This window comes from Scophthalmus maximus, chromosome 7 (assembly GCF_022379125.1).
Source record: "Scophthalmus maximus strain ysfricsl-2021 chromosome 7, ASM2237912v1, whole genome shotgun sequence".
Taxonomy (NCBI): Eukaryota; Metazoa; Chordata; class Actinopteri; order Pleuronectiformes; family Scophthalmidae; genus Scophthalmus; species Scophthalmus maximus.
The window spans coordinates 14044838-14333195 of record NC_061521.1 but is presented as its reverse complement, the minus strand read 5'-3'; the positions used below and the strand labels follow the sequence as shown (position 1 = coordinate 14333195).

General features: G+C 42.9%; 4 protein-coding genes and 1 long non-coding RNA gene across 7 annotated transcripts in view; 3 read left to right on the top strand and 2 right to left on the bottom strand.

Moving 5' to 3' along the window:
• Positions 1–7094, bottom strand: part of LOC124850108 — a 7629-nt gene extending 535 nt beyond the window's left edge. Inside the window, exons 1-3 of one of the 2 annotated variants that reach the window (XR_007030960.1) lie at positions 6336–7094; positions 6021–6111; positions 1–1958 (exon numbers count right to left, since the gene is read on the bottom strand). The exon at positions 1–1958 is cut by the window's left edge and continues 535 nt beyond it. This is a non-coding gene — a long non-coding RNA (uncharacterized LOC124850108). The remainder of the gene's footprint in view (positions 1959–6020; positions 6112–6335) is intronic. The other variant, XR_007030961.1, reaches the window with a different exon arrangement.
• Positions 7095–49206: 42112 nt separating this feature from the next.
• On the top strand, positions 49207–225751 carry roraa (RAR-related orphan receptor A, paralog a). Of its 2 annotated transcripts, XM_035642013.2 has the most exons (11): positions 49207–49594; positions 166841–166870; positions 211220–211305; positions 212724–212865; positions 214534–214929; positions 215568–215689; positions 215796–215928; positions 216885–216992; positions 218064–218174; positions 218373–218485; positions 218878–225751. In XM_035642013.2, exons 1-11 carry the CDS (start codon positions 49441–49443, stop codon positions 219040–219042), a joined length of 1560 nt encoding a protein of 519 aa, XP_035497906.2. In that variant the 5' UTR covers positions 49207–49440; the 3' UTR covers positions 219043–225751. The 2 variants fall into 2 exon arrangements, with proteins under 2 accessions (XP_035497906.2, XP_035497907.2); XM_035642014.2 differs by lacking the exons at positions 49207–49594; positions 166841–166870 and adding an exon at positions 180617–180772.
• Positions 225752–226367: 616 nt separating this feature from the next.
• Positions 226368–235472, top strand: ice2 (interactor of little elongator complex ELL subunit 2). Its single transcript, XM_035643181.2, has 15 exons — positions 226368–226520; positions 228129–228230; positions 228349–228682; positions 228772–228891; positions 228971–229105; positions 229276–229392; positions 229693–229852; positions 230606–230787; positions 230880–231711; positions 231804–231970; positions 232083–232212; positions 233335–233419; positions 233607–233657; positions 234171–234414; positions 235048–235472. The coding sequence occupies exons 1-15, from the start codon at positions 226507–226509 to the stop codon at positions 235201–235203; spliced, it is 2829 nt and encodes a 942-aa protein (XP_035499074.1). The 5' UTR covers positions 226368–226506; the 3' UTR covers positions 235204–235472.
• Positions 235473–235702: 230 nt separating this feature from the next.
• Positions 235703–240924, top strand: LOC118315735 (annexin A2). Its single transcript, XM_035643258.1, has 13 exons — positions 235703–235830; positions 236425–236482; positions 236593–236686; positions 237581–237675; positions 237774–237887; positions 238034–238124; positions 238935–239014; positions 239102–239161; positions 239608–239701; positions 239825–239920; positions 240163–240221; positions 240466–240588; positions 240684–240924. Exons 2-13 carry the CDS (start codon positions 236435–236437, stop codon positions 240747–240749), a joined length of 1020 nt encoding a protein of 339 aa, XP_035499151.1. The 5' UTR covers positions 235703–235830; positions 236425–236434; the 3' UTR covers positions 240750–240924.
• A 33169-nt stretch (positions 240925–274093) lies between these two features.
• On the bottom strand, positions 274094–276139 carry foxb1a (forkhead box B1a). The gene has a single exon (XM_035641337.2). The coding sequence runs from the start codon at positions 275995–275997 to the stop codon at positions 275056–275058; it is 942 nt and encodes a 313-aa protein (XP_035497230.2). The 5' UTR covers positions 275998–276139; the 3' UTR covers positions 274094–275055.
• Positions 276140–288358: the final 12219 nt, after the last annotated feature.

Below are 288358 nucleotides of genomic sequence, written 5' to 3'. Positions count from 1 at the left end.
GCTGCTTGCTGCAATAAAGATCAGGCTTAAAAGCACCGGCTGCCACTATAGCTCCTAGTTAAAGATTAATAGGTTTCTCAGGGCTCAGGAAGGCTCTGATGGGGGAAAACTGCTGGCTATACAGTACATGACGAAACAACACACAGCAAAGGGATGAGATGCAAAGCATTTGCAAATACTGTACATATAAATAGCTATTGCTGCCAAAATTGTAGTGCTGCAGCGTTGATTGGTTGAAAAGCTCAATGGCTGTAATGACGCATGCTTTATAATGCAAATATTTTACTTGATTTAACAGTTTGAATTGTGCTGCTGAGAAAAGCCTCTAGACAAATATAGCCCGTGATCCACTTTCAGTTTGATCTACAGATTCAACAGGGCCACAAAGACCTGCAATCCCCTTTCATTTTGTTTTGATGGAAATGAGGGGTTTTGTGTTACAATACGTGGTTTGATACACAGGCTTCTTAGTCACCGTGACACACGGGAACATCTCATTGCTGACAAAGAAACCCATACAAATCCCACACGAGAACCTCCTTTTTTTTTTCTTTCAACAACACCACTCTTCACCGGATGTGTTTCCCGATCCTGTGAGGAGGCTGATACTGCTTGAACGCTTTTGTGCTGAGTGTTGACTCAGCTGTGAAATGCCCTGTAATGAATTAGAATTACCTGTGATTCCCCTTGCTGGTCAACCACAGATAGGATTCAGGGGGATTTCAAAAGAGCAGAGGCATTGGTTTCAGTGAGCACACAGGTTGATCTGTGCTCGTGCCCCTCATACAAAAATGTATAAAATTGTTGGGCATTGAATAAAAGCATCAAATAATGAGAGCAATCCAGATCCACTTTGAAATCAATTCTCAGACAATCTGTATCAGAACACACGACTGTAATTTAGAGAACCCTTTTATATTTGCCATTTGAACACACCATTCTCTCATTTCTTCAAATGGAAGAAAATGTTTTCTTACTAAGAAATGAAAACTATGTCCTTTCCCTGCCATATCTCACTTGTCTTATTTTTCTATAGCTTCCTACGTAGGTCTGTTCTAACCAGTTTCCTTATCTTGTTTTTTTGTTTAACCAGGCTCTTATACTATGCCAAAAGAAATATAACATACACCTTAAAATGTCACTGGAAACACATTTGATCAATGTACTGTAGTCACCAGAAGGCCCTTTACGCCACCCACTCATGTTCTCAGGGTAGCTTTGGACTTGGAGTGACCAAAGATAAGGTGGACCTCTTTTGTCATTTGTTATCCAATTCCCACTACAATCCAGCTGTCAGAGGAGGCAGCTAGCCTGCCACCAGTTGGTCTAATGAATAAAACAAACAAAAAAACACCTTAGGGCAGCCTTTTTTGTATTTGATGTGGTTATGCTCAACTGAAAAACTGAGCCAAACTAGGGAAGTGAATTAAGGTGTATTGAGGGCACGTATATTTTTCATATAGCTTTGTCTGAGGGAAGACCCTCAGTCTCACCCCTGGTGAACAGGCCTACCATGCATATTAGCTAATGCTCATACAGTCACAACATTCCAAACAATAGTAACCTTGATTTTTCTCTTACCCAGTAATATATCTTCTATGTTCAAGTTTACAAAAAGAAAATTAGATGGAGATTAGAAAGATAAATTACTTTAGTAATCCAGATACTGGATTATATTTTCAATATGTAATAGAGATATTTGTAAGTACGCAAGACACAAGAAGAAGATCTATTGGATATAAACATTGTGCAACCTCAATCAGTCCTCGCTGGAGTGGGACCATCCTTCTACAAGTCTGGGTCAGGACGGGGAAGTGGATCATCATGCTCGCATATTACTTCCAGAGCTGCACTTCCTCACGGGGAATAGGGAGAAGGCCTTAACACCGACAGGAACAGATCAGCACACCAAAGGGGGTCGTCCCCAGGGTCTACTGCTCTATGGGCTCATGTGTGCTCTGTAGGAGGAAGGGAAATTATGAATTATGAGAGGTTATGGAAAGTGGGAAACTTTACATTACTTCTTCTTCATACAAATTTAAGCCAGTAATGTCGTTATACTTCAGCTTGTGCAGTGGCCAGGAATCCCCCCCCGGTTTCTTCAGCAACTGCATTTTCTGGTTGCCATGACGTTGTCTGGTCAAAGTATTCCGTTAGTCCAATAAGGAAAGGGGGTGAGCTTATTGACTGCATGTATGCAGATGACCATTGAAGGTGACTGTTAATGGCAACCTGACTGTCTTTTAATTTTTGAGCATAAAAATACATGCAATACACTGAATAGTCACAACATTAAAACTGATAACTGGTTTTAATGTTGTGGCTGATTGGCTTGATAGACAAAACCCTAAATTTGATCTTCGGTTATAATATCTAACAGCTGTGCGAGTAACCTGATTAAAAAGGGTCAAAATGTTCCATTATGTCAGTAATGTTGCTGTGACATCACTGTTTATGATCCACTCTGGTCAACACTGCCCTCAATGTTCAGTTAAGCACCAGATTAGTGGAAGTAATGAGCATGCCATTCAATACAGTTTAGCTGCGTCATGAGTTTGCATGAGGACACATCACGTAATATGAAACCACATCTGACACAGACACACACAAATACAATACAACCAACACCCTGGCAATGTTTTTTTGGGGGGTTTAATCCATCAGAAAATTTGCTTCTAATCACGTGCCACTTTACCAGCGCCACACTAACATTTCAGACCCTTCATTCTGCCACTTACATCTATTTAACTGTGGCACAAAGTCAACTTCATGTAACCACACAACATATTGTTGTCTGTGTAAACATTCACAGTTTACAAAAAGGCTCAGCACAAGTCATGCTGTATCTGCACGTAGCAGACTCATCACACCGACTGTGCACCTGTCCAGTGTTATACCGCCCACTCAATCACCTCAAGACCTGTATGGAGCGGAGTCCAAGCGTGACCTGTTTTGGTACATAACAACCAAACAAACTGAAGGTTGGACTTCCTCGCATCCGATCAGACCTACACTATATAAACAGAACAAAGGTGTTCTCGTCAACCCTGCTCTGTTTTGTGGCTGCTTTGGGTCCACATGAAGCCGCCTGAACACCGCGGCGGTCTCGCTGAGGAAAGCATTTACTCACAAGCGTGGCTGTTTGGTTATTGAGTTTCTGGACAGTATGCTAGTACGAGGCAAAGGCTAATAATAACTCATCACAAGGTCTTGTGTAACACACCAGTGGTGTGTGTTCATTTCTCAGTTGCCCCCTGATGTCTGATCACACTCGGGAGCAGGCACTTGCTGATGGGGTGGTTAATTGCATCAGAACAGTCAGGACAGGGTTTGCACAATGCTGTCTGCATAACAATTACACAGTTAGGCAAACAGTCAGCCACATAAAAAATCATGTGACCGTCGATGGGGGACATGACACACAGGAATACCTAAATTTGTTTGATTAACGTCGAGTTTGAATCAAGGCAAAATAAACGGTGCATATTAGGTGAATGGAAAGACGACACTGTCTTCCTGCCTGTCTTTCTGTGTTTTTCCTCTTCCAATAACGCCTTCCATTCCCATGGCAACGGGGCCCAGTTCCAAGGGAAACCATGGAGATCCTGCCTTTCATGTGTGAGATGCTTTTATTTCGACACATAAGTTGATAGAGGCTGTCCCTGTCTGTTTGATTCAGATGCATCTTAGATTCAGTCACGCTGCTGCTTGCATCCAGAGCCAGCTGTCAGTACACCCCTTCCTGCACATGTAAAATGAAGTGGGGGGCAAAGTAAGGATTGCTTTGTGAATACTCCACGTTACTCAAAAATACATATAATTACTTGTCCAAGTAGATGGACACATTTAAAATAAAGTTACATTTTTTTACGCTAATTTTCCACACATTTAATGGATTCAGAGAGCCCCATGATTCTCATGACAAGAATAATCACAATGTCAAGATTCACTCAGATGAGTTAACGGGTAAAATACATTAACTTAATCTATTTGAACTTACATTTTTTCCTAACATTTTTAGAGACGGTGAAATTCAAACAGTTGATATGTCATTTCAGAACAAAGCTCATTGTGTCCAGTCACAATTGCATTGTACGGTTACAGTCGTTGGCCTCTATGTTTTGTCTGCCCAGTCCACATACAGTCTGGGGCTTGATCGGGGTCCCTGCAGGCAACGAGACACATCTAGGTCTGCCTGTGTCAGTTTTGCTGTCCTACTTACTATGATCCACTTACACAACCAACATCCAAACCACAGAGGAGCCTCACAGTCCCAAGTCCCCCGACTTTGTTCATCCTTGACTTTGAGATATTATAAAAGTTGAGGACGGCAGAGAAAATTGTTTGTCTGGGCATTTTAGTCAATTAAAAGTCTCATCCCAAATCATTTGTCAACTTAATTATCATATTTTAGGGGAGAAATCCCCTGTGACGATTAACTACTAGGAAAGACCAGGAAAGTGTGTTTTACTTTAGTGTATATTTAAAGACGATATCTTATAGGCTACATCAGATTTTCACATCCTCTAAGTGAGACAGACACAGAAAAAATCAATTCTGCATGGACATATTGCATCATCATATGATTTAAGAAAGGGATGTAAATATAATAATGCACTGTGGACAATAGATAACAAAATGCTTCACTGCCTCTAGTCACTTTATTTAACTGAGAGTAAACATCGAAGCTAGGTGATGGCTCTTTGTTTGCCAAATTGGTTTACTGGGCAACCGACAGACCACGGTTAACTGCAGTGTCATTTTGTGCCAGTGTTCTTTTGACAGCACTGGCACGGAATGATGGGTTTGCCTTAGGAAAGGTGGCTGAGTTTCACCATGAGACATGGACACCTCAAGCTCTGAGACTGCACTTTCAAGTTAGCATAAGCTTCCTTTTCCATGGTAGTCGAAGTCAGAGACCACAGCTGCAATAAATCTGATATGTAAAGAATTGGCTGCTTCTGAAGCACTGACAGTGCCTCAATACATTTCTAATCTTTTGATTGAAGGCAAGATGTTACTGCAGATGTTGATGTTAAGAGTGCACAGACATGGCAGGTTATAAAAATGGAATGGAAGTTCTATTTCAATTAGATATTTCCAGACATGTATTCTAGTCATGAAGTGCCAGGATTATGTCTTGCCCCAAGGGATTAATAGAATGATAGCAACTTTAAGCACTAAATCCTCTATACTGTGTCATAAATCTAAAGTAATGCTTTTTCTCCCCCAGATAGGTTTTCCAGAAATGTTTGTCTCTGCCTCTTTTTTATTTCAAATTTTCTGTGCTTCAAGATGTTATTAGCAATACATTTTCTCTATTGCAGAAAGTAGTATCTATTTGCCAAACTGGTGATAGTACAACATTGCTGACAATTATTATGAAAAGAGTTTAGTTCTTCTATAAATGAAATGTATTATTATTATTATTATATATAGAGGAGAATAATTATCTATATTTAAAATAATTTAAGGGTTTGACAAGGGCTGTTATCACTCTGTGATCAAATGTTCAAAGTCAAATTTTTTTTTCCTTAGGATATTTCACGAGCTCGCCTAGTTTCAATTGTTCTACAAGACAGCATGATGTTCATTTTGTAAAAATCACGGGCCCACGTAGAGCTTGTGATTGACAGCTGGTACCGTCCAATGAGTGCAGGTGACAGGTGGAGGTGGACGTGCAGTGCAGAGAAGTGGCGACAACGGAAGTCCAAAATGCTTGCAGGTCACGTGACGTGACTCACGTAGACTTCACATAGTTCCCGGAAGTTCTTGGCGCGCAATTACAATCCATTATTCAGAGCGACAGAACTGCGATTTTTTGGTAATTAGTAGTCAATAAATGTATCGGTTTACAATATAGCAGAGCGACATGCCTATGTAGTTACTCTATGTAGTTACTCAATAAGTTTAAAAAAAAAAGAAAGTAAAATTCAATTGATAATTGAATGCTTTAATGCGCATGTTGATTTGATTTAGATATGCTGATAATATACAATTGGATTATTTAAACGTCTTACCCTTTGTAGGTGCAACACAGACGGTCCATTGACTCCATTCTTCTGCTGCTCGCTTCCGGGAACTGTTGAGAGGCTCCATGATCCGCCATTGCTGGGGGAAAAAAAAGTCCATTGGAGTGAACGGAGTTGTCGCTGCTGCTGCTGCCCCCCCACGCTCAACTCCAGACTTTAAAACGGCAGCCCTCGCGCCAATAGGTGACGTCACGACACTGAAATACATGTTGTAAGAACACTTAAAATGCCAACAGGAGGCTTCAAAAATTTAACAGTACACTTTAAAAAATCCCAAGGAACACGTGCTGCCGATAAACACACCGTTGTAGTAGCGCGTGCAGCTCCCCCGTCCACTCTCATGTCTTGCTAGCTAACTGCTGCTGTTAGCCTCTGTGCTAGGCTAGCTCCCCTGTAACGTTACAACTGCTGCACAACACGACCGCTTTTTTTTTTTTTTTAACCTGCAAGCCTGTCGACAAACTTCCCAAACACACCGAACGACGATATGGGACAAAAACCCAGGACCGGTTAGTGATTCGTCACATCTCATCACCGAGGAGGAGTTGTTTCACTCCAGATAAACTTGGACCAGTCACGGCCTCTTCCTACCACAGCGTAACAGCCGAGATTGCTGGACAGCACTGCTTCACCCGGCCGAGGTAAGCTTGGGCCTTTGGTGCTTCCTATAACATGATCAGTCGATGTCTCCACTGTGTGCTGTGGGTGACCATTATAGTGCTCATGCTAACAATGCTAATGCCGCTGGCTACTTTATTATTGACCTGTCGTGGCGTGTGTGCTGCTAACCGCCCAGCTCCTGTCTTCAACCTCTGTGTGGTTGTGTGGAGCATTAGCTCTTAGCTGACCCTGGTTGCCCTCTTGTTGTTGTTGTTGTTGTTGTTGTGGTTGTTGATTGACAGATGCACTGTGAAGCTTTGAGGTTGTTGGATTATGATGTGGTGTAAGACTGTGTACTCAATGTTTGACCTGTTTGGGTGTTGCACCTGTTTTAGTATGGTATCATTTTATGTCTTTACTGTCTCCTCAACTAATGTCATTTTGCTAGGGGATATTTCATTTTCTGTAGTTACTAGAGATACTTTCTAGCCCATTCCTGTTTCCCCCCCTTGTTTGTTCCTTTTGTGGGTACCGGTAGTCATGCTTTGATGTTCATCTTTCTTAATTTTAAAGACCTGATTCTCTACAATGGCCCATCACATTTTGTAGAAATTCACTTGATTCCTTGCAATGGTGGTGTTGCAAGGGGATTGCTATATGGCAAAGCATTGGGCATTTATTTGTATAGTGCCTTATCATACACAGAGGTCATTCAATGTGCATTACAGATAAAAAGAAACATAAAAAGTACAGGTTAGAATGAAGCATAAGAAAAGGGGAAACATTAAAAACTATAGAAACGGTATAAAACAACAAATTATAAAATGGGTAATGTCTGATTAAAGGGCTAATGCCAAGTTCCCATGTGTTCATTGTCACCATCATGGCCCACACAATGTGCACTCCACACAATAGCAGCCAGCAGCAGCCTCTGTATTTAATATATCTCTGCTCATGCTGAACCTGGTGTATGCTGTCAGAGTCTAGACGCCAAACATAAACTGTGTGCATTATCTGTATTCACTCAATTAGAAATTGTTGTTCCATATTGGTTGGCTATTTTATTATAGTTCTCAGAACCAATTGGCTCTGGAGTTTGTTTTCCTTTTTCTTTTGATTAACCAACCTTACCATTGCATATACCAGTGTTCTGAGCTTGGTGACAGAAACAAGTTATCAAAGTAAACGGATTATGGTTATGTTAGTAAAAGTTTTACTGTCATGGCATTTATATTCAGCAGCAAGCTGACGCTGAAGATATAAAGCCAAATGCGTGTGGAGCTGCTGTGACTGTAGACTGACTCAGTGCAACAAGGCCTCCTTACATCGTGGTGGATAATTATTTGCTTCATTTGCTGTTCGGCCCCGCTGTCACATTACACAACAGAAAAAAATGTGTTTTGATTAGTAGCACAGGCAACAGGCATCCTAATCTGCTGGAAGCTTAGTGAATCACTAATTTGGCACTCTGATCAAACCCTTAATTGATTCAATTGGTGAATAATCGCCCCTAGTTCCTCTCTGAGGGCTACCTCATGCCCCAAGCCTCGTGCATCAAGTTGAAAGCGTGACTTTCCGAGGTCACAAAGCTCAGGTCTCAGCAGGGCACATGTTTCACGCCATGTGAGGCAGCATGTGTTTGTACACGTCAGTGCCACAGTGCGGTGAGAGGGCACATGTTTGTGTGTGTGGCCTTATGTTTATGCATGCAAAACTGTCATTGCTGTATACGCCCTGCTCTATGTTTGGTGACAGGGCTTGGGTCAAAGTAGACAATGCAGATACTAGTGTAATTACTATTTCACTTGTTACTTTGTTAAATTAAGACTTTAAAAGGAAAGTATTGTCCCATGGCAATTTAAGTAGATTACGGATACTGTCTAGTCACCTCTCTTATATGTTGTTCAGGTGAATGTTATCAGGATTAGTTCATCCAAGGTGTGTTAGGCCTTTAAAAAAAAAGTGTTTTGGCATGTCACTGAAAAAGAATAGGGTTCTTAATGAACTTAAGCATTCACTACATTATCTGGGATAAGGATTCTAGGATTTCTACAAGGCCTAATTAAGACACACTGTCAAGTGTGAATCTCACAATTTCTTAGAATTGTCCACGTGTAAATGACATGTAGTGTGGTGACCCCATTTTGAGTGTATTAACTGCAGTATGTAAGTGTTTCTACTGTAATTACATTTCTGCATCAACCAAAGAAGATTTGGAAGAAGCACACAGAGGTGACAGAAATTGACTATGAAACGAAGATCATTGTTATATTATGTAAGTCATCCTTGTAAGGTCCAGTAGCTCCAAATCTCCTGCAGGTGAACGTGACAGTATTTTCATTTTACCACACAAGTGCTCTATGTAAGTGAACGTGGCCCTTAACTCAGCCACACATCAATAGTGATACGAATGAATACATATCAGGTCCTTCTCAGGTCTGATTGGTCCTTCACAACTAATACGCGACCACACGGCCCCCTCCTTATTCTCTCAGGCTCACACTGACACATTGTCACAGTTTCCATGTCCTGTTTTTCTGATGTTAAAACTACAGCCTCGGGCACCACGCACACAGCCTTTTATTTCTTCAAAGCGGAAATGACCTGCATCTCTGCCCCATTAGAACAGACCTGCATACGCTTTAACACACTTCCTTTTGGTCCAAGAAAATCTGTATGTGACGTATTTTGGCTCAGAATAGCAAATGACCACCAGTTAAGCACAGAATGTTCCGTCACTCAGTTCTGTAGAAGTAGTGGTAGTAGTGGTAGTAGTAGTAGTAGTAGTAGTAGTAGTTGTTGTTGTTGTTGTTGTTGTTGTTAGCGAAGTTCGAGTACATTTGACTGAACAAGCACAAAGCTAAAAGTAAAATATTTTGCCTTTTGAAGAGAAAAAGTATTGCTCTGCCAGCTGCTTTATATTTGCTGAATTAAAATGTTTTGGTTTTATTTTGTATTTGGAAATTTAATGTGACGAGCTGTATGTTGTGTTAATGAAGTATTTATCTCAGTAATTATGAGGTTTAATTAATGCTTCTAGTGTAGTTACCACTTAGCACCACCTAACACCAGTGTGATGTCGTGAGCAGGTAGTTGACACTTTAACAGCAGCTTAATGTGTGCCGCCATCTGCTGGTGATACCACGTCACCTCAGTCTGAACCAAACCCAATTTTGTCTCTTTGTAAAACTTACCGCACAGGGCAAATGGATTGGGTTTTAAATTTATTCTGACTCCTTCTAAACATATATTTTTTAAACATCTTAATTCTTAGCAAGGAACTTGTTAATTTCACTGTTACACAAAACAAACTCTGCATGTGTACCAGTCATATCTGCTTTTTGGGTTCACACGTATGAAGGCACAAGCATGCAAAAAAACACATGGACGTGACGGTATAAAAAACACAGACAGTCCAGAGATCTCTTTATTGGGGGAGTGCAAACAAAAGGAAAACGAGGGAATGCTTGACTTTTGATTTACACCTTAAATATCTCTTTATTCTGCCCCACAGCAATTATTTACAAGTGTTTACTCAACAACATGAAGTATGTTCCCAGTAAAGAGACACTTGTTTACTATCAATCACTGGGACCGGGCTCATGAATGTTAGGATACTCAGTGTGAGACCCTTTCTCTCACCATGCTATTTTTAGTAGACACCAATGCCTTCCGGCAAAAATCACATGAATATGGATAGTGTGCTCGGCTGTACAGAGTGGTTTGCAGCAAGAGAGCAATGATTCAGAAAGACAGCCTGCACGTACTCTGTGTGTGTTCAATAAATACCAGACCAGCGCAGGAGTATCATTGGGTTTTCAAGGAATAAGATACTGAAGGTTTATTGGGCACTAAACTTGTCTTTTAAAGTGTTGTTTCATGAGAAAACTGCAATGTAGAAATCAAGATTTACCTCCATACTTAGAATACATATAATTGAAATAATTTTGTCTTCTGTTTTATGAATTACATTCATTTTTACTGGTGGCCCAAGTAACTAGTTTTGTCACACCAGCACCCAGTCAAAGATTATTAACTCACTTAATTCTTGATTATTGAAAATGGTGTCAAATAACAATGACAATCATGTTTCACAATAGACAACTACAGCTACGTAAACCAGCAGATTCCCTAATCTGCTACTACATAATAGTTTTTCAGCTCGTTGCAATAATTCTTTCCCTCTCTCAAGCTCATAATTCTTGTGATCATAAGAGCTCCCATAAAATAAATGGATTCATGATGCAGGATTGTACTGTAAAATTTGCTTTAAATATAAAATGTAAGTAATACTTAATTAGCAGTGAGCAATAAAATATTGAATTGAATTTTACTGCAAAATAATACCACAAAATTCATCATAAATGATTCTTGTTGTTTTTTTCTGAATCGTGCTTATTTTCTCCATACCAGAAATCCAATCATTCATTATTGTAAAAATAGCAGGGTACTTGACTTTTTCTTTTGCACCAGTCCCAAAACGTGTTTACTTTCCACCACTCTTGTGCCAACCAGCATGGTCTAGCTTCCTGTCCTTGACCTCAGCATACTTTGCAAGTCAATATTATTCAAAGGCTGTCCATGGTTATGCCTTTAAATAGGCCAATTTAGGCTTGGAGCACATGCATCTTGGAAGACAGGTTTATTTTGGTGTACCTCAATTTTTCTCAGCTCTCCTTGGCCGCCGGGAACTATCCTTGAGAAAGAGGCCACAGGCATCTGTACTTTTCTAAACATCGAAAAATCAAGTTGTACTCTCGGTGTAGCAAAAAATACAAACCCACAGTGTCTACCCTCAACAGTTTACAGGTCCTGCAAGTTTAGCAAATGTCCAGCAGAGAGTGCCCTGACTCTGTTTAACAGTGGAGCTGCTCAGCACCAAAGGATGTTGAAACTAGCAAGGTGTGAAATATCTGTTGCGAGATTCTTGGTGTATTATGAGCATGCAATACGAGATGGCAAATTGTAAACTGTATTAGATGTAGTTTGCTTGTTGATGCACTGCAAGTACTTTTGTCTAATTAATTTGTGTCAATACACATGTAGAGGATATTTGTGCTCAGGGGGATACAGTATTCACTTAGCAAATCAAAAATGATTCATTTGTCATGCAGTTTGCAGCTCAAGGCTATGGTAAATCAGTCAGCCAAAGCATTTTCTAGAAATCAGTATCATGGCTCTGTTTTTGTTGATACTGTTTCCATTCTACTGATTCTACTGATATTCTTGTCATTGGCTGCACCTAGAGATCACTTAAATGTCTCTCCTCTCCTCTCCCCTTCTCGCTCCAGTATTACTTCTTATCTCCTTTATTCTCACCCGCCTTGTTTTCTTCAATTGTCCTCCTCTCCCCATGGAGTGGTCTCGTTCTCCTCACTTGCCGATGATGTGGTTTGGAGGGCTGGAGCTGATGCAAAGTGACGTGTCTTCCCATCACAGGAGTGGAGCTGAGGCTGGGCCTCACTTCCCCCGCACTGGGCTGTTTTTGTTCGCTGCAGCTCATGCGGATAATTTGCCGGGATGCAGTGGAGGGCTGTCACAAGGACTTGGCTCAAGGGGTGTGGGAAAATAGCAGAAGCGTCTTCCAAGCTCAAACCCTGCCTTAATGATGAGCATTAAATATGAACATCTTTGTGTAAGCGATGCATTAGGCACCCTACATGTCCCTCTCCTTGCATTCGCTGTTTCTCTCTCTTTTGGTCCCTTCTATCCCTCCCCAGTTCTCGGCAGCCCTGTCCGGAGTCTTGTTTGAGAATCAGTTGAATAATCCAACTGACAAGCAGCCTTTAGGTCATGGCATCGCAGCTCAGAAAATATTCGCAATTCTTTGTGAAAGCACAGCACAAACACAGTTCTCTGTTACTGAGCTAATGTTTCTCTATGAATGAAGCCAAAATGACTAGAGAGAAAACAGTGGCTTGGTCTTGGTCTCGGCATCCTTAATCATTTTCTTTATCTCTCTGAAGGCTTTTAATGTGATTGCCCTAATGAATTGTACTGTACCTGTTTTTTTTCGAGACTGCATAGAACAAGCCTGTCTTTGTAGGACAGCTTCCGTAAGGTAGTACCAGACAAAATGATAAATGAACAGGTGGAAAACTCCTTCATACCTTGCTGATCAGAGATGGCAGTCCCAGTTCAGTTGAACAAGTCTATGTAGAATTGTTCCATTGACAGTTACAGATAAAGTGATCTCGGGGAACTAAGGAAGAAAACACATCACCCTCCCTTAAAATAGACCTCCCTGGGTACTGAAGCAAAGGACAGAGTGACATTGTGAATGCTAACATCTGTGCAGAACCTTGCAGTACCAAAATGCCCCAACCCCAAGTTTGAGCAGACTCTACCGTCATCCTCCAAGGAGCAGCCATTTTGGAAGGCTCTCCCGGCACAGATGTTGCATATTAAAATGTAGGGCTGTTTTAGCCGAGGAAAATGCTGTGGAGAGAGGGGGCTGCTCCTCTGTGGGCCTCACCTGTGCCTTCATCCGAGAAGCCAATCCAAGGGAGGTTACTGTCTAACCAACCAAAAACAAAATGACATTCAAGATAAAGTCACCCTGTCGCCTCTTTGACCCTGGGAGGCAGAGGATGTGGACAGATTATTTCACACTTGAACATAACTTGTTTACCGGAGAGACAATTGTCTTAAATGTCAGCATCATTTTTTTGTTACCATATAGGTGCACGGACATACCTCTGCCATATGTGTTCCTGTGTCTTTTGTGTGAAGAATTATACCAAAAGCATTTGATAAAATCATTAAGAGAATCCCTGACCCTGTCGTGACTAGTGCTTCAACAGAACATTGAACATTTGCCCCACAGCGAGTCTCATAATGAAACATTAGCATTGTCCACAAGATGGAGATATTCACCAGTTTAATGCTGAGCGCCCGCCAAGCTCAGAGAGACGGAGGAAAGACACAGAGAGGGGAGAGAGGGAGATGCACTACATGGCTGCATGTGATAGATTGTGTTTGCATGAGGCAGTATGTGATGCCTGTATAATGTTCGAGTGTGTGTCTGTGTTTATGTGTACATTGTACAGTGTACGTGTCTGAGTGGGAATGTGTGTTTTTTAAACAGTGCAGCGCTCGCCGGCTGAGGTGCTGAGGGGGCAAAGTGTGCTAACAGAGGGGTGGTGAGTGGTCCCTGAGCTTATTGGCTGGAGTCCCAGGGGCCCAGAGCAAAGGAGAGGTCAAAGCAGGTCGGCTGTCCTGTGTGCTGCCTGGCCCTCCGGCCCGCTGTGTGCCGGGGAGGGTTCAGGTGTGCGTCGACCTTTTGCTCCAGCGGGCTGTAAGTAAAGAGACTGGGGTCTGCTCCTCTAATCCAGGAGGCAAGCTGCTGCTGCTGCAGGAAGCCTGACCCAGACCTGGAGAGGCCTTCATCCTCTTCATCCCATCTTTCACTTCCGGAGTTGGGAGGACTCCATAAAAACACAGTCACTTATCAAACTTCACCACCAAAAAGTAAACCTATAACTCTATTGCATTGCTTTATATTTTCCAATACTAGTAATAAAGGATGCCAGTTATGGGTGATATGATTTAAAATAACAATATTCACAATTATTGTAATAGGGAGCAATTTCTGTTTGAGACAGGCTTAAAAAAAAGAATAATTTGATAGTTGGATAATTCTGTCAGTCATTTAGCCAAGCCAAAATGCAAACATAACTCCTCAAACCTGAGGAATACATTTTTCCATCATTGTAAACTGAATATATTTGGGCTTTGCACTCCTAGTTGGACAAACCACAAAATTTTAAAACGTCATATCTGTTGCCCGAATACATACATGATTATGTATTTGTTACAAATAAACAAATAGACATGCTTCATTAGTCCACACTATCACTGGTTTTTAAACCACTGGCTCCTCATTTGAACTGGAGACAAAGAGAGAAACCATTTTTCCGTTCCGGCATAGTGAAGTACAGTTTGATGCTTCATGTCATAATACGTTGAAAACCGAGGACCCATTTAAAAATAAAAAAGATACTGAATGTCAAAAAATAGCAATCAAATTCATTCTTTTCAGTGAACACTAAACTCCAAAACATCATTAAAGAGGCTGGCTTGATTGCCAAGAATATCTTTGCAAAAAAAAAAAAAAAAGGCCATTTCTCTCATGCAGCATAATGATGAAAAGCCATCGTAATGATGTTACAACTATGTTACTGCATATTCTTTTATGTGGGCTGCAGTCATACTTTCCTCCCGCACTGTTATTGTTTCTTTTTGCGAGTCATTCAAGGAAGCCAACTCGCTAATCGCGAGGACCGTCGTAATAGCTTCCATGGACAGCCGAGTGCACACACCTCGTCTGTGGGTGCATTAATTAAGATGGTTGCTTGAAACCACTAGCAATTAATGTAGTGTATCAACAAGCACGGCGCACCACAATGGTGAACGGTAGCCAAATGGTATTACTGCAATGGCACCTGGTCCTCAATAGGCATTGTTTGGCTACCTTTTGTGCCCATGTAGTGTGACATATTGCCCCCAAGCATTGACCATCTGACCAGGGAGAGGGCTTTAAATGCTCTGCTAATAATAGGAGGGCAAAGCCAGGCAAAGGATTTCGAGTAATTATGCCCCACTGTGGGACGTGATGGGTGAAGAGAGGAGAAGATATGGCTACGAGAGAGGAGACAATAATGAAGGAATCAAATTGGAGCAAGTGAGAGCATCAGTTAAATTGAGTAATATAACACTGCAACTCAAGAAAGTATGCTTTTCTCCTCTTCCTGATGCAAGAGAATAACAGTCAGAACACTTGGTGGCAGATGGCAGGGACAGTCCGAGTACCTGAGGTGGATCGACGCACCTGAGCCTGATGTGGAAGAGCCGGGGCTCCTGGTCACTGCAGTGTTCACGTTCAAATCGGGCATAAAACGTGCGAGACCATTTCCGAAGCCAAGGTCTTGGCAAGAATGTGTCTCTCTGGGTTACACAGACCTGCCCTTGAACTCAGTTTCCAGGGAATAGACTCATTCTCTCTCGAAAAGTGGAGAAAGGAAGCTATTATCTGCCACGGCCTGTGGAGGAGACGCTTGGCGGTGATAGAGAACTGAGCCAGGGAAAATGAGGCTGAAGCAGACCACCAGACCAAAGTTTGTTTGCATAGTGACTTTCATATTGTTTGTGTTTGTTTGTGTGTGTGTGTGTGTGTGTGTGTGTGTGTGTGTGTGTGTCTGTGTGAGCTCTGCTGTGCAAGTGAACTTGTGTGTGTGCGTGCTTAATTTGCAGCATCACAGACTAGTGTATGTGAGCCCCTCACTGCGAGCAAAGGAAGGATGCAATTTACATTTTTGTGCACATGTACAGGAGCAGCAACAAATAAAAACCCGTGCCTAAAAATAAAATGACTTGAGAATTAATTAAAGTCGGGAGAGTGTGCAGCAACAAACAGATGTGTCCTATTTAGGGCTAATATCAACTTTATCTAACTAGTGTAGGGAACTTCTGATTGATGGCGTCTGTCACTGTTCGAGCTCCAACACGCCTTAATCCTATCTAGTGGTTGCACAGCACCCAGATACACAATGCCTGATCTTTTATTCCTTTATTCAAATCCCATCGATTGAATAGAGTGATCAGAGGCGTTGCCCTCTCTGGAAGAGCTTAATCTTACCCTGACACATGGAAGACTTGCTGGACTTTGATGATGCAGCCGCATATCCTTTTGGGCTTTCAAACAACTCTGCGTGCGCTGCTACCTCCATCAGCTGTCTGGAGAACAATCATTCAGTACAAAGCACTGTCAAGGCTTCAGCAAGCAGAAGCTTCACCCCGCCAGCCTCTAAATCACCCCCCCTGCTCCTCGCCCGTCTGCAATGCACTGTGGGATTGGATAACCAAATCCCAGATGCAATTAGTGGTGCTTTCAGAGGCCATGGTTTAAGCAATATGCTGGAATACTCCATCGTGCCCCTGTGCACTGGTTACGGGCAGACTGGAGTTTCATCAGATCTGCTGCGCTAAAGACATTCACAAAAAGTTGAAATCACATCGGACAATTCGCTTTGTTACACTCATGCCGCTAAACAAGAGCAGTCCTGAGGATTTTTAATTGATGGGTTTATTGTTTCTTTGTACTCACTAAGGATAACATAATTACCCTGTTCATTATACCTCTGCGGTTATGTTAAAGAGCCTGCTATTATAGCCTGTGCAAATGATTGTGCAGCCGTTCTGCTCTTGCTCTCTTTATGCTTTAATCGTACAGGGCCTATTGCATCTGTGGATGTTTTATGGCATCGCAGGGCGTTCATTTTGAAAGAGTCAGTCACGGCACGGGGACGTTAGGTCGATACCGAACGAGCAGGCGATGATATATTTATCCCTCAAATAATCCTCAGGTCTGACTTCTTCTCCATTAAAATGATAGATTTGACTTGAATAACACCCACACAGCAATGGATGTCACGGCAGAAAAATGAGCTCGTGTTGTCACAGCAGGGATAGAATGTCATCTGTGTATCAAATGTGATCATCTTCATGGGCTTGTGGTGCGCGCCGAGCAGTATGTGCCGTCTTGTAATGTCTAGTGACAGTTACACAGAACCCATCCCTCACGGTGTGCCCAGACCTACCTGGGAAATGACCATCCCCATCAGACCGGCCCTGTCATCCGCCACATGTCAACGGGAGGCAGCCTCACATGCTCAGAGAGGCAGTATGTGTAAACAAGGACACAAACATTTCAAGGCTTGCATGCCTAACACATCAAGTTTGCTCTTTTAACATGACATTCACAAGCCAACTGTGGAAGCACATAGAGTATCTACACAAATACATATGCAAGCACAAAAAAGGTAAATTCTTAAACTCTTCATTTTCTAAATGTCCATATTAATTATCATAAGTATCCATAATTTTATTTAATATCGCACAACAGACTAATTGTAAAAATGAATTGAAGCTGTACAGTACAGTATTAATGCACATCCCTGTGTAGAATAGAATAGATCTATATTGTCATTGTTTTAAGACAACGAAACACAGTTTAGCAGCTCCCAAGGATTGACAATGTAAATAGTAAAATCTAAAAATCAAGATAGATAACAGTAACACTTATCCTGGAAATCATGCAGCTTCTACTGGTAGCCGTTAAATAAACATTTCAATTGATATGAAGAGAAATGCTGATGAAATGAAAACATCACTGTTAACTCCTTTTAATTTGTGACAACTGATTCTACATTTTAAATTCTGCTGCAGTTAGCAGCAATAACAACATTTGAAAGTGACTGTGCTCGGTTTCATTCGAACAAGCAACATTATTTGCTGCTAAATTCTCCTAATGTAATTGCCATTATTTAAATTATAAATGAAGTTTCAATTTTCATACATCAGTACTTCATTAATAATACTAATTTCACTAGTATGTCAGGAGCTTGCTGAGACATTTAGCTGATATAATTCTAGTATCTATTCAGTATTATCAAACGGAGCCCAAATTCTTTGAAAAAAAGAACAATGTAAAAGTTATGTAAAACAAAAAAATCTATTATCAAAGTCTTAAACAATGATGTAAGAGCACAGTAATGTACAGTGAGTAATATGTGATTACTCTGCGACTCCTGTTGAGTGTTTGTTGATTGCTTGTTTTATAAGTGAATTACCAGGCAGCCACACGGCCCGGGGCATTAATGTGTCATGATTGTGCCTGAACAATAAACTACTTCCATGTCAAGAACCAGCAGACACATTATTTGGAATAGGAAAAAGAGCACAGCTTATTGGCATGTGTCTCAAACAGCCAGTGCGAGCTGTAATGATTTCCACCTGAAAACCAGAAATCTCATTTTTTGTAATGCGCAGGCAGTTATTAGGCTTGAGGTAGTTATTTGTCTGGCTTTTCTCATTTTTTTTCCACCAAGGTTTATTTTCTGATAGTGCATCTTTGAAGCTTCCTCATTTGTTCCACAACAAAAGAATGTTTTTCAGCTATTGAAAGAGCAGCAAAGGCCACTTTGCTATTCCCCACCTGACAAATGACATGAAGCTGCGAGTTCAAAAATTCATATTTATCTTGCTGTTTGCATTTTGCAATGCTGATCATATTTAAACAGTGCCTTTGAACAATCTGCACTTTTTCCCCCCTCCTGTCAAATAACTTTTGAGTATTGTGTTGGATCATGCGAAACTAAAACCCCCTCCTCTGATTGTGTGCTGTCTACTTGGGTTGAGGGGGCTTTACGAAATAAACCAGCTCCTTTCGGCTGCATTAGAAGACAGAGACTGTGCTGACTTGCACACTTTTGAAGAGAATTCTACATTTGTATGGCTGAATCGATACAATTAAAATTGCCTTTTGCGTTAAGCGGTTCGCCTTCCAACTCAAAGTGGGGACCTCAGCAAAGTTGTTGTTTTCTCAGTCTACACCATTTACCTCAATTCTATCATCACTGACAAGCTGCTCGCAAACTTCAAGGCCAAATGTGCATAAAACAAATCATTCCGGGGTGTCAGCAGATAATGTGGGGTAGTGATGCAAATCTGTTTACCACTTTTCTTCCGATACATTAAAGGTGCTGTTGTGTTGCGCGCTTTGACGACATGTCACAGAGCAAAGAATGTGTGTGTGTGATGTGTGCATGTTCATGTGAGGAAGACAGAAAGGCAGAGAGAGTGATTAACTAGGAGCTTGTTTATATGTGTTTGCTTTAAGTGTGAGCAGGTGGATTTTGAGGGAGCATCTGCTTCCTGTAAGTGGTTTTGAAGTTTACCTGAATCACAGTTCAAACTTTGAAGTGGATATGGGGACTAATTGTGATTTGTCATAATATTTTATTATATAATTACAGGAGATACCGTTATCCTGTCTATTCCTTGTCATCACCTATTATGAATATGCAGTCAATTGTCACCGTTGCACCCTCGGCTTGCTCTTTGCTTCTGAACAGTTTTGTGAGAATTTAAAGTGTGGATGATTACAGCCTGGATCTTTTCTTTTTTGACTCTGGCATAAGTTCAGACAACACAGGAAAGTTGTAACAAAGCTTGCCTGCTGTTACTGACACTGTTTATCTTACAGAGCCTCAGTTCACCCTCACGTTCAGTAGCCTGCTCTTTAATTATGATTAGGCTGTTCACACTTCTCATCCTCCTCATCGCTCAATTATAGCACACTATTGATTTGTTCCTGGAGAAACCATCAAGGATGCACAGCTAGGAAATCACTGATATGCTTCCTAATTTGATAAATGTGTTTTAATTCCAACATTGCATTAAAATGCCATCTTACACTGCCATTAGTCACTAAATTAATGATCAGAATTAGCTGGTTTGGCAGTTGGAACCAGACCGGCCTCTGTCGTTGGTCATTTTGCTCTAAAACTTTGTCCCCAGAACTAATGAACCCATTCCTTTAAATGGAACTTGCGGTAAAAACAACAATTCATCATCACCCACAACAGAGGTTTGTTTAAGTCTGAACATCCTCGCTGAGTTACACATTTAGTGTAAATAGGATCCTAGAGCACAACATATATAATAGCTGTCAGTCAATTATAGATAGTGTGGTGGCACATTAACTTGAGTGCATCATAGAGAGAGCACACGAGCTTGCTGGCTCGCCCGGCCATCCAAAGAGAGCATGTGGCAGTGTCAGTGGCCTAGTGCGGCGTGGCCAGGTTTCCTGGGGCGAGGGCTGTTCTGTGCTCCATACGGAGGGCCTGTGCTGGGAGCCTGGGGGCCATGCAGTCCCAGGTCAGCAGATGGGCCTGTGATTATTATTTCCAGGCCTGACTTACCTGACCACTTCCTCACTCCGTGAACAGCTGTTTCACTCGCTTCACTGAGACGCTACATGAACAGCCATTTTTCTTCTGTTCTTTACTTTGTACATAGTATAAATCTTTACTGTGACCCTGCTCTGGGCTCCATCCACCTGTGTCTTACCTCAGGCAAACGCTCCCCTAGAGGATTGCTTTTTTTTTTTGGTCTTTACCAACCTAGGAAAGAAGACTTTAAGGGTTATTTTCCAGACAATGGAACAGAAGAATAAACTAACACATGTTCTTTTTACCTAAACGCTCTGTGAGATTGTGGCTTCGGCACAGCGACGCTAAAAGAAAGAAGAGGCATTTTCCATCATCCGCAACTGCACTCATGTCTTTCTTTACTGTTTGGTTTTGATTCTGATATTTCATATTTACTTTTTTTTTGCATTTGCTTCTGACATTGTGAAAGTGATAATCTATAATCTTTACATGATGTATCGCAAGTTGTAAGAGCATGCCATTTCTCTTAGATTTTGTCAGGTTTAGCAATCACATATTGCAGACTATGGTGCTTTTGGATGAATACCCTCTTTAGTCAACCAATTCATCACACTGCAGGGAATATTGTTCTACAGCACCTGGTGTTCAGACTATTTCTGTGTTCTAAACACTGTTGGTTCAAACCATTTGTTCTCCATCCAACAACACTTGCAAAGCTCCAAAACTGCTCCATTACTCTCGGGGGATTTTGCACCCAATCTTAAATATTATTATTATTATAGAACAAATTGCTTGTTACTTTCAATTTGCATTCTCGTTGGAAGCCTATACGGGTCATTCACTCCATCATTATTCAACATCATTTTTTACTGGATGCTTGATAAAAAAAAAAAAACAACGATCTGCATGGACAAAGAGTTAGGGACCAATACAGCACGGAAATGTCCTTTTCTGAAATGTTTTCTGAACTTTTTGAGCAGAGTGTAATATCGGACATCTCGGGCTTTGGTTCAGTTAACTGACAGACACAAAGAGCCTTTGGTCTGAGGGAACGTCTTCAAAAGTAAAATCTCCAGTGCAGTGCAATCCAAGACAGAATTATTTTTCCAGAGAACAAATGGCTTTAGTAAGTAGTTTAACAGCAACAAAAACAAACTGGAGAAAAAACATTTAACCAGGAGCACAAAGAGAACTGCTGAAGCAGCTTTAAGCCTCTCAAATCATTCAACATAGATTCATGCTCTGAATGAAAGAGCAGAATCTGGCTTATTTATTGATGAAAATGAAAAGGCTGAGAAAGGGGATTTCTTTGAAATGCGAAACATAAAATAATACATTTTCTCAACTGTATAAACTCTAAATCCAAATAGTTTGTGGGAGGAGGCAGAGCACATTTTGACTAAACTAACTGTGCCTGCAATATGATGGAACCCCCCCCCCCCTCCGTGTTAGAAAGATAGGGAATACTCCTGGAAGGTCAGGTGACTGGCTTTCAACATAAGGCCCCAGCCAGTGAGCTGCTGATCAGACACCTCTTTTCACACAGCGGGCACATTTAGATTCCCGGCCCCTCCTCCAAATCCCACAGTGTGCTCTCAAGGAAATGTGTGGAAATGAATTATGGAAATTTCTGATGGGAAACTTGGTGCATTAGTGTTTCATTTAGCTTGCTTGTATCCTGAAGCGCTGCTCCAACCTAGGAGGGACAGAGCTGGAAATATAACTCCCAGCGGCAGGGAAGCCCACAGGGGTGCGTCTCCCAGTCAGGGCACGGGCCAGTCGATTTATCTGCCAGTGGCCTGGGCCTGTCTGATACAAGCTCTCTCACAGGTGGATTTATCACCATTGCCTGGAGCTGCAGGCCTACAAACTCTATGCTGGCCTCCATTTTTTATACCGGCTAAGCACGGCAACCTCTGGTAACTCTCCTCAACCTCTGAAAACTCAAGGTGCACTCCTCTAGACATGTTATATTTGTGTCAGTGTTCCATTTTGCAAGTAGTTCACAGACTTCAAAGAGAAGAAATATTCATTGATTGTGCTTATATAACTGTTACTTTAGGTTTAAAGTGTTTGGCCAGTAAGCGTCATCCTCTGGAGACTATGCAATGGACACTTCTCTTACCATCGCTACATAAAACCCACTTTGAACTGTAAAAAGGAAATAAGTCTGTCTCCCTTTTTAAAAACATTTTATCAGATATATTATACTTACAGTCGAGAGATGAGGGAAAATGAGGGGAGAAAGAGAGATGTGGAATAACATGCAGCACAGTCTCGATCAGATGTCAAACATGGATGTTGTGGCACCTTTGCCCGAGGCTCATTTGATTGTTAAATAATAAAAATGATATGGAACAATTCTTAAGTTAAAGTTTAGACTTTTGTCTTACGAGTAAATATACCAGAGCATTTGGGTGATACTTTCCTTCACAAGTTTTTTTTCCTGCTGGTCCAAGAACAGTAGCAGTGTACATGTAACTGAGAAAATGCAAAAATGCTTAGCTACAGTGGGCTGTTATTATTAGCATCGTTAATCACCCATAGCGTCTTTGATTTGACTGTCTTTCCTTGTGCTGCAGCCTCCATCCTTTATTGAACAGGTAGTGTACGTCCAGCTTGTCTGAAATTGGTTTGCTTGAAATAACTGTGATAAGTATTTCATTTGTTGAATCTTATATATATATAAAAAGTCATTAACTCAGAGTAAGTCAAACCTTTAAGTTATCTTAAGGGTCTTGCCTTATTTAAATGTTGTACATACTATAAGCCACTAGAGGGAATGACTGATGCTGAGAGATTTAGCATCTGTTGTGAGAGGGTAGAACAGTACAGTTATTACGCATGGTTACATTTTCAGTTCCTTGGTTTGAGTAATAACTTGTCGAGTGTTGCTGTAGACTTTATAATTGTATTGGCTCCACTTGTGTATTTGTAATTAATATTTATTTCTTCTTCAGCACATAAATTAAAGTAAACCAATCAACCCTTGTGTATTTCCTATCATGAGAGTTGCACAAATAAAAAATAAATGGAGGAAATTATGAAGCGCTCCTTATATAATTGAACAGGCAAAAAAAACCCTACAAAATCAAAATATGAAAACAGCTTAGTATCTGCAGACTGTCATGAGACAAGTATTAAATCAGCTTTTATCGGCTGATTTATCTGCTGAAGGATTTGCAGAACAGCAGCACTAAAACAAGAAGTATCTCCAGCGAGCATTATTTATTTAGCTTGAACTAATTTTTTCATGTATGACCCCTTTTTGGCTAATAACTAATAGCCCAAATATTTGCGTGTTTCTGTCATTTGTGAGAAAGCACTTGGAATCCAGCTCTATGTAACTTGGCACAATAGGACACTATGGACTCACGTGAATGTCAGAATTCACATAACTGCAGTCTGTTGCACTTGTCATGACGTCTGACAGTAAACAGGCCTGTGTGCTGTCTGCTGTTTGCAGCTCGCAGCTCTTGTTGGATCATGTAAGACAAATACAACATGATCAATATCGCTCTGTCCATAAATGTAGCACTGACTGTGCAGCACTACAGTCTTGCACGTCTGTTATCCAGTACAAAAAAACCAAACATTTCTTGGAATATATCTTAACCTAACAGATTTTTTTAAGCCAATTTTTAAAATTTTAATTAAAATATAATCAATGCATGTTCACATTAGTAGCTTGGTTATAGCGTTTGATTTATAGCTGAGACACAATGTCCCTAGTGACTGACGAAAGCATGTGAGTTCGAGGTGAGGATGTATCACTACTTTGTCCTGTAGTGCCCCTTATGTAAGTGGAATAGAGGAGAGGAGAGAATGAATTTGCCACAGGTGTGACTTTTCCCAGAGAGAATTGCAAATGTAAGACTACATACACTGTGTGTGTGTGTGTGTGTGTGTGTGTGTGTGTGTGTGTGTGTGTGTGTGTGTGTGTGTGTGTGTGTGTGTGTGTGTGTGTGTGTGTGTGTGTGTGTGTGTGTGTGTGTGTGTGTGTGTGTGTGTGTGTGTGTGTGCAAGAAAGGCCAGAGAGCACAGCTCAGTTTGAGGCATCTATAATGCATGTTTTTTTCAACAAGAGTGACACAACACAACAAGAAATTGACAGAAAGTTGACTGAAATTGACAGTTTGCTTTGGAAATGCTCTCCCCTGAAAAATGGCTTTGTGTCCCTTTCGACTGTGTGCTCTTCCCGTCCATTTAATTTGTCATTTTCATCATATTTGGCAGAATTGTGGTCAAACAAATAGTCTGAATAGTCATCTGAAAACTGGAACAGAAATCTGTATAATTCAATACGATTATTGATAGATTATGTTGATTTGTAAATGGGAAGAACGCTTCTCTGCACCAGCAGACCAGATGGGTGTCAGTCCATCCGCTATTGTACACTGGACAGAAAAATGACAAATGTGTCAACCTGAAATTAGTAGAGACCAAGTTAGATCAAGTTATAACCTTGACCTTACTACTGCTAATACTAATAAGGTAAATAATGTGTATACATTTTAGAGATTAAGCTTCCTGAATTTTGAGAATTTATTCCCATTTGCCCTCACAGTTGTACTTTATTCCTTGAGCTTGTGTATAAAAACAACGTCAGCTTGATTCTGATGACAAATATCTGTCTTCAGAAACACATTGTAGCAGCCAACTGGTCCCCATCTAGGAGGCAAACCCTTCGGCCAGCGGCAAGCTGGTCCCAGCCTGCTGGCAGCACCAACAGCATGCCCACTTCATGCTAGAGCCACACCTCCACTCACAGTCCGTCACGCCAGCCTGCAGTGCGTACCTGGCAAACGGTGCAGTGGCTTGCCAAGGAAGATTTATACCTGGTGTTTGACCTACTTGAGTTTGCATCTATATTAGTGAAGGAAAGGGCTTGGTTGTGGCGGAGAGAAAGGTCACAGAGATCCCAGGTCTTCCTCTGATGCATCAGGATGATGGAACTGGCTAATTTAATGAGCAACAGTTGTCCCCTCGGCTGCTACAGATGGTGTACTGCAGCTCAGCTCAAAGCTTTCACTGCACACACACATCATCCTCTAACACAGGCAGGCTCCGATACTGTACAGGTGCAAACTGAACTAATTCCAATTTGGTTGAAGAAAGTAGTATTTTAATTCACCATATTCTGTCTTTTATTTATTTCATGAAAAACAATCACAATGATCACAATTATAGTAGTTATTGAAAAACAAAGGAGAAGAGAGAATTTCATCAACCAGTTTAAATTCTTAATTGAATTGAGAAGTTTTCCACACTTCCTGAAGCCAAGTCCAAAATCTCGTGGCCTTGCATTTAATAGAAGCGTTTCTCTTTGCAATTACGCCTTTTAGAATTTCGCAGCATTCCATTATTTGAGAAATAATATTTGAGAAGACTGACAGTGTTTGTTGAGAATCTGAGGTAAAGTGCCTTGCAAATAAATTGTGTCCATGGACAGGTTTTAGGGCTGTTTTAAGGACGGATATATCAATATATCAGGATACTAGTTTTAAACAAACGCTTTGCTTAAGAGGGTAAAATGATGTACAAAGGTCTGTGGCCACCGTGATCAAATTATTGTTGCTGTTCATGTACGTCCTTGTTTTTAAAGATGACAAAAATAGACGATATTTCTTTTTTCTGCATTATTTAAAAGGTGGTCTCACTGCATAATTTTGAAAACTCTTGACTTGGACTTTTAGACAAATTAAGTATTTAACTGATAAAATATTGAAACCAATAATTTTGATAATGAGCCCTGATTTTTCTTTTAACTACAGACAGAAGCTTAGAAATGTGCTGTATGTGCATCATACATAAACGTTAGTCAGTTTGCCACAAATCCGGCTCAGCTTTGAATTGATCAAAAAATACTTTCCTCAGCATCACCTCCAGCCTCCTATAAATCTATAGACTGTTCACAGATCTTTTTCCTCTAGCTTTAGTCTCATTTGTGTTGTCTGCCACTCAAAACAATAAACAATGTTCTCTTCGCAATAGTCATGATAGATAAACCAAAAAATGAGAAATCAATCAACCAAAGAGCTTTTTGAGAGAAATCCTGTCCTGTAAAGTCGTAAGCTTTATATTTGTTGATTAAATATAAGATGTGAAAAAACAAATCTTACCGCAACATCTGTTTAGTTAAAAGTCAAAATTTACAGTAAAAAAACATTTTAAATATTATTTTTGTTAACTGGGAAGTTGCATCACATCTCATAACCTTATAATCAGGATATTTATTAATTTTAAAGTGTTTACTTTCATTCTGGTATGCTGCATTAATCCTCACTGAAAAGTTCATGGCATACAATGATTTTCAAATAGTTTTAGCTGCCACAACAACAGCTTTATTTATTTACTTTATTTTTTCCAATGGCAACTTTAAAACACTACAGGTAAGTCACCTGGCACTAAACCTAAAATAATTTGATGTCTGTGGAATGAGACGCAAGAGAAATGTTTTGGTGCACTGGGTAATTTGCATGATAGAATAACCTTCCTTGTGTTTGGGGGAAAAAAAGAGCTAATGTATTCAGTATATTTGTGGTCATGCTCTTCAGTTTTTTTTATCACCTAGAGACTAGCATTAAATCACCTCACTTGGGGAATGAGTCGCGGGAAAGAAGGGGGGGAATGAAGCAGCTTCTGGATCTAATGAATTCCCGGGAGAATAAACACGCCTTTGAATAAAGCCCTAATCACGAATTAAGTGGTTGTTGCCATCATACCTTTGTAGAACATACCCACAGACACAGACCTGTGAATGTGTGTGTTCATATTATTTCCTCAGCTCCTGCAACAGTGGAAAAAAAATGATAAGAGTTAAGCTACCCAGTCCTCAGCCGGTCCGTGTTTAAAGATAGGGCAGGGCTCATTTCCGAACTAATCCCTTGTTTCGATCCCCGCTTCATTTGCTCGATGCAGACCGCAGCTTCAAGGGTCACACTGAATAATAGGGGAGATGTCCACGCTGTACCAAGGTCACGTTTGGCTTTCTCTTTTTGCTGTTTAGGTCCTCAAAATAGGCTCTGTGACGTAGCATTAGGATGAATATACAGATATATACTATGAAAAGTGTCTCACTACAAACCGCCTGTTCGTAATCAAGTTCTGTCCGCACCAATATTGGCCCACAGACTCGCATTGAACAAGGTAGAGCAAACCGGCAGAACAAAGACTGGAGTAAGTTTTTCTCAGTGAATAATCCCACTGAGCCCTCTTTGAAGGAGTTCTTACACCAGGAAGGTGGATAGGGCAGATTTTAATCAATACAGGAAAACAAGGAGCTCAGGGGACGTGAGGAGCCTACCAGTCAGGATGAAGATTAAACACCTCTGTCTGAAACACACTCAGTTCGTGTCAGAAAGCCCGGGTAACTTCAAATCCATCTATCAAAATGGTATCAAACTGTGTTTTTCTAACAAAGCAATGTTATATGACATGTATTCTCCCCTACAGCTGTAGGTGAGCAAGTGGATCATAAATCATAGCAGACAAAGCTCAGCTTGACCTCTAAACGGTTGTATATCAGGCTATTCTGATTCAGCGTGGATGACTTTTGGCCTCAATAGGTACACTTAACTTTACTTTGATATCTGAACAGTGTCGCCCGAATCCCAGAGGGCGGATTCTGCATAACAAACAACCTCCGGTTTTGTGAAACGGCTCTTCCTGCTGTACTTTTCAAATAGACCTGACAAGTGAGGGTGTACTGCACTACTCCTGCAGTGTACATATATATATATATATATATATATATATATATATATATATATATATATAAAATATTTTTTATTTAATGAGCTCATGACTGCTTTACAACAAAAACCAAGCCTCGATGCAATATTTGTTGTCCGCACAGAAACCTCTGAGTTATGTTCAACACGCTGAAAGAGCCACAGTTCATCAGCCTGTGAAGAACAACACTCTTGGGAGCGTGAGGCGATCTTCGATGCAGTGATGGAGGTCGCTGTTTTGAGGGACTTTGCACAAGCACATTGTTTTTCTGTTGTGTTAATTAGACACTCCCAGTCATGTTGGCTGCGAGGCTGGTTTTGCTGTGAAATAATGTCTTTGATTAAAAGATCCAGCACTCATGAGAAGGTCTGTGTGATTAAAGCCACGCTCAGTCGGGGGACCCCCCCAGCTCTGTAACAGCAACCCCCCCACCCCCCCTTTTTTTTCCACCTCTTTCCCCAGACTAGAAGAGAACAAGGAAAAGGAACAGAGTTGCCTGAAGTGGCCATGCTGATTATTTCATAAGCAGCCTCGCCACTTTGATTCATTTAAGAAGATGAAAGACAGTTACTGTAATATCTGAAGCCGTGGCCACCACAGCTGAACAGCATCGGCGCGTTTTCAGAGAGAAGTTTGAGTGTGTTTTATTAGATGCACAGTGTAAGAGTGTGCTGGCTGGAGCATGAAATGCTGCACAATAAGAGAGGCAAACGCTGTCACAGACCCGTCTTAGGCTGAGAAGACTCGGGCCTCTTCTCAGAACTGTAGGTCACAGTCAGAGGGCCCGGCTGAATAATTGATCAATGAATGTGCAGTGAAAACAGAAACACAGCTTAGCACTATATTTCCCCTCTCCCCCTGTAATGTGCATTGAATCCCACAGATCCATCAGCTACATGCAAAGCTCCGCTGAGCTGAAAGGCCTCCAAGTTCACTTCAATTATTCAGCATCCCTCCAAGATTATGAATTATTGAGACAAAAGTATGTTCCATATACGGCCATGTACTGTAGCTCGCTGTAGACAGCATTCTCTCCGTAGATGTGTGCGAGATCTGTGATTGTGTGAAACGACGAGGCAGACAGGATGAACTATAAAAGCCATGTACAATCCCAACTGTGGATGATAACCTAAAAATGTAATGTAATGCCATATTTAACTGGTGGAATTAAGGAATAATGACAACAAGAAGCTGGTTTCAAGTGTCAGCCATTACAGTTTGATGGGAGTACCTGGCAAGAGGAAGCTTTCTGTCCTCACAACTTGTTTAATTAGCTAAAGAGGTGGATTCGGAGTGGTCGATTCACAAGTTGACTATTAATTGTTTCCTCCACACCTTGGCAGTACACTGGGCCCCCGACTCAGTTGTCTCTTTGGGGCAGAGAGTGAATGGTGTTTAGTTTTAGCTGCCATCTGCCGACAGCTTGCACAGCCAGCTTCGATCCAATCACCCTCTCTGATGGTATGAATTGTGCCCAGTCCTCTGATGAAGAGTTGGGGTTCGCTCTTTCTTGGCTTGAGTGGAGGAGGAAACAGATGATACAATTAATTATCAATAGGTCCCTCAGTAAATCAAAGCCATTTTGGCAGACCATGACAAAAAACCAAAAACAACAACCACCAAACTGCCTGCGAGTCTTCGCCATCTCTTCATTGCCCATTCTCAACAACTGCTCTCTGGCCGCCTGCCTCCAGTACAATCCACAAGGTGTTTGAATAGATTGTTCAAATATTTTCACTCTTGATTCTTTCTTTTTTTTTGTTTTGAATATGAAGCTAGGTTTCTCTCTGTACGAGTGGAGAACCACCAGACTGAGTGCATTCAACTCTCCTGCCCATCACCCAGGCTCTAATGAGCATTGGCTGTGGCTGAGTCAGGGAGGCAGGGAGGCTGATAGTATCTCATTATCTCGCTGCCCATGCTGCCCTCTGTATCCCTGTTTGTGGTAAGCCTACTCTTTTTCTTATTGCCGGGTAAACATTTACCAAGTGTAGACAGGCATTGACCATTAGGCACTGGGGAGCTGTGGTAATGGAAAGCGGGCCCACTGGAGTTCTGCCCATCACCCTCCTTAACAGAATAACTCACTCACGCTCACTTTGGCATGAACCTTTTATTGGAATTTACAACTGTCTGGGGAGTATTCCTCCACAGAGGTTGAACTATGGCTTTGGCCTTACAAAGCAAAGGCCATTAAGCAGCGTTTTTACAAGCCCAAGAAAGCTAGACGGACCTCGCCGACAAGCAATGAATTTTAAAACTGCCAAGGAAAATGTGTTCATACTGTTGTCGAATTACAACGCGGCATTCACCTTAGTCAGAGTAGTGTTGGTGGTCATTAGTAATGACATTATGGTGCTTTTATTACGAAACAGATCCCTCGAGTGCGTTTCATGAACACAGTGCCGGTGAAAGGTGACACTGAAGAAAAACAGTGGGGTTGTTAAAAAAAACAAAAAAAACCCACCCCAGTCTTGTGTGAGCATTTGTGTTTGTAGGTATCAGTGCTTCTCCCGTGGTTTAAGACAATATGAGCAATGCCGCTAACCGGAGAGCAAGTGACCGCTTTATAGACGAAGATTGTGTTTTCATCAGCTCCCCTGCCGTCTGTTGGAAACGCAACACATATGATAGCAATAGTGTGTGCAGTCCTTCATCCTTATATTAGCTCACCCCGCTCTTCCCCCCGGGGAGGAGCGGGGTGAGCTCTCTGGGGTAAGAGAGGCTCATTAGGCAGCCACTGCCTCCCCACAACCCAGATGGGCCTGAGTGCCAGCAGACTGGGCAGCCGTCGCTCTCTTCCTCTCTCTCCCCTCTCTCTCTTTATCCATCCACATTACACATACAGGGATGCCTCGGTTTTCAGATTCACGACCGACTCCGATCATATTTGACTACGTTGACGAGGTAATTATGTGTGAATACGTTACAATACCAATCAAACTTGCACCATGTCCACACTAATGTGGATATTTTTTGTACAGATATTTCCCCCCTTTTTTACAAACGAACGAAAAAACTAAAAAGAACAAAATTCAACTGCAAGCTCCACGCCAGTAGGTGGCGTTAAAGTCTCCATCAACGATACATTACAATACAATAGAGCAACATTCTGAGCATGCTTGGTGATCATCTGTTTCGTCACCTTAATTTATCAAACATCAGCAATATTGTGCGAAGCAGATGCCTTTGAATGCTGGCAATGTGGTGCAGCAATGCTAAATTTGTTGCACACTTGTGATTAGACCTATAGCAGTACTAACCAATTGTAGAGAAACCGTTATATAGCCGCCATTGTTGTTGGTCTTTGCTAAGTAAGCTGTGACAGAATTTCCCAAATGCTCCTTTCTACAGTTTCTTGAAATGCCACTTGCATGTGGATGAGAGGCCGAAACGTAGAGGAAAATGTTTAGCAAAATATCATTATCCCTTTTTGTAAGTTTTCCAAATTATATTTTTCTGATAGTGCCCACATGCACCATCAGGGAAGCAAGTGTTTCTCAGAGAGCTCCTCAAGAAGCCACCGGTCACATGCTTGTTAGTGCTCTGATGAGCCACTTTCCCTCCCTTCATGTTCTGGTAATTATACACTCAATTAGTAGCCTCTTTGTGTCTGTTGCCTTAAAGCTAATATTTTATTATTGATGCCCTTGCTAATGTAGCTGTATGGTGTTATTAGATCTCTTTGTGGTGTGGGGAATCAGACAGTGAATTCTAAAACTCCGAGGTGAGATTTTTTGATCTGGTAGACCGTCCTTCATCCAGAAGGTCTGAGTTCAGGCTTCCTTGACAGTATACATCCATCCTTTTGAGATGTCCTTGAGCCAACATGTGGATCTCTACCAACCCCGGCCCCACTGTTCTGTTGCTGACCCCCGTACCTTGACCTCTCTGCAGGGGGCAGGCGAGTAAACAGATGAACTTCTCTCTCGCTGAATATCACTAGACAATACGTGTAGTCAGGGGCTTGGCGTCGCAGGGTACAGCCCTGAATGTTTTATGAATCACCCTGGATCCAATTTAATTATGCATATATATATATATACTGTATGTGTATATGTTTAGCATATGGTATCAAACAGTGTGGCAACATACAACCTAGCATAAGACTTCTTCATCAATGTCAAGTCTTTTATTTTTTTCTCAGTGTTTTACTCCTCCTGCTGAAAATAAATACAATAACAAAGATTCTTTTTATTTTCTATTGGGAAAGTCAGCTTACTCATCTGACTGGGATCTCTTTGTAGAACAATGTCTTATATTAATTTTACTCTGAAATATCGTACGAAAGTTTTTTTTTTGCTCTGTGCTAACTAAGCCCCCAATGGTTCAAGATCCTAACATTGCCTCTGCAGCATAATCTTAGTAAATGATGTGAAAACAGTAAAAAATACTGTTATTTCATTTGTAGCCTTCAAAGAAAAAAAAAACATTACCAGGAATCATGCTTTATGCAGCAGTGGTAATGCTAGGGGGGTTTGCTCAAATTACTGCTTTCCACTTTTCAAGGCTGTGGACAGCCTGTCTTCAAATTAAGGCTGCTAAGCGGGAGAGTCAAATTGGAATTCCGATTCTATTAAGAAGTCATGCCCAGCAGCAAATAATGCCAAATGGGCCCAGTGCAATGGGAAAGAAGACCATAATAGAGCAAAAATATTAAAGCACTGCTGATCTATTTGCTGAAGATAAACTTAGCATATGTCTCCCAGTGCTGTCTGGCCAGCGCCTGCAACAATGAAGACGTCTTTTGTGGAACTTGATTAAAAAGACACGTTGAGATCAAAGTCAAATGGCTCCCGAGCACTGCAGATGTGATGAAATCTTTTACCGCGAGAAAGAAAAATACATTTCTTTGATAATAGCTGTGCAACATGAAACAATGCGTACAGTCTGTTTCAGCACTTTTATAATTACCAAGACACTGCAATGGAAATGTGGCCGGTTGTTGTATTTAAGTAGAGAGCATGTACTGCACTGTCTGGATATATACTCCTCGTGGTGGAAAGCCTTATATTGTAAGTTCAAGGGAGACATAGAGAAGTCATCATATTACCACCTGCAAGGAGATGTCCAAGCATCCCAACGCGTCCATTATGTTTCCTATATGCAGCCTGTGTCCGTTGATTTCTCATTTAAAGCCGTTTGGCTCCCGACAGTTCATCGGGTTCTCATCTCCGGGCCAGGGATGAGCCATCATCCGACCACATCATGCATGGAGAGGCAATCACAGCTGGGTCTTTTTTAGTCATGGAGTGTTCTCCCAATGACAAGCCCACTGGCTCTGCGTCGGTCCGGGGCGCATTTTGTCTTGCTTGCCTCCACAGCGAAAAACTTCTCCGAGGTAGAGACGGGGGTGGAGACAGACGGAGAGTTGGGCACATCGGGGTCATTCATCTGTAACAGTAACGGAGCAGTGTATCACACCAGTTCACTACACTATCAGACCGCGCCACGCTGAGAGATATACCTGACGACTGTCATATTGTCTGCAAAGCAGCCCAGCATCAGGACCCGTAGATGGCTCATTCTCAGCAGACACACACGGGTCTATCATTGCCTTGTCAGAGAGATATACTACTCTACAGTCCCAGTGCATTGCCCCACAGATCTGTTCATTCCCGTAGAAAGCAGAAGAGATGCACGGGAAGCCTTAATCATATGGGTTGTGAATATGTGTGAAGCAGAGATTTATTCTGTGACACAGTATTTCTGTTGCCATTTTCTCCTCCAAGTGCATTTGCCATTTCTAGATAACGGTTATCATATGACAGCCATTCCATGTATGCTTATGACCTGAAAGGAGAAAGAAAATGAGACCTGACAACGTGCGTGTATGTTCTATATTGAATATGTTCCCAAACAAAATGAAGGTACAAGCCCATTGCTGTTTGAACTAGTTTGAAAGAGATTTAAAGAATTGGAAAATATTGATGGTGTCATTAATGGTTTGTATGTACTGAAATCAGCTAATGTACAAGTGTTAATAAAACCTAAATAAAAGTCCTAACTACATTAAAATAACCTGTTTAAAGCTGTCTTTCAATTAGGAGTACAATATCTTACCCAGATTTACAATAAAACATTTTACCTAACTTGTATTTAAACATTTATGGAACCTAGAAATACATAGTTTATGTCGGTGCATCCTGGTGAGGAGTTTTTGTACTTTTACTTTTAACCACAAGGATTATGAATTCCTCTCCCCTGTAATGGAAAAAATCTACTAGAGCTGAGTCAAAGAGGGAGGCTTTGGCTGGTGGCTACATCCTTTTGCTGGCAGACTGTTCTATCTGGGGCAACACAGGTGTAAAGGAATATTCTTTTAACTGGCTTATTCATGGCAACAGGGATATACGTTTGCAGGGTATCAAAGGTTTGTGTAAACAGCGAGAGCCAAGTAAGATTTTTAGCAGAGGATGGCCAATAGCCAGGTTTCTCTCTGCATGCAAACACACTTTTTATGTGCTGGTCCGTCTGTGCTGTGCAGCTGTTTTACTACCTAGTGCAATAAGGGATGATGATTTACCAGGTTCGACGGAGGGAAGGGGAAAAGGGGCAGAGATGAATGAGAGAAAATGGAGAAAATGGCATTTTGGATTATTTATCATAGAAATCTATTTTTACCTGTTGCCGCGAATTCTTTGTATTACTGTTGCACTGCAGAGTTACAGCGTTCCAGAATGAAGTCGTAAACAGCAAAGCGCTGGTCTTACTGTGACTGTGTCCCTATTAGTATAGTCAAAGAACATATAAAGGCTTAATTAATTATTAATTATTAGAAATGATATATTGCATATGGAATTATTTAGAGCACATGAAGGATCAATGAATTGTTAATTGGTATTGAAAATAATGTTAATCTAGATACAGGGCTGTCTCTTTTTCTATGTAGTAATTTTAAAGACTGAAACTGTTTTTCTCTTCCATGAATAGAACATTTAATGATTTAATTTTAAAGCGTTAATGGTGCTATACACCAGTTACAAACCGGAGGGGTGTGTTTTCTTTACGATGATAAATTTGATGGTAAGGTTCTGTGAGGCTGGTCTTCCCGTTCTTAATAATGGCTCATATAAATGAATCTTTTATTTTGTCCCCTAACCTCATCCCATATAAGGGGCTTTTAAATGAGACTTAACAATCACTATTTAATTGGTCCAATAAAACAAAAGGTAACTGAATCTACTCGAACACTAAATAGAATCATATCCAAGCGGAGAGACAGCTCTAAACAGAGTTCCACTTTCTGAAGCCACCCATTACTTGTAGAGTGACTTCTTTGTGTAGCTACCTGGGCTCCGGGTTTATTTTTACCCTCCCTATGTCCCTCCTCATTCTTTAGCAGCTTCAGGAGATGGCGTTAGTTTGGCTTCATCTCTGACAAAAGATAAATGAGCTCTGGGTCTGTGGTGATCCACTATGGCTGCCAGGGGGTTCCAAAATAGCAAACTATTTTTCATATGGAGCGAAGTGATATGGAGTGCGATGCAGCAGGCGCTAACATTTACCATATCATAGTCTGCAGGAATTCATTTCATTCTTCTTTTTTTTCCTCCTTTTACTTTCATTTTTCTGCTTATATATATTGGAGGGTCGAGCTGTGGCAATTAAGTACTGAGAGCGAGCTTACTTTGACTTTTGATAGAGTTTGTGGTTTAAAAAAAAAGGGAAATTATCACTAAAGAAAAAAAGTTATTATCTGGGTGGAAATGATTCAGCATTGTTTTAAGTATAAAAGTTATTCTTTTCTCTGGTCTCAGCATCCGTGTGATATTCTCTGTCTCTTACGCTTGTAACGATGTGTAGTAATTAGGGTGGATTTGCAGAGCAGCGCAGTTGCTTTGATAGAATCTCAAAATTGGTCATTAATCACCTTCTCACCACGAGGCGGAAAAACAACAGTGATGTGTTTTCACCGGGAAAAATGTCCTGTGTCAACAGGAGATCCACCAGCCCTCGCTACCCGCAGAAAAAGAAACTTTTCCATTTAAATGAGGAGCTACAGAGGGCTCCGTGGCTCTTTGAAGAGCTTGTGCTTCGCACAAACAAGAGCGGCAGCCTCTCCTGTGTTTTTAACAGGCGAAACATAGCTGACATCTGATGGGTGATCAAACACGAGCCATCACTCCCTGAATCCTCATGGGGGCTCATCTTTGTACTCCTCTCTCTGCAGATAAATCTGCAGACCACGCTGTTGGGACACCCCTCCACTCAGTATTTACTAAAGGCTCGATCACCTGACTGGATTCAGCATATTTGTAAAGGCAAATACATTTGTTGGTTTTTGCAGCATTTGCACTCTGACTACACGCCTGTCAGTGCTTTGTATATATAGCCACCTACAATGTTTCAAGTCCCACTATAGATTTTTTCCTCCCAATATTCTGAAGGGATGAGTTGCTGGTTAAATCACCTCTGGGTGGAAAGGAGCCTCCATCCCTCATGGGAACAGAGGGAGTTTGTGGGATGAGGTGTTGCCCATAGAGGGGTCAAAGTTTTCACTGCTAGCATGACTGAAATGTTCCTTTCCCATCCATGCCTCAGCCCTCCTCCTTAATGATCCACCCTCGGCGTGGAGCGTGCATATGCTCGTTAGAGCTGCATTAGCATGAGCATTACAGGAGCAGGCGATCAGTTGAAGTCAGACTGGCCACACAGGAGATGTGTTCTGCAAGGGCCTTTCCCTTGTCACGGAGGTGAGATGATTTATGATTTATTTTCCAATAACTCCCAGTCTGCTCTGTGCACTGGGCCCTCCTGTCAACAAACGCCCGGCACGACTATCCCCCTACACCTTCCCTCCCACATCCACGGCCGAAGCTTCACCGGACCTTCTTTCCCCGCCTCAGTTGAGCCAATTTGGAAAGGGCTTCCACAGTTATTCATACAGCTTATTTGTACACGTGCATGTCTGGTAATTGGAACAAGGGAAGGGACGGTGACGAGATTAAAAAGCCGTGAATGACAGAGCTCCAGTGGTGTTGGAATCAGTCGGAGGCTGGCAGGCTCCGCACACCTGGGCCTCCGGGCAGATGGCGAGGGTTGAGGGTTACGTAACACCAGGCTGAGCCATATGTCTCCCAACCACACAGAACCTTTAGGAAGCCCACGGCTCACCTCTGAATGCCGTCCATGTGAGACTAGAGGGCAAATGTGTTGGGCTCCCTGATCCCAGGCCAGGTGTTGAGCGAGTTGCTTCTCTGTGCTTCTGTTGCGAACTCTGGCAGCAGAACAGCCAATAATTGTTGGTGTACGACACAGGAAGTGATGGTGAGTAGAAAACACTGTGTTGTTTCATGATGCATTGCAAATAGTCACAGCTTGATTACATATTGCTGAGGATATACAGTGTCTCAGGCCTTGTTTAGGAATTGTTTGATATGAAGCACACATCAATGGCTGTTGATCTGGGCAGTAGTTCTGGTCAAGGCTAAGTTCAGTTACTGTAAGTGTCTTTTTGAACATTCAGTGTTGTTTACTAAAGCAAAAGGCTTAAGCGGTCTGTTCGAAGGGAAAAACCCCCACTCCTGGCTTCTCCTCACCTTATTCTCAGCTAATTAGCCATGGTAGATTTCCTCATTGTGATTCGACTGCCTGACAATGCGCGGCTTAAAAAACACAAATGCAGGAGCAAGTGCACAATATCTCACACACAAACACTTCCAGAGTGACATTTGAGACATTTCTTTTGGATAGTTCCAATGCAGAGGCGATGCATCCAGAGGAGATAAGTGAGCTAAAAGGGAAACAATAGACGCGGCAGCGGGAACAGGAGGATATGATTCTTCACTGTGTTAATCACTGCGGAGCAGCCCTGTCGTCTTCGCCAAACAATGCCGTGGTGATGCTAATGGCACTGCCAACCATGACCAAGAGTGCGCTCCGAATGATTGATAGCCAGAATTATATCAAGGTGACTTTCAGTCAGCTCCATCAGATTGTTCAGTTTGATCGATAATAACCAGCGCATCTTAACATAAACACGCCTGCCACACAAACCCATTCATCAGCTTGTACTCATTATCCTGCTCTTTAATTGTAGTCACCGAGATAAATATTTTATCCTCGTCTGTCGGAAGCATGGAACATAGCACTGCAGCTTTCAAGAGCAATAAAGTTAATATGTGAGATCTTAACGTAACTTTTTTCGACTGTAAAGCTATTTTCTATTTAGTGTTTGAATCTACAGTGAATTTAGTTTTTTCTATCGAATCCAACAATGTGTCTTGAGTATTCCCATCTCGAGTTACTTTAAAGAGTAACTCACGGTCATGTCCCGCCCCTTAATGTGGATGTATGAGCAGGTTGGGCCAGCTGCAGAGACGAGAGCAATGTCTCTGTCCACTTGGCGCACTGCCCCTGCCCGCTCACACAGAGCCCTGTGCCCACAGGCTACAACAACAAGAAGAACAAGAACTGCAACACACAAAGAGTGCCCCATGTGCTACATCACGAATGAAAGATCAAACAACAACGTTCACCATAGGCTCTCAGAGCAAGCTGTTAATCACAGTGAATTGAATGTGTTCCGGTTGAAGGATCAGTCCGAGAATCCAGTTAAACTGTGTGTTTTATGTTGTTTTTTTCTTATTTCTTTTGAAAATGTCTCCACATAATATTGTGCACATTATTGCATTGCCACAGTGGAATTGGATGAAATGGCAAAAATGGCTTCCTTTCATGGTGTATGACTTTCCCCTGCATTATAGTTAAGTCACACTGCATACATTTTGGTTAATAGAAAAAGTCCAGGTACACTTCTGTTGCAAAAGTCGAACAATATAGAAATATCATATTACATTTTCAAAAGGAGAGCGCCTTTCATTACTTGTCATTACTCCGGGTCAAACTTGAGCTTTCGCATGCCCACGACGGGGAGAGTTCAGATATCAAATTTGAAAAGACAGGGCAAATCCCAGAACGTGGCAACAAATAGCCCGATGGCAGTGACTCACCTCTTTGAGAGGCTTATGCAAACCCAGGGGGAAGGTGATGGATTTTTTCCCTTACCTACAGTGAGCGGAGCAGATGCCGGAGAAAGATTTTGGACGCCACGAGAAGTAAAATATGAGTGCGTGTGCGTGTGTGTGTGCGTGTGTGTGTGTGTGTGTGTGTGTGTGTGTGTGTGTGTGTGTGTGTGTGTGTGTGTGTGTGTGTGTGTGTGTGTGTGTGTGTGTGTGTGTGTGTGTGTGTGTGTGTGTGTGTGTGTGTGTGTGTGTGTGTGTGTGTATTTGTGTGTGCACGTGAAACACTAGTTCAGAGAGCTCTGGAGTTTTGATAACTTCTGGAATACTTAGAGGTTAAAAAAAGAGAGAGAGTGAGAGATTACACACCACTGAAGTGCAAGGAGCTTCTCCCCAGGAAGGCCCAGATCTCTCAAGTTATATGTTATATTTGTGGACAGGAAGCTGTATTAATCTGGGAGACTGGGAGACTAAAGGAATTTGTGGTTGCATGTAGATGAAACAAACTACATACATTACAATACAATAACTGGCAGTATACTGTGTTGCCCAGGTGAAATGTTGTTTTGATCTTGGCATTTTACAAATAAGAAAAACTGTTTGGGAAAAACTGTGGGCATAACAATCACAGTAATAAAACGACAATCGGCACTACTTTAATTCAATCTTATTCATTGCATGCATTCATTGTTCACAGCAAATATCAGTTTAAAGAGAGTCAAATCAAATAGTTTTTTCTGTTACAATTAATAAATGTTTTGCCCTTCAATAAATGCATGAGGATAGTCCCAGTTTAGAATACTATAATATCCTGTTCTACTCATCGTGAATCCATAATGAAAATGCTTTGTGTCGTGGTGCACGAGTCGAGGTGAGCTTGATCAACTCACTCTCTCCTGCGTCCGTTCTTTTTTTTTTTTTTTACCACTTAACTTTTCTATTCACATCTAACAATTTTTCAGCTCTGTTAATGCAGTCATTGTTTATTTTGAAAAGGTCATTAAAGCTGTGAGGAGAAGCGGGGCTGTGTTGAAAATGATTTGATTGAGGTATAGTGCAGGTTGCTCTGGCACCGTGAGTTATGGACACCCAACAGAGAGGAGCCTCTTCATTAGCGGAGTGATTAAAATTGATGGGAACCTATGGAGCTCCAGCTCCCCTGAACTCCCTGGAGCATGGCTCTCATTCTGCGCTCATTTATTCGGGACTTTGTGTTGATCAATAAAAGGTGCCTGCTGCTCACTATGGGGTCTGGCTGGGGGAATAAAAAAAAAACCCACCTAGGAAAAGGAGAAGAGACTTGTTTTGTTGTTGAAGACAAACATTACAATTCAGGCTTTGCGAAAACCGTGGGGGAAACGGCAGTTTTGGCTGGTGTCTCTATGTAATTTTCTTTACAGGCTGTCTATTTTAGTAGTGGTGAATTTTGAGCTGTTGTTTAGCGACCCAGACAGTTCCCAAAAAAATTGTTTCCAAAAAGTTTGGTCACACTACAACTTGAAGAAAAACATTTTAAAGATAATAAAGTCACTGTGTTCCCTCTATGAAGCCTGAAAGATTGAACACAAAAATGATTTATGGATGCATTCATTCATTAAGGACCTACTTTATATGGATTTGTGTAGATGGGCAATAGTTTATGACTGACATTGTCCCTATGACTGCGTTGTAATGATATGAAGGTGTTGATAGTGGTTTTAATATTGTTTTATGATCATGGCTTGAAAATTATTGCAAATTATTAATCCTTATTTTCCATTTCAGGTGTTTTCACTCGGCCTCTGCTTACATGGACTGCATGTGAATCCTGGTCCTCTGATTAATCATTTATTTTTATCTATGGCTATATCTTTTTTCATTATGAAATTAATTTACTCAAATAAATCAGTGTGCACTGGAGATTACAACAGTTTCACACAAGAAACAAAAAAAAAAGCCAAATTGATTCAAGGCATATTAATTGAAGTTTGCGCAGCCTGTGAGTAATACACTTGAAACCATGGTCACTAAAAGGAACAGGGATTCATTTCTGTGTATTGGAACGGTGCCAGATAATGGGCAGAGATGCTGAACAGAAGCCAGACTCTCTTTGTCTGCGTCCAGCTCCGCTCATTAGAGTGGTGCTGTGCAGCTCATGGCCCATCGCTCCCCACTGCTATGCCGGGCCTTGCCTAAACAAACAGAGATGATATGAATCGCATGTCAGACGATTGCAGGAAATACGAGTTCCTTCTGCAGTGTCTCAGGGTTCGCAGCGCAGTACACATGACTTAGGTTCAGGAGGGAAGTTCATAAAGGAATTTATGGTTATTTATCGTAAAATTTTCATCAGTTACTGTAACTGCTGCATGTGCAAAACTAATATTGTAATCTGATTAATGGTAATCAGCTCCTGTAGGATTAATTTAGATTGCTTCATTTAGTGCGAGGTGTGTCTGAGGCCGACAACACGATAAGCATGAGGTGCATCAGATAATGGTCAGACATGGCTGGTCAACCATTCGATACAATTTGATTCGACACTAGTTCAACGTGATACGATGCAATGTGAAGGAAAAGGATTCATGTCAGTACGGTACAGATTTCTTTTTCAGTTTTTTCTTAAACAGATAGCAAATCGTGCATTATCAAGAAGTCTTTAATTTTTTTAATAAAAGTACAATTTCTACTCGATATACTGTATGTGTTTCTCTAGTACTACAACTAAGTAATCATCTCATCTATGCTCTCTATTTTTGACTTAAACATAAGGCCTTTTCACAAGTCCTTGCAAAAACCTTGCCTCAAACCAATCCTTCTTCCCTGTCCTCGGTCTCCAGTTACACTTTCATAACACCTCACACATGTAAGAGTTAAAGGATGGAGATGAAGAGTTTCAGGACGCTCAGGAGTAACAATGAAGCATACTGAAATGTGCCAGTGGATGGATGTGTTTTACACTTTCAGCAGGTGGGCTGGCTCCGCAGCGTTGCTGGTTCTATACTCTCACAGCGGCACGGCATTATTTTGCAAGTTACATGCATCTTATCAAGTGTTTGGTTATATTTTTTTGTTTTTATTTGATGGAGACATGAAATGAAACAGGGGTGAGAGAGTTTAGGAATGACATGATGAATGTTCTGGTGGCCTGGGAGTCAAACCGGGGACCTGTTAAAAGTCTAGTCACCCTCATAGCAGGCACCCGAACCATTTGGCTATCAGGTCCCCTCCAAACATTTAATTTGTAGCAGTTCAGTGGAACGTGCAGCTCTTCCTCCTCCACGATAATCCGTGACTCTCCCAGACACGCCTCCCTACTCACACGACATGAGTTGACTGAGAGACATGCCGGCATTGATTAAACAAACTTGTCAAGGTCAGAGGCCTAAGATTTTGATGTTTAGGTCCATTTGGAAGCGGTTCTCAACTGCAACCAGTTCTTGATTCATCTGTAATCAACACAAATCAAAAAATAAACCAGTTACTTAAAAAAAAAAAAAACTCCAACAAATCATAAACATCGTTTCGTGTAGCATATCTTTCAGACCCCCCTTTTCTCATGAAGAAGCTCACATAAGATATTATTCCAGTTCCTGGTTTTGCTGGGAGAAAGTGATGACATGAGATGCCTATGATTTTTTTCAGAAGAGATTCATCTATCTTATATGCAATATCTAATTTTCTCTTTGACTTCCTTTCACTTGAAGCTGTATCTTTGCTCCATTTCAATTTTACAGCCTGTAATCTACACAGCCTGACACTCAAACTGAGCCCATCAAATGTACACTGAACAAATAGTTCCACTGGATTTACTTACATTTTTAGTTAAGAAATACAGAATATTCATCCCCCCCCCCACAAATCCTTCAACTTTGCTCAGAGAAAAACATATTTGATAATTAAACTTGGGATCCAGGGTGTATTAAGTATTAAGTATTTGGTTTTGTGGCGACTAGATACCATCTGAAGAGATTTCAGCTTGGTCTGAGGTCTTATAGTGTGCCGGCAACCTTTGACTGTGCTTCATCAGCTGGTCTTACAACTAATGAGGGAATTGGGTCCTACTCTTGTATATTTTTGTTTTTCAGATTGGGGGGTTATGATAACTGATGATAAGGCGGTTTAAACATGTAAACTTCCAAAAATGCTGGAAAATAAAATCTATTAATCATAAATTTGCACACTTTCATATATGGTTGCAAATGATGAAATAAACATTTGTTGCTCGAAAGCTAATGATATCTGAATTGCGAGCGATACATTTTAACGGAATCAAAATGACGTCTTTTGACTTGAACCCTGTGATTTCTCTGTGTGGACATTTCACCCTCCCTCGCCCGGCGGATCCAGAGAGAGGCAGGCTTTGAGGAAAGTCTTTTTGTGTTAGAGCCTTTGAATATCTATTCTTTATGATCTCAATTCCCTCTGCCGAAGTTCAGAGTGTGTGTGAGGGGAGGAAGGGGAAGGGTGGAATCATAACACTGATGATGAGATGACACTGAACATACTTTGGAGAGCATTTTTGATTCTTTACACATTTTCCTAAACTCAGACAAATATATCCAGAAGCTATCGCTGTATTCCATAAGCTGGTTCGATGAATAATGGTTGTTATGACAGGGAGCGGTGTCAATCAGACATGATAGCTTGAAGAAGTAAAATAAACATGAAACAGGGCGAATAAAAAGCGAGTTATATAAAGCTCTCCTTGATGTTCAGCATCGTACCTCTTTACCCCTGGTGTGTCTGTTCTATAATGGCACAAAGTAGGGATGGGTTGGTTTCGTCTTTTTCATCTGCCTGCCTTTTGTTAGTGTGTTGAGAGAGGCAACGGGAGAGGGAGAGTGAGGAAGGAGGAAGAAGAGGAGGAGAGTGCTGGGGATTGGACCCAGTCCCTGCACACCCAATTAAAGGAATCTTCTGCTCAAAGACACAGTCTGGCAACATGTGTTCTGACATTTGTCTTCCTGAGTGTTGTGATTTACGGTACCATGGAGCTAAAGGCTAAATTAGCAGCCGCCCAACATCAGAGACCGCACAGTAACGTCGGGCCGGGGCGAGGATTGTCAGATAGGATCAGGCAGGCAGTGTGTGCCGCTGTCTTGTTTTCATCATTGCATTCAACAGTATAGGCGAGCGACCACGGAGCTCTGTTGACTGATGAGTCAAAACAATGTTTGCTGTAATGTGAGATCTGCAAGATATATTTAGTGTAATTAAACTGTTAACAACATTTTAAGATGCAAAATCAAGACACTAACGTATATGAGCTGCATTTCTATCAAATCCTCATTGAATTAGATTTATATGACTCAATTTTGGATTAATTTTAACATTTATACTTCACCGTGTCTCTCAACAATGCGCTGATGTGACTTACTTTACAGAATAACCGATGCAGAAACTATGTGCTCTTATGTTAACATTTTACATTAATAAATATGTTTATTTTCTTGATTTTAGTTGAATATATTAAATTGTATTTGTGTTTTCCTGTAATTAATAGTTAGTTATTTTTAGTTTATGGTTGAATATGGCTGTCATATATATCAAGCCCCAATAACATTTCTATGTCATAACCGCTTGATAATGACTCCTCAAGAATCATTGCCATTTCCATTTATTTATTTTTTATATCGATCGATATATCTGTATCAGAAATTTCACTCCCTGATATCGGTATCATTATTGGCCCCTAAAAAAATCCATAACTGTCGGGCTCTAATCATAACACTGACATTTCAAGTCAACATACATGCAAGAAAAAAGATTCCAGTATGTCGTAGTTATTCTCGCCTGCATGTTTCTGTAATGACCAGTGAACAGCATTGATGAACCACCACTCCTCAGATCTGTTAGGGGACTGTGTGTACGTGTGTAGGCTGTACAGTTATGGCTCCTTGTGAAATATTCCGCCCCGGGTGTGGGGTGGCTTTCCCTCCACTGAACCTTTAAAACTTAAACTCTAACGGAGTGGCTCCTTCCCCAGACGCTGCTTTGATCTCCTCCTGTGGGACCTTGTTTGTGCCACACAGGAATCTCTGATAAGCCCGAGAACCAGGCAGCAATTACACTACTAATTACACAAGTACAAAAACCTTGACCTTGCTCTCGATTTACCTGCCTCTGCGCTTTGCTTTTCGGGATTGTAGGCTAACTTGATGCACAAACTTGCACGCAACCCCCCCCCCCCCCACAAAGGAACCCTCACGCTGAATGCACAGACAGTATAGTTTGCTGCGAGGTTGTGTGATGTGCCATCTCAGCAGTTGATGTAAAGGTGCGATCTCACAAGGTGAGTGCCTGCTGGAGGAGAAGGCTGCCTAGCGGTCAGCAGGGAGGCAGCGGGCCTCAGGGAAAAGCTCTTAACTTCTGTCAGGCACAAATAACCACACCATTTTTCACCCCCTGATTTTTTAACTGAGAAAATAATTCTGCTCCCCAGTCATATGAACTCTATGCACACGCCATGAGTCAATTCTGGCTGTGACAGAGAGGAATTCACTCTCCTCGCCCGCAAACCTTCGCTGCTGCTGCGGCTGCGGCTGCTGTTGCAGGAGCTTTCACAGTTTTTGTTTGGATTATTTGGTGTGATATGCAAACTTCTTGACTACACAAAGAGAACAAGTAATTATTTGATCCCTGGGCGAAGATTAGAATAGCTTTTAATCACACCCATGAAGTTGTTATTTAGCAAGCTGAAAAATCCCCCTTTATACATGAATATAGACATAATGTGTTAGTGTGGACACTTTGATTTACTGTGGTCAAGCTGCTGCTAGGTGGTGCTATTGGTAGCATCGTCTCCGAGGAAGGGACTAGACACTAGATTGATCAGTATTTTTCCAAAAACCATCTGGTAAGTAGCCACCCCACAGTTTCATTGTTTATATGTCTATGACTTGTGTGTGTGTGTGTGTGTGTGTGTGTGTGTGTGTGTGTATATATATTAATAGTACAATATACAGTACTTTACATATTAGCTGAAAGAACTGTCTTCTCTGCCTCCCAGCCCTGCACTTGTGAGACACTGATTCTTAAAGTGAAAATATATATAAGAGCGGGTGCCCCCGCGCCTGAGTATGTTGCCATACATCACATCATTTAACACTTTGAACTGTCAGAAATGTGTCACTCCGTCTCTCTCTTGATACCGTCATGTGTCAGGGTGAAATCATAAATACAATCATTTCCCCAATGTTGGGCTCTTTATTCTGTCAACCGTTTCAAAAATGTGACTGTGCCTCTTCATTTCCGACGCATGAATAAGTGAGAGGCCATTAATATGTCTCTTTCATTACACCCTGGCACTGCACTGCATGAGCACGCAGAGCTCTGCGTGTTTGCCGGGGCTCGGGGTTCTGATGTCCGATTTGTAAGGCAACAAAGATATGTCACCGTGTCCGCATGAAACAAATGTGTCATTCCAAGAATTCACATTTTGTTCCTGCTGTTTAAATAGACAACTCTCGGAGCAGAGGCTGAAGTGTAAAAATTCATGCTGTAAAAATTTCATAGTGTTGGCTGTTTTAAATTATGAGCAAAACATTTGAATCTCATCTGAATTAATTACTCTTTTTTATTACTCATCAGGAAGAAAATTATACATTATTAAAGATTCATAGCCTACATGTAACCCTGTGAGTTTAGTTCTATAGCAAAATGAGTTGTACAAACATTGTGAAGATATTGCTTGTGGCCAAACTGGTCAAACCTATTTTTCCGTGTGTTCTGTCGTTTGACAAACACATTTTTTTCCTTCTTCTCCGTTGCCACTTCCAAGACACGATTACAGGGGAAACTCATCAGTCTCCTTGGCTGTTGTCTGATAAACTTTTTATTTGAAGGGTGTCCTGTCTGGTGTCTCTGGTGTCTTCCTCCAGTGCACTCCTGATTTGAAATATAGCCTTACATAATGAGGGAGAAAAATGGAGCGGTGTTGCACCCCTGAGTCGGTGTCAGCTTAATCAATCATTTTTAAACACAGGCAGGCATGCTTACTCTACTCGCTTCACATCCGCCACATCCTTCCCCTGCTCAGCGATGTGACAGCAGCATAATTCATTTTAACTCAAAAATTAATCCGGCTGCATCAAACTTGTCCTTGCATCATTTTTGGTTTAAACACAAGCTTGTGTGTTGGTCTGAGTGTGTGTTAATGTTGTTTTTGGATAACCATCCTTTTTATCCTTATCTTAAATGCATGCACTCGCGTCTGAGGAGTTTTGAGATGTACCTGTGTGCGACTTCACGCAGACACGTGTTGGTTTTGTGTTTTGCAGAGCTAAATCTCTGGGCCTGCTCAAGTTCGAGTCTCTCAGCTCGAATGCTGAACATGCAACAGGCGTGGAATGTCAGTGAGGGGCTCACACGGTCAAATTGCAGTGGGTCAGAAGGTTAGGGAAATTTGGAAGAGAGCGAAAGCCGAACAGAAGGAAAGGAATTTGGCCTCTTCGCTTGGCAGTGGGAGATTCCTCCTGGCTCCCTATGAGAGAAGTCGGCCCTCAGCGTAGCTCGGTTCCAAAAGTTACGTCATGCTCTTGTCGGAGAGTTACCTGTGCAACTCTCATCATCATTTACCTTCATGTAAATGATGTCACTTGACGAATAATGTGTTTACCCAGTGCAAAAACAAACAAACACATACAAAGGTCAACACCGGTTGCAAAGGCTGCACGTCACGCAAGTGATCGTTTTCACAGGCTGACGCGCGTTAAAGAGACGTCGCCACTTTCGCTGACAGTTTTTGTGAAATAAGAATTAAAAACAGTGATGTACAGCAGTCAACTCAAAATCACTGTCAGCTCTGTCACTTAACACGGCTGTTTTCATGCGCCAACACCTTTTATATGTGAATCCAGTTAAACGGTGGTGTTTAAGATTTTGGCAGTTTTAGTTTCATTGATACCATTCAGTGGTCATTTATTGAGAAAATATGAATAATGTGCAATAAAGTTTCCTTCTCAGTCACTATTAGCCTCAAACAAATACACAGTGAAAGAAGCCACTGCACACACTTTCACTCTTTCTAAACATATTAAATAGAGAGAAAGGTGTTTTTGTGTAAGGATTCCTGGTTTCAATCAGATTGAACTTGCACTGCACTTCCATTATTGAATAACTTCCAATCAGAGAGAGAGAGAGAGAGAGAGAGAGAGAGAGAGAGAGAGAGAGAGAGAGAGAGAGAGAGAGAGAGAGAGAGAGAGAGAGAGAGAGAGAGAGAGAGAGAGAGAGAGAGAGAGCCCATGTCAAAGTCCACGTGCGGCGCTCTGAAGGGGGCGGGGCTCCGCTCGTCACGTGCAGAGAGCATGGTGTTTGTAATTGCTGCGCAACAAGCGGCGCATGTGCTGCCAGAGAGACGTTTGACGCCCGTCGTACACGGCACGTTGTCTTCAAGGCAGACCGGCGGTGTCGATTTTCACTTTCGTCAGGCGGAGCGGAAAGCGCGCACAGGTTCTTCTGCGAGGGGAAAGGGAAGAGTCCTTTCACCAGCCCGAGCACACTGTACTCAGAAATGCAGCCCCGCCCCTCCCACAGGACCGGCGGAGGAGGAGGATGATGATGATGATGATGATGATGATGGTGGTGGTGGTGATGATGACCATAATGAAGGGCACTCTGACTGTCCTTGTTTGAGTTCTTCGACGTAAAAGTTGCGTTATGATTGGGAGCAGCTGCAGTCTGCCACAGTGCAGGGTCATCCACAGTGAAGGCATCTGCGAGTAAATGTTACCGGTGATGATGGGGTTGCCACGTTAAGGTGCATGGGAAGGTTTTGTGATCAAAGCCAAAAAAATCAAAATAAAATAATAATAATAACATATATATATTAATATAAATCAATCAATCAAACCACAATAATTACCCTTTTCCATATACATTGATTCAGTCAGTTTTACGAACTAATAAAACGGTTCGGATCATGTGATGATGCACTTGCATGTCATGCATGCGATGTACTTTTTCACCATTTTGACACAGATGTCATTTTCTTAAAAACTCTGCAGCAGTTCATACTTGTTGTGTCGTCACAATTCGCCCGGCGTGTACACGTGGACGTGGAAGACGGCTGGACGACGTTAGGCGTAATAGTAATAAAATATTGGCACTTCCATTTCCAAACTGCTGCGGGTCGATCAGCATGGATTACTCTCAGGCCTACATCCATTCCTCGGCTATTGACAAGCTCTCCCTTCCCAGTGTGCGCGACCGGAGCTCTCTCTAGCGCTGCCAGTGGACAATCAGACCCACGCACCCTCCCCTAGACACACTCGCATTTCTCATTTCGTACTTCTAGTCTAAATTAGAAAGCGAGGCGCAGGGTCGGAGCTCGCAGATCGCACAGAATTAGTTTGAAGTATCAGCGGCGGGTCGGGCAGCGAAAACCTGAGATTCAACATGGAGTCCCCCCCAGATCCAGCGAGCGACCCGGGCAGCAGCGCCTCGGAGCCGGCTACCCCGGTCAGGGAAACCCCGGCAAACCTGGAGACGCTCCGGAAAGCGGACCATCCAGCCCCGGTGCGGAGGCAGACCTGCTCGAGCACCAACAGAGGTAAGAGGAGCCGCGTTCCGCTCTCCGTCAGCGGGTCGGTTCTGTCAGGGCGATCGGAGGATTTGTGGAAATAATCAAACTTCAAACGGCTTCAAATCGCGCCCACGCGAATAACTGCACACCGTCTAGATACCACCAAGCCACCGTGACATGGCTCTTTTTTTCCTCTTCTTTTTTATTATCTTGTACCAACCGCTCGGCTGTATGTCGCCTCGACGCGCGTGTGTGTGTGAGTGTGTGTGTGTGTGTGTGTCGCTGCTGTTCAGGCTCCACTGACAGCTCGAATCATCCGAGGGGGGCGATGCGGTCGCAGATGTCACATTTCTTTTTAACTCTGGCTGCAAGAGGAATCAATTACCCAGCAACTTGAACCTGAGCAGCGGGAGCCGTGCGTCGCGCCCACGCGGGGCCCACCTGGCCGCGCGCACGCGCTCTCTGGCAAAAGTGGCAAAAGTGAACTTTTGGAAACAGCGGGCCAGTTTATCGACCCCCCCCCCTTTGTAGTGACATGACCTCCACTGTAATATACTGTTATATATATATAGATATATCTATATATATAGATATATCTATATATATAGATATATCTATACATTTATGTTTGTCCTTCTCCTGCTAACAGATCCAGTCTGTTCCTGTGACGCCCCGGCCGGCAGCTGTAATTTGTTTAGCGCCAGCTCTCCCCCCCCCCCCCCCAAAAAAATAAAGAAATAAACCACACACTGTCGCGAGCATGCAGCCGCCGCACGGCTCCACATGATCAGACAATAGTGACGCGATCACCACACGGCCCCGTGCTGTCGACCAGCCCGGCCACAGCACACACAACGTGTGTGTGTGTGTGTGTGTGTGTCGCCGAGGAGCAGTTCGATGTACATGATCTCCACCACGTCCCGTCCATGTTGCACAGTGCAGACAGTGTTTAACCACACCCCCTCTCTCGGCTGTCTTCGGCAGGAGGCTGACCGGCCTCATCCAAGTTCAGAGAAATGCAGATTTCTTTTTCCCTTCCTTCCTTCTCACACACACACACGAGCAGAGTTGGTGAACACACGCGAGGCGACAATTAAATCATCTATCTGTGCGCGTGTGCGCGCGCGCGTGCGTGCGTGCGTGCGCGCGCTCTTCCTGCGAGCAAGGGGTATATTTAGAGTGTGATATGACGAATGTGGAATGCAAGCTGGTTATGTAACAGGTTTAGCCATAAACAGGCGAGCGACTGAGAGCAGAAAATCACCAGCGCGGATCTTTCCACTTTTGCGCAGCGAGTTCGGCCGCTCCTCATGGTCACCGCGGCTATTCGACTAGAAGAGAGAAGGAGAGAATCACTGCACTTGAGCGAGTGAAGGGGAACCGTGCGACTTTCTGGAGCTCTTATGTAATCGAGGGGGCTGAGGCAGGTAGTGGGGGGGGGGGGGGGGGCTTCGTGGATTGATTTCTTTTTTTCCACAAGTCTGACTTTGAGACACTGCTAACCTGCTGACCCACATTCACCCCACCCCTTTATGCACATGATTAAAGTGCGTCTGGGAAAGAGAAAGGCAGGAATAAGAACGCCTTTCAGTCTGTTATGTAATAGCTGAATGGGTGAAAAAAACCAAAAAAAAAACCATGTTCAGTGTGGGACAACATCTGCTGCCTCAGAGTTTCCTTGCAGTGAAACTTTGTGTTGACCTTTTTTTTCCGCCTGCAAAGAATAAGAGGGATTGTTAGAGAGAAGAAGGACGAAGGAGAAGGTTTGAGAACTTTTTGGAAAAAGATTCAAATTCTCTGAAGTTCAAATCTTAATGTGTGTTTGACACCTCGATTTTCAAAAGTGGGAGGTGATGAGGCATCACATTTGTTTTTCTTTTTCTAAAACTCACAATCATAAGATTGTCCTGTGTATATGTTTTGATGTACAGTTAATACAGTAACATCTGACACCTACTCTCAAACATGTTGTACTGGTACTATAACACTGCGACAGCTGGCCATAGCAAACTATACATTTAATAAATATATTCAGAATATAGGTATCATGCAGGAGAGCCAAAACAATAAGTTTGGGAACTTTTTAAAAACTTAGCGTTGGCCAATGTGTTGGAAATAATGAAAAAAGTTATTAGATTATTATAATTATTTTTCTCTCATTTTATCTGTGTAGTGAAAAAAAAAGTAATTTCCAAAAGACAGGTATTGAAGCAACACAATTCTGTTCAATATCTTAAATTCAGAATCGTTAGTTTGTCACCTGTAGCTTTCATCACATATGTACCAGCGAACTACTTTGTCCTGCCAACTACTCCAGGGACTGTTAAACATCCGCAAGGCATTATGATGCAACATCTAATTGTTTTAAAATAAATGTAACTATATGTACAATGAATGTAGAAATATTCTGAATTTATATATATAATGCAGGAGAGCAGAAGAAAAGTCAGCTTACGTAATGGTTTTATCTGATGAAGCATTCATGTAAACCCACAAGTGTTCTATTAAGAAGAAAACTGCAGTTGCTTTATTGGAGGCACAGTTCAGTGCAGTATTGTTTATAAAAAAATAAAACAGTAAAAAAAAAAAAAAAAAGGTTTATGGGTCACAGCAGTGTTACAGACTTTCTAAGACGTTGTTTAGAATTATAGCTTTGTGCTCAGACATCCAACCTCGGGAAGGCAACAGACACTTGCTCAAGCACAGTTTCCCCCTTCACACCAGCTGCATTAGACTTTCTGAGAATGCACATTTCTTATCCTGCATGCAGAGCGTTTACTGTTTTAACCCTGAGTGCTAATACCTTTTCTTTTTTCTTCTTCTTTTTTTAAAGTAGAAACGGCTTACTTCAGCAGAAGCTCTGCTGTAAGACACGAGCGGGTCAGAGAACAGGCCTTGGAGGGCTGTAGATATCATTACTGGGAAGAAGAAAGGGTGTTATTTTCATATTGCAAGATCCCTCAGTTCGCAATTTTGGAAACAATCAATATTAATGGCTTGGTTATGTAAGGTGGTGGTCTCCGCAGAGGCTTCGAAACCTCACAGTGGCACAGGGAGGCTCGGCAGCCGCAGTTCTGATCAGAGCTCCGGTGTCCTGGATCCTCTGTTAACAGGACTTTGTTTGAATGTCAAAAGTCTGTGTGCGTGTCGTAGTCCTGTGGTAGCAGACTACAGTACTGTTAAAGTGCTTGTCATTGTCATTTATAGCAAATCATATGCACGTAATTTCGTACGCGGAGAAACGGGTGCGGAATTGACAGCAAAAAGCACAAAATAACCCTAATCCTGAATAAAGTCTTCAGTAGTTTAAGTGCGATGTGGTGTCCTACTGGACATGCTGTGTCCTGCCTATTAGTTTGTTAGAGTCATATCTCTTTTGACCGTTTAATACTAAATACCCGCTTTCATCCTAGAATGTCATAACATGTAGTTGTATTGTAGATTTTCCCATCTTGTGTCTTTGTTTAGTATTTTCTTAAGATAAAAAAAAGCAGTTTTAAATGCTGATTTCATTGTAGAAAACAAATCTCACATGGCACGGCGCTTTTTATAAGCCGATCCAAACTTAAAAGGCACAGGGTAAAAATATTCAGTCTTCTCTTAATGAACACGTGACCAGACTTTCATCCAGCAGTTTTATTTTTGGGCCAGTGAAATTAGATCTCTCGGGCCAAAGTGGCGGCATTTATTTAGTCGTGGTTGACACAAGACGGATGAGGTGCACGGACGCGGAGGCTTTTATAAAAAAACCCCACAAAATCTCAGAAAAGCCGTGGGTCTGCAAGGGGCTCGCATGCCACCCGAGTGGACAGCAGCGTTATAGAGGCTGTGGCATTCTCCAATTCAGTGAGTCAGGGCTCGCTGCCCGCTGGAGAGCACGAAGACACAGGTACAGGCTTATAGCTGAGCATTCGGCTCGCACAGGGCCGGGAGAGGAACTCCATCGAGGTTCTCCTTTTTCTCTGGCTCGCTGCCTGTTACAATATCGGGTTTCATCCTTTCTGCATTCTCATATTCTTAATTGAGGTTATGGTGATAATATCCTAAAGTCTTTTGTTGCTACATGTTAACAATCAAAGGACAGTATTTGATCATCAAGTTCTCCTCTGTCAGTTTAACTGAAAAAAAATATAAACAGTACTTTCATGAACGCACACCGAGCTGTTGCGTAGTCGCCGATGCCTTCCCTCGGATTAGGCTTTGGTGGCACTATCTATGAAATCAAGTCCCTCTGTTCTCATGAGCCTCAGAGGTCAAATTACGTTTGAGCGGCAGTATTATGATCTGAGGAGGACGTACCTGTGAATGTCAACACAACGTCAGGATTAGTGGCTAAATCAGCACCGCCTGAGAGAATTCTGTCTTGCTGGGTGTGACGCACTTTGCCATCACTTCAAAATAATATATAAAATCTAAAAAATTATCAAATATTATTTTGGATTAAATTGTCCTGCGTATTAGTTACTATTAATGTGTTAATGTGAATGATTTTTTATTAATTTTTTCTCACCTTGTTTCCCTATGAGGATGGTTTGACTGTCTATATGGCCAAGCCTTTTTTGATATTTTTACATCGTAATCAAGGTATTTTCCTGTAATTTCTGAATTTTTATAGTTTTCTTTTCCGTTTTTGTCAAAATGTCTCAGTTTTAGTAAACCCATTACATTCCCTGAGTCCCTCCATATATATGAAATCCCAACGAAACACCCAACGTTGCGGGGAAACATGTCAAACTTTGCAAAAAGAAGAAAAAAAAGACACTTATGAGCCCTTGTAAGCAAAATGTATTTGGTACCTTTTTTGTTTTGAATAGCAGACAATTAAATGTTTGAGCTCCGTTGGCCAGGGAGCAAGGCTGAAACGTGACTATCACTTGGTTCTGCACTTCTAACCACTTACATTACATTTTCCGTATCTGTAATGCCAAGGGTTTGCAAATCATGTAATAAGTGCGATGATATTGACTGGAATGCTGTATGTGGTGCAAGGGGAAGCTGCATGGAAGGACTCCCGTGGATTTTATTGTAGGAAGCTGCTTTGTAGACGCACTGTTGCTCCTTCCCTGCCAGTGAAAGTTTACACACTGACAGGACGCTGCGAGCTGTTGGCAGGCAGGCCGGCCGTCGGCCGAGCTTGCGCTCCACTCATGATTCTCTCTTTAAGTCTAAACATATGTGCGAGTAATCTCAAAGTTAAGGATTCTGAAATCTACGTGCATTCTACGTCAAGTTTGTGCAACAGCGGGGTTTTTTTTCATTTGTATGCTGTGGCACCTTTAATGCGATGCAGAAAACTTGATTTACCGAGGTTCAAGTGATTTGAGTCCATGTGCTTTCAATCAGGGCAGGAATTTTTTTTTTCAAGTGCAATAGTCGTACAAGTTGTTAACTGCTGCTGGGACATTACGAAACGCCACGAAGCTCAGGATTCACACGGTCGATGCTGATCAAAAGGTGAAAAAACTTATACTTCAACTAAAATACTACAACAAACATGCATTCTGCAAATGTGCTAGTGTAGCTGCATCTTTTTAAGGTATTTGTTTGTATTTATTGGATGCATATTCTGAGCCCGAATAGGCCATATTAATTTTTTTTCTTCAAAAGTTGAGAAGTCAAACCTAACTTTGACCAAATCTAAAAGTTTCTGTCTTGCGGGACAGTTTATTTCGGAGTTTGAATCACCAGTGGCTTAACTGGGGCTGGCGAGGAAGCGTCAGCTGGTGACAGACACCAGATTTGATGTGAAATCTCCAGTGGTGAATGATAGCTCAGATCTATGGCCTATTTACAGAAGTTTGTATCTCAGATAGAAAAATCTGAATAGTAATGACCGGAAATACTCCAGATGCATTATTGGAGGGCGTTAAAGGAGTCTAAATTTAATGTGGCACGCTGTGACCTAAGTACTGGCGTCGTGTGGCTCTGTGCCTCTTTGATATGAAATGGGCCCCTTTAGAAGAGGCCTGGAGGGAGCGGAGTGGTGAGAGGGGTCTGAAGGATCACTCGGAGGGATTCTTATGCCACATGTAAGATCAAGCCTTTCACATCTCTCCCCCAGTGTGGAGGGTGCAAAGCTCCCGAGCAGGTAGGTAAACCCCCTCCCACACCGAGAAGTCCGAGGCCTCAGTCAGGAAGCATCACCCATTTCACCTTTGAACAAAATCAGACTGGACACGAACCGTATGTTCATGCTGCTTCACATTATCTGTGTCAAGTCATGTGAACTTAAAGCAGTTGCCTTGCACTCACTTTTTTAAATATACATATTTATATTATATTTATATTATATTATATATTTTTAAAAAAATGATATATATTTTTTTTACCACAGATACTTCAGTGTTTAATGCAGAGAGACTGACACGTGTTAAATACTTTGAGAGACAAAACAGAATGATCTCTCTGCCACGGAGCTTCTCCCAGACCTGACGTCCACGTGCGTGCTTTGGAACAGGAAGAGGCAACGTTGTAAAATCCAAAGTATGTTATTCAAACAGCACACCTCAAGAGCCTCTTAACCATTATTTATCGTGCTTTCCATAGGCTAAACGGCCCTCCTGGCAGCTCTGCTATAAGGACTTTGTTGAGTGGTGGGACACAGCGCCAGACTAAAGGGAAAAAAAGGAGGTATCTGTTGCATAGTGTAGTCCGTCTGGCACAGAGGAAGAACGGTAGTAAAGCAGAATAATCCACATGCTTCCTCTTAGTGTAATAAAAATATAATTTAACAATGTCATCATTTATGTTTTCTCACAATGTGTCACATACAACTAGCATAATGTTGACTACAGCGAGTGGAAAATATAGTCTGGAGAATGTATGTTTTTACTTCTTTTGTAAATCTCTGCATCATTATCTCAGTAATCGGTGAAGTGACTGCCTTTCAATTGCACGGTAAAAATCATTGTCTTCAATTTGTCAAATTTTATAGACTCATATAAAAAAAAATTAAAGTTGCAGCAGCCAATTATTAGCAAGTGTATCAGCTCTGACGGTCCTCGGCTCTGTCACATGAGGTACGGTAACAATATTAAGATGGCAGAGTGTAGCACATAGTCTGCCGAGACCATTACTCAACAAAGTTTATTTGTCACCTGGGATAAACGAAAAACTTTAGGGAGACGTGGGAGCTAAAACAAAAATCAGTGTCATTTTCTGTTGGCTTGATTATTTATATTGGAATAACAAGTGCAACTTAATCTCATAAATAAAAAAGGGAGAGATACAGATCCGTCCCCTCCAGGTACTGCCGCCACTTAATCGAATTAGCTCCACTCTCAGGCTTGACGGGCTCTTCAAACACCCCTGGTGACTTCTGAGTGCCGATTACAATCAGCTACTATTTTCAGCCTTTGATTAAAATCTTGTGAGGTTGGACAGAATTTTTTTTTTTCCGAGAGTAGAAGCAACTAATTATTAACATAGCAACCCATCTCTCTTTTATTTTTTTTTTTTCCCCCCACAGTTACGAAGGGCCATTGGGCTGGAATCGCTCAACAATACCCATAAGTATTAATCTGTGTGAAACTACAAGCGTGATCTCTAACTAGTCAGTGTGTCGTCCAAACAAGTCACATTGTGTCATATTAAGGAAATCAAACATTTGTGAAAACATTTTTGTCGGTTTGTGGCGAATTGTATGAAATAATCTAGTCGTTCATGTCGGTTTCCTCATGCGGCGGACGACGACAATAATGAACACAACTCCTTGCACGCGTAATAAAAGAAGATGATCACAATTGTTCATGCCTCGCACAGTATATGTCACAGAATCATTGTGACGCGCCTGACAAAGACAATTCTGCTCTTTTGTTACTTTTCAAACGGCAGCGCTTGAACATGAATAAGTCACTAATGAATATTTGGTTCTCGCGCGTGTCTGTGGATTGATTGCTGCGGGAGGCGTACCACGAGTGTGGCACGATGGGCCTCAATCAGCGCGGCGACGCTGCGGTGCTGCTCCCTGACAGTGATTGAAAGACAGTCACTCTTCACCACGTATGATACACCAATCCTGACAAATATCGTCTGTCTGATCAATCAATATTTGGAACTTATTTTACTAATGCAGTGCTTAAGAGGCCGTAATTAACGTCATGGCCGGTTGTTAAAAGCCTATTTTTATGTGACAGACAGAAATAGACGTACAGAAATAGGAAGATGAAGGCCGGTGGTTGATGTTGATAGTGGCATATTGAGCAGACGTTCCTTATACACTGCACTGTGAACTCATCAAGAACTTGAAGCGTATTCTCATTTGCGCAATGATTCCTGTTGCTTTCAAGTTATGTTAATGTACAAAACTGTGAGTTATTTTTCTACTTTCAACTGTTTTCTTCTGCTAGAATATTTTTGTTACGGCTTTGTCGAGGTGGTTACTTAGTTTGCGTAATTGAAATATAGTATGGAACAGTTTAACTGAGGGAATATTCATTCGGTGTCATCTTGTGTTAAACAAGTGTGGCTTGTGATGCTCATTAATTTCGGCTTGCTCCACTTGCGTTGTTTGGGCTCTCTTCGCTGGCTCTGTGCCACAGTGTCTTCTGAAAGAGCCACTTCATCTCTGTCAGGGGCAGGTGGAAATTTGCTGCACACTTCTAATTGGACAAAGTGCCTTTCAAACTCGGAGCCATCATACACAGATCACATTATCATACAGACCAGGTGTCAACAGAGGTTTTTCACCTCCCTCTCCCCCATCCTGCTCTCCTCTGCATCGTTGGGTCAACTCAGATTCTCCCTGTGCTGGGTTGCTTTTTAAACTCCCTGCCCCCTACTGGCCCAAGGCACGACGGGCCTTGTACAGATTGATTCCAAGAAAGTGAACTTGATATTTTGACTTTGGAGCTTTTATTCTGTGCTGTACAGCAACAGTCAGACAAAGAAAACTTTTCTAAAACCCGGTCAAAATTGATTTTAAGCGATTTACCCGATGCTTATTCTGCTGAAGATCGTTAAGCAGGCCCCTCTTGAGATCAGAGCCTTGAATGGCAATAGCCTGGTCATCCATAGTCTCAAGTACAGGAACACTTGTACCAGCCAGAGGGAGAATCTGAGGCCGCGGGCCAGCTCACAGGAAGCTTTAAGGTCGGCAGTGTAGCTCGGGGCCGGAGCCTCGCCGTGCTTGTAAAAGTTATCGTCAGATCAGTTCTTCATCTAACAGGTAAAAAGGTGAAAAGAGTAGCACGTTGAGTGATGTTATTTTGTCCGTCTGATTCAGTTAAAAGCATAACTGCTGAATTTTCAATGAGCCAGGGAAGTGAAACAGACTTGTGATTGATGTAAGGAAAAAAAAAAAAAGTTGTCCAAACACCGTGAGATAAAAGACTTTCTATTTGTATCATTACAGATTAATTATAGAAAAGGCTCAAGTGCTGAAAACTGGAGTTGTGTTTTAGATCCCCTTTTTTTGGGGCGGGACAGTTTTGAAGAAAACCTGGAATTGAACGGTGTTTTGTCAAAACTTTCAGGCCAACATTTGAATATGAAGAGACACATGCAGTGCCTCAAGGATGCATTTGTATGTTGTATCGTCAGTGCCGCAGTTGAAGGAAATATCATACGATTTAATATCGAGGAAGGGGCACAGGTGATGTAGTGTGAAAGATGGGAAATAACTGTGTGAGAGGTTCAGGATAAGCTGAGCCGATTACAGTCTTGTTTCTTTTTGTTTAATATGACCCCGTCATTGAGTCGGTCAGTGTGGGCTGTGTTCAATGTCAAAGGCTGCAATTAATCTGAAAGGATGTAAATGGAACTTGGATGTTTGTTTGTTTTTTGCGTATTGGACACTTTAATGAGGATGGCATTTGTATTGTGCATTTCATTTTTGTGCTTAAAAAACTGTTAACAACTTGGACTGCTTCTACTCTTGCTCTACTTCGCAGTGGAACACTGATGAGAAAGCAAAAGTTTAGGAATTCAGAGGAAGAACCTCTGCATCTCATTTCATCCCAGTATCCTTTGATCGTTGAAAGGCTTAACCAGTTGCACACAGCGATACACGCATTATCACTTCTCTTTCCACGCACCGGGCGAACGTGGCACACTCTACTGCCCGTCTTGTCGGCGCAGATGTATCATCCTGTGCCGATTTGATTCCGGGCATAAGAGAGTGGACAGGAGAGATTGATGGTGGTGTCCCCAGTTAGACAGATAACACCTGATTCGGCCTGCAGGGCTTTGGTCCGGCACACTCCCTCCCCTGCCCCTCAGACGGCGCACTGAGGAGGTGAACCGCTCCTTCACAAACTCAGGGCCACATGCAGAGGTGATCCCAGGACGACCGAGCCAATGTGGCCCGGAGCACTCTGCACCACATGATCCATGCATCAGCCCCACCTGGGAGGAATCCACACAGGCATTGGGGAGGGGGCGTCATTTGTTTAACACAGGTGCATCGTGTTTCTCAATGCACTCAATGCACACACGGTTGAGAGCACACTCAGAGACACACACACGGCCGATTGCACACATACACACAAGTACACTGCTGTTAACGAAATGCTGTCTGCACACACGGTTCTTACAGTGTATTGGAAAACTGTCAGCAGTGCAGCACCTTTTGTTGAGACCCGTTGTTTCCGTCACTTATATGCTGTAATAAAATTGTATTTCAGAAAGGGTGCACTCAGAGAAGCCCTGTTCAAAGGAGCGCACTGAGGTAGGAACAATTACTGCTGCTTTTTTTGAAGCAGCTACTAAGTATCACATGCTTCATATTTTGAATAAGCTTCAGTTTTTCAAACTTGGTAGTAATGCAATTTTCTCATAGACTTCTATAGAAACAGATTTCTTTTTGCAAACACAGGCTTCAGGCACTCCCTCATTGGCTTCATTTTCTGGACCTGGTGACGACATCCAAACTGCTGAGAGATTAGGTGCTTCCTAACAAACAAGAGAAACATGCAAAGCTAAAGACTACTACACCCTTCAAGAACAGTGCAATCTTGCATATTATAAGACTACCACAACTATGCATGCACAGTCATTTGAGAGCTCTGCCTCTCGTGTGTGTGTGTGTGTGTGTGTGTGTGTGTGTGTGTGTGTGTGTGTGTGTGTGTGTGTGTGTGTGTGTGTGTGTGTGTGTGTGTGTGTGTGTGTGTGTGGCGAGGGGTCTTTGAATAATGATCAAATAGTTTGATAGTTTTTGTTTGAAATGCCCATCCCTATCACCTACCACAAATTCCAACAGTCTCTGGCTCCAGTTTTCGCAATGTAAGGATTTTCCTGTTTTCATCTGTTTTCTGCCATTGGAAATAGCTTTCTTTTGATTTGTTGGTCAGACAAGAATGCAACTTGCAGACATTACCTTTGGCTCCGGGTTACTTGTCACACTCTTTTCCACTGTATTTTGTAACACATAAAAGCTGTTTTCAGACACAGAATTGTTAGAAAATTGGGTCCAGACATTTTTGGGAAATTTGCCTCATATATACAAAATGCAGCAAGAGATTGTGTGGGTCAGATACGTTCACACCGAATGGCACGTTTTCGTAACATTCTGTGGCAACACGGGCAGTTTTTTCTCGCCGAGATTTCCTGCTGTATTCTCACACTCGGACAATTTCTAGAAATTTAGCCAGAGGGCAGGCTGGGAAATTTCAGGAAAATGTCCCGACTTCGGTGCATGTCTGAAAGCAGCTATAGAGGAAACAATTATTCATTTAGCAGAAAAAGTAATTGGAAGATGAACTTGAGTGTGATTTTAAGTGTAGAATAAAAAGAGTAATTTTCATTTTTACATTAATCTTTATTGTTGACTGTGCCATATGGATATGGGGGGAATTTAAAAACATACCCATACCCTTTGCACAAAAGCCCTTTTTGATGCTGTTACATTACTATTAACATCATTTACCTACTGCAGTAACATCTGTGTCTTCTGGTTCCCATGAATCAAAGTATACATCCTTAAACAGACACACAGAGTAGTAAAACACAATTTTCAGTTTTTTATTCAATAACAAGGCGTGCAGCAGAGGTTCCCAGTGTGTGAAGCAGATGGTGAAAGGCTAGTGTATAATAGATCTCAATATTAACTGCCGCACATGCTGGGCTTGTTGGTGGAAGGCACACAGCAGAGTAAAAGAGAAGCAATGACCTTCTGTCCCATCATTTACCCCCTTGTGCCCCCCATACCGCTCTCAAATTACTTTGTTTTAGCCAATTAAAGCAGCCGGCTGAGCATCAAGCAGGCTGCCATTTTTCGCTCACCTGGACTCATGTGACATTATCGCTCAGTCACTTGGAGAGGTGGCCATAAGTGGGAATCTCCGGCGTGGCACCGTGCCACCTTAGACCCTACTGTGTTCACTGAGATTAATGCGACGACTCCCCTGCCGCCTCGCACGGAGCTCAGTCGGCTCCCTCTCCTGTTCTCGGTGACGGTGCCGCACACAGCTCGTCACTGCGTGAACCAATGAGCGAATGACTGGTGGTGATAGCAAGCTCCAAAGCACTATGGGTAGACAGTTAGTGATATTTTCTGATACAGAAAATGGGCAGTTTCTAAATGTGCAAGGAATCTATTGTCGTTAAGTTGCCTTGTTGCTGATCAAGATACCATATGCTGAGGAACGGTTCCCCATCCAAATCCTTTAATGGCGCCATAATAGGAAGAAAGACGGCAGACACAACAATACCATGGCATTGGATGAGTGAAGGACCGGAGTATGTGGTGTTTAACAGCCATACGAGCACAGATTATGTGCTTGAAGGGGCTGAATCGAGTGCCAGCAGTGACAGTTGGGCTGGGAATTGAGTGTGCCGGGGACGTGCGGCTTGACTCCGCTCGGAAACACCACTGGGTCCAGGGCTCATCTCTGTAGTCCTCCGCCTCCCTCCTCCCGTAAAGGCATTGTGGCCTGTCGTTTGCTCCACTTCACCGAGGGAATGGACGGGCCCCTGCTCCCGCTTGATGAGCACTCGCTAATGGCTGCTCCTTTGAAAGCTGACGGGCCCGTTTGAGGAGGAGTGTCTTTTACTTCCCTCCAGCTTGCCTTGGCTTGGCATTCGTCAGGCTGCCTGGCTTTGCTTTGCTGCCCACATGATGGTGCGCCAAGGGGCTGAAACGTCTGTCATTTGTTTTACTTTCAAATAAAAGTTGATGATTTACCAATAAAAAGGAAAAATAGTCTTTTGATGATGTCTGCAGGCATATGGGGAAAGTGTTGCAATAGTGACATTTCCAGCACTTTGTCAGGCTGCAAATTATAAAAGACAAAATAAAATTGACTTTTTTTTGAGATACAAAAAAACTTTTTTTTTTTTGTATCTCCTCCTGATAAAAATCAGTGTGGCCACAGTTTTCTGTAAAGTGAGAATAGAAAGCTATAGATATTGAAATGTGGACTCGAGGCTGCGTTACATTAATTTTGACAACCGTCTTTATCGTCTGATTCTGTATCAGTTCACGTATTGGCTTGCCAAAATGCACCGCGATTCCATGAAAGGAAACACAAGCAGTTGCGTCCCCCATCATACATTTTTTACCCAAGAGAAAAGGTGTTCTCACTGTGTGTCTGCACGAGAAGGACCCCGGCAGCAGTCTTGAGAAGATGTATTCTTAACACGGCGGAGAACTGGGAGGTCTGTTATAAGAAAATAAGCAGCTGTGTTTGAAATCCGGCCCCTTGACAGTGTCGTACTTTATACAGGCTGTTAATCCTCCATAGTTCAGAAATATATACAAAAAATGAAAGATAACTAACGGCAGTCTGGAAGGTGAAGAGTAGGCTTGTGTTTTTACAAAGTGCTCCACACTCGACATTACACTTGGACATGGTGTCTTAGCGCCTCACAAGCTGCCACTTTTCCATATCTTGCTCTTCCCCTCAACCGCTGCCCTGTCTTTTCACCCCAGAGGGAGCCGTTGTTCCTTTCGCCCTCCTCTTCACCGCCCTACCAGTCTCCACTTTCTGGAGACTCCATTAAGAAGTTGGAGTCGTCCTTGGAAATCTCCTCCCTATAACTTCTCTTGTCTTCACTCGCTGTGTTACTCTCTCTCTCTCTCTCTCTCTCTCTCTCTCTCTCTCTCTCTCTCTCTCTCTCTCTCCCTCTCCCACTCCACTGTATTTCACATGCGCTCCTTTCCCCCCCAACTTGAAACTAGGGCGAAGGTCAGAATGGCAAATTTGATATAAGAGCTGACGTGCTTCCGCGGAGCACCTTGTCAACTCAAAACAATAGGTTCGCAGGGGCTGTTATGCCGAATAAAGAATGTACGCATATTTCCAGAGAAATGTCCTCCGCCAGACATTCCCAAAAGAGATGAGAACATTTGTCTGCATCCATTTTTTGCCGGTCCTCGCGCGGTGGAAAATGGAGGTTGAAGCGAAATGAATTAATTTAACATGTGAGCAAATAAGTGATTTCGCCTGGGACATTGTAAAAGTCATCCAATTTGCATGTAGGAACCTTTTATCCTTGTGATATTTGAATTGGTCGTTCAACGCTCAAATGGTCTCCTTCACTGGTCCATGTTCGTTCAGCTTTGTGTTGATGTAAATTTAAGCTCTTGTTTTAACCCGACACATAATGTCACGGCTCTATTAGACTGAACATAATGTCTACGAAGAAGTAACAGATGTTAGCAGTTGCGTGATGGCAAGAAAAAAAAGCAACCGGCTGCGGTGTTGAACAGCGGCGTGATCAAATAGTTTTAATTTGATCTGACCTGTTTGCCTCAGTGGTATCACTCAGCGGCCTCTTGGTAGGAGCTTACAAAAAGGAGGGTCATGAAACGGGTCTGGGCAAACGGAGACAAGAACCAGTCAGATCCAAATATGCAGGCAGGTCAACTCTGCAGTTGAATTTGAATTTCAATTTTTTATTCTGATGGAAGAACCAAAGTAATGAGGGCATAGCAATAAATCCAGTTACGTTTTTTTGAGGCATTTGCCATTCATTTTATTTCTCGACACAATCTTGGGGTATGTTGTGAACCAAAAAGAAAACTGATTAGGAAAAAGCATGATCTGGAAATGGATGGATGGTAATAAAACTGTTTCATTAATTTCCATTGTCAGATCTCTCACCAACCAGTTGTCACAGGCAGTTTCATCTCAAATTAAATTCATTTGGATATGACATTTTAATTGGTACACTATTCCCATTAATTGAACAAATTAGAGAGAGTCTGCTGGGGGAAAGGTAATCTCCGGGAGAGATGATTTGGAATTCACAGTTTAGAATTAAAAATCAGCCGCACAATTTTGTTTGTGTGGCAGCCAGTTTGCGGCAGCGTGCGCAGGCAGCGTGTCTCAGCGGCACTCAGGGCTCACATTGTCTTCATTAAACGCGATTAAGGAATAGGTCAATTTAGCCCGCTTGGCTGGTTGGAGCCGTGCATTTCCTCCGATGAAATGCCTTTTGTCTTCGTCTGCCTGGGCTCTGTGGGCTCGGGCAGCCACTCGAGCAGCAAATGTGATCCGTCACTACTTTATGCATGTTTTTACTTGTCTGATTAAACATCTTAACGAGTCATGGCAGTATCATTTAAAACGTTGTAATTCTGTTTTCTATTTGTGTGCGTGCACATGCTTGGGTTTTCCTGCTTCTGCCTGCCGTCTCAGCACGCGTGCCGTCTGGGCGCTGATGAGTCGATGTCTGATTAGCAATGAAAAGTGCTGTTCACCCTGCAGCTCGATCTACTGTGAGCAATTAATTACACTAATAAAAATTCCCTTAACATTTTTGTGGTCGATTCCACAAACATGTGTGGATACAGAAATGGATGGTGCTTCTCTCTGTGCTTCAATGGAGGATTTCACCCCTGTGTCTCATAAAAAGACTAGGATACACTTTGAACTTTCAGTTTCTCCATTTTATCTTCTGTTTAAAATGTAACATGTGATATTGCAGTGCCACCAGAGAAACAATTGACACTCTCACAAAATACAAAAAATAAGTCACACATTTTTTTAATTTCAGAGTGGCCTGTTAGTTAGGTTAGGTTGACTTGGACTTTGGCCAGGTGACAAATCCCGGTGTCATGAGGAACCAGGTGTAGATAAATGTTGAACATATGTCATCAGATTATAAAGAGAATCATCTATTCATTCTGCATTTGCAAAGAAAAAATAGTTACTGTATCTTGTATCAGATGAGATACGTACATTATGTGTATATAAAGAAAAAGAGAGAAATCACTGTCGCTGTGCATATATTTGCGTTACAACTTTGCAGCAGGAGCCCTTTGTAATTACGGCTCATTGTGTTCCATCCTATTCAGACCGTGTGGTTTCTCAGCTACCACACTGTTGTGTGTCAACATGCACCACGAGCACTTGTGACTATGAAGCCAGATGCTTAGTGTGAACCTTGGAAATGAATCACAGTGCAGTTCTCAAACACCGACACCATTTGTTAGTGCTTTCATATTGAACAAATGTTCAACTTCGTAATATGCCATCAACCCTGGCACTCTCACTCATTTTTTCTAATAGCAAACCCTCACAATGTTCTGAAATTGAAGTACTGCTGTTGTTTCTGATATGAATGAAGTAAGAAATTCACAGAAATAATGCCTCGGACTGTACTGTACTGATCATACAAAGTGGTTGAGAGCCCTACTTGGAGCTCTCTTTAGTGAAATGTGGAGGGGAGGCAGAGGATAAGGATGCGAGGAGGAAAGAGAGAGAGAGAGTCAGACAGAGGGGGCTCCTAGATAGCGGGGCCAGGGGGAAAAAGTTCCCCCCATGCTTGTCAGAGTTTGAGCAAGTTCAAAATTGATGGAGCCCACAGGCAGCTCTGCTAATTTTAGTTGAAATCACCTAAGTGGTTTGGCTAATTTATCCCAGCTCCTCGGCCCCAGCCCTTGGTTTCTGGCTCCCCCCCGCCTCCCCTCCCTCCCAGATATATCCACAAAGCGTGAAGGTACCAGGAGGTGACAGTGGGAACAGAAGGGTATTTTGTGCCCAGCTGATTTGCGGAGCACTGGGTGGTTTCAACCTGTGTCGTACATTTGGATATTGTTTGACCCCTAGCGACAGCCCACGTTCACCCACCTATTCCGTAAAATGATTTATACCACTCTGTATTTAATGGGAAAAGTAAAAATCCTCATTAATTTTAATAACCACGTGAAGGGAATTCAGTCACTGATATATCTGGCATTTCCTGATAATGTTTTTATGTCACATTTCTGATGTTAAACTTCTCGATAGTTATTAAGATATGAGAATTTGAATGTCATATGAGATGACAACAAGTATATAGCCAGCAAGTGTGGTTATTGTGTAGTGATGGTTGGCCAGCTGGATATGTTGAAACATAACAACTTTTGAATGTTTAGGGGGAAATCAGAGAGTCACCTGCTTTTTGTCCTTTTGCAACAACAATGTAAAAGAAAGTTGCGTAAAGGACTGAGACAGGTCATCATAGAAGAAAAAAAAAGCATCCCAGCAATTAAAATGGTTTTATACTTTTTGTTGAGTCTTTTAGGCTAGAACTCAAAGGACAAGTTGGGAGTCTGATATCCTATTTGTGACTGTCGAGGCTATTGAAAATTATTTTAGACAGTCACATGATGAAACCAGAGCAGGTTGTCTAAACATGTGAAATATCAGGCTGACTGAAGCACATCAAGACCGTCAGACGCTGTGAGCTCCTTGAGTCTGAGTGTGGAGCAGCGTGGTTATGAATGCCAAGATGTTGCTTATGTTTATCAGATGCTTGACTCAAGAGTTTATGTGGAGTAATTAGTGTCACACTCGCTCTGAGGATCCCGTTCACTTAAGAAAATCAATGGTATTGCTCACTGTCCATAACGAAGTGACAGCTCATAACTGAGCATTTAATGATGTTAAATTACTGCGAGTGTGTTGTATTTAATAGATTTAGTGAAAACAAATGCTTACTTGTTAATGAGTTTGTTAGATAAGAATAATTTTGGTTTTGAGAAAAGCTAATCTTGCAAACTGGACGGACCTGGTAGGTTATAACAATAAAGCAACTATTTCTCATTCCAGCAGCTGTTGGGAAAAGTCTGTATTTTGAACCTTATCTATTCTGATTAAATTGAATATGTAAAATATGAAGAAAAAAAATCTGGATATTCAAAAGCAGATTGTGTTAGCAGCATGAAAGAAACAGTGTATTGCGCACCAGGCATGTGCAGTCATCCATTCATGAATCAATCAATCATTTTGTAAAAAAGTGGAGTCAAAACCAGGGAGGTGAGGGGATGTGGCAACTCAACATTACCTTTGAAAAACACTCAAATTAATTTGATAAAAAACACATTTATTTAAAAGCACTTTATTTGCTGACAAATTTGCATGGAACAGGTTAACCCCCAGTTTATATTCATCACAAGCCAACACTGGACTGTTTTTATTCTGAACATGAGCATTAGATATATGGCAGCTATTTAGTTATGTGTGAATTATCTGTGATGCTATGCATTTCATTAACTGGAACAAAGTAGAAATAGATTTTGACAAGACAGATAAACTGAAAAAGATAACGTTGCACTGTTATAAAAACTATTAGCCTATATCCACACTGAAGATTAATATTTATATAATTGCTTCCTTAAAAAAAAAAATCTCAATATAGACAGTTTGTGTTTCCACAGAGTGTGGTTCCTTGAAACAAAAGGAAGAAAAAAAAAGAGATTTTTGGGGCAGTGAGCAAGAGGAGATGTTTGCAGTCTTGTGTTGCGAGCCAGCAGTTTTTGGCAGAAGAATGTAGGGGTTTTTTGTGCCAAGCACCTGGTCAAACTGCAAACAATGAGGGGCTTATGGATTCTCTTTATCCAACAATGACTGAGATGATACCTCAAATGTTACAGCTCTTATGGGGCCTTTTAAGAAATGCTGATGCATCATAATGCTCAGCATTTCTGGATGCTGTGGAAATGCTTCCCAGCTTTATATACACTATGTAGATGGAGCTTTAAATGCTAAACGTCATTAACATATTAATATTTCTTCTTCTTAGAGCGAGCATAGTTTTGCTGTCTCTTATTCACATTCCTCATTACAAATTGAACAAAACAAAAAGCAGTCTTCCGAGTTTTCCGAGCTCACCGGTACAAAGGTGTAGCATCAACTCTTTCCTGTACGGAAAGTGAATGATGAACATATAAGGATGAAAACATGATCCGCTAAAAGTGTTAGTGGAATAGTGATACTGGCAGCTTAGAAAAATATCTGCAGAGCTGTGTTTCAGTGTGGAGGGTCCTTGCATGAGTCTTTAGCAGTGATCTAATAATGAGTTCCACAGATGGGTTTGTTGGCTGACGCTCTGCTGAGTCCACCGTGTATGCAGTAGAGAGTGTCAAAGTGTCTCCTGTGCCCGATCGTCTCCAGGTTTGGGGAATGGATGGTGTCTGCCAGAAATGCTGGCAGTCAGTGGGCCTTCTCTCCTGCACTACCTGGGCTGGAGCTCCGCCAGGGTTAATTATAGGGGTGCTCCAGAGTCTTGTGTCACTTAGGATGGCAGACAGAATATTGTCACGCTGCCATGTCCTATACAGAAAAGACGAGAGTAAAAGCACACCTGCTCAGCCCGAGTTTCAACGCCGTTTCTCTCTTCCATTGTCATTTCACTCCAGGACTGAAATGAGTAGTTGTCAAAAGCCTAATGGCTGCTCGTATGTTTCATAGGTAATAACGCCACGGTGCTATCACTAAGAAAGTAAGGCTGTAAAAGGATGTCTAACGCTTCATCAACGCCATCACGATGTGATCATGTATCATGCGATTGACTTGCATTTTTCATCACCAAACTAAAAGAGAAAATTGTCTTTTATAATTCTCTCTGATGTAAGGCTTCCTTGATGCAAGTGAGTCATAAGAAGCATCTGCATGCTCTGCGAACCACCAATCACAGTCGTTCTTGATCATTATTAGCCGCCGATATTCGTTCTAAGGAGCTCTACGAAGGCTGATCAGAAGAGACGATCAAATGGTGTAAAACGTCTCAGGCTTCACGTGTCTTGCAGTTCTATTAGTTTTCTGAAGACTACAAATGTCCAACTTGTGTGCTCCAAGCATATTCCTTGTGGACAAAACGTGACTCAAAGGTTAGTCACGTACAGGAATACAATGAGTTTTAAAAGGTAGTTAGTTAGCCAGTAACATAAACATTGCAACAACGGCAACCCCACAGCAAGGATGGCAAGAAACCAAAAGAAATATGAGCCAAAATAGTGGAATTCATATTCCTTGATCAGCAGCAGCTGTGCATTGTGCAAGATGAACGGTTCAGACAACTTATGTCCTATTTGGATCCACTCTACAATCTGCCATGTCATAAATATTTCACAGATGTATGCCTACTGCAGTTATGCCAAACCGTTTATGCGTATGTTGACAGCCTTATGAAGGACAACATCAGAGCTTTAGCAGAGACTGACCATGGTCTAAAAACTTTGGGAGCCAGTTGAAATGTTCCAGAACAGATTCTGTGACATTAATTCTGAGTACCTGTTTACCATCACTATTTCTCCTGCTAGCTTAATTTGATCGGAGTAATAGTATCTGAATCATACTGACCTTTTCCTGCTATACATTTTCAAATGCAATTGAAAAACACGTGACTCTGTACACAAAGTATCAAAAACGACTAGATCACTGATGGCAAAAACCATTACATTTCTTATCCTCTAGTCACAGGACCAATCCTTTGCAACAAGGACACGTCCTCCTGCCATCCTCAGGGGAGCACATTCATGGTTCACTGTCGTGACCCCTTCACCTTTCCTTTACCACCACCTCCAGGCCAATATTTTCACTTGTACATAACATTTCCTCAAATCTAAAGGGCAGATTACCATGAACATTTCTGAACACTGTCATACTCCCCAGAGGATCTCTGACCATTTGGTCATGAAATGACCTTTTCTCCGGTGCCGTTTGGACCTTGTCTTTACCTAGCACCTACTGTAGTTGTTAAGTTAGAACATGAAATACCTGATGGCCAAACCATTGTGTACTCTGTTTGAAATGGTCTCCAGGGGAGGAACCCCTAAACCCATTTCAGCAAAGTTTCTTCCCAAACCTAAGATATACAGCATGATGTTGCACTTGGCTCATTCCCATCAAATTCGCTGTGCATATTCATACTTTCCACAGGAAAAACCCATCTGAACTGCGTGACTCAATGACCTGTTTTTTAAGTGCCATCCTGAGGTCAAACTTTACATTTTTTGTCCCCCTGGCTGCACAGCTCGAAGAACATCTCTATGTTTTTCACCAAGTCTTACATCGTGGGATCTGACGAACAATGCGACTCCTATGGGCTACAAATGGGGCTTTAAATACTGAGTCTTGTTTATTCTATCATCACGTAGTAGATGAAAAGGTCGTTTCAGGTGGTGCTTCTGTTTCCTCTTATTTTCACTGTTAATCCAACGGCTCCAGCTCCCCCAGTCAGATTTAGAAGTGTGGCTTGAATTGGTTTGCATGGGAGACAAATTTGTCATCTGAGAATTTCCAAGGTCTTTTACAAAGTTTCCCAAAGTGAACAGTAGAGCCCAAAATCTGAGATCAACTCCTATCTGGCTTTTCTCTGAAGTGAAAGTGTGTTACTTCCCTTTTTTTTCTCCCTTTAAACTTAGACAAGTGTCTAGTCATGGCAAGCTGGTGCACACTGGCCTAGAAAAAAAAGAACAGCTTGTGTTGCTGAAGTTTTCTCCCGTCTAGTTATTTTTAAAATGCCCCATTTCCGCCATTGTTGTGGCATTGTTTTGACCTTACGAAGAACAATTTTCCCAAGTCAAATTAGCTTTCACCATTCAAAGAAATGTTATAATATAATGGTTTGACGGTTCTGCCTGTACAATATGAAGAAATGAGGTGCCATGCCACTGGGGTTAATAATATTCCTCCTCTTCAACAAGTACCTTGGGGTCCCAAGTGTCCTTGAGAGCAAACGGCATCTCACTTATGCTGGGCATCTTGCTGCACTCATGGGTAATAGGGTTCTACTTTCCCAACTCTTTGCACATGCTATCAGACTCAGTCACATGCCTCCTCTGCTGGTAGCGTTCACAAGGCTTGGTGATAAAAAGAATGCTATATGTTTCTCCTGCTGTAATTCTTCAAGCTTACTAGAATTACAACGAGGCAAGATAATTGGTAAAATCTTCTTGCCATTACTTATTATATAATCTTCTTTGTACATGAGAAAAAGCATCCCCTGCAAGAGATCAATAGAAGCTCATCAGTCGTTCGAATGCACCAGCGTGAGAACTGAAGTCAGCCTTCATGCAAGTCAATGAGCACCTGGAGTGCTTTTCCCAGAGGCTGCTAAGTGTGCATAGCAAGGGACTACCAGGGAACTGCAGCAAGGTCTTACAACCTGCTTTGATAGGACAGAGTCAGGGAGGCTTCGTGCGGAGAAGATGGGCCCGCCGAGGTTTACACCACCTGTTTGTTTCCCTGCTCCTGAGCAGCGCATATCTTACATGCCGTTCTGTGCCCAGCCTGCCGGGAATTGGGGTGTTAGATACAACAAAAAAGGTGACTGAGGAGTGCTGAGTTTGGGATTATGATTTATTAATCTGCACTCCTTTAAATTCCAAACTAACGGCGTGGGGCTGTGATGCACACCCCGGGGAGTAATCTTAAAACAACGAACAATTCAGATTCACTGGTCCCGTCTTCTCTAACTGCTGGAGAATAGACAATGTACTAGCACGGTGCAGCCAAGGGACACAGGTATCAAAAGCTACATTGCTGAAAGTTCAAGAAGTGGAGGTAATGGACAAAAAACTGAGAAGTAGATCTTTGGATTTTTCTTTAGTGCTCAAGCAACAAGCTTTATTGCTCTAAGAAGCCATTTCATTTAAAAGCTATAGGTAGAGTTGAGCTACATACAGTATAGAGGTATTGTTGATGTTTGGACATTATTTAGATGATATAAGAATAAAGAAAATCATATCAGTTTTTTTGTTGCTTGTGCTTTAAGGCGTATTATTTCAGAAGTTGGGTATGATTACAGTGAGACTACAAAAATAATGGGTTAGGGTTGGTTAAGTAAAATGTCAACTGTTCTGGTACAGTACTGGCCTTAGGTGTACTTTTCTACTTCAGAGATTCAGGAGAGAAATATATATTTTTTTCTGCCAGACATTTCTTTGGCAGTCTTTCACGACTTGGCTCCATGTTTGCACGCACTAGCTCAGCCAACAAGGTGGTTAAAGAAGCAACATTGCCGAAGCACACACATGTCAGAGGGTGTCATATCATCAATGCAACTTCATGTCTTATTACATACTGGAATGTTAGTATGAGTTTTTAATTCAAATCTGCAAACCGGTTACGTCCATTTTTACATATGCATGTGAATCCTGTAAAATAGAAGGTGGCGTTTGAATGTAAAGCACACCACGGCGGTTTTTACCAAATATGCGGTCCTCGCCGTCCATCATCCTCCACGGCACATTCTGTGCAGTTTAAAATTTCACTATCTCCGTAGAGCTGTCAGCTGCATGCCATATCTCACTCCAACTGCATATGAAGTCAATTATGTGCAACCATTCCCCCTTGGTAATACATTGATGTCACATAGAATGTATTTATTTTGGGGTTGCTTTGATATCTTTAATATGAAGGCCATCCATCACTACAGATGTTGTGGTCTCTAGCCTTGTGTATCAGGCAGTTAAAGTGCTCTTGAAAATGTGATGCATTTCCTCACAGAGCCAGCAGCATATGGTGCAGTGTGTGTTTTTCTATGTGCGTATGTGTTCACAAGTACAGCATTTATGTGTGTGAGTGAACAAGAACAATAAATCAGAATAATGTGTGAAAGTGATACAGACAAGCGGGTTATTTGTGTAGAAAACCGTCTATCTCAGTCTTAATTTAAACTTTTTGTCATAAAAACATTCTGCTTTTCTTGGTGAATATTTAAGATACTCAAGCTATTCGTCAGTCATAGATTAGTAAAAGAAAGTTGATATATAAACACTGGGGGGAAAAACAACTAGCATGAATATAAAATATGTGTGCACAGCTGTGAAATCGAATGCACACTTTTCTGAAGTAAAGGCACAGAAGTTTTTAGCTATTCAAACGAAGACTGCATTAATAAATTGTAGTCATTACACAATGTGTCTGAAATGTGCTGTTGTACTGGCTTCCTGGGATTTCCTTTTTTAAGTGCTGGGTAAGTGAGAGGCCAGAGCTGGTCCTCTGGCCATTAGAGCAGAACCAGTATCCTTCACCTGACAAAGTTTGGGGAAGGACACGGATGTTTCCAGTCTACTTCATAGAGTTCAGCCCAGCTCCGCCTTGGGAGCCCAAGTTTTTTGCGTTTGAAGAGTGGATGTGAGGGGTAAATGGGACGGGGGTGACGGGCCGGTGGGGGTCTGTATGAGCAGACACGGACGCTGGGATGTGAATAGATCGTCTAAAATAAGAAGTAGCCCCTTGGTCAGAGTCGTGGCAGATGGAGGCTCAAAGAATGAAATGATGCCAGCATTCTTTGTGCAGTCTGGTGCCAGCAGTGCAGTCGATGGACCGCTTGAGACCACGGTAGGGCCGATGTGATAAGACAGCTGCCTTAGCCTAACCTCGACAAGGTCATTTTGACCAGAGGAGCGCATCAGACTGTTGAGGGGGAGGCACCCTGAATCCACAGAACGATGGAGAAGTTGAAAGTGAAACAACTACAAAGGAACTGAGGAACTTGAAAGATGCCCTGTCCAAAAAAAAAGCATCATAAATGTTTGCACAATTGTAGAGAGTGTGGTGGCAAGAAGTTGTATAAGTTGTGAAAGTCTGAAGAAGTAAGATTTAGCACCCTGTTTCCGAACTACGTTTTAAATGAGCTACCCAGTATATCAAAGCAAAAATTAGCATGGAGAAAGTTTGGAGGTGCTAATGACTTTGACTGTCCCTGTGGAAAGGCTTACTGTTCCAGAGAAGTTGTAGAGTTGTGTGTGTGTGTGTGTGTGTGTGTGTGTGTGTGTGTGTGTGTGTGTGTGTGTGTGTGTGTGTGTGTGTGTGTGTGTGTGTGTGTGTGTGTGTGTGTGTGTGTGTGTGTGTGTGTGTGTGTGTGTGTGTGTGTGTGTGTGTGTGTGTGTGTGTGTGTGTGTGTGTGTGTGCGCGCGCGTGTGCGCGCGCGCGCGTGTGTGTCTGTCTGCGTTGCGCAGCGAGAGCAGAGTGTGATTCACTAGTTAATAAATCATGCCAGATGAGTTTATCATGGAGATACAGAAGCTCCTCTGGGTCCTGAGCTAACAGCGAGTATCTGGGAGCTGGGACAACACATGATCAAATGCTGTTGTCATGTATATCATATCGTAGCCCCTAACTTTTTTACCTGCGCTGCTGTCAAAGGGGCAGGATGAGTGACTGTATCCAATATCCCAATGTGTTGCTTTAAGGTGGAGCTGGCTGACTTATGAAACTGGGAACAGTTTTGGCTGGCGCGCTACATTCACTGCCACAGCACCTTAAAATCCGTTTTTATCTGCTTAATCCGGTTTGATTATCTGCTGGCAACAAATTAACTATTCTTGTTTACATTCATTGGGTTCATCAATGAGCACTTGGTAATTCTGCTGAACTTTCTCATCTTCGCTTTCACAGGGGCATTGATCGTATCTCCCCAGTGTGCATTGAAGATGCTCTTATCTCTGTGCCGCTGATGCAGCTTGTCATCCATCGGGGAGTGTGCTCGGATAATCATCATTGAATTGACTTGATGGCTTCTGACTCGGTGACTAAATGAGCAACTTGTAACCACCGTGATTTCTGCATCACGCTCAGATGAGAAAATTAGACCTTGATCATGTCGGTAATCGCTCTCTATTATTTTATTTATTTTTTTTATTTTTATTTTGAGCAGCCCGAACTCTTTTGGAATGACTTTGAAGGCAGCAGCGGGCAGGGCACCATTCCTCCTGCGCTCCTCTCGGGGAATAGAAGTCAGTATAACGGCTATCTCAGCTAATGACTCGGGAGAACAAACCTTGGTCTCTTAACATCTAAGACTTATTATTTTTAGCTCTGGCCAATGCTAAGCTTATCCCTCTTACAGGCAGCACGTTTTGTGATATCAGATGTGGAAATTAAAGCTAAATGACTTAAGGGGAAGATTGCCCACACTGCAAGTAGGCTACTCTGACCTTCAATAAAGCTAAGCTTGACATGCCTATTTCCCCCCTTTTTGGCTCAAGTCTTTTCAGATCAGCGGACTTGTAACATGACGGCTTGGTATTAACTGCCATCAGTTTCCTACATTTCTCCAAGGTCCGCTTTTTTTTTTACTGGAATTCGTAGAACCCTCCCTCAGATTACATGCTTCAAATTGCCCTTTTTTTCCCACCCCTTAAATGTCTCAACTTACTGTTTCATATTAACATTTCACCACCAATCATTTGAAGGGAACCACGAAACTACTGAATGATGATCATTCCGCATAAATTGAATTTAGGTAAAAAGGTTATCTCTTAGAAACAGCACAATATAAACTCACAGTTTACAAAGGCCTGCACTGTTTCGTCTGCTGTTGACTTTTATGCCATTTGCCTGGCTGAACATGCAGGGAACAGTTACATAAAAGCAACCCACAAATCTGTAAGTTTCTTTCTTCTTTTTTCTTTAAACCTTTTTCTTTAGATCCAGTCAGGTGTGATTGAGCTCTGAGAAGATTAGATGATACATGGGTCGCTGTGGTACACACTGTACGTGACCCTTCTTTATACACAGTTTCTTCTTTACAACCACACTGCAAAATCTCATTTAAAAGTTACTCATTTTTTAAACACTTGTTGGGCGTATTTACTGGCAGTTTATTTTGTATTTTGCAACACCTCAGTGGGTGGACGGGATGTACTATTTTTTAAAGAGTTTTTTTATTATTATTATTATTTTTTTTAATATGCCCACTCTCACCTCTGTGCCTTCTGGTTCGCAGAGGAGCTCCGAGCTTCAAAGTTCCTGCCAATGTTTTTGACTCCGTCTCGTAATGAGATGAAGTACAGTACATAAGGGGAAGAACTCTCAAGATGCTTTTCCAGGGGGCTTTGGAATACATTTTGGTAAAATGTTTATGATGCCAAAGACCAGGGCTGGCTTCTCATTAGCTGATCTACCCGTTGCAAGTGTTAGAGCGGCATTAGTCTTTTGGGTTAATCTTCAAACGTTCCCATATTTATACCCATCAAATACCAGTGACTGCCCGCGACACACTTGTGTGTATTCGGGGAACGTGCTTAGTTAAACGACCACAGAATAAATGCAGAAATGTGAGCTAAACTTGACAAGATCAAACACAGTGGTGAATGTACAGACGCTGGCCAGTGTTCTAAGTGTGGTGCATTATTCATGTTCTCCAACATGGGGTTGGTTCCTAATGAGAGTCTGGTGGCTGTTTTTGGAGTTGGAGTCATGGAAATCAGTGTGACCCTTACTCGAGCCCATGGACGTGGAATTAAAGCCACAACGAGTTAATCAGCACTCCCAATTTAAAAACAGTTTGTAATCAAGTTTCGGAAATCATTCGCATTCATCACAGTCTCCTGTCATTTATTTTTTTTTTAAGTCCTGACTGTTTTATACTTTTGCCTTTTACACTCCTAAGTCATCAACTTAAGTGTCATGTAACATCAGAATAGGGGCTGATGAGGATAATTAATTTCAGAAATGAGAACGTTCTGCAGTTGTCCGCAACAGTGATGCTCGGTTTTCCAAGCATAATTTTTCGACTTAAAAACTTTTCTTAACATCATAATAGACCATGATATGCTGTAGATTTGACACTCCCTCCAGAGGGTTGCTCTCACATCAGGCAGCTATGGCCTGTGGTTAAATACAAAGTTTACTGCTAGCATTGTAATAAGCCAGTGCAACAAAATAAGGATTATCACCCTGCGGCGTGCTGGTTCAGTAGGATGACGCTGAACCAAAGGCTGAGCATCCATCCTATTAACACCACACATCCCTTGAAGAGTGAGCAGCAGGCTGCAGCCTAGCATGTTGTCTTCATCCTTGAATCAGAACTGGCAATAACATATTCAGACTGAAGGGCCTCAATTAGACACTTTCAAACTCTGTGTAATTGGTGTCTTTCTGCAGATTGCCTGTGGATATGTAGTGCTCAAATTAACACAGTCTGACTATATGTCTGTAATGCTGAGATTGTCATGCAGTCTGGTGGTGGCAAGGTAACGAAGTCACTGTGATTCTTTACATTGTACTGTGTGCTTCGCTCCGACAGGCGGCTGCTCCGAGGTCCTGTATGTGTCGCTCCGACCTGTTAGACTGTACTCATGCAACAGCACTGTAGCATACTGTACACGTACTTTCTACTTCACCTAGAAAATACGTGTACTATATAACTGACAAAACTGTGGATACATGGAGGCATACATCCAGATGCAAACACATACGCAGGCGAAATCCTTCTAATAGTTTTACACAGTTAGATCCAGTTGGTGACATGAGTGAGTTTTTGAAAGCATGTAAACGCTGTTGAAGCCAAATGTCTTATCAAAAATGTTTCATCAAAGTATATTTTTTTAAAGCTTTAAGGTTTTATTGTTAGAACACTTTTTAGGGCTGCAATTAAAAAACATTTTCTTCTCTTTTGTCATTTATTTTTCAAAACACTTAATTATAACAAGAATCAGTTCTGAAATTGTTTATCACACATTTTCGTGTATGTATTCACATCCATTCTTTCAATGTATTTTCTGCTTTTGTCTTTTTTTTTCTCTCTGTCCTTCAAAAAATCTTGTAATGCAACATGCTCCTAAATATGAATTGCAAATTACTTTACCATAACTTTTAACTGCTGAAACTGAAGCTTCAGCCTTCCAGTCAAGACATGTTTTTTTTACCGCTCCTCTTTAATATAATGATTTTACAGTAATAATATAGAAAAGACAAAACCTAAATTCACTGTTAACTGTTGGTTTTTAAGGCAGAAATGACTAAATTTTACTGTACTAGACACTTCCCTGGCATTTCTGTTCACCCAGATCAGAAAAAAACCCTGAAACATAACCCTCAAAGTGACCTTTGAAAAAAATAAACTAAACTGTTTAAAAGTATCAATAGAATAGAGACTCTGGGAGCTGGGGCAAAGGTTTGGTTTCAGGTGCTGTAACAATTAGCGTTTCTGCCAAGTTACTGTGAGTGTCTGACCTTTCTGTTACTCTAACAGTATCCATGAGCACCTAGCTACAGTATGAAAACATCCTGGTCTTTGCAGGCAGAACTATTTCCTCCGTCAGTCTTTGCTCTATAGCAGCCCTTTGTCGCTTCACTGCGACCATGTAGACGGGCCTGACTGCTCTCCAATCCAAACATGTCGGCTTCCCTGTGTCTGTTCGGCAGGCACAAGCGGCCCTCTGTTAGTCACTAAGGAACAAACACATGCGTATAGCAAAGGAAAGCCCTGGCCTCCGCCTCCCGAGTGTGAGTTCTCTCGGTTTAAAGAGCACCTCGGCATGGCGACCGGACCCTCCCGGGAGGGACCTGGTTAGTGGCCAGTACCTGCAGAGCCCACCGGAGGCCCGGCAGAGCCCCCGCAGCCGGTGGCTGATGGGCTATGTGAGAGGGCTTGTCACACTCGCCGTGTTTAAGGAGCCGCTGGGGGTCCAGTTCAGGCAGTGGGCTCTGCCCGTGGATCAGACGCTGGCCCCTGTCTCTGTGACTCCATGCTGGCAACCTCATGAATGTTTCAGCGGAGTGCTGTGAGGTCTGCCTGGAGAGCCTGGCCTAATCCTACACTCGTCGAGCCATGCTGCTTCACCTTGCCACAGAGACACTGCTTCTCATCAAGGGGGCTGAGATGTGGTCAAGCAGATGCAGATATTGAACTTCCTGCAGGCTGCTTTAGTCTCTTCCCCCTGGTTTACAGAGAGACAGGTGGGATTACAGCACGTGGGCTCTCTCTCTCTCTCTCTCTCACTGACTGTTAACAATCCCTGTATCAAAATCCTGTCGGCACAGTGCTTTTTGTCTTCCATTAGCATTTTGTTGTGGTGTGCATCTCGAACGGCTCGGTACGCTTCTGCCGCTAGATCTGGCAGGCGTCTTAAAAAAGCCGATACATTCAATACTAATGAGGCTGCTCTCATACTGAAACTGCATTGGCACTTTTGTCACCTCACAATTCTGCGTAGTTTTCTTAACCTCATTCGTTTAAATCATTACAATCGGTTTGCTGTTGACAAAACTGACGCGAGTGTCACTCACAATACACCTTAGAGAAATATTTGTATTTTTTATTTCCTCATCACTTCTGAAACAAAACAGCCCGTTACTGATCCGGTCACACTGTTCGTTGCGTTCAGATGTTATTCATGCACAGTCAGCGGGGGTTTCTCTTTTTCTCCCTGTGGTCATTGACTTCAGCTTGTAAGTTCCCTGTTTTCGATAATTAGAGGTGAAGTACGTGTGCTAATGTGTGTGTGTGAATTACAAAGGTGGCTCGATCGCCGAGTGTGTTGCTCGACCGTAGACTCTCCTGCATCAGTGCAGCGGTAGCCTTTGCCCTGTAGAAAGCGCTGGCTGCGGCGGCTGCCCACTCGCTGACTAAGTAAAGGCTACATTTGCATAATTATCTGTTTAATTGGGGGGCTACCGCCAGAATGCAGGCCCTTATTTTTTGCGGAGCTGTGTAGTCCACACTAAATTTGTTTCAAAGATATGGGGGAAGAGATTACAAAGCAAGCAAACTGCCAGCTCATGGCTTTCTTCTGCTTAACCTGATAATCGTTTCTGCTCATAAACACTTTTCCGCCCACGCACATTTTTATGAGATAATTTGCCAAATGACTTTAAAACAATCATGTTGCTCTGAAGTGACAAGAGACCCCGCTATGATTAGGGACGTTATTATGTTTCTGAAAATAAAATAAGAGTTTTAAGAGGAGGAAGGAGTTCAGCAACATCTACTGTAGGACAAAGTGCAGTTAAATATTATTTCAATGCCAGCGGCATCTTGCTTGGAGCATGTAAGTCAGCTAACTCATAGAAGTTAGTGACATTAATAATTGAGAAAAGATATGAACTTCTAAATAGTCGCAACTGAGGTTGTTTCTCTGCTGAATAAGCAACACATGATGGGGTCCCATCTGTGTTTTACAGTCCAGTGACAGTGGAAAAGCATTAGTGCCCACTCCCCCCTTCCCTCACCCCCCACCTCCATCCTGTTTCCATCTTCCAGGCTTCAGCTGCGGCCCTGTGAAACGCTCTACTACTGAACAATTAACTGAGAGACTATGAACTATGATTTATGTAATTAATATTTTGTGCAGTAGAAGTGGAAGAAGGATTAAGAAAGAAAAAAAAAACATACAGACAATTTTAATTGAATCAATCCCTGGGAACAGGTCAGAGGAGCAAGATGAATTTATCTCTGCCATCCGGTTCCCGTCGGCTGGTAAAGACATAAAGGTGTGATTTGTTTTCTGATTAATCTTGCGGCCACTCTGAACCTCCCTGTGAGAGATGGTATTCAGGTATGGACTTATCTTTTCTCCTCTTGCTGGTCGTAGTGTAGTGGGAAATGCAGTATTTAGGAGGAACCATATGAGATACTGTTGAATCAGTAACTTTGTTCCGTACGAGCTCTGCAGGGTGTTGTGCTTTGGCGTACAATCTCCGTTCCTCTCGGTGGATGAGGCTCGCGATCGCTCTGTGTGTAGGCTATCAGTGGTGGGTAGAGGGCCCCTTTGAAACTGACTGTAGTGCGCGTGTTTGTGCCCACCGCTGCTGCATTTGCTGCACTGGACAGCCTCTGATCAGCCTGAGCCTTGCCTGCAGAGAACTGGCGCAGCCTCCAATCCTATTCTATGTTCAAAGGTAAAGCAGACCTCTCACAGGCCCCGTCTTTGATGTGCTCCCCGACACCAGAGTCATATCTCTGCCACTGCACATCTCCTGGCAGATGACAGGAGGACGTCCAAGGGAAGGAGGGGGAAAAAACAAAAACAACCTTAATTTGCAAGACACATCGCATTTCTACAGACATGGTTCATATTCAATTGCAGGCCTGTTTCTTGAGCCTGTTGGTATTATTTACGAGAGGAGCGCAACAACAGCAGCACAAAGTGCTGAGAATTAAAAGGGCTGCTGCATTTAAGCCTCCAGTGCTGGTTGGTTGAGAAGCTGAGCCTGGATTAGCAGTAGAACAATGGTTCCCCCACAATGAGCATCCTCCATATAGCACATCATTGTATCTGCTGCAGATGGAAGGCTCACCTATTAGCATCCAAATGAGACCGAATATACTCTGTTTGTTCAACAATCTTTAACCACATGTGTCATTTAGTCTGATATACGGTTCTTGGCCAAACTCCCCAACACCCATTTTGCAGCTCTGCTCTGGTGCAAGATAATGCAAATGATCTCAACAAGGGGTTAAATTTAACATATCCCTGCTTGTTATGCAGTTTGCACAGCACAGAACAAATGAAATCAAATGCATTTTAGCGCACAAGGTATATGACCACCATTGCATCTCCTAGGAGTATCTGTCTTAATGATTTATACCGCCACAGAGACCTCTGAGAATTAGCAGTTGCGGGTGATATTCACGCCAGTTGCAAATGAGTATCCCATGGATGCCTAATAGGAGGAAGAGGAGCGTAGAAAAGTGAGGAGATGCACCCTTTGTTGGCTTCATTTGGAAAATACCAGTTTTGAGAAAAGTGATTATATTCCATTGTCTTTAGTTAACATCCTAAACATACACTTTTGCTTAGTTTTTTTCTCTGAGCCATCACCTCAGTCGCGATGTTGAGCAACTTGAGCTTTGAGCTTGCAGAGGGTGAGTCAGTGTCCAAGGTTTATTATTTTTATTGGTTGTCATGAAAACAAAGCAGCAGCTATGGAGTAGACGTCTTTGCACAGGGCACACACCCACCTCACACAAAGTTCGGTTTGGATGCAGTCGTCTGTTATTGTACAGTGGTGATGCATACATCTGTCCTTCCAATCAGTGGTCTGCGTTCTGATTGCTCAGGGTTTTATGTATGTATATTCGTAGTAATCAGGGTGGGTGTCAGTTTCCATCTGCCCTGTACTTATTGTAAATGCTTACCTTGCTTGCTCTTAGACAAGTTGTCATGTTGGGCTTGTCTAAGGGCTTGATCATCACAAGGATGAAATTTTGAAAGAGGATTTGCTGCATGCCACACCTGTGTTCTTTGGTGGAGTGCCAAAAAACCTGCACAGTTTTGATATGGAAAAATACCTTGAAAAGCTGTAGGAAATCCTCGGTGATAAGCTCTTTGTCAGCTGTTCATGTTACAGGAACAGTGGAGAGATTCCAATCCTCCAACACACATGCACACACACACACACACACACACACACACACACACACGCACACACATGCACACAAGTGTGCACCGTGGTCAGGATTATGGCAGGTTCTGTTTGCACATTGAAGGATTTCAATAGATCGTTCTGAAGGAATCATCCTTTACCAAGATGGATGCAATGCAATGTAATGGATGAGTGTAAACTACCATTAGGAATCATCTTGTGTAGAATACTTAGTGCCATTGAAGTATACAATTCAACAACCTGTTGGTTGGACGTCATATCATTGCTGTTTGCACCAAACTTTGTGTTCATGCTTGTAAAATATTTTCCGTCTGAATTCCTGTTCAGGGCGGCACAGTGGTGCAGGGGTTAGCACCGTTGCCTCACAGCAGGAAGTTCTTGGTTCAAATTCCGCTTTGGCGGGGGGGGGGGGGGGTGTTCTGTGTGGAGCTAGTGTGTTCTCCCCGCGTCTGTCTCTTCCATCCACAGTCCAAAAACATGCAGATTGGGGTAAGGTTAATTGGAAACTCTAGATTGACAGTATGTGTGAATGGTTGTTTGTCTCTGCAAGAGGCAGGGTACAACCTTGTCACAACAGCTGCTTTCAGACATGACATTTCTGGACATTTTCGGGAGTTTGCCTTTCAATGTTAGCGGTAGATTGTAAGATGCGTTCACACCAACAGAAATTTGTTGCATCTGGGAAGAGCATGGTGAAGGCAGGACATGACGATAACTCGTTTGCTTTGAATCTTACGAAAAATTTCCCACTGTTTTTTTTTTTTTATTGGCTCACCCACACATTTTCCGGACATATTCACTTGGGGCCTGGCATTTGCGTTCTCACCACATAGACTTTGGCTATAGCACACCTACGACCCTTAAAGTATAAGTGTTATTGATTGTGAATGGATGGATGGATTCCTGTTCAGATGTTCAGAAGAAATGTCATCCACCTGTGCTCGCCACCCCCAGCATGCAGATTGCACCGTTGCCACTCAGGAGACAAATGTGGTGCAACATACATGTGGTGTATTTAAATGTTTATAGTGGCAGACAACTTGCTTTTGCTGTGTGCTACCATAAATGTTATACTTGTCGTGTGCCAGCCCTCATTATCGCCTCAACCCAGTCTCAACATTCACAATCAATTTGATCATCCCATAATAACCTAAATCAGTAGTAGTTTACAGTTGTTGCAATGAGGTGTGAAAATGTGCCACTTACCTGAAAGGGTTTGGTGCCCATTCACCTATAAGGAGGTCTAGTTGAAACAATGCCCTTAATGCATCACTTTCAAAGATCAATAAATTCAAAGCTGAGGTCACTTCAGGACCAATGCCAATGCTTAGTCAGTTTCCTGTGTTTTATAATGTCACAGATGTGGGATCACCACATCAAAAGACCGAACCTTGCGCCTGCCAATGACCAGAAACTTCAGGCTCTTTTCAGAAGTAGGATGACATCATAAGCTCTATTAAAATATGGGTGTAGTGTCCGTGATGTCCCTCACAGCTTTCTGAACAGATTTGCTGCCATGTGTATTTATTATCAGAGCCAAAAAATTTCTGACTTGGATCTAAAGAAAGGAAGCCTGAGGAGTAATAATCAAGCAGAGGGGACTGTATGCACCAATCAAGCACACACTCAACACTCCCCCCAAAAACATGCCTTGGTTTGATTTAAGAGCTGCACTAATCAATAGTTTCTCGTTATCCATTGATCATATGGTTACGTGTATCACGAGGGGGTGACAAAGTAACCGGGAACTAATCAACCAACTCTGAAGATGCCCTCAGCTCAATGGATTAATTTAGCATCTTTTAACTCGCTTTTTTTTCAATAGACAGCTGTTTTCACTAACCCCCTTTACCTGCCTTGCACCAAACAACAGACAAGGTTTCTGACTAGCTGGTGAACATAAGGGGTTTCAACAGCTAAAGATCTAAATTTTTCCTCAGAATTTAGTCAAGACCAAAAACAGACATAAAGGGAGTGAATATTAAACTTAAAATCTTCTACTGGACATATACACAATTCAGAATGAATCCTAATCTTTCTTGGTGTCTGCTGGATGTGTAAACAAGTTATTGTTTGCAAGCACATTTGCCATATCAATTTTACTAAGTGATTATATATCAATGTTATGTTTACAGCTTGGTCCGCTGTCGCAAAGTCTGCAAAAAAAAAGCTCCATTATTTCTGCTTCATAGTGTAGCAGTGATCCTCAAAAATGCCTACAACACTCGGCACCAGAATATTACAACTCAAAATACTCATTTCATGGTTTTATTGAGAATGAGGGATTTTTTTCCCAGCCGACATCAGTACAGACACACTTTTCTGAGAGCCAGAATCCAGCGGCAAGGAAATGAAGCAATGGCTCTATGTGCCATTTCAGTCCAGCAGAGGTAGCTCCCAGAAGGTTGAAAAGGACATTGGGCATGAAGGGTATAATTTCAGTCCAACAATGAGCATTGAACCTCTCCTCAACATAAGTGAATATTAACTTCACTTCCTTTCTTTGCACTTTTTCAAGATTTCCAGGTCACTCAGTTTAAGGTACATGGTACCTTTTTTTTTTTGCATCATGTTTTTATTTTGGCATGATGCATCCAAAACGGTGATAGGAATGAGATACACAGGTGTAAAATGTGTTCGGTGATTACATTTATTGACTTACCAGCATGCCTTTGTATGCTCGGCAATCATCATAACAGCAAATAATTTGAAAAAGTTATCCCACCACTACATCTCCTCCATCTATTTTATTACCTTATAATCTCCTGGACAGAGCGGAGCTTTGCAGCGACCAGCGCATTTAAACCCTTTGGAACCAATTGTAGGAGAAAGGCTGTCTTGGGATGCCCTCAGTGGAGAGCAGCTAGGCTCATTAGTTAAATCCCCACCGTGGGCTAATACAGCCCTCTAGGAGCGCAGGAGAGAGGGGGAGCGAAGAAGACATTTCTTTGACTCCTTCTCAGGGGTTTCTTTCCCACATTTTCTTGCATGCATCAGCAGCGAAGAAGGTGATGCACGTCGCTAGTTTTCAAGCTGCCTTCAGCGTTCTACCGAAAGCCCTTTATTTGAGGTTTAATAGAGCTGGGCGCTGTGCTTGTGGTCAGATATAATGAATCTATGTCAATTGAATCCCAACTGTTACTATGATGTTTACGACAATTCACCCCCCCCAACAAAAAAAACAAAAACAACAACAACAACAAAGCATTTGAAAAACAGGTTATTTCCATGAACTTTACTCTCTGAGGAGGTGCTGCCCAGAGGATTTACTGACAATGAACTGAACACCCCAAAGGTTCTTCAAAATGCGTATGCTTACACATGCATAAGATCTGACCTTTTCAATTAGTAAGCGAGAGTAAAACTCTTGTTTTGTTCATAATGATCGGGGAACTGGAGGCCACAACGCAGGCAGGTCCCCACTTAACCAGAATTTATCTTTTTGGCAGTAAGAGGAGGAGTTTTGAGTGCTGTTATCTATGGCCTCCCCCTTGAACAAGTAAACAGCCCATTTATTATTAACTCAGGTTTAAGGTAGAGCATTAATCCTCACTGACAGTTTGCCTACTTGTTAAGGCAGCCCGTTCCTCCTCCACAGCAGATGGCTTTCAGCTGCTGTTACTCCACTGTGCGGCCCCACTAGATAAGAGCGCCTCCAAACTTTGTGCCGCATTGTCTCGATCTGCACAGAGTTAATGTAAGGTGATTGCACTTATTGATTTTAAAGGTGTAACTGTTTGGTGATATCACGATAAGGCGGACACTGTTCATCCCTGCGCCCTGTCACATGTGTAATTCATTTTGGGGATTCTGAACAGTCCCTCACAGATATTCCATCTCCAGCTGAGCCTGAGTTTTTTGGTCAGTTGAAATATTCACTTCAAGCGTAAAGACACTGGAATTGGCTTGTGGTGCTCTCCCATTGGATGACATACAGTTTGGCCCCCTCTTCCTTCTCTCCCTGCTGTTGCTGTTGATAATTTCACAAGAGCTCCCGTTGAGCCAGCTGTTAAAGTGTGTCCTGGCTTGAACTTGCAAACTGAGTCACCCTGAGACCGGCTTGTCTGCTTTGCCTTAGACTTGTCTGCACAAAATCCCTTTTACAGCAGGACAGTGGGGTGATGTGCATGTGCCTCAACGATTCAACAATCCACGGTTGTTCAGTAGAAAAACATGCTCATGTCGCCCACAGTATAAGGGAAATAACCCCTCTAGCCCTGCTCCCCTGTTCTCATTCAACCCGATACTTCGCCGGTTGTATAAATACTGGCAGAATGTTTCTGCTTACAGGCCTGATTTTATGGTTGGAATGAGGCAGTTTTGTGAAAAAAATACGAGAGATGCTCTTCTTTTTTTTATCCGTAAGTATGCCCAGGACTCAAAACCAGGAAATTCTCTCAGTAGACAGGTTAAAAAGGCAATGCAGACTTGGGTTACACTGAAGAAGGGTATATCTGTTTGCTCTCCATCAACACTCCAGCACATGAATCTATGGAAGCCTGTGGGAATCAAGTGTGAAGCTGGGAGAAAAAGGGACGAGGGAGAGAGAGAGAGAGTTGTTTCCGACTTGAAGGCCTTGTCCTTTTTTTTATAGCAATGGTATCACTCTCTGTGTAACAGTGGTAGTCCTCTTCCAGGAGAAAAAAGGTTCCCCCCTTTTTTCTGTAAGAGTGAAGACAACTGACAGCAGGGCCAATACTAATGTTTTATAGCTTGGAACTACACATGTCTGCGCACTATAGAAAGCTTTTATTTGGCCTCAAAATCTGGCTCACAGTTTTTTCCAGCATTCAGTTTACTTTATGACATAAGACACAAAGCGAAATTTTTCAAAATGTGACACCCACGGAGACACTTAAACAATTTAATTTGCACATGATACTGTCTAACAAGCCTGACTGTTATACAATATGCAATAACTGAATGGAATTAAAGTACACAGATACAGTATTTCCTGAAATATACACACTCTTTTTTTTCTATACATTCTTTTTCTTTGTAATCTCAAACAGGGCGCACAGCAGAAGGACTGGAGTAAAGAAATTGTTTGATTTTAATGAACGCAGCCCTAATTCTCTCTTCATCACTGATTGTGAAGGAGGGGAAATGTATCCGACCACTGCTGGGATATATCAGCGGGCATAAAGAGACGCATGAATTACAACATTAAGATAATTCTGTCATTCTTTCGGCTGTTTCACACATTCATTTCTGCTCTGTTGGTTTTAGAGAAAGAACGTGAATGTTACACAATAGAGTATCGGGTTCAATTAAACTTTTTTCCGACTGAAATGTACTTTCTCTAAGCCACTAAAACACTTCAGTACTGCCGTATTCAGCGTTCATGCCATGGCGAATATGTAGGATTGTCTTGTGCAAACAGTTTCCCCCAAAATTGGGTCTTTTCCAAGATTTGAAGTTATCCATTCAGAAGTGCGAGCACATGGAGAAGGAAAGGAACGATTGGCGGAATCACTAGTTATCCAAATGAAATGGAATATCTTATTTTGTGGGCATGCCTAATTTGGATTAACCATATGAAAGCAATTAAACAGAGGCTTCCATTTACAGGACGGGAGGAACAGAAAATGTCAATTTAACTGTTACCACTGGAAAGTATGAAATAAGACTTGAGTATCGCAGCCATGCTCTGCTCCTGTTCCAGCGTGTGTGTGTGTGTGTGTGTGTGTGTGTGTGTGTGTGTGTGTGTGTGTGTGTGTGTGTGTGTGTGTGTGTGTGTGTGTGTGTGTGTGTGTGTGTGTGTGTGTGTGTGTGTGTGTGTGTGTGTGTGTGTGTGTGTGTGTGTGTGTGTGTGTGTGTGTGTTTTGTTGTCACCAGCAAGGTCACGTAGAAGGCACTACATCCTTGAGCTCATTCAGCTCCAAGTTTTACCCTACCCGTCGGCAGACAGACCCGCACTTGAGTGGATGAGTGTTTTTCTATTTGCTTGTGCAAGCCTGTGTGTTTCAGAGGAAGAGACAGAGCCTGGATTTGCAAGAGTGTATACACAACACGTGACACGGTGACAGTGTGTGTGTGTGTGTGCAGGGGTGACACAGACTGTTTACATGTACACCAGCGCACTTTACTTCTGATGATGTTACTCATAACCTCACTCTGAGACGGTGATGCTGTTTATGTAGCACGGCAGCCCGCCGCAGTGTGTGAAATCATCACCCACCATGGTGAATACATAATAATTGTATTTATATTGTAAATGGTCTGTTGATGATCACCTCAGATTCACCTCACCTCTTCAGTCAGACCAGACATGAGAGGCACCTGCAGTCAAATTGTGGGAATCCACACATGAACAATAAAAACAGAAAATATCAGGGACGCAACTAAGAACTGATTCCATTATTGATTCTTATAATTGATGTTGATTTGAAATTAATAAGAAGCACAGATTGCAAGATGTTTATACTCAACTGAAAAAAAGTTTTTACATATGAAGCAGTGATTATTCAACCTTACTTTTGACTAATGGTTGCTTCATATGTAAAACTAGTCTTTTCAGGTGTGTATAAACATCTTCATTCTACATAATAATCTTCTTTTAGTGCCAAAAAAAACTCAATACTCAATACTGATCATTTTAACGGTCAAAGTTTAAATACTTTGTGCTCTACAACTACATGGTAGTGTCCTTCACCTCTTGCAGCTAACTCATCCAAATCAGCAATCCAGTGCACGGGAGTGTCGGTTGTACTTGTGTGAATGTGTCGGGAGAGATAGAGACCGATTTTGTGAGGCGGCGTGCGTGAATGTGTGACACTGTGTGTGAGTATGTATGAGAGTGAAAAGGTAGAGAGAATGCATGTGTTTTAGTGCTAGTGCAGGACTATGTGCACACGTGTGTACATACCTCTCTATATTCTTGTGTGTGTGTGTGTGTGCGTGCGTGTGCGTGTGCGTGTGTGTGTGTGGCCTGCTCTACACTGCGCTGGGGGCCAAAACACTAGAGATTGCTTTGATCTGGATTCTCTGTGTCTCGTCCAATCACAATCATGTCACTGGCTCCCGACGGCAGGAGCGACTCATTCATGGTGCAGAGAGGAGACCCTCCTGCATGTTATTACTTTATATACACTTCATTTTACAAGAACTATGCTCACAAAATGGCTCCATCCATATCCCACAAGAAGCCCCACGACATCGACGGACAAAGGGATTTTACAATCACTGACAGGGATGCGGCACGCAACCACCCCTACCCATATTTAGCAATAACGGCAACTGTAGATTTGGTAGTAAAGCCAATGAACCAACATAAATCTCTGAAAAGTTCAGTTGAGTTATTTGCAGTGGATTAGGTTATTTACAGTAGGAGCATGTAAATGTGCTAAAAGGAACTGGCAGGAAGACTTAAAGAACATACAACACTGAACTATGAATGTCCAGTTAACACTTCAACAAACATACAGGTTTTGATTTATTCTTCTCTTGGCATTTTTGAGTCCGGGTGGTGGTGATGGTGGAGCCACTAAATGCCATCCACTTGTCATAATGAACATCTTCTATTTGTGTTTACAAAAAACTTGAAAATACAAATATTTAAAATATAAAGGTGCCCAAATCACAAAAAAACAGGAGATTATTCTAGGTGAGGAAATGAGTAAAATAGGGAAGAGAAATCACAAGTGGCACAAACCAATTCCGCCATTGTCTCATTTGTCTTGCAGCAGTTTCACAATGACCTGGAATTTTTTTCACTTCTCACAATCACATAAAGGATGTCTAACTTGGTGTTTTGCACCACTGCTACATTGACCCATCTGTCACAGTTGGACTGGCCATCGGCAGCACCGGGAGAAGTCCCGATGCTTCGTTGGCCCAGTGGACCTTCAAAACGTCCATAGAATGTATATCGTCCTCAGCGCGCAGGCGGTCACCGGCCCTCCCTCTCTTGTCACTCTGGTGTGCATGCGAGTGCACTGCCAGCATGTTCACTGAGCAATCAAAAATAATCAACCCTCATAACACTCAGTCCTCAGCACAGTGGATAGCTTGTCTTTTGTTTTTTTATTCGGAAGTAGTGACGTGGTTACTCTGGTTACAGTGTGTTGCAGGCGAGACCCATGGCGGAGTCGCTTAGAACGAGCTGTATACGGCTTGCAGTTCGCCCTATCTCCCCCTCATTGAAGGACCCTTAGCTCCCCAGGGGGAACATCCACAAAGAGCCAGCAAGCTAACAAACCAACGTTCCGTCTGTCTATGTTCTCCTTTGTTCTGTCTATGGATGGAGGTCATTGTCTTTCAGCACAAAGGTGGATATTGCCATTAACACGCATCATTGAGGCCATGCATAGTTAAAACTAGGCTTAAGTTTGGTTGGTGCAACTGTTGCTATAGTCCATTGTATAGACTGGTTAAACAAAGACTGACCGGGCTTCGTGAAGAGCAGTTGGTGCCACTTGCCCCTGAACCATGAAAACATTTTTCGTCATCATTATCTTCAGAAAAACAAGAACAAACACATAACAATGGATTGCGCATCAAAGGGGGTCGGGGGAGGGTAGAGCGGCTTGCCAGTTTCAAGTTCCTTTGAGTCTATGTATGAAGACCCGACCTGGAGCCCGAAAAAACCTCACACGTGGGCAAGAAGGCCGAGCGCCATTTTTTTTCTACGGCAAAACGCAACTGACTGCCCCCAAAAAGCTGTTGATAAACTTCCACCTCTGTACGATGACAAACATGCTGGCTTACTACTGTACAGTCTGATACTCCAGTTGTACCACGGCAGGCAGGAAAGACCCGCAGCGGATAGTCGGAGCAGCTCAGTGGATCGTCTGCTCCTCTCTCCCAAACCTGGGAGACATCCACTCCTGCTGTCTCCACGGGCCTCCAACATTACGAGACACCCGGCCACCCTCCGTTCACCACCCTTCCCTCAGGCGGGCCCAGAACCATCCGCACACAGACCAACAGGCTGGGAAACAGCTTTCCCCCCCAAAGCCGTGGACAAGCTGCTAAAACCAAACCCCCCACGCCCCCAAACAACCACCTCGACTTCAAACACGAAATGACTGTTGTGTATGCATGTGTGTTTTATGCTGCTTTGTCATTTCTGTTTTCCATCATTGGAATTTTGGGAGGTGGTCCCTTGTTGCAACGTACTCTTGCTAAATGATTTTATAACGGCCTTAATTAGTACCACCCGCTGGTTTTTGATGCACCCAGCTATTTGTGGCGTTAGCGTAGCAGATGGAGCAGACCACTGCTCCGTAAAAAAAGCAAGCCCATTGTTCATCTGTGCAAGCAACCTACAGGTTGTATTATTGATATGGTGTCTACAAATGTCTGGTACGCCTGGTGCTAGTATACGCTCGTGGCTTGTATCCGTGGGACGGGACAAATGACCTATATGGCCATTTAGGTTGGAGGACTCATTCATTTTAAGATAATTTGCACCACATTTGTTTGTGAACTTGAATAATGTTGCCTTAACACATTGCCAGTCTCGTTACGACATGATAAGTAGAACAGCCAGACTGGACAGCTCCATCTGGTGGACAATGCAGATTCCATTTTTTTTTTTTTAAATAGCGCCACCTCTTTTTTTCTAAGGCAAAAGGCAACTGACTGCCCCAAAAAGCTGTTGACAAACTTCTACCTCTGACAATGCAGATTAGATTTTTTACAAAAGAGCGTAAGGTTCAACCAAAATAAAGGAGATAAACTGAAAATGTATGTTCATGTGAATCTATATAACAATAACAGCAGGTTATTGATTGAAACAACAACAATGCAATGGACTGTAGGATTACTGTTGCAGCAATCTAAGTTTTTGTTTTTATAAATTAAAATCGTGGCACAACAGTCAATTTCTCATCTCCTTTGTTTCAGAGATTGTCTTATGCAGCTTATGTTATTTCGGCAGAAGAGTAATAGGGGAGTCCAGAGAGTGACAACCTGGCAGAAAGACAGATTTGTTGATAAGAGCCAATGACACTGAGTGATGGGTAGCAAAATTGTCCGCTTCCATTAGTTTTTGCAATTGAAATACTTGTTGTGCCTTGTCATTTGTATTCATGGCAACTGTAGCCCTTACTCACCATAACAAATTGCATTACCTGACATATATTATTGGCAAGAAAAATGGTTATAGTAGAAAATACACGGCATGCAACTTTTCATAGACCTAAATCTACTTTTAGTTGTAAAATACCCAAAGAGAGTATTAGAGATAACAATGCAAAAACATAAGCTGTAATCAATGTAATATCCGAGTTTGTAGATATTTCACTGCAAATGTAATAATTTATGTTCATTATTTAAGGACATTTTATGAATATACATACAGTAAATGAGGCTATTGACACTGTTCAATGGTGAGCTGTGAAACAGCTCATCTGTTGGTGTTTAATTTTCCTTTGCTCATCAAGCTCACATTGATGATGAAACAGCAAAATAAACTGAGTCCCCGTCGAAGCACTGCATTAGGCCATTTTATTGGACTCATATTATATGATCACAGGAGAGCAATAGCCTGGAGCAAATTGATTAGTTCAAAGAGGCAGTGGAAAAGAAAAAAACAAAAAAAAAACAACAACTCTCCATTCTGATGGCTTCTTGTTACAAGAGACGGGGACCAGTGAATGCTGAACACAGACGTAGAATTCGGTCCAAACACCTGTCTGACAGGAACAGCTTTTGCCCACTAGTGTTAAACATGCGGGGGAGCTCGGGAAAGGAAAATGCAAATAAAACAATAATGACTTCTCCCTGCTTTGCGAAACAGAGAGGGCTTGCATCTGTGGGAGGGGTGGGATGTCTAACAAGAACTAATGCTGTTTATGAAAGCAGAGTTTTTGCATCTAATCACAATGTCTATTCCCATGGGCCCGCTAGTTCTTCATGCTTCCCCTCAGACTGGTAGAGCACCTCTCTTCCAGGAGTGCTGTATTTTTAGGATGTTGTGAAGCTTCCTCAGCTGCATACGGAATGAGATGCTCGCCTTTAGGGGGATGTCGAGTTTGAAGATGATGTCCTTTGGATTTGATTAATTCAGCAACGGAGAGAGGAGCTGTCCCTGACTCAAAATAGACTCCCTTTAAATGACTATATTGCTGTTGTTTTCTCACTTTTTAAAAAATATTTTTCACTGTTTGGTCTCTTTGCCACTTATCAGCGTATCACGACAGGAAGCAAATAATAATTTTTAGGGCTATCAGTGACAGGAGCCTGTTTATGTCAGTGAATCTGCTCGTGGGGAAGAGTATGCTCAGCTCAGAGAAGCCTGTCGCCTTCCTAGGAGAAGTCCCCCCCCCCCCCCCCCCCCACCTCAACCAGGCTGCTGTTGTCTCTGCTGCTGCCACATTTGTCCAGAGCGGAGCCTTCTGAAGTTTACCATCAAGGCCTGCCTCTTTTCAAAACCTGATTCAGTTGCAGTTTATGTTGTAGTCGCTCATTTATGCTCGTGAATTGTGATGTTAAAAGCTAAATATTAGTCACAGGTTGTACTGGGAAAAAAAGACCAGTAGGAAAAAAATGCATCCATGGTAGAATGCAGTAAGTCACTTATTTCTTAGTGGTCAGAGCAAAACCCCCAAACTGAAGTTTGATTGTGGCTGTCGTAAATTGTTTAGCCGAGTGAACCGCTCTAGCTATAAATAGGAGATTTTGATGTCAACACAATATTTCCACAGATGTTAAGCTGTACACACTGAGAGCCAAGTCATTTTTTGCTGTAAGAAGTTTTTCACGAGCTGTATTGATCTTCGTAATGGATACATGTCTGATCTGTCATTTATCCTGGTTTTCGCAACAACAACAAAAAGAAAAAAGCAGAACGCTGCCCCCACTTCATGCCAAAAACCCCCCCTCACATTTTCCCTGAAAGATTACAGTACATCTTCAAAAACCACGTGTACCAAATCCAGTCGGGCTATGGGTGTGTCAATCACGCACTTAATATTCAGGCTCATTTAGCATCTTGAAGAGAGATAAACGACATGAACAATCTTTACAACAATCCCACAAAGATGAAAGAACTCTCAAACAAAAGCACACGTGCTCCAACTTTGATTTTAGCGCTTTAATACAATGCTAATTAGATCACATGCAGTGTCTCCTCGTGAAATCCGCTCCCGTCGTCTAATTATAACGGCCAGATATGGCATAATGGGACATGTGTATTTTAAATCAAAGTGGTTGTGTGACAGAGAAAGGGGAGCGGGAAGGAACGCTGACACCGACGCCGTGCGTGGACACGTGGACATTAGTTTCATCACGTCCGTCAAAATGTGACAATGCCACCCTATGGCTCGCGGCCGCTGGTGGGCTGGGAGGGCTAATTGTGTGTCTGTATGACTACTGTGCGACCGCCGGATGACTAATGAAGAATCCTCAGCTTTTGAACACGTCGTTCACCTCCTTGAGCACTAATTAATGGCTCATTGGAAGAGGACTGAATTTCAACCCCAGCCCTTTTTCACATATTATCCACTACTTTAACACCGGCCTTCTCTGCATACTGAGCGCGTATTAAAGCAGCCCCGGTAATGTAAAGCCTCCACTGATCGTCTTCCCGCAAAGCGTGTTTTTCTAATGAATTAAAGATGGCTTCCTTGCTCGCTGGCTGGTAAACACTGCCGTTTGCCGCATAATCAGTAAATGGATTTATACAAATGAGTAGCCGTAGTTAAATTCAAAATCCAGATAATGGTTTTGAAGTGAAAGACAGTTAAAGACAGTGGAATCCTGCACAGTTGCAGCTCTTAATCACTGTTAACTTTTGTACTTGAATTGATAATGTATTCTGTTTTGGGTTTATTTAAAATTTCCAGGTGATTGTTTTTTCCTTCTTGTGGTGGGTCATGTGTACATCTGTACCAGTCGTGCCCTTCCATTATGCAGGGCTGATATGAGGTCTTGCGAGCTGACTGATGGAAATAACGGCTGGGAATGGAAGAGTAGTTCCTGATTTGACAAAAAACGGCTCAATTAGGGCGACCATAAACTCGTTAGGGCCCACGTTGTGCCCGCCAGGGCCGGGGCTTTTTTTATTTGCCGCTGTGGTTAATATTGCCTTAGCACATTAAAATGCGCCGTTGATGGGCGCTCAGGAGCCTTGCCTGTGTCAGAGAGTGCCATCCTGGTGGACATTTAAACAAAGAACGAGCCCACTCCACTCCCTCAGCAGAGGCACAATTACCGATGCTGTTTTTCCTGGGGAGAGAACAAAACATCGTGCGGCGCCCGGGCTTTTTTCCTACAGGCTAATAGAAGGGTTTCATTCCTTGAGTTATATGGCTGGCAGCGTGAAGTCAGCAGCAAAATACGCTATCCCGTAGCCATGGGATCAAAGCAATAGTCTTAAATCATGGGGTTTGTCGCTGACAGGCTGCAACAATAAGGGTCCGTTTTCCTCCATGTCAGTCTGCCAAACAACTGAAGTAAGCGCACCTTTTTCTCATGCGGAGCCAAGATGCACACAGACAGATGATCACAGTGGCAGTTGGGCAGCCGATAGCACTATCCTCCGGCTGCTGCCCACGTTTGTGTCTCTGACAATTAGACTCCGGGCTGACAGGAGAGCATGGTTCAGCCACTGTGTTAAGAGACTTTGTCAAACGTGTAGCCCATCAAAATGCACGGGCGGCCCCAGCTGAAGTCAGTCATCCCCTATTAACAATGGCCCTATTAGCTCCTCCCGTGACCTGTGAGCTGGGAAATGAAAGGCGTGGAGGTGCAGTCATTTATATAACCAATGTCAGGGTGCGTCGGACATGGACACCCCGCGCCTCATCAGCCTCTCTGATCAGATGGGGATGCATAATACATCAGACGGTCAGTAAGTGGAGGAGAGACATTCATCACTGTCCACCTTTCAAATTAGATCTCACAGACGCGGCAATCAGTCAGACACATCAGTATTCAGCCCTGGCTGAAGGCTCTCCTGCAGCGACACCCCCCCCATTCCCCCCCCCATTACAGCTTTACAAACCTTGCTTTAGTGAAACAACTGCCGTCACTACACGATCTGTTCTTCAAACAAGAGTGACCTATACTCTAACGTGTTAACGTCCCTCTGTGATTGTCTAGATAGATTTACTGTCTGGATATGGGAGTTAGAGAGACGTCCAGGAGAGTGTTTAGTCGTCTCACAAGCTTGACTGTGTCTGGAGGCCGTGGTCTAGTTTAAATGTTTCTCTTGGGTCTTGTAAAAGGTTTCGGCTTATTAGCGCACTTATCAATATTTGGTCAAAATTCATTCTGCTGCAAGCCACACAGTCGGAAACTTCTGTGTTGTGCAATACTGTTTACAAAATATTGTTCAATAAATATCATCAGTGTTGTCTGATCAAACATTAATTTAAACTGATGATCACATACTGTGTTTGAAAGAAAATATAAACCACATGTTGTCTAATCAGAATCTTCTCTTTTCTTCCCTGGTCGACTGTGCTTCCTTCTGTACCTCAGGTAAGGAATTGTATTTATTCCTCTGATCTATTTATGAATTAATGATATACAATCTAACACTATAGTGATGGACCAAGCCTGGCAAAGTTCATATTCTCCAATAAAAATTATTCAGTTTATTTAAATTTTTAAGCTTTTGATTTTGCGATTTCTTTTTCAACAATGCAGTAAGTTCTGTTGCTGTACAACATATGCAGTCAGGTGTGTGTGTGTGTGTGTGTGTGTGTGTGTGTGTGTGTGTGTGTGTGTGTGTGTGCGTGTGCGTGCGCGTGTTAGTTGAAACATAAAGTTCAGTGGGAGTAGGCCATTATGAAAGAAAAGGCTTCAAAGAGCTTTTAATTTGGGCCCATCACAATAACATTTCCAAAACTTTCCCTGCTGGAAGTTGCATCATCGTAATCCACTGTGCACTAAGCTCAATTACTTCAGTCATATTCCACAAAAAATTTCACATTAAATAGAAATCTGCATGCTCTGTTACTGTGCATAGCAGGTCCCCTCACCAGCTCTGGATCCATGGTTAATTATGTCTACGTCAAGCCAATCTCTGCACTTGTTTCTGATATATTAAGCAACAGCCTCTGCGTCTCTTGGTTTTCCCCAGCAATTAGGACGGTGCAAAAGAAAACTTGCTTTTCAAGAGTCTTTTTCCATTTAGACCTCGGGGAAGAAAAGCTTTATTTAGTCTAGCCGTAATGTGAAGCTTCTGCTGGTCTTGACAGAGATGGACCATGATGCTTACCGAGTCTCTGTCCATGCCAGAGTGCAGAGAAGCAGATGTGCCGGGCGATCAGCTTGAGTCTCAGCCACAGCTCCTCTTCCTGGACGTTTGGTTCTGTGGTGTCCAACTATCAGAGTTTCCCCCTCGGCTGCTAATCGGCTTTGAAATGGAAACAATTAGTTCCATAGCTGAGGTAGTGTTGTGTGGTTCTGCCTTCGAGTTTACAGCTTTTGCTGTGTTATTGTGGAGCTACAGTAGCAGAGAGGACACCGTTGCTCCAAGTTCTTTGTGCATCAGACATTGTAAAGTTAACGAGTTTAGACACTGCTTTTGTCTATAAAAATATTCTGAAATATAATAATTTGGTTTTGATCTCCCTCAGTGGAGTCCACGTGATTTGTTGGTGAGAAATCCAGGGAGATGAAATGCAGGTCCAATGTAACCTGTTCTGTGCGCAGTGACTTGAAAGTGTGGACGCGTTACGGCTGCTCGTGGAGCAGCTTGGACGGTCTCCACAGTCTCCTCTCATCAGATGTCTGGCTTTAATTTGTCTCAGCGCGCCTGAGGAAAGGTCATGATCCAGATGCTTTCACCCTCCTCTGCTGGTCTTCAGCTTTACACAAGAGGGAAAAAAAGAGAAAGAGAGAGAGAGAGAGGGGGATGAACAGAGTGGGAGGAAAGTCCTGGTGTTTCTGACTGCATGGGCTCTATTTCCCCCACAAATGTACTCCCTTATTTATAATGAGCATGTCTGTCCAGGGAGGGCTGAGATGACCAGGTACATCTGTGGATGGCTGACGGGTTCTCCATACTCGCTGTAGCACTGAGGTGATTGAACAAGTCCCAGAGCACACCTTGTCTCTGCGAGCCCTTCCCCAAGTTGTGACAGTTGGAGCCCATCCTCTCTTCTCCTCTCCTCTCGGGGTGAGGATTTTTTATTAGTCACTATTAGCTGCATATTCTAGTCAAAGATTATTACCACCCATAACATTAAGCAATTGAGTTAATTTTGATGGAATAATATTGTTTCAATAAAAATAATTCTTCCACATGGAGCTTTTAAAGAGGGACGTTACGATTTAGTCTTTTGTCCCTGACTGGAATCCTTTAATATTTGATATCTGGAAATACTGAGTAGGATCTTACACTTGCATTAACATTACTTTAAATGAATAAATAGCCTTTGTCTGAAACATTGAAATAACACAGCTTCGGACTGCTTTACCTCATAGCTTATTTCTTTTGGGCTTGATCAAAAACGCTGAATGTAATGGCTCGAAACTAAACACGACACGGTCCACTACAAAGAGGACGTCTCTCTCTGTTGGATTTGTTGGAACAACAGAAACACTCACTTGCGGTTGTACAGTGGCGTTACAGAGTGGAGTGTCTCCCCTCACGAACCATCTTTGACAGTGACCTACAGAGAGACCACAAATCAACAGCAGCCAAGTTTAATATACGCCTGTCATCGAGTTACTCGTGTTTATTATTTCTGCTTTCTGCTCTGCTTTGCTAATGGTTATTAGCGCCGCAGCTTAGTGAATCTGTGTATTTTTCTCCAGCCTCGGTGGCTGAACTCAGGGTCACTCTGCTGCCTCGAAATAATCTTCCACATTCTCATACGTTCATTTTCTGTGCCTTACGCAGCAGGATGCTGAGAGCGATCCATTTCAAATTTGCCAAATACCGATCCTTTGGATTGGCCCAGGACATCTGTGGGTGATTCACATCATGACTTTGTTAAAAAGGACGACATGATGAGAATATCCGGTGAGATTTGGCACTGATGCTCTGAGCATTGCTACAAGAAAAAGAACAATGAATACTAACAGATAATAACAAGGTGTGTCACGCGTGGTTATGGTGCACACGCGATGAGATTGCGTACATCAGGACAGATAATTGATGGCAACAGGGGGAAAATGTTTTTAATAGGTTCTGACCTTATGGCAATAATTGATTCAGTTTGCCTCATCACAATTCACTAATTTCTGTGGGAGAAATGGCATGTGGGATTTTCTATTTTAAATGAAGGGGGGGTGTAGATGGCTGGAAGCGCGCACAATTACTCACATGAAAGAGCCCATGTTAAATGAGCTTGGCACTCAAGAAACAAACCTCAGAATATGCCCGTGCAGACTGTTGTGTGCATGTTAATCAATAGTCATGATTTATTCAATGAAGTAGCTGTCAGGAAGTGGTTGTGTGGAGTGTGAAGTAGGTGATGAGAGGCACACACTGGTTTGTATTAGTGTCCGCAGAGAGGTTTTGTTTTAACGGAAGCCAAGAATGAGAAATGTGGTGAATACAAGTAGCAGGTTACCATAATAGCACATGAATAGTTTTGATGTGATGATATTTTCACATTGTTTGCTTCCCATTGTTTCACTGTTTGTGTTTGCCCTCGCAGACAGTTCAGGGAGGGCATTCAGACACTTTCTAAATTGGCTTCCGACTCATCTCCAATCTGGCAGAGTCCAAATGCAGCCGCTGGATCACGGTTTCACTGGCCATGTCCTGAAAATAGAGTGAAAAACAAGCGGAATCAACCATGTCTGTGTTTATTTGGACCTTTCCGTTCAGAGCTCTTGCAAAACGTAACCAGCGTGGCATTCACAAAGATTACGGTCCCACAGGCCACAGTGGGTGTGCAGAGGAAAGTGGCCTCGCTCCGGCAGCTGGCACTGAAACATATATACTTAGGCACAGTGGCATACGCTGGCACGCAGCGACACACACACACATGTAATGGAGTTATCTCTCCCTCCACCCTTCGTCCTGGATCCAGCGCCACCACCTCTCTCTTTCTCTTACTTGCTCCCCCGATCGCTGCATCTGTCTGTGGGACAAAAAGTGGTGGGAAGGGGAAGTTAATGATATAAAAACCACCACACTGTCTCTTTAAGTGGGGATTAGAAAAAAAAAAAGAGGAGTTGGAGGCCAAGGGAGAAGAGGGGGCTGTGAGGGGGAGTGTAAAAATAAGAAGCCCGGCAGGAGCGGCACTGCAAGGTCACCTCTGCTGTAGTGTCGGGCCTGTCGGATCGAAGGCATGGCTAAGGGGTTGCCGTGGTACGGACCAGTCTCCCAGGACTGCATCAGGAAGATCTCCTGCCATACCTGAGGCAGCCGCTCATTTATCTGGAATGCTGCGCTCCGACTGCTAACGACCAGCTCAAATTGGACTATTTTTTCCCATTTGTCAGTTGGCCAGCTGCACTGGCTCAGCTGCGCATCTGCGCTGAGGGAAGGCGTAGGACAATGAAAGTTCCAAACTCAATTTCTCTCACTTCTCTCTTCATTTTGTGTCTCTCTTCACACAGTTGGGAGAGTTTTCAGCATTGTTGCTGCCTGTCAATCTAAGTAAGTCTCCCCTGGCGACGTGTTAATGGAGACAAGTGCCTTTGGCATGTGGCAAAGCTTTTCCTGTGACATTTCGGAGGCCCCTGCACAGCGGGGGTGCTCAGTGTGGCTTGTAATCTGCCTGTTTTGGAGGATATTTAACTTTATATACAGGTTGTCTCCAGTGGCTCAGTTGGATGCTTTAAGTAATAAAACCAATTCTATTATGTATGTACAGTATGCATGACTAATTTCTAAATCACAGTGGCAGTAGCTGTGAAAAGATCCATGTGCAACTCTGGACAAAAATAGGGGGGAACAAAATAACAAATCACAACATTTCTTTTCTTAACTTACACCAAGTGAATATTTATTACAGAGCTGTATTAGATTCCATATTGTACAGGTCTTTCAGTGTTTCCCCCCCTGACAAATTGGATTTCCAATAGTAGCAGTATATTTTATCACCAGCAAAGTAGATAATTTTTTTACATTATTTTCTATCAAAACCTGCATTAAAGTAAAAAGATGTAGCTTAGTGAAAAATGACCATGTTTTATCATTTAAATTAGCTTCATTAAATAGGTCGTTAATATGGAAATTGCCCTCCTTTGCAAACCCTTACAAGTCCAGTGAAAAGCAAACTGTTACTGTAGGTTTACACTGACTTTTTACTTTTCAAGTTCTTTCCAAATGTCATCTCTGGGTAGATTTTCATCTTGCTTCAGAATACTAATATATATAATATAATGTATACTAATATACAAGCATAATTTAAACTTTGGGCACTGCAGCTTTGTAATTTCATACTTTTTTTCACAAGTTCAAGTTTAAACAGAAACAAACCAGAATGCAACAAGCATAATCAGTTGTTTATTCTGGGAACTATTTTAATACAAATTAAAAATTCAGAGTTATCCGGATCAATGACTCTACTGAAATTTAAATTTCTGCACTGGAGAAAATTGTATTATTTTCTTCCTTCCATTCCTGTTGAATATTCACATGTTAAATACGTAACTTAGGTAACCAGACCTAAAGTGCAATAAACACAAAAACTGAAATCTCCATATGATGTGAACAAGGCATAGCATTGCACATTACATTTGTTTGCCATAGGAAATAAAAAAAGGAAAAGGAAAAAAAGAAGTGTCTTAGGTTTAGGTGTTGTATTTGGTTGAGAAGTTGGAAATACACTCACTTCACCCGCACCACTCACGCTCTGAAAAAGTGCTCTGATTACAAGTATTCCACTGTCTGTAGTTTTTGGCGAGGCTCCTCTTGCGCAGAGGAAAAACCACTGACCGGTCTGGAACTGGCAGAAGCGAGTCGGTCTGACAAGGTGTGAAAAGAGTCATGATCTTCTTCTCTCTCACTCTCAGATCTCACTTTGATGGAACGCTTTGTAGTGCAACGAGCTGGGCAAGTGCTGCTAAGCTACATTACAATATGTGGCGTGCTTGCCCAGCAGGTGCCATTTCCCTCTCTACCATAATATTAAACACTTTGCATTGCGAGCGCACTGAATGCCAATGTCAACTTTGGCATGTAGCTCACAGACCTCCTCTTTAAACGCCTCCTGCTCCACCTGGAAAAAAGGATCAGTAATGTGCTGTATGTTAAACCCAGTTGAAATTAAGGTGACTCTATTAATACGTAAATCTTAAAGAGTTTGTTTTTCCTACTTATGAAAAAAACCCAGATTTTGTCACTTAGTCTTAGTGGAATCCAGCCAGAGAGCGTTTTTGTTTTATTTGCTGAGGTTTTAAGATATTTCTCTTTGGGATTTCTGTCTCCTTCCAAGTTCAGAGGAGGTGAGTGGAATTTGATTTGTGGTGCTTACAGCTTTTAGAAAATGACGTTTAGAAAAATTCAACGGCAACATTTCTTTCCAGAGAAAAAAAAATCCACAGACCTCACTGTGAACTATTTACACTGGGACTTATTTCTTTGGGAGAAAGTAGTTGCAATGAAATCTGTTGATAGTGTGTACACTGGAAAGTAATGGAGACATGAGTTGAACAGAAATGTAGCTGCTGATTAGTTGTTTTGAGGACCACAAATGTAACTCTATTCAAATGAAGTCAATGCATTTGTTAATATTGTCATTATTGTTAATTATATTTTGCCTTTGTATAGGCAACATACATAGTCAAGACATGTTGTGTTAACGTGGGATGTATCCCTACATCTGATATACCCCTACTTTGTTTGAATTGAACTCACATTTAAATTGTATTTTTTATGTTTTCATAGTGTCTCCTACATTATTCAGGCAGCTTGAATTGGCAGTGGCGGGCAACGAACTGTGTGGATTGCCACAATAATAGTATATTTCACTTTACTGTCAATTGGCAAATCAGCAGTAAACCAAATGGGGCCTGCCGTCGTTTGCTGTGATTTCAGCATAACATGCATTACTCCACATCTGGACCCATGAAACAGAGGAGGCTAAATGTAGGTACAGTACCATGTAATGCGTGTTTTGTAATCAATTGGAATCATCCAGTTTGGACTTGTTGGACTGCATTTCATCGTCTCACTGGTACACAACACAAACACAACACAACCCCCTGTGTTGATGCCAGGTTGTTCTGGATCTGAGACAGTGGTGGCAGATCACTCAGCAGGTGTTGAAGAAACCAGGATGAAAAGTAATATCCAGTTGGAACCAATGCTAATATCAGAAAGTTAAGCCACCCAACTCTAAACTTCTGAAAATCCTGATTCAAAAAGCACAATGAGTCCTCACAAACGTTGAATGCTGTTGAAAGTTGTAAAAGGAAAGAAACTGCCGCCGGTGCATAACCAGTGTTTTGTGTGCATTTTGAAAAAAAGGAGGGAAAAAGCAAAACAGAAATTGACTATCCTCACAACACTGGTGTTCTAATGTAAGAGAACGTGCTTTTGAATTATGTCAAAAATTGGGTAATCTCCTATTTAAAAAATGCAGCTGCACTGTCAGGTCATATTTCCATACACAAAAAGTGAGAAATCAAACTTCAGTTCAGCATTTTTTTTTTCATATATGTATAGATGTTTTATTAGCTTTTTTTGGGTACTACTTTAATATTTAAATGTTTAATCTTAAATTGCGTCATCGGAGGACTCACAAAGTAAGAAAGTCATCATATTGTAAAACACCTGTTTTTACTGTGCGTATGACAATACATTACTCCAAACTATCTGCACGGACAGAGTGAGTGAGACAAGGTGTATCTTTGTAATTTCTTTGGCACCAACCCTTGTTGTTGGTGCTCTGAGATGCAGGGAATCACATTCAGCCTCGGCCGTTGTTGATCTCGGATGCATGTGGGACTCTCTGACAGGCCGGCTGAACCTCTGTCTGTCGCTCAGCGGGCCAGTGTAACAGAAAGGGACATGTGTGCAACCTTGTAATGCACAAATGAATGGTGATATGTGATGACAGGACAAAGCCCCTGAACACACCTATGACTGGCTCCAGGCTAGTCTGCAGAGGCAGGTGAAATGCCTTATAGCCACTGTTGTTAAATGCTATGTGACATTGCTCTCTGCTCGTTGCTGACAGTTCAACTGAGCAGCGGAGGATTCTGCTGCCTCGGTTTCGTTCGTTAGCTCTACTGCTTTCTCTGAGATTTGGTTCAGGCGTAATGAGGGAGTGTGCAGGCGTCGCTTGATACTGAGCATCAAGGTTAATCAAGTCAACACGCAATTAACTCAAAGCAGGCCTTGGTTGTACAGTAACTCCCTCTCCCTCTTTGATAACAACACTGGCCACTCTTTGTGTTTACCGTGTCAGATTACGCACCTCGTTTACCTCTTAGATTCCCTCAAAAAAACACTCCGCTCCTTCGCCCACATCTCCATCAACTTTGATGTCAATAACTCACCAAAGGATCCTGGCAGATTAATTATTATCATAAAAAAAAAAAAAAAAATTCAAGTTTCCTCTAGATGAATAGAGCTCTTCACAAGTTCAGGGAAAAGGCCAAGATTCTTTCAACATTCTGTAGGTGTTTACCAAATAATCCCACACAACAAGTGAAGCAGAAATTTAATTGTAACTAATTAGCTCCCTAGAGGTTTAATTGGATCTGCATTCTTTATTCCCCAGTTCACCTGCAATATGTAAATCCTGCTTCCATGTTGAGGAGCGGGGGGGAGAAGAAAAAAAAAAACAGAAACGCGAGGGTATGGGAGGGATCCGTAAAGGGAAGCTGAATTAAGTGAAGTTGAAAATCAGTCTGTAACAAGCTTAATTTCTGTTTTTCTGTCCTGTCTGGCTCTCTTCACCCGTTCGGCACCCTGCAGCGGTTTCCAGCCTGTGTAAATGAATGTGTGCTCACTAATGGCAGAGAATGCGGCTCTTCTCGAAGGTCAGGTAATACGAAAGGCTTAGTTCTCCGCTCTGAAGACTTGTCATCTCTGGATTGAAAGTGACTTTGTAGATATTCTCATTGTTGTGTCGAAACCCGTTCCTGAACTAACCAGGAGAGAACGAGCAACTTGTCTCCCTTAATGCTCCTTTGAGGGATTGCGGTCGTTTCTTTTGCATGATTTCACTTAAAGGGGGAAAAAAAAGATGAGGCCCAACCGTAGCAGTGCCTTCTGTCCACCTTGACTTTGGAGTTAGATTTTCTGGGCTAGGACACTTTCTGTTTTCAGGTTCATCTGCACTGTCCCGAACTGGGAGTATAGGCTTGTGGGATACTGTACATTCTCCTCCTGACAAATTATGTGATGGGTTAAAGGTTAAACAAGCCGTGCTGCTGCCAAAACAGGATATTACCGTGTTTTTTTTCTTCCTGTCAGTTAAAACTCAAATCTCCAACCGGAGGACACAATGAAAGCCCATTCATCCCAGACCTTCAACCACAGTGCCGACAATACTGTCCATCCTGTTTTGTTTCTGTAGCAACTGCAACTTTTAACTTGGCCCTACCAAGCATGAACAAGTATAGAGTTGTTAAACTAGTAGAAAACAGATGTCCTCGGACCGACTGCTTGCCAGGTCCAGTCCAAAGTAATTTTTGTTACACAGCTTTATTCCTTTTCATAACACTTCATCAACAATGTCTTTCCAAGCAGGTTCAAATTTCACTGTGAGGAGTGACCTCATCGGGGAGGCTTTTTAATTAGATAGCAGACACAGCTCATGCCACCCATGGAAAAAAAAAAAAATTGTCCAAAATCTACGATGCCAGTGATTGCAAGCTCAACAATAAAATTGGGAGGAAAAGACGTGTCATGGAAGGTCGCAGGGGTAGTAGAGACAGGAACAGGGTGTGGAGTGTTCGGCCGCAGAGCGCGTTACATCACCAGACTTTTCCACTTTCCCATCAAGCCACACATACTTCACCACTGAGTTGACTCGAGTCACTGAGCACGCTCAGGATTTTGGTCTTACATATATACCGTGGTTTGACATTTAACTTGCACCATTTTTTCCCCCCACAAGGTGAAAAATATGAGAACTTAGAAGAAAAAAGAAAAGCCCCTTGCAAAGTCATTGTATTCAGAGATTTGTTTGAAAATACATTCTGCACACGTTTTTTGTTGTATTTTACATGTAATGTCAAGCAGAAGTCATTTCAAGTCACTTTCCTCATACACCTTATTCCATATTCCTGTATGAAAGTTGTGGATGAAACTTAAAGTGATTTGTGAACCCTAACCCTAACGAGCCCTAACCCCCCCCCCCCCCCCCCCCCTCCAAACCAGTAAACCTAGGGGAAACACTGCACTTGCATGTAGTAGGCTGTATAAAGTATAGTAGATAGGTAGATGTGACCTGTTGAACCTGAGATCCATCTCGCCTGCACGAATAATACAGTAATGGTAATAACTCCTGCCGAGCCTCTGTTCAATTTGGTTGTTGTGTTATCCCTTTGTGAAGCACATTGTAACTTTGTTAAGATAAGTTCTATACAAATGAATCTTATTCTAATTATTCTTTTTTGAAAGAAAGTTGATAATATTGTGCGTGTAATCAGACATTTCAGTCAGTGCCCTACAACGCACATTTGCATCTGTATTTTGACCCTCACAGTGAGACAATAAAATATGGAAATTATGACATTGTTCCGCTTTAAAACTCTTGTTAGATCTTTAGAACTTGGATTCACAGTACAGTATAATACAATGAATATCCAAATAATTTATAATACAAGACACTCCTGAAAATTGTTAGAAGAACTTGGGCAAATACTTCATATGAACTTTCTATCTATCTAAATATTTCTTTAGGTAATAATACATTATTTTCCCCCCAAATATCTTTTTGGAGACGAAATACATACTGGTCCTTTTCAAAGAGAAAGTAGCATCAAGCAGTTTAACTTCAGCATCACTGTCATCCCATTAGTTCACAAACTGCACAGAAAAAAAGCAGTTTGTTCTATGAAAAATCCCATATAAAACCAGATGCACAGATCAGAAAATTACTAATATGGTGTAGATATACACTGCACGTAATTGCAATAATTGTCGGGCGGCGAGAAGATCATTCATTTTAAGCATTGTAAACAAAATAAGCTGTTGTTGGTGAAGAAACATGGAGAAAAAATTAACAAATGTTGTGATTTGGTCTCTGCACTAACACAAACACCACTTTTTTAGGTTCGGCGAGCTGCTCTCCCTTTCACCAAAAATAATCATCTCGTTAACGTGCTGATTAAAAATGCACGGCCACGGGGACGGCAAGTGGTTTTAGCAATATAAAAAAGAAGCCTATATCTGTCCCTGTTTACGCAGTATGTTACTGAGTATTTTCACCGCGACATGTACCTTTTAAGCTTTTAATTTGGGAACAATTTTGCGGTGTGGGTTTATTATTATTATTATGATGATTATTTTTATCATGATTGTCACAGGTAGTAAACGCAGTGAGAGCGGTAGAACTAGCAGTGGCGGCGGTATATTCCACTGTTGAGAGTCTGGCACCGTCGGTGACAGAGTGGTGTCATGCCTGCCTGAGAAGGTTCATCATGAGCTCTAGCAAAGCATGTCAGGCATGCAGGTGAAAGACTGGAATGTGATTAGTCCGTCCTGCAGGATTGTGATAAGAGGCCACAGTTCATGCATATCAGCGAAGGAGGAACTATTTGACTCAACTCTCAAAAAGTGATACTAAAAAAAAAAAAAAAAAAAAGACTCGCTGAAAAAGTCAAATGACATGTTAGAGTCAGTCGCTTTTCATTTGCTAATTGAGTGGGAGATACACACTTCTGAGGAGAATTAGATTTTTCCAGTGTCACTTATGAACGTCAATACCTGGTGTGTGCTTTTCTTTATTTTAAGACGTGTATTCTACACGAAGCTGATAGCAAACAGCACACCTCCTCTAGAAAAATAATGATGGACCTCAACGTTCATGCATAATGCAGAGGCTGTGGAAATAGTGCTTCCTGAGAGCACACCGCATCGCCTTTGGACTTAAGTGAAATATAACCTGAATTTGACATTTTCTAATATCCTACACCAAACTTTTTGTTTCAGAGAGATAGGGGCGGTAATTGCTGCACCAGAAGAAAGACTGCCGATCCTTCTGGGTATTGCGGGTGACTGTGGGGACGAGGCGAGATTGGAACATGGTAATTGCAAAGACAAGGGCTGAGAATAAATGGGGGAAGAAAGGAGTTCTTTACTGTCAGATAGAGGAAGGTCAGAGGCACAAGTGTATGACATCCGTGCATGTTACAGTGTATTATTCACAATGTACACAGGGGACTGATACCTTTTCTTAGATATCCAATTCATCGCTTTGCTTTCTGACAAAGAGAGGAGATGATCTCTGCTGAAGCCCCCCCCCCCCCCCCCCGACTGCACTGAAGTAACAAGACGCGATACAAGATGCAAGGATGTCAACAGTGTTGGGTCACAGTGAATATCAGAGCAGGCTACAGTACGCGCCCCTCCTCACCGAATCATTATTTCATTATTTGATTAATGTTTCCACGGTGTTGTCAGAATGCTTATACATTTCCTCAAAGATGAAAGACAAACAGCAGCAATTTATTTCTCCAGATTAGATATTGATCACAGCTAGTGTGCTGGGCGTCAGATATCTTCCCTGAAAAATGAATGTCAAATGGTAAGCAATCATTACTTCTTTTTCTTTCCTTTTTTTTTTTTTTCTCCCTTTCAATGAAGCAGGCGCACCACACAGAGAACATTATATAGCCCCTCTGTTTTTGTGCGCTCTTAATGGAAAACGTCTACTTTTCCAGCTATAATTTAATCTGCCTGCCGTGTTCATTTCTGACCGGCCTTCTTGTCCCACTCTTCACTGTTGTCCAAATGACTCCCCCCCCCCCCCCCCCCCCCCCCCCCCCATTCCAAATCTCCTCAATAGTGCGGTCCCATTTAGTGACTTAAGAGACTGGACAGGGAGCCGACTGACTGTGGCTGGAGGCACACTGCACTCACTCACACACACTACATAATGAAGAAAGAATGTCAGACGGAAATAAATAGGGCAGATGTCTTCGAGCAGCTTCCCTGCGTTCAAGCCGGGGTTCTGGAGTAGCCCCGTCTCCATAATAGACTGTTAGAGCCAACTTCCGTGAAGATCGTAAAGAGAAATGGCAGCCCGTATGCTCCGAACAATGTGAGGAACCCCTCTCTGTTGATGTGCTGTCATGTTTGGTCTGTCTGCGATGATGACTTCACCGAGGGGAGTGAATTAAAGGCCACCAATGGGAAAACAAAGATAATAGTTTAGAGCCTTGCTGGGAGATACTCTCATACTGTACATTAAAACTGAGAGCAGTGTTTAATATTTTATTTGTCATTCCTCTTCATTGTATTGCACTTTAAAAAAAAAATACTTCAACTTGCTTGAATTTTAGTCTATAAGTCGTATCATGTTTTAGGAGGATAGACAGCATAAACAAAATCATACACACAATCAGTGGAATCGCCGTGGAGTATGGCCGTGGACACACTTGTGCGGTGTAATGAATAATTTCTTCCTGTGTGTCTTTGTGCTTCCTTTGTGCAACAGTAGTGAAGCCACTGTTGCACAAAGGAAGCACAAACACCACGATAACTCACAGACTCAGGAGACAGACGGGAGTAAACAAATAAATATGCTCCTGTGTGTATACCAAAACCATAACCGTTATTTTTTTTTTGCTACAGTACAACAGGCCATTTCAAAATTATATAAATGTATTGAATTCTGATTCTTTGCACAAGGATTTTGTTAATGACTCCTGTGTGACCTGTCTAAGACAGGAAGCATACCATATTTCCTGATGTAATGGTAACATGCATGTGGTCTATATATCTCTCCCCCCCCCCCCCCCCCCCGCCTGTTACTCCGTGCAGTTGGGGAAAACACTGTTGCTTTGTATTTAACGCCAGCGTGGCAGCGGAGTGTGAATTATCTCACTGATTCTGTCAGAGTAAAACAAGCAGACAGAAGACCGAGACATCAATTACTCCGGCGACTCCTGGGGAAAATAAAAAGCATCGGAATCTAATGAGTGTGTTGCGTTTACCTGCTGTTATACGATTTATACCCTGTTAACCCATCCATCACCTCAATATGTACAGTTAACTGCAAGCTGAGATCCCAGTGCTGTTCAGCTACAGAGGAAGGGAGAAAAAAAAGAAAAGATATCCCCAAATGGCATTCATCTCCGCTGTGCACCAGAAATGCTCCTCATAGCATCAGATGTTTTCGTATGTGCTCTCCTCATAAACATTGGTGTTTATTTGCTCAGCCTTTCATCCCATGCAGATTTTAACCCTGCATTCCTGAAGTAATGCTTTTGACTTTGAAAAGCTCCTGCACATCAGAGAAACACAGCTGATGATTTGCACTGTGAGCTGTGCTGTGAGTCACCGAGGCTTAGCAGGATCTACTGCTCTGACTCTAACATGTGCTGCCAGGGATAGAGGCTCTCTCCCCCACTTTTATTGTCTCACTGCCACAATGCTGCCTCCGACAGCCATCTCCAACCCAATCCCTCGCCACGCAGGAAACACAACTTGTCCCTCGAGTTTGTTACCACGTGAGACGCGAGCCAGTCGGGTCGTGGGCCCGCGCTCCGACGTACCTCGGTGAAATTTGTTGGGTTTTTCTCTCGCGTCGTGTTGGGTTGGGCGACTCCTGTGTTGACAGGAGAGAGGTGTGTTGATGACGCTTGTTACATTATGAAGCTGAGCCAGCTGCTTTGTCAGAGCAGGAAGATTTGACGGTAAGAAATGTACCATCTGGCCCATGGCAATGGAGGAACAGAGCTTGTAAAAATACAAAACAACATGATGGGCCACACCAAAAAAAATAAATATATACAGTATATATACACGGTGGCAAATAATCTATGTGTAGTTCACAGAGAAAAACCACGACAATCAGTAATGCACATAATGTTCATCTCTTTCCCCCAGACTGCCATTTCTTTCTGATCTTTTCCCCTTTGCCTCAATCATTTTCTCCCCAACCAAGAAATCCCTCTCGCTCACTCCTTTCATCGCCGCTGAAACCCATTCAACATGTCCGCTTATAGGCATTCTATTATTTCTTTATTTATGTATTCCACTCTTTATTCGGAATCACATGTTAATGAAGAGCATCATTATCAACCTTAAATATTTAATTTTCCGCTCTGTGTCTGCTTCCGAGGGAGGCTGACTGGAAGAGCAGTGGCGGCGGGGGGACGCGGGGGGGGGGAGTCGTGCCATAGCACCAGCCTTATCTGCATCCGCTGCTTTAAAGTCAAATTCAGCCGGAGCAGAAGCGTAGCAGTGTTTTTTCCCCCCACATCGGCTCCATCTGAAGTCCACTTCCGAGCGGCCGTTTCTAAACACCCAAGGATCCAAGACCTCGGTGTGACTGTCCTGTTCTAAATGTGAGGCTGGGTCCAGATTCGGCTCCGTGTTTGCCCCTACAGCCCCATCTCTAAACTGGATCCCCAGCCTCAGCATTAGCTCCAGAGAGGCTGAGTGCCCTCGTGATAAGGTGTGAGGCCTGTCTGCCTCTGACTGACAAGCCGGCTCTCACCATGCCAGTGCCTGCTGCTCGATAAGAGGAAATGTCAGCGTGATTTTGGGAAATGTCATTTATCGCGGTTTCCTGGCCGTGTCTGTAACCCAGACTGATTATGGTTGCTGGACATTTATATCACTGGGGGTGGCTCGGGAAATTGTGCAAATGCTATGTTCTTCTGTGATAACGGCACTTAATACCCCTTTTGCCGTAATGGATTTGATTTTGTTCCCTTACCTCTTCTGCCGCGTCGGAAGGCAGTCTCGGCGTCGTATGCTCGACACTTGCTAGTTTATTTTGTGAAGCCTGTATCAGACGCCGTCAAAGTGTCTGGCGTGTGGAGGCGTTTGAGATCGGGGATTCTCTCCACAGCCAGACAAAGACTTGCACCGCTCGCCCGTATTGTGCAGGATCTATGAGTTGAAGTGTGTTTGCGGTGTGAGGAGAGCCTCAGATGCAAGTGACAATCTGATAGTCTTTGTCAGAGCGCGTGTGTGTGTGTGTGTGGGGGCTGTGGGGTGGATAGGAGACATCTTGCTGTATTATTTAGAGACAATCCTCCCCAAAGATGAGTGGGTTAACAGGAATCGTTAATTGGTTTAACAGGATCATATAGACACTGGTTTCGGCTTAGCTGCGAGGAGAAACATGCTTGTGTTTGGTGCTTGTTGTTATCATCATCCATACTATTATTAATATTGTTATTATTTGTTTTTTTACACTATAAATGCTTACACATTGAAGACGGACTATCTACTGTTTACTTTTATCCCTTCGGGTTTGATTCGCGGATCCCAGATGAAGCAGAGCTGAGTTCGTACTCACGCCATCACTTTTAATATCGTATTCAAAACCCAAGCTGTCATATATTATTCAAGGAGTTTTTGTCTTTTCTCCCAAGCACTTCGCTGGAGTACTGTACCTCTGCCTGCTGCATGCTTCTCGAAGCCGTTGAGTTCAGAAACGGGGTCTATGATTCAGTGCTGTGTGTATTTTTTTTTTCTCCCCCTCATTGTTGACTCAAAGTGACATTTATGGGACATCCTGATAAAGCAATTCTTTCTGCTGCTCAGACCAGCCCAGTATCTCCAACAGATTTTCTCATTCATTTGTATTCACTTTTTTTTCTCCTTCTTCCTCTGCAGACCCTGGCTGCCTTTTGTGATCCGCAGCCCTGAAGTAGACCGAGACAGAAAGAAGTGTCTTTAACACGGGCTCGCTGGCAGCCTCTCGGGGGCTTAGTGAGAGTGTTGTCCCCCCACTCTTAACCAAATTTATTGCTAGGCTGACTGTGGAGATCTAACAAAGGCGCGGGCGCCCGCTGCTCCCGGTATATTTGTCAAATCACTGCACCTGTGAGAGTCCCCGCGCAAGATGAATTCTAGGTTGGAGTGTTCGACCAGGAATAAATCTCTCTCTTTTTGCATTGTCTTTGTTTGGGCGAGCTGTAGGCTGGGAATGAGCTTTCCCTGTCACATGGAGTGGAGTTGGTGAAAGCCATGATAAATGGTGCTCTTTGTTGACACCTTCATTGGGTTATTTATGGCTCATTAATTGAAGTGAAAAGGAGACTTGTTGGCGCAGCAGGGGGAGGCAGCGCCAGGCCTCCGCGGCTCTGCCTCACAGCGGCCCACAGGCTTTTTTTTTTTGGGGGGGGGGGGGGGGGGGGGGAGACAGAGAAAGTGATGGGAAGGCAGCGAGGGAGAGGCAGCCATCTCTTTTCCTCTCTTTCTCACTTCTGTCTGTTTCCTGTTTGCTGCGGAGAGAAAGACAGACAGCCCATTCATCAGGAATGGACGGGGAGTGAATGAGGAAGACAAGCAAGAGGAGCCAGCCGCCACCGATCCTAGTCGCCTCTTTCATATTTCAGTTTGCACACAAGAACCCGAGGGGTGACAACCCTTGTTTGTTATAGTAAATAAGAGATGTTTATCTTAAATAGGCAGCACAAAGAAAAATCCTGAAATGAGTACAATTTCACATTCGACATACTTGAGGCAAACTTAATACCATGGTAGGTTTGGAGAAATGTAACCACGCCAGCCATTCAGACGTCAGCGTTTGTTTCCGGAGCAGAACCGTGCCACGATTTTTGGAATATTGTGTATGTTTTGGCACAGCTGCGCTTGGATTTTATCAAAAATGTTCAATGTCTCTTCTTTTTTTTTTCTCATCCCGCTACAATTTCCTTTGAACGCTGCGAGTCTTCTGGGGAGAAAGAGCCACTTCAGACATAAGCTCATGAGCACACTTGATTAACAAGTGGATTAACTATGCTCGTTTCATGGGATGATGTACCTCAAAGCACTTCAAAGGCCACGCCGAGTGCCCGAGAGGTGCGGTAATGAGGGGTTCTTCCACACAACGACAAATTCGGTGGCCTCGCTTCACGCGAAACCTGATCATTTTCTCATTTTGTGCGCGCTCGCTCCTTTCTGTCGTCTGCTCTCTGCCGCTCGGGTTCTCTCGCTTCCTCCCGCTCTCTCTTTTTTGCTATTTTCTTTTTCTCTCCCTGTCTCTCATCTCTCCTTCACATTCTCAGTCTCCCCTCAGATTTCCTTTCATTGATCCCCTCTTTATTTCAGCTGAGTTGAGATTCAAGATTCTCCCTCCGCCGCGCACTCGGCTATCGCTCTAGCTGCTGTCATTCTTTAGCTATTATTTACCCTTTTATTATTCATGTTGTTTGCTCTGTCGACGTGTTCCCCCACATTTTAGAAAAAGGCGGCCATCTGCAGAATCAGTCGTCACGTGTCCGGAAGATGCCGAGTCTGGCGCTGTCACAGCTGCCCGTCGGCTCTCGGTGACGCCCATGTCCTCCAAATCTTTCTCACCTCCCGCCACGCGCGCTTCCGCCGCACCCTGCATGAGGGGAACATGTCCTGGCCTGTAATACACCGATCCGAGATGCAGTTTAGGAGGGAGATGCGTTGTGGGATTTTAATTTTTTTTAAGCGGCATAACGTCCTCCTGAGAAGGATGCTGAGGTTTTCTCCCCGTCTCCAGCGGTGGGAAGGCATGCACAACTCTGCCACAGTGGCGAAGCCCCGCTCACGTTCCATCCTCTATCTCTCCCTCCCTGCATTTTTATTATTTTGATCTGGCAGGCACATGAGAGATAGTAATCTACACTTCAATTACATCGCGCAAGTCATCAGATGCTATCTCGCGCTCGTGATAGAATGTGCTCTGAGGCAGCCCAGCGCCACTGTGAAACAACCCCTAGAGAGCCACAGTCTCCGCGTGTGCACAAGTGTGTGACCTCTATCTGTTTGTGTTTCGTGTGTGTGTGTGTGTGTGTGTGAGTGTTTGAGAAGCGACCGAGTGAGCTGCAGCAACAAAAAAAAGACGAGCAGACCCACAGACGGACAGTCTTTGGGAACGAGCTCTATTTATCAGTATAACACGTATTTGCCAGTAGGGTACAGTGTTTAACCTCGGTCTGTCATTGTGCTGATTCTTATCATCACATTTCATTTAGTTTGCGACGAGCAGGCTGTGCTGTAATAAGAGGATGAATTTTGTGCATCGTTTATCATCTGAATTCCTGATTCCAGCAGAGGGCTAATAAAGGCATGTTTTTAAGATCTTTGTCTACCAGGCAACTGCTCGTCCTCTGTCAGCTCTTATGTGATTTATTGCAAAGCACGCGCAGTGCTGTTAAAGTGCAATTTTAATGCCACTCACAATATATTTCTCCCAATGCAGGACAATTTGATTCATTTAAAATTCAATCTGGCAATGATCTTGTTGATATAAGCTGTCACATCTGTTATTTTAAAGAACGTGTCTTTCTCTCTTTCTTTCCCCCCCGGTGCGGTGCCCTGTGTTCATATGACCATCAACACATAATAAAGGTGAGTGTTGTTATCAAACCATTCCATCACACTGTTGTTTAAAGTACCTCAACTACACGTTGTGAAAAAAAATGGTGTGGTTGTTGTATTTTTAAAAATTAATTTGTTTGTATATTGAATATGTTTTTTAAACGTAAAATGAATCCCCTATTCTCGGAACACAAACACAAACAAGGTAAGTGGGCAACCGACTTGTAACCGCTCAACAGAAGCATAATCAATGAAGTCAATAATCATCGAAGATCATCATAACCACAAGTATAATTACAATTTCCGAAAATGGTTTATTCTTCCTTCCATATGCATGACATGCCTAGCTATATACATTTTACATATATGCATTTCTGTGTTTGTAGCGTCTTTCTATAAATTGCAGGGTTAGATGAGTTCATGTGTACTTTCCGTGTCATCCCTCTGATTCCTCCCAAATTGTGTTTTTTTTTTTATCTGCATATAGAAAACTGTTTCCGTTAAAAACACAACAATCTTTTACCCCATCAATCGGTAGGAGATTGCATGAGGTAGGCAGGTCTTTGTCTAGATCCAACCCCTTACAGTTGCAGTCTTCTTCCACTGAGTGGCAGGTATTCAGTGCTCATTCCTCCTACTCAGCAACACTGGCAAATCAAGACGGATGGCTGGATTCCAGGTTTTTATCAGGCCTTAATGTGCACTTATACAATGACAGAGAAGTTCCCTTGAGGGCGAACGGGCCAATATTTGAGAACTGAGCTGGAAGGAGATGGCACTCCACGGGCGCATCCATTTTCCTCCATAACGGAGTCTGTGATGTGAGGCAGCCCTGGCAGTGAGGGCCATCTTTCAGATGGGCACGACACTTCCATTTCTAACAGCAGTGGGGAAACCTTCACCTACAGTACTCTCCCCCCACTAGACACTTGTGTCATCATGTGACACAATAGTTGTGCAATTCATTGTGAGGCACTTTGTTTCACTCTCAGTCATCATGCAGAACTCAAATAGTTTGTTTTAGCATTTTGATCCAGTGTTTCAAGAAACTAGCTGTTATGTGCAGATATCAAAGAGTATGGGTGTTCCTTACATCCAGCAAGGAGTCTGTCTGTTTGTCTGTTTATCTGGGAGCAGGATAACGCAAAAAGTACAGAGGCAATTTGCACCAGACTTGGTAGAGAGAAGGGTCACGGGCCACAGAAGGACCCATTAAATTTTGGTGCAGATCTGGATAAATGGGTGGATCCAGGAATTCCTCTTAATACTGCTTGGGAGGGAATTTTTCAGGAAATAATGTATGGATCCTAATGTTAAAAAAACAACAGTTTTTGATGATTGTTAAGCCTGAGCGGAGATGTGCGCACTACCTCGTGCCGTTCTAGTTGAGGACTGTTGCAACATGAAACCAACTGGCTCGATGTGCCGTGTGTGAATCTGAGAAGCTACTTGTGTTTTTAATCAGAGGTTTGATTGAAACAGTTGCTTGCACACAGCTCCACCGTGTTTCAGGGGATGAGGTGGCAATAAAAATCTCTGTCTTTGTTTGTGCGTTATCCACTGATAAAAGCGCCTTGATGTTTGAATATCTAACCGAATGAGAAAATGTAAATATTTTCTACCAGACATTTGGAGTGGGACTGCATGCAGTGACAGTCTCTGAAGCACACGGCTGTCTGAATGAGTGGTTATTGACAGACCTTTGGCGCCGCGAGAATCACATGTGCTTTGACTATCTGGTACACTAGCAAATGTGATCCTCTCTGATTGTTGCATTTGAACTTATTTTGATGTCCCTGAGCATTAAGAGAAGTGACAGCTTACAAATAAATCCATAATTATCACATCTGAAAGCCGCCATCTCAAACTTTATTTGCATACCCAACACTTGGAGGAATGTGGGTAATAAATCCTGAGGGTCTTCCAGACTCTGGCAAAGTTGCGGCTGTCATCTCATCAGCCTGTGGGTCTCTTTCAGAAGCGAGCAGAAAGGGAAAGGCAGACTGGAGTGAGACAATACTGCTCTGTTAAAAAAAGAGGCTACAGTAAATGGGCAGCACTGACTAAGGTTTAGCGGAGCACAAAAGGAAACTGAAGGACAAGATTGTTCTCATTGTGTTTCCACTGTGTATTTCCCCACAGAGCAAGGTCTGCCAAGGCCCCGCGGGCTTCATTTCACCCCTTCAAAACCCAACATATTTCTTTGAGTGTCCTGAAGATAGGAACACAATGACTGCCTGTAGAATTTCATCTTAATTCTACCTGGGAACACAAAAGACTAATCACAGCCATCACAAAAGCGCTGTTCCTGCAGCCCAGTGTGTGATAGAACAGGCTCCGGCAGCATAAAGGCCTGGCCCTCCAGAGAGCCAGCAGGCTGGAGGAAGCAGTCAAATGGGAAGCAGAATAGGCCAGGCGACTCCTAAGATTATGTCTCGTCCACCGTGCTGGGGGGGGGGGCCTGCAGGACGAGACATCCATCAGAGGAGGTCAGACTCGGGGCCGAAGCAATGAGCGGCAATCATTTCAGAACGCATGACGAGAACAAGAAAAAGTTGAGCGATAACAGTTGTGCCGTATTGTACTCAACTGAGAACGTGTGTGTGCCCTCATAGAATAATGAATAGTATTCCTCCAACTTCTCATTTCATAAGGTGTAATACGTTCTTCACAATGGACTCCATATCAAAGTTGTTGATAAGTTTTATCACTTTTGGATTAATTATGCCCTCCTCTCTACCTACCTCCTTCCTGCGCGTCCTGCAATGACGTTGACAGAAAAAAGGCCCCACAGTATATAAATAAAAAAAAGTCTGCAGGGAAACTAAAAACCTGCATGAACTTATAACGTGTCACAGAATAAAAAGTGGTGAAAATGTTTCAGTTGACTCCTTAGCTCCACCTCCTAAACAGATCCCCCCCCTCTGCGGCTCAGACTCGGTACTCCAAAAGGTTCAGCTAAAGCTCATCTAATTGGCTGCTGGGCTTTAATTAGCCCGGCTCGTTTGCATGGCTGCCATTAGGAATTCAAATTGGGTGGAGTGATAGCTGACATTTCCCCCTCGCACTCTCTCCTCTTGCCAGAATCCTTCCCTCTGATTCATCTCATCTTCAATTCCCCAGATCGTGCTTTCAAAGTTTTATTTAGGGTGTCATTTATTTAACAAGGGATTATTTATTTAGTGCATCAAATCATCCCGGAATGAATATTTATATATTTGTGAGGGTTTTAAATATTTACATGGTCTCTCCATTTCCAGCTTTTGGAGCCACTGTAATGAGCGCTGTTGTTGGATGTTGAGGGGAATAACAAAACTGGTTTCAAAGTGAAAAGTCCTTTGAATATATTTCTAACTTAATTACGATGAATCCACGATAAGGCTCTGATCATACTTTCATTTGAGGTATATTTTATTGGACTGATTTAAGCGGCGGCGGGTGATGTTCCATCCACCTGGTGATATGTACAGTATTTGAGAGTCATTTCAGGGGTGGCGTGTGAAAACGTTTGACAATGCCATGACCCCATGTCAGCTGCTCTCATGCACTCCCAGACTCCTACTTGACTAAATTCCATTAATCCTCAAAGAAGCTTAGCCATTTTTTGCCCTGATGCTCACTCTTTCTGCATCTTGTTTTACAGAGACACCATTGTGTAATGGTGGCTTATGAAAGGGGATGAGCACGAACAGGGTTGTGTCCTCAGGACTTTAACCGCTCTTCCTCCACTGGATCTGTCTGGTGGCGCACAATAGAGGCCTGAGAGTGCCAGTGATCTAACCAGGCTTGTGGAGGCATGTGGAGACTCACTACTAAGTTTACACATATTAGGCCTTAGAAGAGTCTTATTAACAGCAGCTGCAGGCAGGGGAAGAAAACCGAGCGCGGCAGCATGACTGCTGAACCAGGGAATGCCTCTCCACACCAGAACCCCCCCCCCCTCTTCCCATCCTCCTCCTCAGTCTTAATGACTAACCAGAATGAGAAGTGGAGAAGAGGAAGAGCCTGGAAGAGCCTGATTTGTTCTGCATGCTAAATATGGCCTGTAATCTTTATTCCTCTGAGTGCCTTATTAAAAGTGAAAGGAAGATGAAATCCCACCAGCCAGCCCATCCTTTCTGCTGTTTATTAGAGGGGCTTTTCCTCTGTTAATATTGAGGTTATGGTAACCTTAGTGATGATAGATGCATCTTGTGACTCCAGGTAATAATAGCAATGATTGATTCCCACCTGAACCCTGGAGGTGTAATCTAGCAGGGTGGAGGAGATAAAGTGTCAGCCAGCGTCTGAGAGATACACAGAGAGGCAGATTCCATCCAACAGTGCTGTTTATCATCCAGCAGACAACAGCGTCCTGACAGAATTTATGATGTTTTCCCTGGTCTCTAATTCATCATTCATTAACTACTCTTTTCTCCCCTTAAATCCAACTCTGTTTGTTAGTTTTATCAGTAAGGTCAGGATGAGACATACCCGCGTGTTAGTTTTTGATTCGGCAGGAAGATTAATGCGATTTTTGAAGTGTGTCTCATCAGTCAGATCCGATCTGATAGCCAAAGTGAAACTCTTCCCTCGGTCATGGAGTTTGTTGTCGTCTCGCGGCACACAGTTGGTACCATTTGCACATGTTCTTACACTCAAGTAATTTACTTAGATTATTTCTGGGATTGCATTTAAACTGCAATTATATCATGGCAGAATTCACGAATCAAATTAATATGGAGAAAACGTTAAAACATTCCTTGGGAATCTGCACAGGAATATTCACAGCATCGCACATTCTGCATTATTTCTTTACCTTGCCCTTTTCTGTGCAGCTGAAGTGATTCCCACTTGTGAATTTTTCTATCATTATGTAAACAGATAACTAGAATGAGAGAGAATATGATCAGCATATTTTACTGCCTGTATTTGCATTATGGTGCTTGTGTCGAAGCACTAATGAAGCTCAAAGACAAGTGGAGTCCTAGATAATTTTTTTTTTTTTTAAGCCCCACACCTTTCCTGTTGTAGAGCAGCACTAGATGGCACATCTATTATTCCATTAGCAGGTAATTAATGACTCTCATTTGTGTAACTGTTATTAAGCCCTTTGAAAGATTGTTTGTGTTCAGATGAAATGAAACACATCCCAGAAGCCATCCATTGTGGCGGATAGATTAAAAGAGCAATAAGGCTCTTTGAAAAATGATATTTTATCAACGGTAATTTTTCACCGTACCTCTGGGGCAGTGATGACAGGAAAACACTGCAGTCCTCCTTCATGTTGATATCCTTTTTTTAGTAAAACTACCAGGGGAGTGCACTAAGTGTGATTTATTCATCCCTTGACCAGTAAAAGGTGTCAGCCAGGTGAAAATGGATGCTGGGAGAGTATTGACAGGAGAAATAGTGGTCCAGTTGTCCTGCTCTGTCACGGCATATAGACAAGAGGGGGGGTAATGTGTCCTATACTCTGGATGTCTAGTTCACTGTCTGGCTCTGTTACCGTGTGCCTTAAACATCTTTTCTCTGTCTCCGTTGAATGTTTTTCATTTGCTCTAAAAGACTTATTTTTTATTTTTTAGGAAATATTCAGACGTCTTCCCATTTTTCCCACTTTGTAAAGTTTCAGCGTTATGCTAACGTTGTTTAATATAATTTTCTCTCATTGAGCTACTCTCAATACCCTATAACGACAAATATGACCAAAAACTGAATTTTAGAAGGTTTTGCCAAAAGGAAAAAAACGCAAAACAGAAATATCACATTGACACAGATATTTTGATCCTTTGATACATAATTTTAATTTAGCTCAGGAACCTTCTTTTGATTATCTTTGAGTTGTTTCTACACCTCAATTGGAGTACACATGTAGTGGATGCAATCGATTGAACATATAAGGCCTCAAAAAAAGGAGTATCAAAGCAAAAACCAAGCCATGACGTCCAGGGAACTGCCTGCAGAGCTCAGAGACGAGACAATGTTGAGGCACAGATCTGGAGAAGGCTACAAAAAAATAATTCTGCTTCACTGAAGGTTCAAAGTGGCCTCCATAATTCCTAAATGGAAGAGGTTTGGAACAACCAGGAGTCTCTGCGAGATGGCCGCCCCACAAAACTCAGCAAATAGGGGAGGAGGGCTTTGGTTAAGAAAGGTGAAGTCCTGTGGAAGCTTCTCTTATATCCACCAGAGATCCTGTGTGGAGAAGCTTCTGCGGGACTTCACCTCATGATCATTTCTCTTATTGCGTCCTCGGCCGGACGGACGCCTGTCCTTTGTGAAAGACTCATGAAAGCAACTAAAGTACTCAGAGACTGTAAGAAGGAAGATTCTCTGACCTGATCAAAATAAGATTGAATTATTTTGCCTCAATTCTAAGAGTCATGTGTGGAAGAAACCATTCAACGCTCATAATCTGCCCAATGGTGACAAATGGTGGTGGCAGCATCAGGCTGTGGGGATGTTTTTCAGCCTCAGGGTAACCTGAATGGTGCAAAGTACAGAGATATCCGTAAAGAAAATCTGTGCTCAGGACCTCAGCACTGGGATAAAGGTTCAAATTCCAACTGGACAAAGATCCAAAACTCACAGCCCAAACAATGCCAGTGTGGCTTAGAGACAATTCTGGGAATGTACTTGAATGGCCCAGCAAGACCAGGACTCCCTGGAAGAAAAGATATTTTATCTCAATGGGACCTTCCAGGTAAAATAAAGAATGAAATAAAAAAAAATAAAAAATGAATATAGCCCTGACTGTAGCCCAATCCAACATCCTTGGAGAGACCTGACATTGGCCATCCTCTGAAGGTCCCCATCCAGCCTGACAGAACTTGAGAGGAAGAATACATTTTTAGAAGATTTGCAAAAAGAATCTAAAATTCTATTCAGGCTTTGTCGTTATGGTTTATGTCGTGTAGATTGATAAACCCCCCAAAAACTATTCTAACAATAGGCTGCAACATAACTTTGTGGAAAGAGTGAAGGTGGTTTGAATACTGTCTGAATGCACTTTACCTATTCTATATGATATTGTAATTTCCTATACTCCTTTTTTTGGGCCGTTCTGTACTCTTATCCAGGAGTGCATTGGATAAATCTCAGACGGGAATCTGATTTCCCACATGAGCATATCAAATTGTCTCTTTAGTTCATGGTTTCTATCTGCCAATATGAAAAGATCGAGGTTTCTTTTTTCTTTTCTTTTTTTTCTATTTCTTTCTTTTTTTTCCTATTGAAGAATGGGAGGATGGGAGAATCAAAAACAGTGCGTCTTGTGAACAAACACTCAGCCTTTCCAAAGAGGAAGCTGTGTAACACGGGCACTGGCACTCCACAACTGGAGAGGCATACAGCATCTCTTTGGGATTTATATTTAGCATTTGCTATGCTACTTATGAAATATTTCATAAATAATGTGAATATATTAGACGGGGGAGAGAACTGTCGCCAGTCATTCCATATGCACTGCCATAGCAACAAGATGTTCCGCCTTTATCTGTTTAGGGCCCATGATTCTTAAACTGTTCATTGCCCACGTTTCCTTTTTTAATCAGAGTGTGTTTGGGATCCCCTGCAGCAGGGATCTAGATAAAAGGATTAACTCTGCCTCTACTAGTTAACCACGTTTAGACTTTGCCAGGCAGGCCCTCAAAATGAAAATGGATGGATTTCAAATGCCTACACCAATGTGTGGTGATTGTGTGTCATCAAGTATCATGTGGAAATGCATTGATCGGCTTATCGATGATTAGAATATCAATAAGTGCAGGGTAAAATTGTGGGTAAATACCAATTATGATTATGTACATTTATTTGTGTTATATACGGTGCAGTCATTTTTGCAATTAGTTATATTTATATCACATTATTTTGAACATACGTATTTATTTTAGCTCTTTACATTCAATGTATATTTAAAGGTCAGCTGCCTGCCTCAATTTAACACATCTGTAACTGAAGCACGGTGACTTCTTGTCACTCAGAACTCGTGGATAGTTTTCTTTGAAAAATGAGAGAAAAAGAAGATGGAAGTATCGGCACTGTCTAAAGGTATTTATGCACTAGTGGTTAAAACCATCACCCAGTGAGGCTTAAAAAAACAGAGGGAGCCTCTAGGAAGGTGCATGAGATAGAAATCTTTCTTTCAGAAAACCTCCATATGTATTCATTACTGGTTTTGATCCAGGAGGCCCTGTTGGAATCTGGAGCCATTGTGCTGGCAACTGCTGCACTGCAGGCTGGGTAACAGTGTAGAAGTGAGCAACTGGCTCCTTTGTCACTGCTGTTAGCATTAGCCTGAGATTTGCATATATTTCTCTCGGAAGCATTAAAGCAATACAAAAAAAAAAGACTAATTCATTATTGAAAGTCTCCCTTGCAAGATTAAAAGAGCCCCATTAGAAATGTGTGACTGCTCATGTAGTTTTTATTTCATTTGTCTGTCCCCATCTTATCTTGTTGGAGGCTTTGATTATTTGCCATTTTGGCTGAAAAAAAATGAATATTGAAAAACAAAAAAAACAGCTGCCATCTTTTCTAATGTTACTTTGTTTTAAAATGCACTTTCTTTAATTTGTTTTCATGGCAGTTGCTCTTTTTCTTAAAGTTATCTGTAAAGAAAACTCCCTCCAACATAGGAAAGAATGTCGTCTAATTTGTCCTAAGCTAATTGACTTGTAATTTTTCAAGTTATATACATAATACTGCATGTTGCCTTTTTGGGTGCTCTGCTCAAGAAGACACATTGTTTAAAAAGAAAACTCAAAGTGATTCCCAGACATAACCACAATGATATCATTAATAATAAAACAAATTCTTAAGGATGAACATATCCTCAAATTTATTTAGTTTTTACAATTTATTTTTTTCATCCTCTGCCCGGTTCAGCACCGCAGCGCCGACACAGTGGAGCAGGCCAGTGTGCCACACAGAACGAGAACTGAGAACATGTGAGCAGCGCTCCCAGATGGAGTGCCCACAATGCTTATCACTCTGACCTGAATTCTATGACGACGGACAATTTTGCAAACAGCTGGGGATCAATCAAAGCCCACTTGGAATATGCCACCTGCCACTTTTACATTAGGAAGCATGCTGTTCAAAATGGAACATTTTCACTTGTATTTGTGATTATTTTACAGGGAAAGTTGGTCTCCTCGCGGGGGCCTCAAGTGCCAAATTATTTATTCCAGCCCCCGACTGATACCTCCACCCTCCATAGCTGTGGTAAAAGGGTGGAGGGAAGGGGTAAGATTTACTTTAAGTTGTCTCTAAGCCTGAGGATGCAGTCAACAAGGGAAGGATAGATTTAGTATTTGTATTTAAGCTAAAATCCTTCGCCCATCACTTACCGCGACCATCATCCCACCACAGTTTGTTGTCTGCGGAGTGCGGTGGGTTTGCATGAATTCATGATGCCATTAGTTTCGACACTTTTAAGTGAATGAAGGGGATAGAAGATTTATATGTCGGCATTTTCTCAGGGGAAAAGCACGTCTGCATGCACTATGTTGTTGCTGTGAGTTTAAGGCACTGAACGGGTTCCTCTCAGGCGCAGGTCCATCATCTACCTGTCCCCAAATTTTGCCAGGAGTCGCTCGTCTCCCAGCAGGTGTCAGTGTTACTACTGTATATATCACTGTTGTAACACAGAGGTAGATGACTCTTTTAGCTCCCTGTATTAGATCTACACCTTAAACACGTTATCAGTTGTTTTGAACACAAGCTCAGTCGATAGTTGCTCAGTAGTCGACACTGACTTTGCACCAAAACGGGTGAATTTAGTCTCGTTTCATAACTGCCGAGTCTTCTGCCAAAACACTGGCAGATTTTTCCTTCACAGTTGAGTAGGTGCACTGCTGTAATGTTATAAAATCACCAGACAAAGCCCTGTTTTTATTTTTAGATAGCTGGATTGCGTTTGTGTTTGATTACAGGTTGTTTTTTTTTTTAGAGGAGCTCAAGTGGAGAAGGCAAATTCCAGCTCTCCAAGATACAAATTAGAGAAAGAAAAGTAAGAGCCTCAGAAATCCACAATTGTGTTCAGTACATGTCTGTGGTTGAACTTGAACTTCTCATTACACCCAGAAGAAGAGAAAAAAGACAAACATTTCCACCGGACCGCACGTCTCAGCTTGGGCCCGGTCAGACGTGTCGAAAGTTGCTCCTGGACAACCAAAAAGTGGCAGGATAAAAAATGAGTGGAATTCAAGTGCAGCCACAGGATGAAACAGATGTGTTGGCCGTGGCGTTAATGTGAGTTGTTTCAGCCAGACTCTTAACTCTCCTGAACACAGCGAGCTTGGTCTTCCCCCATCTGGTGGGTAGAGTGTCAGTCCTCCAGAGTAATGTTCGACACGAGGTCAGCACAACGCCACAGACTCGCTACATATGCTTCACAAACTGTTGCTGTAGGTCAGGAGAACATACATTATAATCCAGATTAAACTGGATAATTAGCTTTTTTTGTGAGTCATTAATTCTGGCAGGTGAAAAGGGGCAAAGGGGGGGATAAATAATGTGACTACGTCTCGTGACATGGTGCTAAAAAATGGGCAACTTTCCAGCAGCTCATTTCACCTCTTGTAAATTGGCCTCATTGTAGATGAAATATTAAATCGCCAGCCTGGCTATTAATGCTGACGTTTATGGATCGGATGCTGTTGTACTTAATATACCGGTTCAGTTGTCCCTTTTTATTCCTCGGCAGTGTCCTGTCCACCTGTGATGTATTGCACACTGAGGGAACCCACTGGTAAGCAATGGGGTTTCATACCGTGTGAGGTTCTGTGGCACGGGTCCAGACGAGGAGTGAGAGGGAGAGAGCTGTGTTGTCTGAAGCGAGTCGTCTGCTTTCTATAATCGCCATCAACACAGAGCCTCTATAGTGGCATAACACTTTGAAATACATTTCAATTCCCAAACCGTGTGAAATACATTTTTGAGAAAGTGAACAATAAAGCAAATTTGCAAACTGTGCTTAACCGTAACAGCCACATTTAGCAGTTCCATCTGAGGAAGAAATCCCTAATTTGTTGCCGTGTTGGCATTTCCCAATATAAGTCGCTTATAAACTGGACATAACATAAACAACGTTACTTTATTTTAACATGCACTTTCTCTACTTTGTTTTCATGGTAGTAGCTAATTTCCTACTGTATATACTGTATTCTACACTAAACAGAAAACTCTTAGTATCAACTTGATACTGGAAATAAAAGTGTCTCATTTTTCATATTGCAAAAAGCTGTAGCTACCTTGTCATTTTAAAGTTGCACACAAAATAATAGACTTGACATATGGTGTCACAAGAATGGAATGATAAACATATAATTTATTTTAATGGAAACATTTATAATTTCATAAATAGACGCAATTTCCAATTGTTCAACAATTAATTTAATGACCGTTAAATATACCGAATATTTTATGAATAACTTTACATGCTTGGGAAGGAGAACGGAGGCACACAATCATAACTCCAATGCTATATTTTATTTCTGATCCTCTGAATTAACCTAATGACCTTTCTAGACAAAATATGTAAGGATACAAGAATGCACACTATTCCCCTTTATTTTTTTAAAAACCTGCAATGATGAATATTTATTCATATTGATAACCATGTGGGCTTATATTAAGGTGATACAATTAAAATAGGTATCTAGACTTATGTTTGATTTTCTCTTAGTCAGTTTTTCAAATGTTACAATGCTACTAGCTGTGTGCATGTTAACGCGTTAACATGCTGAACATTTGTGTTCCATGGCAAACGGCAGTATAATAATCTGCAGCAGTTACCAACAAAACACGCTAACTTTAGGCATCTGCCAGCTAAAATGAATTTGACCACAATTGGCCTTAGATGTCTGTTTCGTTTGACTGGTCAAGCTTATCATGTTTTAGCATTTCACCATCTGTAACTTCCTAACAAGAGGGCAACACGGTTTAACTTCAAATCTGAAATTTTGCAGATGAATTGTTTGACAGTTTCTGCTGTGTAGTTACAATGCTTGTAACATACTGTGCTTTGGACATTAAAATGAGACTTTAATAGCAGAGAATAGATCATTTCATGGTTCAGAAGATGACTCAAAGTGACTTCATGCTTCCAATTAGTGCCGATAAAGATGCTATTGCGAAACTAATACTTTGAGAAAAAAGACACCTCTTTTTTTTTTTTCTTTGATTACACCACTGTGAAATGTGCATCATCAAGACTGTTCAGGTGTAAAATGCTATTATCTTCAGACTTATTCACAACCGGATTGCATGATTGTTAATCAGCTTTGTAGAGGAAACATATGGTACGGCTGAGTGAATTAATTGCAATACAACATGGAGAAATATATTTTAAGGTGATGTTTTTCGCTTTTTATTAAGTTAAAAAAAAGGATGCCCCTCTCGTGCACAAAAACAAACAAAATCTAAATCAAGACAGATTTTTTATAAATTTGTTTAATAGAACATTCATTCTCTCTATATTATCTTTTGAAACATTTAATTAATGTTTAATTCAGTTAAATTTCCACCTAACATTGCAAAACTGAATTTCACAAATAGAACATTTCATACAATTAAAAATGTTTTTTTTTCTCTAAAACTCAATATCAAATTTCAGTAATCACAAACACAACATATTCTCCCTTCGGATGCAGGGAAAGAAGAAAAAAAATCTTTCCCCCTCAGAAAGATAAAGCTGAAACTATAAATGTACCATGATAGAAACTGTGTCTGGCTCAAAAAGGAAAAAGACTGGTCAGCTATAATTCTGTCGCGTTCTGGTGGAAGAAATATAGCTGTTCAGTAGCAGCCAGCACTCTCCTGAAGAAGAAGGACGTCCCCCCTCAGCATCCTCCACAGTGGGGGGAGGATGTGGCTTTTCTCTGCCTGGAAGGAAGGAAGACGTTGGCCAGAAACCATAATGCCTGCAGCCCGTGGCAAAGCCCCTTTAAGATATTCATCACGTAACTTTTTTTTTCTGTGCTACTATATGTTTTTAGCAGATGGTTACATTTTTGAGTGGAGAACAAAGTTGTTAAAGGAATATGATTTCACTTGTTGCCATGGGAACAGAGATGGATGAAGATGTTCCATGGTTCACTGGTTGCCTCGCCTCTGCCTGTGAGAGTGTGTCTGTCTGTGTGTGTGTTGCTCTGGGTGAATGTCTCAGTTTGCCTATAAGCCTCTGAGTGTACCTACTCTAAAACTGTATATGTATGTGCATGCGTTCGCATAAGGAAGTGATTTATGTAACTATTGAATTTGTGAGCAGCAGATTCCGCTGTCACTTAATTTCTCTGAAGGATATTATGCTAAGTTGCTCACTAAAAGGTCAGTGCAGTTCCAAGACGGGATCATTTCCTAATACACTATTACAAGAAGTATCAAGCTGCTAGTATTATAGAAATAATATACGCTCTTGTCAAATGCTCCATTCAGAGCGTGATTTATTTTTGCTCTGTGATGGTGAAGTGCTGCTCATTTCACAGTGTATTAGCCGACTGTCTAAATAGTGATGATTCAGTGGCACGGCTACTCATTTTCACATGGCACATGAAAGGGAGGATCTGTCGATAAATGCGACAATAACAGCAGGCCAAGTTATCTTGTGTCGATTTTTTTTTCTTAGCTGGATTTCAAAATGAGTGTTCTTCCATTTGAGAGGAGCTAATTAGATTGTGTGAGTTGTGTGAGCATGATATGGGGCCCTACACATAAAAGCCCTGCTGTGGAGATGAGCAACGGTTTGCCCGTGCCCCAGACAGAGCTGATAGTAGAGCCACTCTTTAATTCCACACTCTCAAAAATCAGTTCCTAATTGGGTGTCTGATTTTAGTAACTTGTAAAGCAATTTAAGAAAATTGCCATTTGAAATGTAACAATTTCAGTGATCTTAAGCGTCTCATTTCTCAGTCTGTGCACTCCGCTGAGGGCCGTCTCCTTTCAGGCCTCATCAGGCAGTAATTGAAAGGTCCCCCTTTGCCTGTAAACCACTGACCCCATAGATTCATCACGCAGTTCATTTGGAAGCACAAGAAACTCTTTTTCAAGGTCCCATCGGGAGAGTGGAGGAAGAAAGGATGAAAAATGTTGTTGGTAATTGTTTAAGTTGCTTGGTTATTGCTTTGTTATGAACACAAAAAATACACCCACGTACTGTACTTTGGGGTCTGTGGTGTCAGTGGGTTGCACTGTTAGAGTCTGACCGGTTTATTTTGAAAATGACATCTTAGGAATCATTGCCTATTTAAAAAAAAATATATATATATATAGATCAACCAATATATCCGTGTTGGAAGTTTTTTACTCCCTAATATCGTTATCGGCATTGGCCTTCGATAATACACATCGGTCGCGCTTTACTGTACATATACATGTGCCAGCACACACACACAGTATGTACACACATCAGCCTGTTTCAGTGTATTAAATCTAAGTTGGCAGCATGCGGCTCTAGACACCAGGTGAAGAATGTAGTTATTAGATGAGGCACCTGCAAACTGAGCTCGGAGCATTTTGTTTTGTTCCTGCGACAAGAGGGGAGACCAAATTTCCACAGAGGCCTGTGTGAGTGGTGAAGTGCAGCTTAATGGGATGGTTTTATTCATCAAGCGAGGTCTGTGCACTCGTCCACCGCCGAGGCTGCCTTGAGGGACAGTGAGTGATTCCGACCACTCAGCCTCATTATGGAATCATATTAATATTTAAGGGGTTGGAATTGAGGAATAAAGAGGGTAATTGATAGCATCAAAATGGAATTTGGTGTTTGAACCCCTGTTACATTATTTAAATATTTCCAAAAGTGCTGCCACAATGTGTGCATGAAATGCAGCAAAACAAATCCTCATTATTATTATTATTATTTTTAAATCATAACAAATTGTTGAGTACAAATCTAAGCATTCACGTTGTTGTGAATGTCTCACATGGTCACAGCAAAGAATGAAAGACTCAAGTGATTGGCCGATGAGTTGAGCGAAGGGGGGTGGGGGGCAGGCCTACTTGTTTTCATTTCCTGTTTATTTTAATCTAGATAACCCCACATAGCAGGGGTTGCTAGATTAAGTCCTCAGGATAAGGGCAGTAACCTTTAAAGTCTTCACCGTGCACCAGAGTGTGTGTGTGTGTGTGTGTGTGTTAATCAGCTGAATAGACTGTATGGAAGGAAAGTGACATGTAAGCATAAATGAGTCTGCAGGCGAGTAGAGTCTGAATGATAATGATGCTCAGGAGTTCTACTTAGCATAACATAAGGGCCCGCTGCTCGTGCTCATGGCATTGTTGAGAACGTAGACAGTGGACTTTGTTACAGAGTAGCACTAATTAGGCTTTACCACGTTTAGCCAGTGGCTCCACAAAATCACCGTTGTGGCTCATTTCTGGATCTCGTGCATGATTTAGCCCGAGCGCATTGCATCAGCCAGTTCCGGGGGAATGAATGCGAACTTGCACTTATTACCTGTTAGGAGAGAGAGCGGCATATGGAGATGCAGCCGCGCAGGTGCGAGCAGCCTGCTATTTGATTGTTACCTGGAGATTGATAATCATACAACAAAGACGTCGGGACGATGTTCAAGTCTGTTTAATGAAACGGCTTCCAATAAATTCTTTTTTTTATGCGGAGCCGGAAAAAATGCCAGCGCGTAGACAGATTGCTAACAGATGCCGCCGCACCTGTAGCTCCTAATCGAGTTCATTTTCTATTTTGAGGGAAAGAAAAGTGCTGGACAGGCAACAGACCTGTAGCTCAAAATAGGATGCAAGAACACCGAAAAAAAAAAAAAAAAAAAAAAAAATATATATATATATATATATATATATATATATATATATATATATATATATATATATATAATTTTTTTTTAAGTTAATGATTATTATTAACAAGTTCATTCTCATGTACATTTGTTTAAACCATAGGCATAACTTGGAAGATTTCAAAGAGACACCACTATACTTCCGCATTATGTGAACTCTACTGTACCTGTGTACTGTAAAGGCCAAACGAATGATTGCCTGTTGAGCTCTGACTCGCTATTCAAGCCAACCGCTTAGTTATCACTTTCCGTTTAAGTGATACAGTAAGACCACCTCTTCTCATTAGTGAGTCTACTCTCCTAATGCGGCCCCAGTACTTAACAAGTCCTCACAAGTATAACAATGAACATATAATTACACCATTTGATGTTTGATCACATCTCTTTCTTTGTGTCACTAATAGAAACCATGGGAGTTTCAAAGAAGTGTGTGATTAAATGGTGGGGACTCGGAATAGGAAGGTGCAGAGTCTGTTGTCTGAGAATAAAAAGAAAACATTAATGCACTCACGGCAGCCAGTGTGTTTTTTTGCTCTTTTCTTGTGGAGTGCATGTGTTGGTATAAATAGATAGCCAATTTGTAAAATCGTCCGCCTGAACATAAGCATCTTGGGCCGCTCTAATTGGTCAATTTCCCGCCTGTATTGAGTGCCTAGATTGATTTATTGCCTTTTTTAAAAGGCCGCTGGGACCCACAGAACAGCTGTGCCAGCCGTCCGCGCAGGAACCGTTATGAAAACAAGGGGCTGAGTGCTGAGCGTCGGACAGCAGTCACGGCAGCGAATGGCGAGCAGAATGGAGCGGAGCGGCATGGCAGACAGCTGGCAGAGGCAGCGTCTGCTGTCTGGCACCGCTGGAGATGCAGGATTTATTTCAGCAAACACTGCTGAGTGGAGAAGCTCTGCCCTCGCGGAGATCTCTCCCCGGCTCTCACACAAACACACAACCAAGAATTTGCCTGATTGCCACAATGCCTTAATCATACGAGGGCCCGTGTGATTGGAGCCAGATAATAGACATTTTTCTAACCCCCCCACATCCACTTGACATGGAGAAGGCTCAGAGAGAGAGGCTTTGAGTGTTCTGTCTCTCGGGGCTTGGGTGATAGCTCCCCAACCTGAGTGTATCAGAGCGACTGAATCCGGCTGTTTGTGAGCAATCACAGTGATTTACTCCCCTGCCTCGTGTCTGGCTGAAACAATTCCATCACACGTTAGATTTGGAAAGAATATGTATCCTGAACTTTGCCGTTTGCTTTTTACAAGTTCCCTTTCAATGTATCTCCGTTTTAGAAATGTGAATGGTGATGTGGAGTGATTGTCGTTCTCTCACAAGGCGAAAAACTGTTTAGATTGTGTTTACATTGTGACCTGTGACCCGTGTCAGCAGAGCGTATGCAGAATGTTTGAAGGACGGAGTGAGCGTAATATGTATCTGCTCTGTGTAAATCAGAAAAAAATGTTGCCTTAAATACAAGCACATGTCTGTATTTCCTCTTGCCGCCACACATTTTTTCCATCAGCCCCCAATCCCTTGTGATTACATTAGGGAAAATAGTTTCCCAGTGATCACTTGACGTGATGTTAGTGCTCTTTATTTCTGCGTGTTTGTTTTAATCCGAAAACCTCTATTGATGAGGAAAGCAACAAATAACACTTATTGTTTGCTTATAGGCAACAATCCACTCCGCGCTGAAGCGTCTACTATGAGCATTCCGATTCCAGCCATTGACTGGTTCTCCTGTGAGATGTGAGAGCGGATAGCAAAGTGTCTCCTTTTTGAACTGTGATTCTTAGAAATTCCTGTTTTTAACACTGGGGATTGGGAGCCTGAGACTTCCACAGGCATTTGAATGTACATTTTGTGAGTCCTCCAGTAAAAGTGTGTGTGTGTGTGTGTGTGTGTGTGTGTGTGTGTGTGTGTGTGTGTGTGTGTGTGTGTGTGTGTGTGTGTGTGTGTGTGTGTGTGTGAGTGTGAGTGAGTGAGAGAGAGAGAGAATATGAAAGAGAGACTGAGAGAGAGAAAGAGTAATCGTACAGTCTTCATCTAGTACTTAACTTTAGGAAATATGAGTCTGGTTGAAGATGAAAGGGACTTAATCTCAAATGCCTCAAATGCCTCTCTCCTCTCCTCTCCACTCTCTCTTTCTCTGTCTGTCTTGCTCACGGCCGGCTGTCCACTGGGACTGGCCCATTGCAGCACAGTGGAGTGCATTATGTAATACCCTCCAAGTCTCCACGCCCTGCAGTAATGGTTTAATTAGGGGAGGGGCGGCAGGCGACATGGCGTCCCACCTGCCGTCGCTTCTCAAAACATGCACCAAGAGATTTCCGCACCAGTGACACCTTTCAGTCCATCCGTTGTTCTTCCGCACTCTTTCATAAACACAATCTGATTGATATCTCTATTTTTTTGAGCTGGTAGCATTGTGCCTGCCGATGCATACAGCACCGAGACGCACAGTTAACAGAGCTTGTCTTCTCATTGTCCCCTGTGCAAGCCTATGGCCCCAGCCTCCTATCCTCTTTCCTTTCCCTCCACCAGGCTCTCTCTCGCTCTTCCTCTCTCCACCCCACCCAGTCCCCAGCCGGCCCGCCAGCCAGTCCAGGCGTGCTCAGTCTGTCAACACCTCCACAGCGCGGCGAGTGTTTGAATGGAAACAGGAGGAACCACACAGACTTGCCAGTGCAGGCCTCAGAAACAGGGGGTTAATACCAGCTTGGGTATGATGTAACACTGTCTGCCACACTCTAAGCCTTTCACTGGCTGACGGTGTTTTAATAGATATTCAGTTCCATTCCGGTTCTGTGGATGGTAAACATTTAGAAATTCTTAAATAAGAGTGTTTATACTCGTAACACTGCGGAGGTTTACATTAGTCACTGAGGGATTTGTGTTATCGTGTGAGGAAACACGAGCCACCATTTGTAGTTCAGTGGTCTCAACCACACACACTGTATCCAGAAGAATTAATAGACGGTTTGTAAGTAATTTTAAAATAGTTTCACTTGATCTATGTCCCTAAGTCTCAGTGTGTTTAATTTCCTTAAATATATTTCAATCCCGCAGTAAAAAGCCTTAAAGAAAACATATTTCATTGAAAAGCTGCTAAAATTATTAAAATGATTACATTGAGAAGCCAGGGATATTACCCATCATTAGATAGCATAATTTATACATGTTGAAAGTGCTTTTAAGAAAGTTGCCATAGAAGAATTTTGAAAGGATTTGCTCTCTTCTTAAGACACCAAACAGAAATTTCATACTTGTTCTGCCTTCACCTAGAACACAAGCCAAACAGCCCAATACCGGTTACAAATAAATAAGTGTTCCAAGAGTATATTTAGACCACCCTTCCCCCCAGTAAAAATACAGCAGAATACAAATAAATGTCAAATGGCTTTTCACTATAGTATTTGCTGTGTTTCTCTTATTCTACAGCCAAGCAGCCACATACTGTATATGTTGCCTGATTTCATGTTTTATTTATTCAATGTTATTTATAACACCAGAAGAGTTAGCACATTGAAAGATGAGTTAAGAACATTGGGTGTCGTATTACAAGATACAGTGGACACAATGTAATAATGCATTTGCTAAATCAAGCACAATGATGGGATGTATAGTTGTAACTGATATTCACTTAAAATAAATATTTTGTCATGCTTCCCGTGCTGATTTCTCTTGAACGTTCCTTCAGGGCTTGCACGCTGCTCGCTTGCGCCACTGGTCAAGCGAGCAGAATAACATCCTATATCATTAGCATATACAGTTTTGTCAACATGTGATCTCAACCTGATATGGAAAAAGTATATATCTCATCTTCTTGTACGCAAAATATTTTCACCGTTAGATAACATATATATGTTTTGTTTATTACCCAGTTGAGGTGCAAAGCATTAGCCTCCCTGACACTGAGCGAGGGAACATCAGTTGAGTGAGAGGAGAAGTGGTGCCGTTTGACTGTCTGACCTGAGTTTGGCTCCTGCTCAACACCTTGTGCTGTAGGGGAGAAGGCACCTTCTGACACAAGTTTATTTCAGTTCCATCACTCAGCCGTTTTGAATCGCGCACATGTCTGCGAGCTGTGATGAGGTGGCTGGGGTGAGGAAGTGGGCATGTTTTTCGCGACAGCTGCCTTCAAATATTATAACTGAGGGATGTACGTACATACTTTTTTTTCAAACACAGAATTATAGGATGCCAAGTATCCAATGATCGCTCATCATCTTTTTGACGTGCTCACATCCTGGATGCAAGAACGGCATTCGTTCAGGATGAGCCAGTAGGAACACCTGGGTCTCATTTGACCCGGTTGTTCCTCACCAAGCAACATGTGACTATATTAGCATGTCAACAGCCTTTGTTAATATACTGTATAATCACAGAGTTGAATTGTGACTTGTTTGTGCACAGTGTTTCTGAGCCCTCCGGTGCTCTTCATGTGAGGGGCTTATCGCAGACAGAGTTGAGGCCAGTCCCACTCGCGGGCAGAAGTCTGCCTCTCCCAGAAAGAGAGGCTGTCCCTGGGTCTGGATTCACTCTGCTCCTGGCTCGTGCACTCATAAAGAAAAATGCATATTTTGCATAGGGTTAAACAGCACTCCCTCACCGTTCTTGCTCTCCTGTAGGGCTGAATAGAATTAAGCAGAATTTGATAATGACTTATTAAAGAACTGTGGCTGAATAAATGAAGTGTGTTGTGTAGCCATTAAGAGGATGGGAGCTATTATGTTAAACGTTTTGATTTGTGAAGTGGGGTGTGGACTTGCTAATCCAGAGACAGTTGGGAATGCTGGAGGGAGGAATCAAGCCATGCATATAATATGAGAACATTAGGTTGATGTACACAGACGGGTGCTTCTGAGCAAGAGAAACAGGGATGATCGATGAACTCCAGAAGGAGAGAAATGATGGATATGAAATTAGCTGTATGACCCCATAAAGCTTAAGTAGATCAGAGATGAAGTTAAAAATCCACATAAATTTCAACAGCAGATCATCTTTAGTTAAGTTGCACTTGAAGCTCGACAACTATGATCCAAAAGTCTTTCCTGATACGAGTGAAGATGAAAAAACTATACGTATTTATAGACAGATGTAACTGTATAATGGCTTGGCCGAAGCAGGCCAATGAGGACGGAGCATTTCTCCTCAGCATTTTTCCAGCCCTGACTGCCAGACTCCGTCTGAGACTGATAAATCACCCTGTCCCAGCCCTTCTCCTGTGTTTTCTTTTCAAATGTAGAATCGATGGATTTTTCCTTCATTTCATTGACCTGTGCATAATGGTGCTCTCACTCCTCTACCGCTGGGAAGGAGCCCAGCGCTGCAGACGTGCTTGCCCAGGCAAAGACAGGCGGCCTGGGCTTTGTGTTGCTTATTGTTCAGCCTGGAGAAATTAATGTGCTGTGAAATTAGCATTTTATCTGACTGCAGATACAGTAATGGAGGCAATTAGAGTGCAGGGGAGAAGCAGTGCTCGGGGTAGTGGAGAGGTAAGGGACAATCCTCGAGGTGCAGGAGCCCAGCGGAGAGTTGCACAGCCGGCCTCGCAGATAACACAATCACCCACGTCTGGCAAGCACCGCAGTCTGACTAGAATGTCTGCTGGTTAATAAAGAACACGTTTGTTGTATGAAATTACACTGCGTCGTTTAGGTGAGCTGACTGGGAAACCACACCGGGACAAAAAGAATACTCTTATCTTTATTATGTTAGCAGGACGAGTTGATCTTTTCATGCGTGGAGACTATGTGACTTCTGTCGATTGTTAACATTATTTCGGAGGTGCACAGGAATGGGATCGCAGCGAGGCAATGGAATCAATGCACATTTTGAGCTTGGATCATTCCTCATCAGTTATTTTCAGACATGACATTGTGTATTTCCAGCTGCAGGGGCACATTGTCAACTCTCTTTATCACGTCTCCAGATTGAAATTGATCTCTCTGATTGTGAGCCATGGGCAAGGAGATGGACGTTATCAGATGCCGAGGAGCTGCCAGTACACCGCGTTGTCACATAAAGCCTCTTAGATAGTTTATTTATTCTTCAAAAGACTCTCTGATGTGACGCTGGAGGGGAGATGCTTACATTATACTATATTTAATACTGTGATCTTGGAGACAATTGTGCTGCCAACCTATAATCCTCTTCTGGCCTGCTGAGGTTGTACCTGTCTCCTCCGTATACCCACACAGCATTATTAGACACTTGTACCGTTATTGCATTCCTGAGTTATAATGTACTTCTGGAACTGTATATCCCTCCGGCTTCCCTCAAACATCCTGTCGGGGTCTGAGCCAAATATTGACATAGCTTCTAGTTACAACTGTGAAAGTTTCTTCAAAGTTCTCAGTGTAAAGAATAGATGAAGTCTTCTTGCTTTGGTCCACATGACCTCCTGAGTGGTTTGTGTGTTTAGCAAGAGCACAGACAAACTGGTGCACCAGGACGCTGATCTTTTGAGTATATATTTTTTCACCAGGAAATAGCTCCCATAGGTGAGCTGAACCTCAGCTTTGAGAACAAAATTGAAATTGAGAATCTGTATTGAACACAAGACAATCCTAAATTTAAAGAGATCTTAAAAAGCGGTGTGTATTTCTTGCATTTCTCATGTGACCGTGAGGGCAACTATGACGAATTGAACCTCCTTTGAACCCCCTCAATCGTTATTATGAAATTCTCAAATTTTCTGCAAACGTGGTTTGATGTGTACTGGGAACTTTCTTTTTTTCCATTTTTTTAATTTCTTTTTTAAAATCTGCTGGGGCGAAGCCAGCCACCCACCTCCAGTCCCCCCTTCTGCTTTTCTGAGTAAAGACAGCATGACTTCTGCAGTCAGAGGATCACGCCCAATAAGAACATTATCCCAAAGAGTGCACTGGGCTGGCAAGAGTCTGAGATAATACCCCTTCCTCTTAAACTCCACCAGCTCCGGCTCACAAAGTAGAAGCAGAGACAGGGAGACCTTACCGAATGATACCCCACAGCACCCATGAAACCAATTGTTCCCCCGCCGCCTTTTGCTTTAGGGAGGAAATCGAGGGGCTGGCTGGATGTCTGCATAATACCCTTATTCTCAAACATGAGGGTGTAGTCAGTGTGTCCATTAGTGTCAACACACCAGTGCTAAATGGGCCCGGCCTGTCTTTTCTTTTTTAGCTGCCATGTTTCTCTGTCTGTGTAGACGGTGGCGGTAGTTGGTCCACAGGGTATTATCCATTCTGATTGGACGGCCGCGCTGCCTCTGAGGAGAGGGAGATAGATGAGGACACGCCACAGTGCTGAGGTATGTGTATGATTAGAGAGGCGGCTCTGATACCTGTCACCGGCAACATGTTTACGTGCTAAATGATGCTGATCGAATGGATGAGCAGCAGCAGCGCAGCAGATGAATGAGAGGTCTTAAGCAGTCGTTCACAATGTCTTCGCTGCGAGATTAGCCACATTACACAGCGCTACTTACGAGCGACACCTTTTTGTCCGTTAGAGCTCTTCTTGAAAATACAGATGGGATTCCTGCAACCTCGCGCCTTTCTTCTCTCACTCGCTCCCTCGCAGCTCATCATTGTGAGGTGAATTGAAAGGCTCTCTCCTCATTACCGCTAGAGTTGGAGTGGGCAGCATTACGCAACCCCCGAGTTATCTGCTCAACACTCGCAGCAAACAAACCCCTCTCCTCAGAGCCCGTGCCTCCTCCGTGCTCCTTCGCTGATCTCAGACCAGGTGGTGTGGCTTAGGCAGACGTTCAGTAAGGGGGCCGAGTCTGTGCCGAGTCCAGCGTCGTCAGAAGGCCCCAGGTTGAATGCAGACTTGGCCCAGGGCCTCACATCTTGTTTGAGTTAACAACACAAGCTGAATGGCCTGTTTACAATCTCCACAGCAGGGGCTGAAGACCTCACTAAATCTGTCTGGATGGCTGTCAGATGTGGACCAGATGTGCTGAAATGGAGGAAATTATGTCACTTCTTTTTCCCATCTCTCATGTGACCATGATGACTTAAGAGCCGTGCTCAGGGGGATGTGATTACGCAGGGGGAGACTCGCACTGCGCTGACAGTTGTGCCGTGTCTGTTTTGTCCCCCCCCCCCTTCTTCATCGGCTTCATGAGGCACACTGCAGGGGCACAGTTCCAACATGCATCACGGTGCCCTCTACAGGTGCATGTCGGTGCCGTTCTTTTTCCTGACTGAACATAATTACCCCACAGTCACCGCTGGCTCTGATGGTGGGCAGAGATCGTACAAAGCTCCTGCCTTAGCTGGAGAGCAGATATTTACTGTGACAAAAAAAGCTAAGTATCAGTAAAGGCCACATGGGTAAAGAGTTCCTTGTAAACATGGATCCTACTGAAAAGAAACAATAAAGTGCTCGGTCAGTTTGTGTCAGCATTAAAAATGTATTCTGTCAAAGGTAAAAGAACAGTGCGGTTACTTTAGCTCGAATATTGATTCACTCTCATGGCCCTTTAAAGCCTCAATGTGGATTGCTCGAAGGGGTAAAATATAGAGTAATGCTTGTGCGCGTGTGTGTGTGTGTGTGTGAGCGAGCGAGCGAGAGAGTGAGAGATATATACCTGGGTCACACCTTTCTAACACTCTGGGCTTCTCCCTGTGATGCTGCCTCTGAGTGAGGGTCATGCAAGAAATAAGAGTGCACTTACTGGCAGTGCCCAGGGACATCCATCACAATGCCAACAATATATATATATACAGCCATGTATCCATTAATATGAAGAAAGAATGGAATATGACTCCAAAGACTTGGTTTCTTAGACTTTAGATGTACAAACCTATATCTTTTTCCCCAGCACCCTCTCTCACATTTTCATATCAGGACATGCAGCACTGGTGTGTCTCTCTTGCAGTGTGTCGCACCGCATTCACTTTATTAGTTTGTTTTAATACATCTCCTGCCTCCATGCCCTCATGGATGGGAGAGCTCACATTTGCAAAATATGTACAATGTTTCAATTATAGTGGTAATTTACCTTCTGCACTGCAAGGGGAAGTAGATTATGATCGCACGGAGAGATGAGGAGGTTTTATAATGAATGTTAGGTGTATTGCCCCGTGCATGTTGTTCTCTCATGAGCTCGTGTTTCACTCACTGTCCCCGTGTGATCACCGCAGACAGGCAGACAATGGGCAGACTGAAAAGACCAGACATATTGAATGTTTTGTGCAGAGAAAAAGAATGTGCACATGTCTTACGCTTACTTAAGGTTTAATTAAAGTAATGAAATGGACAATAAGGGCGTTGTCAAGTTTTTTTTGTTCATCTTTCCTCCCCGTCATACATGCTGACATGTTGAGATGTTTCATTTTAACAATGAGTCTGTACCTCCGTCTTTTGGATATTCTTGAATCTCTTATCTTATTAATCTTTAAAAAAAGAAAAAAAGAAAAAAGGAAGGCTTTTTTGCCGCAGGCGGCAGAAGAGGAATTTGTGTTTAGTGGATTCCTGTTCCCAGATGAGGAGAGCTAAATGAGTTTGGAGGCTTCCTGAATGCTCTATAATTGTGATGAGGCTCTGTTCCTCTGAACAATTAAAGATGCAGGAGCCCTGTCTCTTCTGAGATCCATCCCAGATCACTATCGTCGAGTCTGCCCAGTAAATCACACACACATTGCAGCCGGATGGTGATGACCACCCCTCACTTTCCGCTGCCCAGCCACTTCTTTAAGAGGGAATCTCAAGGTCGGCAATGTGCCCAGCGCTATGGTCAATTTATTACTCAGTGTCAGAGCATTAGAGGGTAGAAACAGAGGACTTGCCAGTCTCCCCAGCGGTCCAACCCCCCCTTCTCCTCATGTGCTGCTAGTCTCACATAGCAGGCTTTATTTGTCCCCTCAGAACAAAGCGGCGAACAAAGCTGCATAGCCGTCTGTGGAGCTGTGTGGCTCCATGCTATTGTCTCTGGGCTGGTTGCAGTCTTATTGAATGGGTGAGCAGAAGAGGTAAATAAGCGTGTCTGGATGAGAGGTGGGGGCCAGCGGGTGAAAGAGATTAAGTAATAGACTATTCCAAGGGTCAGCCCATGTGAATGCAAATATTTATATAAGTGATTAAAATACCCTCCCCACATCCCGCCCACTTCATTTAAATGAGGAACTAAACTGTAAAACGATTCATCTCCTTAAGGCAAGTCTGAAAGAGGAAGGAGGAAGAGGCATTTGTGGGTGGAAAAAAAAAAGAGAGAGAGCAAACAAATAGTGACGTAAATCTGACTCACTCGTCTTTTGCCTTCACAATGAAAAGATTAGAGCAGCAGGCTCTTTCGGGGATGCAGATTTCATCCTTTGCTTTTCTTAGACTTTCATCCTCGGTGACGAGTCTGTGGAATATCACACTGTCACAGCCATTTCTTCAAAGGTTCAGAATGCCTAATCTTGCTCACAATTTTGCTATGTACATTAAATTTTACCTCTAAAATACATATGTGAACTTTTATTTTTTTTTTGCTGATGGTGCTTTGACGAAATAAGGTAAAGTGCATAGTTTTTTTTATGTACATAATGAAGTGGCTCTGAATCTGTTGTGATTTTTCACAAGATATGTGTATAACAATGCCTTTTGTGAGTTTGCATCAACAACCGTGCTCTCAACTAAAAGGTTGAATGCATCCTCTCGACGCAGGCTCGGCCTTTTCAACCCCACATAGAAGAGGATGTGAGCGCTCTAGATATTAGGTTTATGTTATCCTCGACAACATTTATCTAATCAACATTCCCATATCATCATATCTTGTAATTTCTCCGTGTGATAGGCGCAGCAAATGGATTCTCGAGTCAGTTTTAAACCGTGACCTGCGGCAGTTTGTCACAGAACCAATCAGGTTTGTCTCAGTCATCTCCTCATCTGATAACGGCGGGGAATCCTGAGGTGCAGACACTTTAACATGCAGCTGTCTAGATCTGCGTCCTGCTCTAATTGAAATCGGGATGCGATAACATGCTTATTATGGAGGAAGTCTGAAGGGATGGACTCCAGCCAACATTCCTGACAGGGGTTTGCCTTGATGTAGTGTTGATGTGGCAGGCTTGACCACGTTGCTTTTGTTCTTAAAAAAAATTAATCAGAAATCAGTGTCTCCAACAGTGCAATATTTCATCTTCAAACATTAAGGCAGTGGGGGAATTTAGTCAGTGTGCATCACCAACTAAGAACAACTTTGATCCCAGTGTACCGGTGTTTGAGAGTGGAGCGAATTGCTTTTTATTTTGATGCCTTAATGAAAGTTTTGTCCTGATATATAAGCCTGTTAAGCACTAGTAACATCTGGATTATTATTTATCTATCAAATTCTTAAACAGAATGAAACACATGACCACTGACCTGGGGATGAAAAGATTACATTACAATGTGATTAATAATTAATTGTCAGGTGAGGTCCATAGTTCAATACTTTAGTTGTGCAAAATAAAATTGCAGGCCTTTTAAGTTTACAGGTGGAGAAATGTCTCCACAGGAAATCACTGTACATAATATATGTAATTTAAGACGATTAAAAGTTTAGATACAACAAATGTACAGTTGTCATGAACAGTTTAGAATAACTAACTAATTTGAGATTATAATTTCTGTTTATTCCTGATTTCCGCCTTTTTTGTAAATTCAACTGTCTTCCTTCCTGATTTAGTTTTTGTCGCCAGAGTTGTTACAGATGTTTAACTCAAGGTTTGTCTAATCAATGAATCATATTTACACACAACTTATTTGTTGAAATGCCAATTTCTATTAGCCAGTGTTTCGACATTTGTCTTGTTGAAAGTAATGTGTAACACTACTCAGTGCGTTACACTGAATTCAGTCTATCCTGTGAAACGAGAGCCTGAGCAGGTCTCAACATCATGAAATAATGAGTGTAGTCACTCACAGAGGAAAACCCTGCTGTTTACTTAAACCAGGCTGACGCACAAAGCATCGGTTCCTTTAATGCCTCATCATCAGAGCTAATTACAAACTGTAACAAATCTAAACTGTAATTAACGGGAGCCATGACAGTCACCGAAACACCTTTTTATTGTATTTTAGGCAATAATGCTTTTGTTGGTTCTGCCGCTGCTGGAAAAGAGTTTTGTGGACAGTAAGGGAGCTGCATCGTGAGCTCAACATGGGGAAGTCTTTTGGACTATCTGATGTCAAAAGGAATTATTTCATTTCCTTCTTCAAGCCCTTTAGTGGTCATCGGGGAGCATTAGACATGGCTCTGCAAATCCCTCTGACTTTTGTGCGGCTGCAGCTTTGCTTCTCTGCCCACACCTTAAATCAACTCTGTCGATCTCAGCGCAGCTTTGTGAATCCGCCTTGTGGGTTGACGACAGTTTGCTGTGTGTTTATACATGTATGTTGAGTTTTCTCTGCACTCCATATCTGTAGCAGTCGGATATAAATTAGGGTTGAGGAGATTTGTGATGTGTTTTTCACATTTAGTAAATTTTCTACTCCATCTTTACTTAACAGCATGGTTTCGCTCAAACCTTTATGTTCATTAGAAATATGTTATTCTCTAAATCTGATCAGAACCAAAATAACCAACACAAACAACATATATATTAGTTACCAGCCAACACAATACTATGGTAATCAAATTAATGAAATATGAATATACACAGCTGGTTGCTAAAATACATTTTTCAAAAATGTATTTACTAAAATACGTTAACAAGTATATAATGAGCCTGATTTACATAATTGTATTTAAAATGCAATGTTAGCATTTGTATGTTCTTCTCAGAGTCCAGTCTATGCATCTATACAGTGTTGATATAGATGTTAAGTCTGGCTGTTATGAAGACGATAAACAAATTACTTGCACTATCCCTTTATTTCAGACACTTTCCCATCGCTGCTAAACGATTAGACGTGTTGTCTTGTCTCACTGACGGTCAGAAAAAAAAAAACCTGTTTAACATCAAAACATTCACAGCTGGTGAGGATGGAACGAGTCAAGATAATTTCCACTTGTTCATGTGCAATGATGACAAGCTCGTAGCTTTGTTTCCCATTATTATTCACTCGTGTTTAGTGTGTGGTGAGTATGAGGCTGATTAGGTTGGACACTTACAGTACAATATGTTGACAGCAGCGTCACTCTGTCAGGGCACAGCACAAGCGAGGCCTCTCCCCGCTAAACCTCCCCTGCTGAGTTCCTATCACGCAGCGGAGGCCACTTCTAACACACCGTTCAGACAGGAACAGTTGGGCAGGTTGAACCTGTGTTCAGAGGTTGATCGAACGGGCATCACATATACAGACTGGATGCTTGCTGTGATGGACCGACTCAAGTGAGGCTTAAAGAGTCTGCTAACTGATTCTCGTGTCATTTGGAAATGAATAGAAAACTGATTGCCGCAAAGATATAAAGTCTACTTGATTTGTAGTTAAAGAGCTAAAACCTGCAAAACACACTGGGGTGCCTAGAACTTGATTCACTACTTTATCAGTCATCCGTTATGCATATTGAACCAAAATTGCACATTTGCGAGTAGTAAAGGCGATAGCTTTTTTTCTGTGACGGCAGTCTTCTACAACATGGGAGGGTCAAGTTCAGACTACATAACTCAACTCAACTCGGAGTTGTCTAGATATTTGGCCTGTTAGACATTTAGTGTCGCGGCATGTCGACGAGCCTCTCCAATCGCACCTTTGAAAAGTTCACACGCAGCGATCGGTGGCTGCCGATTGAGCACCGATTTGGCTATAAAAAGTGTAGTGTGAACTAGGCATGAGGTTTATTAACGTGTCCCAGCATGTGTAGTGTTTCCGGCCTCGCATGGTGGCTATTGGCACGGTCGGCTTGCAGTGGAGCTTTGGGGCTCTCATTGCCTGTAGCAGTGCTATAATCCTGCTTTTGAAGAGGGTCTGCTCGGGGGACTGGAGACAAAGCATTCTGCAGAGGGTATCAAGTGTCCGCCACCAAAGCCCAGCTCCCTAGGCTGCCCTCCGGGCGGTTACCTGTGAGCCGCAGAGAAATCAAGGTGAGTGCAAAGCTTGGTCTTTAGGATTTGAACCCGGCTTCCGTGTGGTGCCCCAGCATTGGTCGAAGCAGGAGGAGATCACAAGCCGCCTCTGGTTTGGTCCGTGTTTCACAAGGTCAACAGTGACTTCTGACGTGGTTTGTTGCATTTTTTTTTTCCCCCAGCAATGCTCCACTGACCTACTTCCTTTTAATCCCTCGATGTGACTTTAATTGACTAGAGGGAGGGGCAGGGAGGAGAGAGGGGTGTGTCTGTGTGTTCTAGGAGGGGGCAGCGGGTGCAGGCTAAGGGGAGGGGGGGGAGTGTTGAGTGAAGATAGGGAACACAGGAGCAACCAAGAGAAAGGGAGATTTGAGAGCTTGAGTGATTTCCTGCTGCCACCGCTGTGTTCAGGCCACAAATTAATTTGATTCTGTTATGTAACTGTAATCATCATCCTCTCTAATCACATCAGCGGCTTTGTGAGACACCCAAAATAGAGGGATTGTGGGCTGGACAGGAGGCGGGGCAAACTGATCACCGAGGGCCAAGTAAATGGACTGGGGCCCAGCAGCAAGTGTCTGAAAGAGACAGATGTCGCAAATGAGAGGTGCAACAAACTCTACCACGCTAAACCAAATTGATGCACTTTTTCCGAAAACAAATAAAAACGTGTTTACATTTTAACCACAGGGTTTTGTGTCTTTACATATCTTCAATATCGATTCAGTAACACGTGTAGATGACAAAAATACCCAAATAGTTCATTAGAATACCTTTTCATATGTGTTTAATAACAATGTGTGCATTATTGTATTGGATCAGAACAGAATGATTGATTGATTGAATGATTCATTTGTAGTTACGTACTAGATGTGCACATGTAGATTCAGTGTTTTCTCTCTGATTTTTTTCAGCTCATCTATCTATCCATCTAAAAGTCAAATTCAAGGAAAATAAGTACATCAAAGCAGCAATAGGGGCAGAATGTGATTGTGTTGTGCACTAAATTGCATCAGTGCACAACATCTAACTGCATGTTGAGGATCTTTGCTGGAGGAGCTGGTGCTGATCAGCAGGCTGTCACAGTGGCACTCAAGAAATTTAAGAAATTCGCCCAACAGGGACGAGGTGGGCGAATTGATAATGATAATAATATAGGACTGGCAGGAATAAGGTTATACAGTATTCCAGTTAGGCCTGGGCTTTTTTCCCTATTGATCGTTATCGATATATATCACAATATAAATCAAATCACTATTTCTGTCAAGCTTAAAGGTTGTGAGATGTGAAGATATCATAATATTTAAACCAAAGTTCATTTTGGTTTAAATATTATTTATTTTCTGTCAGAAGTTGAACACGACAAATGTACTGTAGCACATTATACAACTGCTTCTGTATGATGCAGTTGCTGCAACTGCTACAAATGCTTTCGACACTGTTTGCAGCGCACGTGATGCTACGACTTTACTACTAAGTCATCTCCAGTGTCATGCTGAAGACATTACATTTTACTGCCATAGTGGAAAACTCGACAGGTTGTACGCCAGATGTATCAGGTCCGGCCCCACTTTGCAGGAGAGAATAGAAAGCAGTGAGCCATGACATTGTATTATCAAAGAAATATTTCCTGGCCAGCATTTGATGGCCTCGTGATAGACTGCCCTGTCTTCATTTTCCAGAGTGGACAGATGCCAGCCAATGTGACGGGCCTCTGTCAGTTGAAAAGAGCATGATGTACATTGTCTTTTAGCGGGCTGACCGTGACTCTTGGGACCCAAGTTGTTCCAGATGGGTCAAAGGTTAACTGATTTGGTGAGGCTTGTCTCCGGGGGTCTGATTGGGAAGCTGAAGGCCCTGTGAGTGTCCTCAGTAAAGTGCAGTCCTGTGTCACATACTGACACACTCGTGTTTGTCTTGAGGACCATTGGGTCCTCAGCCGTATCCTGAAGAAAATAAACCTGCTGTCTGTGAAAGAAATAGAAAGAAAAAAAAGCCTCTCACCATGTCTGATCTTTTGTTCTCAACCTGAGCTGGATGAATACAGTATTGGTATAAAAAAAAAACAAGCGGGATGCAGCGTCAACAGAGGTGTCTTCCTTCCTGTATCCATTGATTTTTTTGTGATTGTTGCCTGTTTTTTTCTATCTAGTCACTGAATCACACATGGGGCTGATGCATCCATGACAGACTGGATCTGCGCTCAGGCTACAGACGGCCGCGCTTTGTGTCTTGTTTGTATACAGTTATGTGACAAATGCACATCATCCGCATGGCTTTTACTTTGCATCAGAACTGCCTATTTATGTGTCATGTGTTTGTTGTTGTGAGAAGGGCAGGAGGCCTGCGGTGTGCCTTCTCCCCTCCAGCTGAAACCTGCCAGTCCCCCTGGGGAGCTGGGCCCAGGTTTACAGGACAGCTGAGGCAGCCCTGACAGCCCAGCTCATCTCGTTTGGAGCAAGGCATGCCGTTTTGCCGCTTGCTGCCTGGACAGGATTTGTTCCCTTCCTGCCACTTTACATCCACAAGCTCTACATTTAATTAGAATCACTTGTCATGTCTCGTATATCACCTGGGCCTCTTGGTGTCACCTGTCAGCCAAAGAAATGCGATAGTTATTCATTGCTCTGCGGACGTGTAACAGCAAGGTCACAGGACAGAATGCACCTTGAGCTAACTGTACTTAATGTTTATGTGTGGCTGCACAATGTGCTGTGGTGTCCAACAAGTTTTTCTAAAATGCAGCTCTTATTTTGCATCCCCCACAGAGACTATTAAAGTGTGTTACAGTAAGCCACATACCACATGGATGAGGTCCAGCCGCTGATGGTCGTCGATGGGTGGGCAGGGCACTGTGGAGTCTAGTGGACTTTTCGAGGCTGTTGGTGTGACAGCGTTTTAAAACTTAAATGATCCCCGATCCAGACGAGCATTCCAGCTGCAGATCAGATGTAATCTCCCTCCATATTAAACACACCTGAAATAGTTTTTTCGCCGGTCATGTACACCGGACTTGCCAGTGTAAACAGGAAGCAGATTGTCTACTCTGCAGTCGGTTGCTTAGTTACATAGAATACTGATAACGAGGAAGTGCAGGGAAATCTCTTCTCGGGAAGACGACGAGGTGGAACTGTTACTGACAGTGAGTGTCAGCAACACTTTGCATTCACTGCTCGTAGCCCTGTCTTGACCTACAAGAACCAATCAGGAAGTGGTATACGGTCAAATTAAAACGGGGCCAGCAGGATTTCCGAACTTCTCGGTTTTAGACGCTTCAATACTCCCGAGTAGTGTGGACGGTAGGAGTCAACGTCGCCGCGGCGATGCATTTTAAAACGAACACATAGTAGTTTGGATTTAGCCCAAAAAGCTTCACAGTGCAAAGATATAACCACGCAGCCGTGTGGATTCAGGGGCATGCAAGCATTGCTTACATGGAACCCTATGCCAAGACGATGCATATGTGATGGATGTCATAACCTCTGACCTGTGCACACATCTGTGTGGCGCTTGCATTTTTAAGTACTCACCAGAGACCCGCGCCTGTCGGACACTCACCCGCCCGTGTTTGTCGGTGCAGGCTGCCTGTGTGCCATGTTCGCCTTCGCTTTGATCATGTTGTCCCTGTCACTTTAAATGGTGATGTTGTTGTTTTTCTGGTCCCTCTCTTGTTCACTGTCTCCTTCTCTGTCTGTCTCTCTCTCTCCTACTGCTTTAACAGCCTGGTTATATAACTCCTCTTTTTTCTCTCTTTGACATCCCAGAGCTTTTGCAGTCAGCTGACAGAACCCAAATGTCAGCTGGTAAACACACTGCTTTCTGTCTTTTCTCTCTCCTGTTTTTTCTTTTCTTTTTTTTTTCCGCTCCCTCTTCACCCCTCCTACTCTTCAGCGATTAGGGATTGATTCTCTCCTCTGTCCCTCTGCCTCCTCTTTCATTGGTTGGGGTCCATATCCCCAGGCCAGTTTCCACATATTAGCACCCGAGGCCAGGGGAGGCAGGCAGATACGCATTGCCTGCCATGGCCCATGGATCCTGCAAGCCAGTGAAAAATGTGCTTTGGAGAGGCAATAAATTGCATCCAATTTAGAGATGAAGGCAGAAATAAATTTCTCTTTTCTGAAGTCTGAAGAAAGGGAGGGAAAAAAAGCCCCTAGATAATTTCTGTTCCATCTTTTTTTCACGTGAAAAAAAATATTTGAAGTATCCTTTTTGTGTTGTTCATTTGAATTCATAAAATAATTATATGCGCACACTTTATTTTGCCTTTTTGTGTTTCAGCAGGTTATGAAAATAATTATTCTTGTCTTTGCTGACATGTTTTGCATCTTGCTTGAAATGTTTTTAGAGTCAGAGGAGACATTTTGAAAAGAAACATTCATCAGAAGTGATTTGCCGCACCCACGCAGCACCTCCTCCCCCCTTCCCCATTTCTCATCATTGCATTATCCTAAATGAACTGTCCAAGAGGCTTAGGCTCTCTCGGCTCAGTGCCGCAGACGTCTGGGAGAATAAGAGAGCGTGGAAGGTAGTCTCAGAAATCATATACTGTAAGGGAGTGTCTAGTAATGACCACATCAACTTTCTCTCTCTCCCGTTCACGGCCTGTTCCCCCAAATGTGCTCAGGAGCCTCCATCACTCCTTCATGGCACCTCCGCAAATGGCTCCTGAAGTAATGAAGGACATATGAAGAAAAAAAAAAAAAAAACACTTCAGCCTGTAAAGCTCGCATCAACGGTATAAGCCAACGGAGAGCCGAACCAGTTTTCCCTGTGGTGATGTGCAAGCCTCCTATTTGTCTCTAAAGCCCAAACTCCAGCCTGAGATGTTTCCCTTTGTGTTCAGGTGGAGTGTGTTGTGTGCCAGTGCTTTCCTGTGTATTACCCAGCCTGCCAAAAAAACAGCGGCGGAGACATGAGGGGGATACACTCTTGAGAATTGCATCCTATTCTGTTTTTCTTTTCTCTCCTCTTTTTTTTCCCCACCAAGAGATGTTTCTTCTCAGTTAAAAGGCTATGTTTCTCAACACCATCTCAATGTGTTGACACCCCAACTGTGAGGTGTTGAAATTGGCAAAAAACATTGTCAGCGCAAAGTGTTGCGGTGCCAGTGAACTCCAGAAGTACAACATGAAAGGGGTGATTTTGTGTATGTTAGAGTGTATTTACTGACAACATCGCCACGCTGTGACTCATCACTGACTTCACTCTCGGAGATGAATATTGTGCAAACGGGCAAACAGTCTCTGTTTGCTGTACACTCTGACAGTATTTACTTTGGATCACGCAGTAACGTTTTGTTGTGCAGCCAAATAAGCGCAAATACATTTGCGGCGCTGAGCTTTAGATTGTTTGTTCGCTGCGTTAGATTGTGCTCTTCTGGAAAACGGATTCATGCCACACGGAAAAATATAAGGAAATGCAAAATTGCTGCAGCAAACAGTTTCACCTCAAGTTAATGCATCGTGTAATTTAAGTTGCATTATGTCAACAGTTTTGTCGTCTCGGGGCTGATGCTGCAGTGTTTCACAGGCTTGTGCTCTTCATCTGAGCAGGCAGTTAGCTCAGCTCAGCTGATTAATAAATAACCATGCCATGGTCTTGGATCAGTGCGCCTCTAATGTGCTCAGACTCTCTGCCTTGTTCCTGTTGCGTCTATATTCCGCTTGGCTTCGTAAATGCAAAGGAGGGGTGGGGTCTTTCTACTGTCTATCAGCATGTCGTAGGGGCGTCTCAGCGTGTAGTCATCAAGGCCCGCTGTGGCATGAGCCCCGCGCATACCGCCGTATTTGTCTCTCCACGCGGCCAAACGCAATTGGACGTGAGCTCCCCGTAGCTCGGCACCCCCACCCGCTCCAACTCCCCCTGCTGTCCTCCCCTCCCTTTGCCTGTGTAAATTATGTAAGTGCAGGGGGAAGCAGCCATGATGAGGCACACAGTAGTGGCATTTCCACTAACCGGGGCTGCGAGCAGCACATGTGGTCCTAGTAGCCTTGCCCGGCATGCCGAGCGGCGCGGTGTGCCCGCCGCATCAGCAACACCGAATGCATTTTTTACTGGGTTTTCCCGAGCAGCCCGGCTAGACACGGTGTAGACAGGGGGTTAGTAGGTTCACCTCACTGACTGTTCTCTAGTTGGAGGTTGACATCTCTAAATGTGCTGTCTGTGTTTTGTGTAGCCATGCAGTGGGAATTCTCCCTCCACAGCTCAGACGATGCTCCGGCTCCGCGTTCAGCTCCTTCTCATGAAATAACAATGGAGTGGCACTTTAAAACGCAGACCTCACAGAAGATGAGCGGTCGCTTCCAAAAAACGCATGCTAGCAAGACAGATGGGCTTTTATGATGAAGCTCTCCGTGTGTGTTTTATATTCTATATTATTTGATATTTGATTGGAACATTTAAATATTGTTCAAAACATTTAATGCTTCAGGCAACGGTTTCCATGTGCTCTGTCCTACACCACAGTGTTACACACAATTTTAGTAAATTCAGATTTTCTTCTCTACATATCCTTCTTATTCTTGAAAGCTGGTCTTTTGGGGAAATTATTTTCCATATGTGAAAGTGTAGAGCAGGCAAACACACCGTCTCCTTTTCTCTCTCGTCCACACACACACAAAATGAGAAGATTTTAATTGATCATCTTCTAAAAGCAAGAAATTCAATTAAGTCATCTTGGTAATTTTTTCTTTATCATTTGACATTGTCAGATTTAATAAAAAATCAATTTGATCAAATGTTGCTCCCATCCCATCATTAGCGTCATGTCCTGAAAGCCACTCTTTACTCTTTACATGAAAATAACACGTAGCTCATCTCCTGTTGCTCTCTGCTGGCTGGACCTCGTATTGTGATACGCCACAACAGGTGGCGCTCACCTGTCCGATACGTTCGCCATTACACAACAGGTTCTCCTGCTGTCTGACCGAACAGACTCCCTCTTACCTTCCTAATGGCCGGCCTTAACTGTTGTTGCTCTGTAGATTGAATAGGAGGTAAGCGCCATCTCTCCGTCCTTCTGATCATTCGCACGCTCTGTGAATTGCTATAAGTAAGTGTGTCCCATCTGCCAGGCAGAAATCAATAGGCGCTCTTCACGCGGCGCTGAGTTTGTCTGGCTTCTGAGGAATAATTAAAGAGCCAGCTTGCTGCACACAACCATGATGACTAATGCTGTTTAAGGAATGCCGCTCTTACATAAATCAATAGCTCTTATTTCACTCTCCTCCTCTCTCTCCTTTGCACTCTCTTTCTCCTCTCCCTTGCTCTTTCTGTGTGTGTGTCTGTGTGTGTGTGTGTGTGTCTGTGTGTTTATCAAGGCAGGCAAAGTTCTCTTTGTGCTTGTAGGTCAGTGTGTCACTGTGCCACGGTCATGATGCTTACACATTTTGACAACCTCTGAGTAGAAAAAAACCTTAAAAACGAAAAGACCTCTCTTTTCTCCAAAAGCAAGGCAGACGCAATAGATGCGGCTGTTATGGATATGGCAACTATCTGCCATTGTGCTTGTGGCCCTTATTAACCCCACGGACCCTGCGGGTCAAGGGCCAGAAACAAAAGAGCATTCATTTGGTCGGGTTGCTTGTCTCTGCCACCCCAAAACAGAGGGGCAGAATAAATATATATGGAATAATGCATGGTTGTGAGTGAGCACCGTGCACACCTTTCCACCATATTAGGTTTTCATAATTGAATAAAACATGGAAGTGCTCTGAACACCCCCTCGGAGGGGAATGGCAGTCGCTAAAGCATAGAAGCCTACTCAATAAAGAATTGCAAATGAATAAGTGATGAGGAGCAAACGGAGTGTGGTATATGAGAACAAGGGGGTGATTTACTCTGAAACAATATTTGAAACTGCAGGTGAGTGAACGGCAATAATTACATTGTAAAAACAGGAGGCTGGTTTTGAAGTAGTCAGCCTTGTATGAATTACTGCTGGGCTTTGAGTCGGGTCTGCTAATTTCCGACCACATTTTTTTGAAGTAGACCGAATATAGACTCCAGTCATATGCAAACATGACCAGAGAAACATTTCTGTCAACCATGTTTTCCAGTTTCAGATATTGTACATGCACGCACGCGCACACACACACACACACACACTCACACACACACAGAAAGAGAGAGAGAGGGAGACAGAGAAAAGCTGGGAAAGGAGGTACGCTGTGAAATATCCTGAAGGCCCTTGGCAGCATTAGAGAAAGGCCTGGGAGGTTAGGAAACATCAAATCAATGCATTGTAATGTGAATTGACTGCTGACTTTGATCATCTGCCTTGGGAGTGCTTTAGCATTGAGTGCTGTCACACTGGCTGGGTTAAGCAAATATGGCATGGGCTGAAATGGAGAGAGATGGGGAGGAAGAGACAGGTTAGAATGGGGCTGAGAAAAAAGGGATATGTGATGCCTGGCTATCATCAGAGAGTAATGGGCACATTAAAATTCAATGTCCGCTCGGTAAATGGCATACAGTGGATGTTATGCATAGTTAAATTGATTCACAATTGGAGATAGTGAATGCATATGTAATTAAGCGAGGAGGTGCTGGCCCTGTTTCTTAATAGAATAATCACACGTGCACCGTTGTCTCCGAGCGCAGTATATTTCTTTGAAAATACTGTCGTGATCAGGAAGAAAGAATTATTTTAGTGTTTTTAGCTCAGACTCAACTGTATTGCGGTGCAGACAGCCGATATCCTCCACTCAGCCCCCTCCAAAATGATAGGTCAGCCCTGCTTAGTGTCAGAGGCTGCTGATATCCTAGCTCTGAAAGTGGAAGTGCTCTTAAGCCGTGCTCCCATAATGGAGTGGCCAGTCTAATCTTGCCCTCTCGGACCGAGATCAGGTAAGGAAGAGAGTTTTTACCACAACACTCTGACCTTTTGCTTTGGCTCTGTGCTGTCCAGATTACAGAGCAGTTCATGAGTCGCATCCTGGTTCTCTGGCACCTGCAACTGAAGATGCAACAACAGAGAACCGGTTGCCATGGGAATCGGTTCCAAATGGTCCGAACTGTGGAAATCATATGCATCTTAGCTTATCAATTGCACATTGCCAAACAATAAGATCAAACTTGTGCCTCTGCGCAGCTAGAAACTTATAACAAAAAGAGTCATGGCGGAGAGGAAGAAACTTTCCAAAGCATGGGTTCATTTCACCAAGAAAGATACAGAACAGTGCAGTGATTCCCAAAGGGTTCTTGGGCAGCCTGCACAGGTAGATAAATCCCCGCGCTTCTACTTACGTATATTTTACATTAGAACCTAAATGTTTCACTCTTATAAAACACTAAACTGTAACCCCTCTAAATTGCCTGAGTCTCTGCATGCATATCGGACACGCGCTGCACCGCAAGTAAATTCTCAACCTGCGGGAAACACTGTAATGTCTGTAAAACGCTAATTTCAACAAAAGGTGGAAATACAAGCAAACCATCTTTCTATGAAACAGGGGCTAAAATGTCATGAATTCTATGTATTTACACACACACACACACAAACAGTGGCACTGCTCTCCAACCGAGCAGCGCGTCCGTTACCGAGGGTAAATAGCCTATGTTAATAATGACATTAGTGCCACGCAGGCAGGCTGAGCCGATTTTTTTCTTTGACTAAGAAAACCAAAGTGAAAACGAATGCTGTACAAATAGCCTCTCATTTCATCCATTTTGGATGATGACAGACTGTTGCTACATCTAGCTCTCAGGCTATTGCCTGTCTTCAGATTCCGCCAGTTGCACTGATGCTTAAAAACCTGCTTAGGCCTTATTTTCTCTACAAAGAAATCTGATCAGGAATCATTGAGGGAATTGATATGTAATCTGACTGTTCAGCAGAATCGATAATGCCACCGGTATCAATAAAATCGTATTATAGTATCATCCCTGTTCCCCAGTAGGATGCAACTGGGAGGATTTTGTTTTGCATAGTCTTGTTCATGCTGCTGTTAAATTTTTTCAATATTTCAAAAAATAATCAATTACTGTGACTTATGGAAAATGGGTTACAACTAGCTGATTATCTCATCTGTTTTAAATAGTGTAATAGTAGACCTGGTGTAAATGTTTATCCTTCCCTGTAAAAACACCATGTGCACAGACTGATGGAGACGGATGGAGGGAGCCTAGATGGGGTGTTTGGCAGGGAATACACAGTGCACTTATGACAAAAAAAACAAGATGAGGGAGGGCCGATGCCGGAGATGGAGAAATTCCTTGAGTCAAGCCAGAGCAGCAAAGAGAAGCCCAAAACCTCTTGTCACTGTATGAAAAGAATAGCGAGACGACCCGTAGGTATTGGGCTGCTAGGTGCATCTCCTAACAAGCTGACTGTTCAAAGGCTTTTTAGTGCTCTAGAGAACATGAAAGGCATGTTTAAAAATTTAAAAGCCCGATCTGTTCCAGTGCTATGGAGCGGCAGAGGGAAGCAGATTTCTACGTCGCCATAATTCCCTGGTTGCTTGCTTTGTAAATTAATTAAGATGTTTATGACAGCTGCTTGCACCTAATGGAATGCTTATAGACTATGCTATTAATTATTACTGCTGGCCACGGTTGCAAGCTTTCGTACTGCTGAGAATATATGGCCGCGGCGGAGGTGTGGATGATGTCCCAGCCTCCACCTCAGACCCCTCTTGACTCTGTGATTGCGACGAGTGTCAGTGTGCCGTCTGTGCATGCGCTGGAGACTGTCTGTTTGGGCATTTGTGCATTCTGCGTGCTCTTCGTACCACATGTCTGGCTGACTGCATCACATTGGCGACAGCAGCATAAAGTGTAATGTAACATAGATTACAAGTTGAACACTACAGGGAAGGTTAGAGCTGCCTTTTGATGGGGAGCATTGTGATTGCAGATGCTGATTGGATGTTTCCCCTGTGAAAAGTACTAATCCCTGCCCAGTGTCTGTCCTCTCTGTAACCTGGCCTGGCTGTAGGATGCGCTATCCCGCTGTGCCCTCTGGACAAATGCCGTGTTTCTTTATCGTGTGACATTAGAAGTGTAAATTAGGATTGTCATCTTCCTACTTGATGAACCCACAGCCCTTCCCGTTGCCTTGGCCAGTTGTTAGCGTGGGGCACTTGTACTGTGAACTGTAACTGACCTCATGAGCCTGCAGGAGATTCAGCAGCTTGCTCCCTACTGTTAGTTTGGCTCCGCAGTGGAGAGTTGTTCTGCTCTCAGTACGGAAAGGAAGCATAAACAACTCCACTGCTATGCCTATGAGTTTGCAAATGCTAGTATGGCTAATTATAGCACCTCTTTCATATGACTTCACCACAAGTTCTTTGACTGACATTGTTATGCAATGGCACAAGAATAACCCCGTCAACAGCAGGAAGCGTTGCAGCAGCAGGACACAATGGGCGGATTCCCAAGATGAAAACTGTGTAAACATACATACAAGTGCCATGTGAGCTTATTGTTTGATTTTGGTTGCTGGTTGTGATCAGATCAACGCATCACTGGTGGATTGTAACAAAGTAGATATACTCAAGTAGTTTGTTTGAGTAATGTACTTGTACTTGAGGTTTTAAAGTTTCATGCTGAAACTCCATTACAACTGAACGTAAATCTGTTTACCCAACTACACTTGACACTGACGTTTTACAGTTCTTACTTTGCAGATCAACAACCTGTGAGAACAAAATTAAACTGCTACTTTTACTTCCTCTACCACTCGAATGCATACAATCAGTACCACAATTAACCAGGATGCAACAAAAAAAAGAAAGAAAGAAAACTAAAATAGTAATAGCAATAATGTAGGGTATTAGCATAGCTAAATGTCTAGTCATTGTTATATACTGCAGGATGGGAAAGCAGAAAAAAATGTTTATAATTCACCAAAGTATGTTTAATTTTTCAGACATAAATCTAATCCTTACTTTTCTCGTATGAAATTACTAATTTACATAAAACAAGGGGAATATAACTGTGGTTGAAGTGGTCAAAACTACTGAAAAGAATGCAGCAGGCCATTGCTTTGTTTGTACCGGGCCGTAAATACCAAAAAGGCTCGGAACCACAGACATATACAGTACAAGTTCAAAATGATGACCCAGTAGGATCTCTGTGGTTATCAGCTGTGTAGTTACAGTGTCGGTGGAAAGTATCTGTCACTGCCTACGCCTGCAGACGGCACGCCCCAGTGGCGTCAAGTTACCCCAGAGTCAGTGGGACAAATAAATAACGCAAGGCAGTTCACTCTGTTGATGACACCATGCGAGGTGCACTTGTATCCCTCTATCCCCGCAGAAGGGAGGCATCATGTCGCCGCTCTGCAGAGCTTTATCCCGTGTTATCCTCCGATTACATTTACATAGAGAATGCAGCGGCAAGGGAGAAGGCAACAAACTGAAGCACACTCCACCTGCACCACGAGAGGCAATGTGTGAAATATGTAGTCAGTCTTTCATCAAGCTCTTTATCTGCTACGCATGGATTATGCTCGTGTGTGAAGTCTTCTGTTGTGGTAGCTTTGAAAAAAGGAGGAGGAAACCGTGATCTGTGTTCTATTAATCATAGTCCAGCGCCGCGGTTGTCCCGTTATCACACACGTGTGTAATTTACAGGGTATTTGTGCTTTAAGCATGGTTCTGTTGCCTGGAAATGGAAGAGTGGCTCCGCTGATGAACTCCCTGCTAACAGGACTACCTTTGATCTGCATGGAGCATGGAGGGCTTACAGAACTCGCAGGTTTTAATTATGAAATACATGAAAAATTGATGCTGTACTAAGTGCCGACCACGACTGCAGTGAATCACAGGAGCCGCACGCTCGCTGGTCTGCCTCTGCTTTTCCTTCCTTCATGTCCTCCAGCCCTCAGAAATACCTCCATCCCCGTCTGCCCGACTCAGTTCGTTACTGCGGAGAGGCAAAAAAGACAAGTCCATGATATTAATTAGTGGATTGACAGACATGTAATTCATCTCAGAGGAAGTTTTCATTACATGGGAGGCTTCAGAGGGGCAGTTTGGCTTATTGGCAAGTGCGAAGACCAGACCTAATGGGGCTGCAGTCCCCTCCCTTTTGAGCAATTATAGCCAAGTCCTTATCAGCAGAGCCACGAGTCCACTGTTGGGGGACCTTGACTTCCAACACACTTACATAGAGTGATCCTTCCCCACAGACTCTTGTTCATTAGACAAGTGCCTGCTGTACTGTACTTTGCTGGGGGAGAATTGAGACCGAATGAGTGATGGTAATGAAAGGGTTCCAATATACAGTAATTCTGAGTCAGCCTTTGTGGAGCTGATATTAGCTGACATTAGTTTGTCATCAGAGCCCGAGTCGTCTCCTCCCGGGCGATTATACGAGCCGGCTTGTGTGTACAGGCTATTGACAGACCTGGAGAGCTCTGGTAACAGATTGTCACTTACTTTCAGAGCGCACGTTAACTCACCTAATTCTAATCCCGCGTTTGGTAACTGCTATTCTCGAGGTGATATGAAATGCATATCGAGCACAGACAGGCGAGTTGAATAAACACATTTTTAGCAACACCTTATCTGTTAAAATGATACATTTTGGGAGAAGAAAGCAGTCTACCCCTGTGGTCTCTTGAAGTAGATTGGCTGTGAATCGCCCTTTGCAACCATTAACCCGAGACAGAAAAGCAAAACAACCTATGTATCCGAGATTATCTTTATTTAGCTGCAGTACACTGTGCATCTTGAATATTTCAGCTCTTCTGAGTAGGTTGGCCCAAGGGGGAACATCTCTATTGGCCAACTGTATAACTCTTACAACCCATTATTGTAAAAAGTGCGTAACTGGAGTGTTTGCCTCAGGAGCTGTGGGTAATTGTATTCCCCCTTCAGATTTCAACCAGTGTTGGGCGAAGGTAATGTACAGTAATATGGATAGAAATGTTCATCTCTGGGGAACATTGCTGTTGTCTACTAGAGATGCAGTAGACAACAGTACCTCTTGACTCTAATAGTAATATATATTTGTAATAGTGACATATTTTTCTGTATACATTCTGTAGCTAAAGCAAAGAAAGGTCTAGATTATGTTTTCATGTTATTACACAACTTGAAATAAGCCCTCCTCTGAAAGAGTATCAATTTCAAATCTACAGTATGTAGTTAAAGCCTTCATATATAAGTGTGTAAACACGGCCAGTGGTGGCATATGCGGCCTGCTGTTCCGTGTAGCGCAGTAACGGTTAAGTAATCCAGGGTGGTCTGCTGAATGTGGTTTCTCTTTATTTATGGTGCGGGCTGAAAGGCTATTGAGTTTCATGTGTGGCTGAGGCTGGATCACTGGGAGATTACCGCTGGGCTGGGAACCGACAGCGCAAAGAGTACACAGAGGCCTGCCTGTGCCCCTGGCCTCACTTTGACCAGCGCCCAGGGCCTTCCTGCATCCATCAGGCCCCCCCGGGACCGGCTCCCACTCTGAGGAGAATTACTGTATGGTACGGATGGAGCCAGGATCAGAGTGCACAGCGTCAGAGCAGCAGAATCCCTCACATTTTGGCTTTTCACCTGCAGTGCTCTACTGAATTACACAACAAACCAACTGAATGGAAGGCCTCAGTGTTTTTTTCTGACGGAGCAGCCCCATGTTTGGTTTGCATTTTTTTTTTTTTTCCCTGCATTTGACTTCCTTCCTCTGCTAACCTTCAGTGGTCCTCTGAGCACAGACAAAGCGCAGTGATAAATATTAGTACAACACTGATGTGAACCATTCTCCTCAGAATTAACAGTGGGGCTGTCGCTGCCATGTCAGAAGCCTTGGACATTGTACAACAGAGTTGTTTTTGGAGCCTGTCATATTTTTATTTTTTAAACTTAGCTCTCAGTTAAGTAAACCTGTGCATTAGTGTCTTACCAATAACAATAGCACTTATCGCCGTGCTCCCTGCGGTACAATTAAAATTCCGTCAGAGTCTTCAATCTGCCTCCCAGCCATGCCTGCTGTTTCGCGGCCCTCCTGGGCCACGTCAGTTCCTCTGCTGCAATGCATAATTCACGAGCCACCAAACAGCACCGAGGACTCACCTGGAGACTCGCGGGCCCAGCAATGCAGAACTGCACTGGGGGAGACATAGTACATCAGTGTGGGAGACATTTGTAGGGGGCGAGGCGCGAGGGGCGACATGGTACCTCAAGCCGTCCAGGGCTTCTATGATCTCAGGGTCACTCTGATAACATTGCCTCTCCACTGGGAATCTTCCAACTGTCTCAGTCAGCCATGTATCCTTTCATTTTGTTCCCGACCTTTCTCCTTATGTCTTCTGAAAGACAACTGTGGTGTCCTCTAAAACTAATTTGGATGTATATCTTCTATTTGCAGACAATTCCATAGCGATGCATTAGAGTAACCTGTGGAGTCGCGGAGTGGTTGCTTTTAGTTAAAACCAATTAGAAATGACCAGAAATAACAGCGCCTGGAGACAGAGAAGTCATTTTTCTCTTGAGCCTCCCCAGAGAGTTGGCCTCTCCATGGATTAAGTGTTTTAGTATATTAGGGGGCAGCTGATTAGAATCATTGTCCTTTTTTAATCATTACATTTTTGCATGTATAGTTTATAGCAGTATAATAGCTAATAAGGCTAAGTGTGTCACCGCAATAGGGAGGATTGTCTAAATTACTTTGTGTATGAAACTTGGCCTTCACAAAGACTGCCAAAGTTAGAACAGCGCAGAGGTCCTTGACTAAGCTCATCCATCTTATTTTGTGACTTTTGATTCGATGAGCATTGATGCAAGAGCGACCTTGCATTATATCTTTGTACTTGATCCACTGCTTTACTTTTTTACGAGATTGTCTTTTCTTTTAATAAATGTGTGAAATGCTAAAGCACTGGGTAAACAAGTCACCCACTTAATATTCTATTTTCCTCGAGTTTGATTTTGTTTTAAGTAGAATTTCTTCCATATACAGCTCCATAAATCACAACAAAACATGTTTCCTAAAACAATCAGAGCCACATTTGGAACTTTGCAATGGCTGAGGAGAGAAACACATTAATTGTTTCTAATTATTCCCTCTCAGGAATGTAGCAGCGAGTCGGGCAGGCGGCAGCAGTCAAAAGATGGACTACTGAATGCGGCCACATCTATCATTCTTAAGATGACCACGGCAAAGCCACCATCATTAACAGGCAACCTCTGGAGTGGCCAAAAATTTACCATCCCATGCAACTGCTGTCATATGACGGAAATATAACCAAACCTTCTCATTACCGTTTGATGTTTGTTTGTTTTTTTAAAATGGAAGAGGCCTTATTAACTGTAGAGTGTGTACTTGTAGTGTTCCCAAGGCCGATGGTATTGACCCGTGATTCAGTAGGTGTCTAGCCCGTCCCTTGCTGGGTCCTCACCGGCAATTCCTTCAGCAGGGTCTGTTGCACCGGCTGTGTCCTTGTGTGCGGCGGGCGTGCAGCAGTGGCATGTGGAGCAGGCGGCAGGAAGCAAACCTCCCTGTCTCCCCAGACTGAACAGTGAATGAGGATAAGTGAGGAGCGCCAGTCAATGAATCAAGCAGCAGGAAGGGAGCAGCCAGGGGGGGAGTGTGACGTCCCCACGGGAGAGGCCTCGCATTAGGAACTTCCTCGTCTGTGTGTTTCTGGCACAGGTTAAATGGATCGCTCCCATTAGCGCGCTGAGAGGACAGCTCCATTATATGAAGGAGACTGTAACTTTGAATGTCATGGTGCAACAACCCCAGAGCACGCCTCGTCTCCCAGGGAGGCAGGGTGACAATAACCATCCATGATAATCATTCCCTGTCAGGCTTTAAGGAACCTGAAATTATGACGTACGGCCTGCCGTGTGCCTCAGACTTCATTACAGCGCTGTCACTTTGAGTCGCCCGCGATGGCACGGCGCTCCGCGGCCCGCTGTAGCACTGTGGCTGCCAAACTCCAGACTCACTCTCCTCCTGTCTAAGTGGCATGTTTACAGGATGTGTGCCCCCCTGCAGATAGATGTGGTGGAGGTTAACCTCCAGTCGCCTGCACAGTGACTCTGTTCCTCTATAGCATAGCAAAAAGTCTCACGAGAACATGTGCTGACTTGTTTACTGATGCGAGGTAAAATATGACTGATCAAAGGCCACGCGGTGACAACTGTCCCTCCTTCCACTGTGACAAATGGTAATGTAGAAATTAGCATTCAGCTGCGACTTCATTCAGTCAACTGGCTTAGTATTTAACTTCAATTCCGATCGTCTCTTATATAGATTACTGCCAAGAAAGCACGTCGATTTTTATAAAAGGTGGTCCTCAAGCTGTAAGCATATTTTTAGCAGCCTGTTTGTCAGCCAAGGAGAGCTTCACCTCCAGACTGACCTCTGAACCTGCCATCCTGCGGAGAAGACATGAGCTGGCAGACATTGCCAATGTCAGTGCCCAGAGCAAACTCCTTCTTTCTCATCGGCTTACTCATTCATTGGCTTTATGGCCCCGTTTCCTTGCCACCTCCAATCACTGGGCTCTGAATGACACATAGAGGAGGAAGTGGGCCCACAAACTACCCCTTCTGCTTCCTCTAACCTGCATAGCAACAGGCCAAATTAGCTTTTCCCCGTAAAAGACAGCAGTTGTTTTCACATGAAGATGTTCGAGAATATAGTTTTCTTGTTATTAATTGTTTGGAGAGTGGGAGACGGACAGCACACACACACACAACGGTGCGGCAAATAGCTCAGGCTGTGTTGGCTGCTTCAGCGTTTCTTGAATTTGATGTGTAATTTATAACACATGTTTGTTTTTGTCTCGTTCTGGGCATCTAGTTTTATCAAGTTCGAAAAAACACAGCCAAAGCTACGAAAAAGTTACAGTGTGGTGTTTTTGACCACTAGTGGCACTGTAGAGAGATGATTTATATGCATGCCACAAGAACATGGGTGATACTATACAATCCCTCTGACTGAAGAATGTCGCTATTGCAAAATTCACAGCTGGTGATGGTAGAAATGTGAAGAAGGCAACTGCTGGACAATTTAAACAATTAAAGTCTCCAAAAAAGAAATCATGAGGCAGGCCCTCAAGGATACACATAATACTTTGTGGTGAGAAACTTCCAAAGTCCAGTAAACAAAACAGTGTTTGTTTACACGAAATTCCCCAGAGTATTACCCTCCTTAAATAGACTTTATGAAGAATGAATATGTTCACTACAGTGGGCCAATGGAATTTTGCTAGATATCAGAATTAATACATTTATTGATACATACTGTAATGTCGAATTTATTTATAAATGGTTAACTGATTTAGGAACAACATTCCTTGCTGCATGTTTAATGAAGAAATACTCGCTTCTACATTTGCCAGATTAGTTCTTCTTGATTCTCTCAGTGAAGGTGGTGTGGTCTGTTTCATTTCATTTCATTTTTCTTTATTTCGAAAAAATAAAAATAAAAAGCAGTGTGACACTGCATACAAAAACAAAGAAACAAAACCAAGTGTTTATAAAGTTTCATAAACAATATTTATAAATAAACAAATCATGTATGTCCGAAAAAGCAGCAGCAGGAAGCCAAAGCTGCTTGGCTGATCTTGGGCGAAAGCAAATGCATTCTGTTCGTGCAGCCTCACACTGACTTGTGGTCCTCTCACTTCCTTTGTCAGACATTTCGCAAAGGGTTGTTTATTACTTTAAGATCGCAGACAAAGTCACAGTGTTTAACCCTTTCGAAGAAGATGTTTTGTGCAGATAAATGTATGCATTGTTCAATTTATATCAAACAAAGTACATTTAACGTATATCTGCCCTGGTAAAGAATCTCAAAATGTCTATTTAATGTGTCGGTAATAGTTGTATATAGTAATAAATCAAATTTTCTATAAGATCTGAAGCAAAAATAACACAGTTTCCAATAAGTGGAACCGGCTGTGTTCCTTACATGGTTTTTTAGAACATACAGTATCCTACCAATCAAAAACAAATAGCCAGTAACTGCTAAATACAGGATTTGACGGCTGCATTGTGCTGCAGCACCTTGACACCAGTGCTCTTGCTGGCCTCCTTGTCATTTGAGTGAAGTGTAGAATTAACACTGGATTACTGTTTATGTTCTCATTGCGTAATGTCACAGTTGGACAGAACAGTGGCTATTGGCCCTGAGCACTGGAACAATGCTTGAGCTCCATCACAGACCGCTGGCCCCTAGGTGACTGTTTTCCCTCTTTCTGCTCAGCGGAGTTAATATCAGTTATGCGCTTCTGTGTGTGTGTCTATAGGAGGCTGAAGGGCTTATTTGTTTTCCCCCTCGTTGCTCTTTGACTCTTTTCCCCTCAAACGTGTCTGAAACATTGTTATCTCCGGCCAGACGCCTTTCTTCACCGAGAGTTATTGAATCATGTCAGCTCGCCGTCCCCCGAGTTTCAAATGCGAGCCGTAGAAAAATTAGCCATTGCTTCCGCATGACAAGTGGGATCTATTAGTGTGCTCTCGCCCTGCAAAGCATGAGCATCCAGCCGGCCGCTGGGGACCACGGCTGGCTGTGCGCCCGTCCGCGTCAGGCTCCTGGGGCATTACACCAATGCTGCAGACAGGAGAGGCAGCCGGAGCCACAGCAAGAGCTGAAGTGGCTCATTCGATGAGTTGACGCCCGAAGGGGGCGAGGAAGGGCAGCGTGAGCAGTGGCAGCTCAGCTCCGTCTGTCGGACCGACACTGGTCAGACTGGTCACTTAAAAAGATTAAATAAACAGTTTGCAGCTACACATATTATCACTGCTTGTGTCACATCTATTCCTTATTCGATCTGTTCTACCACAACCTGTGTTGGGAAGAGTGGGGTCTACAGTAAATTGAGAACCAAACCAGTTTCATACCCACAAAATATTTACAATATTGTGTATTGTATTTATATAACGACATTTACATTTTATACCAACTAATTTTCCTGCACCGCACCCAGGTTGTTTGAATAGCAAATTATCAAGATAGCACTATGCACCGACATGCGGGTGCACGTGGCTGGACTGCTGGACAACTGATCAAATATTGGAAAAGTCCAACTTGCATTCTTATATATAAATCATATTTATTTTCTGCTATTTCAAATCATAAATTACAGCAGTCTATGGGCGGAAGTTTGTTTCTCCTTTTGTTGTTGTTGCCGATGATTTGACTGCACTGGCTGGGCCGCGAACCAGCAGCCCTGGGTATGGGAGACCGACGCCCTAACCACGAGGCCGAAAGCCCAGGGTCGTAGCAGCATTTGGTTAGCACGTTTCTCAAGGTGTCGGGAAACTGCACACAGTGTTATGTGCTGCGGTCGGCACCAGTTTTTTGGGGGGGTTTTGTTTTCAATTCACAGAGCCATGGCTGCACACACAGACCCGACATCTCGAGGACCGTGAGGAAATATAAGCTGATTTTTACAACAGCAAAAAAAAGTGTATTGGATTCAAATCGCGTACCGTCTCTTTAAAGGCTCTGCTTTAAATACCGGCCTCAGCTCTTCGGTTAGGTCTGGAGTTTTTACCTTAAAATGTTCCATATTCTGGTGAACAGAAGTCCTGATCACAGTGATACTACCTGTTTAGATAAAGGATTTAATAACTACCATTGAGGTCAAAGTGCCTCCGTCCCCCTCCGGGCCACAGGGGTTAGTCATGTACTCCGGCCCAATCGGCGCTGCTGCGCAACACATTAGCATTCCAAATGTGGTTTGTTTTAGTATACATTTTCATCCATTGCCTGCAGAGGATAGCGTTTTAACCGCCTTGTTGTGGATGTTGATGTAGCATGGCTGTAGGTCAGACACCAGTCTACACACATAATTATCCCGGGCCTGCCTCCTCAGTGACCTTGGACAGTGACAGTCTGTTGGACCACAGGGTCTCTCCTCCTTCATCACCCAACATCGCTATCAGTCAGCCATAAGCAGCGCTCCGTGTAAATGATGGTTTGTGCTGAATATTCTACAGTTATTTTCATGGCTTTCTTGTTTTTCCTGTTTGCAGGTATCTCGGTAACAAAGAAGACACATACCTGTGAGTACAACGATTTTGTTTTTAATTATTATTTCTGTTGTACTACAATGTCAATGCTGTAAAAAAGGGTTATCTAAGATAAATCCTTTACTTAATGTGGACAAAATGCACCATACTTCACATACAGTACAGATGATAAGTTCATATTGTTTTTGTGTTTATGTTGACTCTTTTTTCCCATCATTGCCTGAAAACATATGATTCCTTTCCTCCTGTAATGAATCAGTACCTTCTTTTAGATCTGTCTCATCCACTTTCGCTATTTCGTATTTATCCTTGAGAGAATATGATGAGAACAGCAGAGAGGAAATTAAAATGCTATGCAGTCTTATGACTGCTTGATAATCATGCATAGTTGAGGCAGACAGTGTGCTGAAGCACCTCCTTTGTTTTCTGCAAGGCCTTTTGCAGCTGAACAACACGGATGTGGTGTTGTGTGGTGGTTTGTAACCTCTGAGGCTGCATTAACTACCAGAGTTTGTGTTCCCCATGTACAGATCATATCACTGAAATTGAAAGATGCAGACACAGAATGTGAGCGTCTCACATGTGCGATGCAAAAGCTTTTTTTTCTGTGCACTTCAACAATAGCACACAGGCTTCGTCTTGTCTTACCATCTCTTGTCTATTTGAGTTTTCAGTCTGCTGATTAAGAATTGATGACCAGTCAAACCTGTAGAAATCAATGATTTCCAAGAGATTTGTACTGTATTTTGATACGTGTGAAGTTTAATCAAAAAGACATGTAAAAACACTTTTGTGTAGTGCGCTGCGGTGTGTGTGTGGGTGTGAGTGTTCCTACCCTACTGCGTGAATGGAAGAAACGAGCCCTGAAGGCTATCCTTTTGCTCAGATCACTCTGATGAAACTGGTGGAGAGGGAAGGCCAGAGGGCTTTTCGGTGAGAGCGGTCGGAGTGTTTCAGATTGTGCAAGGCTGCATCTTGCCCTGTAAAACACCCCGGCTCTTTCTTACATCAGACAGCAGGGCAAAGGAAATGATCTTCTCCGCCAGACATCTCTACCTTACTCAAACAGCCTCGTCAAAACAGCAGCATGATTGTGTGCTAAGCTATTTGATTTTTCTGGAGGGCGAATATGAGGGGGGGGGGGGGGTTATATCTGTGTGGGAAGGTTCCTGTTTGTGTCAGGATGTCTTCAAGGTAGAACAGAAAATCTTTGACCCACCATCCACCGCCACACCAACGTAATTAGTGTGGAGCTAAGCACCTCTACACCGGAAGGGGGCTCAAAATCAAAGAGCATGATTTAGGAGTCTTGGGTTCAAAGCCCTGGGCAGAGACTGGACTACGCTGTCTCATTTCAGGGAGAAATATTCAAATCTTGTCCATGTGAGGAAATCAAAGTAAAGCCCCTTAACAAGTCGTTGATTGCCGTGCCTCGCAGACAGGAAGCGGCTGTAGAAACTTGTCAGAACTGTGTGCACAAGAAGTAGTTCAAGGGCCAGTTAATGGTCATTGAGAATGTGGAGGGGAGGTGTTTCTCGGAGAAGCCTGGTGATTATATGGCTGCTGGAGCAATAATGAGGGAGATCGCTCTGCCCTGCATGGTTATAGTCAGACTGAAGATCAATTTCTGTTCTTGGAGTGAAAACATTGGCTGCCCTGCTACACCAGTCCACACTGCTGCCCGTAATGTGAGCTCGGCAGTCTTGTGTGTGTGTGTGTGTGTGTGTGTGTGTGTGTGTGTGTGTGTGTGTGTGTGTGTGTGTGTGTGTGTGTGTGCGTGCGTGCGTGCGTGCGTGCGTGCGTGCGGTGCGTGCGTGCGTGCGTGCGTGCGTGCGTGCGTGCGTGTGTGTTTAGGAGGTCTTCCCATTCCAACCCAGACCACAGGGATGGGCCGTGTCTCTGACTAACTCCCCACTCTGCCTGAGTGATCAAACTGCTGGAAGCTCCCCGCCATGCCAGTCCCCTCATCAATATAAATTACAGGGGCAGCTGTTCACTGGCACACTTCTCTCCTCTCCTCTCCTCTCCCCACCTTTCTTTCATCCACTTCCTCCTTCCATCCACTCAACTGGACTAATCATTGCGCCATCCCAGGTGAAGTATTCTAGATGAAAACAGATACTTTTTTCATTGTGCCAATGGCTATGATCTCCTCTGCCCGTTCAGGACTTAACGTTGATTTACAGCGGCAGCACCCTCTCTTCTCCCCTCCTTCCTTCATCCTCCATGAGGGGCAGCCCCTCACAGACACTTCCACCACAAGGCTGTAATTCTCAGCAAGAAGTCAGCTGTGGTTTTCCTGTACATTTCCCTGACAGTTAAACATGTGCTGTATGGACTTTCCGTAGCAGTTGATTGATGCATCTCTAAAACTGCCTTTGTCAAAAAGAGGTGACTGCAAAAGTTCGGAGATCAATTGTAGGGAGGGTTTTTTGTGGTTGTTGTTGTTTTTCCTTAGTTTGACGGTGGACACAATATACGTGCCATCACTTTCTCCTACCTCAGCAGGGGTGCATTGCTGTGACACAAATTTCTGTTTGGACCTGTTGAGAGAGATGGTGCGGAGTGGAGGATCAGATGCAGCGGCTGATTACACTGAGATTAGACGTCTCACCTCTAATCTACCATCAGCAGTCTGGGACTCATGTCTCACAGCTCAAATAGCAGAGAGCTAGCTAACACACACACACACACACACACACACACACAGGTCGTGTATCCAGGATGCTCTTCTCCAAACAGAGCAGATCTCCTGATAGGCAAGAGCTACTCTACTCTTTTCTTGCAGTAGATGTACAATATACTGATTGTCTGTCGACTCTTATGACTATGATACAGAACAAAACATAAGGGTTTCATAGCCACCCTATTTTTACTATGTACTTTTTTGTAAATATTGGTCAAAACAAAGATGAAGTGACCCTATGCTAATAGGCCCAGATAACAGAAACACCTTACAACATTATAAAATCCGGTACAGCGACACCAAAAACTATGCTCTCTGAAATACACAAAGGCATTGTTCACTATTATTCTAGCACAATTCATGCAATGTTGTTGTATTTGATCAATCACATTATATTTCACAGGTCATGGGGTTATTCTGCCAATCCCCTTCATCGATGAGTAGTCCTCTATATGTCGTGTGTGTCTGAGTTTAGTTGGGGACTAAAGTGGCCAGAGGGAGGCAGTAGTATAAATGTAACTCCGGGAGAGGAGACAGACGAGCTCCCCTCTCTTCAGTCTCACAGATTCACCGTAGAGAGTCTCAGTTTTTTCACACTTAACAGTATTTATCTCCATTGTCGTGACAGACTCCTTACACTGATTGAGAAACATGGCCTTGCTCCTGCATCCTCATTTATTTGCGAGCGGCACGCCGAGTTCCTTCCATCAGAGGTCTGCTGCACTCGCATTGCAAAAGCACAGCCAATCTTTTTTTTAAAGGAACCAGATGATTTTGATTATTCTTCACTGCCTCAAAAACAGACTGCACACTCACAGTGAAACTACAGCAGTCACTGAGACTCACTCAGAGCCATAAATCTAGAGTTTGCAGATTTCATGGCTTCGTGCATTTGAAAAATTCTCTCATAAAAGTAGTCTGGTGTGTGTTTGGAGAAAAACAAAATACTAACAACATTATTAATCCCAACAATGCTGCCGTTGTTCGCATGGCACAATGACAGCTTTCACCCTTTTAAAGCATCTGCTTTACCTCCAAGTGACATGGCAGATCCCGCTCTGTGAGTTGAGGTATTTTCAGTTAATCAAACATGAGATTTATGGTCCTTAATAGTGCTGTACATTGCCAGTTTAGGAGAATAATATGTCCCAGTTGCTGTCTAATTTTGCTTGGCAACAGCCGCACTCCTGTGGAATCGCCCGGGGCAGTGTGAGTTGTCTCTGCATCGCCCAGTGTTCCATGCTCTGTGGTTGTTTGAAGGTATTTCATCACATTGCTGCCTTGATTCAGCTCTGTGGGGATTTGTTAGTTGCACTCATGTGGGAAGTGCATCCAGTACATTGTTAAGCTAGGGCTGATAATGAAGATCAGCCAGCCAGAGTCCCCTGAGCTACGCGACGAGAGATCGTCTGGTGAGACGCACAGCACAGACATGGTGGAGCAGGGCGAGCACACACAGCAATACACACAGACGCGGAGGAATCGTCAGCACAAAGCATACAGCGCTGAGCTGCGTATTAGAGTAAAAACACAGTACAGTAGCACATGCAAGTACATAAGATCTTTATCAAATGTGTTATATCCTGTTGTTCTTACAAAACCCAATTCCAATTTGGTCAAATTGGCGTTGTTGTGTTTAAACGTTATTTAAGCTATATTGCAATCATTTTAATGTGGCTGCCATTTTGTTAGAATTGATATTGACAATGCAGGTCCCCAACAAACACAGCCGCTCTTTCTGTGGAAAGTTATTTGATTCCCAGCGTGGTGCTAAAACCCGTCGCTTCCTCTTCACCCAGAGCAACATTGAACACTTTAATTGACACAATCTTTTTCTCCCTCTGTACTGTAGGTTATGTTTCATCTTACTCTATTTGTTTGTTCCACAAAAAGAGTATTTTCTTTTTGGACATTTGGGTTTAATCTATAATAGACCGCTATTTTCCCCCCCTGAAATAGGTCAGTGTAATCACAACAGTGAGGGATGGACAGTCACTGTAAAAGGGAAATCAATAGAGCTATCTATTTGTCGTAAACCAGGCCAGCATGATTTTTCTCCATTTTTCCTCCCCTGCCATATTTTTCCCTCTCCAACACAATGTGGCAGGTCCTCATTTTTCAGCGAAAGCATTATGTCTGCCATTTTGTAAAATTGCAAATGGCCTTTGAAAGTGCACTTTCTTTGCATAAGTTTCTGTGTGTAAGGACGCTTCTTTTTATCGCCTCCTGGGGGCCCACTGTGTTTTATAAGGAGGGGAACAGTGAGGGGGGCCGGAGGGGTGCACGACAGCTTTTTGTGAGGCTTGGGGTGCTCCGCTTTTGTTGGCTCTTAATCTGGTTCTTCTCTTGGTGCCGGCTCTTTGAAAGAATTTGAGCCAGAGCAGAGAGGCCTCGTCAGCTTTCCCTCACCCGTTCCCCTTTGTGTCTCACCAAAAACTGAAAGGCCCTGTCTCGAGGTGTCGTCAGACCAGAAAACAAGAATAAGTGACATGTGACAAGGACACAATGCTCGGATGGGCCAGCCAAAAGTAAGTGGCCCCATCTGCTGCGGGCGATTTCTCTTCTGCCGCCTGTCTCCCACCTCAGGTGAGGGGGGCTAGGGAGCGAGGGCTGTGCTGAGATGTCAGCCAGGTGAAGCAGTCGGCGTGGCCGGGAGGGCACGGCCCGACTCTCTCGCTGCAGCACACAGTCGGCCAGCGTTTGCACGAGTTATCCGTCACTCATCAGGTTCCCGATGCCTCATCACTTTCTCATGTTGTAGCGACACTCTGTGCAGGACAAGAGTGTCAGCACGTAATGAAAGGTTTGATTCATGGAGGGCGACAGAGACGGAGGTCACAGAACTCCTTTCAGTTATGATCCTGACCGATGCTGATGGGTAAGCTTTAAGATAGGAGCTGTAATTAAAATGTCTTTGTGCCATCACCAACTTCCTTATAGTCGCAGCCATTCACACAGACTGAGCTAAGCTCATCATCCTGACTGGTGTGTATCTGATACTGAGGATTTTCACTAGTCACTGAACTGCACTTTGTGACAAATTATACTAAATTATGAAAATTAAGGAAGAGGCCCCCCCCCCCCTTCAAAAAAAAAAAAAATAGTCAGAAAAATTCCTAGGATTGGAAAATTCTGATGCAATATCATGCATGAATAAAGGCAGCCGAAATTAACATATATAATTTAATTCCTGAATTATTCAGACAAATGTTGTTGAATAAACCATGCAACGAGAAAGATGTCCCCAATAATATCATTGTTTTTGAAATATCTTGTGAGCACCGTTTCAGGATCATTCATAATCGCCACAGCGCATCAAAGAAGAAAAAAAAATGTTGGGACAAAATGAAACAAACCAGACACTTTGTATACCAATCAAAAACTGTTTATTGAAACTGAATTAGGAAAAAATTTAAGTGAGGATAATATTTTTTCCCGTCAAATAATATGATTCGGTGCCGATGCTATGGTTGGGGGGAGAAAAAAAAGTTACATCGACGGAGACGAAAGCAGAAGTGCTCACAAAAGCTTTCGGTGATATTATACATTGACATTTGTGCTGATCGTATTGTGCACATTTTGTTGAATCTGCTTTATTAGAGAAAAGCTGTTTTCTCCCCGTTGCTATTAATTTGTGTTTCTGTGGGTGTGCAGTGCAAGAACAGAGAGATGTGGTTAACCCATTGTGAAGTTCGCCATCATCATTAAGATTCCACAGATAACAGGCATGCGGATTTCTACTGCTCAGCATTATAGGATCCCAGACATCAAAGGCAGGTTTTTTATTCTACTGTGTCTGCGGCACGGTGAAGGAAGAAAAAAAAAGAGAGGAGGGAAAAAAAGGCAGATTGAGAGAAGAGAGGAGAGCATGTATATGTAGCTGCACATGAATCAGGTGACACAATGCTGTTTAATGTGTTTGCTGTCACAGAGGTTCCCTTCTGCGCAGTTAGCCCCTGGCTAAATTGGCGTCCTCTCTGATTAAGTGGCGCACTCCTTAATAACGCCGTGGCTGACTATATGTTAGTTCACTTTAAAGATCAAGTTCATTTCTCACCGTGGTCATTAAAGTGCAGGTCTATGTAATTCAAATCTATTCATTTATGGGTTGTTTTTTTCTTTACACTATCTCCATTCTTCCCCCCCCCCTCTCTCTTACCTGTAACAACATTGTCAGATCCTATTTATATGCATTCTCCCTTTTCATATCTAATAAATGTAAAGGCACTGTCTGTGTTATTTTGGCTTTGTACAAATCCTGTAATACTATTTCCAGTTCCCTTACACAGATATTACAATGAAGTTCCTCTTAATTCAGATTACTTTCTCATTCAGCGTGGTGCCATTATGCTTTTGCCATTACATCACCGCGAGCTGTTCTACAGTGAGTGTTGAATGTACAAGAGAGAGAAATATGCTGTTCTCCAGTATTGTGCTGGATTACAGAATCAAGGTCGACTCACAAGACACAGAGCAGCATTATCCCTTAATCCTGTGTTTTGGTTTCAAATAGCCTTTTTACACCTAATCTTCACAAGTGAAATGACAAACATGAATACTGAGGTAGGTATTTAAATGTGCATTACCTGCAATGTTGAGGTCAAAGGCTTATTGCTAACTTAAAGTGGCTCTGTGTTTTGTGAAAGAACAGATGATCATGTGTCCGCTGCTGCTTTTGCTGCGGCTGTTTAACAGAAGACAAGGGATTCTTGTGATGAAATTCCCTCAGGCACTTTCAGTTGGATAAGGGAAAGTCTCTGAACTTTTCATCCAAACTATGTGTTATTAGTTTTTTGTGTTTGTTTTTCCTCTTTTCCTTCAATTTAGACTGTAATATTTTGAAAGAAGATTTCAAATGAAATACTATTTCCTGCTCCCAAAGTTTCATTTGGCCTGCTGCACCTGGTCCCGGGGAGGACGAGGCTCACTGAGTCAACAGACATAGTGAGTACATGAGTTACATTTCGACGGCAGCGTCGTCTCTGGTCCTGTGTCCATCAGGCTCAGCTGTGGCAGAGCTGGAGGAAACTTAAAGGTGTTGTGAAAGACTAAAAGTGGGCCAGCCGCTGCTGCCTCCTGTTGACCTACCTTGTTCAGAGGGTCCAGGTACAGACTGATGACAGGACTCCTCCTCAGCGGACCACATTACTAATGTGTGAGGGTGCAAGAGGAGCACACCCAGTGATGAATCACTCCCCTGCACCCGTGGCATCCTCATAAGTCAAGAGTAAAAAGTGTTGAGAGTGCGCTCAGTAAAACCGCTCCTTCTCCCTGTTCACCGTAGAGAAACTCCGTCCAGGCCCGGTGGAAGACTGGAAGGGGGAAGGCTAAGTGGTGCTCGTTGTGCATAGCCTGAAGATCTCCCTCAATCTTGAGGAAAAACATTAGTCCCTCTTGTGGGTCACTTGTTTTTTATAAAGCTCATAGAACTTGGGAAAAGTTACTTTCATGCTTGAACAGAGCTGCTTTCCTAATAAATGATAGTAATCTACGTTGCGTTGATGAGGACTGCCTCGCTGGACCAGCGGCATTACCTGCAGTCACAGAGAGAACTTAAAATATATGTTAGTTTAAACTACAACAGTTTTCTTCTGAGGGTTCCTGTGCTGAGCATTCACACAAGAAGGGCCCTGCCTCATTATTCACTTTGCCTTTTCAGGAGAGAGAGAATAATGGGCAAATTGTTCAGACTAAAAGCGAAGAACATTTTCAGTAATTTAGAAGTTTTATAATCATTTTTTTACTTATTGACGCAAATCTTGTACATCACAGTTCGCTCCTCTGTTTTTTTTTTTACTTTCTTCTAGCCTTAAGCCAGAAGGTTAACTATTTTAGTTTACACGCCCACCCTCCCCCCACAGCTGATGTCAGGCTATATTGGTGATGTTGGGGGAGTTTGTAAGTTTGACGCTAGGTAATACATCACACACTCCGGGGGGTCTCCCTGGTATGCTCCTCAATAATGAAGTTCATTCGTTAACTTCTCCCTCAAAGGCCAAGTTCCCGAGTCACCCTACCCACAGAAGAAAAAGAAGAAAAAAACGTCATCATCATGCTTTTCCCCTTGACAGGCTCAGTGGTTGCCTTTGCAGGTCATGACGAATAAGAAGGTCCATTACCAATCCCTCATGCCTGCTTATAGCCATAATTATCACACGGAAAATGACCTGCTGTGTTTGGTTTGCCGTGGAGGAGCAGCGCTCCCCTAATCACCACCTCCTTTCCCTCCTGTCGCCCTCCATGCCATGGAGATGGAGCTGGTTTTGGGGGAGTCTTGCCAGTTCATTAGAATTCACAGGCTTCCACCTCCCTGCCTAGCCAGGCTAAGCCTCTCACACAGGCTGCCATGCCTGCGATAATCTCCCCCTCCTCGTTCCCTCTTGCTCCTTCTCTCTCGATCCTCCTATCCCTTTCCTTTTCTGTCCCCAAGGGCAGCCTCACACAAAAGAGATGCGCTGCAATTCATTGTTAAATCTGATTTCTATAGATCTATTTAAAATGTGTTCCGTGAGTGATATGATAGCCCTTCAACAGTGCTGATGGTCTCTCTTTACCTCTCTGCCTTCTCAGCCGATAAACCAAGTAAATAACCTTTGTTGAATAACTTTCTGAATTTTTTTCCAGGCCGTAACCGCCAGTTGTCCATCCGCTTTCAAGTGGGCAGGTTTTGAACATTGTTGTTGCCCAAAGACAGAAAGAAATGCCCTGGCTTTCCACTTAGTTTAACATCTAGTAGGGAAATAACTGCAACAATTTAAACATTATAGCTAATTAAAAGCAGGTTCACAGCAATTATTATTTTTAACTGAAGTAGTTTAGTGATAATAATATTGTTCACAGCCTCTTGCCACCACCTCATTCATACCGGAGAGGGGTCATTCAATGTGAAGCAGGTCGGCCTTAAATGATGTCGGGCCTGGTCAGTCCTTGACTTTCGCTGCTGTGTTGACACAGTACTTTGAAAACATCTGACTGAAATGATTTGGAGTTTTTTGCGTTTGTTTAAAAAATTGGAGAAAAAATGGTTGATTTTAATTTAGCTCTATAAATAACCGTGGCAGTGAAACAAAAGGCTATAGCCTTGTCAACCATTCACCATAAGCACTGTGTTGTTGATTCTGATTACATGACAGTTGACAGTTGTACACTTCACCTGTGTAGGAATGATACGCTTTCATATCTCTTCCTTTCGACCCTGCTTGTTCTATAAATATTGCATTTGTGTGTGTGTGTGTATGTGTGTGTGTGTGTGTGTGTGTGTGCATTGACTGACAGATCGAGAAAGAGAAAATAATGCTGAGCTGGCCGTGGGGCTACTGCGCATATTAATGATGAAGGACAGTGAATATACGTACTAACATGGAGTCATCTAATCAGAGTTAATATCTGTAAAGTTACACAAGAACGAAACGTGCGTACGGCTGCTACTTCGCTGGACTAGACACACTGTGCCGCGCTGTGGGAAATCCATTAGCCGTAATGAGTAAACACTAACGGTTTCCTGTAGCTACACATTGTACCGTAATACAACATTATACCATAGCACAGCTTTGGCATGTAGGTTTTTAAACTCCCCCTGCCCTTATTCAAACGTGTCTCTTAATGCAGCGCTCCGCAGTCCTCTGGACATAACCCAATAGTGTCCTCCATTTTCACTGAAATAGATATTCCCTTTGTTGTCTGTGTGATTTATTGAAGTCTTCCCACAAGTGGAAGCCCCCAGGAAATTGCCTGGAATGGCCCTAAATTGGTTTATGATTGTGTGGTGTGGGCCGGTGCTGTTATGGTTCTAATGTTATGCCCTCCACTCCTTGGCATCTATACAAAATTGATGTGTATTGTTTTCATGGAGTGCCTGTTGGAGCTTGTTAATTCTGCCGCTGCTTCGGGGCGGGCGGCGCAGTTCCAAGCGACCAGGTGGAATATAAGCCTCGGCTCTCTGAGATACCTCGCGAAAAGCTTGGGACACAAATTGAGGAGGTTCATAACTGTTCATCCTGTGGGGTCAAAGGCAACGGGGTGCGGCGGCATGCAAGGCTGCGTGTCCTCGGCCTCGGAGGCCGGTCCAGAGTTGTAAGAGTTAATGTGGATCAGCTGCTTGTTGTGTCAGTGCGTGGAACGGCTACTGACAGAATGTTAATGAGGCCATTATCAGCTCTGGTCCTCTCGTCTCCTCCAGGGGCACCACTAGATGCTCTGCTCCTCATCTCAATTGAATTCAATTCTACAGGGCTTGTTTACAGTAAATAAATTTCCCTGAATTAATCCAATAAAGAGTGCGAGACACATGACGGGGCTGCTCCGAACGCAGACACGCGGCGCACTGTGTCTGGTTGAGCTCAGAGTCGGTACCAGCGGCGTGTTGACAGAAAATCTTTACTGCCACTCTTTCTGTTTTATACTCAGGAGCATCAAAAAAAGAAATGACTAAAATGATTCTATTGATGACTTCACATCACCACGTTATTACCCACAGACATTTCACCGTCGGTGCCGCTGTGGCTCAATCAATGCTCTAATGAATAAGTATCAGCAGCATATTGGCATACTGTCACTGCTAATGTGGAGCAGTCAAGGAAGTGTGTGATCAAGACCAGATGAAGCAGCTTTGATGGAAACACCTGTCCTTAGATATACTGTAGGCCTGGGACTTAGCATTTTAGCACAATTATATTCAGTTGGAGGAACTATATTTGCCGTAGAGCTGAAAGGATAGAACAAAATCCTCTTTGGTTTCTTCAACTAAAATTATATTTAGTTTTTTGTCTTTCTTTAAGCGTTGGCTCACCCAAAATCCTGAAGGAAATGATATATTTGCACTTAGTCGGTATTTAGCCACGCAAATAGTTTTTGGTTTCATTTCATTTTATTCATTTGTCATTTGGATGAACCTACCCTTTGACTGTTGAAGTGTAAAGGTGGAAAAACAAAACAAGGGGCTGGACGATGAGACTCTTCTTTGCGATCGAAAATCTTGTTCAACCTTTCAGTGGAAAGCTACTTGTTTATTTCCAAAAAAACAAATCCAGTCGAGCCTTCTGTGTGCTACTGTTATCTTGATTTTAATCTGACATTTTACAGGTCTTTTTTCTTTCTTTTGAGAAGCAGCCACAGAGTGATTTATATAATCCCCAAACCTGCAGGGAACTCCCGCAGAACCTCGTCTCTTCACCACATACATATATTGTAAGTAGACGAAACATTTGCTCCTTCTAGCGTTCCCAGATGTTCTTGGATAACCAACCGACAGACTCAACCCCTGTTATCATGTTTTATGTTTTTTTCCCTCTTAACCATAGCTCAGCGTTGAGCCACAGTGTCCCGAGCCACGGCTGCTTCTAGAACGACTGATATTGCAGCCAGTTTGTGAGAGACAACCACAGATAGTGGCAGTTAAACATGTTCCTGCGTGGGCCTTCGCCCTGACTCATCTGGTGAACTCTGAAGATGTGTTTTTTTTTGTGAGGAGACTCCAACGTCGAAATGAGACGACTGCGCTGTCTCTGACATCACGTTGTTCTGAATAGTTGTCTGTGGCTGGTTTGTATCCCAGGCACGCTCCATTTGATGCTTTATGTCTCTGAATCACATTTTGTTCATTAGACGGTGTGTGTAAGAGACCGGTGTTGACACAGCGTGAGTTAATGTGTTTAGTGACTCTAATGGATCATAGAGGTCCTAATGAAACATTGTCATGGGAAGATTTATGTTGCGAGCTGCTGAGTCCTCATTTCCATTTTATATGTGGTTAGAAGTACCTTTATTCAATGAACAATAGAAGACATCGAATGAATATGGATATTTAGAGTGTAAAAATAGGAATAAATAAATAATCAAAGTGTCTATTAATACTGTATTGTTCATATGAAATTCTTGCCCTTGGAAGGAGCACAATTCTGTGGCACAGATAGTGTGCTGCAGTGCTGTTATCAATATCAAACGGCAACGGGGAATGTGAAATGAGCCTCCAAAATGTGAAATATTGTAGGTGTTTCAATTTCAAAATATTGCGGCGTCTGAAACCAAAGCTGTTTGATATTTGTCTTGAGATGGGTTGATACGAGCCACCAGCTTTTTCATGGAAATGCCAAATGCAACGTGGTTATTGGCCGGCGCTGGATTGCACTAAAACCAGAATATTGTATCAGAGAGAGACAGCTGGTTAGGAGTCAGAACAGATTATCATATGAGAGAGGATGAGCGAGGAGAGGGGGAGGAGAGAGAGAGAGAGAGAGAGAGACAGTGAGGGAGAGAGAGAGGTAGGGACTGGAATGGGAAGCAGGGGGCCAAAGTGAGGGGCATGGGAGGGAGAGAGGGAGAAATGATAGCAAGAAACTCATCGCCGGGTCGCTGTGGGGTGGAGGGGATCATCCAAACCCTTTCCGTCGCTATCTTGCCTTCTTCACCTGTCAAAAAGAGTGTGAGAGTCGTGTGTGTGTGTGTGACAGAGAGGGGGGGGCATGCGGGTCCTCTGAGAGGTCAGGGGAAGAAGCTGAGACTCCACTCATCTTCTCTCTGTGTAGGGCCCACCGCTGCTCGCACACATCTGGCCTCACACTGATCACTCATATCTACAGACAGGGAGGAGCAGGAGAGCGGAGCGCTTCGATCTTTGAGCCACAGAAAAATTACATATCCCCTCTTATCCATCCTCGCCTCGCTTCTCTTTTTTTTTTTTTTTGCTTCCTCCTTCTATTGTTTCTTCGGCTCTTTTTCTCTTTCACCCCTCACTCATCCCCTGTCGAGCCTTTTATCCCCTCTTTGACTTTTTTTTTCTTATCCTTGACATTGCGCCATTTTTTTAAAAAATGTAAAAAAGCCAAGAGAGCAGTAGGGGCAGAACAAAGTGGTGAAAATCTGCTGTCTGCTAGAACCGGTTCGGACTTTATCCCTGCACTAAAACGCGATAAGCCACAGAAGATAGTGAGCGTGTGCTGTGTCTAGCAAGCCGGTATACAAGGCTCTGACTGCAATCAGTGGGAAGAGGGCCAGCTTCCCTGCCTGAGCTCTCAGCGCCCCTACTGGCTGCCTGCTGTGCCAATCAAAGGCTAGTGGGTGGGGAGCAGTCAGACATGAACACTGATGTCACAGTCACATGGATTCTGGTGTGGTCATGCTCGGAGGCTGAGAGACAGAGCTGTGCTGGCCAGCTGCTGCTGAGACAGCAGTGGAGGGCTTTGCGCTGGTGATAGTTTTTCTCTTATGGACTCGAAGCTTAATGATGTATTTTGTGATTTCAGCTATGAAAGGTAAGAGCAAACCGCATGCTGATCCCGCACCCAGAGTAACAAGTAGGGAAGTACGGCACGGCTATTCATAGCCTGCCAACTCTTTGCATTTCATTTGCAAGGCATGAGTGTGACAGAGAGAGTGAGAGTGAGGGAGACGGGGAGGGAGGGAGCTTGAGAGAACTACAGTAATACTGTGCTCTTGAATGCGTGCAAGTAAAATAAGCTTTCCTTATATTTCTCTTCGTGCATGGACAGTTTCCTTTTTTTATGCTGTGTAAAGAAAAATCTTCAAATTATTGAAATCTGTAGAGTTTTTATGCCTTGATTTTACTATCCTCAATGTGTTTTTCTCTTTATTACTCCGACTGTGGTGTGGAAACCACAGCCGGTGTGATCATTGTATGGGTACGTCTCTGACAACAACAGCTCCCGAGCCTCAGGACAGAAGTTTTTTTGTTTTGTTTGTGTTTTTGGCATTGATGTGAGGTAGCATGCAAGGGGAGTCGGGGGGGGGGGGGGGTTCCCGTCGCTATTCCTTTCTGCCCCATTCTTAATCCTGTTGTTCCAGTCCAGAGGACGTGTCTGTTCCGCGGGAAGATGTGCGTGGCGGTGTTGAGCGTGGGTCGCAGACGGGCGGCAGGGCACTGACGCGACTGGCAGACTGTGATTCTTGGAGTTGATACTGGTGCATGTGCGTTTATATGTTTGTGTGTCTGCGTGTGTTGTGTTCCACTGACCTATTTTTTTGGGGTAGTCCGGTTTACATGTGTGGCCATGAGAGCAGGACCGGGTCCTCCCAGACGCTGTGATGTTGATCTAGTTTGCTTAATCCCAGCTCTTCCACCCCCTCCATCATACAGGCATACATGCGCGCACACACACACACACACACACACACACACACACACACACACATCCACGCAGACAGATACTTAAAGTGCTGGCAGACATACAGTACAGTACACACTTCTCTCATGCTTGCTTGCACAGACAAACACACGCACACACACACACACACTCACACACATTTTCTACACACATGAATACACTCTCATTCTTCCATTCGTCCATATTCAAACATATGTGCTCACATGCAGCCACGATACAGTCAAATACAATAACCATGATGGGGCACAGGAAGCTGTCATCCTGTATTAAGTAGAAAAATGTCAGTAATGTTAATTTGATTTGATACTCGCTGCGTCCCTCGTCCCACCTGTCCAAAAATAAATTCACAGTTGCGGTTTTTATCATATTTATTGTGCATCTTAAAAAATATGTCTGTGTGTACACATTACACTTAAGCAAATACAATTAATGCTACAACCAAATGCAGATATTAATAAATTATGTGTTGTTAATATATAATGTTGAAAGTAACCCTCACAGTGTATCCTAATTTACATTTATAATTTACATATTAGTTCTTTGTGTGAGACTATGACCATATCATTACTTTTTTCCCCTATTTATTTATTTATGGAGTGACACTCAAGTCTTGAAGAGAGAGTGCTGTACTTTATCTTCTTTTCAGTGAGACACATATGAAAATGGCCTTTGACCTATTGTCCTTCTATATGTAATTCATAGTGAAATGATATCACATTTTTAGATGGAAGCCAGTGTCTTGTGTTGTGTGTAACTTTTGTTTTACATATCTGTATATTCTTTTCTTTTTCCTTTTGACTATAGCGTAGAAGAACAATTTTTAAAAATACATCTTGAAAGCGATAGATGAATTTAATTCATCAGGATTTAGTTTAACATATTTAGGAGCCAGTTTTCTTCTCTCATTTTTAGCTCCGTCTTTTTCATTGTTATTATATTCCGTTCAGTTTGACAGGAGCTGCTGGTGTCACCCGGCTACTGCGACAATGTCAGAAATTAAATTAAAATGTGAACAAGCTGTATAATTGGAAACTAATTTAAACAGAAGTAGTAATTTCTTCCAGAAGAAGGTCAGTGAAATGGATGAACAGCACAATGACTCGCTGCCTTGGCTTGCAGTTCTTCATTATGTTAATATTTCTACATGATTATACTGCATGTGCCTTTTTTTTGGTGATCTTTCTTTTCACTATTGTTCATAGTGTACACCACCATAACCACCACCTCTCCCTCTCTGTTCAGCCTCTCCACCACCACTGCCTCTCAAGCACCTAATTACCTGTAATGGAAACATCCCTCTCATTACCCCATGCAAATTAGCCAGCCTACTCAGCACAATTAAGATGAAAATTCCAATTACATAATTAAAGAAAGTTGTTTGATGTGTGGATCGACAGAAAAAAAAAAAAAACGGGTTTGGAAAAGTACATCCCACAGTACATACAATTAACCCTTCAAAAAAAGGGCATTATGTGGCAAGGTGTACAGCAGCAGTGTTTTAAAAAATTGTCGAAAGCAAGGCCCAGGGAGCCACGACAGTGTATGCAGACTGCACATGAATATGTGATTCAACACGAGTGTGTACTAGACTGTGAAAAATGATCTGGGGCCGCGCAGGAGGTAAAGCTAAATATCTTGTGATAGGCGCTTTAAGGCGATATTAACAAGGCTGTAAATATTTGCCTTAGATTTGGTGCTCTTTGTCTCTTTTCATCAGTGGCTGATTGAAGTGCTCACTACCCAGTGCTGCAGGCTCTCACACATTAAAGCAGAGGTTAACAAGATTGGCTATTATCCAGTTAGGGGCCGAGGACATGAAGAGCCAAAGGAGAAATCGCCACAGATTAAGGTGGAGGCAAATATAGCACAAGTCACCTGCAAGGATTTAAAATAAAAAAACCCACTTACAAAGAAGGAATATAAGAAGAGCTGTTCTCACGTCCTCTGATGTAAAAATGTATATATATATTTTTTTCTATAGTATTAGAATATTTTATTTGTTTGAATGCGAATAAAGTTCAATAACATTGTCTATAGAATCAAATAAAAATGTTGTAGGACCTCAAAATTGTACATCGCACAAAATCTGGATCCATGAAAGATGTATAGATTTAATTTCGCTTTCTCCAAGGGAGAATTTACATGTCACAGCTAAATTGAAAAGATCATATCTGAGCAGAGGAAAAAGACAAAACAAACAAGAGGTTCCTCAGATGGTGGGAGTGTGCTCCAGCCCTCTCCCTTGCTGCCTCTTGGCTGGCGGAGGAAGTGGAATGGCGTCCCCACAGGTTATTAAAGTGTGCGGGGTGTGCCAGCCTGCGTTGTGCACACTGAGACGCACATCCTGGCTTCCTGGCTGTGTGTGGAGGGACTGGTTAATGAGATATTGACTGCCCATTGAGAGCATGGATTTTTGATTTGGCCGCATAGAAGGAGAGGAGATGAGAGGGGAGGAGGGCACCACTTTTTAAATTTCATTTTGGGTTTGCTTGTTTGCCTGTTAGTATTGTTTATTATGTGATATTTTATTGACAATTTCATAATCCTATAGTTATTCTTGTGGCATAAATCACAATTAAAGTTGATCTTAATCAATCACCAATGAATGAATAACAATGCCTTTAAATAAATAGATATAATCATCAAAGTTACTACACATTACAACAGTATAATTTAATAGCACTTAAGTACTGAATTACTATCCATACTTCAAAAGACATTGACAATGAATTCATATCTTTTAAGCATTTAAGTGTTGAATCTTGTGAAACAGATTTTCCCTTTTGCCACCAACCAAACGGACAAGAATGCAGTTAGTATGAGTATAGTTTTTATGCTGCTCCCTGGTTAATGTACAGCTCCATCCGAGCCCTTGCCGGGTGCCGGAAATCTCTGTCAGTCGTCTTGTCAGTCACACCGTGTTGGTTTTGACAGATTATTCCAATCACAAGCAAGGTTAAATGACTGACTTGTCCTATGCCCAATTTAACAGCGGGATACAACAAACCGGATACCTGAGATCATTTTTGTTCGTGCACGGGTTCAGTCAGGGTTCTCACTTTGGCTCTCCAGTCAGGTAGACCACCTCGCTGGGCTTCGTCGAACGCCTCCAAGAGTAATTTCCTGCTTTACTTTCACTCAGTATTTCAGGAGTCACTTATAGATCCTTTGAAGTGTCTCCCTGTCATGCAGCATTTAGCTGCTGATAGAAACACGTCCTCTGTCAGCACTCCTTAGATAATCATGAACCACAGTCCATAAAGTTAAATAACATTTTTTACCTCTTTTTTTTTTTTACCTCTCTGTCCTCCTGTAGCTTCCACGGTAGAATATGTATCCACGGGAGCGACGGGGCAGTTTAGCTGTCATTGTTCACAGAAGACCCATATCTCATTTGTTACTTGTGGTTATTTCAAATACTGAGATATGTGCTTTTAGCATTGATTAGAAAAGGAGGAATATCAATACATCAAAGAGTAAAAAATCAAATACAGAGATGAAGAATTCCCTGCTTTGTCCTTATACGCTGTGCCGCCTGGGGCCCAGAAGTTAACAATGTTTTAAGAGAGTGCAGGGGGAAGTTTTCCCGTCCTGTACTTTCATTCTGAGCATGTTTCGTACCGTTGGCTTTTTTTCCTCTCTGGGGCCTCTGGAGGGCTGTCCATTGGCTTTTTGAAGTTGCATCAAAGAGGAAATGGGGGAGAAAAGGCATTATTGATTTTGCGTTTTGTCTGACTCAAACACTGAGGACAGAAAAACACATACAGAGTTAGGTGTTTGGCAGTGGGGCAGCTCCGTCTCTTGTGTGTGAGCCAAAGGGAGTCGGGGTAGGAACCAAAAGAGGTAGAAGGTGAGGAGGAGCACGAGACAACACTAATGCATCTCTCCCCCGAGTCGTATCTGCTCAGTCCTCTCGCTTCCATCATTACTCTGCTCCTCTCTGTTCCTAATGGAAGAGTAAATAAAGCCCATCACTGTACGGCTGGAGACGAACCTCCGTCTCTCCCCGCCGTGTCGGATAGCTTTTCCTCCTCCTCCATCAGGCCGGTGACTCCCAAGCTCCGACAGCGCTCTCCAGTTGACCTGCCTTTCCATGAAACACCAAGCTGCTCTCTTCTCAGTTGTAATCAGATCCCTCTTGCTAGGCAAGCACGCTGGCGGCGGGCAAGAGGAGGAGTATTGTTTGTGTAGTTTATCACCTTTATCCTTCTCCTGTGTCAGTCCGGCAGGGGTGAGATGAGAGAGGAGTACCTTTCTGGTGTTAATGTAACCCCGGCTGACTTAAAAGGAGCCCTCGGTGACAGCCACTAAGAGCCGCCGCTTGTGTGGCTCAGCACTTATGCTATTAACATATGGTAAAGCCGCGTTCTACTAACATTGTTGATTTCCTTGTTCACACGCGTGGAAGTCGCTGGAATTTGTAGTGAGACAAAAAGACTGTGTATAGTGATGGCATTTCCAGAATTGCAGCAAAAATATGCCGTAGAGTCAGGGAATGTGGAAGGGTCAGAGGTCACGGCATGCTAAGTCACACTCCCCTCAGCTCCATGGAGAGCGACTGCGGCATCTAGGGACCCTGGTGGGGAACAAAGGATGAAAAATGAGAGGTGCATGGAATTTTGATGAGATGAGGGAACAGGCAGCGTTATAACAAAGGTCGTCACAACATGCACTCTGCCGCTTGATTACAAAAGGGAGAGAAGTGTGTGAGGCGTTTGATTACATGTCCCAGCAGAGGCCATTAGGGGTTCTCCTTGTAGGATGGCATCATTTACACTCATCTGATCTGCCGTGGAGGCTGATGAACAAACGACGACTGCAAATCCTCCAGAGCACTAGGGGGGGCTCCTCAAGAACAACATCGCCTTTCCAGAGTTTGGAAGTTGTTTCAGTCTCCCAACTTCGCCGTTAGTGCCTACGTTACATTTCGCCGCCGTGAAGCAGATTGTAACAAAACAAGTTTGAATCTCCCAGAGGAACCGGCGCCGACTGCGAGTGAGCACTAACTCTCAAGGTTGGCAGCATCGGGCGCTCCTCCTCACCCCATCTTAGATGCATGAAAGCAATTTTATCATCATAAATAACAAAGAAAAACAGCCTTGCCAGAAGAGTCCGCTTTAGATTGATTTTTATGCACATGCATTCATTTGAAATAAAAGAAATGCTGCTTCGGAGCTAATTACAAAGATGAAAGGAGGGAGAATGTGCAAGGCAGTGAACTTTGTTTAAAGGCGCAGCACATGGTAATGAAATCCAACCCCATTTATGAACTCATAGTATATGATTTCATATTGCACAGTTGATGTGCGAGAGGGGGGGAAAAAAGCGACCTCGTACGTGTCAATCTCAGTATCCTAATTGAGCGAGTCAGGCATCGGAGCAGACCTAACAATGGGTGTCCTAGACAATGAGTGCGTGGATGTTTCCCAGCCGGAGCAAAGGGGTTAACTGACTGTGGAGAGATCCTTGACCTATCTGAGATGAGCTCCCCGCCCCCTCCAGCAATGTGGAATATATGATTGCTGATTATGAGTTTATTCCCCATCGTGTTGAGCCTTTTGCATGTCAGAATCCATCCCTCCCCAGCTGAACTGATTAAGGAGCTGGAGATGATGCTACAGCTCTCAGCGATGCTGAAAGACTCAGAGAGCTTGGTAATCTGGAGTGCAGCTGGCAATCACCCACCGCCGACTCTTTTGGAGGCTTTTCTGGTTGTTTTGTTGTTTTCAAGTGGGGCTTTTTTGGCATATTGTTGTCTTTGTTCCCCAGGGCTTTCTTGTTTCTGGATGAGAGCTTCCCTAGTGCTGAGCACAGGTCCTTGTCAACCTGGCTGCTCGGCGCAGCCTAGTCCAGCCTCGACAACGGCGGCGTCAGCAGAGACCCTCGCTCAAAGTCTCAGGATGTGCTTATGATCTCCCTCTTACAGGAGCCTAATTTGAAGAAAAAAAAAAAAAAGGTATCCTCATCCCCGATTTAAAGAAAGCTCTCACTTTGCTCATTTTCATAACTCCTGCAGTCCAACACATGGGACAAAGGCATCACATAAATTGAAATAAATGGCTCCATGAAAAAATGTATCCCCATATCAACTTTAAAGTGTTTTCATGCATCCAGTGGATTTCTGTCACAGGGAAACAAATAGAGTTTTATAGCAAGAAGACTGGCACGACCGCTTTATTTGCTCGCAGGGATCTGTCGCTTAGTTACAAATCAGCATCTGTCGTCTCTAAGTTTTGTTTTTGTCAATGGTTGCAGGGGATAGGAAGACGGTCTTGTTCCTACGGTGCTGATGGCTGTTTTAATGCCTCTAATGTGTGACTTTGGGCAACAGCGGAGGAATCTGCCCAGACAGAGCATTCACAGTTACTATCAAGGCTGTACAGCCCACTGCTAATGACGTACCACTGTCAAACACATAATCACCCACATTTTTACTGCTTATTGCTTAAATTCTTAAAGGTTTTTTTATCGAGTGAAAATGTGATTTAATACACTGCTTCTCAGTGAAGATTTTTTTTTTTACCATCAGTGCTGTCCGGTTATACACAGGTTAAAAAAAAAACAAATGCAGTCTAATATACGAGGAGAGGAAACTGTCATTTTCTCTTATGTACTTGTATTTGAGGGCTAATTTAAACCACTAGTCCCAGTAAACAAATGGCGATTGTCTGAGCTGCTTCCTCGTGTAAATGAAATGCTTTAAGGTGTTACACTGCTGTGATGAAAGACACCAAACATGTCCCACGTCTCACCACGGTGTCTGAGAAGTGATGGGTGGGAAGCTCCTCCCAGACGCTGTTCTGCTTTGTGTGTGAGTTTCTTGATGGTATGTTATTTGTCTTTATGTAGCAGGAATTCTTCATCATTTCTATATAAAAAGAAAATGAATTGGTAATTATGTCCTTTTTACAAATGTATGCAAATATTAATAATAATCACACCTCACTGCACATTAAGTATCATTCGGCTTTGTAGGGGATAAATTCCAGTGGTCGTACTCCGTGGGACCTCATTCCTAGATTTTATTTTCAGCAAAATGTCTTTGTTTCATACACAACAGGCAAATTTATTCTCATCGTGTTTCAACCTCACTGCTGCGGGTCACATTAGCTGTCACCGTGGATACACTAAAGGTAAGGGGAAACGAGGCAGGATGGGTGATGGGTGAAGCGAATTTTCCTGAAACTCAGGATGATCAGAGTAAAACTACTGTATGTTTGACATACGTTGCCCGTTTGAGTTGGGTAAGGAAGTTGTTTTTTTGATCTTGTGACACGTGATCACATCGGGCCTTTCTTCTTTGATCTCAGCATGGACTTTTTTTCCCCCCTTTCTCTTGGTGTGGGATTATTATAATTTATACATAAGGGATTTTGTTTTCAGCAAACTTGAGTAAATATTGTGTACATAGTAGATTAACATTGTATTCATTTACACATTCTCATTAGCGAGTCCTAAGGTAATTAATCAGAGGCTGTGGTATATGAGAAGATAGACACCGTTCAAATAATTTATTCCTTTCTGCTCTTACCGGCTGTGAGAAAAAAGTGTCTGATCAATTCTCCCTTAGATGTATCTCTTTGAAGACATGCAGTGTCTTATGAGACCACAACCACTTTGTTTATTCTCTAGAAACTGAAGCCTGCCGACCTTGCATATTCTGCACAAATATTGCAGGGGATTGTTGCCTGAATAACCCTAACAGCCAACAGTTTCCCCCCAAATATGGGACTGTATAACCCCAATTAAGTCCATGCAGGTAGTAAACATTCAGTTTGCTGTCTGGTGATGAAGCACTGCAGTGAGTTGAGTTACGTTGCGTTTGCTGTTTAGTGTTTGCCTAGGTAATAACACAAAGAAAATACATTAGCTTCTGAGATTGTTACCATTCTTGATCAATTCTGTGCCTCGATATGTGCATATAATATGAGTATTTATGCTTTTATGTTTCCAGGCACCAGAGGCACAACTTCAGCAAAGGAGAGCACACATCTCTGTGCTTTTATTCGAATCAGTTAAAGGGAGAAGAATTGTGGGAGCACCAGTTTTGTATGGGAAAAAAATGGTGCGGTGTCGATTCACAGGAAAATTTAAGTTTTAAGACGATAGTATTAAGTGAACTGGAAACGGTGTGTGAGAGCTTCACTAAAACTGAAAAGTTTTAAGACTGTGCAGTAAAAAAAAAAAAAAATTAGAACAACATCTGGTAATGCTAGCTGACGTAATCACTTCATGAAGTAATCCTTTATGAAGTATGTGTTCACATTACCTTGTCGATCAAGGAAATTCACACCAGATACAAACTGAGAAGACGGCCGAATTGCATAAATTGAATATGCAGAAATGCCTGGATTATAACTTTTGGCGTTTGTACAATAACAACTTATGCATCATTCTTAAAAGTCTTTGTCTCCACACGATGATCAGACGGAGCTGCAGCGGTGGGTTGGGAGCAAGAGTCAGTTCTAGGAACCATTTCCAATAAATTATCATAAGATATTCAATCATGAATTGCTAAATATATACAAAACTTTTTTTTATATAAACTAAATCACGCTTCACCTGTATTTAAGACCAAAGTAGCACTGCCGTGGTGAGGTTCAACATATTGTTTGTTTCTAATGGAAGCGATGGTTCAAGCTAGCGCAAAACAGCTCTCACAGTGATCAAATGTAGATAGACTTTAATTGAAGCCACTGTAAATGACTCTCACTGTAGCTCCCCAAGAAAATCACGTGCTAACTGTTAGAATTTAGAAGTGCAAATTGAATGGAGCTTCTGAAAAGCGCAGTGCAATACTGTAGATCCTGTGTGTTCATTTTGACATTTGATCTTATTTATGATGATGATATTTAACTAAAAATGCCATCTTCTACACTTAAACTCACACATTTACAGTTGCATGGATCCATGTCTGCTTCTCCCTTGGTCCAGGATTTCAAATGATTCCAGCATTTTGAGCCTTTTATTCTCCGACATACAGTATATGTGTTATACATATACAAGTTTCCATGTGCTTTGCACGTTGGTTTTACACCTTGTAAAAGAAAACCAGGGGTGGTGTCTTTCAGCAGCTCAGTTTCTCTGAGGCAATCCAGAGATTCTTCACTTTGTATTGTACACTCAATGTTATCCATAGGCAACAGATATTTTATGGCTATTACCGATGTACGTTTCTAAGATAGATTTGCTGTCACAATAGGAAATTCCCCTTTAGCAAACCACAAAAGCCTCCAATGAAGGGGGGTTTATTTTTAAAACTACAGCAAAAGGCTTTCTGCAGATTAATTTGAGTGTATGCTTCTCATTGTGGGAGAAACAAATTGTGCTTTGCAGAATTAGAGTTTGCTGCATAAATCTCAAATCTATTCCTGAAACATGCAATTGTGTTCCATGTGACTGGATGCTTCTGCATTGCCTTTGAATGCAAAAGGAAGCGAACCCTGCCGACTGGATGGGAGCTCAGTACAGTAATGATGGCTTGGTGTTTCTCAATTGACCCAGGTGTGTTGTCTAAATACAATATGGATGTGCAGGGCTGCCCGTGTACTCCAGTGCTGGGAGGCTATTTGCTGAAGGTCATTTGGGATCATAGAGTGCCATTAATAATTCCTGAAAGCATTCAACATCTCCATCTGTTCTGCTGCATCCATTGCTCCACTTCAAAGACAAAGGCGGCGTTTGCAGGTTAGCATTAAACCTGCCTCCAGGCGAAGATGTCGGAGGTGGGATTTCTTTGTTGAGAGAACATATCTCTGGTCATCAGGCTTTAAATGTTTGCATGTTTGCTGCTCCCACAGCTTTATCTTATGAACACATAGGTACACAATCACTTTGTTATCTACACATCCTCTGCGTTGTGGCAAATGTGTGTGTTTTTTAGAGTCCAGTGAACGTTCTCTGGTACAATAACTAATACGGTTCACACACACACACACACACACCTGATTTTAAACAAATCATTTACGTATAATGTGCATTCGTGTGTTAAGTTGACAAAACCACACATTCGCCTGTGTGCACAGCTCTTATTGCAGTCAAATCTTAGCAGTTCTCAATGACAGGCCCACTTCAGAGACGCCGGCGTCCTGCGGGGAGTAAATGGATGTTTGGCAGTGGCATGTGCTGCCCGGGCCTGGTGGGCGCAGTGGGCGAGGAGGCAAGTGGCTGGCTGAGTGAAAGATGGCAGTGTGCAGGCAGAGTGTATGCACACAGCTGAGGCTGTGACAGAAAACAGTGAGAGCTCTGCCCCTGCTGCTCCGTCTTCACCTGCCAATGATAGACCTCCGCTTTAATACTGTCAGAAGCACGAGTGCAGCCATTCAGGATGGACTCGTCGCTCAGATGTTGCTAATCACAAATATGTGTAATTTAGAAAAAGAGGAATGGAAGTCTTGGCTTGTATGAAGACATTTCATGATTTACGGTAACTTAATACAGCGTATGATTCGATGAAGCTTACAGTTATTACTGCTTCATCCCTCACATGTGGTCTGCTGATAAAGCACCTGTGCACATGAAGTAACTCCACCATCGTTCAGCCCTGGGCTCTTGTACTGTAGGGCTGACCAGTGAGTCCACTCAAATCACCATCAACTCCAAACTGCTTAGCCTGGCCTATTTGAATTTCACATCTCTGCTGACTCATAACCCTGTCAGGACCTTTCTTCTTTATCATGTCTGCGCCGCCGGTGGACTCTCATCACAAGCATTAGAAATTAATTATTCAGATTAGAAACCGAGCCACAATTACTCTGATTTTTGTCAAAGGCTTTGTTTTGGCTTAATGTTGATATCTGATCTGGATCGCACAGCGGAGCCTAGATTGCCTTTTGAAAGCAATTATTTTTGCTGCATTTATTCATTCATGACGTTTTAGTGGAAGTTATTGGCCGTGTCACAACAGGCAGGAAAGGGAGCAGGAAATGATTTTGGCTGACGACACACTCCCGGAGCAGTCGGGTTAGAGCAGTCGGGTTGGAGCAGTCGGGTTGGAGCATCTGCGGCGCTGTGCCGGCCGCTATACGCAGGACAGCGGTTCAGATCAACATGATAAAGAGGGACTGATTGAGCTCCGCACAGCCACAGGAAGCTGAGCGTTGGGGTTCAAGGTTATCTGGACAAATCAGACTCCTGTTTCTATTCATTCCCTCCTCACCCACCAGCCAGACCTTCCTGGGCAAACCAGCAAATTAGCAATTCTGATATCTGCAAGCAGGTCTGGCAAGGGAATGCCTGTGAATCCTAATGCCATGATTAAACTTTCATAACCGTCCGGGGGAAGTGCTGCATATACAAAATAAGCAATCTCTTTTTATTTTTCAGCACTTTAAGTATGGCTGTCGAGATGGGCAAACATAAACCCTTCAATAGGGTTAAATGGACTGGCTGTGGGGGAGGGGGAGGGGGTTCCTTCAGTCAAATCACTCAGGTCTTCTTCAGTGGATATAATTGGTGTCAATATACTTAACATTAGAAACTGTATTTCATTTAACATGCCTCAGTAGTCGTTTACCATTATTCTTCAGAGGCTTTAAACAGTTCTCGCCGTTGTAAATTGTTCTACAGTATTTGTTTTGGAATAACACAGTAAATGTAAATGTTAGGGGAAATGGAATATACCCACGCAATGTTACAGTGCCTTGGTCAGCCACGCAGAGTGTATGGGAGAGAACCAGAGGGACCAGGGAGCCTCAGTCCAAACCGTGAGCCAAGCCTGGATGTGGCCATTATGTAAGATGGTCTTATCAGACTCTACCTCCTGCTGAGCCACAGCCGAGCTTCCCCCTGCTCCCCCTTCCTGGTGCTCCCAAAACATGGGCCTTCATTAGCAGGGCTAAATATCCCCGTTCTCTGCAATCTCTATCATTTCTTGCCTTGAGGCAATCCGATAATTACCTGTTCTCATTTCCCCTCCTTCTGGCCAGCAGCAAAGTGTTCTGACTTGCATTAGTTTGCATGAAATATTATCAGAATATTGCACATTTTCTCCGTCCCGCAGCCTCTGACACAGGCAATATGGAGTCACGGGAGCTGTGATTGACAGGTGCCCGTCTTCCATTTTCTTTTGAGAATAGCTGCTTTGTTCTGAAGTTACAGCAAAGAGTTGTGATGGAAGGAGGAACGGTTGCGTAATGTGTATAAAGGCTTTGTTGCTTTGTTTAACATGTCTTCCATTATTTCTGGGCAGCATTGTTGTGTGTTGCATCCGTCTTTGTTACCTACAGTGTTAGTAGAGAGTCAGAGATTCTGCATTTAAACTCCTCTCCCCCACAGAGTAACCGTCGGTGTTGTAATAGAGCAGCATCTCCCCCTGTGTGAATTTGCAGAGAGATGAGTACACGGCACACACAGTGCCTGGGAGGGGGAAGGCATCCTGAGTGGTTATGGTCAGTGTTGTGGTCAGAAGGCCAGATTCACATTTATTCTGTCTCATGTAATTCTTTCCTGTCAGTAATAATGTCCAGCGGCTCTGAACCGGGAGATGGATAAGCTTGAGCCAACGCACAGCGTGTCAGTAAAAAACACATATGATCGCTCGAGTAAGCAATAAACTGTGTCTGATGTTGATATTTAATGTAGTACATCCTCAGTTCTCCGTTATAAACATCTGCTCCTGTAGCCAATTTTCCTACCTCAAATATTGCTGTTTTTCGAAGGTAATGTCATGCAATGTAATTTGACAAAATGTGTCTCTATTTTATGCCAACAAAGCTACGAACATGGCAGTTTTTGCCAGTGAAGAGATATACGTTAACCGATTCAAAACACGTCTCTAAATGTCATTCACAAATGCGTGTTGAAATTCCAAAGGAACTGGTGTGTTGAGCAGAGGATCCAATCGTCTGATTGGAGGTTGTTGTCGAGGCATGCATGCAGTAAGTCAATTCAGTGTCTCCCCCTGCTCTGCTGTGGGGAGCAGTGGTGATTCTGGACTTTGTGATGGTCACTTTAATCTCTAATGAAGGCTCGTCCCTGGCTCCGCTCAGCGCTCTGATAGCAGAGCAGTCATAAACAGGCCTGTCAGGGGGATTGCAGCGCTAGCAGTGCAAATGGCAAAGAAAACCCCAGGGACCAAGCCATGCTAGCATTATGGTCTAATTCAGATATAGACTTCCATATGAGAATATTTTATGCTCTGCCTTGCAAACTTACTCCGCGGCTGAATCACAATATATATATAAATACTCCTTTTAATCATAAACAGCACACACATTACTCCGAGTACATTCGGTGACCCTGCTGTCAGGTGGTGAACACATCCTTCAGAATACGCCGAATGGAAATTAAAATACCATCAGGCTTATTCAAGCTGCAAATAAACACTCAGCCGTTAAGATTGCAACACAAATTGAGCATAAAATCGGTGTTTCTAAATTCTGTCGCGCCACGTTACAGTATACACTCTCCTTTTAGTTTTTACAACATTATCATACAAATTCATGTCTAACATTTAGCGCGAGACGTAAATATGTGGCCAAATGATTCTGTGAAACTGATTACTGGTTGCTCTGCGTTCTGACACATCCTGCGCTCGTGCCGCATGTGCGACAGCTGGGTAGTAATTAGAATAATCTTCTCCCTGGTAGTGATTTAGCTTTCATGACTGCAGCTTACCTCAAATTGAAAATAAATTTATAGATAAATGCCTTTGCTCTTCCAGCAAATTATACCGCTGTAACTCAGAGGAGCCAAGTTGTTTATTTTGGTAGTGAAAGAGCAATCAGAGAAAACAAACAAAGCACTTTATGAGTGCTGTCAGATTAATAATGATGCTTCCCAGCGGTGATAATACAAACGATTACTTTTCAGCACACCCTACCCCACCTCATCAGGGTAATTATAGATACTATATCATTATTATATCATGTATTCACTATAGATCATCAAGATAATTGAAGCTTGCTCCATGATTGCCAAATTCACTGTGTTGCCAACCAACTGGGAATCACGGTGCCGATGAGAAACGCACACATTTTTGATAACCACAGTTTGGTGTCTTCATTTTCGCCTTTTTTTTTCTCCTTTTCTTTTCAAGCACAGTTATATGTGTACATACAGACGGGGACACACGCACATACACACGCGCGCCGACGTCAGTTGACTGTGTTAAGATGAGGTTATACATATGATACATTGTTTTTCTCCCAGCTTCTGTTCTGGTGTATCTGGGCAAATCCCATGGTGACGAGGCGCAGAATCTGTCATGGAGAAGGCATAAGCCTTTCATATGCATAGCAGAGATAAGAGGCAGCCATTTTATCAGGCGAGCTGTCGCTCCAACATGCTCGCGTGTTATGTGTCCCCGGGAGCGCCTCCAGAAACATGTCCCTTTAATGACACGGCCCGTGCTCGCCAAGGGGACGCCCAGTTGGTTCGGAGCTCTAACCTGACTATTATGCCAATTACGCCGGGCAGCAGTGTTGACAAACACACCAGGAGAATTGCTGCAGTCGATTTGGAGGCTGTGTTCAGAAAGTCCGAAAGGAGAATTTTGCAACGGGTTTTTCTGGAAAATTCCCAGAGCCTTTGGTTCTTTTGTAACCGGGCGATGTGTGCGCCAGCCGGACATCCAGTGTGACCCCGTGTGTCAAGAAGGCAGAGGGGACGAAATCATTTCTCCAGGCCGGTCACCGCTGCCTGCGCGGTTTGTTTTTCGATTCATAAGGATTACGGAGTTTCCTGCCGGGCTGGGGCAACATGTAGAAAGTTGTTGTGGTGGATCATGTGGCGTCTGAGGATTAGATCCCAAATACTGACCCAGAACAATTAGCTGTTACTTATGTAACCCTTAAAGAGCACTACTCTTGGCACCTGAGCATGAAGCTTAGCAGCCCATGAAGTGAGCCAGGAGACACTGCCAATATGGAGGCATATTAAAAGTACAGTGGCTGCTCACTTGCTACAGTATGAAGTGTGAGCACTTGGTTGGAATACATAAAGGCTTTTTCAGCAATTTTTTTTTTTTTTTTTTAAACCAGAACAGCATTGTACTGCATCAGCCTATTTGCAAAAAATCTGTTTTGATAAGCATGCATCTTCTGAAGGGGAAAAAAAAGATGATTCCCCCCTTTTTTTCCGGAGCACATCAACTTATTGATTCTTCCACAGCACAGGTTTTTTTTAATCAAATTCTCAGATTTAGCAACAACAACAAAAAGGTACTGTACATGCCGATTGGCAAGAAGTTGTCATGTCACACCAAATCAAGTGGACTCTTACATAAAAAGCAACATGCTCACATATTACAAATGACAATTATTTCTAAAGCTATTTCCTCAATTCCCCCCCCCCCCCCCCCCCCTTACTGTAGCAGTACTTAAAGCTGTGATACAACACCTTGCAGGGAGATTTGAAAGCAATAACAACCACAGATTACAGTTTAACACTGAGGTCAGGAGCGGTTCTATAACAGGTCACTCGAGCTCACTGTCATGTAAGCACGGGGCTCAGAGCAGTTATGCCACGAGCAGGGTCTTGTGTCTTGAGTTACCTTGTACTGTAGCCGAAGTCAGACCTGGACAATGCGAAGTGTCATTGCCCACTGAGAGTTTGCTATGCTTTTTTGTGTAAGAGCACAAAGGCGAGCGGGAGAGCCGGCGGGCGGCTGCCTCAGCTGGCCTGGTCAAAGGGAACAGAGCTCAATCCCAGCATGTCCCTCTCCCTTCTCTTACGTAACACACTGTTAAGCTGGAGTTAGCAAACATTAGAGGTCAGCTGGTTATTGGGACAGTGGAAATGTGGTCATTCACTGTAGCACTGTGTACAGTACACAAATGGGATTGCTGCGTGAGGTAAACAATGGTTTTCCTCCTGCCATTTGTTAGGAGTTTAAAAAATAAGCCTTTTTTGGGGGGGATGTATGACTGATTTGTTATTTACTTCATATTCCATACAATGCTGAAAGAATAGAGGGTGTGTTGAATTTTAAAGTCTGTAAAACTAGATTGAAATCTATTCTGTCCATATCTTTGTTGCTCCACGCACATCCCCTCCTTTGTTACGTCCGTCGGATCTCTCCGCGCCTCCAGGTCATAATGTTTTCCTGTTACATTATCGTGTGAGTGCCGTCTAACCGGTGTTTCTTGTTAGGAATGCCCCTTCACAGTGAAGGTGCTGTGATTTACACCTACGGGTGGAAGGAGGAGAGGCTGGGAAATCAATTAGTGTCCATCTAAATTACATCAGCCAAACCAGTGATACCAGCCTGCAGTTCGCTGCCATTTCATTGATTAAGAACCACTGGCCCTTTGCATTAGTTCAACACCTCTGATGTTTTCCTGTTAGTGGCAAGAAGGGAACAGTTAGGTTTTTCTCTTGTCGGACAGAAATATCCAAATGAAATAAAAGCTGCCACGACTAAACACAAAAAAATGTAGGAACAACTGTAGAGTGGTGGGATGTGTAACACATTTGCACGTTATGCTGGAGCGCGCTACAGCAACGGACTTGATCACTCAGGAGCGTCATAAGAAGACGTCACATTGTCCAGTTAATACCCCACGAAAACAACCTGCACTTAAACGTGATTTCTGAGATGTGTTCAAGCCATCGCAATTATTGACAACGCATGTCAAAAAAACTAATTAGGATTGCCGTTGGAAGTCTCCATCTTAATCCAGTCAACTCTTTCTAGACCCCGCTTTGGTTTTGATAAAAGAAGAGGCAATGTCAATCAGGATAACTAATGAGAATGCGCATTTCGTAATTCACGCAAAGGGAATGGTAAATTGAAAAGAGTTTGCAACCTTTTAACACACTCGCACACACCAGCGCTGACAGTCAAGCTCCATTATCTGACAGCTGGAGAGGTTAAAAATAACTGTGCTCGCAGCAAATTAGACGTATCATTTGGCTTCTAAGTGAGAGATGAATCTTTGTGTGGATGCTCCTGCCATGCCGTGACACACGGGCAATATATCAGGCTGTGTTTGCCTGTCTTTCTCATAAACTCCAAATGGAATTGTAAACAGATGAAGCAATTTTACACCAAATGTATTCTCTCTGAGTTGCCCCTATGCTACAGTGAGAAGCCCAGCTAACATACACATATACATTACTGCCCCATGCACTCTCAGGCCAAAGTACATAAATCATAATTTGGCTGCCTGCAGGGTTATTGCTATCGCTCAAAGCCAATCCTTGAAGTGTTTTATATGGGTTGTTTTTTTCTTATCTGACGATAAATCTAGTGTTATTGCACATATGTTGGCAGGGTTCTCACATCGGGCCAGATCCACACATGCAGTACACATCAGTTCAGGCAGGCACAAACAAACACGCACGGCTGAGCCATGTGAATCCCGATTCCGCTCGTCACAGTCAAGTTTTCCATGTCATTCAATAGCACCTTGCCCACTTGTGCATGCACTTTATGTCAGGTGTCGGAAGGTGGGGTGTCAGTTCCCACTGAAGACGGTAAAAGAGGTGTGACTGTGGGATCCCTGTTACAACAAGGTAAGTAAAGAGATTTCCATGCGAGGCTTCGGTGACAGTCGAGGTGTAGCATTTCCTCTAAATACCTAACAACATCATTGTTAATTCATAGCTATTTAATCACTTACTAGAGTAAGTGGAGGAAGGATGATCTTTGTGTCGTCTTGTCTCACAAGGTAATCTCTTGTATTTCCCCGCTTAAGACGCATGCTCTAAATTCGTCGCCGACTGTGTGTAACCGCGTTCACCCCTGAGTTTTAAGAAGGGTTTTTCCTCAGCCTGCATATTTACTGAGCTCCATGTGGCCCCCGACGCCGTCTGCATGGCATGATTTATCTCATCCAGCTTAACTGACAGGTATTGATGTGATACAAGGATAAATGCAGTAGATTGATGGAATTAAAGCCCACCCTATTGTTCCCATGCTGTGCATCACTGACACGTGTGAGACTCATGTCTCTCATTAAAGAAAATAAATGCTTCAGGCATCATCTCTGCAAAAGCATCAAGTTTTCCTCTGTGTGTGTGTGTGTGTGTGTGTGTGTGTGTGTGTGTGTGTGTGTGTGTGTGTGTGTGTGTGTGTGTGTGTGTGTGTGTGTGTGTGTGTGTGTGTGTGTGTGTGTGTGTGTGTGTGGGAAGCTATCTCAGTTAGCTCTCTATAATCTCTCCCTCCTTGCTCAGTGGATTTGGTCTGGCCTTGAATTGAAGAGAGTAGTATAAATTGCAGCTGACTCTAAACACAAGAGCGTTCGCTCTGTTGACGGAGCCCTGAACGTGTGATTATATTAAACAAAGGGGATAGGCCATTGATTATTATTATTTATTTATTATTTTTTTTATTAATTTTCAATTCATTCTTGAGAAAAAGGACAGGAGCACATCTAGAATCGTAGCCGTGCTACTTTGTCGAGGCGTTGTCGTCGTGCTACACCCGTGGGCTATCCCCATTGCTTCTTACACAATGCATTTAAGCCACTAAAGAAATCTAATCTTAACTACGCAAAAAAAGGAGGGGAAAAAATTGAGAGAGCAGCTTTCTCCACTTACCGGCACGGCAGGCACTTGGCTGTGTGTCCAAATTTTAGGGAGCTAGTGTTAACTCTATATTTGGATTCCACTGGAGTGGATTAAGGATTCTTTACTGCAAACCCACGGGATTCTCAGAGACATAAAAGAGGAGACTGTTTGCATCCACGCTATACAAATAATTGCAGGTTTCAAATCGAGTGTAATTTCAAGCACCAGCTATATGGGAGAGAGTGGGCTTTGATGTACAAATCCACAATTCATGGGGGATTAGCACCCCAAAGGTTAGCAGTTGCTAATTACAGGAGATTGGTTGTACATATCTAACAAGGCAAGAAGACAGCCCTAATAAATGTGAGGATTCATCAGGAACAAGGATAATCGGCTGTGATAAGCAGACGTGTATTTGAATCAGAATGGATTGATACTCTGTAATGCCCCTCTTCATACAGTGGAAGGAAAGACACAGTCGTCTCCTCTGTTGTCTTTACAAGCAGCATACCTTGTGCAATATGAGATTTTCAAGATGCATTTGTGAATGCAGATTTTGGGCAATCATATAAATTAACCTCTCAGATATTCTTCCTGTGTCTCTTACTGCAGCAATTTCTCTTTTACTGTATTTTGCTTGCAGCGTTCAGTGCGACATTACCATAATCCTTGGTTCCCTTCCACAAACCACCACTGGCTAAATGAATCTATTATTTTCGCCCGGAGCCGAAAAGATGCAACAAAATGCAATGCATTAAAGGGAGTGAAACTCGTGATAAGCCTCACATTCTCTCTATAATAGCCTGTCTACAACAGACTTTTTACCCTCAGTTAGAAGTATCAGTCCACTTGACCTTTACTATTATGAATAGTCATAATCTGTAGGATTAAAAGGTGGTATGAAACCCTAAACCTTTCCATGATGAAAAGCTTAAATTCAATTCTGCACAGTCATTTAGTCCAGCTCTGGCTCACTGAGCCTGTGTGTTGTTGATTCCCTTGACCATAGGAGACCTGGCCAAAGTGTACTTGTGTTTTCATAGGGCCCTAAATTAAACATATCCGAACCGAAGGCGGGCACTTGCTGTGCCACGGGAAGCACTTTTTCATCTCCTAATGAATGTGCCTGAGGGGGTCCCACAGGGTGCTTCACTTCACCCCTCATTAGGCGGTAGGCTGTGTCTGCCTTCATGTTGAGGAGCAACCTCCTGGAGAGGGGCCTCCCACTTCATCTGAACGTCCCACGCCCCCCTAACCTGGGCCAATGGACTGCACTGCTCTCTCTCTCTCTCACTTTGGTGCTCATCACAAACCAGCTCGTCTTATAGACGTGGACCAGGGATAACAGGGATGAGAGGATGGTCCCTGCTCCTAATGTCATTTTAATGGCCTTTTTTTGGTCTGTTGTGGTTGTGATTGATTGCTATACACACGTCTAATGTACTGCTAGATGTCTGCTTAATAGAGTCTTTCACAACTCAGATGGTGCTCTTGTATTAGAGTAGTGGGTTGGCAAACTAATCACAACTGCATGACATCTCCACTTCCTTCCACCCATGCTGTCTTCATTATGGCCCCGGACAGGTATGTTGTGTTACAGTAGGCGCTGAGGGCCAGACATGCTGTGCAGTGGCCAAAAGGGGGAAGAAGTGAAGAGATGAAAAACTGCACCCGGTGTCATGCTCTGGCAAAATAAAGTTGCCTCCTACTGCAGCCCTGCAAAAACCCACTCATGTGGAAAATATTGACAGTTTCCTGTCATCAATGATGCAACAAAGCACAGACAATTGACAAAAATGGCTGCTGTAAGGCTGCAGGGGGGGGGGGGGATATACTGGCTGTCAGCTGACTCCGAGAGCTTTTGCGTGGCAGCAGAACAGGTTGAAGAGCTGGTTGTTATTCCAGGGCTTTTGGGAAGTGTTTATGCAATCATTAATCTTGGCACTCGTTTATTTGCCTGGGATTAGAACACCGCGGCACACTCACCGGCAGTCGGGGAGGCTGGTTCACCAAAAGGTAGCAGCAGGCGCTCGGGCCTTCCTTTGCAAGCAACGCCTGCAAGGAGGGAAGCATGCTTTGCGCATGGCTGCTTAATCCTGCCATGTTAAACAAAAGCAGGCCACTGTTTGTAGGACTATGAAAACAGCAGTACAGGGGGAATGTGCCTCACACGCTGTAAGCTGTCTGTGAACTCTGTGTGGCAGCAGACGCTCCTTGTGCACCCCTGTCATCTAGGAATGCCTTTCATACGGTCTGCCACGACTGGAGGAGGGGGATGACAACGGTGGAGTTTCTCCGCAGTTATTCCCGTAATCAATAGTGACCCAAACAGGAACTGTTTTAAAGCTAAAATAGGGCATTGTTTTAGGCTTGGCGACTATGCATTTTTGAGATCATACAGGGACATAATCCTTCAGCATATTTAAACATGTTATAATCACCAAATGTGAAGATACAGCAACAAGCAACTATATATATATACAACTGTATAGTGTGTGTGTGTGTGTACCTCATTCATTGCCTCAGTCTATTAAGCATGGTCCTAAAAAACAATTCCGAATTGGACACGATACGGACGAGCGAGCGAACATCCGATCGTTTCAACATTTCCCAATGAAGCTGGCTCCATTTCTGCAAAGATTCCATGCCCACGGTCAATGTGTGTTAGATTTGAATCTGTGAATATAAACCTGATTAGAAGTGAGGTGCTAGAAAATAACCCTTTACTCTGACAGAAGTCTAGGTGACAATGAATCGGTATCTCTCTTTATTACAGCCTATATAATGAGCCAATACAGAATATAACAGTTTAAAATCAATCATTGAAAATTAGGAATAAAACTAACGAAACATTATCCCCTGATCCCCTCATCTCGCACATGTCACTGTATCACCTATAGTATATCTGGACAATTTTTGTTCTCCATCCGCGAAACCTTGAGTCGTGATACTGCCAGGAGAAAAAATGAAATAAACCATATTTAAAATACTTGGCACATTTCATCATAAGAAAAATATTTCACGTGGTCACGTAATATTTGTTCATTTAGCAGTGAGGATAAATGGTGCATGATGGAGGTGTTCACAGTCACTTATTAAGACACTTATAGCCAAGGGCACTGTATATGGATTAGATAATGGCTCTGTCTCATTTTAATTTGCTCTCTGCACCTGGAGGAGAGGGCCAGGAAAAAAATCTTTGAAGGCCAAATATCAGCGTGTACTCGCACATTAAAAAGGGCTCACACATTGTGGAGAAAGCAAAAGTAGTCCAGGTAAAATCAAAAAAGACTCAGACCAGTGAAGCAGGTTCTTTGAGAAAACTCCATGACACCAGTGATCTGTGGAAAGGTTGGGTGCCTCTAGTTTCAGCTCTATCAAGCTCTGGATCTTTGAGCAGCAGGATTCAGTATCCCAGCTAATGTAACAAGGCTCATTTGTCTCAATCACACGTCCCTGGAAGTATCGGCTGGCCATTGATGTCATTCATCTTCCCTGTCCTTGCCTGCTCTTTTTCAGCTGATGAATACCAAAGACCTTCAAGCAGAAATGGCAGACGTGCTGTACGAAGGGCTCATCAGCCGAGCCATGAAAAAAACAACTGTTGAGTAACAGATGTGCTGTATGGAGCATTCATTGATGAGGCTTGTAGAACCTTCCAGATTTCATTACAGGTTTAAAGAAAAAAAAAAAACGTAGATACTGTGCATTCAGAAAGGATTCAATTCAAAATTCTTTTTGTCCTTCCTCAGTCTACACTCAGTGCCCGAATGACAAACTGAAATGTTATTAGAAATTTTTTTAAAGGATACTTGATCACTGGCGCACATTTTTTACAGTGTGAATCCTCCATATTTTATATTTGTACAGACATGCCTGCCACGATCTATCTCTCTCTCTCCCTCCCCCCCTCTCAAATATTAATTTCAAATGTTTTGGAATAAAATTCCACAACGTCATTTATTAACACATGTCCCCGCACAGAGCTGATGTCAGCTCCAGTGGAAACAGTGACTTGCGCCATAACTGGAGGCTTATGCTGAGCTTCCCTCTTCGATGGAGCAAATCAAGATCATGATTACTATCTGGCCCGCGCAGCCAGTCGGCGTTGTCTGGAAACATGTTTTCCTAAGGAGACCACAGAGGGACAATTACTGTCAGCTGAACTATTCAGCCTGCTCTCCATGTGTGTTCTGGCTGCGTGCCTCTGACCCACTGACCCTTAGCAGCAGCATGAGATGGGACCTCCTGTCTCCCTCCTCCTGCCCTCCCCAATATCCAACATACTGAGGCACCCGAAAATGCACTTTGCAATTGTCTGAAATGAACACATAAAATGCTCATATGCTCTGTCACCCCTCTGGCAAAAAGACAATGCAGGAAGTTGTATGGATGTAAATTTTTGATTTCTTTGTGTGAAACAGTAGAAAGTTCCTTTTCAAAAAACCCACAGCTGAATTCTGGTTGTCTTACAGAAATGCATACTAATGCAGCAATTACAGGAGGAAGGAAGTTGTACAGTGTGGCAGTAGCAAATTCCCTGGTGCAATAGAACAAGGCTCTTTGTTGTTATGTAAAGGTTTCTGCGTGTAATTGCAGTGGATGTTTTTGAAGGATTCATTATTTATATATTCTTGTTATTCTAAAGGAGCCTACTAGGCTGCCGTCCCTGCAGGGAGATGGGAGGCTGAGAGGTGCCTAACTAAGGCACTGCACCACAATCAGGGCCTCAACCACTGCCTGCGTGGTTCAAGTGGTCAGACTAAAGGTGCAGGAGCATCGCACGAGCCTCGGCTAAATCTTAGAATTCAAACTGGGGCTCCTGCACCAGTCAATCAGGTGGTCCTGTGTGATTTCAGCCTCAGTGAGTTTGAGTTTTGGTGCATCCCAACGCCCAGCTGCACACTGCATGCGTAAAGCAAACAATTTCAACCCTGACTTACAATGTAAAAACTTCTATTTCCATCCACAAATGCACAAAGGATGTATCATATTTGATTTTACGTAGGGCCCAGACCAAGTGATCTAAATAGTTAGACAAAGCATGTAAATATTTGCAACTCATTTTTATTCAGCTCTCCTGGCTTTCTATGACTAACCAGAGGCTGGTGGGAATGCATAAGTGAGTGCTGTCTACAGATTGTATTTTGCCATCAGAGTAAACAGTATGAGCTTTCCCCCTTCTTGCACACATGTACGCCTGCCTGCACACGCTCACGCACACACACACACACACACACACACACACACACAGAAGGGGCGTGCCCTCCGGTCCCCAGCACCTGGGACCAACTTTGCTTGTCACTGCAGTCACAGACGAGAAGGGGAATGGTGGGGGGGAAGATGGATAGAGGGAGGTAAGGAGTGGGGAGAGATTTGAGCTCAGGTGGGGCAGACACAGGAGGGGAGAGGAGCGCCGCACACATGCTACCCTTCATGGTGCGCGTCTGCTCGGTAAACCGGGGCTTTTGTTGTTTCCCCTAGAGTGCAGGCACGCAGACTCCCAGCCAGGAAGCTCGTCAATCTTTGCCACAACAACACATAAATTAGTGCCCAAATTACTGTTACGCCGGTGGAGAAAGAGACATGAAGAGAGATGTCTTGTGCTGTGGTTTGGGAGTACATCTTCCCATCTCCGTGCGCCCCCTCATAGAGGGTGTCAGAATGCACTTCAATAAAACAGTCAAGTAAATACGGGGAGAGACATGAAGAGAGAGGCACTGCTGTGTTGTACAGGCATCTTGAGTTGGGCAGTGTTGAAATATTAATAGGCCTCACACACACACACAAACAAACACAGAGATGCACGCATGAGTTCATCCAAAAAGCAGCCCAGGGCGATGGTCCAGACCTGTGCTTAGCAGAGTCACTGCGCTGCTATGAAGAAATAATAGGAAGGGCTTAAAGAGCCCATCTTTTGAAACAGAAATCTCTTCAAATATAGCTCGTCTCTGGTGAAGGGGGATCACAGCTTAGGCAGCTAAATGATTGGAGGGGAATTAACGACACGCAGCACAGAGACATCAAAATGTGTCAATTATGTCTTTCCTTGCTCTAATCCCTCTGGTCAGAATATTTTCTGATGACTTCAGCGTGTTTATAGCCCGAATGGAAGCAGTTTGAAGGGATGATATTGAGTTCTGGTCTGCAGGTGAATTTCTGTCCAACGCTGTGTGCTTTTTCTTTTTTTCCTTTTTCTTTACAAACCAGCAAATGCTATTAGAGCATCTCTATGGTAATATGCCAACAGCCTCCGATCCCTGGATAAATAACACATACTATTCAGCCTGTGTTCCATGCCACGACTGTCCTTTGCGGCTGACATTCAAATAACCTTTCTTCTGCTGCATAAATGGGAGTAAAAAAAAAAGTATTGTGTTGTGCGACTTCACATGACAGCAGAGCCCCGGCAGATGAAAAGAGGCAGAATTCTGATTCTTGCTCTTGTTAGGCTGTCGTCGCTCTACAGCTGGATCTGAGTGTCGCGGGTATCTGTTTAGAGAAGACTCTGTTTATCAACCGACAGCTGACTTCCGATGCCATATGAGAAGCGTGTGGAGCAAAAAATAAATAGCTGCACGTAATGATCGGGGAACATTGCTTAGTACGCATTCGCCAGCCGGTGTTTGTCCGTGACCATGTGTGAATGCTCTGTTTTCGAGAAAATCTGCTTTTGTGTGACAGTCCTGGGAGCAGGCATGTGACGCTTACGAGCTTTTGTCTGGTTTCGCTGCAAAATGTTGTAGAAGAATGTATTTATGAAGACCGTTTGTCTGATGGTGGACGAATTGTAAATCTGCTCATAGTGCTGTGCCCTGTCCAGTTCCTTACATAATCGCTGACATGAGCCCACTGGCTCGCGTCACTCTGTCATTGACAGCTGTCAACGCGACACAGCCGACACACACACACACACGCACGCGCACGCATGCGCACACACTCTGACTGACACACTACCCCGCACACAGAGAAGCACATGTGTTTTTCCCCCTACTGCTTCACATGCGTTCTTTTCAGAATGACGTGCATCGTAAATTTACCGTGAATCAGAGGGCCATCAGAAAATGATTTAATGGTCCAATCGAGTAATGGGTTAAGCTCTCAGCATTATGATGGCGGCCCGAGCATGGGCCTGTAATGTAAGAGATAATCGTAATCCTTCAGCGTTATGTCAGTAGTCCAAGGGTTCAGTTGGAACAGCCAGGAGATTTTGACTGGTGATTTTCCATGTTTGCACAAGCCTGTAGGATTTTCACCTCTATTTTATTTTGTCCGTCACCATCTTGCTATATATCTTGCACTTGGACAATATAGAAACATACAATTACAGAGAGCTGTAATTGTATGTGTACTCTAGTGGGTACAAAGAGCTGCTCCTTGTCAGTGCATTCTAATTATTTAATTAACACTGCAAGCTAGTTCCAGCATGTCCAAATATTTCACCAATTTTTCACCATATTTCTCAGCTTCAGTGTTATGATGTCTTATGAATGATCCTTTATATCTTTGAATGAGGCAATACCACGTTTGCGGTGCATGGAAAAAAAGTGTTCTGTCTGACAGCGTCTGCGTGTGTTCGATGCTCGTAATGAAATAAACTATGACAAGGCCCCTGTAAGCTGTTACTGTGCATTTGGCAAATTGTTCTCAGTGTTCACACTTGACTGTCAGTTTCCAGGTCTTTGATAATGCAGTGTGTAGCTGTAGCAGTGGGTTGATCTCAGGTCTTCGGAGAAGACGGCGAAGGACACTGGGTGATCATGCGGCGACCGCGCCGCCCCATTGTACGTGTGCTCCGAGTGACACGTCATCCCCTCAAAGGACCTGCTAGTGTGGTGAATCAGTGTCCTTGAACTGCTCCGCCGCAGACAGACAAAGAGCGAGCTTGAACATTCGGCGTGACTGTCTCGTCTTTATGCCATGTCCATTGTCCAAGACACCCACGCCACGACTGCAACGCTGCATAGGGGAGATCCGTCGTCAGCGGCTGTCCAGCGCTTATGGTTATGCACGCGGTGCGATTGTGCCGCGATGTGATCCACACACAAAGTCTTGGCGTCTTAGCAGGTGTCTTTGAAGTGGCTTGCATGCGGAGGCCATCTCGCAGCGCTGTGAGGAGCAGCAGGCTGCTGGGATGGGCTTTAGCATGTCCACCCATCTAACTGGGCCCGGCTTTGATGTCGTAAACCGAGCAGGCAGGGCTGGCTGGCGAGGAGACGGGGAGGCAGGGAGGCAGGCAGCCACGGTGAATGGGATCAGTGGCACTGCGCTGGTCAAGCTCAGGCGAGCCAGCAGCCGCCTGTTTCACACCAAGAGGCAGTTAACACCGCAGCTCCTGTCAATAGATATTGACTGAGTAGCTCATAAGCAAAGGTCTTTTTGTTTGACCGTGAATTCAGTTGAAATCACCCTCAGTGTCTGAAGTGTAGCTTTTGGGCCACATGACCAGTCACTTTGACCTGGGCTGGTGGTGTATTTGATCTCCATTGTGTCACTGCTTAGTATTTACTCTCCTTGACCCCCCCCCCCCACCCCCCCCCCCCCCATTTTTCAAAGCCGCTTATTCCAGTGTGGAAATAACTATATGTTCAGACTGAGGTCTTTTCTCTCACAAGATACTACAGAGCCTGTCTCAGTCGGTCCAGAGACAAACCATTTTTACTGTTGAGTGCACTGAGCATCCAGGGGCTTGTGCAGCGGTGGAGTGAGATGGTGTTAGCTGGTGAGGCTATGTGCACTCAGGGCCGTCTTGCTGCAGATATGGCTTTGTGAGGCCCCCTTGTGTGTGTGTGTGTGCTTGCGTGCGTGTGTGCGTGCGTGCGTGCGTGCGTGCGTGCGTGCGTGCGCCCTGCCCGGCCTGGCACCCCCACGTCTATACTCCCACTGCTTTCACCTGATGTGGCACAGCCTCTGTCAGGCCCGAGCGAGCGCCTAGCCAGCTTTGCTTCTTCAGGAAAGATGAAGGCATCTCACAGCTATGCTGTGGGGGTGGGGGAAGCGAGCAGCAGCTTGAGCCTGGAGCTATCAGAGGTTGGAGCTCAGAGCCAAAAGCCTGTGGGCCGGATAGGGTGGGTGGAAGGTTGGCTTAACTTGGCGAGACGACCATAGCCACAGCCCTGCACTGCCACCCAATGGCTGGGGCCTCACACTACAGCCTTTAGCTCCACACAACCGCAGCTAGTCATAATTACAACACGCTTCAGTTGTTGTGAGTGCATGTCAGAACAAATTATGTAAGTAATGAGGCTGAAAATGCTAAAGGAGTCGAAACACACTGCACTGCTAATGCTCATGCAGGGAGAACACAAAAACAAACAATAGAGTGCACTCATACAGCGATAGACCTAACCGAAATAACAAGCAACTGTGCGCAGTAAGGAAAAGATTAATTATAAATTAACCCTCTCAGTTAGGTTGTCGGAGCCCGCCCCCTGCCTGGATTTCTCTCTAATCCGGGCCGACGAGGTGCGGTGCCCTCCATTGTATGTGAGAATCACAAATCACAGGAGGTGTTGTCTGTAGGAGAATTAATTGTGCACGTTCCACCACTCCCTTTTGTTCATTTTACTAAAATGTAGGCTAATTCCATGTAAACATGGCCAGTCTTGTTGACTCCAGCAGTGTGAGGAGAACAGACACAGATTCCTGAATGAATAGAGTGTGGCTCCGGGGTTAGTGGATTAGAGGCTCTGTGTTAAGGGCCTCTCCGGGGCATGCCTCAGGGACAAGGACATTATCCACATGACACACTACGGGCTCGTAGGCAGCTGATTAAAATGGGCAAGGATCTCTGGATTGAACCCCAGCAAGTGTACGTTTGATGTTATCAAACCATTTTAAAGAGGTTGGTTGTTAAGGTATATGGGGGATAGTTGAAGCTCCTATAGTCTTGGGAAGAGATACGAGTCTTAGGCCTGGCTGGAGGGGAGAGGCTGATGTAACACTTTGACATAGTGAATGTACCACCACGTTTTAATGATTATAATTTTTATTGCATCTTATTAAGGCAAAATCATAATATTCCCCCCTAATTGCTATGGACTTTTGTTGCAATAGCTCCGTTTTGCTCTCCGATTGGTCGGCTGCAGCATGGCTGCTTGGAGAAAACCATTACATCGTGAGATAGTATCCCGCAGTGATCTTTCCTCGATTTAGATCAGATAGCAGAGTTCGTCTGGCGCTAGGGGTGCACTGTTGGGACGGCGGGAGCGAGATGTTGGAGATGTGGAGTAGGACTGTGAGATAGAGATCTCTGGAGGGAGAGAAAGAGGGGGTGGGGGGTGGAGGTGGAGAGGGATGAAGCATCAGTGGCTGCAGTGATAAAGCTGAGAGCAGTGGGACAAGCTGGGAGTTCTGTGCCTCTGATGTCTCTGTGTTCTGCCTGTTCTGTAGCGTTGCCCTGTGGTCTTCTCCTGAAGAGAAGGCCAAGGATGGATGAGGCCTGTCCTCTCCGTGTTTTGTCCTCTATGGCGGCTGAATCACAAGCCTGTCAACAGCGCAACACCACAGCTCACCCCCACTGAACCCATTTTCTATATCAAGTACAGACACACACACACACACACACTAACAGTGCCACTGCCACTGCTTCATCCAGCGCAGTGGGCATGTTATGCTTCTTTGTGGCCACAGTGGATTTACGCCTGAGGTTTTTATGGTTTTGAAGTTTAAGAGGCTTCATGAAGTCAAGTTTTCCAAGAGGGAATACGTCTGCTCATGTGGCTAAATGAGCCTTTGTCCCTGCACAAGGCTAGTATTAGTACTTCTGTGATATATTAGGGTCTGTGGGTAGTTGGGTTTGTCCTTATAAGTTGTGTTTCGGATGCAAATTGACATCATGTTTACATTGGCTGCTTGTGAGGATATAAAATCCCTCCCTCCCTCCACACACACACACACACACACACACACACACAGACACACACACATACACACAAACAACTCTGTAAATATTCAGCTAAGGCTATGTGGAAGTGAGGATTCAAAAGCCACCGGATGACATGTTTTTAGAAGCGCAGTGCTCTTTTATGTACCAACATGCATCCATGGCGAGGGTGTTGTACAGTGATCTGTGACAGCAATAGTTGATATTTTTTTTTCTCCATTCTCTTTTCTTCTCTGCAGCTCAAATCGAAATAATTCCCTGCAAGATCTGTGGAGACAAATCATCAGGCATCCATTATGGTGTGATAACATGTGAAGGCTGTAAGGTAAGCATCATGAGACTGATCTTGTTTTGCCTGTGTGTGTGTGTGTGTGTGTGTGTGTGTGTGTGTGTGTGTGTGAGACAGGAGAGCTGGGTGACAAGGTAAAGAAAGTTGCTTGCTAGGAAAAACATTTGAAAAATGCTGCAAAAGTTTTATGAAGATTTGGAGAGGGACTGCAAAGTGTAAACACCGAGAACACGATCATTAAAGTGGTCAAGCACCGCCGAGGACATCACAGAAAACCACAATTAATGGTACAAAGTCGTTCGTCTGCCTTGCTCTGCCTCTCCCTCCCAGGGACATGTCTTTTCACTGTGTTTTTTGCCTCTTCTGCAGCCCGCTCTTCTTGAAATAAAATGATCAAAAGGAGAGTGCTTTGAATTACAGCAGATTGTTGGCTGTTTGCTACAGTGTGTTGCTTCCATTGAAGCCGCCTTTTGTACTGTTACAAATGCACCAGCCAGTCACAGTGAGGGGAATTTTGTGCTTAGAGTGTATTCTTGTCCCCGCGCTTGTCACCAGGCACATCATTAGCATTCCTCAGCCAGGCTGCACCTTTGCTGTTTGCTCCGGTGTGTGTGTGTGTGTGGGAGAAAGAGAGAGAGAGAGAGAGAGAGAGAGAGAGAGAGAGAGACGTTCCTCAGCTGTCCCAGCGCTCCTCTCCCTCACACAGGAGCTGGAAGGAACAAAACACTAAAGAATAAACTGCTGAAATCTATCTTTAATGATTGCTAATTAGTCCAGGCAGAGAGGCCTTTAATGATATGTGGGAGCACAAAAGTTTGGACCATAAATCATACCATTATTAAAGAGTGCGCCTTGTCACTGGCAGTTATAGCCTGTTTCCATAATGGCTTCCATTATAAAGCAACTTGGCAGCTGTCAGCTGTTTTCTTGTAATTAAACAGCCAATGAGCAGCTAATTAAGACATATGTGTACGGAGCAGTAGAGTGGGGCATGTTAATGATGTGCTGGAATCAATTCATTAAGTCAAAGGATGAGGAATCCAGTCGGTGTGCATTCGCAATCCTTTAGCGCACCGCACATGCCAGTGTTGCGTTAATCAACGCTAATAACCCCTCTGAAGAAAAATACCTTCCACAGTTATCATTCCTACCCAAACACACCACCATAGCGCCGTACATGCTGGTGAAATACAGCGCTCTCTAAATGTCAGATATTGCAGCATAACTGCCAGGAAAATACCATCACAGTTGCATGTCTTGTTAGTGTCTAATCTGCTTGGCAGCAGCAACATAAAAAATATTACCACTAGGGACACAATAAATCACTGTCAATCAGCAACGATCTTTACTTGCACTAAAGGACGTTGAAGACATGATTTCATCCTCCAGTCTCAGAACATTCCTCCACCCACAGTGGTTCATCCGAGGTGTGTTCATGCCCCTCTCCTGTGCAGGGCTTCTTCAGGAGGAGTCAGCAGAGCAATGCAGCCTACTCCTGCCCCCGTCAGAAGAACTGCCTGATCGACCGCACCAGCCGCAACCGCTGCCAGCACTGCCGGCTGCAGAAGTGCCTGGCGGTGGGCATGTCACGGGATGGTAAGTGCTTCATGGAGGAGATATACAGTACAGGTGGGCAGACGCAGCAGAGGGGCATGGTGGGTAGACCGAGGTGAAGAGCTCAGGTCTCTTGTCAGTGCCTTAGAGATGCTTACATGGATTCTTACCTCCCTTTGAAGGCAGGCAGGTTTTTTCTTTTAGTATATATTTTAATTTAGATACTTCTTGGTGGAGAGACAAAGAAAACTCACACACTCAAACACATAGCGTCATTATTTTCAATGGGACACAACACACCGACTTTATCCTAAGAAAATCTCAACGTGAACACATGGCCGCTCCACGTTCACTGTCTGCAGGTGAGGGCTTTGTCTGCAGGCCTAATTTGTTGCTTTGATAGAAACTAGGTTTGATGAAATAGGAGGTTGTCATTAGTGCTGCTGCAGATGAGAGGCAGTAATGGGAGCACACAGGTGGGGATGTGTGCTTGAGGGCCCCTGTTGTGCTGTGCTGTGCTGTGCTGTGCTGGTCCAGACTGGGCTGGGGAGATTCGTAGAGCTGCGATGTTATTAAGAAAAGCACACAGCCAAGTGAAAACACTTTAGCACTCATGCACAGAGGACGGCACATCGTCCTGCACACTGCTCTGCTTTAATTCAGTTTACACACACAGTCGTGAATGAGAAATGAACACATAAATACATGAACACTTAATGAAGCCCTTCGCATAGCCAAACACATTCTCACTTACACTCATAGGCACACACACATATACATACAGGCTCAGGACAGACGAAGGTGACTCTTGCCTTCACTCAGCACACCGGAGCCCATCTGCCCTCACTCTCCTCTGCATCGCTCCACTGTGCTAAGACACACACACACACACACACACACTCCCTCCCTGTGACCGGCTGACATAGCCAGGCACCCAGAACTTCGACCAAGGAGTCTCATTCAGCTCATCTATTCAGTTTATCATAGAAACCATAAGAAAGGACGCTGCAGCTTATCGGTCTAATGTCTGCGTGACTGGTAATATATTAGTCTTTTGAAACTGTTCATTTTGTAATAATATGTTATTATTCAGAGTATAACACTATTTTGTACTGTACTGTATATAGGCCTAGGGGAGTATGATGCTAATATTAGGTATTGCAACATATGACTTAAGGAAAAGTGTGTGTGTGTGTGTTATGCGTCAGAGGAGGGCACTTATATGCACAAACAAATCCACACCTCAATTCTTTTTCCACTGTCATTTTGTCTCAGGCTCCAAGACATAAGAATGTACTGTGTTTATACTGTGATATGGTTTGATTTGTCCTCGGAAAGAAACTAAGTGTTTCAGGCATTTTCCAGACATGAGTGTTACACATAACCTCACTGGTGAGATTGGTTCACATTCTGGAAAATACATTTTTAGGCTCAACAATAAAACTGACAAAATTCAATGAATCAATCTGGAACATGGAGGTTGCATGAGAGCGATTCATGGTTTTTGTTAACAGTCATACGTTGACTCACTAACAGCCACTTTAATTTAATTTTGAATATTACATTGGTGGCCTATTTTCCTTTATGCAGAGACATGGGCCGATGCCACATACGTAAAGTAAAGTAAAGTAAAGTAAAATACAGCAGCATCTGTTTGAACTGTTAGTGACGTTTCACTGAGTCTCACTCGTGTTTTGTTTCTCATCACAGCGGTGAAGTTTGGCCGCATGTCGAAGAAGCAGCGAGACAGCCTGTACGCTGAGGTCCAGAAGCACCGGCTGCAGCAGCAACAGCGTGAACACCAACAGCAGCCTGGAGAGGCGGAGCCACTCACACCTAGCTATGGCCTCTCAGCCAATGGCCTCACAGAGCTCCATGACGACCTCAGCGGCTACATGGATGGTCACACCACTGATGGCAGCAAACCGGACTCTGCGGTCAGCAGCTTCTACCTGGACATCCAGCCATCTCCTGACCAGTCAGGCCTGGACATCAACGGCATCAAGCCGGAGCCCATCTGCGACTTTGCCCCCGGCTCTGGCTTCTTCCCTTACTGCTCCTTCACCAACGGAGAAACCTCTCCCACCGTGTCCATGGCTGAGCTAGGTGAGGAGCGCGTGAGAGACCGGGGGAGACAAGAGGAGAGACGGCAAAATGGAGGAGGGGGGAGAACAATTCAACCGTGGGGCAAACGACACAAAGGTTGCTTAAAATAGCAGGAGGTTGGAGACTCATCTCCAACACTCATTAAAAGAGCCTCTTTTTTGTAATTAGTTTCCATTAATTAGGGCCAATCAGGATCCAGCAGGGCAGGCGTCTGGGGAAATCATTTTTTTAGGCTCCCCTGTGCCTAGGAACTCCTTTTAACAGATGTGTTTTCAAAACCATTTAAATTCTTATACTCAATATTTCTCTCAGAGAAAATGTGACCTTTGTTTCAGTGAGTAACGTGGGACCCCTCCTCCTCTCCATGCATTTGTGTCATAACTAGATTGGCTTTGCCTCAACCTTAAGCTATGAGCTTCCTGCAGGCAGTAAAAGGAAATGTCAACAAGCCTTTTTCGTAGTCAAAAAAAGAAGCCCACTCGTATCCGCCTCTCCTCCTTCTTAAGAGCTCACTAAATAAATCTGCGTTTCCTGTGGCATATTTCATCAGTGAGGTCTTCACTTTCACATAGCATTGTGCGTAACATCCAGATCTCAACTGTGATCTCCTCTCCGTATGTGACAATGTTTTGTTTCAGAGCACCTGGCGCAGAACATCTCCAAGTCACACATGGAGACATGTCAGTACCTGAGGGAGGAGCTGCAGCAGATGACCTGGCAGGCCTTCCTGCAGGAAGAGGTGGAGAGCTACCAGAGCAAGGTAGCTTGACCACGGCCGGGCCTCCCGCTCAAGTCCGCAGCCGCTTCAATAATCAAATGCATTGTTTTAAAGAAGATAACCCGTTCTCTGTCCTATCTGTTCTTAGCCCCGGGAAGTCATGTGGCAGCTGTGTGCTATCAAAATAACAGAGGCCATTCAGTATGTGGTGGAGTTCGCCAAGCGCATCGACGGCTTCATGGAGCTGTGTCAGAACGATCAGATAGTGCTGCTGAAAGCAGGTATGACAGCCTGTCAACATGGCCTGCTGCTGTCAAACTCACCCCCCACCACCACCACCCCCCTCTGGCATTGTCACAAGGGCGTAGCTGACCTGACTGCACAAAGCCCTCTTCTTCACACGCACAGACAGGAGACCCTTCCCTGCCTGTTTCCCCTCTCTGTCTGTCTGTCTGTCGCTCTCCATTTTCCTCTGTTCATTATATACACAGCCGAGATGGACACAGCATTAGATAAGCAATGTGTTTCTGGGCTCAGATAATACCTATCGTGACGGCTGCCGTTCCCCTCCCTTTTCCCAGGCACCAGTGATGTCTGCCTATTCCAACTGCTCTCATGAAGACACACTCACAGAATATTTAGGCACAGATATGAGGCTGTGCACACTGTCACTTGTATTTATCCGCAAATAGAGATGCTCACATACACAAACACTTCTCCTGGGTCTTTCTCTGGACATTATTTACATTAGCCCAGCTAGTATGAATAATGAATTAACGACAGAGATCCCTTGTCAGACATGGCATTTTAAAACAGTAGCGTCTTCCTTTTCGAGGCAGTAAAGGCTTCTGTTATGTTTGTTCTTGATCCTCTTATCCACTCCCACAGAGTGGTACTGTACAAATTACAGGATTGAATAATTTCCCTACCTATCTTGCTAAATAAAGGTTGAATGAATAAACACTGTCACTACTGAATGAAGCACAATTTTTATCTTGGCATGTCATTATGGAAGAATGGCCTTCTGTTATGATATTATCATCCGCAGAGGTGATTTTTCTTTTCCTTTGATGGCAGTCGTCTCTATTTCAAAGCGGTTGTGTTACTCATATTGTTGAAGAATAGCACAACGCATGATCGTGTGTTTTGCATCTGTGACTGATGTGCAACTGTTACAGGGAGGGGGGGGAGAACACAAAGCTGAGATTCAGCATCTTGTTCTTGTGTGTCTCCACAGGCTCTTTGGAAGTTGTGTTTGTCAGAATGTGCCGTGCCTTTGACTCGCAAAACAACACAGTCTATTTTGACGGAAAATATGCCGGACCTGATGTGTTCAAGTCATTAGGTAAGTTGAGTGGGTGTGGGCCATGTGCCAGTCCGAGTGCGTGTGCATGTGTGTTTTGTGGCCTGCTGTGTGTGTGTGTGTGTGTGTGTTTTTCTTACAGTTTCTTGCTCCTCTACTTGGTGTAATAGCCAAAATTAGAGTCTGCTGTTCTGTTCTACACAATGCTGAAGGCCTGGAAACAAACACTGCGCACTCTTCCCTGCCTCACCTGGCATTGCTGTCTCTGCAGCGGTTATTTATGGTAGAACAGAGATGTTAGTGAGGCTCCGCTGCATATGGCTCCTGTAACTGTGGAATAAATAAAGCCAGACGGTATGTCTTTTGGGAGAGAGCTATCAAAACCATCATTGATAGTCTGACATAAAACATCTCAGGCAAAAGCAAATAGCATTTGTGTTTGACTGCCTAGACATTACTAAGAGTCTCCACCGTGGATTTTCTTGCCCTTCCGCCTTTTTGACAGACAAAAAAAATTTAAATGTGTCCCATAGTGGCAGTAAAAATGCTGAATTCTGTTTCTTAGTGTGGCTTTACCACACAGTGTGTGTGTGTGTGTGTGTGTGTGTGTGTGTGTGTGTGTGTGTGTGTGTGTGTGTGTGCGAGTGTGTGTGTGTGTGTGTGTGTGTGTGTGTGTGTGTGTGTGTGTGTGTGTGTGTGTGTTTGTTTGTGAGTGAGCATGTGTGTCTGTCCCAGTGTCCTGTGTGTTCTGTGCACAGGGGTCTGCAGCGGGGGAGGCAGAGTGATGGGCTCGCCGAGCCTGGGTGGCATCCGTCTGTCTCTCTCTATCCCCAATAATTGATTTAACTAAAAGCCTCAATAGTGACCTCATTTTGGCTTGCATAACACCACCCAACTGCCAAAAGTGACTCGTCTGGGAGGCAAAACTCAGTAAAAGCATTGCCTGTTCTGCTTAAGACGCTCCCATGTGCTGTCAGCATGCCGTTCTTTTTTATTCCTTCCCCCTTCCTCCTCCTTCCCTATGTGCCTCTCTCCCAATAAAGATCAAGAGTGAATGTTGTTCTTTGGTCTTCCTCATCCTAAGCCCTCTCTGTGTGTCCTTTGCTGTGGCAGGCTGTGACGACTTGATCAGCTCCGTCTTCGAGTTTGGGAAAAACTTGTGTTCTATGCACCTGTCTGAGGATGAGATCGCCCTGTTCTCCGCCTTTGTGTTGATGTCTGCTGGTAGGTGTCACTCACGGTGCAAGGGGGGGAGAAAAAATAGCGTAGACACACATTCACCACGACAAAGAACACGGTTGCCCTCTCTGTTTTCCTCTATCAATTAATGGCATCATTACTTCTCACATGAGCGAAACATGGCGGAGAAGTGGCCTACATATGATCGCACAGTCACAAAAGTTGTGATAATCTACTTTCCAGACCGGTCCTGGCTCCAGGAGAAAGTAAAGGTGGAGAAACTCCAGCAGAAGATCCAACTGGCCCTCCAGCATGTCCTGCAGAAGAACCACAGAGAGGATGGTATACTTACAAAGGTACAGTGTGATGATCCATTGTCCCTGGAAGTGGCTGTCTGCTAAGCATGGTCTACCCTTGTAGCAGTGTCATCTCTCACTTTTCAGGATCTTTATCCACAGGCTTTATGCCATTTTCGGCGCATTAGATTAAAGTAACTGATTCCAGGGGAAGTGTTCATAATGTTACATGCCTTTTTATCAGCAGAGAAGTGGCAATTTATCAATTGTACCAGCGCCGTAATATGAAATGTCAAGTTTTCCTTGGTCTGAGCGCCTGACTCAATATTTACAAGTCTGTTTGCCCCTGTGTGAGACGGAATACAATGTAGGGAGGAATGTTTTTCACTACCATTGCTCCGTGCCCTTGCCTCCCTGTGAATCTAAACAGCCTGTCTCCTCTCTCTCCACAGTTGATATGCAAAGTGTCGACACTGCGAGCGCTGTGCAGTAGGCATACAGAGAAGCTTACAGCTTTCAAAGCAATATACCCAGACATTGTGCGTGCCCACTTCCCCCCCTTATACAAGGAGTTGTTTGGATCAGACTTTGAGCAGTCCATGCCCGTTGACGGGTAGCAGCCCTGCCAGGTGCCAGTGTGCCCACCGTAGGGGAATGTGGAGGAGGAATCTGAGACACTTTATTGGTGCCCTGCACAACCAGAGCGGACAGATGGCACGCTGTTCAACTTCTTCTTTTACATCGGAGGGGAGGGGGGGCGGGGAGGGGGTGGGGGGCTTGGGGAGTTGATTCTCAAGGTTTACTTTATTGAATTTAGTTCTCTTTGAAAGACTATAGTTGGACCCGACACCCCGTGGGACGTGAAGAGGAGATAGGCACAAATAACTTTTGTCTGGTTGAATTTGACCTTTTTATGCGCATTTCTAACATGGAACTCAAGACACATGCATTTTCTTACCTAAGTCAAAATTATTCTGATTTGCGTGCATCAGACTTGTGATCACATTAATTGCTAATGAGCCACTTTTGGCGTGAAAATAGCTGAAGACATCTTTAATAGAGATGAAGGTAAATGAAGATGGAAATGAGGATGAATCAATGTCAGTATTATTTTTCTGATTACACTCCCAAAACTGTTCTGGTATTTTTATATCCAACACTTCAAATAGTCCCATCCCGATTTCTACAGGATGCAATATGTCCTAGAATAAAACCTGATGAATGCGCACACTTTGGTCAGGTTCAGCCACTTTTCTCTTTGTGTTGAGTCGTATCTTCTGGACGCAGTGCTTGGAATGAAAACTCACAGCAACTTTAGGGGAGGCTCCGTCGGCATGGTGATGCAATCGGCAACTCTCTACGGACAATCGTTTAAAAAAAAAAAAAAGAGAAACATAGAATTCTGGTAATTCTAATGAAACCACAATGATTTTAGCTGTCAAAGACTCCATCCACCATTGTTGCATAGTGAAATCATGTAAGGCCATCTGCTATTAATCCTTCTCTGGACAGGTGCCCTGGAGAAGCACAGGGCACCAACACAATGAAAAGGGTCCATTCCACCTGTTTTATAATGTACTACAGGGTATATGGTCATAAGTACTTACTATACAGAAAAAAAGTAATGTTTATAGAATCTATTTTAAATAACATGTATGATATTAGTAGTTAGACCATTCTTAATTGTTGAATTGATAAGGCACTTTTATTTACACCTTTCTTTAATTTAAGACGTGTATATTTACCTAGTGATGTGTTGCATGTGCACAAGAAATACAAGTTGAACCATGGTCACAGAGGCTCGTCCTGGGAGCAACAGTTGATAACTGGTCCTGGAGTGTTAGGGGCCGTCCGTCGGGGTGGCTGGTGTGGCTGCTCGCTGTCGAACAAATGGGCGCGTGTGAGAAGGCAGCGTAGAGACGCTCGTATCACCTGTTACCTCTCCACATCAGAGCCGCGTGGCTCCGATACCTATTTTGGAGAGTACACACACATTTGATAACAGTCAACAACCCCTGTAGAGATGTCACAGTCTCAAGTCCTGCATTCTGTTTGAACCATTTTTTTTAAATGCAAGAAAACATAGAGGTATGGAAAGAAATTTGCAGCATCATATTCTTTTGATATTATTTTCCTTTTATGGTGAAAAAGATCATTTATTACGTAAAAAATGCAACATCATCTCAGCCAGGTCTGACAAATCAATGTTGAATATGCTTGTGGTTCGGACTGGAGCATCACACATTGACTTTAGTCCAATTGTTCCATCTAGTGGAAGGAAAAGATGCAGCAAGCTGGTTACCAGCCTATTGAGAGAGAGGTCGGCGTACGTCTAACCCAAAAGCACATTTATGAGCTTCTCTCGGAAATGTTCAGAGTGTCTTCTTTTTCTTTCTTTGTCGTTATTTCTGAGTTGCTTTATCTGCCTTCTCACCTCAGCCTCAGCCCGGCAGCCCCACAGCAGGACACAGAAGAGACAGTGAAGGGAAAGTGAATATTCAAAGCCTTGTCTGGTAGTAAAGCTTCTATTTTTGTAACATGTTTCGGTTAATAAACCCATGAAAACGTACGAGGGAGAGAAAAAGAAGCCAGGTAGCACTTAACTATATTCCTGCAATAATTAGACTAGCTGTTGTTTGTATGATTAGGGGAGAAACATAAAAATGTTAGGACAAGTGCTATTTTCAGAATGCTTTGTTGTTGTGCTTCTGTTTTGTTGAGTGTGTCTTTCTTGTCAGTGTCGTAGTAACGTGGTAGAAAAAACCCATGGATGTGCCAAACAGTAGTCGTCGCTTCTGCTTTCCAGTCTACTCGTCTGTAATGTAGAATGGATTCCTAAGACATTCCAGCGATCTCAGTAGCGGCTTCTAGAAATATCTTTTTGAGGAAAAAAAAACAAGGAAAAAACTGAATTTATAATAAAAAAAAGGAAAAAAAATGATATCCCTTTAGAAATCCAACAAAGCATGTTAACACATCTGTCACCCACCGTAACATAGGATCCAGTTGTTTGTGTTTTTGTTTTTTTTTGTTTGCACACTATCATTCCTCTGCCGTGCAATTTGTACAAGGTGTTAATGCCTTGTGCTGTCACCCCTCAGGGAAGAGTTGTTGTGTTGTTTTTGTGCTTTCTGTTTGAGAGGACATTTGTTTGTATCGATATGGTTTTTGTTTTTGTTCAGGAATGTTCCATGAGAAGTGGTTGAGTTTAACCCATGAATATTCATCGCTGAATTGTTCAGACTTTGACATTATTGATCTCCTTACGGGGGCGGCCAGCCACTCAAAAAAAGAAACAACACATCTCATTTGTAAAAACAACAAACCCCATCACTTTCACTAAACCGTGGTTTTATCAGTACACAGCATATTTGTGAGACACACAACAAAAAAATCTGATTTGGTTTCAAACGGTGTCATCAGGGTCTTTAAAAATGATAATAACCCTCTTTGTTAGAAAAACCAAATATTCTTATGCAATACTAAATCTCTTGTGTTTTGGATTGTAGTAGATTATGCTGTACCTAAGTAATAATCTCTGTTTTGATCCAATGCTATTTTGGATATGCACAAGCCCTCTATGACTAGTAAACCTCAGTCTCCCAGAGAAAGAAAAAAAAAAAAACCCAGTCTGGAAAACTGCTAGACAATCCAGGTTGAGAGGCCCAGTGGCCCGGCAGGAGCAGCCAAGAGGGTGAGGTGTGAATGCTCAGGGAGGTAACAGGTCGACTGAAGAAGCAGCTCGCTTTCCTCTGGACTGTTGCAGAGCATCGACGTAGCTCTTTTGTGAATTTACGAGCACTTGACCGATGAGAGGAGCAGGCATAGCACACTGAACCAGCAGTACAACAGCTACTGTTCAGATTAATAATGAAGAGATGGACATTTGGATTTCCTGTTATTTATTTGCAAAAAAAAAAGAAGAAGACACTTCTTTTTCTTGAAAACGATTCCGTTACTTAAGCTGTTGGAATCTTTGTTTAATGTTCACGTTACGAGCAACCGAGTGCGATCGGTCGAGGTCGACCACCGGAAAGGCTCCTTTCTCATAAAGTGAAAAAGATGTCTCCATTTTATTTTCCGTCAGGTCTAAGTAGTTGAGTGGCTTGTACTATGTTCTATAATATAAAACACACAATATGCCTTGTGTTACAATTACGGGTCTCTACAGTGCAGTCATCTTCCTTTTGAATTGAACTTATTCACACACGGCTGACTCCAACAAAAAGTAATAAAACCCCATTACTCTGTTTTCACCCTCTTATGTACTGATGTGGCAGGAAAAACGATCATCAAACTCATGAATACTTGTCCAAGTATAAACTGCACCTTCGCACAGGCCTGTAAAGTGATGTCCTTCTGTATAGTCTCACTTGAGAGATCCCATTTTAGGTAAAGGGGTCGATGCTAAGTGTGCTATTCAATCAGTGTATTAGTGTACAGTAAAATGTGCCAGTCCTTCTGTCTCTGCTCTGTTGTCTTTGTAAAAAGCAATAGTGTGTGTGTGTGTGTGTTTGTGTGTGCGTGTGCGTGTGTGTATGTGTGCGTATGTATTTGTTCTCACAGTGTGTGAATAAAATAAAACCCCAGACAAGGCTTTAATAATTACAGAGGAACAGGGTTATGTGGATGAGGAGGTCTTGGTTTTATTTTGGACTGTTTTTTAGTTTTTTCTCTTTTAAAAAAGGTTTTGGAAAAATGCCGAGCTTGATCCATCCATAATAGGTGAAGGGTTTTTTTAAAAGCATGACATAATGCCTTCAACAATTCATTGGTCTGCAGATTGCTATGGAGAAACATTGACCAGCTCCACGGTGGAAACGTTGCTCTCCGTTTCAGGCAGCACAGCCGCAGCCACCGGCTGAAAACCAGAATTCTGGGCTGTAAATTGTTAAAACGAGTCTCCGTGACCACAAATTGTGAAGATAAGTGTTATGTCACGCTTGAAGATGTGCTGGAGTTGTCGGTGCGTTACCCAGAATTATGAGTCAGTCATCACATTTTAACAGAAACTAATTAATCCAAAGCACAGCTGATAAGGATTTATGATTAAAAAATACGTTTAAGAATATAGTTTTAAATAATAAAAAAATGAAAAGCAACTTTTAGCCATAATCGAATGTCAAGCAATAATATATGTCTGTGTATTATTTTTGATTCTTTTGTGCATAATAGTCTTTGAACATCTGCATGTAAATACACCTCTTATTTATCACTTTCTGTTGCCTTTTGTGTTGATTTTGTGGACGTTTTTTATGTCTCATCTGTATATTTGACCAGTTCTGTTCCCAGGTGGAGAACTAAGAACTTGACATGGCCTGTATGCTGTATATCTTATTTTCTCACTCTTTCTCTCTCCCTCGATCTCAGCTGTTTCTTCACCATATTTAATGTTATTATTGATCACATGTATAAAGGTAGCTCTGTAACTTCTGTCTGTATAGGTAAGAGGAAAATACTGCTACTAAGGCCTACCCAGTGGAAATATTTATCTGTTTATCAATGACACCATATTGTATGATAACTCTGTTTCTAGTTTGCCTCCCTCCTTTAGGATTAGTTTGATAGAGACGGGGTGTGCTGACCTTTACTTTGTGTTGCCCTGATGTGTGGTGCTAGGTTAAGTTAATTTTGTGAACAAAGTATTGATTCCTAAGCCTGGCTGCCCTATTAGTACATTCATTTCATTGCACATTAATGTATTATTGATATTAGGACTCAAATAAAGAATAAGAATAATTAAAATGATAGTGGTAAAATTACCCAGCCAGCACCTGTATCAGTGTGCTTGTCCTGGGGTAAGGCACTTATTTCCTTCTGACTTATAGCAAATCTAGTATCTGCTAATTAACAAGCTATTTAAGGTTGCGTTTCTGGTTTGTGGGAAAACGATAATAATATTCAAACAGAAACAGGCGGTATTGTGTTTTGTTTTTCCTTTGTCTGTTAAAACCACTCACTGGGGCTTATAGTTTGTCAGGTTTTAAGATACTTAATATTTACCTCTCTTGTATCTGCGTAGTTCTTCGCCTGATGCAGGGAAGCGGTGCTTGGATTTCATGAAACAGAGCCTCAGTACGCTTTTGTTATCCCCCCCCCCCCACATTTTAGGCTATCCTGATACAATGGTTTTATTCAGACCAGTGGCATAATTAAACTTTTAGCACCACAGGAAGTGTCACACGTGTACATGAAATGATCGCCATTCGAGGACAAAGTTGACCTTTTCTCTGCACTCTGTAGCAAATATCAGTAAGAATATACTTGCAATAATACACAACGTATCACACTGAGTGCCTCTCGGTGTAACAAGACGCATACATGGTTTTGATTGTCCTTTTTTTTTGTGGTTTTCCAAACGTGTACTGAAGTGGCGATGTATTTTGTACATGAGGATGAATTCTCAATCTCAAGTGCTTCAAATGTTATTTTCAGATTCTCTCTTTGTTTTAATCGTGGGTTGAAGCGCAACATCAAAGGGTTTAAATGTACAGTCGCCCCTCACCTGGTTTCAGAAACATAAATGGGAAATGTGTTTCATTTTCGATCTTGAAGGGTCAAATAAATGCTTGCAAATAATATTACAGAAAAGTTCACCATCATTTGTTCATCCTTTGTTTGCTAACCTTTTGTTTTGTTATTTCACTGAGAACAGAAGATCTACTTATGCGTTGTATAGCAAGTATTTGTATCTGTTTGTAAAAGAGGAATACAACACATTTTCTTTAATGTTCTGTGTTCAATGTGCGCTCAGTCAGTTTTGGTAACTTAACATGAAGGGTGGGTGGAGCACGGGTGGATCTGGATTCTTTTTCTTTCATTTTTTTTTCATGCAAAAGCCGTACAAATAATGGGAAAGCCGAAACTAGTGTGTGGTTGTCACAAATTTCTAAGTCACTCGTTTGCTACTGATGTAAAAATGGGGACAGATGATCATGTACCTTTTTATCCAACTCTTTTGAACTCTCTTTAGCAGGTAGTCTATTCACAAATGTAGTTTTGCTCCTTCTTGTCTGATTCTTAAATATGAAAATAAGTATTTTGATTCATTTTGTAAATACATCTGTAAAGAAAAATAAGAAATTTAATGTTGTCTTTTAAATACTTTTCATTCTAATATGAATGTTGTTATATTGTACTTAGAAACTGTACCTTTAATATTACCTTTATTAAAAGTGCATTGGACACATCGATTTTAGATGTGCTTTATGTGCTGTTATCCCATAATAAAATTTACCGCTTGTAATGGGCTTTTATTTCCTGACTGTTTAACTGTCTCCATTGTCCCCACCCCCCACCCCCTTTAATAAAACCAATCAAGCTGAATATTTTTGACTCACAATAATTGCATAAGGCCTAAATATTCTGAAATCTAACTAGAGCCTGAACTTCATTAAATTAGTTCAAAACATTTGATTTAAATATGTGCAATTGGACATGAAAATCAAAACAAGAGTATGACATTTATTTTGTCAACAGACACTTAAGAATGGTTAAGAAGACATCAGTCCAAAACATTTTTGTATTAGATATAACAAGCTGAGAAACCATTCAGCAATATGAAAACTTAATCGTAGTGGTTATGATGTACATCACATTTTAAATTCAAATATTAATGGTAATTAAAAGATTCAACAATTAAATGTGGGGCAGTTGGGTCCAGTCACAGAGTTATGAGTGATGAAATCTTGAAATGATTAGAGACACAAACCTGGCAAACTCTTTCTGACAAGTTATGGTTCTGTAATTTCTTAATATTATTTTTAGGGGGCTGAAATGTGTATTCTCTAAAGAACTATTGAATTTCTTCAATTGAATAGATTTTTAATTTAATTTTACTCTAAAGAAGTGTTGATAGCTGAAATATGATAAAGAGCAGATTTTCACCAAAAAAAAAAAATGTATTCATTGTCCGGAGGGGGGCAGCAAATCACACAAGGCTTTAAGGTCAACACACATTCACCAGACGAAGAACATGGTCTGTCCAACGTGTGTGTGTATGCCGGGTGATGCTAACTGACTTTACAGTAGTGCCTGTGTTAAATGTCGTCGCCCCTGCGGACCAGTAGACAGCCACGGTGATGGAGCTGGTGTGGTGAGTTACAGTTTGCAAATATGGTGACGAGTGAACTGACCCACTAGCTAATGTTACCTCACTTGCTAGTTAGCACGCCAAGCTAAGCCCGGCGGCGAGTTACAGCGCAGAGCCGCTGTGCTAGCCGAACGTTAGCCGCTCGTATGCTAGAGGACATGTGCTGACCCGGACAGTGTTTGCCACCAAGCAGATGTGTGCAGCTGTGTACGTGTTCAGGTGAGTTGTTATATTAAGAAACACGAGGCCCGGGCGAGGGGAGTGCACCAGGCTAACCTCGACGGACGCCCGGGCTGCAGGACGTCCGGGGGTTGGAGCTCAGCCGTGTACACATCCGGTTGGGACCGCTTCAATTCAACTGTGCCTCTCCCTCTGATCACGTCATACTAACACGGCCACGGGTGTCCCTGCGTCAGCACGCCGTCTCAATAACGTACGTGTCCAAGTTGAACAGCAGCATGTGGCGATCATTTTAGTTTATGTTCGCGTGAACCGGTCGAGGAGCTGGTGTGAGGCTCGTTCGGGTCCATCAGCACTGGGATGAACACTTCCGGTCACCTCGCGATGACGCACAGTCCGGTTCATCACGACGCATCTAAATGTTCTGCCTGACACTTCTAGCTATAGGTCTTGAGGATGAGCACATGCTGCTGTTTGTAACAAATTGGGAAGACAACAAGTGTCAGGTTGCCATGGATATAATACTGAGAGTTGATTGTTTTTTTCCAATAAAACTTGGCATGGCACCATTACATCGACATAAAATAATCATAGTATTTTTGAAGACGTTCCCAAGAGATACTTGATCATTTGAGATGATCTATTATAGACCAACTGTGCACATGAGTGTAGCCTCAAATACAGAGCTGTTGGCACCTGTTGCCTCCCACGCACAGCGACGGACGACCAGGTGCTCACCCAGTATAAATATATACTGATAAATAAATGTGATATCTTTATTATTTAGTTAATTTTGCCCTTTTTATGCCAGTGTGGGCATTCAGTGTCATGTGCGACACCAACTGTGTTAAATAGTAAACATTATTATTAGATCTAACAGCCATAATACAAGCAATACAGACACATCTTGTTGTACTATGATACCTAATATTACTATGTTGCATCATACTGCGTAACTTTGGATTGTGTGATGTTACTACTTTTAGATGAAACTGTCTTTTGGAAAATTGAATATTGAATAATTGTTGTAGCAGCCTTTTTCTTATTGATATTGTGGTTGTAGCTTTTTGAAATGCTGTTTCTATGGATGACATCATGTCCTGTAGCTCTGTGACTTATAACTCACAAGATCCTATTACTTTTTCGTTTTTACAGTAAAACCTTTTAAATTTAGTTTCTGGCTGATGGAAGTGAATTTCATGTCAAGTGCATTAATTTCACTCTCTTAAGTCAGTACTGGTAAACAGAAAAGAGATCTGTTACAGTGCTCACCCCACTGTAACGCCAGCTTTGAACCAATTCATTTCCACTATTTTGCACGTCGAGAAAAATGTCTGTCCCAGTACAAAATCTGGGCAGTGTAGAATGTAATGTTATGAATGTCGGCGAACAACACAAGTAATATCATTTACTGTCTTCTTTTAATTCAAGGGAAGATCCTCCAGTTCCTGACGCTCCGTTCTTTACTAGAGATCTCTATGACAAATATTCCCTTGCACCTAGTATCAGAGAACTGTGGGCCTCTCTCCAAAGGTATGATAATAAATTGATATATGAAGTAACACATTAGTTCTGATGTATTATACTGTGGTTTTAATGGCTAACAAGAATGCATTTTTCTTTTCCCCTCATTTTTGTTTCTCTTTCTCAGTCCTGTAAAGAACACCATCATAAAACAGGGATGCGATGTCGGGGCTGCAAAAGCCTCCAGCTGTCACTCGACAGAAGTTGCTGCAGAGTTTAAAGACAACAGTTTAACCAGCTGTGATAGTGATGGTCCATGTGCTGACAACGCCGCAGGACGTGCAGAAGAATGCAAGGATGCCCAAAAATCAAAAGTGACGCTCAAGCAGGCTGAGAATGAGGCCAAGGCTCCTTACCCTGAACCCAGACTGCCCTTCCCTTGTATATCCTCCTTGTCCGGCCAAGACCAGAACATATATCTTGGCTTTTTGATGAGTAAGAAAACCAGAGATCCCCCACAGGTACCAGTGTTCTCTCCTCCTGGATGTTATTTTTGATCAATAGTTTCTGTCGTATTGCTTTGCTCAAATTGTCTGGTGTCATTTTTCAGAGCTTGAAGGCGCAGGTGAACAACGAAGTGACGCAGTTCATGAGGTACTTGCACGATGTGGCCAAGATGTGTGCCGACGACTACAACTTCATATCACAGGGAGCGATGCAATATTCAGAGGTACTGATGCTACAAGGATTGCGTCCGTGTGATGCGTGCTCACAAGCATTCATACATAGAGTCCATATTTGTTTTTCAGGATTTCTTCAGGAGCTGTTTGGAGTGCATTGGGACAATCCCTCAGCTCTACCAAATCCAAGAGATGACTAGTTTGACTGGGGGGACGTTCAACCCAGGCCTGACGCTGACCTTTGAAAAACAGCTACTCATCATGGTAAAGTACTTCTGTTCCAGTCGTATAACCACTTCACTGACTTCACTTCATAAATGCCATTGTCCACGCTTCTATTCAGGCTTTGAACTTGAAGTATTGTATTGCAGAATCAGTCTTTTGGTGTTAATTCACTTCCTTCTTTTTCATGTTTGCACCCTTTATTTCTCCAGGGCAATGTGGATATTACAGACCACAAGGTGGTGCCTGCTGATGCACAGCTTGCATCGGATTATCGCAGTGTTTCATCAGAGAATCCTCCAGCTAAAAAAGCTAAGGACATGCACGCTGTAAGCAATTGTCTCGCTTTTTTAATTACGCCCAATAAAGTTACAAAGATGTTTTACTGCTAGAATGGGATTCATGACCGCAGGTCTATTGTAACTACACTTCAGCTCCTGCAGTTTTCGCAAAAGACACCAGAGGGTGTTGGTGACTTGCTCAGCAAAACCAGTTCTAATTGTGTTTTCTGAATGACACTAAGGCAGATGTCCAGTTAAATGTATTCAATTGTATTTGGTTGACTTATACACGGGTTGTTGTGGCGGTCTGACACAGTCTTGTTTTTTGGGGATTTTTTTCCTCTATAGACCGTCAGCAGTGACGGTAATGCAGAGAAGCTGTGTGCCCGTTATGAGCCTCATGTGTGTGTGACTCGCGAAGCCCTCGTCAAGCTGCTGGACAACCATGGCCCTGACTTCGGGGAGCCATGGGAGCTGCCTGTTTGCATCAAATTAAATTCAGGAAAAGGTACAGTGTCATCATTCAGTCACTCAGGCTGTCATGGGGGAAATATGTTTAATTAGGGCTTATTTGGGGGTCGGCTTCCTTTGGGCAAAAAGGTTTAAGAACAATATATGCCTGTACCCCTCTTTCTTTTTCCTCTCTCCCCTTTGTTTCGCTGGCCATCTTCCAACTGTCAAATCACTGAGAACAATTCTCCTCCTGGTCTCAATAATGTATAGACAGTAACACTACACCTTGCCTTAGAAAATACATGTTTAACCAGAGATAAATAAGTATAAGTACAAATTTATTATTAATAATAATAATGGATGGAAAGTGTGTCTACAGTAAAGCTTCTCAAACAGGAACATGTAAATTATTTTGAATTATGCAGTTCTTCAAAATAAAAGGATTACTTGTACCCAAACAAAAACATGTTTTACACCATGAAATTCAAGCTGAAATAGTAAATCAAAGGCTAGTTTGTGATTATATTATTTCAAGGTTTAAAATGAGTTCATGAGATTATTATAAATGCATGGGATTTTGGATTATAAGGATCTTTACATCTGTATGGTTGATTTTAACCAAGTGTTAAGAAAATAGGTTTCACATTGACCGTGCAGGATTTTGTTTATAAGAGATATCTAATAAGTTGTGAAAGGGATACAGCATGAAGCGGTGAAGGAATCCGAGATGAATCTTTGTGCACTGACATTGAACGCCCTTTTGGTGGCACTGTTTCACACAGTCCTGTATTTCATGTCTTGTTTACAGGCAAGGGTCAGAAGAAGACGGTGTACATAGACTCACCTCTTCTGAAGACTGAAATGACAGTGAGAGAGAGAAGTCGCTTCTTCCATGAGGAGAGTTTGAAGCTCTCCGTCACGAAGAATGGAAGAAAAAATGTCTTCCATCTAATGACGGAGCTTCCTGCGAATGAGCAGCAGCTCTCTACGGTATGTTGACAATCATTTAGGTGTGATAGTATGTGATATTTTGCTTTTGTTATCTCCAGAGCAATGATTTTTTTTTTCTGTTATGAAACCAGGAGAGTTCACAAAGAAATTTAGTGTCTTTTGAAAACAATGGTCTTGACTTTGAGGTGGACCTCACCGACCTGGAGACATTCGGAGAGACGACGGCCACTAAAGCCTCCAAGATGCCGAAAATACGGAACGAGCCACATGCATGTGCTAAAAGTAAAAAATCTACGAGTTCCCCGCCCATAAACAGCAGTGAAATGTCCAGTGAGAATCTTGCAAACACTAGTAGCAGTTCACTAGATGAGATGAACTCCTCATCGACCGTAACAGATGATCCCATGACAGAGGAGACGGCTCAGCCGGTCCTGAGTGAGTCCAGTGTGACAAAGACTGAGCAGGTAAGCCAGGAGTCTGCACAGGAAAGTGACCCAGGACCAGCTTTTACAGGAGACTCCGATGATGAGGTACTGGTCATTGACGACTCTGCGTCTCGCGCTGCAACACCTACAACACAACCTTGGCCTCAAACCACGCCGTGCTCTCCCAGTGCCCCCATCTCTCAGACTGTCCCCGTACATCCAGACTCATCTTCCCCTCAGAAGGTTACACGGCAGACGCGACAATGCAAAAAATCAAAGGCCGGCGACCAACTGGGAGAGATCCTACGCATGCAGTCGGCAATGTTCAACTCTGCCAACAACACAAGCAAAAGCTCCACCGAACCCCTGAACTCACCCACCCGCTGCACGGGACCCCCAGTTCACTCCAATCCAACGTCTTTGGTAAAATCCTGTGTGTCTTCGTATTTGGAGAGAACGCAGAACCAGGATGGAGAGACTGGCTCTGTTCCCCTCAAATCTGCACCAGGGGTTAACTCCGACACCACAGAGCACAAAAGTTGGTGTCAAACTTTATTTTCATTGTGTGAATTTGAGTTGTGTCTTTGTGCTCTATCAACAACATGTACATTGTTGCCCCCCTCCACGCAGAAATACTGTCACAAGACCTGCAGGCTGGTGCGGAAGATGAACAAGATTACGAGGCTCCGGAGGAGGGCAACCTGCTCTACAAGCTCTACAGTCTGCAGGACCTGCTGCTCATGGTGCGCAGCTCCGTCTCACTGACCCACTCCAGGAAAGTAGGCAGCCAAAACCAGGTATTCACGTCGGTTTATTGACAACCTGCAGAATTCATAGTTTCATATATTGTTATAAAATCCATATATCCAACTGTCCCTATTTCTTTCCTCCTATTTTTTGTTCCAGTAGTTTGTGCCAGTGCACGTCCTCCCCAAGCTGGAGTACCAGTTGAGTTACGGTGTTGAGTGTCTAACCAGTAGTGAGGCTTGCCAGCTGTGGACAGAGACATTGCTCCACTCCAGCACAGTTTCATACATAGGTAAGACTTTTATGACTCCTACTGGCCTATTCTTTCTAAATTCACTTCATCCCTCTCAGTTCTAGTGAAATGCCTTTCATTTTTCTACATACACGCTAAGGAATTAGTCAAATCAACTTGTATGCAGCTCAAAAAAAAGGAGAATAGTCTCTTCTCCATCCCCCACTGGGTTCAGGAGAGTTCACAAGTCATATCCTCCCACAAACCAGTGGAATATTCCTGAGATGACTCACCGTCCTGCTTTGACTGAGTGGTGTTTGAGTTTACTTTGTTGCCATGTCAACAGCCACACTTGATTGTGGGGGAATTACAAAAAACGCAGTGTGCCGAGCTCAGCTAAATGTTGTTTTTAGCCCTGATTAAAACGCCTTAAAGATATTGTCGACATACACGTGCGCTGCTTATTCAGTGAAAGGCGAAGGTCTCTTTTCTGTACGAGCTGCATCTTGTTTGACTTCTGAAGTTGTTGCAAGGGAAAGTAGCTTTTGCAAAAGAGCAGTCTTTAAATTATACCCCTTTGACATACAGTATTCTCTTACAGTACAAACTCGTCTACTGGTTCCTTTAGTTCTGCTGCCCTGTGGCGAAGAGCTTTGCCAGCAGTGGATATATCTCTGTATCGGGAGTCCGAGTTTTGAAAAATGTTAGATCTTCCAGTCTTAAAGAACTACCAGCGTTCTAGGTTACTAACAGAAGTACAAGAATAGCCATGGAGAAAAATGTTGATAACATCCAAACTGTACTCAACAACATAGACTCCAGAATCAGAGCAGATAAAAGAATTCTTTCTTTGCTCACTGGCCCGTCGTTCATCATGTGGTTTATCATGTGGCTTTCCCTAATTGTGTATTTATGGCTGTGCAGGCTCTGAAATAATCCGTAATTGAAGGTGGGCGTTGTTGAAATAAGGAGAAATTACAAGCTGTAGTGGGAGGCAGGAAACGAAGAAAGGACCAACAAGCATTTCTTCCCCCCCACTCAAGCTTGTAACGGCGCTGGCAAACCATCAGACTAATTACTCTGAGCACAAGAGTGACTGATGAGGAGGTGAAGCTCTCCATGTTGCACGCTCATTAGCTCTTCTCTCAGCGCATCTCTCATCCTCCCTTTCTGTCTCTGTAGCCCACATCAATGCGCACTCATCAAAAGTGGCTCTGTCGAGAAAGCTGCCTGACGACTGGAAGCAGAACATCTCCTGTGGGTTCAAGTGAGTGTGTCGTTTGAGCAGATGATTGTGGTTAACCTAATCATCCCTTTATGATCCCGTCTGCTCTTTTCATCAGTGGTAGCTCTCATCGCCTCTTGTTTTTTTGTTATCTGAGTCATTGCTGAAGTTTAGATCCCCACCAGAGTAGACAGACTGTAACTTGGTGATGTCCATGTTCCGTCCACAGGCCGTCTAACTCGCTAAACATACTGCACCACCTACTGAAAAAGCTAACTAGGTAAGTTGTTAAGGACATTTGTCATCTGAGATTTGTTTGTGCTTGTTTAGTGCTGAGCTCCTTGACCCTCATGTTCCTGTTTTTTACTGCAGATGAATGTTTATAGTGAAGTAAGTGATAGTTTGGGTCTTATCTTTTGATTTGAGGCAGCACAAGGTGAATGTGGATAAGAGTTGGGCCTTTTCTTCAATATGGGAATGTGTGCAGATTTGTCTGGGCACAGTTTTCTTCACGCTCTGTCTGAGGTGATGAAATTTTACAGTCACGTCTCACAGCCTCGGGCTTAAGATGTGACGATCGTGTTGCCCTCGTGTTTGTGTTGGAGGGTTACACAATCGATTACTAAACAACCCCGAAAATATGTCATCTTCTGCTTTCTTAAGGGCTCCGTTTACCTCCATTCCAGTCGTTTGGCCGGGAAGCAGAGATTAGTCAGTTCGTTACATGTTTCAATGTGTGCCTCTTTTTTTTTTTTAAATAACACACCCTGAATGACTTCATTTGATTTTGTAGGTTAGACGAAGGACAGTACCTGATAGCGCACAAAGCAGGGGAACCGTTTGTGACCTTATTAAAAGCAGCTACTGGGAAAGTGAGTCGGGGGCCGTACAACCTGCAGCAGCTCCACAGCTCGGTCCCACAGCCGCCGGCTTCCGGCCTCGTGCCTTGGATACCTGTGGATCCAGCTGTGGTCCTTCCTTTCCACCAAGCACACGGCCGTGTTCCCTGCACCTTCCCACCAAAACCCCTCCCAAAGGTGTGTTTGATTTTGGTCGTGGTTACCATGTTTACAGATGGCACTGTGGAACCAATAAAGTAACAAAAGTGTTCATGACGACTAGATGAAAGGTTAAAGTGTGACTGAACTGTTGTTCATTCAGTGTTAATTGAATAATGTCTAGGTCCACTCTAAGTCCACACCCTTCCTTCCACACACAAAGACATGCACACAGAGGGATCCTCTCCAAGGTAAATGAAACGCTGCCTCCCATACTGTAGTGCAGAGCACTTGGCCGTTTGTCAGACAGGCTAAACCAGCACACTACCGCATAGCTTACGAGTCCAAAACTAACAACAGGGACAATAGAGAGCATAACAATCTCAGACCACAGCTCAGTGTGGTTTGCCGGTATAGACTCTGACACATTCAGGGGATGCCTGTCTAAAATTCCTCACCGTAAAGACGTTAACACATCTTTTGGCTTGTCAGGCAGCAAAGGAAATCACCCGTCAATAAAACTGGTTTTCAGTGAGGCAATGTTGATCGTCACCATTTGCCACTGACTTGTGAGATTAGCAAATAAAAATATATATTTTTTCTTTTGTGTTGCTGCTTGAATCTAGCACCCAGTTATTCAAAGATACACTTTGCCTTTATGTATCCCACCAGATGGCGAGAGAGGGATCATCGGTGGGCAACAACAACAACAACAACGGTGGAGCTAGGCAGTCGAAGAGGAAAAGAGGCAACAACAAGAACAAACAGACGAAACGCACGGCCAAGCGAAACAAGTATATTCAAAATCTACTTCAGAAGTCAATTTAAAACCCGGTGTCATGATTTCACATGTCAGTCATGTTATTTGATGTGTAGGTTATAGGTAAATCAGAAGGGGGGCTGACAACCACTGACTGTCTTCAGATTTCATAATGAAATACATTATGACTGTAAATATAGATGTGAAAGCCAAAGCACTTTATAAACAATATAGAATGTACACTTTATATTTTAATGTTGTTCGGAGATGTTTTGTATATTTTGTCAGCAATATTATTTAGTAAAAACAGTGCAACAATAAACTTTATCAAAGTTCATGCAGGTGTGTGGTCATTGACTGTAATGCGGAGACATTAGAAAAGGGCTTGACTGTGATGACAGGATCAGACATCACTTTGAGAATCTCCCGGAGGCTCGGGGCTTCCGTCACTAATTCGTCAATAATTTGTATGTTGGAAACGTCCCAAACTTTTTACCACCTTGAACTGCAGCCGAGCTTCCAGTGGCTTCTGGTGGAACAGGGTGGAGTCACGAGTGTGTGGAAGGGGGGGAGGGGAGTCTGAGGCAGGGGTGGTGACGGGGGAAGTCTTCAGGGTATGTGTGGAAAGTTAGACCTCCACACCCATTCCACTTCAACATCGCCTGGTCAGATCTGTATCAACTGTTACAACTAAGGTAAGTTCAGCGTGATTTTACATTTGAATGTAGATTTGTCATAGAGGTTAAACTTTACACTACTTTGAGTTGGAACTTTCCAACTTGCAGTCATGAGTCATGAAATGATTTCCACATGGTCTTCAGTTCAGTCTCAGTTTTTGTGTATTTTTCTTAGTTTTTTCCAAGTAAAAAAAGTGAGTTCCTGTTCTCCAGTGTTCATTTGAATCTGCCCAGTCTTCAAACCAGACATAAGGTAGCACTTTTTCCAGGGTGTGTCTCTCTGGGGTTGTTTATAAAAATGTGAGTCAGACTGAACAAGGATTTGAACATTAGTGGTGTGCCAACAGTATCTTTTAAAAAAAAATATGCAACAGCAGTGAAAACACAAAAATAACTTTATAAACTGGATAAAGTCTCTTTGAGAATGTGTGTGACTCTGCTGAATGAAGTTTAGAAGACTTCTGCTTCTGTTAAGAAGATCTCGCCTTAATGGCTCAAGTGATTATGTCTTCAGATAAAAGACACATGGTTCAACTGAGAGCTTCTGATGCAATTCCAGTGAGATTTGATCACAGGATCATGTGGTGTTGACAGTTTTGTCACCTTTTCCAGGACAAGCACAATGGCTCTGGTATCAGAGTTTCTCGGACAGCTGTCTCTCAACGTTGGGGTAATGCCACGCCTCTTCCATCATTCATCTTAGAAAATATACGGTACATCAGGTCTACTGAATACACTGTTTAACAACCATTTCATCTCTCACTCCCTCTGAATCCTCAGACACATGAGCCCAAGTTCCCCACTGTGGTACCTGCTGGGGACTTTGAGCCCGACAGAGATGCGGCCAGAATCGAGACTGCCATCAAAACCAAAGGCAAGACACAAAAGTTGCGCTCGTCTCTCTCTCTCTCTCAAAAAAAAACACAGGGTCCTCGGTTCCACAGCTCCTTTCCAGTGGCTGGTATTTGTGAGTCAGCATCCTGGCTCAGAATCTTTTGACCGTGCTGGGAACACCTCCAAGTCTGTGCCTCGGTGTTGGCACAGCACTGCTCCGCTCTGGACACTGGCTGAGAGCTTTTGGCAGCGGTCTGACCACCAACCCTCCATTTTGTTGTAGTGACGAATTTGTTCTGTGTGGGGAGATTTTTCTAGAGAGGGAGCGTGAGGGGGGAAGTGCCTTGTGACCATGTTGAATCAAACCTGTGTTAGTGCCAGGCCATCTTATATTCGTATATATTCGTCTTATGTTTTTCTCACCACTCAGTCTGATGGTCCACTACAGTGCAGACTAGATCAGCTACCAATGAAAGTCAACCACTGGTTTTAACAAATATCGCTACATTCCTACTGTAATGTCAGTCTTACTGTTGACGCACGCACGCATGCGCGCGCACACACACACACACACACAGGTGTATAGCAATGAAGCACAGTAACATTTTTTCCCACAATGCTATGCAAGGGTAAGAATACAAATCCCTAAATATTATTTCAAAGGTTGTATCTAGTTTGGAGGCATCCTTTTCAAAAAAAGATGATTGTTATGTATACAGCATAGAATAACAATTTATAATAACAGGCCTTTAATTTTACTTCCAGTTATCGATATGAGCATTAGCCCAAATATCCCCCAATCAGTTGGACTCTCAGAAAGTTTGTTTTAATCCACATAATTTAGATATAGTCGTTAAATATATTTTGTGTTTGGATTCTACTCTTTTTGTCTTACTCAATGTTTGCATGTGTGTCTTTTCCGCACCAACATTAGGAGTGGACGAGCAGACCATCATTGACGTCCTAACAAAGCGGACCTACTCCCAGAGGAGAGACATTGCTTTTGCATATGAAAAAAGGGCAAAGAAGGTACAGTGGGCGTCGGACAATCCCCACACAGCTCTGATGATGTGCCTCAACACATTCAGTCCAATGGGATGACGCTCTTGTGTTTTTTATGTTTTCAGGACATGATCACAGCCCTGAAGGCGGCGCTGTCCGGGTCCCTGGAAACTGTGGTCCTCGGTCTGATGAGGAGCACGGCCCAGTACGACGCCTCGGAAATCAGAGGATCAATCAAGGTGAGGGATGTTGAAGGATTACAGTGCCCTCTACTGGGGAAAAAAAAGACAAAATATGCTTTTATTCTTTAGTTGGCTTTGAAGTGAGGCGGTGTATTTCTTCATGAGTCATGTATAAACAGTGATGAAGATTTCTGTCTCTGCAGGGTTTGGGAACAGATGAAGAAACGCTGGTTGAGATTTTGTGCTCACGCAGCAATGATGAGCTGGTGGAGATTAAGAAGGTCTACAAGGAGTGTAAGTTCAAAATGTCCCAGCCATTTACTAAAAAGAAAATGATGCGAGGATAATTTAAAATTTTCTGTTGAACATGAGTAAAACACGGAGTATAAACTACACATTTGCTGTAGAGTGTGACCCTGCACAATGTAATTCCAAACTTTTCTTATTATTAAACATGTTCCCTCACTGTGTCTCTCACACCTGCACAGTGTGTAGGTCACTTCAATTACAACTGTACACCAGCAAAATGAGAAGAACACTCTCCGCTCAGACGAGCTTCAAGCTAATATTGGAAGATAATGAGACACGGTGAAGTGGCACAGGAGGGTGTTTTAGAGTATAGGGATAATGTAGAAATAAATTTGAAGATGAGATCGACTCAGAGGAAACTTCCTACGGCCGACTGGCTCCTTCTGATGCAAGCTCTGATTCAAAAAAATCATCTGGAAAATCCTAAACACCAATGGAAAAAATTGTAAATTGCAAAAAGTTAATTTACAAAGTAAAGTAAATCACAAATAAATGTATGACAAATGAATTGTTAAATGTGATCTAGCAGAGATTACATAGAAACACGTATCATATTGAAAGTAGGACTATTAGAATTGAGATAAAGATGAGGATTATTTACGTTAATATTTAACATTATTTAACCCCAATAATGTCCCAGGTGAATTTGACCCGAACTTTACCAAGGGGTCAGAAGCAGGGGACACGATATGGGGGTTAAAGGGCTGGAAGCACATTTCAATGTGTGACGTCTCACCCATGGACCTGCCCATGCTCGAAGAGACTTTCTGAAAGACAAAATATTATTTCCCACAGTGTTCAAGAAGGAACTGGAAAAAGATGTCGCAGGTGACACCTCAGGGAATTTTGCGAAGCTGCTCTTGGCTCTGGTGCAGGTGAGATCTGTCAGTGTCTGTCTTGTTATTGTTAATGTGAGACGATCATGTTGAAACTGACCCGAGTCGCGTCTCGTCCCTGTGCAGACCAAGAGAGCTGAACCGTCTTCCGTCGTGGACTTTGAAAAGGTCGATGAAGATGCAAGAGTAAGTTGCTATTTTCACTTTGTCTGCAAATATTAGCAGAATGTTAAACAAATTCAATATTCTGTATCTTTGAAATGTGGATGTGGAAATTGTTCTTGATCAACAAAAGACTTACCTAACATTGTAAATAAACCTCAGGGTCCCACTGCCCCTTTTTGTCCATATGATTAAAACGTTTTTTTAAGAATAATAAGTTCTATTTTAAGATCAACCTCATGTTGAATATTTTACCAGTTCATTTTTAGAATATGTACCATGTATAATTTTATATTAACATTTAAAATTCTTGCATTTAGCCAAACAACCAAGTAAAGGAGATATCTACAAGGATGTTTAAACAAGCCTAGGCTGGATAATTTGATAAAACTTTGTGTAGATTATAATTTTGTATAACTAGAAATCTTCATTACAGACTTGTTAATTGGTACTTTGTTGATTCAACCCAGGCTCTCTATGACGCCGGCATTAAGAATAAAGGCACTGATGTGGCGACCTGGATCTCCATCATGTCTGAGAGAAGTGTTCCACACCTGCAGAGAGGTAACACGCCCTGTTTTCATGCGGAATCGTTAATAAATAACTCTTAATTTTCCTTTTGTCCTAATCATTTGAAAAAATGTGCCCGTTAACAATCAAAATGAATAATTTTTCTCTACTTGTTAGTGTTTCAGAGGTACAAGAGCTACAGCCCCTATGACATGCAGGAGAGTATCGTGAAGGAAGTCAAAGGAGACTTGCAAATGTCCTTTCTGGTGCTAGGTACGTGTATGATTTATCAGTAATTCATATTGGCAACACAAGCAGTTACGTAGAATCTGCAGTGATCCTATTAATTCTATACCTGAAGTAAACATTAGCTCAGGTTTCATTATACAAATCCCTTCCTAAGCTAAGAATGAAAATAAACTACAACATGTACAAATACATATTAAATACATTTACTCTAAAATACTACCAAATGTATTGTTGTGGATATTCATTCTGTTTTTCTTTTGTTTCAGTTCAGTGCTTTGAAAACAAACAGCTGTACTTTGCCAAGAGACTGAACGAAGCCATGCAGGTAGCTTCAGTGCTCTTCTCTTCCTTCTTGTTGAAACTTTTAAAAGGCCAGACTTTGTTTTCTCCGTTTGTTTTGGAACCGACGTGAGAAATATATCTGCATGTGAAAGTTCCATTTTGCTTCAGGATCACAGAATCCAAAAGTTGGTAAAAGTTATGTTACAACAGTGTTGCGTCAGCTGCTGCGGTTAAGTATAGAACATGTACGACTTCAGTGGAGTGCTGACTTGTGCTCGTCTGCTCAGAGTAAATCAGCCAAAGAGAAGGTGGTGACCAGGATTGTTGTGTCGCGCTGCGAGGTGGACCTGAAAAAGATCTGTTCCGAATACAAGGCCAACTTTGGACAGTCGCTGCAAAAGACTATTCTGGTAAGTGAATTATTCAACCTGCCCCGGCCCGTTACTGATTTACAGAGAGGCTTGCTCTGTCATGCACTCACTCTCACCTGCTCTGTTTTCTGCAGGAACACACCAAGGGAGACTACCAGAAGGCAATGCTCGGCCTGTGTGGACCAGAGCAGTGTAAATAAATCATCTGTATCCACCACCGAAAAGGTGAATATCACACTTAGAGGAAACTGCGGCAAAAGGCCATCCAACTTTTCCCCCACACACACATTTAAAGGCATCTTTTGGCTATATGAAGAATCTGTATTTCGTTTTTTGTCATAACAAACTGGAAATAAAGTTACATTGTTGAAGTTATGTTTCTTAAAGTTCCCTTGCATCCTACGCCGTTTGCTCTTACATGACGTTTGCTCAGACCTCCACTGGGAGGCGCTATAGTAACATTCAAAACAGCTGCCGAAAGCTGCAGCTCTGTGGCTCAGGGCCGCATGATATCAGAAATGTGATATCTGATACCTGCTGCTAAGTAAATGCAGATAACTTAAAACTTTAAATACGTTTAAATATTTCATCTCACATTACTTTTTTATCATCATCATTTTCCTGCTTATTATTGGTAGTGAATAATGTGAAAATATAATTAAAGAAGATAAGCAGTCTGCACAGATTTTATTTCAACAAAAAGAAAATAGTGTTATTTCGCAGCTTGTGACATTTAAAGAAACAAATGTTTAAATGACTGTGGTAAACATTAAAACTTCAACTGTTTAAAAACTCGCATATTTATGATTTTTTTGAAAACACCAACATGAGCCGTAGCATCTTTTATGTACAAATAATTTGTAGAAATCTATCTCATTTTTCCACTATGAGGTTCTATCAAGATGATTTAATCATTAGTGTGTTTTTCTGTGTTTGTTTGGTGCTAATATTTTAATTAAAAATGTTAATTTTACCTCTGGCAACGATGATTTGCATAACCACTAAACAAGCATCTATACAGTGTATTTCTGCTGTTTAGTTTGTGGTCTCTCAGGATGAAGTAACCACCACAGTGTTGTCAAGGCATTTCCACTGAAGTATAAGGAAAAAATGGCCCCACAAGGCAAGATCAGTATACTGCTGAGCACGGAGACGAGGAAACGGATGTGGAGGAAAACGCGGACCCAATAATCTAAAGAAAATGAAGTAGTGAAGTGTAACTCAAATATGATAGAAGATCATCTGTTATCCGGGGAGAAATTGCCTGATAAAATAAGGCTTCTGTCTAATATTTTCACTGGTTGAGTAGCTAGGGGGGAAAATTGCGTCAAATTTTTAACAAGGCGTTGGATTTATGATCATTTTGTAATAATATTGATGAGAACATTAGCCCCTTTGTGATGGTTTATGTTTATTGGCAATAAAAAGACAATATATATATGGCGTAAAGTAAGGTAAAACAGTATTTTTTTGCAAAGCAGGAAGTGGGATTTATGTGTGAATATGGTGACAGATTAATCTCTGCATCATAAAGAGGAAAGTACCGCCATATTTTTCCCTTTTTATATGGATGTACAACATGCTGTTCTGTTCAAGGCCGGCCCATAGGGACCTCCAGCAAACCCAAGGGGAACTCTCTTCTCAATTGAAACGATGCAATTTACTGTCCCAAATGCTGGCACTTCATCATTCAGAGGACTTTAACCCCATGAATGTCAAACACAGAGCATGCTGGGAAGGGAGATGGAATACCGCACATTACCATAACAACTAGAGCCAAATGACAATCACTCGAAAGCCTAAAAGGTGAAGAATCATACCCAATAATCACTCAATAATGTTCGAATTTGAGAACAGTTTCATGACATCATTTCTAGAAAAAAAGATAAAGTATTGATTTTTGTGAAATTTATATAATGATCTAATATACCAACAGTGAACCAGTGACCATTCCCAGCTGTTAGTTTGCTGAATCCTGGTGGTTTTAAAGGTCGGACGAGTCCTGTTCCCTTTCTCCAGCACTTGTCCCAGTTAGATCGAACATGTGGGAACCACCCCCCCACCCACACACACACACACACACACACACACACACACACACACTTCACCTCAGAGACAAAGCCCAGGCGGCGCTGCAGGCGTCCAGCAGCATTAAAGTTTCACAGTACAGCTGTATAGCTGCTGCTGCCGGCCCGGCAGACATACCAACTGCACACTGGGAAGGTATTAGTTTGGGCTCTTTATTAATTCATTGCATTGAACAGAACTCGCAACTTAGAGAACCGACAGCTTCTTAACGTTTTTCGTCTCATCTCTCTCTCTCTTTCCTTGACACATCTGAACCTGGCTCAGTATTTTTGTGCACATCACCAAAGGGTATTTAATTATAGAGTAGTAGGCCACCAAGGTCTGCTTTTAATTGTGTGTGTGTGTGTGTGTGTTTGCCTGCAGCTCTATAGGTCGCAGGCATATACTCCAAATGAGAACTCCTACAGGCTCAGCTGGAAGACCTGCTCCCTCAACAAATCCACACGGCCGCGAGAGACAGAGTTTTGATTAATATTTTCTTAATTATCATTATTTAATTCAGCAAAACCACAGCTTTCTTCTGTGAAAGTGTGGCCTTTGTCTCTGTGATTCTGCAAATCCTGAGCTCATTAAGGGCACGGAGAGATCCTGTATATGGTAAATAAGAGGCTTTGTCTTGTACGCCGCTGCCCCCAGGGAAAGTTGGCACCACAATGAAGGACATCTCCTTCTAAAGGATGGCGCGCTGCTGATGTTTGCCTGCTCAGACCGCGGAGCTGGATCCTCCTGCCTCTGGCACCGTTAGGCCCCGCTTCCTTTTATGAGGCTCAAACTGAGACAACGGCGAAGGCAGACGGGCGATGTGCACTCGTCATGCCATCAGGCTGCCTCCTTTGTACGCTGGTGATTGAAACAACATGAGAGAGCAGGAAAAGGGCCTGTCTCCTCTTGGATTCTGGCTGCAGTCATTCCACACACAAAAAGAAGACATTGAGAAGTTTATAAAAGAGGTTGGTGGACATGCAACACAATGTACGTCTTTGAAGAGTTCAGCTTCTGTCATCTCGAGGGGCCAAAGAGGATCTCAACAAGGTTACACTTGATGAATCTACTGCTTCTTTTCAGCTTGTTTAACACTGTATATAGAAATATAGGGTAGAGTTATTAATTGCACTTTAGATCAATCATGTCTGATGCAAGTCACAATCCAGTTTGTTAAAAATCACGCCTGGAGACGCAACAAGATTTTTATGTAGTTTATCAGATCAGCAGTATTTGATGCTTGGGGCCGGACGGGATGCTGAGTTTTCTCTTTGCTTGAAGCTTCCTCTCTGTTTCCATGTGCTGAAGGGATGAGAAAACCCTGTGGCTGGTTAACCTACATGCTTTCTACCTACCAACACCCACTGTCTCCCCTCCCTCAGTCGGCCCACAGAGACGAAGCTCATCCCCTGTGCCTACTCTGCCACACGCCACTCATGCAAAACGGGAATTCTCTGACAGAGAACCGCGCTCGTGTGTGTGTGTGAGTGTTGTGATCCACTTGTTTTGATCAAATGTCTGACATGGGTTACAGGGTTTCTGCTTTATATCACACCGGATGTATATATGCATACTGTGTGTGTACAGTTTAATCTTTTGATGGGGCGTCGTGGCCTCAAGCCAGATGCACTAATGATAATTTTCTGTGAAGTGGTTGTAATGGTCTGGCCCTGGCTTCGGCAGCTCCTGCGTTGTTTGCACATGCCACTGGATCAGTTTGGGTGTGTGTACTTTGCGGCGATGATGATAATATACCAAGAACTGTACGGGGGGAGGACAGTCTTTATCAGGGTGGCATATTAATGTTTATTTACACCATGGCTAATAAGATGTGTGCTCCGCATCTTGGTGAGACAGAATGATGGTGGGTAATTAAACTGCTTTGCTTTAGATCCATCCATTATCCATACTCATGCCTGCATACATAATGTAATAATGTAAAATAAGGCTTGTATCAGCAGCGAATGAGGTGACCATTCGGAGGTGTTTTCATCCTCAGAGCGCGGCGTAAATCAATACTGTGTGTCACTGCATGCAAAACGTATAGAGATCGGCGTGATAAATTTGGGGATTGTCAAAATATGTGTTCAGAAGTGAGTGAGATATGACCCCCTTGCATAATGCAATTTTGCAAGAACACAAACAGAACCGACAAGACTAATTTGTGTTTCAGCGTTTGGCTCTCAGCCTCTAACCTGTTGGTGGTTCAGGATTGACTGAGTGGGTCTCTAATCCATATTGGCATGATGCTTAATCCCATCTAAGGCAGGCCCTATCACCAATGTCCTTGTCGAACTGGCCACTGGACACACACATGCACACACACACACACACATGCACACACCAACATAGCCTCACCTTCATGCAAGGGAGATTGAAATCAGCTAGGCAGACACTCAAGCATGAACCAAATGTCAGCGACAAGCCACAGGGAGAGAAGAGGAGCCAATGTTAATTATTACAGAGAGAAATCCTACTATTTTACCTGCAAGACATGCCGTCCAGGATATCTGTGGATCATGAAGTCATTTTCTTTTTCCCCCCTCTGGGGATAAACCAAGAGGAGACGCAATTTCAATGAGTAGGTCTTTAAAAGCAGTGATTAACTTTGTGATGGATGTGAGCTGTTGTTTTTTTCGGAGATATTTTGCTCGTCACCTTACAGAATTGTGTCGTGTGTACTTCTCTAAAGCGAATTCTAATGATTTTATACCACAAAAAAAGAGGAGTTTATCCACTGAGCGATCAGCAAGTTAGAGGAAACTGCAGAATCCTTTTGTTCATCAAAATGTCATGGAATTACAGATACAGATTGTTTGAACCCAGACTGCGAAGCTCTGACAGCAGAAATGCAAAGTTTTGAAAAGGTGTCTCCACATTTCTCCCCCCTGCACCACTTCTCTCTCTCTCTCTCTCGTTTGGTTTTTGAACCTGTCGGAAAAAAAACAGCCTTCCTCCTCGTCGTCTTCTGACAACACGTTTCCCATGTGACACTTAACCTTTGGAGATTTCCCATTCTCTCTGATCATTCACTGTTTGGTTCATGTTAATTAACCCTGGGGCGCGGCAGAGAGTTGCAGGCTTTGAAGCAGCAGATAAGAACAAAATGAGAGAGAAGTGAACGGAAAAATGATTTTGTTGTTTTCTGTTTTTCAATTTTTTATCATGGCGATTCATTTCCCTATGCATGTGAGGCTCTTGGTGTCACAGAGGAAAGTGAGTGGCGTGGGTGTTGGAAAGGACGGAAAATGTTTTTTGCTTGGGTTTGTGTCCCTGTCACCGTTGGTTCCTCTCCCTGTGAGGAAGTTGGCCAGTGCTGCCCGACCTCCCTCAGAAGGCCATGGATATGGAAATCAGTTCAAAAATAGAACACAAGATGGATTTTGCAACCTTCAGCTTCCCTGAAGAAAAAAAGGATTTTTGTCCATTTCTTTTGATTCTTTTTGGCTCCTGGCAAAGATGTTCTTCTCTCTACTTGCTTGAATTACACAAAGCACGTTTCCTGGTGAAAAGTGCCACTGGTGGCAGGCAGAGCAATATTGCCTGAGTCCAAAGAAAACGCTGTGCATGAGAAATTGTTTTGTTCAATCTAGTCTCCATCTTGTCGGCAAGGTGACGTGGCCCAGAGTGAAGAGTGTGAAGTCGAGACTGCACGGCAGGATCTAACCTCTGGCCTTTCCTCCACCTGCCATCAACAACCGTGGCACAGCTAAAAATATACAACTCTAAAACAGTCAGGTGACATACAGTACGTTTACTCTGGCACCTTGAACTCCGAAGGGCTTTCTTCCCCTCTGTCTCAAAGCGGCAACGGGTTGAAATGCACCACTCCTGAACAGTGGAAATATTCATGAGGAAATCCGCTGGAGAAGACGAGCTACAGCACGACCAGAGGCTCTGTTCTCCGGGTTCTCGGGGCAAATCTGTTCCTGTGCTTCTATCTGACGCTTGTCTAAAGCGCATAACAAAGACAGGAAGTGTGATCAGCCATGGAGAATAGGAGTACAGCGCTCCCTCCAGGATAAGTCTTGAGGTGGGACTGATCAAAGCTACGCCCAGAGACAGAGGGAGACTGAAGCAGCACTTTTTTCAATGGCTATCTCTGCCTTAAGACACAGGAGGGGGTGGGGGTGTGTGTGGGGGGCTCTTTACATATTTCCTTTTTCAACGCCTATGTCGGAAAGTTGCTAATATTGTGTTAAAGTAGAAGACAGAGCAATAGATTCGACGAAACTGTTAAAGCTTTTAATGTTCAACTGTAAGAGAAATTCTTCCTTGTGCATTTTTTGGGGTGTAAATGACATGAAACCTGATTTGGTTTCCATTACAGTAAATGTCTACAATGAATTAGTTATTGTGTGTTTCTCTCATCAGTAACAAGCATTCCAAGGGTGCAATCGCATGTTTTTACGTTTCCAACATCACAGGGCACAGTTACCCTATTTTCCTATTACAGATGTAAAAACTTTATGAGTCGCGTGTCCTTTCAAGTGCGCCCAGTGTCTTTTTAGTCGAGGAGAAAAAGAGATGCAGGTATATTCAGTCGGCCTGAGGGTTTGTGACTGCACAAGCACAAGGCTCCGGCTGGTAATTGAGCCGGCCGGAGTGCGATGAGAGGCCTTCGTTATATCTGTGTGCGGAACAGACCTCGGTGAGACTTGGTTCTATCAAAAGGATTTGGCTTTGATATGTCGGCCTCAAACACTTATAGGTGTCGCATGACAACCGCCTGCTGCTTTGGAATTCTTTGGGGTTTTTTCTCTGTTGCTCAGCTATGATCATCAATATTTGATTTTTTTTTCCTTTTGCAAAAATCCCCGTAATGCCTATACACGTTTTTATGCATGTGCACAACAGCCATGTCTATCTTCTTTAGTTTTGTGTAAATGGTCTGTTAATAGCAAACTTGCCCCAAGTCTCTACTTTTGTCATGAACATACAGATGATAGACAGATTAGCCATTTATATGGTATATTGATAATAATATCTTGATTAATGTGATTATGTTTTAGTAAATTTACACACTGAAGCTTCACAATTCCTCCAGCAAAGCTTAAGAGCAGACGCCGCACACTGTTGATTAATATATTGTTAACATTTTGGCAATAGCCAGACAACCGTCAATATGCGTATTCATAAAAGCACAAATTTGAATTTCTGCCTGGGCCTTTAAGCCTCTGAACTAGGAGACTAAATATATACTTACATTTTATTTCAAAGAGAGAGAAAAAATCCTCTCTGGCAAAAAAGACTGGCTATGAAGAACTTTACTCAAGGATAGGAAGCACATCATTAAAACAGGGGAGAAATATTAAAAAGGGGGGATATGAAAGCGTGAAGATCTACTCGCCCTTGGCTACTTCGACTCGTTTCAAAAACATCTTGAGATCTTTCCCTCCCTCAGACCTGCACTCTCCCTTATTATTTGACTTTATTTGCTGGCTTCACACTGATTTGAGCTGTGCAGTTTCCCACTAAATAATCAATCACATGGAGCTTCATAAAGGCAAAGGATCCCGACGAGGAGGCTCGTCTCCTGCACGCAGCATAAGCACAAGTCGGAGGGTTTGGGCACAAGTGCTGCAGTCCCCTTCATGTCTGGTTGACACCTCAGATTTCATCAAAGTCCTCCAGTGTGCGTGTCCTCAAACGCATCCCCAGACTGTGGCCTGGCTGGCCTAATTATAATACACAGAAATGTGCGGAGGGGAGTCGCCCCGTGTAAAGTGTAGGTATGAGGCAATTACCTGTTTTTTTGCCACCCTCTCTCTGTCTTTTGTCATCATCTGTGGCGTGGACGGCCGCCGTGCTGTCAGCTCACACCAGAAGATGAGCCATGAGTAAGGGACATTAAAAACATTACTCCCTCATGGATAATGGAACAAGGTTTTCATTTGAATGATAAACAAAATGACTTGCAGACACTGGGAAGATCACTCGCACCTGCCCCTCCCTGCTCCCATGCAAAGCTGTGTATTATGCAAAACAAGGGGCGAGGATTTTCCTTTTTCTTTTTTTTTTAGGCGTCCCCGTGAACTCATCTGTGTATCTCCCAGGCATTTTGGACAATTATAAGTCAGTAAAAGTAACTCCACCTTGCTAATGTTATTCCGTGTTGTGTTCGCTGCCACTTTCATCTGCAAAGTTGCTCACCAGACCCTGTGTTCTTCACATTAGCATAGACTTGTAACTGAAGCCCTTAATCAGGCACAACAAAGCACGGGGGCCTCGGCGTGTCCAGGCTGATGAATAATTCTGGACCTTGTCGAAACCATCACGTCAAATCAGAAGAAAAGTATAAAAGAGAGAGAAGAATGAAATGATGTACTGAAGTACACAAAGTAAATATATGTTCATTTACACGGGAAAAGAATATTCAGCGGCACATAGCTGCAGCGCTGTTTATTTTCATTTATGAATACTTTCAATTCAAAACAAACTGGAGTTATTTTAGTTTATTTTGTTGCCAATAAACAGCTGGGGGGAATGTTGTTCTGCAGTGACGCGCCGACTAAAAAAAGGTATTTCAAGTCTCCTGAAGTCTACGGCGGCGCGGCTCACGTAGCTCTGCCATGCTTGAAGAGTGACTCCTCAGAACTGAGTCTAAAAAGGGAGCATTGAATATATATTGGTTAACATCCTTTAACGGCGGCTACAATTAATGTGTGAAGCTGCGCTTGAATTCCACTTTGTGCCACACACCTGCCAATCACGGTGTTTGTAGAGCCAGATCACAGTGTTGTCTTCCTTCTGTATCCAGCTATGTATGTATTTCCACTGGTGTAAAAAAGATTGTGTTTACTGGTCTTTTGAAGATGAGGCGCAGCGGCACACGCTGTGCAAATTGCAAAAAAGGAATAGAAGAAGGATAAGGGAAGTGTTGGAGAAGCAAACTTTGTCTTCAGTGTTGTGCCTGTGCGCGTTGAGACACAGACGAGGGAAACTGTTCCCACCCTTCACAGATTTGGTGATCGTGTGCCCACTGCAGTTTCATCATCTCGTGCTCGTCTGACAGAAGAGGAAGTTGACACGGCCTGCCCCACAAAACTCCCTCTAGATTTGACAAACTGAGAACTCCCCCCCCCCCCAAAAAAGAAGATTGTTATCATGTGTGCCACATTAAAACTCCCTTCATGCCGTCCTCGTCGGTATCTTCCAATTGGGAGTCTTGCACCTCCAACCAAAGTGTTCTGTTTAATTGACTTTCAGCGTCTGTTTTCTCCTCATATCTAAAGATGCCTTTGGTGTGTGGCTTGTTCTACAGGGAGTCTCCGCAGTTCAGGCTCCGCAGCTCTCCAGGGGCCTCAGCAGTGTATCCAGAGAGCTGCCAATCCAGACGTCTCGCCACCGCTCTGACACCCGAGCCCACAGGGCACAGGTAGGCACGAGTCCCTGATCGGGACCTGCTTCTGTCTTCTGTCAATGTTGACCAGCCACACTCCTCGTGGCTCCTGCTCGGCTGCATCTGGGAACTTCTCTAATCCCTCTTCTTTATTGTCGCAGGTCAGTGGCTGTGCTACAATTCCACCATGAGAATTGAGACTAAGGAAACACACTGAAGGTATGTAAAGAGGAAACGCTCTGAACCTGTCTTTTCCTTTTTTCAGTTGATGAGTTCACACTCTGTGTGTGAACCTCTCCGCGGTGAGCCGATATGATCTGATCTGACATGATTTAGTTTATTTCCCCGGCACCATTGGGGAGGTGAGGATTAAAAAGATAAAACACGGGCTTTTGTGTATAGGCCACTTTGCTAATTAGGTGGATTAAAATGTGCCCTGTGAAGAGAATGAATTTGCAAGTGAATGGCAGTTAGTAGGCAAAGATGTATAGCAGATGACACAAACCCCTCGGGGTGTTCCGTGGTTAGTTTGGTACAATTTAGAAATTACACAACTCGTTTACTAAATAACAGGCTCATTTTTCCCTGAACTGCATTCTTCAGTGCCTCCCTGTCACTTGACTTTCCGACGTGTAGAAAATAGGTTAGTCTATTCCAGCGAATGAAGCCTCCTGGTAGCACCACTCACTGCAGTAATAGATAGCCATTTATAATTCATGAGGTGGCTAGTCCCCCAAGTTAATTTTGCCCAAGGCACTGTTTACTTCTGCTTTGTACTTTGTTTAAAGTCAGTTGTTGACAACTCTTGTACATGTCAAACTATCACCGCTAATAATTGCTTAAGGAGATAGAACTTTTGCAAATGTTGGTTCCACCAGAGGTACATTCGCCTCGCCCGATGCAGAACTTCTTCAGATGAATTTTTGATTCATCTCCTTCTTGCTCTTGACAAAAAGTCCTCTGTAATTCAAAGCAATAGCTGTAAGAGGAATTATAAAAAAGAATAATGTAGTATGCTCTTCATAACATCCTGGATTTCATGTGAAACGGGAAACTCTCTTCTCTCCCACCACCCCCTCTCCTCTTTCTTTCGCTAGCGCTCTGACATTCTTCTTTTTCATTTTTTTTTTTGCATATTGACCAAAGAGGTTCTGCGCTCGTAGATTGCTGACTGTCACACGCTGCCGATTGACAGAATCTATTGTAGGAGAGCCGGGGCCTTGGGCACTACCTCTGTGGGTCATCCCTGTTCCTCGCACTGTGCAGATAGCGACATCCTCCCAATACAAGCAGTCACTTGATTAGTGCCAATTATCCAGACTGTCACTTTCCCTGGTGAGGGCGGGCCAGGATGCGCCCCGTCCCCCACATTTCCCGTCTAGAGCGGACGTGCACTAAAAGTCTGCACTCGTAGCTGTAGGCTGTGGGAATGATTTCGAATGCAGAGACGGGGGGGAAAAATAAAAGAAATGCGTGAAAGCAAGTTCTGAGTTTGACAGTGTGATAGCATTGACTTCCGAGACAGTTACAAGGGGAGTGTCATTTCTCCCACAAAGACGTCTCCCCAGGGCGGCACCATCTTCCATCAGTCAGTCAGTCTCCAACTTAATATTCAGCTGTACACTGTCTCCAGGACCCAACTGGGTTACACTCACTAAGGTATACAAAATTCACTTCAACTGTCTGTTGGTTTTAATGTGAAACCAGAGGTATCAACTTTAATATAAATGTGCTGAAATGTAGCTCGAGTATTAAGAGAAAACTGTCATTTTATTTCTAGAGCATAATTTATGTGGCTGACAAAAGAAATTTGGGCAACGATTGGAATCCTGAAGTAGGACGGCCATAAATCTGTGGAGCCAGTAAAGTCGAATCCAGTCCAAACATGTGTTACAAGCTGGTGTCAGACCTGAACAAACGCCGACAACAAAGATGGAGCAGAGATAATAAATGTGGCCTCAGGAAATTCCAAAGAATGCAATTATTATAATCAAACAACCAATTCAACAAAAGCTTTTCATGGGCTGTGAGTAAAACTATTTCAATGTGCTGTATTTGTGTCGTCAGCTCCTAAATGTCTTTATTTTAACACAACACGTCAGATTCGGTCCATCGTCTCCTCCTCGGTGCACTGGTTTGAGCCTCGCTCTCTCCTCAGTCACCTGTTCTTTGGTGCACTGCTGCGCCGCACTATTTCTCCTGGCTCCAACAACACAATCACAGTGTTTTTGAGGGCCCTCTTTAAACAGTGCTGCTGTGTATTTACTGATCTATTTCTTGACGCTTTCATGTTGTTACTGTGTCTCTTGTAACTTCTCAGTATTCAGCAGCAGAGAAGTGAGACGCAGAGCTCCTCTAAACAGCAGAGGTTATCCTCAGTATGGATGTCTGCAGGGGAGTAAACACCATTGGAGCGCGAGTGAATATTTTGTACGAGAGGATATTAATTATTCATGCCCGCCTCATTGTGTATGATGATGTGTCAGGATGTTTGCCAATAAACAACAATATTCCTTGTAGGATTGATCCAATATGAAAAGTTGTTGAGCTAGTTCTTCTCGGTGTGAAGAAGTCTGAAGAATGCAGTATGCGGGAGAGCAGGCACTAGTACTTATTTATGGAAATATCAATATTGTATCACCATACCGTATCCTCTCCTCTTAGTATAAACAGCACAATCAAAAGGGTCCTAAAATCTGGACTGCAAGAATGGCGTTCATATGAGGATTAAGGAGGAATGTGAAACCACTGTGTACAAAGCTGTGTAATCGAATCGATTTGAGGCAGGAAGGTAAAGTGGGTCAACGTGGTACTGGGAATCTCTGCATTGGCAGAAAAATACACACGAAAAGGAAACACAAAAATACTCTCCACCTTGTTTCCAAGTGTTTATTCTGCTCAAACAGACCCACTAACTAAGAGTAGCACACCCCAGCGATCCCGCTCATCATTGGCTCTCGTAGCCTGGTTTGTCTGCGGGGGGATTTGTGCTCTCTTTCATGGTAGCAGTGCCCCCGCCACCGTCTCCCTACGACGCCCCAGGGAATACATCACCACACGGGCAGGACAGCAGGCCGGCACAGGCGTTATAATTGCCATCTCCTCCTAGTACACATTGTGCACTGCGGAGCACGGTGATTAAATCAAAAAGCTCCTCTGCATCCCAGCTCTTTACCTCACAGGCAAAACAGCGGGCTCCTCTGGGATGGGGTCATCATGGCCCCCTCTGTGTTCTGTGATCTCTGCAAAAAGGAGGGGGGGCAGTCTGCTCACTATTATGTATCAGTGCAAAAAATAAAAAAATAAAAGAAGAATTTAATGGTTATTAAAATCAAGATTCCTCTAAAGCTTCCTGTATCCCCACCGTTCACCTGCAATAAGTAAATATTGGATAAATATTTGAATTTGGTGAAAAGCTAGTGCTGCGGGTGAACAACAATTTCACGCTGTGGAATACCACAACTTTTAATTATTATTAACACTTCTATTAGCTGCCCCCCCCCCCCCCCCTTTTTTAAAAATCCTGATTAAACACAGCTAGTTTGAGCGCATCCTCCATCATTAGCATCCTGATGTAAATGTGTCTGTGATCATTAAAATGCAGATATAATTCACCTGAAGCCATAAAGAAAATTAGACCAGGGTTTTACACAGAGTTATCGTCCTTGGACAACCTGCACATACACACAAAACAGACCATTATCACTTGGGTTAATGGCTTTGTTAATTTGAAGACATTAACAACCGCTCGGCTGTCCCCAATGAATGTGTCATACAAGGCGGGCCTTGTATTGTTAAATGGGTTGCTAAGTAGATTGATTCCTTAGCAGCAAAGCGCAGCGTCGATCTAGGCAAGCAGGTCAATTAAACATTTACACACAAACACCCAAACAATCTATTGTGCTCCTCTAATTTATGACATGTATGCACACTTTCATCAGGATTTTTGAGAGCATATGTTTGCCTGCTCCGTCCTAATTGGCACCATGCCGGTTTCACGGCGCTGCTGTTTTGCGGGGTGACTGGGACTGTGGAGCTCTCTACACTCATAACAGGGATGCGGCAGCTCCTCTGCTGTGCAGGGAGGCACCCAGAGATAAAGATTCAAGCACCTGCACCCACACCCACACCCACACCTCCACTCCCTTTCATCTCTGGCACCGAACACAGGCAGAGGAAGCATGACGACCGATTCCCAATCAGCTCTCTCTCTCTCTCTCTGTCTGTGTGCTGCCTCCACTGCACACACACACACACACACACACACACACACACACACACAAACGCAAGTGTACACATATGTACAGAAAAACGCACACACAGTCCACCACAGAGAGCTCCTCACAAGGCTCCGATTCCCAATGGAGAAGTGAGCACCACACCACCAATATTTTTTTCCCCCTTCTCATCGAGAAAACTCATGGGGTCACGATGACGGGAGAAGCTCTTGCGCTTTTCTTGTTATTTTTGAGGAATTTCTACATTTGTGAGCGCAAAGTGGGATTCGGGCCAGGGGGCGTCGACGCTTTGCACCTTTCATGTATCCTCTGCTGACAGAAACTGAGCTGACAGGAAAGGCGGCGAGGGAAAAAATCACTCACCTTTCTTTTCAACTTTCTTTTTTGGCCCACATATGTGTCTGTTAATTTGTTAACACTGTTTCTTTTCTTTCTTTCTTTTCTTTTTTTTTACTTGTCTTCAGTGGTTGTCTAAGTGATGGAGCACAACACTCCTGCACTGCAGCAACAGTGAGCTATGATGAATTCCGATCATCACTCCATATGCCAGGCCTCATTAGCTACGGATGTGTTTGCTTACAGCTTCGCCTAAATACCTCAAGTACGAGATGCATGTTGTTGTTTTTCTCTCCCCTTTTAAGTTCTCTCCCTCACTTATTCACACACACACACACACACACACACACACACACACCCTGGAAGAGCCGCCTTTAATACACTTGCCAACCGTGGGCCCTGGGTAAGAATCCTTGAGGGCAATGTGTATCCACAACAGTGTCTCTCCCTCAGACATGTGGCGTGGGTAAACAACACAGTTAAGCCTAAAACAATGTGCGTCCCTGATGACTGCAATTATTTATGAAATCAAACATAATTCAGCTCTCCGCCAAGTGGGACAACTCTCCAGATCACTCGACAAATCTCCACTCGTTACTGCTCATAATAGTCTTGTAGTGCAATACCACTCATCGCAGAGAGGCTCACATTCCTGTCCCGTCAGAAATGTGACAATCAGTACAACTCATCTTTCACCTGCATCGAACACAGGCGCGACTTCATTCACGGCACCGAAACCAAGGTGAACATGTGTAAACTATGCTACCTCGAGGCCCTTCCTCCTCCGCCTGTCTTCGTAGATGATCTGTGGCGACTGATACTGAGGCGATGGCTAAATTATTCAACCCGAGGTGTTATTGCTCCAGCGTGGAGGAGCAGAAATGCCAGTCTGTCAGGACAGTATGCGTGGACTCGAGGCATTAGCCTCCAGTCAGCAGCTGCTGCAGATGGAAAGCTCACTTTGTCATCTCCTTTTCCCAACGCTACCTGCGAGGAGCAATTAACTAACAGAGACGAGCTCATTTCATTTCCAGAAGGAAAATTAGAGAGGTGGACTGGGGGCCGAGGTCATTCGTCTCAGGGGTGCCTCTTCATCTCACACTCTTTACGGACTTTAAAGAGACGGAGGACTTTAATCAAACAGTCAACTCTCGAGACCTTTAACACAGCCAGTCAGACGCACACAGGCGCCGACAAGCCGCTGTCACCCAGGAACTTTTCCTCAATGTTAAGTAAGGACACTTCACTTCATCTTATCAGTGTGTCTCTTTCAAGTTGTGTAATTTGAGAGTGTGTTTACACCTCTGTTTCACAAGAGAGCCTGCTTGTATTCCATGTGAGAGTAAGACAGACACAGAGTTCAGACTTAGTGTCAGGTAGTACCAGGTCAATAATGTCAGAAATACAATAGAAAATACATATACAAATGTATCAGAACAATTCAGGACTAATGTGTTTTTAAATTTCATTTTCAGGAAGTAAATGCAAGTTATTTAGGATGTGTGGTAGATTATTTTCAAGGACTGAAAGGTGTTTTTGTCACATGTACAAGTGATATGTGTAGTGAAATACAATGAGACATTCTCCTATAATAATAATAATAAAAATTTATATAAAGGGTCAAAATTCAGGATTAAAAAATGTAAATGTAAAAAAAGTCAAACGTATGCATCACACATGCAAACATGCAATGTGCCGTGCAATGTGTCTGAGGACAGAGAGAGCGTCTTGATGACAGAAGCTCCTATATTTAATGACATTGCAGCCCCCACCGGAAAACAACACAAATATACAAAAACTGATCATTTATAAATAATCATTATGATATCACATTTCTAACTGAGCTATGGATTAATCAAAGGTGGGAAGTGCGCCGCTCGTGCAACATCGCGTGAAACTCTGTGGATGGACACAGTAAAGCGATACCCTACATTTCCAGCACATAGATTCAAACCCCATAAATCACACGCAGAAGATAAATATGGGAGGGCGACTAAATTAAATGGTACTTAGCCTTGTGAAGTGCACTGTGAAAGAGCTAAGGAGGAGGTTTAGAGAAACAAGGAGGATGTGCGTCCTCCCTTCTCCAGCCAGCGGTTGTAACCCTTCATGATCTCCCTTAACACAGAGGCAACCAAAGACCATAACAAGACCTATACTGGAAATGTATCTCATTAGCTGCCTGCATACCTCTCCCATCACTTCATGGTGCCCTCCATGGGAATATAGAAAGAGGGCTTTGTCTGCTCCGTCCCAAAGCTCTTGTCAAAATCTTCTTAATTATGATTAATTACACGGCCATAAAGATTTCCTCTACCTACAACGTATACAAATAATAGAACACTCTCGCTAAACACTACATAATTCATTAGTTATATAGGGCTGTTGGCTGCAAAATAAGAATTTGTGCTGAGAAGGTATTGCTCGTCATAAAAAACAATGTTTTTCATATTTCCACAATGACTTGAAAAACATATCCACTTCTTGGAGGAAGTGTGCCCTAGCTCCAGGCTCCTCTGCATATTGGAGGTTTTCCCCTCTGTGGGCTCAGTTGTTATGGATGCTGTTTATGGTGCTGTTATGACAAGTGTGAAGGGCAGGCATGGTGAAAGATGTATCGCTCGCTTATCTGCTCAGTGTCTGAATATGTTAAAGGATTGTAAATGACCCTGTATCATGACAGAGTCTCACAACAAGCTCTCTGGTAACTTTTTGACACGGGGTGACAAACACCGCTCGGGAGCGTTAAATGTCTGTAAATTCATTGAATTTGTGGTTGTGGCGACGGGGGGTTGTTATAAAACACTTCTTATGACATCAAATTATTATAATGTTTTTGTGTTTGTGCCAAAATTCCCACACACGACAGAAGTTTTTTCGCAAGTCTGTAGAAAGTCGTCGAGCAAAAACAGCTAACTGTGAGTGAAATAGCAGGAATGAGTGACAAGAGGCAGACTAATGATAAGGTTTATAAGTTTTGATAGTTTTTACGGCCTTTTCGCGGAGCTGAGGCACATCACTGAGATGTGCTCTTGAGCTGCACAGAGAACAATGTGCCTTTGAGATACAGTCGCTGCACTGAAGCAGCAGCCTCGTCCTTCTGCCTCTTGCTGCATATGCTTTATAGCCGACAATAAACCATTTTAGTGCAAAATAAATTGGGATCGTATTGAAATGCCTGCGCTATATATGTCATCGAAGACATACAGTTATTTTTTAGCAAAGCTGGGGCATAGTTTATCATCATGTGAGTGCCGCGAAGGGTCTGTTCCACATCATTGGCTTCTCTTGCTTAGTTAGATTGTGAAGGTCAGAGTTCTCAAGCCTTTTATGGCTGTTTAACTTTGGAGAATTATCACATGGGCAGGACTTGGCAGATATATGCTGCACAGTCCCACCTCAGCATAGGCTCATATATATATATATATATATATATATATATATATATATATATATATATATATATATATATATATATATATATATATGCTTTTTATGTAAAGGATCCAGTGCCATTATTTGGACCAAATCTTCAGACAAAGTGGATACAGAGGCCTGACCTTGCACTGAAACATATGCATAATTATCTTTACTTGCCAAAAATAAGAATGTTGTTTGCATTTTATTGAACATAAAGCACCATACACATCATCGCTGTGGTGTAAAGATTAGCCTGTGATTGTGAAATGTGTTTCTTCTGAGGATCAGTCTGCTAATTGCTGATGCTACTGAGACATATTTCTTGATTTTCTTCAGATGGTAATTAACCGGCGTGGGCCTTTGTAGCTGTAATTGTATTGTTTGTTCGAGTTAATCTCATCATTTATGGACATGTGCTCATTGTGTCAAAGGCATATCTCTGTCAACATTTCCTAATACAAAATTTAAATTAACAGAGACTCTGGAAAAATATATTTGAAGACTCACATTTTTCTGGTACAACTATTTGGCTCTAATTGCTTTGTTGAGATTTAAAACTTTGCAAATATAATTAACTGCCCCAGTAAATGAAAATGGAATTAGCACAGTGCAATCAGAAAATTACCATAAGAAAGAATCTAAAAGTTTTCCAAATGAAAGCTGGAGGGGAGAAGCTCTCTCCCCTGAAACGGCAAGGTGACATTTTATTTCCAACAGTTAATTGATGTTCTGCTGATTAAAGCACATTTTATGCTCAGGACCAGGGGGGCTCTATTTCTGTAAGCTATCAGTTTGCAGGCATGGATTGCAGCAGAGTTACAAGGAAGGGCCAAACCCCAGGTCTTCTTTTGTATTGCATCAGATCCAGTTTCTTCTGGGGAGACAGCACATAAAAAAGAAAAGTAAAAAAAAAAAAAGAGTATAGATTCAAAGAAGAGAAAAGTATAATTAGGTTTAAAACATAAGTCCTGTATTGTTTGAAAGTCTGAACTCTCAGAAAGACAGTTGTATTACTTTGGTAAAGACTCTTATATATTCCTATTGTGGTACACTGCATTGTGCAAACTGGTATCTGTGGCATATTATATCGTCTACACACTATTGTATTGTAGAATTAATGATCTTAGTTCACTTATAAACAACCTGTGTGATTAATCAAGGCACAATATTTGTTTGAGCACAACAGACTAATAATTCAAATCTGCAGCATAACTTATTTATGCAAGTGTACAATTGATAAAATGCCAGGAAGGAGTAATCTTTTAAAGCACCTCTTACAAAAACCTCTTTGTCAGAATAATCAACACAATCTGCATAATTTACATTACTTACTTAGATGCATGTACAGCCTGAGCTTAAAGTAAAGAAGTTTGTTTTCTCATGTTTGTGCCTATTAGCCACAAATTAATTAATCCACCATCCAAAACCCAATTGAGCCACAAGCTATATTAATACATCGCCCGTTTCCCAGAATGCAGAGGAAGCGACGCGGAAGCGCCATTATTTTCACAAACATAATCACATTTTGTTGCAACGCTCGGTCGCTCCCGCAAAAATGCCTGAGTTCATGTTATAATGTATTCAGAAGCGATCCGAGCTGTTTGGGTAAAGAAGTCCAACCTGAGCAGGGAGATGGTTTTAAGTTCATGCTGGCTGGTTTTATTTTCTGCCACCAGGGGGGGATGTGCTCCTCACAGGTCTCACCATGGAGAGCAATAATGCGCAGCTATAAAGTACTGATGGGGTGGCTCAGTGAATACTTATGAAGAGTCCTGTGTTAGATTCACTCTCACAACCTTGGTCATCTTATTCAAAACGCTCTCACTCCAGTTTATAGCCCATGTATAACGACACATCCCGAGCACCAATCATATAATTACCAGTGTCTCAAACTTGAGTGTTCATTCAGCTCGGGCTCCTTCAGCCTTTCAGATTCCTCTATCCGTCAGGGATGTGAAAAACGTCAGCTCCTCCATTTAATATTGTTTGTTTTGTTGTTTGTCAACACAACAGAGGAGATGTGCTTTTCTAAAGCTCAGTGTTAAAGAGGCGCCCCGACGAAGAATACACACAGTGTTGCCATGGAGCCCCATTGATGTGCAAATGTTTTCATTTAAATATTTTTAAGAGGATCAGCTCAGATTACGCCAAAGTTTGACAGAGATAATTCGATGGCTTGTGTAGCAGCTTTGTTTGTGGAGACCATCATTCAAGGCACGTCAGACCACCTTCACAAGCCTTCATAGCCTTTTTAATGAAGTTTACTTTGAGAAATAGGCCAAAGCTACTATCTTTTCTTCATGCGAGCCCATGTTCTATTAGGAAATCCTCTCAGACTTAACCAAGGATTGCTGTTTTCAGAAGTTATTATTTTTAGCACTGCAGCACTGCGAAGCTTGAGGAGGGATAATAGCAGCATACATTACTGTTGCAATTTCTTGCATAACGAAAAAAAAAACTTTTAGTTAACTTGCTCTCTCATTCCACTTAACAACGCTGACAAAAAAATAAAAAAATGCCAGCAAGCCGGTATAGTAGCATCCAGCGGATATATTTGCTCTTTTTCTTGCATTATAGATAAATGCACCATGGAGACCCCCCAGTATTTGGGACAAGAGAGAAGAGCTTAAATATTTATGCCTAAGCCTCTGGAGGCCCACTATTAGTAGTAAAATGTTTTACTTTCTGGGGCTGTCACTCTGCTCTAGCTCCCATTAACAACAAGGCTGACAGGGACCTCTGGGTCAAACACTTTGAGGCAACAAAAGACCCTGATGAAATCACTCAGTGAGACCCAAATTACTTCTGTGTCATTGCTGAACAATATTTTCTCCCCAAAGCATTCCTCCCTCTGTTAACGCCATGACCCCTTCCACTGCGTATGGAAAGGATTGTTTGTCTATAACACTGGGGGATGGAGATGAGGAGAAGTTCATGGACAATGTTCTTGGCTGTGTTAGCCCCCCACAAGCAGCAAGGCTCCCCTCCCTCTGTTTTGTTGTGCTTTGTGGAAAAAGTTGATAAAAACAGGTTGTAAATGGAGATGGGCAGTTGAAAATGAACATGTCGGGGTGGAGCAGTGAAGCGGGAAATCCAAATATACAAGACCTCAAAGAAAACCGGCAAAAGCCGAGAGAGAAGCCCTGGGGGACGCCGGCTACGATGCACTGAAATTCAAACAACTCAGCAATTGAGAAAATTGTCTTTGCAGCAAATGGTGAGATTTCTGGATGTGCTTTTGAGAAAAGGAATATAATATTTTCATATTTTAGCTCTATGTGAAGTGACTGACATTTTTTCAACAACAACAATGTCTAAATATTAGACATTTTTATTAAATGGGCGTATCTGAAAATGAGAGCACAGAGTCTAAACTCTCTATTTGATCAGGTTGTGTTTTTGTTATGAACTTAACTATTAACAAGATCTCATAAAGTGTACTTAAGATTGTCAGGAAATCCTTCAAGATGTATCCACATGCACATTGTTATCGTTCTAAAAGAAGATTGACGGTTGGAGCTCGCTTTCAGAAAAGCCACGGAGTAATGTTGAGAGTGGCACAATCGGATGGGCTGCAGGCAGCTTCAGAAAGGACTGGGAAGGAAAGAGCAGGCAGGGAAGCTTCAAATCCCCTCTCAGCCCTAAGTGGGTGGTCCTTTCACTGTGGGTAACTGTGCAGTCGCCAGGCATTCGCACGGATTTTTTTGTGGAGGACTGGCTCTCCAGACGCAACATTCACCGTCTCAGGCCCATACATCCACAGAATTAGATTCATGCTACACTGACTTTATTTAAGCTAAGAGTGCTGGCAGTGGCAGCATTAAATGACAGCCAGTTCTCGGGGTCTTTTCTCTGGATTAAAGGATGATTCAGGAGAGGAAGGCAGAATGGCTTAAGAAAGAATTCACTTGGGGAGAAAGAAGTCCATAGTTTATCTGAAAAAAGTAACCGAGACCTGCGGAGGCTGCCAAAGTGTATTGAACACTGTGGAGATGTGTGAAGATTGACAGAGAAATATGCCGTAGCCCCAGCACCACAGGACACACACACACACAAACACACGCACATACGCACACACGCGTATCATTTCCAGTATTTAATTGTGCTAAAGTTCACACATTAAAAAATATCCCAAAATAAAATCCCCTGGAACGCCAGTTCTACCAATATTACAAACTACCCATGATTTACTGATATTACATTGCACATCTATTCAATTGTATGATTCTAAACCTTCTCTTTTATTCTTCCTTACACTTTAAAAGCTGCAGTGTTGTTGTTGCTTCCTAAAAAAAACTATTATATATATATATAATATATAAAGGAATAATCAAAAAATAATCATACTCACTTCATTAATAACACATGTAATGAATTCTTTTTAACATCTGCTATTGCCTCAATACTTTAACGTTAATTTAATTTAAAATCAACAGGTAGAAATAAACTTTTTCATTTCCACCAATAATCAACTAAATGTTTCTGTTAGAAATGACTTAGATATCACAATGAACATGATAATAAAAGAAAGCAATAACATAATATTTAGATAATTTTAGGAGCACGTTGTCTCCAATATCCAATATTCGAGTGCCTCCCAGACCTGAAAAGAAAAGCCGCCAGTCTCCAACGGAACTGTTTAAGTTGGCCCCACAAGTCATACATCTGAATGATTTCAAAGAGACCTCCAATTAAAAGCTACAAACATGTCTTTGGAATGCGAACTAACACAATTAAAAGTGCTTCATGAGTGTATTAGAGGAATAAGTTGTGAATTAGCACTTTGAATACACAATGCTGTTTTCAGTCCCGATCCCTTTCACTCACTGAAGAAGCCGAGGGAAAGAGGCCTTTTTGAAGTCACTCAGTTCTTTCTCTTTTTTTTTCTCCCTCTGAGCAAAAGAAGATTGAGTCAGCCTAATCTGCTCCTTGTACATTTGAATGTCTTCTGCAAAGAGCTCATCCTGGCTGCTTGATAAAGGCCCAGGTGCAGAGACAGTGGCCATGCCTAACTTCGTCTCTGTGGGGGCTGTAAATCACGGGGGGGAAGCCCACCCTTTGAAGATACAAGCTTGCTTTCCGTGCTGATTTGTGGCCAGAAGGCCACGCCCTTTTCCAGCCCCCGCACAGCGCTCTCGTCAAACCAGAGAGGGTGTCAGAAGAAGGTAGAGTCATAACTCGTCGATATGCTCGAGGACCCTCAGGAAGAAGTGGGGCTCCGGGCTGTCAAAGGTCAAGTGGAAGGAGACCTGGGTGACACTGTGGGGATTTAGTCACAGTCAGAGAATCGTGTGCAAACAAAAATGTTTGCTTTCCTCGCATAAGAAACATCAATAATGACTTTTTATGAAGTTCTAAGAGAGCTGCTGACAGTAACAAGAGGAGCGTGTGTCAAATATTGCTCAAACCCCTTTTTTTCAAAGAATGAAACACAAAACAAAGATATAAATCTTGTACAACCTTTGCACTCTACAATTGCTTGAGTTATTTAACATGGGAATCGTAAATAAGTCTTAAAACTCATTCATTGCTTCAGGGCCAGTACGCAGTGTCAATCACTCTGCGTTCAGGCATTTTCCACAAGATGTTCTTCACCTAACTGATAAGACTATACACTAAAAAGACAAACCGACATGTCGGAAGGCATTAAAATCAGGTATGCAAAAGACTTACATCTTGTAAAATAGGGTTTTGTTCATATATTAGCACAATCTACAATGTAAAACACATTTAAGATGCCATGTCACATGTAAAAGACATTTGTCCTCATGTTCCCGGTTCACATTTTAGCCTTTTTTTCGAGCTTTACAACAAGCTGGAAATCTGGTAATCCATCATCATGACACACACACACACACACGCACACATGCACACATGCACACATGCACACGCACACATGCACACGCACACTGGCCCTGCTTTTCATGTGACCACTACAGTGCCATCTAATGATGCCAAAGAAAAGAAATTAGCCGACCATTGCACGCTCCCTTTGACGGAGTCATTAAGGTGGCCAGTGCAGGGGTGAAGCGGAGCCCTGTGAAGCTCACTGTGACACACAGGCTTGCATTCCTCTGTTTGTCATTTAGATCCTTATTTACACTTGTTGTCAGAGACAGGCTGGAAGCACAGCAGTGGCTTCCTGCATGGGCTGGGTAACAATGAGCTGTAGGGAGCAGCCCAGCGAGGCATTTAGCCCGGCCCTGCCCCGTCTCGAGAAGAAGGGGCGAGGAAAGTTTACTGCTCGTGAAACAGACTTCACTCCCCACACACCGAGCCTTCCTCTCCTGCTGATCTCTGTCCAACAGCTTGGAGATCATACTGTCAAGTGGAAGAGACTAAAGTTCGATTCCTGACCCAAAGAAAAAGGAGACTGGCATGTTTATCCCTTGAAGCACCCCCCCCCCCCCCCACAATCAGAGGTAGGGTGACACAGAGCAAAGCTCGACGACTTTAAGAATAAATATTCTTCTCATCTGCTCTACTTTGCAGTTCAGAGGAAAAGAAGGATGGATGCAGCAGGCAAGTGATGTTCAATTGTGGTTCTTAAAGTGCTGCCCTGGCTCTTTCATCACATTTCATCATTCTGTGCTTTTGCTAATGAATTTAATGACCCAGAAAAGTAGAAAAGGAGAGTAACACCACTTTTTCAATGCATCATCACAAAAACTGCCACAGACATAAGCACACAGTTTGGGGGAAACTCAAATCTATATAGAGATTATATTAACTGTTTGGGAAAACCAGACCCTGCCAGCTTACAACCAGGTGTTTGTATAATCACAAGAAACTCTGTAGCGTCCTTTTTCCTTACTTTGATTTCCAGAAGAGGAAAAAAACTGATCAACGACAGATAAAATAATTATAGCTAGAGGAATCACCGAGCCTTGAAAGCTTTCTTAATGACATCACATTACATCATTCGTAAAGAAAACCCAATCCCCAAGTGCATTGTTGACTCTTATCATCATTACAATTTGGATTAATGAAGTGTGCAAGTTATGATAGGAGTGCACACACAAAACAAAACAAAAAAATCACAGTTTAAAAGTGGTGTTATCTGAGCCTTGTACGGGTGTTTGCACCCATTGTAACCTTTTTGTTTGGCAACTTCCTGAGAAGACAAGCAGTGTGATCGGAGGTATCAGCAGCTGTGTGCTACGTGCCTCTGATCCAGGCTGCTATTGACTTCCTGAGATTTGAATTAATTACTTGCTTCACAAGAGAAACTGGATTGCAGTGGAACCCCCTAAGAAGTCCACTCATTCTTAGGAAACTGCCCCATGGACTTGCAGATGGTTTCACCGAGATGTGCTTTCCCATAGAGAACAATTACACAGGGGATTGTGGTGCTGGTATAAACCTGGAGCACACAGTCTCCATTCTGAACATTTCAAAACAGCCATAGGGGAGGTTTGTGACTTAACATAAATTAGACCACCAGGGAATGGGGAGATCTGAAGTGGCGGAAGGGCAATATTGCAGATAAATGCGCTGTGCTGAGAGCTCCTGCGCCACAGAAGAAACAGAAAATGACACTGTGACACCTTGGAATCAGATAACAACCACATTAAAAGCCCTTCAATGTTTAATAAACCTAATCACTGCAACCTTTTCCGTGAATGGATCCTGCTGCTATGCTGGGTTTCCCAAATACTCTGTGTGCTTTCAGTCTCAGAAAGGAAACAGTGATGAGGGCAATTAATGACGTGACGAAACAATTACAGTTGATACTTCTGGGGCCTGTGTGTTAGTCTGAAAGGGATTACACTGCCGGTGCGTTTGTATTCTGCTTACTTTCAATTGGCTCAAGGCCCTGTGTTTGGTCATGCTAGTGCCAGCGGCCCCCGTTTCCCAGTGAAGAGTACACTTCAGCTGTGATGAAGTATCCAAGAACGCAGAGGTTACCAGTGGCTGCTAATTAACCTCACATTGTGTTCACTAACAAAGAAACAAAGGAACAAAGTGGAATTTCAATGCAGGAGATTATCACAATCACAATGAGCGTAGTGCTGGATCATGCACTTAATAGGGATTTTCACACTGGCCACGACAACATGAGATTGGATCAAAGACAGATGAAGTTACATTAACAGAACAATGCAGCCTTGTTATGCAATAACAAGCAGCCATCTGGGCCCTCTCTGCGATAGGAAAGAGACTCCAAGTGCACAGCTACGCCAGAATGATACGCCCTCCTCAGCAACTTCTGCAAGATGGCATTTGATTGCGGGGAACTTTATTGTGGCTTTGTTGTGTCAGAGAGGAGGTAGCATCCTTCCTCAAACACATCAAGACAAAGAGGAAACGGGCTGTGTGTTCTTCGCTGGTTATTGTGGCCCCTGTTTCTGTCCCGCTGGCTGAATGGCAATTACTGTTGACTTCCTATCCAGCGCGGAGCGCAGGCCGCTGAGGGTGCCCTGACCCTGCAGTATCCAGAGGGGCGAGACAGGAGCTGTCAAAACTCACACCTCTCCCTTGGTCCCGTGGGGAGTGCTCCTCCAGCTGCTGCCCCACGGGGCTCACTGCACACTCCTGCTAATCAGCTCCATCTCATCTCTGGAAGGAACTGGCCTCAAGTGGATGTAGGCCCTTTTCTCACCTCTGCTACCTAGTGCACCTTTGAAGTCCTGTGTAAGTGTTAGTTTACGGCTGGAGAGGGTACGATAAGATCCCATGGATAGGTGACAAATTAGCTTTTCGTCCCACGTTTAAAAGGGGAAATAGCAGGCTGCTAAAATCCACAGAATCTGTAACAGTTCTAACACCTAACAGCTAAAGCGCTTGAGAACCAAAAACACAGTAGCGTCAAATCTGTTAAGTACCTTCATTAAAGCAACTTGTTTGTATGAGCACCGAGCCAGCTTCCCACACCGAGGTTCTGTATGAACAAGCATTTGGTCAAAATCTAACTGCAGTATTTTTTTGGTATATCACTATCCAATACCCTGCGAGTACTGTGGATTCATTAGACTAGATCATTCATCATTTCATTAGACAAGCTGGGACACAGCAGACTCCTTTGGCTTTCAGAACACACCCCTCACAGGCATGCCAAATTTAACCAAGGTGTGTAAATATATATAATCTTCGATGTTATCCACTTGGAAACAACAAAAGAAGTCTGAACCTTATTGATTTCGACAATTTGCGGAACCAACGTTAACAATGAAATTAAGTAGAGGCATATGTAAGTCATATGTAATGCTAGAGGTTTAGCTTGACAGTGCTGGAGTCGGAAGTTTGATCAATGGGTTTGTGTGGGTTGTCTGTTTCAACCTGCCCAACACTTCGCACGCACGCACGCACGCACGCACACACACACACACACACACACATACAGAGACAACAAGGTGTTGAATCACATATTGTTAAACTAAAAACAGTCAATGGAAAGAAAAAAAGGAGAAAGTGTCAATAAGAGCAACGAAGGAGGGATTACCATTTATAAAATGTTTTTCACAAACCTAAAGATAATTAAATCTAATCTAATTTAAGACAACTACTATAACAGAACTAACAATGAGGGCAATTATATATTGACTATTAAATATTAGGACATTCTCATCTGAATTTCTATTGCTCAATGATTTGATAGTTGATCATCTCATTGATTTATTCTGTTCTACTGAAACTTGTTTGCATCGAGAAGAATATGTTTGTCTAAATGAGTCGACACCCCCTACTCATATTAACCCATATCAACCGTCACGGTTATTCTTTATGCTTTCAAGCGGATGACAGTTGGAAATTAAGTGGTGTTTCACCTATCTGGAGGCCTTTCCAACTAAACTATTCAATGTTGTTTTACCTCTAATAAGTCTATATTAGATCTAATCTATTTATCTTTACTATGTACTGCAGGGTTTTCACGTTGCCCTACTTAAACTTCTGCCTAAAAAGACTACTCTTGTAGACGCGACAAGGAGCTGAGAAGGGAGCCTGTCGTCCAACTCATATGACGTCATTTTTGAAACAGCGTATTGCGACGTAAGTGGTCATTTTAAAGACCACAGAGAGGACAGCGGTGGACCTGGTAAGCCCGTCAAGTTTATGTGAATAGATTTCCCTATATTCTGTAAAGCAACTTCGCTGATTCACTGCTATGTCACCCTAACCCTAACCCTTACGTTTACAAGGTCACACGATGCTCTGAGGCGAAAAAAAGTATTTGTAGCATATCCCCTATTACCAGTAGAGATGCTGTTTTAGGAAACAACGTTGGTCTCTATTTTTACCACATACGACAGAGTTCGTCGTATGAGTTGGAGGACTTGTTGGAGCAAGGGAATGACACAGGCAAGCAGGCAAAGGTAAACCTGGAGCCCAGGAAAGCAGTGGTTAGGCTTGGGCCAATAGCAACACACGGAAACAAATCAGAAGAGTTTGGCCGTAGCGCTGTCACAAGATTGGATGGACGATCTGGCGATGAGTGGAGTGAGGAGCTATGGTAGCAGGTGCTTGTTGTGCTGATCAGGGGCAGATGTGCAGGGGACAAACATGAAACACGAGGAAGGGGAAAACAGCAGGAACACAAGGGGGAACGTAGGAGCAGAGCGAGTACCTAACACTTATCTCATCATATAGTTACTTTGGATGGCATTACCTTGGCCTCCAGTCCCACTGTCAGGAAATCTCCAGGACAGACTTCATCCACCTATGTACTATTGTGAAAATTAGAGACATCCTGTCTCAAAAAAAGCCAAAAAAACAAGTCAATGCAATTGTTACCTCTTGATTGGACTACTTGATCCAAAATGTTGCAGTGCGAGTAATGACATGATTAAAAAAAAAGGAAACCATATTTCTCCCATATTCTCCACTTATACTTCCTGTAGGATCCAGAATAAAATGTATATAATCGTTCACCTTACAAACAAAGCCCTTTATGGCTCGTGGTACCTTATTATCCCAGGGCTTAGTTGTGGTTCCTAGTCTCTAAGAGTAGAAAATGGGAGCAAGAACCCTCAGCTACCAGGCTACTCGCCTGTTTAACCAGCTCCCAGTTTGGGTTCAGGAGGCAGACGCCCTCCCAACATTTACAATTGGGCTTAAGACTTTCCTCTTTGATAAAACGTGAAGTCAGGGCTGGCTCAGGTGAGTCCTGAACCATCTTCTTCTTTAAAGAGATCTTTAAAATCAGTTGTTTTTTTGGTCTCCGACTGATTTACATAAGGTCACACATGACCTAATGGGCCGCATTCACCTACACTTATGCCGAGTGCAGCGCTGCTCCGATGTTAACGGGCACCAATTGATAGGACCATATTGCTCCTTTTCTTGCCAACGTACACTTGTCACCTGTTGCCTTGTTTCATTGACATTTTGCTTTGACTATATGAACACTTTCTTTTCTTGGACATGCATCACTATCTGGGGTAACATCTATCATGATTCGTTATGCCCCGTGGAAGTGATTTAATGGTACAGGTAAAGAAATGTCATGATCTCTAGACATGTATACCTCAGGATGGTCCGTCTGCAGTAGCTGAATAGTTTCTGTGCGCTCTATGGCTTGTGTTTGTAGGGAAAGAAACAAGTCTATATTGCCTCATGAGCTATGTCTCGTGTGTTTGTTACCCGCAGTCGTACACAAACTGTGCACCTTTCTTTGTCTGTGTCGATTTCTTCTGGAATGAATGCTGAGACTTAGCATTGGCCCGGAGCACTGTATGAAAGTGCCCCAACTCTGAGAATTATTGTCTCTTGTGAATTGAACCTTCCTCACTGAGAATAATGTATCATAATATTAAATGGCCTTGCTCAAAACGACTACCAGGACTTAATAACCCCCTCTGTGCCTGCATGGGCGTTCACTGAGATTGGTGGATGGAGCTCTGCTGATATTTCTAGATCATGGCTATAGTGACTGGCTTTGTGACCGGGCCTTTGCCGTAAGAGACAGGCAGCATCTTAATTCCTTTAAATAAATCCCAGTTATATTTATTAATCAGAAAGCTTTGATGAATGTTTGACATTTATATCTTGTTGTGTTTTTATTTCTCATGTCACTTCATATTATTTTCTTCCGTTTTATGATCTCCTTGTCTTTCTGCTTTTAATTGATTTTGTTTTTGGTTCCCTTTTTCTTTCTTTTAAGCACATTGTAACTTTATTGAAAAAATGCTATTATTTATTATCATATTTACTATTATCAGTATTACTATTATTAGTCGGTTGTTTTATCAATGCTACTGTCATTATTGTTTACACCATTACATCTATGGGTGTTGTTCTTAATATTATTGTCATTAAGTCAAACCAGTCCGACAGTTCTTCAATATAACTGTTCCTGGTCTCTTTCTCTCCCCCATCTCTCACCTGTCAACCCGACCGGTCGTGGCAGACGGCTGCCACCACCTAGTCCACATATGTGAAACTGATTGCATCCGCGTAAAAGTGAGTTTTTCCTTTCTGCTGTCATTGAAACTACTGGGCATCTCTATAAATATAATATTGTGAGGTCTTGACCTTACTTTGTAAAGTTCTTTGAGATGATATATGTTGTGATTTGGTGCTATACACATAAAACAACGTTGAAATCAAAATTACATTTTAAAATGCACTGCTCCCTGGACATGAAATTCTTCAGTATTGAAACCTTGTTATGCGCTGACAGTTGCAGAGTGGGAGCTCTCTCATTTGCACCTCACACCCTGTCAGTGACAATATGCATCCTTGTCTTGAATAACAATTATCACCCCATTTCCTAGAACCATTAGATCTTCTTTACGACACATACTTTCTTTAAAGAGCTGGAAATTTCACCGTCTGCAGCTCAACAGTAGGAAACACAATTCTTAAAAAATATATTTTTACTCTTTTTTTTTGGGGGGGGGGGGGGGGGGGGGGGGTGAGTTGGTATATGAGCTGAGAACCTTTAAATATATCATACAAAAAAAACTTTCATCACAGTTGATAAAATCCGAATCTATGGCATGCTATAACTTCCACGGAGCCAATGTCTGCTGCAGCTCAGTGGAATTTTGCTGCTGCCACCCGCTGACATAATTTGTTTCACAGTCACCACACAGCAGCATGAATCAGATGTTGACACTCTAATTTCATGCACACATGGGTGTTTGGCCGAGGCAGCCTTGAATACTGCTGCATTCCCCTGCCTCTCCCCCAGCTGCCCACTATACCTGCCCTTTGCCCTCCGACACAGCCATGTAATGTATTTAACCTGGGAGTCACACATGATGACTGATGATTTAACCATACACTCTCATAATGATGTTGTGCACTGTCAGGACAAGGGTGCGAGTTCCACTTGTAGAATATCATTCCAATGGCTCATAATTTGTTTAATGATTTTCTTATAAAAGAATAAATGTAAGATTTACAAAGAGCGAATTTTGTATTATTTGCACATTTAAATATTATTTCAATCCTAAAATTGACAAATAATGGTTATTGACAATTAAAAAAAAATAAAAAATTAAGTTTAAAAGAATGATAGTAACTCAGACACCAGGATTTTCATTCTGCGGCCCCTTTCCCACCCAGCAGGAGAGCCCCATGTTGCTATATTTACAGCTAGAATAAATGTGTTTACTGTGGTCCACAGCCCCGTCTGGAAATATTTGTTTTACTTTGTTGTTTTTACAAAAAAAATACACGTACTTGCAAGAAATAATAAAATATAGCCACTAGCAATCTTTTAAAATGTCAGAGGCTTGTCAAAGATTGACACATTTGCAGAGCATAATTAATGCAAGTTTTGTCCATCACTGATTATTTTTTGCTTCTTTTAAAAGTCAGCGCTGACAGCCTGCGGTGGCAGAGAGGACGAGCTACCTCGTGTCCATGTCCCCATTCTGTCAGTTCAAAGAACCAAAATAAACTACATTCAACACCAGTGACCTGCAGGATTACTGTGAACATACATATACACCCCAAAAACTGACAAAAAACAGGGAGGGCAAATTCAAATAGGTTTTCCTCACTACACAGCTGACATCTTCTCTATATGAGTGAGTCTAAATCCACAAGATAAACACATAAACAAATAAGTTGTTTGTGTGCAGAGGAAGCCAGATAAAGACCAGGGTTTTATGAAACACTTCCTCTTGACAAATATCTAAACAATAAACACACAGTAAATAACAGCACCCTGTCCACATCAGTTCCCTACTTGAGGTTAAGTTGAGTTTATTGCAGAGGCCACTGCCTGCATGCATTAAGCAAATCATAAATTATACATGCTAATTACCTTGGGCCTCGGCTTTAATGAATTATTTTAATTAAACTACAACATTGGGGTGTTGCACGTGGTCTATATTTCATCCCCTGCCTGAGATGACCTTCTTCTTTGTCTGACTGGACCATAGTTGAGAGAACAAGGACAGTGTGGACAACTGAGTTTGTGTACTGAACGGTGAAATATCATCTGAAATAGAAAGAGAAGATTTTATTTGCATAATCGAAGAAAAGAAACACGAGAAATTACAGGAATAAAAGCTCATGTCGGCATCACGTCTGCAGATGAAAACATCTGTATAGTGTCAGAAGAGTTCTGGTTTTATTTAGAGAAAGATGATGTTTTCTAGACACTTCATTTTGACTTCATGACAGCCAGCGTTTCAACATTGTCCTCCTCTCCCACCTGTAACATTGTTTCTTATGCAAGTGGTTTTGTTGGCTCTCTGAAGGGTTCAATTCATTTGCTCAGGGACAGCAAAAGGTGTTCATAAATTTAAAACGTTTTGTAACTGAATTTCACCCAAACAGAGCCCTGATTCTTCTCCTGACTTGCTAATTTGAAATATTTGAAATATATATATATATATATATATATATATATATATATATATATATATATATATATATATATATATATGTAAGTTCAGCACCATGCACTCTGTCATGAAACACAGTTATACGATGACAGAATGTTGCTTTTAAATGATCTGAATATTGCACTTCTGGCCCATCATGCATAAGATGGGCCATATAATTATGTATATATATATATATATATAAAAGTTCAATATGTAGGTTTTATGTTAATTGTCAATGCCAACCAGGAAAATAAAATTTAAAATATTTAAATTGAAGCTTGCAATCTGGTGTTGCAGTTTCAATGAATCTGATCGTCCATTCAGAATTAATGTTACACACATGCAACAAATGGGGAGAAGAAGAAAAAAAACTAACACTGTTGTACAAACAGTCCGTGGGGGAGGGGTGGATTTAAATTCCAAAAGGGTCTCCCAGCTCGTTTCCTAGTTCCCCAGTCAGCAATGTGTTTGTGAAAAAATCAGTCTTTTTGTGTCGCTGAAAAAAAGGCTAAATCTACATTGGTGGCCCAGTCTACGTTTGCCATTCTTTGCACTTTCACTTCCAGTGAATGAGGGAGAATGAAGTGGCCCGAGACCCTTTATTTGATCTACTCGATTGCATAAAGTGACGGAATTCTAATGTATTTGTTTAATACCCCGAAAATAGGCTGTTGCTTTTTCTGTATGGGAGGCAGATAAAGCGCGTTACTTTTCTTTTTCCCTTTTATTTATATTAAATTTCAGCCTCTGGAAACGTAAGAAAATGCCCCCAAAAAATGTAGTTTTCGCGCTTACATGAGAACAACAGGGAGAAAAAAGAATTGATGGAGGTTGCACTCGTTACTGAACGGCCCCCTAAAACAAGAATTACACACACGAAAGAAAAGTCAAAAACCTTACTCTTGTTGAATTGCCCTCCGCGACGATTTAAAAATGTAACACATATTTATTCGGACACTTTTCTGAATGTTTCGTGTTCGGCTTAACTGTGTTGCAGCTTGATGAATGAGCCCGGTTGTCTGCGCTGTGACCAGGCATCGCAGCTCCATGCATCCTAATGGACTCCATCACTTCTCTCCCCTCTGCGACTCCTGCACTCTGCAATCACACAGGTTAGCATCGAGGAAAGATCCTCTAATAATAATATGAATCATAATAATAATATGAATATTAATAATAATAATAATAATAAGTGTTAAGAGTGATATTGATGTTTTTAATCTGCCAATCGAATTAAAATGCAACTGTTACCAGAGACTGATGACAGCAATAATAACGTTAAGAATAAGAAAAGAAGAAAAAAGAATAATATGTGACATTGGATTAAATCTTCAGAGGCATTGTTGATTGTTTAATTCACTTTTAATGAGAAAATATTTCGATGACCAGTTTTGTTTTTTGTTTTTGTTTTTTTTTCCAATTCATTGCAGACTGTTTGCACACTTTTCGAAAGCACGCATGCTTGCAAAAAAAAATTAAAAAAAAAGAATCAAACATAAACAACAGCGATAACAACATCAGTTACAACACAATTCTTTTTTTAGAACGCATGCTTTACCTAAAAAAGTACAAATTTACAGCATCTGATACACATGGTCACCACAGCCTTTTAAATTAAATGCTTCACAGAACATTTTCTGGAAAATAGATATCTAAAACGTAAAACTAAAAAGTGCATTTTACAACATTTCAGAATCAGTTATTTGCAATATTCACATCTTGCATTTTGAGGAACGTCTCACAATACTACTCTTCGTGTTTGAAAAGACTTGATGACTCGGTTTGCTTTACTTTTTTTTTTTTTTTACAGGGATGGAAGAACAAATCTATATCCTACTCCTATTTGGTATTCCCGTATCCATCATTCCAGTATTAAAAGCAAACAAAAGCACGGAGGCCATTAACCTCGCAGTTTCATTGACATTACAGTGATCACACAGAATCGGTGCAAAAGTTTCGCTGTTAGGTAAAAACTGAAAGAGAAAAACAAAAATGCCACGGGAACTGCAAGCGTTTCAAATCAGAGTCGACGGGGCCCGAACACAAACTCCCCACCGGAGGCTCCACTTTCAACACTCACATGTCACAATAAACTGAAAAATAGAACTATCAAATAATTTATATTTTCAAGAGCAATACTGTCGCTGTGCGATTCTGTGCTGGACTCCACGTGACACCGATCTTTTTTTTTTTAAAGCGCACATTCAACACATACACGAACAAATCAATATGCAACTGCAACTCGCCTTTCGATAGTTTCCGGCGACAGAAAACTTTGGGTTTGGCAGAAGGGGGCCCTGGGGCCACGTTCCCCGGGTCAGTGCACAGCCACAGACTGCAGTGTGGAGGGGCCCGTCAGGGTCTCGCTCGGGGTGGCCGGGCTGCTTTGGCTCGTCGCGGTCTGTGGGGACGTCGGGCTCAGAGACTGCGGAGAGTTTGAGAGGAACGCGGGGATGTGCGGCGGCAGCGCCGAGAAGCCGGACATTGAGGTCGGGGTCGGCTTGATTGGCACCGGGATGGCCGGTAACGACTGTCCCCCGTGGCACAGGGATTTGATGGGCACGCCGTACGCGCTGTAGTCGCCGCTCGCCATGGAGATGGGCCCCACCGTGTCGATCACGCCGGTGTTGTACATGTGCGGCCAGGCCGTCGTCAGCTGGTTGTGCAGCGGGTACCCGGCGGACATGGACTGCATGGTGGAGAACGCCAGGCTGCCCGGGACCTTGTACTCTCTGGCGATGATGTTCTCGATGGCGAACGGGTGCTTGAAGGTGGACGTCTGCGACACCCCGAGGTTGTACGTCGACATCTGGGGAAGGTGCGTGCCAGTGGCGGCCAGCGCGCTCAGCCGGAGTTTGGCCTGCTGCTGGAGGTAATGGGCGGCATCCGACTGCTTGCTGGGGGCCAAGTGGTCGGACGCGGTCAACACTTTGAACCGTTTGCGGCGTCGCAGGAAACTTCCGTTCTCGAACATGTCCCCGCAGCTGGGGTGCAGCGCCCAGAAGCTGCCCTTACCTGGCTGATCGGGGCGCCGGGGGATTTTGATGAAGCAGTCGTTGAAGGACAGGTTGTGTCGCAGGGAGTTCTGCCACCGCTGCGTGTTTTCTCTGTAGTAGGGGAATCTATCCATGATGAACTTGTAGATTTCGCTGAGCGGCAGCATCTTCTCCGGGCAGCCCTGGATCGCCATGGCGGTGAGGGAGATGTAGGAGTAAGGCGGCTTCTGGTCGCTGTACGTGTTTCTCCCCGGACGAGGCATCCTCGATATTCTTCTCTCGGGGGGGGAAAAAAATGGTTCAAAAAGTAGTCTCCCTTATTTCCTCGGCTTACAGCTCGCCGCTCTTCATGGAAACAGCCGCGGAAGAAAGTTGGAACGCGGGCGAAGCCGGAGCTGCGTCGTGCGTAAAGCAGCCAGGTGGAGCGCCTCTGCTGCGTGCGTGCGTGCGGGCGGACGGTGCGCGTGTGTGGAGGTCTGTCTGGCGAAGTGAAGTCAGCTTGTCCCGCCGGCGAAGTTGAACGGACTGCATTGGGCGTCCTCGACGAGACGAGCTAAGTGGATGCCTCCATGGCCTTCCTCTAACCATCTGATAGTTTTATGTGGTGACATGAGCAGAAAAGACCCCTGTAGGGGCGCTCCATTAATGTGCCACCTCTCTGCTATCACATGACAATCGCCATGGGAGGAGGGGGCTGGGAGGAAAGGCATAATCTGGTTTCATTTACACCTATTTACATGGACACCTTGGGCCAATGGAAATCATTTCCATTTGAAGACGGGAAAAAGGGGGTGAAAAGGCTCGGCAACCGGAATTGAGCTGCGATGGAACTCGGTGTGAAGGTATGCGCTCTAACACTTTACAGTTGCTCCTAAAACAGTGTTTGTATGAAATGCGAGTGAACGTTAAAAAAAAAATGATTCGGCGTATTCTTATCTCGTGATATGCTGTGACTATATGAAAAGCAATTGTAACCATCTAAACTTGGATTTATTAAAAATATATATTTTTTGGTGTACAGTGGTGTAATAAGTACAGTTCGAAAATATATACAAATACGAGTTTCCTTTGTGGATTTGAATGAAAAATGCCAGATTATTATTATAAGCTTAAATGCAAAAGAAAAAATATTTAGTTCCCCCCCATTAGTTACTCTGTAATCATGTTGACGAAATGCGCACGTCATACAAAATAAATTGCCACGAGCAAGTTTGTTGATGAGCCGACTATTAGTTTTTCTCAGCTAATTTTGCCCAGAGCTGCAGCAAAGGAAGTAGACGATATGGAGAGAGAGAAAAATCAACACAATGCAAACAATGATGTTCAAACTGAAACTTCATGAGGCAATCGGGTCCATTGTGTTTATGTAAAGAACATTCAAAAAGTACTTCAGAAATGCAAATAAACCCTCGAGGATGGGGTGGTGAAAACTGTATAAAATATCCATAAGTCAATTATATGAATGTGAAAACCAAATGGGAAGCCTATTTTGAGCTATTGCCATTCAAGCTTTTGGCCAGGGCCACCTTTCCGCTTGGAGGGTTTGCAATGCCCGGGGACCACACACACGCACACGCAGATTTGCTCATAATTTATGCTAATTTCTCCCCATAAATCCACAATGCACCCCATCACCAGTCTGACGGATTACGAAAAGAATCGCATTGCGGGGGACACCGAGTTATTTCCAACCCTAGAAACCAGGAGCAGGATGAAGGAGTGCGTCCTCCCTGCTGCACACTGCTAAACAATCGAGAACCCCCGAGTCAATGAAACAGGAGAAGAAGAAAAAATACTATTCTGCACACGTAGATTGTGTATGTCACAATTTAATACGTTGTTATATATTATTCTATATAAAATCAAAAAAATGGGAAAAGGTTATATAATTTCAGGGACCAGTTTGAAACTTGCAGGGAGCACTTTCATTATGTTTCCCTGCTGAGTGGCTTTTAACACCTGTCATTTCCCATTAATGTTGATGTGAAGAGGTTTTGTCCGAAAGGAAGTGACCCAGTCGACTCGTCCCGAACACTGCGGATAATGACAACATGCTGCCGAGAGCCAAACGTCTTCTGACACCATTTAGTCATTTCATTCATTGGGGGGGAAATAAATCAATAAAACGGATTGATATGTCAGAGAAGACATCACCGGACAGATGTAATAAAAAAAAAATTAAAAAATCGAAGTATGCAGCAAAATCATTTGAAATTGTCATAACGATTACAAATAGTTATGCTTTTACGCACGGTTCTTGATTTGTACATTTTGAAACGACAGATCTTCTTGTATCTCTCCCTGTTTGCGCAGCAGCAGCAGCAGCAGCAGCAGCAGCAGCAGCAGCAGCAGCCAACCTCCTCAGCCTCCTCAGCCTCCTCAAACTCCTCCTCGCCTCCTCAGCCTCCTCGCCTCCTCAGCCTCCTCGTTCCTCAGCCTCCTCGCTTCCTCAGCCTCCTCATCCTCCTCCTCGCCTCCTCAGCCTCCTCGCTTCCTCAGCCTCCTCATCCTCCTCAACCTCCTCAGCCTCCTCGCCTCCTCAGCCTCCTCAACCTCCTCAACCTCCTCAACCTCCTCAGCCACCTCGCCTCCTCAGCCTCCTCGCCTCCTCAGCCTCCTCAGCCTCCTCCTCGCCTCCTCAGCCTCTTCCTCGCCTCCTCAGCCTCTTCCTCGCCTCCTCGCCTCCTCGCCTCCTCAGCCTCCTCAGCCTCCTCAGCCTCCTCCTCAGCCTCCTCAGCCTCCTCGCCTCCTCCTCAGCCTCCTCAGCCTCCTCAGCCTCCTCCTCAGCCTCCTCAGCCTCCTCGCCTCCTCCTCGCCTCCTCAGCCTCTTCCTCGCCTCCTCAGCCTCTTCCTCGCCTCCTCGCCTCCTCGCCTCCTCAGCCTCCTCAGCCTCCTCAGCCTCCTCCTCAGCCTCCTCAGCCTCCTCGCCTCCTCCTCAGCCTCCTCAGCCTCCTCAGCCTCCTCCTCAGCCTCCTCAGCCTCCTCGCCTCCTCCTCAGCCTCCTCAGCCTCCTCGCCTCCTCCTCAGCCTCCTCAGCCTCCTCGCCTCCCCAGACTCCTCATCCTCCTCAGCCTCCTCATCCTCCTCAGCCTTCTCGCCTCCTCGCCTCCTCATCCTCCTCAGCCTCCTCATCCTCCTCAGCCTCCTCAGCCTCCTCGCCTCCCCAGACTCCTCATCCTCCTCAGCCTCCTCATCCTCCTCAGCCTTCTCGCCTCCTCGCCTCCTCGCCTCCTCAGACTCCTCATCCTCCTCAACCTCCTCCCCGTCTCGCCAGTTTGCGCCTCGCCTGTTAACCTGCAGCGGCGTTAACCAGTCGAGCAACATGAGAAGAGATTTCTTCTTCTTCTTCTTCCTTTTCTTTCCTCCTCTCTCACACACAGACTGCAGCACTCTGGCTTTTGAGCTCCGGGGTTATGGGATGTCGGTAGGCCCTTTTGTCCCAGACGAATGCACACACTGAAAATACCACCATGACTCTGAATCTGAATAGGGGTTCTTTTTTTTTCTCCTTTTTTTTTTGTTAAGGCTTCTCCCAAACGCCTGAGTTCAAGCAGCAGTAGATCAAGTCCGCACTATGTTTGGTCATTTGTAGAAAACCCGAACAAAGGTTGGGATAAGCCAAATTGCATTGCACTTGTGAACCGTGCCTCAGTCTGAAGTATCCTTTATAGCAAGAGGGGGGACCTCGAACAATTTTGTGTGAGCTCTTTTTTTCTTTCTGGAGAGAGAGAGAGAGAGAGAGAGGAGTGAAAACAAAGGGCACTTTTCTGAAACATCTTAAAGTAGAGTAGTGAGGCGTGACATTCCCAGGGTGACGAGACACAAAAGCCGAGGTCATGGGGATGAAAAAGAGAATCAAACAGCCACTTTCACACGTCTGCCCTCCACCGCTGCGTCCCCGGACACAATGGGGAACAAATGTTGTTAAAAGAGGATCGATGCCATTCATCCTAAAGCAGCGAATGATAGCCAAACAATATTGTCACAGTGAATCGAGTTGAGATATGCTGCCACCCAGACCTGGGGGGGGGTAGGTAGGTAGGTATTCAGGGAAAGATTAAGAGAAATTTAAAGCTGAGGGAGATGCTTAGTACACATGAAAATATATATATTTTTTTTTGGGGGGGGGGGGGCATATTTGATAGTGGAAATGAAAGAATGAAAAATAGCCAAATATCAATCACACCTTTTATTTCAGCCGTAACATTTCTTTTATGTAGACCTCATTTTTTTTGGACACCTTAAATTTGATCTCAATTATCTTATCACCGGGTTTTCTTTCTTCTCCCCCATCAGGCTGATTGACTTCCGGCGAAGCAATATGATAAACCTTCGGATAAATCACTGTTTTACAAATTCAAATAAAAAAATAAGACCAACATTTTTAATCCCAGTGAATTACGGTCGTAAATTACCGTGATTTTTTCCTCTTTGAGACGGTTCAATTGTCTTCACGCGGATTATGATTAAATGTGGGCCCGCAGAGTTTTAAAGGGATTTGTTATCAGCCTGCCTGGCCTCGGTGTTAAACACACCCTCGGTGTGTTTGTGTGTTTGTGCGTGCGTGCTTGTGTGTGTGTGTGTGTTTTTGTGTGTGTGTGTGTGTGTGTGCGTGTGTGTTTGTGTGTTTGTTTGTGTGTGTGTGTGTGTGTGTCTGTGTGTTTGTGTGTGTGTGCTTGTGTGTTTGTTTGTGTATGTGTGTGTGTGTGTGCGTGCGTGTGTGTGTGTGTTTGTGTGTGTGTGTGTGTGTGCTTGTGTGTGCGTGCGTGCGTGTGTGTGTGTGTGTGTGTGTGTGTGTGTGTTCGTGTCTGTGTGTTTGTGTGTGTGTGTGTGTGTGTGCGTGCGTGTGTGTGTGTTCGTGTGTGTGTGTGTGTGTGTGCGTGCGTGTGTGTGTGTGTGTTTGTGTGTGTTTGTGTGTGTGGGAGAGAGGAGCAGGTTCAGTTTTGTCGGCTCCTGCAAACTGTGTGTGACTCTCCGGAGTCAACCAATGGGCCCGTGCTCCTAATTAAGTCCGTGGTGATTTCAGCCCCCAGAGATGTTTTACGGTGCAATTAAGGACGCGCTGATGATGGAGGTATGAATATTCAACAGAATGACAATTAATTAGCGCACAGAGAGGGCTCCCACAACAACCTCCTCAATGGCAAATGTGGCCAACATGACGAGATATCCACACTTCTTAATAAAGGACATCGCCACGCGCTGCCCACTTACATTTTGACCAGGAAGTAAAAACCTTTCTCCCGCCATTATAATAATTTTTTAAAAATCAAAACGCGACATTATGTTGTTTATTTTTTGAAATAGTGGGATTATAGAGCCCACTCCATTAGCTGGTTCGCGGGTGACATCAGAGGGAGTCAGCAACCTGGAAGAAGACCTCAGGGCTTTTGCAACATATGCTGGGATTATGCTTAATGGTCTAATTACATAAATTAGGTATTCATTATACGGCACATCATCTGTAACAGATATCTCAATTGAGCAGAGGCGGGGACGTCTAATTTAATTTGTCTGCGGATAGTTTCATCCAATTAGACACCAAAAGACATCAAAGGCGAATAAATATTGACCACTATAAGGCGACAGTCCTAGGGATTTTAATTTTTTTGTGAAAATTGTGATAAAATTCAATCAATCAATAAATGAAAATAAAATACCTTTTTGGACTTGATTTTATTCTTCTTAGGAGAATTAACACCACGAGGCAGCAGTTTCACTCTGTGACCATCAGATGGGGTCGGCCTCTGCTGCAGTCTGAACTGTTACAATACAGGTTGCATGTAATAATTGCGCCTTAAAATCTCATATGAAACATCCGTCTACTTATCAGTCAAATGTAATCGATAGATACATTAAATAACAAACTGCTATTTTGATTTAAAATTTGAACTCTGGATAATAAGACAAAACATCAAATCATCTGTCCGTCTTTGGACTGTATGAAAATGTGTCTTCAGGCACTGACACGCTGTGTGTGTGTGTGTGTGTGTGTGTGTGTGTGTGTGTGTGTGTGTGTGTGTGTGTGTGTGTGTGTGTGTGTGTGTGTGTGTGTGTGTGTGTGTGTGTGTGTGTGTGTGTGTGTGTGTGTGTGTGTGTGTGTGTGTGTGTGTGTGTGTGTGTGTGTGTGTGTGTGTGTGTGTGTGTGGGTGTGTGTGGGAGGAGGAGGAGGAGGAGTGTCCCAGTTCATTGACTCCATATGGTGAGAAACAGCAGGACTGATGAGTGCACTACCTGAGGTCCCTGTTTGTGCTGTCGACTGCAACCAAAACAGCGGCCCCCCTGACCCACTGCATAATTCATTACAGGCGAACACAGTTTCGCTCACACGCTCACTTCTTCATTTAACTTTTTAGTGACAGATGACTCCAGTAACAACAAATCATCCTATTAGACTACACGTGATACTTAACCCCCTTGACAGATATAAAAGGGAAGGAGCAAAGAGCAAGAAGAAGAAACAAGTCGCTGCACAGATAGTGAGACTGAAAGAAAAAAAATGCAGATGGGCAAAAGATGAGAGGAGGAGAAAACAGAATAACAATATGACAAAGTCCATTTCAATATTGAGAGAAAATGCAGGAGCCCTCATCACTATACTATGCATCACGGCATAATGAACTAGTTTCACTGAACAAAAGTCATGGGAATTCAGTCACTGTATATACAGTATTGTTGAAATGAAAGAATAATGCAATATTAAGCAATGTGAGATCATAATATATTAACAACAAACTCAACAGAAGACGGAACTTTCACTGTGAAGAAGAAAGATAAAAGAGTCATTATGCTAAAAAAAAGAAGTATGAATTAACATAGTTCAATCACATCCTCGAGTTACCTTTGACAGAGGATGAACAGGGAGGCGGAGGCTTTGAGATGGAAAACCATGAATGTGAGTAGCTGCACAATGAGTGGAAGATCACAGGATGGAGTGATATTAAAAGAGGTGTAAGTTTGTTCATAGAACTGTGTTGTCCGTTACAACCTCTTCAGGTCAAAGTTGTGAGTCAAACCACCTTCACCTTGAACCTCTCTGTTTGTGATTTTCCTATTCTCTTTTCCATTATCGTTTTACTGTGGGGGAGGAGAAAAACAGTAACTATCCTCTAAGCTTTGATGGTTCGCCCCGAAATTAATTAAACTACAAGTTTTTTAAGGTAATGAAGGATGGAAAAAAAAAAGAAAAAAAAAAGCTTTGAACTCTGGGATCAATCCTGAGAAGGTTGACACGTCCTTGGCAACACCACAGCCCCACCACGTCTCTCCTTTGGGGGTTGGTGTGTGAGGCGTCTCACTACGGCGAATCCCCTCCTCATTGTGAGCTTGTGTGGTTGGAAGGCACAGTCCTCCGCGTGGCACGATCGTGCTCATCCAGACCTTGGCAGCCATCGGAACACACTTAACCAACTGGGACCAAGCGAGGGGGCATTTTGTTCTGTCTTTCATCTTATTCAGCGGGGGAATGGTTGGTCTCCAAGGATGGCTGACGGAGCCAAAGACCACAACAACACAATGCACGATAACAATACAGGAGTGTTTACAACGCGCGTAAACAAAAACACACGGCTGATGCCGGGGACGCCCATGGGGAAGGTAACGGAATGAAGAGGAATTTTGTTTCAAAAAAAGTTTGCGAACGCAATCCACGTGTGGACACCTGAGCAAAAGAGAAACAATTCAAAGAGGTACATTTCGCCGAGCTACATCTCCAAGGTGGCTCTTTATTTGGAGACGAGGGGCCTCTCCTTTGTTTTAATGTCACCATTTGTATTTTATAAGACGGGACTGCGGCCACCAAGGCAGCGTTCAGTCCTTTGCCCACGGGTGACAAAACACAATGACCAATCACAAAGTGCCACTTCTATTGAAATGTTTTAATTGCTGTGTGATATAAGCTGCTGTAAGACTCAGATTTGCATTGCCAAGCACAAACAGGCCCCACAGTAAATCACAAAGAGCTTTAGAAAAGAAAAACGCAAACAAGCGACGTGGCAGGTTCGCTTTGCCACTGCGCCTTTATGGGTGACCAGCTCCATCCGCCTCCTGCTGAAAGGTAATATGCATGACACCTTTCCAGGCACTAATTCATTTGTTTAGTAATAGGGGAGCTAACCTGCGCTGAAAACATGGGTGCAGTGAGGAAAACATAAAGGTCCCGCTAATCCACGGCTAATCAAAAGGGCACAGGAAACAACCCCTGCAGGAGTATATTTTTTGTCATTTTAATTAAGGTGAAACTGAATATTTGTGCATCTATGCCCGACTGCTGTGACACCGACAGTGAGAGGATGCAACCCCAAGCTTGCGGCAAAGGACCTTGGAAAGCATGGCTAATAACCAGAGGAAAAATATGTATTTTTGTGCCGCAAATCCTGTTGATTAAGGGCTTTTGAAGCAGCATTGTTGCTAATATATGAGAAGAGTCATATTTGAAGGATAGTAGCTAATGGAAGTGATGAACTGTGATGTTGATTACTGGACCCTTAAGGATCCGCACTTGAAAAATAATGCTGTTGACACTGACCCGTTCGGAAGCAAGTACTTCAGATGTGACAGAGCATTTGAATTATAGATGAGGAAATACACACAGACTGCATGCAACACAAAAGAATGCCATTACATTCCTATCAAACAAATTTAATTTGGAGGCGAATTACAATGCACTGATGGAAGAGCGCAGGGAGAAGCCTATGAAATGTCAAGTGCCGCTGCAAATCAGGCACAATCTTCATCGGTCAGCTACTGTAGGCACACGGAGTATTAACAGCCTTATCAGCTGGGGAAATGCTCAGCTCCCCTGCCTAAACCAAAGCTATTACAATCCCAAATAATTAACTTTCAGCTGTACTGCCAGTTGTCGTGACGACTAGGGATGAGGAGATGTGCATAAACAGTTTTGAACAAAAAATGTTTCATAATAAAGAGGAATAAAAACCTGTTTCTCTCTCCATCGTTTCATCTTTCATCCTCTTTTCATAGACTCGGGCAACTTACCAGTTTCCAGACGTATTAAGTCGGTGTTATTATATTTTGACAGGAAGTCCTCAACGGCAGATTGGGAATTAAAATGCCCAAAGGTTGTCATTTTTATAAAGCTGACACACAGTCAGTCTTTCTTACCACTGTAAATTATTGATGAATATACTGTAGTGTTGTCTTAGTGTAATGCTCAACGACAACCACTTTCTCTTCTGATGACAGTTTGTATCCTGACTCCCCACTTGCCTTCTTCTTCTCAGTTCAAATACAAACTCTTCAGTTGTTTGGAATGATATACATTTAATCAGTTTACAAAACATCCCATCACAATAATATGTACATTTAACCTGATTCAATAAATGAATGTGCTAGCTGATTGCAAAGATTATCACAATTTATATTTTTGTCTTTTATTTCCATATAAACTTTGTGCTATATGTTGAAATGTGACAAAGTGTACGACGAGTGAATGCATCAACCAAATAATTTCACCCGCAGTTCCATTTAAAAAAACTAGTGGAAAAGAGGACTTTTCAGGCACTAATGTGTGGAGGAGAAGTAGTATATTGGGTTATGTTTTAATAATCATTTTAGTTAGTTAACAAAAAAGATGATCCCAACCTATATTTACAAGTGAGTCCTGACTGGGAAGGGGGACAACAGGTGGGAGAGTCAGGAAATACTTCCAAAATTCAAAAGCTAAAGAACTAACAGAAACCTCAAGTGTAATTTTGAAAGTTAACAGATGTGAACGGGAAGAGGATACTTTTTTATAAAATTAATATTTTTGTGCCGAAAGTCAGCCCCAGTTCTGAACTGCCCACAAATTAGAACTGTTATTTAATCATTACTCTGTTTATGTCCTCATCCCACTGACAGACTTCAACAGGCGTTAAACCAACTCAGGTAATATGGCCTAATAAATCGGGGCCAATAAAAAGCATTTAATCGTGAGTGTCAACATGATTAATTGTGCACTAAAATTCCATGTGAGACCTCCCAGTCATGGGGCCAGAGAAGAGGCATTTTGCATTTCAGCATAACTGGCACCAGGACAAGAAGTGAATCCATCTATTGGATGGCATATGAATATGAAATTAATAATTAGCCATGTAATTTCTCCTCAGGAATTACTACGCCCCAAACTGGTTGGTGAATTTAATTATTAGCAGCCTTTTTGTTTCCATGTCCCTCTCATTACTGTCAGGATTGATGTAACATAAACTTCATTAAAAATTAAAGCAAGAGTCTTAATTATGAGGCTATACTGACTGAAGTTAGAATTAGCCAACTCAGTGATGTGCAAATGAGAGCATTATTTAAGAAACATGCTGGAAGTAGTTATGCTAATTTCAAGAGTTCACAGTAGCAGACCTTTTCACTTGCAGTTGCATATTCATTAAACACACTATGCAAATTTAATGTAGCAGTCTTAGTAATGCCTTGTTAATTTATTCAGATTTATTGAGTACGACTTGTAAAAAGTACCAATTTAATTACCCTATCTCCTTGGAAGGTAAGGGATATGGCCAAGGTTTTAAACTGTGTAAATCAGGATTAGTGTGGTTTGATGGAGAAATAGGGAATGAAAGGACACTGCTGTTAATAGCCATGCTTGAAAGACATATTGATTTACTCAAGACATGATCCAAGCGAAATTCTCTAAAGCGCTCTCAGCCAGCCAAAAAAAAAAAAAAGGGAAGACGAACAGCATATGTACGGTTATAGTTGAGGCTGAGTTCAACATACATATCTTCATGTCATAATAGCACCATCACCCTGCCTCCTGAGGGTGAGCTGTTTTTGTATGGAATGTGAGAAGGAGAATCTTAACACTTGTACTTTCAGTGAGGAACTTGTGAGGGTTTTGTGCAATGTACCTAAAGTGCTGTACAACATCTAGTGCAAGTCAATGAGTTGTAATCTACAGTATGTGCTTATGCATTGTCCCTAAGACCTGAATATGAAAACTAGCTAAAGCAATGCAATAAATGTAGTATGAGTATCTACAGACTCACTAGTAGGCGGCACATGAAATCATTCACAGTTTAGTCAAACATCCACAGCCAACAGCTGCTGCAAACCCACATTTCTGCCATAAACATAGGTATTGCCACAGGCTGAAAAACTGTCCAGTTTTAACACACAAATTGCAAGAGCATTTATTAAGAGAGTTACTTTTCAGGGGTAAGTAGAAAAAGAAGCTCCCTCAACCAAACGCATCACACTCGCAGGGTTTTGAGCAAAAATGACTTTCATCACAGTTTGCCGCTTCCTTAATCACAGAAACATTCTGTTGTAACATTACATTCATTTAACAGACACTTTTGTCCAAAGAGACTTACAATATGTTATCTTATGTATAATAAAATAATATGATATATATTCTCTGTATAGGCTTGTATAACACTGTTGTATAAGAGAAATGTGCTCCACAGGAAACTCTCACAGTTACAAGTATTTTTCTGGACACAAATGCAGGCACAGAGACAGAGGTGCAGTGTAAATGCTTTAGTATCAAAAAATGGGCTAACTTGCAGATAGTTTGACAGAAAATTGATGTTTATGCAGGCAAACCGAAATAGTGAAATCCAAACGTAGGCAGCGAAACCACATCAGGCAAAAAAACAAAAACATTGGAACATGAGTCAGGCGCACACCACTGAGTAGAACAGACTAAGTGACAATGAATGAGGGGAACACCGAATGCATACTACTACATACTAAAATATTAAAATGACCTTTTTAATCAGATCCTATCTCCATCCACACAAGCAGCTCTGTATCAATATTAATCCCCGTCCATACTAACACACCTGTAAGCACGTCACATAACAAAACACAGGGGTAAACACATAGCGGAAGTGATGCGTGTTAAAAACCAAAATATTGATATTGATTTAGCCCAAATACACACACGTGAGGAGAAGGTAACAAGGCCCGGGTACAACACACTAATGTGGAGCCGGTAATGACAGAGGTGGGAAGCGTACAAGGGAAGGAAGTAAAGCAACAACATAAAAGCAATTACAAAATAAAACAGAAAAATGACGCAGGGTCCAGACACACAGGGGTCAGATGGTCAGACAATGACAAACATAACTGAACAACATGAAGACAAAGACAACACTAACCTTAAAATGGTTCAATCAACATAAACAAGAAAAGAACCTTCTGTGTCTAATTAGTACAGGTCTTTTCAATGTGTTTGGACTCTCAGGAAGTCATGTCCCACATCGTGAACACGATGAAAACACTGATCAGCTCAACCTGCAGCCTGTACTTGGAAATATCTGCAATGTGTAATGTGTCATGGGATGAATAAATTCATTTTCTTCATTAAGACCTCCACATGATTGCTTTTAACTGCTGAGTTAAGACTGAACGTGTGTAAAAGCCATCTTTGATTTGTGTTTTCTCGGCCATATGGGAGCAGAGCGCTTGTTACTCTATACAATAACAGAGGGCAAGTACAGTGTTGTACTCTGGCCAATACAATGACAAGATACAGGCTTGTAAATTGAAATTCTATTTTTTTCTTCTTCTGTGTCACATGTCACAGGCAGCAGTTGTTCTGATCTACAAGAGCTGGGAGCAGCAGCAACTGTCCCATTTCAAACAAGGCACACAATGAGGAGCAGA

Bases quoted from the DNA above. Each gene is read 5' to 3' on its own strand.
- ice2 (XM_035643181.2), top strand. The intron at 228,231-228,348 runs GTATGATAATAA...TCTCTTTCTCAG, and splicing joins CTGTGGGCCTCTCTCCAAAG to TCCTGTAAAGAACACCATCA. The intron at 228,892-228,970 runs GTACTGATGCTA...TTTGTTTTTCAG, and splicing joins GAGCGATGCAATATTCAGAG to GATTTCTTCAGGAGCTGTTT.
- LOC118315735 (XM_035643258.1), top strand. From the start codon at position 236,435: ATGGCTCTGGTATCAGAGTTTCTCGGACAGCTGTCTCTCAACGTTGGG. The intron at 239,921-240,162 runs GTACGTGTATGA...CTTTTGTTTCAG, and splicing joins AATGTCCTTTCTGGTGCTAG to TTCAGTGCTTTGAAAACAAA. The intron at 240,589-240,683 runs GTAAGTGAATTA...TGTTTTCTGCAG, and splicing joins CGCTGCAAAAGACTATTCTG to GAACACACCAAGGGAGACTA.
- roraa (XM_035642013.2), top strand. From the start codon at position 49,441: ATGGAGTCCCCCCCAGATCCAGCGAGCGACCCGGGCAGCAGCGCCTCG. The intron at 211,306-212,723 runs GTAAGCATCATG...TCTCCTGTGCAG, and splicing joins TAACATGTGAAGGCTGTAAG to GGCTTCTTCAGGAGGAGTCA. The intron at 214,930-215,567 runs GTGAGGAGCGCG...GTTTTGTTTCAG, and splicing joins CGTGTCCATGGCTGAGCTAG to AGCACCTGGCGCAGAACATC.
- foxb1a (XM_035641337.2), bottom strand. From the start codon at position 275,997: ATGCCTCGTCCGGGGAGAAACACGTACAGCGACCAGAAGCCGCCTTAC.